Source organism: Hibiscus syriacus, unplaced genomic scaffold (genome assembly GCF_006381635.1).
Source record: "Hibiscus syriacus cultivar Baekdansim isolate YM2019G1 unplaced genomic scaffold, ASM638163v2 tig00003041_pilon, whole genome shotgun sequence".
Classification (NCBI taxonomy): Eukaryota; Viridiplantae; Streptophyta; class Magnoliopsida; order Malvales; family Malvaceae; genus Hibiscus; species Hibiscus syriacus.
In genome coordinates this window covers 6,173,283-6,461,640 of record NW_024061960.1, presented here as the reverse complement: position 1 = coordinate 6,461,640, position 288,358 = coordinate 6,173,283, and the positions used below count along the sequence as shown (strand labels likewise).

The 288,358-nt window shown below is 35.3% G+C and overlaps 7 protein-coding genes and 3 pseudogenes across 9 annotated transcripts; 4 read left to right on the top strand and 6 right to left on the bottom strand.

The window, feature by feature from the left end:
- Positions 1-8,491: 8,491 nt before the first annotated feature.
- Positions 8,492-9,814, top strand: LOC120166986 (uncharacterized protein At1g66480-like). The gene is made up of 2 exons (XM_039176136.1): positions 8,492-9,105; positions 9,726-9,814. Exons 1-2 carry the CDS (start codon positions 8,524-8,526, stop codon positions 9,783-9,785), a joined length of 642 nt encoding a protein of 213 aa, XP_039032067.1. The 5' UTR covers positions 8,492-8,523; the 3' UTR covers positions 9,786-9,814.
- Positions 9,815-10,223: 409 nt separating this feature from the next.
- Positions 10,224-12,797, bottom strand: LOC120170195 (putative 1-phosphatidylinositol-3-phosphate 5-kinase FAB1C). 2 transcript variants are annotated; one of them, XM_039178179.1, is made up of 5 exons: positions 12,454-12,797; positions 11,044-11,841; positions 10,837-10,963; positions 10,609-10,758; positions 10,224-10,440 (listed from the first exon to the last, which is right to left on the bottom strand). In XM_039178179.1, the coding sequence occupies exons 2-5, from the start codon at positions 11,235-11,237 to the stop codon at positions 10,264-10,266; spliced, it is 648 nt and encodes a 215-aa protein (XP_039034110.1). In that variant the 5' UTR covers positions 11,238-11,841; positions 12,454-12,797; the 3' UTR covers positions 10,224-10,263. The 2 variants fall into 2 exon arrangements, with proteins under 2 accessions (XP_039034110.1, XP_039034115.1); XM_039178184.1 differs by having other exon boundaries at positions 10,228-10,388; positions 10,608-10,758.
- Positions 12,798-61,528: 48,731 nt separating this feature from the next.
- Positions 61,529-62,197, top strand: LOC120173536 (sulfated surface glycoprotein 185-like). Its single transcript, XM_039180672.1, has 2 exons — positions 61,529-61,909; positions 62,123-62,197. The coding sequence occupies exons 1-2, from the start codon at positions 61,529-61,531 to the stop codon at positions 62,195-62,197; spliced, it is 456 nt and encodes a 151-aa protein (XP_039036603.1).
- Positions 62,198-65,518: 3,321 nt separating this feature from the next.
- Positions 65,519-65,986, top strand: LOC120173526 (basic salivary proline-rich protein 4-like). The gene has a single exon (XM_039180665.1). It carries the CDS (start codon positions 65,519-65,521, stop codon positions 65,984-65,986), a length of 468 nt encoding a protein of 155 aa, XP_039036596.1.
- Positions 65,987-66,640: 654 nt separating this feature from the next.
- Positions 66,641-72,127, bottom strand: LOC120170183 (annotated as a pseudogene).
- A 22,643-nt stretch (positions 72,128-94,770) lies between these two features.
- Positions 94,771-97,709, bottom strand: LOC120170171 (auxin efflux carrier component 3-like). The gene is made up of 6 exons (XM_039178171.1): positions 96,322-97,709; positions 95,971-96,238; positions 95,644-95,729; positions 95,404-95,561; positions 95,235-95,311; positions 94,771-95,133 (listed from the first exon to the last, which is right to left on the bottom strand). Exons 1-6 carry the CDS (start codon positions 97,529-97,531, stop codon positions 95,067-95,069), a joined length of 1,866 nt encoding a protein of 621 aa, XP_039034102.1. The 5' UTR covers positions 97,532-97,709; the 3' UTR covers positions 94,771-95,066.
- Positions 97,710-118,150: 20,441 nt separating this feature from the next.
- LOC120170149 lies at positions 118,151-213,793 on the bottom strand (annotated as a pseudogene).
- A 3,359-nt stretch (positions 213,794-217,152) lies between these two features.
- On the bottom strand, positions 217,153-218,752 carry LOC120170161 (serine carboxypeptidase-like 50). Its single transcript, XM_039178160.1, has one exon. The coding sequence runs from the start codon at positions 218,742-218,744 to the stop codon at positions 217,344-217,346; it is 1,401 nt and encodes a 466-aa protein (XP_039034091.1). The 5' UTR covers positions 218,745-218,752; the 3' UTR covers positions 217,153-217,343.
- A 7,574-nt stretch (positions 218,753-226,326) lies between these two features.
- LOC120166972 lies at positions 226,327-228,916 on the top strand. 2 transcript variants are annotated; one of them, XM_039176124.1, is made up of 5 exons: positions 226,327-226,513; positions 226,729-226,935; positions 227,028-227,109; positions 227,177-227,293; positions 228,719-228,916. In XM_039176124.1, exons 2-5 carry the CDS (start codon positions 226,811-226,813, stop codon positions 228,767-228,769), a joined length of 375 nt encoding a protein of 124 aa, XP_039032055.1. In that variant the 5' UTR covers positions 226,327-226,513; positions 226,729-226,810; the 3' UTR covers positions 228,770-228,916. The 2 variants fall into 2 exon arrangements, with proteins under 2 accessions (XP_039032055.1, XP_039032058.1); XM_039176127.1 differs by lacking the exons at positions 226,327-226,513; positions 228,719-228,916 and adding an exon at positions 227,883-228,235 and having other exon boundaries at positions 226,687-226,935.
- Positions 228,917-229,194: 278 nt separating this feature from the next.
- LOC120170142 lies at positions 229,195-232,957 on the bottom strand (annotated as a pseudogene).
- Positions 232,958-288,358: the final 55,401 nt, after the last annotated feature.

Here is a 288,358-nt window from a genome sequence, read left to right as displayed (position 1 = left end):
AAATTGAATCAACTTTTACAAATCAATTAAACAATCAAAAAACAATCAATTAAACTATTGAATCAACTTTTGCAGCTCGACATCATTTTCACGCAGTTCACTTCTGAGATTAACCTGCAGAAACCAAACATTTGTTCAAACAACACTTTCTACGCAAATTATTGAATTCTAATTACTTAACCAAACATTTTCATTTATAAGTATAAACTTACCAATTGTTTATGGACATTTTTATAACGCGGATGCAGGTAGGCAGCGTCTCGTATATATCGATTTAGCCATATAATGCCGAAACCACAAGCCTACTGCAGCTTTATCTCTATCGGTGGGAGGTAGATACTTGATGCTTCCCGTCGTCAAACGCTCCAACGCCAAGCATACGAGAGGACCACAATCTCCTCTGGCTCCGCTCGTTTGTTGTGGCGCGGTCTCGTCTCTAATAACTGTAATATTGAGCTTCTTTGGCTTCTTGTTTCCAGAACGAGTCCAATAATTGATCGCATCCAAGAATTTAGCCAAATGAGAGCTCCATCCCTTAATAACATCTCTTAAATCAGCCAATGATATGTAATTTATCATGCTGTCATACACTATTGTCTTAAGGGATGGGAGCTGAAGCTCGACGAGAATCCAATGTTTACGTTCCAAAACAGGGATAAACACCTGCAATCATAAGTAATAATTCATTCATTTGCGCACTTATTTCATAAAACCTTTAAACTCAATCTAAAATAAATACTAACCTTATCGACCTCCCACCATGCAGGATAAAGTTTAGCTTGTCCATTGCCCAAATCAAATGATTCATCTCGTGCATTCTTCAAGTGAACGGCGTGAAAAGACGTCGGCATTATTGTATATCGTATATTTTTATTTTTCTTAAGTTTTCTTATTATTAGAAGACGTGTCACCCACGCATCGATATGCTGTTTTACAAAAAAGACATATATTAGTGACTTACATAAATTTAAAAAAAAATTAATCAATTGAAATATAAGAAAAATATAAGACTTACCCCCCCATCGAAATAGCCATTGTCTTCGACCCCTAATAATACGCCCCACCAAGGCCGTTCAAGCAACAAAAAGATATCATCGGTGAGCTTGCATATGTCAGTGAAACACCCCTTGCTCCGCTCATGTAGATAAAAATCAACTGCGGTCTTAGCCCAAAGGGTGTTATCCAAAATTGTGTCCGGTAGTTGTTCCCTCTCCTCTTCAGATACCGGTATGGTACTGGCCGGTAACTCATACGAGAGCCAACTCTCATCCATCATGTCCGGAACCGGTGGGGGTTTCTCAATACTTCGATATATTACCCCATGTGAATCGGGCTCTGGAATGGTGGGAGGGACCTCTTCAACGATGACAGTTGCCTCTTGAACGGTGGGAGGGGACTCTCGAGGAATGATATGGGGGGCCTCTTCAACGATAGGAGTGGACTCTTGAGGGATGACAGGCGAGTCGGGCTTCTTCTTGCGGTGTCTTCGCACTATTGGGGTGTACGGAGACTTAATAGCACGTGCACGCTGTCTGATGCGTGAACTCCGTCGTGCAAGCATAACCCGACGTAAAGCATCCACTCTATCGGGCCGCTAAATAATTAAATACAAAAATCAGTAAATAAACAGACATGATATTTAAACAGTGAAAACAAAGACAAATATGTTTCAAACTTGCATTGTATTCACCCAAGTCATTATTCTATCATAGTTCACAAAATGCATCAGATAACAAAGAAAAATATGTTTCAAACTAATACCCTGAAGTTAGTATTTGTCTTTGATTTGTCTATTGGTTGAAGTAATGCAATCCATTCAAGTTTCAATTTGCAGAAGAAGAAATAGTTTACTTTCGCAACACGAAACTTAAAATCGCAACGCGAAACCAAAATCGCAACGCGAAATGAAAATCGCAACGACAGAATCGCAACGCGAAATGAAAATCGCAACGAAAGAATCGCAACGCGAAATGAAAATCGCAATGCGATTTTGGTTTCGCGTTGCGATCTTGTCGTTGCGATTTTGGTTTCGCGTTGCGATTCTGTCGTTGCGATTTTTATTTCGCGTTGCGATTTTGGTTTCGCGTTGCGATTTTAAGTTTCGTGTTGCGAAAGTAAACTATAAATTCTTCTGCAAATTGAAACTTGAATGGATAAATTTACTTTCAACCAAAAGACAAAACAAAGACAAATACTATTTCACAGTGTTAAAGAATACACAGTTTAGCAGAATTGGCAGCAACCGAACAAATTTACTTTCAACCAAAAGACAAAACAAAGACAAATACTATTTCACAGTGTTAAAGAATACACAGTTTAGCAGAATTGGCAGCAACCGAACAAATTTACTTTCAACCAAAAGACAAAACAAAGACAAATATATTTCACAGTGTTAAAGAATACACAGTTTAGCAGAATTGGCAGCAACCGAACAAATTTACTTTCAACCAAAAGACAAAACAAAGACAAATACTATTTCACAGTGTTAAAGAATACACAGTTTAGCAGAATTGGCAGCAACCGAATAAATTTACTAAGCAATCTAAGTGAAATGGCTAATCTAAGTGAAATTACGAGTAAATTTATCATTAAGTTAAATATGGAAAATCTTAAACTTACCTCGTTGCGTAGAGTATGAACCTCATTCTGCAACGATACTATCATCTCACGTAGAGCGGCAACCTCACCACGTAAAGTTGACACCTCCACACGCCATGCACCATCGTTATCGCGTAGAGTACCGATCTCCTCACGCAAGGCATTGACCTCATCACGTAACTCCCTTGACTCATCCCGTTGAGGTGGAGGTGGAGAACAGGGAGATAGGAGTCGTGGCATCTTTGCCGGTCGCCTATCATGAGGTGATGGTGGAGAAGAGGCTCGATGATGTGACGGGATAGGTGATGGCTCTCGTTCTAGAGGTGTATAGTCGTCACGATCGGGTGATGGCTCTAGGTGAGGTGATGGCTCTCGAATTGGAGGAAGTGGATGCTGCTCATCATCCGTGCCATCAAAAAACTCTGACTAGCTTGCCACCAATCAGTGGCAAGCTCTTCCTCCGTGGGTGACAGTCTTTGTAATGGAATGTTGGCCTCCTAAAATATAAAAACTCAAACAAAGTTAAACGTCTACTATTAATAACTTGTTTATATATTATATGAAAGTATTTGTGTTAACTTACATTATTTATTGTGGCATATGGTATTAAGTCTTCCCAATCCAACAGAGTTTTCCTCTTCCAGGAAATAGCCCTGGGAATATCATTTGACGTTTTTATTGCATATGTACGCATGCTGGGGAAAGCCTCGAATATCCAAATCTACAAACAATATAATAACAAAATTAGTAATTGTTAAATAATTAATTATAATTTTAGAAACATTATATAGAAATTCTTACCTTAAAGGCCCAAACAAAGCCTGACAAAGTGTATTTGGACCCATCGCCCCGCAAACTTTTGCGGTCATCAAAGGCAGACGACAACTTAGTCCAGGTAGCTTTCCATATATACGAACCCCACGGAAACAGATTCCATGCATTCAGGTCCTCTACCAATATTATTAGCTCCCGATGAATAGGTTGTCTGGCCTCTCTGCCTAAAAAGCCGGCATACACAAGTAGTAGAAGGCATACTCGGACAACATCGACGTCTTCCATCCGAGTGAAACCAGCTTTCTTATTAAATAATTTCTTCAGGTCGTCGACATGTAGGTTCGGCTTCTCCATTGACTCATCCGGAAAAACCCGGGATAACCATGATGGGCGGGCGATATGACGAGTGTACCGGCCTACATCATCGTGTCCGAATCGTAGACCAGTGATTAAGCAGAACTCCTTCCGCCCAAAGCAAGTATACGCTGGTGGAAAATGAAACCATATCTCTTCCTCACCACGTTGTATACTGTCGGGTAGATTTGATGTCATGGTCTGAAGCCACAAATGGGTCAAATTAGCATCTCCACCCGGATGCTGTACTCTCAGCCATGGCCCGAAGCAGGTTTCCTCAAACAATTGTCTTTGAGCAGGTGAAAGCTTCTTTGCAATTGTAGTGGCCAGGCTGACTTTATTTCTCAAGGTCAATTGAGCCGAAAAAAATTTCTACAAAAACAATAAACATACCAAGTTAGATATACCAAAAACTACACTGTGAAGATATACCAAAAACAATAAACATAAAAAGTAGTAGTTTATTCTTTAAACTAAAATTTGCAACACTGTTTTGTCTTTTGGTTGAAATGAAAATCGCAACGAGAGAATCGCAACGCGAGATGACAATCGCAACGAGAGAATCGCAACGCGAAATGAAAATCGCAACGAGAGAATCGCAACGCGAAATGAAAATCGCAATGCGATTTTGGTTTCGCGTTGCGATTCTCTCGTTGCGATTTCCATTTCGCGTTGCGATTCTCTCGTTGCGACAGTCATTCTCTCGTTGCGATTTTCATTTATCTCGTTGCGACTCTTCTGCAAATTGAAACTTGAATGGATTGCATTACTTCAACCAAAAGACAGAACAAAGACAAAGACAAATACTAACTTGAAAATCGCAACGAGAGAATAGCAACGCGAAATGAAAATCGCAACGACAGAATCGTAACGCGAAATGAAATCTAAGTGAAATGGTTAATCTATTATTGAAATGACCAGTAAACTTATCATCAGTTTCAATATGAAAAACCTACAATAATGCAAACATTTCAAAATAAAATAATTAAAAAAACTAACCCTCGGAGGTTGATTTTCCATTTCTGAATATTGTGAGGGATTTCTGACCGTGAATGGTTGTGAGGGATTTCGCCGGAGATGGGGACGGAAATCTTCGGAGATGGGGACGGATTTCTTCGCCGTAGAGAGTGAGAGATGGAGATGGGACTGAGTTGTGATTTTAGGTTTTAGGTTATGAGTTGCGATTACGGGATTTTGTCTTAATATTCTTTTTGTAATTTGAAAATAAAATACGCGTAGCGATTATAATGGCGCTTTAAATATCGCGTTGCGATTTACGGATACGCGTTGCGATTTTATGTATTATCGTTGCGATTTACGGATACGCGTTGCGATATACGGATACGCATTGCGATTTACCCATACGCGTTGCGATTTACGGATACACGTTGCGATTTACGGATACGCGTTGCGATTTATGTGTTCGCGTTGCGATTTTCATATTCGCGTTGCGATTTTGGAAAATCGCAATGCGAATTTGTACTATCGCATCGCGATTTTCAAGAATCGCGTTGCGATTTTGGAAATTGATTTGCGATTCTGGAAACTGATTTGCGATTCTGGGGATCGCGTTGCGATTTTTATTTCGCGTTGCGATTTTGTTGGTCATTTTGGCAAATCCAAAAAAAGTTGGTTAAAATCGTATATTATAACTTTTTTTTGGTCACTGAGGCGATTTTCTCTTTTATAAATTCATCATTCTAACATAAAATCTTATGTCCATCCATGTTTGCCGGTAACATGTCTTAAGACAAGATTATCCAATGATAAATAAAGTAGAGCAAAAAAAAAAGCATTTTTAAAATAAATAAATAAAATGTGTCCATTTTGAAAAGTAAAAGCAAGACATTTGTGAAAAGTTCAAAAGCCAACATAATGGAAAATTGACTGGGAACATCTGCGATGACGGCTGTTTTCCGATGGTTATTTGTTTTATAGTGATTATAGAGAAAGGACAGAGATAAGTATGCTGAATTTTGGATGTGCTTGACTTCTTTATAAATTAGTTTAAAAATAATTACTCAATCAATACGTTAAAAGAGTTAGTTATTAAATTTGGCAAACTGTTGTACTATATCGTTAGTGTGTTGATTAAAGTTTGTATGTCTCGATTTAAGTCCACAAGTTGTATTGGGCTAATAAGAAATTAAAGTAATGTTTTAGGTTTATTTTAATAAAAACATATTTCTCAATTCATCTTTGCTTCTGTAAATTCAAAATTTTAGTAGTTTATTATCTACTCTTCGTCATCTCCGGTCAATCGTCGACTCATCTTCTATCGTTGCTATTTTATATGATATCAGAGACGATGCTAACGACGCTTCTTCCGTCGTTTACTTCATTTATTGCAACATTCACTTTCTAATAGCCTTTCAGATACGCTTTCTATCTCACGAACTTGACCATTATTTCTCACTTTACTCCCCTTCGTCTAACATTTCATCACCTCTCCGCCGCTATCATCATTTGATCGTTTTGTGTAAGTGTATCTGATTCATCGGAGCTTTGTTCTTCTTCGTCCTTCGTTGGTGGTCTTCGCATCAAATTTATTTCTCTCTTAAAGGACAAAGATTTCTGGTCAGTGGAAGTAAACTCCACTGCAAGCTGGTGTTTTAGAAAACTCCTGAAATTGAGACCAGAGGTGCATAACCTCCTTTCTTCGGGTGCTAATAATGCTAGCTCTATATGGGATTCAATTCGGAAAAAAAGGCAGAAGGTCCCATGGTAGAAACTTATTTGGTTTCCCCTTCACATCCCAAAGCATAGTCTGATAACTTGGATGACCCTACTTGACAAACTCCCTACTAAGGAACGACTTCAACGAATTGGACTTATTAATGATTGTACATGCGTTTTATGTAACTCTGATCTAGAAACAAGGGAACACCTTTTTTTATTATGCCCAACTGCTGCTTTACTGTGGGAACAAATCTTCTCACTTTCTGGTCTGCAATTTACAGCCTGTTCTTGGGATGATTTGTTGGCTATGGCGAGCTCAAATTGAAAAGGCAAATCAATATTATCTATTGTCATGAAACTGCTTTGAATGCATTAGTTTACTCACTATGGGAGGAAAGTAACAAACGACTATTCCAGGGTCGTTCAAGGTCAGTTACCGATTTACTAAAGGCTATTAAAGATATTGCATGTCTTCAACTTAAGGATAGGAAATTCAATAGAGTAGCTAATGTGAATATTACTCTCTACAATTACTGGGGTATAGATGATCACTGATTTTTTGTATGTAATTGTTTGGTATTTGAATAATAAAATTCTGATTTATCAACAAAAAAAAAGAAAGTAGGAGCCGAATGAAAAATAAACACTTATTTTAACAGAAAACTTAATAATCTAATAAAAAAATATGATTGAAATAGTTATTTTCTAAATAAACCTATATAATATAATGTGACTTTATTTTTCATGTGCGGTTCCTCGAAATGTTGTATATCTTTTGCATTTTTGAAACCTTTTTTAATATGATATACTTGCCTATAATATATTTATTTTTTAGAAGCATTAAAACCTTGGAATTCTCAAGATGAAAATCAAGCCAACAATTAGGACTAATACTGTATTTTACCAATTTCATGTGCAAAGCGACTTATAACATTAAAAAAACCCAAAAGCCACAACTTTGAATATTAAATAATAAAAGAATGCTGCAAGATAACAGAAGAATATATTTGTTTTTACCAAAAGATAGCCTATGCTGCAAGATAATAATATTAAATAGTATTAAATTATGGTTACGGTCGTAGTTGCGATACAGCTGTAATATCACAACTGTAAATATTTTGATCGTTATGATATGATTTATTTTTAAAAAAAATTATATTTTAAAATTACGGATGTAATTATAGTATCATAATAATCTTAAAAAAAACATGACGATACGACCGTGAGCGTAAATGGAGCTATCGTTGGAAGATATAGGCCTTGCAGGTAAATGACTTCCAAGACGATGAGCGGACTGTCAATTTAGACCTTGTTTCATTCAAATATAAATGAAGAAAACATGCAATACGATGTGGTTTAGCAGTCTTTTTCTTTTATACCCACAGTTGGATAAAAAGAGTAGATTCCTTCAACCATCATGTTTGAAATTAAAGACAATAAAGAAATGTCAAACTAAACATTAAAAAAGATAATAGTTTTACAGAAGCAGTGACTTTTTTTTTTAATTAATCACTGGTATCCGATCTATTGACCGATTAATCTAGTTCAGGTATTGTAGAGACGAGGGCAACCCAACTCAGTTTGCTCCATTCGCAAACGTCAGAATTTAAACCCCTAATCCTGCTTAAGGGACCTAGTATCTCATCCCACCAGAAACATAGACATTCTAAATCATAATTAAACAACCAAATACAATATATATATATAAAGTCAGTCTTTCACACGTGCAGTTTGAATCTTCAAACCCTAAACAAGTTTCCCATGCCCCGTGATTATCGTAAGCCTTTTTCCGACTAAAAAACAAAAACAATGATTTCACTATGATATGTTAAATATTTTTCAAAATATTTGAAAAATGGTTGTTGAATTGAAATCCAAACGTACGGTCCAATAAATGTTTGAAATTTGAACAAATGATGAAATTTAGTCAGTTATGTAATAAAAAACATTTCATTGAAAGCAACATGTTGCGTACTTTTCCATATTTGTCAAACATTTACTTTGTTCGTATTTTCAACTGGTCTGCCCTCTTTTTTGACCACTAATCCCTTATATGTATACATATATGTTCTTATCTTTTATTCTTACAGAACGATTTTCATTTTGTTTGAGGCAATAATGGGGAATAGTTTGGGAGGGAAAAAGATGGCCAAGGTGATGAAGATAAACGGGGAGACGATGAAGTTGAAGACGCCGGTGACGGCGGAGGAGGTGTTGAGAGATTATCCGGGGCATGTTGTGTTAGAATCGGAAGCCGTTAAGCATTATGGTATACGAGCTAAGCCATTGCAGTCGAATCAAAGGTTGGAGCCGAAGAGGCTTTACTTCTTGGTGGTGTTGCCCGAGGCTCCCAAAGAGAGGGTTCCGAGGAGGGTTCGGTCGGGTATAAACATGAGTGCTAAAGACAGGCTGGAGAGCTTGATGTTGTCGAGGAGGTCGGTGTCGGACCTTACGCTTCTGAAACCGACAATCTCGATACCCGAGGGTGATGAAGAAGAAGAAGGGGAAGGAGGAGGAGGAGCAACGAGGGTGAAAATGAGGCTTCCCAAGGCCGAAGTCGAGATGTTGATGAAAGAAAGCGCGAGTGAGGAGGAGGCTGCGGAGAAAATCATGCAACTTTGCATGGGGATGACCGGAAGAAACAGCCCACGTGGTGAAGTTGCCGAGCGGCGACAAGTGCATTGGAACGGTGGCCGTGAGGTTAGTTTCTTACCAGACAACGACACTCTTTTCATGTTACTTTTCATAGATTTTACTAAGCTCGTTTAGACAAAATTAAATTAAAATTAATTAATTTAATATTTCTAACGGTCAAATATGTAGCAGGAGTCTTTGTTTATCTCTACTTAATGAGAAAAAGGGCAATCTAATACCAACATTTTGACCATACATACACCCATATGTTAAGATAATGCGATTATTGTACTTCCTTTGCAAATGGTACTTTTATATAGAAAAAAAAAATTCTATCGAGATTTTCAAATTTCCTAAGTTTTTGGAGTTTTATTACAGTATTTTTTTATCTAAACGCTGTTAATCTCATCAGCGATTAAATTTATTATATGATAGTCAAATTTATTATTTCTATAGATTTACAAATAGTAATCATCATCTTAGGTTTCACACTAATATTAAAAATCAATATATAAATCATTACTCAAAACTAAATAAAGACTCTCTCTCTTAGTCTTTTCTTAAGATCATCTACTCTCAATCTCCTTCGTCGAGTTACTCTCTTCCTTACAAGACATGCATGCACGTCTTGTCATATTTTGACTGATACTGGAATCATTAACTATAAAGTTATAATTTGTTTGCAGAAACGGGTGAGTTTCATGGCAATGAATGGAGGAGGCAGCCAAGTAGCAGTGAGTTCATAACAAAGCAAATATATTATAAATAAATGAAAGAGCAGAGGCATTGAAGTGCTCAGCCTACATTTTATATTGTTGCTTTCTTCTTCTGTACATACTCTGAAGCTTTAGTGCTTTCATGGAAGAGCTTAGAGAGGGTGCAGATGTAACCTTTTTTTTGGAGATGATTATATGGAATTTCTTCTACTTTCACTCTCTATCACACTTTATGCGTTCAATTGGTGAAATTAACAAATAATAAATATATCCTAATGACTCAGATCATGGAACAAATAGTTTCAAGAGTAAAAATAAATAAAGGGTTATTATTTGATATACAGCCTGAGTTAAATTTATTTTACATAATCTATATATTTTATCTTAAATTTTATACTTAAATCCTATATAGGACACGTGACATTAAGATAAATAAAATTGTATAAACCAAAATTTATACACTTCAGCTTTGAAAGCAGAATTTTCCCCTGGAAAGGTGTCTAACGAATTAAGTTGCCGATCCCATACATGCAAACTTATGAGTGAAAGCCTTATGTGATTCAATTCTAGGATGTCCACAGCTGCTGGACCAAGGTATGATGTCTCCATAACAACTGGTTGTAGCTATAGAACTCACTGCTACTTGGCTGCCTCCTCCATTCATTGCCATGAAACTCACCCGTCTCTGCAAACAAATTATAACTTTAGAGTTAGATGATTCCAGTATCTAGTCAACGAATGATACAAATTCATCTTTCTACAAATACAGGGTAAAGATAAAATAGATACACATAATATGGTATACAGGCTACTAAGAAATACTATATCAGTAAATAATATTCAGTGTGCTTACATTGTAATCATTTCTCTCCTTTCGAATCTGATCTCTCAGTTCCATAATGTGATTCGATAACTCGCTTCCGTTTGATGATTTACTCTTCAGTTCAATGCTGTCAAGTACATCAGATATTTCCGCATACAGCATTTCCGTTTTGACCATTAGCTATAGAACACAAAACAGTTACTTCAGGAATATGTGGATTTTATTGGCATAAGAACAAAAGGGAAATAGATAACAAACCTCGGCTGCCTCTCTTCTAATCCACTCCTGCTGAACATCTCCCCCAAATTCAAGCATTGATGGGGGCAAATGTACCGATAGTATATTGATTAGAGAAAAACGGAAGAATGCAACCATGTTGCCAAATCCGTCAAATCATACTCATGGGTATCAACATCATACTTAACTATCAAAAGGGACTAAAGGGTTAAACTTTACAGCATTTACCCATAAAAATGAAGGCATTCCCTCTGCAATGAATGACCACATGTTGCTGCGCGGTTAGCAGTTGCATGATTTGAAAAACTAAGCTCCAAGAACTTTCCAAAAGAAAGTCCCCAAGCAGCATCAGACATAATCACTCTACGAGTTGCTGGAGGAACCCCATCTATATGAGCACACCTAAGGCATCGGTGCCACATCCAGTTCCTTTCAGCACACACCTGCTTGAGATTGGAACCAATATACTCTGGTGTGTATCAGTGCCTGAAAAATACTCACTAAGCTTTATCTTCTTTAATTTTTCAAATTTTCAAATTCATTAATCTCGTAAAGATGCCTCCCATCTTCAATCATGGTTCTTGCAATTCAGATTGGGGAAAATCTCCAATATCGCAGGGCAACATAGTGAACATATTTAAATCCTTCATTTGCTCTAAAGAACACAAGTCCATGTCAACAATAGGAGCCAAATCATCAAGAGCAGAACCACCTGAAGAAGGGAAAAAATGACAAATCCCCCTGATCAGGCAATGATTCCAACACTTCTTGCTCAGGCTTGATACTCAGAGATGCGTCATTTTGAGCAGAAGAAATGACTACAATATTCAAACTGGATTGACTATTGTCAATTTGCATTTTCTCTGGCACAGCAATTGAATGTTTTATGTTAATCTTTGGAAGAGTAGAACCTTCATCGGCAAGAAAGGAAGTTTCAAGAGATAAGCGATAGGCTGCGAAAACAGCATATTGGACAACATGTTTAACCTTCTTCAGTTCATCACGAGATCTACCCCTCAGCAGGACCTATAAAGAGAAACAAAGCAATTTGATTAGAAACAACCATGTAAACATCCTAGGAAATTCTAACAATGATTAATGGATACATGCCGACAACAATGATTTCTTCAATTCCATCATACATGTCGATTATCCACATGTTTACAAGCCCAATGTTATTTTATCATCCACATGAGCACATCGATTACTACTCCTCAAAAGCCTATAAGGATCAGAAAGAGAAAAACCAACATTGAACTAAATCACATCTAATCTTCCAATACACTTCACTTTCTGCACTGAATACAGGACAAGAGCACTTCGAGGTGGCACAACAAGGATATAATCAGACCAAACAAATTAGTATACAAACAAATGTATTGATGGAGTGAGAGAAAGGCATAAAAGCAATTATTAGAAGAAGAAAAAGGAGTGGAGGCAGCTATTGTTGTAATAGAAAAGGAAGACAATGAAAGAATTTGGTCAGGCACCAACAAAGATGTTTCTGCCACAAAGAAAAACAAAAGAGAAATTAATTGAAAAAAAGGAAAACGCACTAGAGCTCCAGGAATGGAAACAATTTCAAAACTTCCCCAATAACACAACAAATAAATCATATGGATAGAAAGAAAATATTACCGTGCAACCTAAGCGCCTACGACAACCTTCAAAGAACATCAGTGTTTTTGATGGTTTCTTGTTGAACTGATTGGACATCTCATGTTCTTCGGATACTTTCTCCACTCGGAACAGTTCACAATGTCCCAATCGTGCAGTAGATAAATTATCAATAGATGGACAAACAAGACCACCACTGCACCTTGCTATACGCTCCAGTAATGGCCTTTTAACATTGAGCACTAATGATATTTCCTTTGCAAGTAGATACTCTTGAGCATATGAAGACACACTCTTTTCTACAAGCAAAACATTGGGCGGAGAGCCTCAATCTTTGCAATGAGCATCTTGAGATGATCATTTTCCTGTCAAATCACAAACAACTATATTAAGCAAATGAAATTGTTAATGACAGAAAAACCTTCAATTAACCTACATGAATGGAACAAATTTTTTTTAACAAACCTACAAGGAATCACAAATTATTTTCAAGGAGGAAACTAAATCAAATTCTTCCGCGACAACTAGTCATAAAACAATATTTACACATAAAAATCACAACATTATCAATAATATGACAACAAATTTCCCAAGGCACAAATTCAACGACGCCAATAAGAACCCCGAAATTAAAAAGTACAGCAGAAATTTGACCCAAAACAAACCCATAATTTAAAAAAAAATCAGAGCTTAAACGGTCTCAGATTCATCGAGAATGCATCCACATATTGATTCAAGCATCAAAATCATCGTGAAATATATGGGGTTTAGGCTTTTAGCTTTTGAAACCAAATCCGCAAACACGAAAGAGTTCAATCACTGTGAATAGCGAGAAGATGAAGAAAACAAATGTTAAAAGTACATAAATTATGCGCAACCAAAAACAAAACAACAACAAAAAAGCCTTTTCAGCGATTAGAAGTGAAGATTAAAATTAGATGCTAGGAAAAATGATAATGAAAAGGAGGAAAAGTAGTACGGAGAAAGTTCCTTTCCTACCGGAATCTGCAAGCATTTCCATTGACCATAAACTCTCCTTCGCAACATCAACACTTCTCTTCTTCGTACCAAAAAAAAAACACTTCTCTTCCTTATTCTTTGCTCACTAATAATATTATCTCTGCCGCCATTTCCCTTCCCTTTAAGACCTTATCCCTTAACTATTATTTTTTCAGCTCTTTCGGCGCTTTTGTTTCTCTCTCTCTTTCTCCTGCTGTGTTATTCTTGTTTTCTATTGGGTAAACTATACGGATGATCACCTAACTATTACTTCATTTCACTTTGACAATTAATGTTTCAATTTCATTAATCAAATTATCTAAATTATTTAAATATTTTAATGAAACTATCAACTGTTAACTTTTTAATAAAGAAGATGACGTGACAGGAAAAAAAGCTTTTTAACTGGAGCTAATATTTGTATTGGGTTTGCAGATCACAACGTGGTTATTGATGGGAGGACTTTCAACAGCTTTATCAAGACATGGGCATCAATTTTCAAAGACCTTTCTTCTTTCTCAATCTACTCATCATCTCTACTTCCTTTTAACGATAAAAATGTGATAAAAGATAGTTACGAGCTACAGGCCATTTTCTTGAACTATTAGAGCAGCAAGCCAGCAACATAAGATCTAGTCAACGCATGGTCATAGGTGCTTCAACCTCAGAGTCGGACTCAGTGTTAGCCATGGTTAGAGCCACTTTCCTTGTGTGCCCTGCTGATACGGAGAAGATTAAACACTGGATTATTGAGAGATGCAAGGCGGAGAAAATGGCTTAGCCTCCACGCTTATCACTTCTAATTTAAGATGCGCTTTTGAGTGGGTGTGTTTGATAAAATCCCGAGAGAGTTAATGTTAAGCTAATCGGTAAGAACCCGAGTTACTCAGGGTTCAATGCGGGTTGTTTAAACCGATTGGACTACCCGGTCCCGACTACTTATTTTGATAACTGCATTGGATTTGCTCGAACTATGGCAACTCAAAGTGAGCTTTGCGGAAAGGATGGGATAATCGTCGCAACGAATGAGGTCGGAAGCAAAGTTAAGGATTTGGATGAATCATTTCTGGACGGACAGAAAATTGGTATAATTGGTATAATGTATAAATATTGAAGATTAAATATGTAATTATATCATATTTTTTTAATTGTTCGTTAAAAGTTAACAATATGACTTTATTGAAATAATTAAATAATTTAATTGATGAAATTAAAATATTGGTGGTCAAAATAAAAGAGTACAATAGTCTACACCCGTGTAGTTTACCTTTTTTTTTATTTGAATTGTTTGATTTGATTAGGGTTTATGTATTTTAATGAGTGAGAGTTGTAGCTGATTGGCCATCATATTAAATATCATTTACTACTCTTTTTTATTTCTTTGAGAAAATAACCTCAGTGACCAAAAATGCCTTATAATATACGATTTTAACTAATTTTTTTTTTGGATTTGTCAAAATGACCAACTAAATCGCAATGCGATCTCCGGTATCGCAAATCAGTTTCCAGATTCGCAACGCGATTTTGACTATCGCATTGCGATTTCCCAAATTCGCGTTACGATTTCCCAAATTCGCGTTGCGGTTTTCCAAATTCGCGTTGCGGTTTTCCTAATTCGCAATGCGAATACGTAAATCGCAACGCAATTACGTAAATCGCAACGCAATTCTGACTATCGCAACGAGTATCCGTAAAATCGCAACGCGTATCCGTAAATCGCAACGACAATACGTAAAATCGCAACGCGTATCCGTAAATCGCAACGAGAATACGTAAATCGCAACGCGTATCTGTAAATCGCAACAAGAATACGTAAATCGCAATCCGTATCCGTAAATCGCAACGACAATACGTAAAATCGCAACACGATTTTTAAAGCGCCATTACAATCGCTACGCGTATTTTATTTTCAAATTCCAAACACGAATATTAATTATCGGAACACTGAACCGTCCACAGTATATCCCGTAATCGTAACTCATAACCTAAAACCTAAAATCACAACACAGTCCCATCTCCATCTCTCACTCTCTACGGTAAAATCCATCCCCATCTCCAAATATTTCCGTCCCCATCTCCGGCAAAATCCCTCACAACCATTCACGGTCAGAAATCCCTCACAATCATTCAGAAATGGAAAATCATTCTCCGAGGGTTAGTTTTTTTTAATTATTTTTATTTTGAAATTTTTGCATTATTTTAGGTTTTTCATATTGAAATTGATGATAAGTTTACTGGTAATTTCAATAATAGATTAACCATTTCACTTAGATTTCTTATTAAATTCATTCGATTACTGCCAATACTGCTAAACTGTTTAGTCTTTAACCCTGTGAAGTTAGTATTTGTCTTTGTTTTGTCTTTTGGTTGAAGTAATGCAATCCATTAAAGTTTCAATTTGCAGAAGAAGAATAGTTTCTAAACTTAAAATCGCAACATGAAAATGAAAATCACAACACGAAAATGACCATCGCAACGAGAGAAATGAAAATCGCAACGAGAGAATCACAACGCGAAATTAAAATCGCAACGTGAAACCAAAATCGCATTGCGATTTTCATTTCGCGTTGCGATTCTCTCGTTGCGATAGTCATTTCCGCGTTGCGATAGTCATTCTCTCGTTGCGATTTTCATTTCAACCAAAAGACAAAACAGTGTTGCAAATTTTAGTTTCAAGAATAAACTACTACTCTTTATGTTTATTGTTTTTGGTATATCTTCACAGTGTAGTTTTTGGTATATCTAACTTGGTATGTTTATTGTTTTTGTAGAATTTTTTTTCGACTTCATTGACATTAAGGAATAAAGTTAGCCTAGCCACTACAATTGCTTCGAGGCTTTCACCTGCACAAAGAAAATTGTTTGAGGAAACCTGCTTCGGGCCATGGCTGAGAGTACAGTATCCGGGTGGAGATGCTAATTTGACCCATTTGTGGCTTCAGACCATGACTAGCGATCTACCCGACAGTATACAACGTGATGAGGAACTGAGGAAGAGATATGGTTTTATTTTCCACCGGCGTATACTTGTTTTGGGCGGAAGGATTTCTCCTTAATCACTGGTCTACGATTCGAACACGATGATGTAGGCCGGTACACTCGTCATAGCACCCGCCCATCATGGTTATCCCGGGTTTTTCCTGATGAGTCAATAGAGAAGCCAAACTTACACGTCGACGACCTTAAGAAATTGTTTAATAAGAAAGATGGTTTTACTCGGATGAATGACGCCGATGTTGTCCGAGTATGCCTTCTAGTACTTTTGTATGCCGGCTTTTTAGGCAGAGAGGCCAGACAACCTATTCATCAGGAGCTAATATTATTGGTAGAGGACCTAAATGCATGGAATCTGTTTCCGTGGGGTTCGTATATATGGAAAGCTACCTGGACTAAGTTGTCGTATGCCTTTGATGACCGCAAAAGTTTGCATGGCGATGGGTCGAAATACACTTTGTCAGGCTTTGTTTGGGCCTTTAAGGTAAGAATTTCTATATAATGTTTTCAAAATTATAATTAATTATTTAACAATTACTAATGTTTGTTATTATTTTGTTTATAGATTTGGATATTCGAGGCTTTCCCCAGCATGCGGACATATGCATTAAAAACTTCAAATGATATTCCTAGGGCTATTTCCTGGAAGAGGAAACGTCTGTTGGATTGGGAATACTTAATACCATATGCGACAATAAATAATGTAAGTTAACACAAATACTATCATATATAAACAAGTTATTAATAGTAGACGTTTAACTTTGTTTGAGTTTTTATATTTTTAGGAGGCCAACACTCCATTATAGAGACTGACACCCACGGAGGCTGAGCTTGCCACTGATTGGTGGCAAGCTAGTCAGCGTTTTTTTGATGGCACGAATGATGAGCAGCCTCCATTTCCTCCACTTCGAGAGACATCACCTCACCCAGAGCCATCACCTGATCGACCCGACTATACACCTCTACAACGAGAGCCATCACCTATCCCGTCACATCATCAAGCCTCTTCTCCACCATCACCTCATGATAGGCGACCGGCAAAGATGCCACGACTTCTATCTCCCTGTTCTCCACCTCCACCTCCACGGGATGAGTCAAGGGAGTTACGTGATGAGGTCAATGCCTTGTGTGAGGAGATCGGTACTCTACGCGATAACGATGGTGCATGGCGTGTGGAGGTGTCTACTTTACGTGGTGAGGTTGCCGCTCTAAGTGAGATGGTAGTATCGTTGCAGAATGAGGTTCATACTCTACGCAACGAGGTAAGTTTAAGATTTTCCATATTTAACTTGATGATAAATTTACTCGTAATTTCACTTAGATTAACCATTTCACTTAGATTGCTTAGTAAATTTATTTGGTTGCTACCAATACTGCTAAACTGTTTATTCTTTAACACTGTGAAGTTAGTATTTATCTTTTGTTTTGTCTTTTGGTTGAAGTAAATTTATTCGGTTGCTGCCAATTCTGCTAAACTGTGTATTCTTTAACACTGTGAAGTAAGTATTTGCCTTTGTTTTGTCTTTTGGTTGAAAGTAAATTTGTTCGGTTGCTGCCAATTCTGCTAAACTGTGTATTCTTTAACACTGTGAAGTTAGTATTTGTCTTTGTTTTGTCTTTTGGTTGAAAGTAAATTTGTTCGGTTGCTGCCAATTCTGCTAAACTGTGTATTCTTTAATACTTTGAAGTTAGTATTTGTCTTTGTTATCTGATGCATTTTGTGAACTATGATAGAATAATGACTTGGGTGAATACAATGCAAGTTTGAAACATATTTATCTTTGTTTTCACTGTTTAAATATCATATATGTTTATTTACTGATTTTTGTATTTAATTATTTAGCGGCCCGATAAGGTGGATGCTTTACGTCGGGTTTTTCTTGCACGACGGAGTTCACGCATCAGACGGCGTGCACGTGCTATTAAGTCTCTGTACACCCCAATAGTGAGAAGACACCACAAAAAGAAGCCCGACTCGTCTGTCATCCCTCAAGAGTCCACTCCTATCGTTGAAGAGGCCCCTATCATTCCTCGAGAATCCCCCCCACCGTTCAAGAGGCCACTGTCATCGTTGAAGAGATCCCTCCCACCATTCAAGAGCCCGATTCACATGGCGTCATATGTAAGATTCTTGAGAAACCCTCTGACGTGCCGGACATGATGGATGAGAGTTGGCTCTCGTATGAGTTACTGGCCAGTACCATTCCGGTATCTGAAGTGGAGAGGAGACAACTACCGGACACAATTCTGGATAACACCCTTTGGGCTAAGACCGCAGTTGATTTTTATCTACATGAGCGGAGCCAGGGGTGTTTCACTCACATATGCAAACTCAACGATGATATCTATTTGTTGCTTGATCGGTCTTGGTGGGGTGTATTATTAGGGGTCGAAGACAATGGCTATTTCGATGGAGGGGTAAGTCTTATATTTTTCTTATATTTCAATTTGATTATTTTTTTTAAAATTTATGTAAGTCACTAATATATGTCTTTTTTTGTAAAACAGCATATCGATGCGTGGGTGTCACGTCTTCTAATAATTAGGAAACTTAAGGAAAATAAAAGAAATACACGATATACAATTATGCCGACGTCTTTTAACGCCGTTCACTTGAAGAATTAACGAGATGAATCATTTGCGTTGGGCAATGGACAAGCTAAACTTTATCCTGCATGGTGGGAGATCGATAAGGTTAGTATTTATTTTAGATTGAGTTTAAAGGTATTCATAAATAAGTGCGCAAATGAATGAATTATTACTTATGATTGCAGGTGTTTATCCCTGTTTTGGAACGTAAACATTGGCTTCTCGTCGAACTTCAGCTCCCATCCCTTAAGGTAATAGTATATGACAGCATGATAAATTACATATCATTGGCTGATTTAAGAGATATTATTAAGGGATGGAGCTCTCATTTGGCTAAATTCTTGGATGCGATAAATTATTGGACTCGTTCTGGAAACAAGAAGCCAAAGAAGCTCAATATTACAGTTAGCAGAGACGAGACCGCACCACAACAAACGGAATGAGTCAGAGGGGATTGTGGTCCTCTCGTATGCTTGGCGTTGGAGCGTTTGATCACAGGAAGTATAAAGTATCTACCTCCCACCGATAGAGATAGAGCTGCAGTAGGCTTGTGGTTTCAGCATTATATGGCTAGATCGATATATACGAGACGCTGCCTACCTGCATCCGCGTTATAAAAATGTCCATAAACAATTGATAAGTTTATAGGCTTTTGGTTTGAAAATGTTTGGTTAAGTACCTATAATTCAATAATTTGCTGTTTGTAGGTTTTAGATGTGTAGAAAGTGTTGTTTGAGCAAATGTTTGGTTTCTGCAGGTTAATCTCAGAAGTGAGCTGCGTGAAAATGATGTATGGCTGCAAAAGTTGATTCAATAGTAGATGAGGAAATAAGAATTATTGCTTATTTTTTGATTGTTTAATTGATTTGTAAAAGATGATTTGTAAAAGTTGATTTGTTTAATTGATGTGAAAATAATTCTTATTTGTGCTTGTTTAATTGATTGAAATGTAATGGTTGATTTTGTTGATTTCAATCTGCATTATGTTGAAGGCAAAAATGACTATCGCAATGCGAAATGAAAATCGCAACGAGAGAATCACAATACGAAATGAAAATTGCAACGACAAAATCGCAACGCGAAACTAAATTCGCGTTGCGATTTTCATTTCGCTTTGCGATTCCCTCGTTGCAATTTTCATTTCGCATTGCGATTCTCTCGTTGCGATTTTCATTTCGCATTGCGATAGTCATTTCCGTATTGCAATATTCATATTCGCGTTGCGATTTTCACGTTGCGATTTTCATTTCGTATTGCGATTCTCTCGTTGCGATAGTAATTTCTGCATTGCGATAGACATTAAGATGATTGCGAACGTCATTTTCGTGTTGCGATAGTCAAATGAATGCCTAATAAGTGATAACAACTGAACAAATCATAGCAATTTTCAAACTCAAGTTACTAATACATGCCTAACTGAAAATGTTAAAAGTTCACACATAAAATCCACATAATACAACGTTTGCATTTAAAAATCACCTAAGTTAACAGTCCCAAAAGGTGAAGCCGGTTGTGATTGGGATTTTAAAGATGATTGCGATTTTGATTGCCTTTTGCTTGACACCATATGAGCTTTGGATTTTGATGAGGATCCATATTTTGGTAGAGGAAAAGATGATTGTGATGGCACTAGTGATCCACATGTCAACCTTGTATGACTACTTTCCTTGCACCGACTACATGTCGATCTCTTCTTCTCTTCACCCTTAGACGGTATACGATCGTGACTTTTTGGTCGGCCAGGTAGCCTTCTATCCATGGCTGGTGGCAAAACTGTTTGTAAGTCATCTGGTATGTCCCACTCAGAAGGATGTGGAATAGGGTAGACAATCTCGCCATAAGTCTGTAGATATACTTCTGTAGTGTAGCAATCCATAGCGTATGCGCTTGAATCATCTTGGTTTAGATGAAGTGAAACTTTTATAACATGGCCATACGGATAACCAGATGTTTGCCATTTCATACAACTACATGTCTTTGCATTTAGATCGACAAGGCCATTTAAGTTATTATCCAGTACTTCAAACAAAGTGTTTGAACATGGTTCAACTCTCCATGACGTTGACTTCACAACACGTTTTGTTATCTTTTTTTCTGTCCATGGTGTAACACGATGTTCCAATGTTCCTGTAAATTTAAATAAATAATACTTAGTAAAATATATGATAAGTTACGAATTTAAAGAAATAATACATGCATGGTTTCTTTTCTTATAGTACCACTGTTGAATAGAGGCTCGAAAAAACTCCATTAACATAGTAATGGGTAATTTCCGGGAATGACGACTTAGAGCGTTGATTGATTCTGCACTATTAGACGTCATGAAACCATATCTTGCTCCAAGTTGATGTACTCTTGACCATCTTTCAAACCCGACATCTTCTAGTGTTTGAGCACACTGAGGCAAAACACGTCTTAAACAGTTTATATGCTTATTAAAATCCACTTCCCGATAAGTTTTTACAGCCTTCTAGTATGCCCATTTGTGATTTTTTATACCAACAGACCTTGATTTTAGATTTCTATACAAATGAACACCACAAAGTCCATGAAAAGCATATGGGAAACACCTTCTAACAGCGTTGTCAATTGAGTTTGCCCTATCAGATATGATTGTCAGATTGCTAATAGGACCTATGCAATCCCTAAGATGCCCCATAAAACATGTCCATGAATCAGAGGTTTCATATTTGCCAACCCCGTAAGCTATTGGCAGTATCCCATTGTTAGCATCCATGGCTACTGCTAATAAGTTTACTCCAAGGTATCGACCTTTTAAATGTGCTCCGTCAACTATAATAACTGGGCGCATGCAATTAATAAACGAACGAATCTACAAAATCATATACACAAGAAATATAATCATTTAAATGTGAAATGCATGTAACTAACAAAAATGAGTCAACAAAATTATATTGATTTACTAACCGCAGCACCAATGGCGATAAACAGCAACTCAAAGCGTCCATCTCTATCTGTTTTGATATGAGTTACCAACCCAGGATTTTTCAGCTTTAAATTGTGACAATAAGCCGGCAGTTGGGCAAACGATGCTTCTGGCGACCCCCTCAACAATTCCAAGGCATAACATTTGGCTCTCCAAGCTTGAGAATATGAGATACTAATCTTGAACCGAGCATTCATGTCAGTCATAATTTCATGTCCCCGATATACCCTACCATTCAAAAAACATTAACTCAGCCAGAAAACCACCCAACACCTTTTTGTTTGCCTGTCTATGGTGAGGAAAAACTTGGGTTCTTGAACATGTATGTTTATCAATAAAAATCCTAACTTGAAACATTTCGCAATCTTTTATCCTCTTTGCAATCATACGCCACATACAATTTTTGTCAATCATACACCTTGTTTCGAAACGATCTTTGCTTGATTTGTTAACTTTTAGTTGATATCCATCTTCCACACATTTCGTATACAAAGCTATCTTCAAGTCTTCCTTTGTATCAAAATAATCATCTTTCTTGATACGAATAATTTTTGTGTAACAATCAACTGCTATCTTTACCAACTCTTCTTCCGGTATCTGAAGTAATTCTGGCATATTCCAGTTATACTCCCGTGGCATTTTCTTCGGGGACTTTTCTTTGGGGATTTCTTCTTCTTCTTTTTCTTCTTCAGTGTTATATGAATTACAGAATGGATGTTCAACATGTTCATTTACAGTCGTAACTTCCTCCTCATTATCATCAACAACATCTTCCTCGGCAACGGCTGTTTCATCATCAAAATTTGGGTATTGACCAATATCAAAATCATTACATGCAGGGTCTGTTTCTTCTTCTGAAAAATCATCAAAATCCGAGTATTGACCAAGATCAAAGTCCGGGTATTGACCAAGATCAAATTTCGAATACTGACTAGTACTCACAATTTTTTCTGTTGGCTCATCATCGTCTAACTGGTCAATACGAAAACCGGAATTTGGTGCTGAAAGTTGATTGTGATTTGAATTAGGGAAAGGTTGTGAGTTTTGAGATTGTGTTTGGTATTGGAAATGTGGTGAAACAATATTTGCTTGGTGATGAAATTGTGGTGGAACCATTAAATTTTGAGCACCATAAACTGGGGTTGAAAAACTTAGTTGATTACTACCCGCTACTGACCCAACTTCACTACTTCTAGGTTCAACAACATACAATGTAACATCATCACTTGAAAGACTAATGTAAGCAATGAATCGTTCAACATCTTCATTGTCGGTTAACAAATAAACTTTACCATTTCTCTGATAAGATAGCCTAAATCCACTTAGGGGCTTTAAATTCAATTTATTTGCAACACGTAACATTAGAGTTTCATAAGTTAACTTTTTTAATGACAGTTTTAGTTGAAGATTCATGGGTAAATGCATATATTGTAAAACACCATGAACATTCTCCCATGACCCTCCAAAGCACAAATCTATCCAAACATGATCAACATTAGATGATTTCATTATTGTAAATTAATTTACTAAACAAACGAGCTGCGAAACTAAAACCTGTTGCCGGATAGGGAAGGATGTCGTTGGATATAGGAACGGATGTCGCCGGAGAGAGTGATAGATGGAGATGGAATGAGTTGCGATTTAGGGATTTAGGTTATGAGTTGCTGCTGCTGCGTAGTTATATACCAAAAACATTTGTGTTGCGAAATTAAAACCTGTTGCGAATTCAGAAATCGAGTTGCGAATTTGAAATTCAGTATTGCGATAGTCAGAATCGCATTGCGATTTGCGAATTAGGAAAATCGCAACGTGAATTTAGGAAATTGCAATGCGATAGTCAGAATCGCGTTGCGAATCTGGAAACTGATTTGCGATACCAGAGATCGCGTTGCGAATTATCGATCGCATTGCGATTTAGTTGGTCATTTTGACAAATCAAAAAAAAGTTAGTTAAAATCGTATATTATAAGGCATTTTTGGTCACTGAGGTTATTTTCTCTTCTTTATTTATCTCAAATCTTTCTCATCTCGTTGGTCACCATCAATGTTTAAAACTTTTTTTTTACATATTCATGCATGGTCATGGATGATTATTTATTTATATTTTAATGATATCAACAATTCCTTTTTAATATAATGAAAATTGATAATTAAATATAATTTCATTATTATTAGAGCTGCAGCCTGCTGTATTTAAATGTCCATGGATTATATTAGAGGGATTATATTAGAGGGATTAACAAGTAGGGGTTCCAACAATAAAAAGAAAAGGAAAATTTAGTAGGGTAATAAATTATTACTTTTTCTTTTTTCAATTAACCAACTTTATGAGTTAAATTGAATAGAGTATAGGGTGAATTGTTCGTATAAAGTTTATTTATGTTCGTTTGTTAAGTTAAGTAAATGAATATGAATAAAAATTTTATGTTCATTTAATAAATGAACGAATACGAACAGAGGTGTTCAATTTGTTTATATTCACGAACAAACTCGTTTATCGACTCATTCGTTTATGTTTATGAACAAAATCGTTTAATGGCTCGTTTAAAAGCTTGTTTACTTTTTATTTCTTACATTTTAAATATTGGTGAATGTAGGGACTAAATTGAACACATGATGAAATTGTGAGTTTAAACTATGAAGCTTAAGGATTTTAAGCACCTATGGCGTAATGTTACTATTTTATCTTGCAAATGAACATTTTCGTGAATACTAAATGAATATATTTACGAATATATAAACAAAATTAAATGAACATATTCACACACGCTAAACGAACGAACATAAACACCTTCAAAAATAAATAAAAGAACACAAACACAATATTAAAAGTTTAAACAAACACAAACCAAATATAAACACTTATAAAAATAAGCAAATGAACTCTGTATTATTCGTTCAAACTCGATTCATTTATACTCCTAACCAGCTTTATCACGCTTTTCCTACCTCCGTGTAATGCACGCTCCATTGACAATATCCATTTTGACCCGATATCTCTGAATTTTTTTCTCCTTTTCAAAAATATGCTTTAATCTTAGGTTTATTATAAAAAATACTTAACATGTACATTTTTTTCTATTTAGGTACTTAAAATTTGTATTGATTAATGTAAGTACTTATATATCTCATCTAGTATTTTTAAAATTAATCTAATATATATAATTTTAAGCATACGATGAATCTATAAAATTATATTATCGATATGTATTGGGTATACTAATAACATGCAATTTTAAAGTTTCATAAATATAACTTAGGTTCAAATTTTAGAGACGATATTATTAGGTGAGATAGTAATGAACCCTGAAAAAATATCTCTTCATTGATCACAAAACAAATATGAAGAATATTTTAATTATATAAATATAAAAGTATGTCTTACGCTCTAACATTAATCATAATTAAAAATAATAATAATGAGGGGTGTATATGCATGAGAAATAGATTTTGTAGGCCAAATAATCCATCCGTGAAAAAAGTTTGGAGAAATGTAGGTGTTTAAAATTTAATTTGAGATACAGTACAGTATGTTTGAAATTCGTTATAAGGGATGATAAGTTCCATGCAAATTTTCTTTCAGTCCATATGATAAGTTCTATTTTTTAATATATTTTATGAAAGAGTAAGCGCCGCCCACCCTCCACATTTTCTTCAACATCATCGTCATCATAGTGTATGAGTCGTCTCCATGTGAGAATACATGTGTTTATTTCTTTTTGTTCATTCCAGTTTTGTATGGTTGGTGTAAGAAGCAATGGCACTCTTAAAATCATAAATAAATTTAATATTCTTGTCAATTTAGGGCTACAAAGGCCCCACTTATGCATTTCTTTATAGTCTGTTTTGGTAAATATAATTAGGGTTTTGAATGTTCTTGAAGGAAAAACTATAACATTTGCGAAGTTAAACAACAGATAATTCGAATTTAAAATAAGGCTTAACTCACTATTTGATCCTTCAAGTCAAGTATATTTGTTTTCTCAGTTTATATTTATTTTTTTCTTCTTACTTTGGCCCTTCAAGTATATCTTTTATCTGCTTTACACCTTAAAATATGACTCTGTAATAACCAATTTTTGTCCATGCTGCAGTACCACACGCCAGCTTCACCCACGCTGCCTACACTCATCTCGTGACCATACTTGTCGGCCACCAACACAACACACTAACGCTTCACCCATGTTCAGCTCCACCATGATGTGTCGCTGCCCATACCGCTTCACCCATATTGCTCCATAATTGTTTTTTTTTTCTTTCTTTGTAAGGGTATATAACCCGAAACCATGTAAACAAGGAGGGGAAAAAGGAGAGGTTTTTAGATCAATAGAAATACAACAACAAAAAAAGGAATTTTTCAGCAATTCGAATCTAAAACCGAAAGCAAGTATTCAAGGTATTCTAGTATTTTTTTTACGTTTTGTTTATGTGCTAACATCTTAGAATATAACTAAAAAAGTAATTTAAATTATAATCTTGTTCTTTGTTTTCATACAAATTTAATGAATGTTTAAAAAAATAGAGATAGGGGTTAGATATTACCTTGCGGTTGTGTGGTGTCCATCGGAGAAATAGGGTGTTGTCGGGAGAGAGATTGAAGGTTGGGCTAGGTGATGGCGCCACCGCTCGTGGTGGTCAGCCTCGGGTTAAGACCCCTCGGTCAAGAAGAAGAGACGACCAACTTGAGTGACGATGGAAAATGGAAATTGTTAAATTTATGTTTCAATTCTTTCAGCAGAAACGAGCAAGGGAGGGGTTATTAAGCTTTTAAAACAATTTTGGTTAAATCACTTGTTAGGTCCTCAAATTTTAGGAGTTTTTTTTGTTCACATATCTTAATGGTTTATATCACTTATGGCCCTTTCATATCTTATCCTCCTTTATATTGGTAGCTTAAAGTACTGAGTTATTAACGTTAAAGCCCTTTAACATTTAGCAAGGTTTTGTAAATTGGTCACTAAATATTTGTGTAAAATTGAGTTTAAAAACCTCTAATGTTGTTGTGCTTTTATTCCAGTCCTCAAAGCTCTATATTTTATTTATTTCATTTTTAGCACTTCAATTTCATTATTTTTAATATAATCACTAACATGTTATATTTCCTGTTTTGTTTGTTTCGAATTTGGGCAATTTATTGTCTGTTTATTTTATTTTAGTAATTATTTACTCTTAATTTGGTATTGTTTCTTTTTTCATTCCTTTTATTCACTTTTTTTTTATTATTTCAATCTTAATACTAACTCTTTGTTTTTGTTTGTTTTATTTTTATTTTTTTAACTTTATTTATGATCTTTTTTTAGGATAATTTTAATCAATCAAAAGTAAGTAGTTTGAATCGAATCTCTAAATTTTAATTTTAATTTCAATTTTCGCAATTAAGACAACCGACAAATTAAATGGTACCGAAAGGACAATTCAAGGGTGCTAATCCTTCCTTGATTGTAATCGACTCTCGAATCCAACATATTTCTGGTAAAAACGCAGATCAGTGAAGATGGTATCCGGTCAACCAAATTTTTTTACGAAAAATAAATGATCGGTGGCTACTCCAATATTTTATTCCAAGTCGAAGCCAAATTCCTGGCCCACCCGAGAGACGGTTGCGACAGCTTGACGACTCTGCTGGGGAAAGGTAAGTGAGTCATGCCTAAATTAATTTTTGGTTGTCTTTTTAAGCGAAAATGGTAAATTTTAATTTATTTATTCGATTCCAATTATTTACCTTTGATTATTTTTTCAAATAAATAGTTGTACTGACGTTTTCTCAATGATTTCAAATTTTCAAAATTTTCATCTCAGGCTCTATACTCGAACTCTGAACCCTGTTTAAGTGGGGGTGAAAGTGACGCCTTCGTGTGAATTTATTCACCGCATAGGCCTAGCAAGTAGCCTTCGGGAGTCATATATCTTATGTCTTCGTGTGAATTTATTCACCGCATAGACATAAGGGAATATGTCCTCTCGAGTTTAACTTAGTCCACACAAGCCTGTGATGGGTTTAGGACTAAGGGTCTGGCAAGCCCAAGGGGCACCGACTAGGAGAACTCGGGTACCGTTTTTTAAAACCTAAATCGGGAGACTATGGAGAATTAGAGCCTACCCCGAAACCTCATTTCAAACCATAGGCTACTTTCTTTCCTGCTTTACTTTCTGTTCAAAGCATGCAAACTAGACAAATATGCGGTTAGGATTTGTTTGAAATTAGCATGCGGGATAGAGATCATGTCCGGGTAGGAATAATATGCATGTGGGGTAGATAACAAGTGAGGTAGGCCTTTTATTTTCATAATTGTTATTATTATTATTTTTACCTTACTAACTCTTTTTATTTTTGTTCTATTTTATTTTATTTTCATCATTTGCATCATTTAAAAGAGGTGTTGATCCAAAAAAACGTGTTCGTTAAACGAAAATAGTTTGCATTAATGGACAAAGGGGTTGTAATACAAGAGATGAAAATGCAGAGGACAATCTACAAGGCGACTATGTGCCACATTCAATCCAGAAGACGTGATGCCCACAATTGAAGAGTATATCACTATGTTGCATTATAAAGGACTCAGAATGAAACGGGTCTACATCAAGCACAATGAAAGTCTATCTTTAAAGAACTGATTGGCAGAGGTTGCAGGGGCAAGATGAAGGTCACTGATTTTGGGAGTCCATTCAAAGACAACAATGGCAAAACGATAGCTGAAATTGGAGATCATTGCTGACGAATTCAAAAAAATAGACAAATGAAATTCACATAGTTCCTATCAATTGAGGGCTCCAATGACGTATTCGTTGGGAACAGGTTCAACAAAAGATAAATGCCAGAGATGCAGTCATTTCAGACTTCTTGGACTAGTACAAAAAGCAACTCAACATTTGCACGGTTCATCCAGAGAATCCGGAGAGGCTAACATTTGCACAGTTCAACCAGAGAAGCCGGAGCGGTTCGACAAGTTATTCAACCGGTGACAGACGAAGGCAGAAGACTAATCAACATGTCAGAAGCTGTCAAGATATTTTTGTCTCTTAAAAGATAAAACACTTGTCCCTAATAAGGATTATTTATAATAACATGCATGTTTTCGGATCAATGCCTCGAGCATATCATGCATTTTTTCATCTACATTTCATTTTTAAGCATTTTCATAAACATAAATTTCTTCATGGAGGATTCGATGCAGTGTTCTTAATCACGTGACACTACATGTAAGAAAGATTTTATCAATTAAAACTAAAATCAGTACAATGGGAGCCTGATCAACTGATTGTATGGCCAAGCCTGCCAAGATGCTATGAGAAAAGAGTCCCCATATCCCGAGGGTTACGATATTGATATCGTGCACAGTTATCACATAGGAAGCTCCATACATTCCTCTGAGAACGGCAAGGCACTAAAGCGCAATATCCAAAACCTGATGGATTAAGGGGCATGGATAATCGAAGAAAGAGACATTGTATCTACCATTTGCACTGAGAGCATTGTTTTGTTTGAACACATTTTCGATCTTTCATATTTGTTTAATCTTCTAAACGACTGAATTTATGCTACCTTCTAAGGTGAAATAATTGAGCAAATTTTAATCTTTAGTTATTCGAATATTAAATGAATTAAGTATTCTTTTAATTCTTCAAGAATTATAGATTTTTGACATATGGCAAGATCAGACCTTTCTTATCCTGTTAAAAAAACAAACAAAAAACAAAAAAATTTCTCGATTATTTACCTAGAATAATTCATGGAGAGTCATACCGATAACTTTGAGTCAATAAAGTCAGACCATCATCCTTTTAGATGTAAACCATCATTGTTTACCAATAAAACCTGCAGACGTTGAATGTTCACTTGAACAGGTACCTTCATACCAGAATAGACAATGTGGGGTATCTCGAAGCAATCTTCTGAGGATGAGCTTGAGCAATTGAGGCATGTTGAGAGCAAGAAGCAGAAAAGGAGAATTACTTTAAAATAATTCTATCATGCATTAATAACATTTTTCATGTGAATAGAATTAATCCTGAAAATCTATCCCCCTGGGGATACCTCTTCTGCGAGGAATTTTGTGTATGAGATGATGAACGGCTTTGTTTCATTTATCCATATATGTATATATTTATCCCTTGTTGTCCCCATTTGAGCCTATAGTATTTTTTCTTCTGATTCAACCCTAACCAAGGATCACCCTCCACACTAGGGGGCAAGGTGGAAGAAATCTATTCGCATGAGTGAAGACATCAAATCAGAGGATATACTGAAAGGTGAACCAAATGCCAAGTGCAAAGAGGAAATAAACAAGAATCAAAAAGAAAAGAAGCAAATAAACAAAGAAAAAGGGTTAAGAATCACATGTAAAGATTCTCTCGAGTCAAATGACGCATCAAGCTTCAAATTATGAGATTGATCAATCACAATTATTCCTAAATCACTTTACTCGAAGATCATATAGCATCAAGAGAGAGACACATACGAGCAGGTTCAAATTGAGCAATACATGATTGACGACATCAGAATGAATTGATTCTTGGTTCAATACCTTGAAACACTTGTTTGGGCCTATTTATCATTTTTCTTTCATAACCATGAACCATGGCCTACATTACGTGCCTTGAAAGTCCTTTCTAATCATACATGAATTTCTGAACAAAAGAGAATATCTTCAGATTTCATCCCGTCCATCAGGATTAATCTTTATTTGCAAAAAGTTTTCTAAAATCTTTAATGCATGATATAAAAAAAATAACAAATGGGGGTTCAAGACGTAAATTCTGAATGATGTATTGAAACCAAATGAGGATTCAAGTTAAAAACCTGAAAAGGTGGCTTGAATGTAAAAATTGTGCAGTTGAGGCAATCGCACAAATTCCTTGATAAGGCATTGCACAATGTGTGACCATAAGAGCAGTGAGCCGGAGAACACGTCCAATAGAGGAGCATACAAGCTACCCCATCATATCAATGAACATCAAAGAAATAAGAAGGCCAAACCATTGACCAAACACAATAACTTGAGACTTTCTTATTGTTTCATTTCTTAACCATTTCTCGAAGATAGCTTTGATCTTAACACTTGTCAAATAGCTATAATTTATTGAAGGATTAACAGTGTAATTAATTCTTTGATGTCCAATGAACTCTAGTTTTATGATTCGTCTAAATTGTGAAACCTAGAAAGGGATAATATTTTCAAAACTTTTGATTAAACATTTTTCAAAACTCTTTTAATACATTTTCATAACTTTTGAAAATAAAAGAAGAAGAAAAACACTTTTCAAACAAGACAATCTCTCTAGAATGGATCTTGGTATTTGACATGTGGCTCTTAGACACAAAGCTCATGTTTAGAATCAGTGCTGAAGCAAGCAATAAGGAATAACGGGGCATCTTTAGAGATTTAACAGTAAATGTTGGGGTATATTTGGAGATTCAACATTGAATATTGTGGCATATTTGGGGATTCAATATCCTAATGCAAACGATCAGATCTTCTGAAGGCATTTTCTCCACATGTAGGAACAAGCAGACAAAGCACGAAGAGATAAAACTAATTCATGTTGCATGCATCTTAGACATACTTAAGATCATCACATTCATCATTTTTTATACATATTTTTTACAGCTTTTAGATTCAAGTTTCAACTTCAAGAAGAAAGATACTCGATTCAAAAGCACATTCAGAAATTGATGGTGGGTGTTCAACTTCACAGCGAAGGAGCGTCTTTCAACAAACAACTTTGCAATTTCATTCAGAGTCAATTTCAACTTCACAGCGAAGGATATTGAACTCAAAATTTGCTCGATAGTATATTTCAACTTCACGACGAATGATATCTAACTCGAAGCCAACTTCACGACGAAGTATATTCAAGTCAAGGCTCAACTTCACGATGAAGGGGTCATCCGCGATTTCAACTCCACGACGGAGGATATCGTACCAACACATCCACGATTTCAACTCCACAACGGAGGATATCGTACCAACGGATCCACGATTTCAACTCCACGATAGAGGATATCGTGCCCACATATCCACGGTTTCAACTTCACAACGAAGAGAATCGTATACACGAGCAACATCCATCTCTAGATTGGATTTCAACTACACGACGAAGGATATCCAACTCAAAGAATGAGTGTCTATCAATAAACTTTCCAGTTTCAGAGCCAATTTCAACTTCACAGCGGATATTGGACTCGAAACAACACAAGCTTGGATTTCAACTTCACGACGAAGGATATTCAAGTCAAGGCTCAACTTCACGATGAAGGGGTCATCCATGATTTCAACTTCACGATGGAGGATATCGTATCAATAGATCCACGATTTCAACTCCACGACGGAGGATATCGTGCCCACACATCCACGGTTTCAACTTCACGACGAAGGGAATCGTACACACAAGCAACATCTATCTCTAGATTGGATTTCAACTTCACGACGAATGATATCCAACTCAAAGAAAGAGTGTCTGTCAATAAACTTTTCAGTTCAGAGTCAATTTCAACTTCACGGTAAAGGATATTGGCCTCAAAACAATGCAACTTAACTTGGATTTCAACTTCTCGACGAAGGATATCCAATTCAAGTTTCAACTTCACGACGAAGGGGCCATCCACGATTTCAACTTCACGATGAAGGATATCGTGTCCACCAGCAACAATGCAACCCTTGGATTTCAACTTCATGATGAAGGATATCCAATTCGAGGATCAACTTCACAATGAATGGGTCATTCACGATTTCAACTTCACGACGAAGGATATCGTGCTCATTTGCAGCTTAGCTCAAGGCAAGAAGGGCTATCTTCTAATAAAAAAACCTTCTAGTTCGATTACACTCAGCTCAAAGGCACATCATTTACGGCATAACTCAAGGCTAGAAGAGTTATTTGCCAACCAAGACCTTCGAGTTCGATTACACTCAGCTCAAAGGCACATCATTTGTAGCATAACTCAAGGAAAGAAGGGTTATCTGCCAACCAAAGACCATCGAGTTCGACCACGCTCAGCTCCAAGGCACATCATTTGCAGCATAACTCAAGGCGAGAAGGGTTATCTGTCATCAAAGACTTTTGAGTTAGACTACGCTCAGCTTCAAGGCACATCATTTACAACATAACTCAAGGCTAGAATGGTTATCTTCCGACAAAGACCTTCAAGTTTAACTACACTCAGCTCAAAGGCATATCAATTGCAACATAACTCAAGGCTAGAAGAGTTATCTGTCAACAAAGACCTTCAAGTTCGATTACACTTAGGCATATCAAATTTACAACATAACTCAAGGCAAGAAGGGTTATCTGTCATCAAAGACCTTCGAGTTCGATTTCATTCAGCTCATAGGCATATCAATTGCATGGTAGCAACGAGTAACTACCTTCTGGAAGAATTTTCAAGCTGAGGTCTTTAATCGAGAAGAAGACCAAGGCCCAATTCCAGGCTCAGCCTGAAGCCCAATTACAGTTACTCCCTAACAAATGTATCAAGCCTCAAAAACAAAAAAGGACCGGACAAAAACTGGTTGTCTTTTCGTCTTTGCCCTATTCTTGTTAACATATGAATGTGTAAAGAGGGGTAGCTGTAATAACCAATTTTTGTCCATGCTGCAGTACCCTACGCCAGCTTCACCCACGTTGCCTACACTCATCTCGTGACCATACTTGTCGGCCACCAACACAACAACACACTAACGCTTCACCCATGTTCAGCTCCACCATGATGTGTCGCTGCCCATACCGCTTCACCCATATTGCTCCATAATTGTTTGTTTTTTTCTTTCTTTGTAAGGGTATATAACCCGAAACCATGTAAACAAGGAGGGGAAAAAGGGGAGGTTTTTAGATCAATAGAAATACAACAAAAAAAAGGAATTTTTCAGCAATTCGAATCCAAAACCGAAAGCAAGTATTCAAGGTATTCTAGTATTTTTTTTTACGTTTTGTTTATGTGCTAACATCTTCGAATATAACTAAAAAATAATTTAAATTATAATCTTGTTCTTTATTTTCATACAAATTTAATGAATGTTTAAAAAAATAAAGATAGGGGTTAGAAATTACCTTGCGGTTGTGTGATGTCCATCGGAGAAATAGGGTGTTGTCGGGAGAGAGATTGAAGGTTGGGCGAGGTGATGGCGCCACCGCTCGTGGTGGTCAGCCTCGGGTTAAGACCCCTTGGTCAAGAGGAAGAGACGACCAACTTGAGTGACGATGGAAAATGGAAATTGTTAAATTTATGTTTCAATTCTTTCAGCAGAAACGAGCAGGGGGAGGGGGTTATTAAGCTTTTAAAACAATCCTGGTTATTAAGCTTTTAGGAGTTTTTTTTTCCACATATCTTAATGGTTAATATCACCTATGGCCCTTTCATTTCTTATCCTCCTTTACATTGGTAGCTTAAAGTACTGAGTTATTAACGTTAAAGCCCTTTAACATTTAGCAAGGTTTTGTAAATTGGTCACTAAATATTTGTGTAAAATTGAGTTTAAAAACCTCTAATGTTGATGTGCTTTTATTCCAGTCCTCAAAGCTCTACATTTTTATTTATTTCGTTTTTTAGCACTTCCATTTCATTATTTTTAATATAATCATTAACATGTTATATTTCCTGTTTTGTTTGTTTCTAATTTGGGCAATTTATTGTCTGTTTATTTTATTTTAGTAATTATTTACTCTTAATTTGGTACTGTTTCTTTTTTCATTCCTTTTATTCACTTTTTATTATTATTTCAATCTTAATACTAACTCTTTGTTTTTGTTTGTTTTATTTTTATTTTTTAACTTTATTTATGATCTTTTTTTAGGATAATTTTAATCAATCAAAAGTAAGTAATTTGAATCGAATCTCTAAATTTTAATCTAAATTTAAATTTTCACAATTAAGACAACCGACAAATTAAATGGTACCGAAAGGGCAATTAAAGGGTGCTAATCCTTCATTGATTGTAACCGACTCCCGAATCCAACTTATTTCTGGTAAAAACGCAGATCAGTTAAGATGTATCCGGTCAACCAAATTTTTTTTACGAAAAATAAATGATCGGTGGCGACTCCAATATTTTATTCCAAGTCGAAGCTAAATTCCGAGCCCACCCGAGAGACGGTTGCGACATACTCCATTATATATTTTTATCTCCTAGATGTTAAAACAATTGGGCCAATGAAAACACAGCATGTGACATCTTCCTTCTTCTCCCTTCCTCTTTTATCCTTCTTCTATGATGGTCGGGAATTATAAGAGAAGTTCATGCGATTGAAGGGGTTCAAGGCGAATTTTGAAAAAATCGAAAGACATTTATCGAGATGCGAATGGACAAATCTACGTTGTAGGTTGGAGAGGCAATTGCTCCTCCAAACTTTGATGGTTTATTTGTTTTTAGGTCACTAATATTTTGTAAATCATTATAATCAAGTTATTGTATCTCTCAAGTTAGTTTAATTATCTTTTAAAATCCTTTGTCTTAAAATGAAATTATGTATTGACCTTTAATTTTTTTTGGTTTAATTACTCTTTAAGACCCTTCAATTTTAAAATTAGTAAAATTAAATCACAACTCCTTTAAATTTTATGGTTTAGTCATTTTCAAAGACTTTGTTTACTTCGAAGTAGACAACTTACATTATTCATAAGTTAATCCTAACTCTGTTCTTGTCAATGTAAGTATCTTATAGTCAAGGTTCTGATCTAATCTGACGACTAGATTTGAACACCGTAATGTGGGTTTTCCAAACTTAAATATTGATTTCATAATTCTTAGGAAGTTTTTTTAAAAGAAATATAATTACAAATTTAAGTTGCATAAAGTGAATGAAAATTATGATGTAAAAATCGAATTAAAACACGATGATAAAATCTAAATTTTATAATTGTTCTTGTTACCCAACCTAGTACATGATAAATTTTTATTGCTCTATATATATATTTTTTGGAACATTCGAAGATCAAAATATACTCAATTACCATCTTTAATATTGGTTAGTATTATTTGATCCATTATCGACCAACAAGTTGAACACTTAAAGAAATATATTAATACGAAGTTGAACACTTTGTTTATCATTAATATAAAATATCCTTTTCAAAAAAAAAAAGTTGAACACTTAAAGAATACATTGACATGATGTTAAGGTGTCATCATTCGCTTTTATGATTAAATAATTAGTCCCCAAGTGAAAAGATTAAGCACTCCCATCAATACAATGCTTCATAATTTCGGGGTAAAATTGTCATCTTTTATCAAATGATTTGTTTAAAGAAATTACAAGAATATATATGTAGTCAATATGATATACTTGTGTATTAGCAAAAATGGTATAGTTCCACACGTAATCCCAACGACAAGACAGGCATGAATCTGACCAATCTAATCCCTGTTACTCTATCGTCTTTTTATCCGATATATTTTAAATTTTGGCATAATACCAAAATTAGACTCCAACATCTATTAAAATAATTATTTTAGCCTCTCATGTTTTGTTTTAGGATAAATAACTCTTAACATTTGATTAAATAGTTATTTTGACTATTATTCTAGTTTTAGAGCATTTTGAACTCTAAAGTTTCATTTTAAGATAAAAAAATACATATTTTATAGCGTTAACTAACAATTTTCATTAATATAGGATAAACCTTTATGCCTCAAAATAAAATGCCTAGGGTTAAAATATTTTAAAAATAGATATCAAAATAATTATTTATTCATACGTTAAATAATTTTTTTGACATTATGTTATATTTTTATAAAATTTTCATAAATTTTAATATCTCTTTGCTAATGACAAAGGGATTAGAGGTACACATAATTTTTTATTGGATATATGAAGTTGATGTCAGATCTTCTTTATAAATAAGTTTTTGTTTTTTGTTAAGCCTTGACAATTTTCTTTAATTTTCTATCATATAATATATTAGATTAGATAGTGTTCGAGACCTAATTGCAATTTTGTTTTTTATATTATGGGATATTTGCTTATTTTTAAAGCCTTTCATTATTTTCTTCGTCTTTATTGAAACTATTTTTTTACATATTATTTTGATTCATTATTATTATTATGTACCTATATTATTTTATTCTATTATTTAACTGATTTAATAAACGATAAACTAGAAGTTGTAAAAAAGTAAAGATTTTTTTTTTCTGGCAATGTAAATTTGTTTATTAAAAAGGATGTGGGATGAAAGTTGAGTACAAAGATTAATAGCCGCAAGCTCAAAGAAAACACGACTCAAAGTAGCAGCCTTGGAGCAGCAATACCACGGCTTCAACACATAACATGTAGAATGTCAAAGCACCTTTCGGTGCAATAGTGGGAGCTATCCGTAGAAGAAGTTATGGCAACGAAATTTGATATTGAAAAATTTAATGGGAGAAATTTCTCATTATGGAAATTGAAGATGAAGGCCATCCTAAGGAAAGACGGGTGTCTAGCGGCTATCAATGAAAGGCCGGTGGATTTCGCAGATGACATCAAATGGAACGAGATGGACGAGAATGTTATGGCAAACTTTCATCTAGCATTAGCAGATGAAGTATTGTCAAGAATCGAGGAGAAGAAGACAGCTAAGGAGATATGAGATCATCTCATCAAATTGTACGAGGCCACATCGCTGCACAATAAAATTTTCCTTAAGAGGAAATTGTACACTCTCTGTATGCCAGAATCTACTTCAGTGACGGAGCACTTAAATACACTGAACACCTTATTTTCTCAGCTTACATCCTTAAGCTGTAAAATAGGAGAACAAGAACGTGCTGAATTTCTACTTCAAAGTCTACCGGATTCGTACGATCAACTCATCATCAACTTGACAAACAGTAATGTCACCAGTCTAGTCTTCGATGACGTTGCAGCTGCTGTTCTACAAGAAGAAAATCGGCGCAAGAACAAGGAAGACATACAAGTAAATCTGCAACAAGCAGAAGCGTTGACAACGATGAGAAGCGTTGACAACGATGAGAGGGAGATCAACAGAACGTGGCCAAAGCAGCAGTCATAAACATGGTAGATCGAAGTCGAGGAGCAAGAAGAATTTAAAGTGCTACCACTGTGGAAAGAAGGGTCACTTGAAGAAGGATTATTGGAGTCTAAATAAAAACTCCAATCCACAAGGCAATACCGCAAACACTTCAGATGATGGAGATGCTCTATGCTGTGAAGCGTCAACCACCGTGGAAGGCAGAAAAAGATTTGCAGATATATGGCTCATTGATTCGGGAGCGACATATCACATGACCTCAAGAAGAGAATGGTTCCATCATTATGAACCTGTCTCAGGAGGATCTGTGTATAGTTGCAATGATCATGCCTTAGAGATCGTTGGTGTGGGAACCATCAAATTGAAGATGTATGATGGAACAATTAAAGTTGTTCGAGATGTGCGGCACGTGAAAGGTATGAAGAAAAATTTATTATCCTACGGATTGTTGGATAATAATGCTAGCAAGATTGAAACACAGAAAGGAATCATGAAGGTGTTCCGTGGAGCGCTTGTGGTGCTAAAAGGTGAAAAGATAGCTGCAAACTTGTACATGCTGAAGGGAAAGACATTGTTAGAAGCAAAGGCCTCTGTTGCCTCATGTAGTTCAGATTCTGCAATGCTATGGCATAAGAAACTTGGACACATGTTAGAACAAGGAATGAAAGTCCTTGTGGAGCAAAAGCTACTTCCAGGCTTAACAAAGGTATCACTTACTTTATGTAAGCATTGCATAACAAGTAAGCAGCACCGGTTGAAATTCAACACATCAAATTCTAGAGGCAAAAGTTTTCTAGAATTGGTTCACTCTGACGTATGGCAAGCACCAGTAACATCCCTAGGTGGAGCAAAATACTTTGTCTCATTTATTGATGACTACTCCAGGAGATGTTGGGTGCACCCTATTAAGAAGAAGTCAGACGAGTTTTCAACTTTCAAAAACTTCAAAGCGCGGGTGGAACTTGATTCTGGAAATAAGATCAAGTGTTTCAGAACATATAATGGAGGAGAATACACAAGCGAAGAATTTGATGACTTTTGCAAGAAAGAAGGCATCAAAATACAGTTCACAGTGGCGAACACTCCTCAACAAAATGGAGTGGCAGAGCGGATGAACAGAACCTTGTTAAAAAGAACAAGAGCAATGTTGAGGGACGCAGGCCTAGAAAAATCATTCTGGGAAGAAGCAGTCAATACCGTCTGTTATTTGGTGAATCGAGCTCCATCAACTGCAATAGAGATGAAGACACCAATGGAGATGTGGACTGGTAAACCGGCTGATTATTCAAACCTCCATATATTTGGAAGTATTGTGTACGTGATGTACAACTCCCAAGAAATCTCAAAGCTGGATCCAAAATCCAGGAAATGCAAATTCTTGGGGTATGCTGATGGAGTAAAAGGGTATCGCTTGTGGGATCCCACTGCCCGCAAAGTGATCATTAGCAGGGATGTTATCTTTGTAGAAGATAAACTACAAAGAAAAGAAGACGATGATAGCGCTGAAAAGGCAGAGACTACGCAGATACATGTGGAAAAAGAGTTTGAACAAGGAGATTCTTCTGAAGCAGAACCAACACATGATGAACAAGAACCAGAGAGTTCTGAAGCTCCAACAACTCGTCAATCAGATCGTGTGAGAAGACATCCCAATTGGCACTCAGATTATGTTATAGAAGGTAATATTGCATACTGTCTTTTAATAGAGGACGGTGAGCCATTAACATACCAGGAGGTAATAAACAGCTCAGATGCTTCACTATGGATGATGGCGATGCAAGAAGAAATAGAAGTCCTTCATAAAAATAATACGAGAAAATCGCCTCAGTGACCAAAAAAAAGTTATAATATACGATTTTAACCAACTTTTTTTGGATTTGCCAAAATGACCAACAAAATCGCAACGCGAAATAAAAATCGCAACGCGATCCCTAGAATCGCAAATCAGTTTCCAGAATCGCAAATCAGTTTCCAAAATCGCAACGCGATTCTTGAAAATCGCGATGCGATAGTACAAATTCGCATTGCGATTTTCCATAATCGCAACGCGAATATGAAAATCGCAACGCGAACACATAAATCGCAACGCGTATCCGTAAATCGCAACGTGTATCCGTAAATCGCAACGCGTATGGGTAAATCGCAATGCGTATCCGTATATCGCAACGCGTATCCGTAAATCGCAACGATAATACATAAAATCGCAACGCGTATCCGTAAATCGCAACGCGATATTTAAAGCGCCATTATAATCGCTACGCGTATTTTATTTTCAAATTACAAAAAGAATATTAAGACAAAATCCCGTAATCGCAACTCATAACCTAAAACCTAAAATCACAACTCAGTCCCATCTCCATCTCTCACTCTCTACGGCGAAGAAATCCGTCCCCATCTCCGAAGATTTCCGTCCCCATCTCCGGCGAAATCCCTCACAACCATTCACGGTCAGAAATCCCTCACAATATTCAGAAATGGAAAATCAACCTCCGAGGGTTAGTTTTTTTAATTATTTTTATTTTGAAATGTTTGCATTATTGTAGGTTTTTCATATTGAAACTGATGATAAGTTTACTGGTCATTTCAATAATAGATTAACCATTTCACTTAGATTTCATTTCGCGTTACGATTCTGTCGTTGCGATTTTCATTTCGCGTTGCTATTCTCTCGTTGCGATTTTCAAGTTAGTATTTGTCTTTGTCTTTGTTCTGTCTTTTGGTTGAAGTAATGCAATCCATTCAAGTTTCAATTTGCAGAAGAGTCGCAACGAGATAAATGAAAATCGCAACGAGAGAATGACTGTCGCAACGAGAGAATCGCAACGCGAAATGAAAATCGCAACGAGAGAATCGCAACGCGAAACCAAAATCGCATTGCGATTTTCATTTCGCGTTGCGATTCTCTCGTTGCGATTTTCATTTCGCGTTGCGATTCTCTCGTTGCGATTGTCATCTCGCGTTGCGATTCTCTCGTTGCGATTTTCATTTCAACCAAAAGACAAAACAGTGTTGCAAATTTTAGTTTCAAGAATAAACTACTACTTTTTATGTTTATTGTTTTTGGTATATCTTCACAGTGTAGTTTTTGGTATATCTAACTTGGTATGTTTATTGTTTTTGTAGAAATTTTTTCGGCTCAATTGACCTTGAGAAATAAAGTCAGCCTGGCCACTACAATTGCAAAGAAGCTTTCACCTGCTCAAAGACAATTGTTTGAGGAAACCTGCTTCGGGCCATGGCTGAGAGTACAGCATCCGGGTGGAGATGCTAATTTGACCCATTTGTGGCTTCAGACCATGACATCAAATCTACCCGACAGTATACAACGTGGTGAGGAAGAGATATGGTTTCATTTTCCACCAGCGTATACTTGCTTTGGGCGGAAGGAGTTCTGCTTAATCACTGGTCTACGATTCGGACACGATGATGTAGGCCGGTACACTCGTCATATCGCCCGCCCATCATGGTTATCCCGGGTTTTTCCGGATGAGTCAATGGAGAAGCCGAACCACATGTCGACGACCTGAAGAAATTATTTAATAAGAAAGCTGGTTTCACTCGGATGGAAGACGTCGATGTTGTCCGAGTATGCCTTCTACTACTTGTGTATGCCGGCTTTTTAGGCAGAGAGGCCAGACAACCTATTCATCGGGAGCTAATAATATTGGTAGAGGACCTGAATGCATGGAATCTGTTTCCGTGGGGTTCGTATATATGGAAAGCTACCTGGACTAAGTTGTCGTCTGCCTTTGATGACCGCAAAAGTTTGCGGAGCGATGGGTCCAAATACACTTTGTCAGGCTTTGTTTGGGCCTTTAAGGTAAGAATTTCTATATAATGTTTCTAAAATTATAATTAATTATTTAACAATTACTAATTTTGTTATTATATTGTTTGTAGATTTGGATATTCGAGGCTTTCCCCAGCATGCGTACATATGCAATAAAAACGTCAAATGATATTCCCAGGGCTATTTCCTGGAAGAGGAAAACTCTGTTGGATTGGGAAGACTTAATACCATATGCCACAATAAATAATGTAAGTTAACACAAATACTTTCATATAATATATAAACAAGTTATTAATAGTAGACGTTTAACTTTGTTTGAGTTTTTATATTTTAGGAGGCCAACATTCCATTACAAAGACTGACACCCACGGAGGAAGAGCTTGCCACTGATTGGTGGCAAGCTAGTCAGAATTTTTTTGATGGCACGGATGATGAGCAGCATCCACTTCCTCCAATTCGAGAGCCATCACCTCACCTAGAGCCATCACCCGATCGACCCGACTATACATCTCTAGAACGAGAGCCATCACCTATCCCGTCACATCATCGAGCCTCTTCTCCACCATCACCTCATGATAGGCGACCGGCAAAGATGCCACGACTCCTATCTCCCTGTTCTCCACCTCCACCTCAACGGGATGAGTCAAGGGAGTTACGTGATGAGGTCAATGCCTTGCGTGAGGAGATCGGTACTCTACGCGATAACGATGGTGCATGGCGTGTGGAGGTGTCAACTTTACGTGGTGAGGTTGCCGCTCTACGTGAGATGATAGTATCGTTGCAGAATGAGGTTCATACTCTACGCAACGAGGTAAGTTTAAGATTTTCCATATTTAACTTAATGATAAATTTACTCGTAATTTCACTTAGATTAGCCATTTCACTTAGATTGCTTAGTAAATTTATTCGGTTGCTGCCAATTCTGCTAAACTGTGTATTCTTTAACACTGTGAAATAGTATTTGTCTTTGTTTTGTCTTTTGGTTGAAAGTAAATTTGTTCGGTTGCTGCCAATTCTGCTAAACTGTGTATTCTTTAACACTGTGAAATATATTTGTCTTTGTTTTGTCTTTTGGTTGAAAGTAAATTTGTTCGGTTGCTGCCAATTCTGCTAAACTGTGTATTCTTTAACACTGTGAAATAGTATTTGTCTTTGTTTTGTCTTTTGGTTGAAAGTAAATTTGTTCGGTTGCTGCCAATTCTGCTAAACTGTGTATTCTTTAACACTGTGAAATAGTATTTGTCTTTGTTTTGTCTTTTGGTTGAAAGTAAATTTGTTCGGTTGCTACCAATTCTGCTAAACTGTGTATTCTTTAACACTGTGAAATAGTATTTGTCTTTGTTTTGTCTTTTGGTTGAAAGTAAATTTGTTCGGTTGCTGCCAATTCTGCTAAACTGTGTATTCTTTAACACTGTGAAATAGTATTTGTCTTTGTTTTGTCTTTTGGTTGAAAGTAAATTTATCCATTCAAGTTTCAATTTGCAGAAGAAGAAATAGTTTACTTTCGCAACACGAAACTTAAAATCGCAACGCGAAACCAAAATCGCAACGCGAAATGAAAATCGCAACGACAGAATCGCAACGCGAAACCAAAATCGCAACGACAAGATCGCAACGCGAAACCAAAATCGCATTGCGATTTTCATTTCGCGTTGCGATTCTTTCGTTGCGATTTTCATTTCGCATTGCGATTCTGTCGTTGCGATTTTCATTTCGCGTTGCGATTTTGGTTTCGCGTTGCGATTTTAAGTTTCGTGTTGAGAAAGTAAACTATTTCTTCTTCTGCAAATTGAAACTTGAATGGATTGCATTACTTCAACCAATAGACAAAACAAAGACAAATACTAACTTCAGGGTATTAGTTTGAAACATATTTTCTTTGTTATCTGATGCATTTTGTGAACTATGATAGAATAATGACTTGGGTGAATACAATGCAAGTTTGAAACATATTTGTCTTTGTTTTCACTGTTTAAATATCATGTCTGTTTATTTACTGATTTTTGTATTTAATTATTTAGCGGCCCGATAGAGTGGATGCTTTACGTCGGGTTATGCTTGCACGACGGAGTTCACGCATCAGACAGCGTGCACGTGCTATTAAGTCTCCGTACACCCCAATAGTGCGAAGACACCGCAAGAAGAAGCCCGACTCGCCTGTCATCCCTCAAGAGTCCACTCCTATCGTTGAAGAGGCCCCCCATATCATTCCTCGAGAGTCCCCTCCCACCGTTCAAGAGGCCACTGTCATCATTGAAGAGGTCCCTCCCACCATTCAAGAGCCCGATTCACATGGCGTCATATGTAGGCTTCTTGAGAAACCCTCTGACGTGCCGGACATGATGGATTCAAGTTGGCTCTCGTATGAGTTACCGGCCAGTACCATACCGGTATCTGAAGAGGAGAGGGAACAACTACCGGACACAATTTTGGATAACACCCTTTGGGCTAAGACCGCAGTTGATTTTTATCTACATGAGCGGAGCAAGGGGTGTTTCACTGACATATGCAAGCTCACCGATGATATCTTTTTGTTGCTTGAACGGCCTTGGTGGGGCGTATTATTAGGGGTCGAAGACAATGGCTATTTCGATGGGGCGGTAAGTCTATATTTTTCTTATATTTCAATTTGATTAATTTTTTTTTAAATTTATGTAAGTCACTAATATATGTCTTTTTTTGTAAAACAGCATATCGATGCGTGGGTGACACGTCTTCTAATAATAAGAAAACTTAAGAAAAATAAAAATATACGATATACAATAATGCCGACGTCTTTTCACGCCGTTCACTTGAAGAATGCACGAGATGAATCATTTGATTTGGGCAATGGACAAGCTAAACTTTATCCTGCATGGTGGGAGGTCGATAAGGTTAGTATTTATTTTAGATTGAGTTTAAAGGTTTTATGAAATAAGTGCGCAAATGAATGAATTATTACTTATGATTGCAGGTGTTTATCCCTGTTTTGGAACGTAAACATTGGATTCTCGTCGAGCTTCAGCTCCCATCCCTTAAGACAATAGTGTATGACAGCATGATAAATTACATATCATTGGCTGATTTAAGAGATGTTATTAAGGGATGGAGCTCTCATTTGGCTAAATTCTTGGATGCGATCAATTATTGGACTCGTTCTGGAAACAAGAAGCCAAAGAAGCTCAATATTACAGTTATTAGAGACGAGACCGCGCCACAACAAACGAGCGGAGCCAGAGGAGATTGTGGTCCTCTCGTATGCTTGGCGTTGGAGCGTTTGACGACGGGAAGCATCAAGTATCTACCTCCCACCGATAGAGATAAAGCTGCAGTAGGCTTGTGGTTTCGGCATTATATGGCTAAATCGATATATACGAGACGCTGCCTACCTGCATCCGCGTTATAAAAATGTCCATAAACAATTGGTAAGTTTATATACTTATAAATGAAAATGTTTGGTTAAGTAACTAGAATTCAATAATTTGCGTAGAAAGTGTTGTTTGAACAAATGTTTGGTTTCTGCAGGTTAATCTCAGAAGTGAACTGCGTGAAAATGATGTCGAGCTGCAAAAGTTGATTCAATAGTTTAATTGATTGTTTTTTGATTGTTTAATTGATTTGTAAAAGTTGATTCAATAGTAGATGATCGGAAATAAGAATTATTGCTTATTTTTTGATTGTTTAATTGATTTGTAAAAGATGATTTGTAAAAGTTGATTTGTGTAATTGATGCGAACATAATTCTTATTTGTGCTTGTTTAATTGATTGAAATGTAATGGTTGATTTTGTTGATTTCAATCTGCATTATGTTGAAGGCAAAAATGACTATCGCAATGCGAAATGAAAATCGCAATGCGAAATGAAAATCGCAACGAGAGAATCGCAATGCGAAATGAAAATCGCAATGCGGAAATGAAAATCGCAATGCGTTTATAATTTCGCATTGCGATTATCTCGTTGCGATTTTCATTTCGCATTGCGATTTTCATTTCGCATTGCGATTCTTTCGTTGCGATTTTCATTTCGCATTGCGATTTTCATTTCGCATTGCGATTTTCATTTCGCATTGCGATTTTAATTTCGCATTGCGATTCTGTCGTTGCGATTTTCATTTCGCATTGCGATTTTCATTTCGCATTGCGATTCTATCGTTGCGATTTTCATTTCGCATTGCGATTTTCATTTCGCATTGCGATTCTCTCGTTGCGATTTTCATTTCCGCATTGCGATTTTCATGTTGGGATTTTCATTTCGCGTTGCGATTGTATTTTCCGTGTTGCGATAGTCAATTGCATGCCTAATAGTGATAACAACTGAATAACAAGAGTTGGTTAAGTCAAAATGGTTGGCCTGAGTCATTAATTCAACTGAAAATGTTAAAAGTTCACACATAAAATCCACATAATACAACGTTTGCATTTAAAAATCACCTAAGTTAACAGTCTCAAAAGGTGAAGCCAATCGTGATTGGGATTTTAAAGATGATTGCCTTTTGCTTGACACCATATGAGCTTTGGATTTTGATGAGGATCCATATTTTGGTAGAGGAAAAGATGATTTTGATGGCACTGGTGATCCACATGTCAACCTTGTATGACCACTTTCCTTGCACCGACTACATGTCGATCTCTTCTTCTCTTCACCCTTAGACGGTATACGATCGTGACTTTTTGGTCGGCCAGGTAGCCTTCTGTCCATGGCTGGTGGCAAAACTGTTTGTAAGTCATCTGGTATGTCCCACTCAGAAGGATGTGGAATAGGGTAGACAATCTCGGCATAAGTCTGTCGATAAACTTCTGTAGTGTAGCAATCCATAGCGTATGCGCTTGAATCATCTTGGTTTAAATGAAGAGCAACTTTTATAACATGGCCACACGGATAACCAGATGTTTGCCATTTCATACAACTACACGTCTTTGCATTTAGATCGACTAGCCCATTTAAGTTATTATCCAGTACTTGAAACAAAGTGTTTGAACATGGTTCAACTCTCCATGACGTTGACTTCACAACACGTTTCGTTATCTTTTTTTCAGTCCATGGTGTAACACGATGTTCCAATGTTCCTGTAAATTTAAATAAACAATACTTAGTAAAATATAAATATGATAAGTTACGAATTCAAAGAAATAATACCTGCATGGTTTCTTTTCTTGTAGTACCACTGTTGAATAGAGGCTCGAAAAAACTCCATTAACATAGTAATGGGTAATTTCCGGGAATGACGACTTAGAGCGTTGATTGATTCTGCACTATTAGACGTCATGAAACCATATCTTGCTCCAAGTTGATGTGCTCTTGACCATCTTTCAAACCCGACATCTTCTAGTGTTTGAGCACACTGAGGCAAAACACGTCTTAAACAATTTATATGCTTATTGAAATCCACTTCCCGATAAGCTTTTACAGCCTTCCAGTATGTCCATTTGTGCTTTTTTATACCAGCAGACCTTGATTTTAGATTTCTATACAAATGAACACCACAAAGTCCATGAAAAGCATCTGGGAAACACCTTCTAACAGCGTTGTCAATTGAGTTTGCCCTATCGGATATGATTGTCAGATTGCTAATAGGACCTATGCAATCCCTAAGATGCCCCATAAACCATGTCCATGAATCAGAGGTTTCAGATTTGCCAACCCCGTAAGCTATTGGCAATATCCCATTGTTAGCATCCATGGCTACTGCTAATAAGTTTACTCCAAGGTATCGACCTTTCAAATGTGCTCCGTCAACTATAATAACTGGGCGCATGCAAGTAATAAACGAACGAATCTACAAAATAATATACACAAGAAATATAATCATTTAAATGTGAAATGCATGTAACTAACAAAAATGAGTCAACAAAATTATATTGATTTACTAACCGTAGCACCAATGGCGATAAACAGCAACTCAAAGCGTCCATCTCTATCTGTTTTGATATGAGTTACCGACCCAGGATTTTTCAGCTTTAAATTGTGACAATAAGCCGGCAGTTGGGCAAACGATGCTTCTGGCGACCCCCTCAACAATTCCAAGGCATAACATTTGGCTCTCCAAGCTTGAGAATATGATATACTAATCTTGAACCGAGCATTCATGTCAGTCATAATTTCATGTCCCCGATATACCCTGCCATTCAAAACATTAACTCAGCCAGAAAACCACCCAACACCTTTTTGTTTGCCTGTCTATGGTGAGGAAAAACTTGGGTTCTTGAACATGTATGTTTATCAATAAAAGTCCTAACTTGAAACATTTTGCAATCTTTTATTCTCTTTGCAATCATACGCCACGTACAGTTTTTGTCAATCATACACCTTGTTTCGAAACGATCTTTGCTTGATTTGTTAACTTTTAGTTGATAGCCATCTTCCACACATTTCGTATATAAAGCTATCTTCAAGTCTTCCTTTGTATCAAAACAATCATCTTTCTTGATACGAATAACTTTTGTGTAACAATCAACTGCTTTCTTTATCAACTCTTCTTCCGGTATCTGAAGTAATTCTGGCATATTCCAGTTATACGCCCGTGCCATTTTCTTTTCTTCGGGGACTTTTTCTTCTTCTTTTTCTTCTTCAGGATTATATGAATTACAGAATGGATGTTCAACATGTTCATTCACAGTCGTAACTTCCTCCTCATTATCATCAACATTACATTCTTCGGCAACGGCTGTTTCATCATCAAAATTCGGGTATTGACCAATATCAATATCATTACACGTATGGTCTGTTTCTTCTTCTGAAACATCATCAAAATCCGTGTATTGACCAATATCAAAGTCCGGATATTGACCAAGACCAAATTTCGAATACTGACTAGTACTCACAATTTTTTCTGTTGGCTCATCATCGTCTAACTGGTCAATACGAAAACCGGAATTTGGTGCTGAAAGTTGATTGGGATTTGGATTAGAGAAAGGTTGTGGGTTTTGAGAAAAACTTAGTTGATTACTACCCGCTACTGACCCAACAATACTACTTCTAGGTTCAACAACATACAATGTAACATCATCTTGTGAAACACTAATGTAAGCAATGAATCGTTCAACATCTTCATTGTCGGTTAACAAATAAACTTTACCATTTCTCTGATAAGATAGCCTAAATCCACTTAGGGGCTCTAAATTCATTTATTTGAAACACGTAGCATTAGAGTTTCATAAGTTAACTTTTGTAAAGACAATTTTAGTTGAAGATTCATGGGTAAAGGCATATATTGTAAAACACCATGAACATTATCCCATGACCCTCCAAAACACAAATCTATCCAAACATGATCAACATTAGATGATTTCATGGTTGTAAATTAATTTACTAAACAGACGAGCTGCGAAACTAAAACCTGTTGCCGGATTGGGAAGGATGTCGTTGGATATAGGAACGGATGTCGCCGGAGAGAGTGATAGATGGAGATGGAATGAGTTGCGATTTAGGGATTTAGTTTATGATTTCAGTGTTATATACCCAAAATTTCAGTGTTGTGATTTACAGATTCTCGTTGCGATTTACGGATTATCGTTGCGATTTACAGATTCTCGTTGCGATTTACGGATTATCGTTGCGATTTACGGATACGCGTTGCGATTTACGGATTATCGTTGCGATTTACGGATACGCGTTGCGATTTACGGATACGCATTGCGATTTACGGATACGCGTTGCGATTTACGGATACACGTTGCGGTTTACGGATACGCGTTGCGATTTACGGATACGCGTTGCGATATACGGATACGCATTGCGATTTACCCATACGCGTTGCGATTTACGGATACACGTTGCGATTTACGGATACGCGTTGCGATTTATGTGTTCGCGTTGCGATTTTCATATTCGCGTTGCGATTATGGAAAATCGCAATGCGAATTTGTACTATCGCATCGCGATTTTCAAGAATCGCGTTGCGATTTTGGAAACTGATTTGCGATTCTGGGGATCGCGTTGCGATTTTTATTTCGCGTTGCGAATTTGTTGGTCATTTTGGCAAATCCAAAAAAAGTTGGTTAAAATCGTATATTATAACTTTTTTTTGGTCACTGAGGCGATTTTCTCAAATAATACATGGGACCTTGTGCCACTACCACAAGGAAGGAAGCCAATTGGTAACAAATGGGTCTTCAAAATCAAGCAAAATGGTGACGATCAAGTTGAGAGGTATCGTGCAAGACTGGTGGTCAAAGGATATGCTCAAAAAGAAGGTATTGATTTCAATGAAATATTTTCTCCTGTGGTTCGACTGACAACAGTTCGTGTAGTTTTGGCAATGTGTGCTACATTGAACTTACATCTAGAGCAGCTAGATGTTAAAACAGCTTTTCTTCATGGAAATCTTGAAGAAGAGATTTATATGCTACAGCCTGAAGGTTTTGAAGAAGAAGAAAAGAAGAACTTGGTTTGCAGGTTGAACAAATCTCTGTATGGTCTAAAGCAGGCGCCGAGGTGTTGGTATAAGAGATTTGATTCCTTCATTATGTGCCTTGGATACAACAGACTTAATGCAGACCCTTGTGCTTATTTCAAGAGGTCTGGTGATAACGATTTTGTTATATTGTTGTTGTATGTGGATGACATGTTGGTTGTAGGACCCAACAAAGATCATATTGAAGAATTGAAGACACAATTGGCTAGGGAATTTGAAATGAAGGACTTGGGATCAGCAAACAAGATTCTAGGGATGCAAATTCACCGAGACAGAAGTAATAGGAAGATTTGGCTTTCACAAAAGAATTACTTGAAGAAAATCTTGTCACGATTTAGCATGCAAGATTGTATGTCAATTTCTACCCCTCTTCCTATTAACTTCAAATTATCCTCCAGTATGAGTCCTATCAGTGAAAAAGAGATGATGGAGATGTCTCAAGTACTGTATGCATCAGCAGTGGGAAGTTTAATGTTCGCTATGATATGCACAAGACCAGACATTGCACAAGCAGTGGGAGTGGTTAGTCGGTACATGGCGAATCCAGGCAAAGAGCATTGGAATACAGTAAAGAGGATCCTGAGATACATCAAAGGGACCTCAAATGTTGCATTATGTTACGAAGGATCAAACTTACTAATCAATGGGTATGTAGATTCTGACTATGCAGGGGATTTGGATAAAAGCAAATCTACTACAGGATATGTGTTCAAAGTTGCTGGTGGAGTTGTAAGCTGGGTTTCAAAATTGCAGTCAGTTGTGGCTACATCCACAACAGAGGCAGAATATGTAGCAGCTACACAAGCCAGTAAAGAAGCAATTTGGTTGAAGATGCTACTGGAGGAGCTTGGGCACAATCAAGAGTATGTCTCTCTGTTTTGTGACAGTCAAAGTGCCTTGGTGTCGATAGATATGAAGAAGATCCATACCAAAGACAACGTATATACGAGTACAAAGTATATACGAGTTCAGTACCATTTCATTCGTGAAAGGGTGGAAGAAGGGACGATAGATATGAAGAAGATCCATCCCAAAGACAACATAGCAGATTTCATGACGAAGGCGATCAATGCCAATAAATTTACTTGGTGTCGATCCTCTTGTGGCCTGTCAGAAACGTAAGCAACATGATGGTACAAGGTAGAAAGAATGGTGTGAAAATATGATTGTTCCAATCAAATCTTCAAGTGGGAGATTGTAGAATGTCAAAGCACCTTACGGTGCAATTAAGGCACCGAAAATAGGTGCATAATTTTTTATTTTTTGTATGGATAAATTACAAACTCTAGTCACTAAACTTTAGGGTATTTACAAGATTAAGTCCTTAAGATTTAGCTATAAATACCCTATCCCATTTAGCTTCAAAACCATCCCAAAGCATTCTAGCTTTCTTCCAATACTAGAGAGATTTTAGAGAGTTTCTTGAGAGTTGTTTTCTCCTTTTTATCTAGAGAGAATTATCATTGTTTTCTCCTTGGTAGATCGAGAGAGGTTGCAATTTATATTTTCTCATAGTGAAATTCTTCTACCGTTGCCCGTGGTTTTTACCCTAAATTTTTTAGGGGTTTTTCACATAAATTTTGTGTCTCTTTTATCTTCATTTTTATTTTCTAAAATTATCAGTTGCGATTTTGCTCTATCCGATAGTCGTCTTCCGCAACATAACAAACAGTCTAAATAAGGTCTCGAAAGAAAAACAGCTACGCAGTACACGAAAAAAATTAAACAAAACTACTAACTCCGAGTGATATAATTGAATTACCACCAAACTTTGAAGGCCTAAACATCCCATGTTTAGCAAGGAAGTCTGCCATGCCGTTGCATGTCCTCAGAGCATATTGGAACTCGATGAACTATAATTCTGACAACATACGATCAATTTCAACAGAAGTACGCCGCCACTTCCATGGTCGTTGCAGCGGATCAATTGCGACTTTAGAATCTGATTCTATGATAAGTTTAACTTTATCTTTCCAATTTGTTTCAAAGAAAACTTCCAAGGCTACACATATAGCTGTTACCTCCGCAAAAAAAAGTAAAGATTTAGACCTTGATAACTCGTCAAAGAAATTAAATGAATTAAAAATTAATATATATTTTAGAAAAATAGAGACATTGTAAAATAAACATTAATATTGTCGGAAAAAGTAATTAATAATAAATCAAAATTAAATTTTTTAGTGTCGTGACGTAAATAATTGTTTCGGAAGTAAATCTGTCATATAATTTGATATAATTGTAGAAATAGATATTGTCTCATAATATTAACAAAATTTTTAATATTATTCATAATGTTAAAATAGAAATCAATCGGTATCACTTTTCACGTTTTGAAGTTAGATTAGAATCGGAATCGATCTTGTTTTCGAGATTAGGTTAAGATTCCAACTCATCACGTGATTTATTAGAAGATTAATGCTAGGCTCTTGACTTTAATCATCATAGTGATTCAGATCTAACATAATTTTACATAAAATCTCAACATCTGGTATAGTAGTAGTGCTGGTTTATAGGCGTAACAGCTTGTATAATTGCTTTGGTGTGAAGAAATTACGTGTTGAATAGAAGAAGAAGCCACCCCCTTGTTATAGTCATTGGGCGGTGGTGTTGGCTAATATAGCATGATATATTAAATAAAAGAAATTACCTGTTATAGGCCTACTTTTTCCTTCTCTTTTTCCCCTATTTTCAATAATTATTTTCAATGACGGATTTAGAAATATTTTTTCAGGAGTGAACACATAATAATTGAATTTTTCATATGGGGTGAACGCAAATAAAATTTTAGGATAGGTAATTTCAGTAAAATAAACAACGAATATAAATAAATTCATATTTCAAGGTGGACACATACATCCGCCACTGATTATGACCCCAAATTCAATCTTCTCATTGTCAAACAAAACGACACCAAATGCTAATTCAAAGCTGATGGGATTTGGATAAAAGAAGAAATGATAAAGAGATGGCAACCATGGAATAATAATGCAACATTTTTTGGACTAAAATTGATCCATTTTTTAAGCTAAGTTTAGAGAATTCAAAGAGAATTGTTTACACGTACTCTTAAAGGTTAAAAGTCTATAATATATTAAACAGTATGAATAATACTTTCATAATGATTGATGAAACAATTCTTACAGTTATTCAAAATATTTTCAAAGAGAAACATTGTTAATCTCTTTATTCTCGTGTAAAATCATAATTATGTAATAACCTTTCAAGGTTTTTTTTTTAAAAAAAGATTTTAATCCTAGTACAAAATATAACATATTTGCATTTTTCATGAGAGTTTTTAGACGAGTTCAAAAATGAAAATTCGTTCAAATCTATTGAATTTGTGGCAATTGGTGGCTGATGGGCAATGGACCCTCTTCGAACTCCATTTTTTGTGTCTTCAAAGTTCCAACCCAAACAACGACAATTAGATATGGCCTCGTTTACTGTCTCCATCAGGGATAGAAATATAATTGTATATTCATGAGAGAACTTATAAAATTTTAGGAGACGAAAATAAATTATCAATAGAAAATATCTAAAATATGAGATTTTGAAATTTTCAGAAGATGATTGCCTCTACTCATCCATTTGATCCATCTCTAACATCCACAATTCATCATTATTATTTATTGAAAAATGCAACTTGTTATTTTGTTTTATTTCCAATTTTTAGTTGACTGTTTGATAAGATATGGTAGGCAAGATGCAAAGTCATATGGCATCCCACCCAAAATGCCCACTAAAGTTGAAGCAAACCCTAAAAACTTAGCTACAAAGGGTTTTCAAAATTTTGGTATTGAAAGTGCTATACCATGGATTTATCGGACAAACTATTTCACTTTGCCCCCCTGTATACATTATTTTTGTGCCACCAAATCTGTTTTTACAACTTCAAATCACATTCGTTCTCCTCCTACTCTTGTCTTATGGTCAATGTTTTTAATCTAAATTTAACCACATTCAAAGCTAAGGCTTCTGTTTCATAATATGACCAAAACCCCTAAATCTATAAATAAATCGAATCAAATCAAACTTTGGACGAATAACTTAATCTTTGGGTAAGTGTGTTTAGTAAAATATATTTTTACTGTTTGGATACACTTTTGACAACAAAAACGACGGTTAATAAACAACTTTTATCATTCAGAAGTGTTAGTGCTGAACGTTTTTCAACAGCAATTAGCACTTCCATACCAAAGAGAAGTTTTCTTCTGGACCATAAGCTTTTGTTTTAATCCACCCCATGGTTCCATCCATGGCTACAATGCTAAAGGCCCATTTCATGAGCTTGGAAAAGTTTAACATCAGCCATATATATATATATATATATATATATATATATATATATATATATATATATATATAATCTAGGGTAATTACAAGGTAATATTTGTTTATAACTTTCTTAATCAATGTGTATACACCTTACAGACACAATTGTTCGAGCCTAAGACCTCTAAGAAGAACAACATTCTTTTTTACCATTGAGACCACTTGATGAGTTCCCTTGTAATGGTATTTTAAAAAACAAACCTTGTAAAGGTTAATATCAGCCCTGAAATAATGATAATAAAAAAATAAATTAACTTGTACAATAATTATACCATTTTTTTATTAAGCTAGGATGATTACAATGTAATAACCATTCTAAAGAATCTCAATCATTTTATAATAGAAGCTCAAACACCCTTAAATATATGACACTCGAATTTAAAACTTTTAGGGACAACAACTATCAATTTAACCACTAAAATGACTTGATTCATATAAATATAATATAAATTCTTAAATTCTATATGAACAAATGGGAAATGTTCACCATGTTTCTAAAAGTTAGTAATTTAAAGTTTATACGTTTACTAAATAATTAATGTTTTATATTAAAATATTAAGATAAATTTGAACAAATTCACATATAATAAAATTTAAACTTAAAATCACAAATTCAATTGCCATTGACTATTATCTATTAACGCAATTTTTAATCTGTAATTAAATCAAACACCAGACAATTAAGTAGGAATGTTTTAATCAAATAGAATAGTTTTATTTTTTTTCAAATATTCTAGGATAATTTTAAGGTAGAATTTGTTCATAAATTTTTTAATCAATTGACAACGTACACACACCCGACAGATACAACTGCTCGAACATATAACATTTAGGGAAAACAACATTCTTTTTATTATTGAGGTCACTTGATGGGTTCAATCAAATAGAATGATTGTTTTTTTAACAATTTCTATCTAGGAGAGGGGAAGGAAAACTTTGTTCCTAATGAGTATTAAAACCACGACGTACGAGATATGAGAGTTTTCAACTGAAAATCTCTTGAGATTGTTGATGTTAAATATAATAGTTACATATCCCATTATAAGCTAAAAGGAAATAGGGTTAGGAAAGTATGAAATTCGGTTCCTTAAAAACAATGACGTGACAAATGTAATTTTTCTTAAGTAATAATCAAATGAATTAATTTTTTTTGTAAAATAGGGTTAGGCAAGTGTGAAATTGAATTGCGTTAATGGCATCATGAATTAGGTTACTACAATTATGTTATCTTAATATTATTTGTATCACTTTTTATATTGTATTTTAAACTTAATTATTTTTTTATCATGCTTACCGACTTTGATTTAACTAATGCTGGCTATAAACTTCAAAGAAAACATAAACGAGAGGTTTCAAGTGGATTACTTGCTAATCTAGTAAACCTCGTTAATTCTAAACACAAAAACTAACTTGCATCAAGTCGCCACATTCAACCATAAACTTAATTTAGTTGGAATATTATCTCTTAAGAAGCATTAGGGTTCCACTAAATACACTTCAATTATATCCTTTGATTGAAAATCATAGAATATGGAATCCACAAACTTTAATTTAAGAACAAGGTGGGGTTTGAAGTCACTGATTTTCATGTGCAAACTGACTCAACATTAATGCTTTCTTATCCACAAGGAGCATCGGCGAAAATTCCAAGTACCCTCACTCAACTCAGAGATGGCGGAAACGGGAAAAAGCATTCCAGGGTAATTCGAGGAATGGATTGTTTGCCTAGCTAGTTTGATAAACCAGGAAATGATGGTTTCAAATTTGCAGATAAACTAGATGGTTGCTAGATGAGAGAATCACACAAGCTCAGCTAACCTCTTCGCTTTGCTCACCATTTTCTTTTCCATCTACTCTTAAGCCCTCTCGAAAACTTGAGCCGATCTGCTCTTTTTCTTCTTCTTAAATTCATGGGGAGGGGTTGGTTGTGAATACAAAAACTGCACATGCAGCACCTGCGAGTCAAACGCACTTGCCAATGTTACCGAATTTACTTAGTAAATTAATGGCATGACTCGTACACTTTTGTAACAGTTAAATTCCACTTTCATTCTTCTGTATCATCTTTTTGGTGTCTATAAATCAGGCTTCCATCGTTTACATACTACATGGATTTTCAAAGTACTTGAACATTCAGGTTTTCTGCTTGTTCTTCTTCATTTTTTTCCATTGGTTCCAGCAGAACAACAGCAGGTGAGTGGCTTCCGTGCTATGCTTGTCAAATGAGCAGCCCTTTTCTGGTTAGCCTTTATCTCGTTGTCTGTTCGACCTTGAATCCATAACTACCAGAGAGCCATTTTCACGTAATAATGTGTGAGGTTTAAGGTCGAACAGATAGCGAAATTGAGGTTTAGAGGAAAAGGGTTAATGATTTGACGAGGCTTTTGCATGGAATTCAACACCTCAATATTGTTTAAAGAAAAGGCAACAAAGAAGGTCAGCATGAGCCCCTTTTGTTCTTTAATAATTCGTATTAAACCTAATAAACATATTAGTGATAAAAGGAATATTGTTCTCTCCGGTTGATTAAGGTTCGGACAATTTTATTTATAGGTATGTGTGAGTTTATCTAAATTTAAAATTAAATATATATACTGCTTTGTAATGGTATTAATAAAAAAAAACCCAATTTCCACTCCCCAGCGGCATCCCATGTTTGATCTATCTCTATCTTTCTATTAAAAGAAAATTTTCAACTAATTAGTGTACTAATAACATAGCAGATAACTCAGCGACTGAGAACTTTATCCCATTTAGTATAATTAGGGCTTCAACCATATAGTTCTTATCCTTTTATGTATACTAAAACAATGTGTTTTTCATATGTGAAAATGAGTTTAATGTATCTCTCTTGTATTTCTGTTGACCGGCAAAGGGATCAATAACCTTTAAGGTGGTAGAAAGGTGGTTCCTGTAGCTTTTTATTGAGATATTGATTTGTAGTGGAGAAGTGTGTTTGTCTTTCTACTCTTATTTGGATGGGTATTTATAATGTCATGTATAGGTGTCAATTAAAAGTTGTCGTGTCATTGATACTGATTAGACGTCTTAAGGAATGAGAGCATAAATTAGGATATTGGTGTATCGATACGTAGTCATTAGTAATGTTACGAGCTCAAATCCAAGAATTATTTACCAGTTATGGTAAAAGTTTATATAAATCAAACTTATTGATCTTTCAACAATTAATATTTGTAATTATTTCATTTAAAATTATGTATACATAAAGAAGTAGTATAATAATAATATTACTATTTCAAAACTAATTCTCAGTCCTTTCCATATGCATGCATTATGGCCCAAAGCTGTAGACTAACAAAGTGATGATCTTGATTTCCACAAGGTCCATTTATTCGTGTTAAATTAAAACAAATTTTTCTTCATTTAAGTATTGATTCAAGAAATTGTGATCAAACGCCTACAAATAAGTGAAGATCACGATTCTAAAATTTAGGATTTCAAAAATTCAAACATTAATTCACACAGGTTAATTTTGAAGAATTTAAAATTAAAAAAAAATTAAGATTTTATTTCTTGATTCAAGGACGTGAAATTTGATATTAGTCTACTTGAAAGATGATGACAAGTCCCAAAGACTTACGACCTCCCAGAATAAAAAAAAAAACAAAAAGAAGAATTGCAAATTTCTCAAGTATATCTTCTAAGGTTGAGGAAGAAAATTGAGAAAATAAAAAATAATAATTTGAATCAAATTATTCGGTTTAATTCAATTTAGATTTTTTATATTGTAACTCGGTTTAGATATTTAACTTCACAATTTAGTTCAATTTTTATTTTTTATATGAAATTGTTTGTTTCAAATTAAATTGAATTAAGAAAAGAAAATAATATCCAAATCAAATTATTTTTAAATATGTTATAAGATAAATTTAAATAAATAAAATCATAACTTAATAATAAAAATTTTTGCGTGAATTTTAATGTGTGTTTGCACTTGGTTTAAGTTTGAAGGTTGTTTTCTTTAGTTGTTGAGTTTAGAAAACGGAGAACATTTAAAAATCGAATCGAACCAAATTAAACCAAAACTTTTTACTTTTATATCATTCGATTTTAATTTTATTTTTAAAAAAATTACAGTACCGTTGAACTTTTGTTTAAAAATTAAACTGAACCATATACATATCTAACATCACCGTCAATTATCAAATCAATTTAACACTCCAATTTATAATCTTTTTAATTTGGCTCAAACTACGACAAAATTGTTAGAATAATGCAATGGAAAAATAAATTTGTTTATATCAGGCGGTGGAGAAACTATTTTTTTTCAAATAAAATGAATGTTACAGTGTTAATTAGAACTTGATAGAATCAAAAGACACCCGAAAAATACGACGTCTTCCTAATCTCTATGCATGACTCTGGTCAGATCTACACAATCGGTGAACACGAAAAATAGGGATGTTGTTGTTGGTGTTCTTGAGCTGGTCGGAGATGGTAGATTGATTGAATTTTTGAAGATTTTGATGGAACAGAAGGTGCGAGAGCAATTTCGCGCGCCATTGATGAAGCTTGGGAAAATTAAGAAGTCAAGCACATAAATTAATGCGAGAAGACGTCGTGCCTTTTAAAAAGAACAAAAATAATCCTGATGACTTCCAATTGACAGCGTAACATTTATCCTATTTAAAAAAATTATTTATCTATCAGTTTATATGAATAAATTTATTTTTCCATTGTATTATCTCAACAAATTTGTCCATGTAGAATATTTAATTTAATCCAATTATCAGTAAGAAAAATCAATAAAACAGCATTCTGTTGTCATGATCACAAATGATGGTTAAAACTGTTCCGTCATCGTTGAAGCAACTTTCGGCTTTTGCTTTCCACAAATATCTCCAACCTCTCTATATATATTAACCTGTGCTTGCCCTCTTCGTTCTCAATTCCACCATGCTAGGCCTTTAACACCACTGAAATATTATTACAGCAACATAACATTCATCGAGCTTTGGGGTTCTTACTTTTCGCACTGATTCTCAGATACTGGGTTGCTTTTTTGTTGTCTGTTGAGAAATAAAACTTGGGTCGGTGATGAAGGAGGCTGAAAGTGGTTTACCGTCGTATTATGATGTTCTGGTGAGTCAAGGTCGACGCTTCTACTCAAGATATCAAGCGTTCTTATCGAAAGCTTGCAATGGTAAGCTCTATTCTTCTTCTTCTCCTTTTTCCAGCTATGAACTAGATAGATGAGCTTTGTTTTGCTGGGTATTTTGGTGGTGGAAATTGATAGCAACTTTCCACTGTTATAAGTAGTTTGAAGATCATGAACTCGTGATTTGCTTGTGTTGTGAATATCGAGGGAGAAGCAATGGCATCAAGATAAGTGGACGGCAACACCTTCCCTCTCAACAGTTTTGCCAAATGAGCATTTGAAATCTATGCAGGGCTTTTCTTTTTTTTAAGGCTGAAATGCTGTCTCTTATGGCCCAAACGAGGGAATGAGGTATTGGATTCCTCCGAGTTTTATTCATCTTGGAAGCAGCGGAATCCATTAACATTTTTGTTGGGTTCATAACAGCTCATTCACCTTTAATCTAACACATGAAACCTTTTGTATTTCTTCAATATTATATATGTAATATTAAAATTTAAGTTAATCATTTAAATGATGAGAGAAGAGGGTGCTTTAAAAGGTTCATAGGAAGGTTCCAAGAGCAATGCTTGTGATTAATAACAATGATTAGGGAAGTTGACCCGAAGACGGTGTGCTTAGAGAAAGTGTGAGAATTAAGAAAATGGGACGGTGCCTTTTTTTCATCACCAACAACTAATACCAATTGTCTCTTATTCAAAGGGGCATTTTGTACAAATAAGTAAAGAAATTATTATTATTATTTTAGGTCTTGACTTCGAGCATCATATATATAAGTATTTAATAGTAAATGGTTGAGAGTCTTTCAACAGGTATTATCTTGTATTCATCCAATGGCGGAGCTATTGATTTTTTAGGATGGACACTAAAATTTGAATTTTCCTTGATTAACTACTTATTTTATTAATGGTGTCCTCCTTGTATTTATGTATGCTATATTCAAACTTTTTGTATTGTGAACATATGTATGCATACTTTTAAAAATATTTCAAAATTCACCATTGTATTCACCTCATACTAACTGAAAGAAAAAAAAAAGTGACTTTTTACAAACCCTTGAAATAGTTTCGGTGATTAAGAATATTTTATTATTTTTTGATAGCCCAAATTCGAGTAAAATAATTTGTACATGTACTTAAATTTAAATCTAGCTTTTTTTTAATAAAAAAGTAGCCTTTTGCATATCCAAAAAGCAAGTGGCCTTTTGCTCAATAGACCATTCATTAGCTTTTTTAATTAAAATGTACTGTTTATATATATAGATTATGATTTTTTTTATATTTTTATATTTTTTTAATAATTTAAAATTATTAAATGAATGAAAATAGATTATTTAGAAATATATAAGAAAATGGAGAGGATTATAATTAATGGTGATATGTGTGAGCTGTGAGTCACCACCATCTCCACTTGAGCTCCTCCTGAATAAAGGTCTAGTCTTATGGGGATATTGACAAACTGTTTGTTATTCCATGACCTTTATGCTCACACCTTTCATTACCCAATTATTCTTCGCTCTTTCATGTTTTTATTATAAACAGCTTTCTTTCGATTGTCACTAATTAAATTTTACAATTAAAATTACAATTAAAAACTTTTGATAATGCCGGTTTGATGCAAATGGATTAAGTTGGTATTATATCGATAGTTCTCTCATACAAACCCCAAATCAGTGGGCTATTCCAACTCCAATTTCGTATATATTTTCCCAGAAATATTTTCCCATGAGTTGCATGCAAATTGATTAATATTTGTGCATGTTAATTAGGTCATGTTCAATAATTAGCATGTCTCCCCAGATGCAATGGGAATCCCTTAATTAGGACACAAAGGGCAGCCAATCAATAAATGAATTAATAAAAGAGCCTTTAAGAACACGTCTCATTCCACTCCATTTTGCAATTCAACACATCTCCCTTTCGAGCCTTTCATGTGCCTATTACCATAACATCTTCCCCTCGTCTCCACCATGTCCACCAAAATCAACCATTTCAGTCCTCTGCTTGTGGCAGCAACCATCTTCTTTGTGATATCCACTGTTGCATACCCCATCCGTGGCTTCGAATCAAGGAAGCTTGACGAGAGCACCGTACCAGGTGATCAAGGCATCAAGTGTACCCCATCATGTGTACAACCAAGTCCTCCGCCGCCACCGCCACCATGCCCTCCACCACCGTCACCGCCTGTGTTGCCCCCACCTACACCGAAGAAGCCGCCAACCCAATACTGTCCGCCGCCACCTAGTCCACCATCCTTCATATACATAACTGGTCCACCAGGGAACCTGTACCCTATTGACCAAACTTATGGTGCTGCAAGCCGGAGATTTGAAGTGGGAATACTGGGTTTGGTATGTGGATTCTTAGTTTTTCTTGCCTGTTGAATTGGGTCTCCCAAGGATCTTGTTGTATATTGATATTGATCAAATCAATAATAAACATTTTAGATTTTTTTTTTTACTCATCATATTGGCCTGATTTTCGGTTGGTATTTCCTTCTTCTTATTGAAACGTAAAGTTTGTTCTGTGTTTGAAATTGGGAATTTAATGGATCCATAATCCAGGGAGAACAGAGGTTGGAAAGTGGCGGTGATGGGGAACAGGTGGCGTCTCCGCCTTGCACCGTCGTTTCCAATTGAAAAGGAGTTGGTTAACAAGAGAAGAGAGGTGAGAGGATTATAAATAGATGAAGTGAAAAGTGAAAAGCAAAAGAGAAGATTGCAACTATGTGATCTGATGATATGATATGTGTCAGAGTGGTGAGAGGATGAGATCAACCTCGATTTCGTCACCAACTCATGCTCCCACATTTTTAGAGCTTGGTTCATGTAGGGGATGAGTTCAGTTTTGTTTTTGGATTTTAAGTTTGAATTGAATTAAATTTTTAAATTTTAAATAATTAAAAATTATATATTTAGACTATATTATTGAGTTGATTCATGATTTTGTATTTTTCTTTATTTTAAGTCTATTTATTCTTACTAAATTTGAATTATATGCTCTTCAATCACTATAAAATATTTATGTATATTTATTTCCTTTTTGAAAAACAAAATTTTTCTTTATACAAATTAGTCACTTAACTTTTTATGGTTTTCTTATCTTTTTAATTCCTAATTTGTTTTAAGCCTATTTTTAATAAATTTGAACTGCCTACTCTCCTACTACTTATGGGTGGAACCAGACAGAGACTAGCAGGAGCTTTGGTCCGTGCCAATTAATTTTTTAAATGTTAATTAATACTGGAAAAATATATTTTTGATAAATAAATAAAATAAATTTTATCATGCCTCCTCAAAATTATATTTTTAAGAAATAAAAAAAAAGTACATCCTTTTAACAAATTCCTAATTTCGCCCCTGCTACTACTTTAGAGTACTATATAACGTCAATTCATATTTTTAACGAAATTCCTCCTTTTTACAATTTAATCCCTTAATTCTATATTTCTTTCGTTTTATTCATCAAATTGTAACTCTTTGTAAACTTTATTCTCATCAATCCATTGATTCATTTACAATAACAACAATACTTTTTTTTTTCAAAATATTGTGTAAGTAAGTTTTGTAACATTATTTAATAAAAATTATTTACATATGCGAGAAAGAATGTGGAGAAATATATGTATGTTGAATATAATTAAAGAGAGTTGTTTAAATTGGAACTAATTACTACTATGAAATTATAAATAATTACCTCTAATTTTGAATAGAAACTCAAACAAATATATTTAATTCGAATTGTATGATTAAAAAAATTCAAATAAAGTTTGAATAATAAAATCATATTCATAAACTCGATTTTTCTTCACTCAACTTAACTCGATCGAATAATCACTTTAATAATTCATTACATAAAAATTTAAGAGCAACAAGTGAAGCTTTGAAGGGAGGCAAGAGTCATAACTCATCAAGGATAAGTTGTTCCTATTGCTTTATGAAGATGTGGTGGATCTACTCTTCTTTTGCCAATTTGCCAAAGCTTAATTTCAAATTTAATAAACAAAATTTTCTTATTGCAAGGATGACAAATGCTACGTTTCAATCCTCTTTTCGAGTTTTGTCGTAAAAGAGGTCAGATTAAAAGGTTATGGTTTATTATTCATATCCTTATCTGAATTTGATAATTATTTTTTAATTTAATGTAATATTTTAATAATTAATAAATGGACTTGACACAAATACAATTCTTTGGTGATTTATATTATATGGGTTGTTTAATAATTTAACGAATTAATATTCTAAATTAAGAAGACATTATTCCTTATATTTCTTTTTATTATCATCTTATGAATAGAAGTGATAAACGAGTCGTTTAGATCAGGTTTGGATCAGATTATTTAGGTCGAGTCATTTTCAGATCGGATTTATATTCAATTCAAACTGATATGGATCAAGTTTGATTCGAACTTGGTTTGGATTTATGGTATGATTCATTATAAGTTATAAAATAACTTTTTTTTATATAAATTTGGATGAATACAAGGTAATGTTTTTTCAAATACTCTCAACCACTTGAAGGTGAATGCTAATAACAAATCTCTTAACCACTGAGATTGTTTGTTATGAAATATTTTTTTGTTGATAAATTTAGAGTGAATACAAAGTAGTATCTGCTTAAAAATTTCAATCATTTGATAATGCATATTGATAGCCCTATATACTCGGTGGTCGAACTCGAGACATTTAAAAATAATAATAAATTTCTTAATTATTTAATTACTACTAAATACAAGTTAATAGTTCTTTTTGGATTAGAAAGTTAATAGTTTATTTTTTGAGTTTGGAATCAATAATGGGGTCAACAACCGCACCATACGTCAAAACAAGTGCTTAAAGTTGCACCAAGAAAGATCAAAATCACTGGTCCACCGATACTATGAAAATAATAAACAAATAGTCCCCAATTTCACGTCTCTTTGCCACTAAAAAGGTTAGGTTTAGGTCTTCTAGGGTTGGTATTTGTGTGACCAAATTTATTCGTACAAATAATAATATTTTTAACCTTTAATCATAATAAATAAATAAAAATAATTATTTTTTAGTAGACTGAAATGATTATAATATAATATATATTGATAATCTTTCTTAATTATTGACAATATATATATACATTGCAAAAGCAACTGTTTGAACTTAAAATCTCAAAGGAAAACAATCTTTAACCACTAAGATCACTTAATAAACAATTTAAAAATAATTTTTAATGATGTCGAATATGAAAAAATAAAAATATTTGGATAATTTTTGTTGATAGAAGAAATGCATAGGGCTGTTAGAGGTTGATTAATGCTTTCAAAGCATTATTTTGAGAATATTGACTCCTAAAAACAGAGCATAATTTACACACATCATCAACTAATCCTCTGTTCTATTTAGTTTTATCATGCCATCAAAAGCTGAACTTTATTGAGCTCTCCAAAAGGACAATTTTCCTTGAAAGATGACACAAGTTCCAATCAATGCATGCAAAGTCCTACCTTAAAATATGTTAAATTTCATCGAATTTATAAACATTTACAAAGAAAACTGAAACAGATGGAGAAGAAAATAAAAATTACAAATGGAATCCTGAAGCTCATGTTGTCGTTATTATTGAAAAACAGAGGCCCCTGTTTTAGTTTCTCATGATGAATTTGAAACCACAAAATTCCATCTCTCCTATAAGCAACCTTCAACAACCCTTTCTTGAAAACAACTCATTGCTCATAATGAAGTCTTCATTGCAAAGTTTCAAAGTGCTATGGGGTCCAAAAATGTGACATTTCCCACATTGTTTTTGAGCTGTAAAAGGTGGGCTCTGTTTCATCAACTTGAACACAAAGGACACTAAGCAGCTAGGGCTTACTTTTCAATCCTTTAATTTCCTTTATTGGCTCTTTATATCCAACTTGACCTGAATGAACCCTTCGACACATATCACTCTCCTCTTTCTATCCCTCTATTGTTGGTTTCTATAACATGGCCAATACAGTACTTATCAAAGCTCCGGCTACCTTCTTCTTCTTCTTCTTCTTCTTCTTCGGTTTCTTTATTCAAACCAAGCAAGATAACCCATGTCCTTATCCATGTTACCCACCACCAACAGGCCCCGGAGGAGGCAGCGGCGGCGGAGGTGGCATAGTCACTCAAACACCTCCGGCCAGTTATTCACCGCCCTCACAAACAGGAGTATACCCTCCACCTACAGGGAACTTACCGATTTACACACAGCCACCACCTTATGGTGGCAATTCTTTCTACGGTCAGCCCCCTCCTGACCCTATCTTGCCTTATTTCCCATTCTACTATAGAAAACCTCCACACCGAACAGATGATCAGTCATCGGGAACAACAGTTTGGCCTGGGAAATCAATGTTCATCATCACTGCTACTATCAATCTTCTTGTATTTATCATTCTGCTTATTTCTACTTTAGGGAATTACTAGCCCGTCAAAAGTAAAAAGAAAAAAGAGTTTTTGTGTAAAAGTATTCATGATTAAGCCATGGTTATGGGAGTAATTAAAAAAAGGAGGGTTTGGTATGTGTTTTTAGTTGCAGAAAGGAAAGGTGTAGAAATGGGGAAGTGAAAGACAAAGGGATCGAGGAGTTGGTGGTGATACATGCACCTGTTTTTTTTTCTCCTCGACTCTTTTGATTGGTAATAGATGAGATGATTTTAGTATGTTTAATATGTAATTAAATTCCTCCAAAATCTACACGCGTTTGCTTTAAACTTTTTCTCGTTAATTTTTGATTGATTTCACAATGGATGATAATGCCAGTTTAAACGATAATGGAAAATGTCCTGGTTCCAAGTATTCTTTAATTAAAACTGTTCATCTTGGCCTTATTTTACTCCTTTTTGTCACTAAATTTCTCTTCATATAGGTAATCTGCAGACGAAAAGGACGTTTGATAAATCGACAATCTCGAAGCTTAAAAACCTTCATAATTTTAACTAGCTATGATTGATTTTGTAGCTTAATGAAGCTAAAAGAGCAATTGGTGAGTAAAAGAAGCATTTCCCCTTGTATTGAAAACTCTGAACCACCGGGCAAAATGTAGAGCTTTAGAGATTTCCAGGTTTTCTAATTATCTGATTTTTTACCCAAAAGTTCTCAACTTCAAATGCTATTCATTGCCATTTGAAAGGGTCAAATAATGGAAAAGAAAAGAGTTTCTAACCTGATAACAGTGAACCACTTGCCTCAAGTCTCATCTTTTTAGCGATGAATATGTTAGCAGGTGGTAGGTAAGGGCTACAAGCATCAATAGAGCCACCATTATTAACTGACTAGAATTCCAGCTACAGGCTGCATTACACGCTCCGTCATTTAAATTGTTTTGAGTATTTTTTGAAACACTACTCTCGTCAAACTATTACCGGCCTTGCCATTCTGCTATTTCCATTGCAAGGAATCTGGTTTTTGATGTAAACTCGACATTCCTGGTTACGGTATAAATTCAATGTGCATTTAAGGCAACACATGATTAGATAACGGGAAGATACTTGTATCGGCTAGGCTAAATGGGAAAGAAAAATGGGTGAAGATGAGACACCATGGCTGGTCATTTCAGGAAGCTACAATTGCCAAACAACCCATACTAGAACCACTGGCATTGGCAATTCCAGCAGTTCTCATGTTATTCTTCCTCATAACCTCTCGGCTATTTCTCTGGCCTCCCACTTTTGGCATGCCACCATTCTTATGATCTTTCACAACCTTACCATTCTCTGATGCTTGGTATTTTGGCAAATTACTGCCCTCTTTCCCTCTCTCTTTCTTCGAAAGGATAATGTTTTGTGTGACAGATGCCGGGGAGCCATGACTACCGGTTGGTGAAGTCGAGGATATGATGCCAAATTGAGATGATGACTCAATTGTATGGACGTTTGACTCACCTTCAAATCCACCAGCAGAAAGGACCTCTTTATTTGTTTCCAAGGAGAGTGATGATGACCTTGCAGTTGATCCCACTCCTGCATTTGCCGATTCCAGTCCTACTTTAGCCGGTTTCTTGGTAGATGATGCAGCCTGAGAAAGAAATAGAAGAAAGCCGGTATTAAATCTATTGACAAATGGAATAAAAATATGAAATAAGTGCTTTGGATTATCATAGGACAAATCACATGAAAAAGCAGCAAAATATAAAAAGGTTCATGATAAGTCGTACAAGTTAAACTTCCTATCAGAGCTGAGGCAAACTATGCTTCTTCTATGGAGCGGGCCTAAAATTACGTATCATGCATTTTACGTCATCAACCACTATAAGAATTCCCTTCTTTGACTGCATCATTCGCATGGTGTAACTAATTTCAGATTCTCTCATATCTTATAAGAATTTTCTTCAGACCCAAGGAATTCTACTAAAGCCAACATGAAAAAGTTGCAAACAAACAACAAAGATCCAAAACCCTATAACAACTGTGCAAAGAACAAAATATAAATATTATCTTTTACCACCATTGCTTCAAATAATTAAATAAATTGTTCCACATGAAAATGTCAAAATATTATATGCTTTTTAAGAAAATTAAAGAAGAAATAAAGAGTCAATGAGTCACTAAAGCTATTAGCTAGACTATATTACATATGGGACACCATAAGAACCTCCAAGTTAGACATGCACACATGAAGGCATGCTTCCTTGAATTAATCACACAGAAGACATGGACTGCATTATAAAATCAAAGCAATAGTTTAGCTTCAAATGTACCTTGTTTCCATTAGACCCTGGTGCTGTGGCAACCTTATAGAAAGAAGGCATGGGTTTTGCTTTGAAATTAAGGCTTTTCCGCAATTGCTCAATTTCAGCCTCTGTCTTCTCGTGCAATAGACCAAACAATTCAATTTATTTATAAAGTTAGCAACCACGAGAGAATAACCATGAATATATTCAGAGAGTGGAAAAGCAAAGCGTCCAATCCAGAAATGTCAGCAAGGTCCTTCATTTCAAATACTACATAGAGGAATACCATTTCATCTTCATCTAAAATAGTAAATAGTTAATATTGTATGCTCCCCTTACCTGTGTTTTTGCTTGAATCTGATTCATCTCAGCCTCTTTGGCATGTATTTTCTCTTCCAATTTCATTAAGAACTGATAACATTTTATGACAAAAAGAACAAAGACATTATTTTATCCTTAAACTAAATAATTTTTAAGAAAAAGTTTGAGAATGACAGCATGCTTGCTTGCCTCTTTTCTCCTTTCAGCTCGTTCACCACTTTTGAAACGGAATGACCCAGCAGTTGGCTTTACATCTGCCTTAGTTGAATTGACAGTCTGCTTAAGCCTATATAAAAGAATACGTTAAGGTTGATATTCAATTTTTTATAACATAAAGCAGTGCCCACCATGTTGCTACAGACCTATTTGGTGTCTGGCGAGTAACAGGTTCAATCTTTTTCAATGAAGAAGGTCGAGCTTCAATTACTTTCTTTGTCACTGCTCTTTTAATACTGTCAGAAGAATGAAATAATCAGTTGAACTGTCCCTACAAAAGAAACATGCATATTATTCAAGTGCAAGAAATAGGAAGTACCTTTTATGCTCGGTGCTTAAGTTTGCATTGTCTCTCTCAAAATACTGGACAAGAAAGACCAAGGAAAAGGGGATTGAAATAGCAGTATGAAATCTTAATAAAAGTGGTTAACAGAGAACAAAAACTAGGCAATACTGATGTTGTCTTTTTCATTTAACTTTTAAGTCGAAGTCCAAATTTTCACCTCTTTCTTTGGAGATCTGTGCATTATAGTAGGAGTGGCAGTTCGTGATGGTAACTTTTCTGCTTTTGTTCTCCTTGATATATCTTTTTCCTTTCTTTCTAGAGCCCTAGCAGCCACTTTTGAAGGATCAGAAGAAATGTTTTTCCGGGAATGATCGGGACTCATTTGAGACTTCAACCTCGGTTTAGTAGCTTTTACAATAGTAGTCTTCAAATAGAATTAAAAAAATAAAAAAGTATAAGCTACAAGTAGGTAAACACAAGACAAAAAAAATGCAGGTATCACATCAGAAAACAATGTGAAATAAGTTTCTGGCTACTGCAATGAATGCTACTTTTCAGAAACCAACAAGAACTAATATAAATATAAACACATACCTTTGGTGAATGACATTGTTGAACTTCTAACTTAGCAGTATCAATTTGTTGAATTCCTAACTTAGTATCTACTTCTCCAGTGGTTCCAGAAATGGGAGACGGATCCCTTGCCTCAAGTGATTCATCAATGCTAACTGCTTCGTTATCATGGTTTTCCTCCACTTCTTTCTCTAGTTTATAGTTTCTACTAAGTGGCTTATCACATTCAATATCACTTTGAGGACTCTCAGGTTTAACATCCCCAGGAACCAAAACATGAGTTTCATGAGTGGATAAATCTTCAGGATGTTCTCTCCCACATTCAATCAATGCACCCTCCCAAAGATAATCTGAATCTTCAGGACTATTGTCAAAATGAGCACAAAGGCTATCTTCATTCGCATGATCAGACTGATTCCCTTCATTTTCATGATCAAATAGCCTTCCTTGATTCCCACAACAAAAATCTTCCCCATAATCTGCATAATCCAAGCCATTCTCATCAGAATGATTGTAATAGCTATCTTTACTTAAACTATCAGATTCTTCTCCATATGACTTGTTCTCCGCAGCATGGTTCCCAACTGTTTGATATTCTCCATAACCCTCATTCGTCACAGCACCATTCTCACAGGTTTGACCTTCGCCTCCATTTTGGCCCTCAGATGAACCTTGGAGAAGACGCGCCTTCCTCCTAAAGTGAGCTTCAAAATAAAGCTTTCTTCTCAATAACTGAACCAGGTTTTGAGAATTTCTCAACTTCTTCAAGATATCTATTGTGTGAGAAAGAGGATCTTCTTTCCCAAGCTAAGGGTTCATTTTCAAATCTGCCAAATGATACAGAACCAGAATGCAGAGATTCTGTCTGCCCAGTTCAAAAAAGAGTTGGAGTTAGGATAAAACAAGTAGGTGCACTGGACAAATTATCTGCTACAGTATAAAGAAAATTGTATTTTATCAGTCATTTCATGGATCAGAAATTCATAATACAGGTTAGCAAGACAACATTCACCAGCACTTATATGCTATTGGGAGGTACTTGAGATACTGTAAGCAATTAAAGCTAATAACAATCTTTCATAGATTTTCAAAGTTTCAGGAAAAATATAATAGGCATTCCTAATGGCACGATCCTGGTGCCATAGACAATTTGAAATTTGAAAAGGAATAAGTAACTTATCTAATAATATAATTTTCTCTGTTAGTATCAAAACCAGTAGCTAAAATGCATACAGTATCCTAAGGATAACTGCAGTTCTTTGTCCGAAATTGGCATTCATGTTCTCCATATCCTACCTCTCAACATTACATCATTCATTTAAAAAAAAAGGATCCTCAACATTACAATCCAAATCCAATGCACTCGTCATCAAACTGTTTATGTGCGGTATGCAAATTAATGACTAGAACCCATAAGTTTGAATGATGATTATGAGTCATTAACCCGGGCAAATCAAATCTTATGCTAGTCTATATTTACCAGTTTACATGATAGGTTTCTAGTCCTATACTAAAGTAAGTAGTAAGCCCTACCCTGCACCGCACCTTCATAGCCTCTTTTGCCAAAGAAAAAGAAAAGAAGCTTGAAATTTATTAATGGCAAGAGATAAAAGGATCTTCAATAAAAAAGGAAGAAGATCAATGTACTTGAAAAAAGAGAAACATACAAGTGTACGCAGAAGTCATAACTGATTTTATATAGTATGTTTTTAACATTTTATTCTATATATCACCAAATATTGACATAGGAAACAGTGATCATAATCAAACTACAGCAAATCAAGCAATGGAATAAGACAAATTGAAACCTCAATAGCAAGTAAATGAGCTTTTGCAGCTTAAATTTAAATCATCCAAAGAAGAAACAAACGCAGGTTTATTTGTTCCAAACAAAAAATAAAAAATCAAGGAGATACATAGCATCGGAGATTAAAATCAAATCTATGAATAAGAAGCAAATTCACTTTGCAAGTGAAGAAGTAAACCGACCACTAATTTCTTTTTAATCTTAAACTTCATCAACCAGATTATGATTTCCTCAGTTAAAATATCAGATTCATCATTTCTAAACATAAAACGTTCTCAAAGTATTCAGTAAGAAGTACAACAACAGAATTAACAAAAATAATTCCATTTTATAACCATATAATCCAAATTCCAAACACCTAACTGAAAGGACAGAAAGAGAAAGAAAAGGCTTACCAAAAAACTAATGTTGAAAGGCTCTTGAATCTCTCCCGCCATTGGCAAGCCAAAAATCAAGCTCGAAAAAAAAGAAAAAGCAGTTACCTCCAAAATCAACAGCGAGTAACCGACATCCTCAGCGTATCAAACGGATCAAGTTAATCGAATTCAAAACAACACACTCCTTAAGAACTTCAACAGTAATGAACGAATCTGAACTAAACGCGCTTCGCGATCAGCACCACCCAAAACTAAAGCTTCTGGATTTTTTAACTATCCTTTTCAGATCTTTCTTTTTTTTAAAAAAATTGTGGATTCGTTTGTGCACAGCGTTAGGTGTACAAAGATTGTGAACGTAATGAAGAGCTTAAAAAGGTTAGATCGATTGGATCAAATCTAATCCAATCATTCATTAAAAAGGAAAAAGAAATCTTTTATACCATGTGGGGTTGGTTGCCTTTTTTGTCTTGTTCTTATCATATCACACCATACTTACGATTACGATCATACGGTTGTGATTCCGGATGACAGTAATAAGAAGATTCAGATGAAGCTCACGTTTTGGGATACAAACGGCACCGTTTTTTACTATGGTTCATGTAATATAGTTTAAAAAAATTAAGGTTATGAAATTTAAGTCAAGTTGGATTATTTGAGTTTATGTTTGAATTTAATTATAATTAAATATAAAATTATGGTATTTATTGATGCTAATTTAACGACTTTCTCAAACAAATAAGATATACGTATATATTTCCTAAGAGATTTGATTTAATTACACAATCTAAAACTCTTTTATGTTTTACACAGACTTAAAATCGTTGAATAATAAAAAATAGATTGTTGAAATTATCAATTAGAAGTGAGAATACATTCACTACAAAAAAACGAGCTAATCTCAATCGTCTATTTTCATTCGTCCAATGATCATAAGTCTGTGTAAAACTAAAAGAGTTTTATATTGTGTGTTGGATCAAATGTCATTTAAAAGTACAAAATACATTTATAATTTTATTTTTTAAATATATAGAAGATAAAGAATTTATAAAATTAATAAAAAAATATATAATATAATATAAAATTAAGAAATTAAATTAGGAAAAAAATTATTGTTAGAAATATGGATTGATTTATTTTAAAATATGGAAAATTTTATTTTTAAATATGGATTGATTTATTTTAAAATATGGATTGATTTATTTTAAAAATTTATTATTGTATTTGTATGGATTATTTAAATTTCAGTATTATAAAACTAAAATTATTTAAATTTCAGTATTGCAAAACTCTTTTAAGTTTAAAAAATCAGTTTATTTATATTTCAGTTTATTTTAACAGTCTACAGACGTTAAAAAACAAATAGTCTTATTCTTGCAGATTGCAGACTTTTGGTCCACCTATTCTGCTGCAGATGCCTACAAATGTGGTCCGCAGACTGCTGGCCTTTTACATCTATAAAAACAAACACCACCTAAGACATCACATGGGAACTAACGCCAAGTGTAAAATCTGTGGAACAACTGATTAAGATATTAACCACATTTTCAGAACTTGCCTTACTTCTATGAAAAAGATTGATACATCTCGACAAACTGGAGGAATTCTTAACAGTCGATCTAAAGCCTTAGAACATGAGGAACCTAACAACTACAATGGATTGTCGGGAAGAAGTGGATGAGGGGCCTACTTTCTTTGGAATTGTACTCTGAATCATTTGGAATAGAAGAAATAACACAATTTTCAACTCGGATATGATCGAGAGAAAACTAATAATAGACAAAGGAAAAACGATGACCTGCGATTTTACACACTCTAGGGCACGCCTTACCATTCAGAAATCTCAGATGCAGAGCCAAAGATAATTTAAAAGTCAATATAGATAGTCTCATAGTCATAATTTAAAAGTTTAGAGATTTCAACTGAAACATTTAAAATTTACGGACCAATTTAAAGTGAAGACTATACTTTGAGGACATGTAATACAATTAATATATATATATATATATATATATATATATATATATATATGATATAGCTAATTATTTTTTTAATTTAATTTATTTTATTTAGAATATTAAAATTCAAATATTAAATACTATTATTTAAAGATCTTACATTTATATTGTGGAATTAATTAATTAATTAATTATATATATCAATAAAATGCAAGTCCTCATAAAAGGTTGTTAGATTCCCAAATGGTAACAATCTGTCAGCTCCCAAACGTCAAAACTCATAATGGAAATGAAGAATGCGACATGGGAATTGGGATGGAATTGATACCATAAAAAAATGAATGCACTGGAATGTTGGAAATGTAGACGATATTGTTATTTGGAAACATGGATTTCAAATTAAGAATCTAGTTGATTTAGTCACTAACATTATAAATTAGAGTAAATGATGGGATATCTTTTTAATTAGTCTAATAGCAAATTTAGCATTCAACATTTACTTATTTTATTAATTTGATTCTAATTTTAAATACATTATTAATCTTTCATATTTATAAAGTTTATCAATCTAGTCCTATCTTACTTGGATAATAAATTCTACTTATCCAAAAAAAAAAATCTAGTCCTAATTCTAAAAAATATAGTATATTTAGAATATATAATTTATATTAAATGTTTAATAATTCATAAATATTTCATTTTAAATATAATTTAATAATTATAAAAATATACCATCGTGTCATCAAAAATTATATTTATTTATTTATACATTATAATTATTTATTGTAATTATTATTACTAACATATTTTTCTATTTATTTGCATTACATAAAGTTTTTCTTCAATGATATATGTTTTTAAATAAATTACTAATTTTTTATTGTTATGGAGACACTTTAACATTCCTTACACATAATCAAATATTGTATCTAATTTTAATTGGCAAAATTTTTGAAACAATGCTGTAAATTTTGTTTTTTTCTTGAGATAATATTGTTAAAAAATTAATTGTTGAGATAAGACATTTGCTATAGTTGTATCCTTAGTCGGTAGGTGGTCCAAGCGACCAAGAAAGATCACCAAGCAATCCATGCGTTGCTGCGTTGTTTGCAAATATGAAAGCAATAAATCCAGGTTCTATAAAATTAAACTTGATTTTTTTCCCGACAAAAGTGTTGGTTGTGGCCATTTGTTAACACAACTAAAACAAGACAAAAGCAAGTGGACAGACCCCACATTGCAAAAGCATAAAACAGTTTCCACTAAAGATTACTACTATTAATTTGATAGTATTTTAAATTACTAATAATGATTTATTATTATTATTTAGTGATTTAATATTAATGATTTAGTAATGATTAGTAATAATTAAATTATAATAATTACTAATAATAATTTAAAAATGATTACTAATAATTATTTAATAATGATTAAATATTTAAATATAATTTATTCAATTTAAATCGAATTTATAAATAGTTAAACTTATAACAAGTCGAATTTATATTTATAAATAGTCGATTTTATTTTTTTTAAAAGAAAAGCAATACTGGTGCCTATAAAGTATTGATACATAACAATATAACATGTAAAACTATGACCAAATCGGTTTCATTATGACAAACCGGTAAAGCGCTACTGGATATGTTGAATGTATCGATTCCATTCAAATAAGTATCGATACTTTTGAAATTTAAAAGAAAAGCAACCATAATAGCGCCTATAAAGTATTGATACTTTATAAACATGTATCGATGCATAACAATATAACAGGTAAAATATGACAAAACCTATTTCATTGCGACAAAACCCTAAACCCTAAAATATTTTGATTATTGTTGAAAATCCTAAACACAAAACCCTAAACCCTAAACCCTAAACAGTAAACCCTAACCATTCTCCCTCCAATCAATTTCTTCTTATAACCCCAAAATGGTTAAGGCTAAAAACCTTTATAATGATTTAGTGTTTAGTGTTTAGGATTTAGGGTTTAGGGTTTAGGGTTTAGGGTTTTATCATAATGAAACTGATTTTGGGGTATTTTACTTGTTATATTGTATGTATCTTATATAAATGTTATATATTGGTTTGTAATATTTAATTATTTTGGTAAAATATTTTGGTTGTTGTTGAAAACCCTAAACCCTAAACCCTAAATCATTATAAAGGTTTTTAGCATTAGCCTTCAAGAAGAAATTGATTGGAGGAGAATGGTTAGGGTTTAGGGTTTTAATGTTTAGTTTTTAGGGTTTAGGGGTTTTAACAACAATCAAAAATATTTTAAGGTTTAGGGTTTTGCCACAATGAAACAAGTTTTGTCATATTTTACATGTTATATTGTTATGTATCGATACATGTTTATAAAATATCGATACTTTATAGGCGCTATTATGGTTTCTTTTCTTTTAAATTCCAAAAGTGTCGATACTTATTTGAATGGAATCGATACATTCAACATATCCGGTAGCACTTTACCGGTTTGTCATAATGAAATCGATTTTATCATAGTTTTACCTGTTATATTGTTATGTATCGATACATGTTTATAAAGTATCGATATTTTATAGGCACCAGTATTGCTTTTCTTTAAAAAAAAAATTTGACTATTTATAAATATAAATTCGACTTGTTATAAGTTCAACTATTTATAAATTCGATTTAAATTGAATAAATTATATTTAAATATTTAATCATTATTAAATAATTATTAGTAATCATTTTTAAATTATTATTAGTAATTATTATAATTTAATTTTTACTAATCATTAATATCAAATCACTAAATAATAATAATAAATCATTATTAGTAATCTAAAATACTATCAAATTAATAGTAGTAATCTTTAGTGGAAACTGTTTTTGTTTATGCTTTTGCAATGTGGGGTCTGTCCACTTGCTTTTGTCTTGTTTTAGTTGTGTTAATAAATGGCCACAACCATTATTAGTAAATTATTATAAATTCGACTTGTTATAAGTTCAACTATTTAAATATTTAATTATTATTAAATAATTATTAGTAATTATTTTTAAATCATTATTAGTAATTATTATAATTTAATTATTACTAATCATTACCAAATCATTAATATTAATAATAAATCATTATTAATAATCTAAAATATTATCAAATTAATAGTAATCATTATTAGTAATCTTTAGTGGAAATTGTTTTTGTTTATGCTTTTGCAATGTGGGGTCTGTCCACTTGCTCTTGTCTTGCTTTAGTTGTGTTAATAAATGGCCACAAATAACACTTTTGACGGGAAAAAAATCAAGTTTAATTTTTTAGAACCTGGATTTATTGCTTTCATTTTTGCAAACCACGCAGCAACGCATGGATTGCTTGTCGACCTTTCTTTTTCAACAGCATTATCTCAAGAAAAAACAAAAGTCACAATATTTTTTCAAAAATTTTGCCAATTTTAATTATCGATTTAAGCGCAAACTTTCAAAATTATATATATATATTTTTTTATAAAAGGATGACTTTATGTGTATTTTACAATACCTAGCCTAAAATAGGGGTTTATTTAGGCCTACCTAGACCATTACCCACTCATCTCAAAAAGAGTAAATTACTTATTTAGTCATTCACTTATTATTTAGTTTCTATTTTGAACACTATTATTATTTATTGTAAAACACACCTAAGTTACATTTTGGTTATGTATTGGTCACTTGTCTTTAAAAAAATAACGGTGATGTTGACGTGTCACCATAAAATAATTCCACGTCAGGATTGAAAATAATTTAAAAAGCGTCATGTTAACATCATTGTTAATTTTTTAACGCCAAGTGACCAAAATAGAACCAAAACATAATATTAGGTATGATTTTTGAAAAAAAAATAGTTGAGTGACCAAAATATAAATTAAGTAATAGGTGAATGACTAAATAGATAGTTTACCCTAAATAAAAAATATGTATGAATTATGTTAAGAAATTATATACATCCAATTAATATTTTTTTCTAGATTTTAATCTATAAATATAATTTTTATTATATTTTTAAATTTAAAATATATATGAATTATTTTAGATGAATTTTATACTATATTTAATTATTTATATTGGCTTAATCTATAAAAAATTTTTGATTCGTCACTGGCCCAAAGTGACATATAATCACTCTATATTTATTTGGAAAACAAGAAAATCTAAAAAATTTAATATTTTAGAACCTAAAAATAATTTTGACAACTTGACGAATCCACTATTTTTTAAGAATCAAAGCACAAGTTAAATAAATATTATCTCAATTTCTTAAAAGAATTATGAATATAATTTTATCTTTAATGTTAATCTCTCATCTTGAAATATATATATATATATATAAACATGACCCACCATTACCAATTCCATTGTAACATCACGAAACAAAACTTGACCCAGGAGACCCCTTTCATGGCCATTCAACAATTAGAACATATTATCCATTAAAAAAAACAATTAGAACCTATTAACTAATTCCACCGATAAAAGAAGAACATTATTCTCTTTAAAAATATAAAATTTAAATAATTACATATAATTGATAAATTAAAAATATATCTAAACAAATATGATTTTCTTATCGCCTCGATATATATATATATATAAAACAACCGCACAACCCACTCCATTGCTAAACAAGATTAGGATTAGTAAATTAACAATTGAACAGTTCCAGGCTTTTTTGAATCGAAAGGGCCAAAGTATTAAGATCCAACAAGATAGTGTAGCAATCACTTTCAATCCATATTGTCAGATCCAAACGTGCCCATATCTCTATGTTTGGACCATGAAATTATGAAATTATTAATATTAAATTATTAGAAATACGATCACGTTTAAATTTATTAATAAATGTAAAATTATAAAATTTTAATAAGGATGAAATTAAATTATTAATATTAAATTATATGTTAATTTAAAATTTTTAGAAATACGATCACATTTAAACATCCCTCTGACCATCTCTACCCCTCCCATTGCACTCCACTTGCTCTACAAAGTTTGATTCATAAATCTCACATGAACAACTACTACCAGAAGAAAAACCTTATTCTATGTAATCTTATTGGAAACATGAACCGGGAATAATTACTGGGGAGGTGAAGTCAATTTGTTTCTTTTTTCTAAAAAAATACCAAGATAATGATCCAGGCAAATGGCCCTACGTATGCTGGAGAATGAGGCCACGCAGTCGAATCTATGTTTCACAAAAAATAGCATCCGTCTATCACGGTGATCGATTCAGAAATTTAAAAGATGGGAGTATAAAATTTTAATATTATTATCTTTTAAAAAAATGAATATGAGCAGATGTGTCTATAAGGTGTGTATGCATTGTTGATGATTAAGAAAAATAATGAACTAATACTACCTTTAAATAACTCCATACTATTCAAAAAAATAAAATAAAATGGGTATAGAAATTTTCTAAAATAACGAATATACATTTATTCCCTGAAAAATTCCAGAATGCATGTCATACATTGGAATTCACCGCTAATTTTATAGGGTAAAATTTATAAATAGACATTAAGTTATTTTAAAGTGATATTTTTAAACACCAAAATTTCAAAAGTTACATAATAGACGTTAAATTTTAAGTTTTATTACAAAATGAGCGGAACAAAATTATTTACCATTAAGGAGATGATGTGTCATGCTAAATTAATAAAAAAAATATCTCATTTACCCTTTAATTGCAACTAAAATTTAATTTTACTATTAATTTTAATTAAAATAATTTTTACTAGGTTCGTTGAATTAAAAATAAAATAGATATAAATAAGTTAAATATAAATTTTTAGTTTCATATTATAAATATTGAATTTACACAATATAAATTACTTGGTACATTATTAGAACTTAAAGATTATTTCTATTATTTTTATTTAAGTTTGGATGTATTTTTCTTATTAATGTGATGCTATAACTTTTTAAATGTATTATTTTTAAAATATGTTTAAAAAAATGTTAAATGCTTGAATCACATCGTTTAATAAAAAATAATTTTATTGTTTGATAATTAAATTTCTGGATCTCGAAAATTATAAATTTTAATTTTACAAACAGAACCATAATTAAATAAATAGTTAATTATAAATAATTTGGTGAATGAAAAAAATTTCAATTTTTTTAATTTTAAAATATATTTTTCATATGTTTTTAAAAAATTACAATTTTTTTAAAAATTATTTCTTAGAAATCTTGAGCAAAATACTAAAAATAAAATTTTAGTTATAATTGAGGGGTCAAATAAGATATTTCCTATTAGTTTAGCATGTTACATCACCCCCTTAACAATATTTAACGATCAATACTTGTTTTTTAAATAAAATCCAAAGTTTAATGTCTATGTTGTAACTTGTAAAAATCCAATGACAAATAAAATCATATTTATAAAATGTAATGATCATTTATGAATTTTATTCTATTTTATATTAGTAGTGTATATCGATGTTTGTCATTAATATTGCATATTGGTATGTCACATTAACTGTAGACTCATCCCTTCTTCCTCTATGAGACTTTGTATATCCGCCCCTAATCTATCGATTGATTGGATCATCTATATGACTAAATTAAAATTATATCAAAATTTACTTAATAGTAAATTTATATGTTATATAAATATTTAAGCTTGTTTTGAAAAAAAAATGTATCAACTTGTTATCAATTTGGACATACTATTAACAATATTTTAAAAACTGGATTGGATATGAAATCGATGACTTTGATGATTGTTATATCATTCATTCTATTTGTCTAAATATATTGTTTTGGGAACAATGTTTTTCTAATTGTTAAGGCATAATATTTCACTAAATTTGTCTCATGATTGTGATGTAGTGGTTTGCTTACTTATTAAGCCTTAGAAGGACTTGTTCAAGTTTATAAAATCATTTTATTTGGTAAACTACGCATTTAGTCATTCATCTATTCTCATAATCTCATTTTTATCATGCAACTATTTTTAAATAATATATAACATTGTGTTTTAGTTACATTATGGCATCGTTAAGAAATTAATGGTAACGCTGACATGTCACCATAAGATAATGTTATGTCATCATTGAAGAAAAAAATGCTATATCAACAATTTGTTTATTTTTTATTACAAATTGTCAAAATAAAATCAAAATGAAACGTTAAATATGATTTAAAATAATAATAATTATAAGATCAAATTAAAATCACAAAAATAAAATAACTTAATATGTAATTTACTCATTTTCTTTCTATAATGTACGGATAAACCTTTTGTGATCGAGTGGTTAGCATGCTTCCCAAGGCTCGAGTTCGAATCCAATAGTTGCACGATTTCCCCCCTTTGCATTGCCAATTTAGGTTGAACCAATTGTTTCAACTTTTTAATCGGTTCAACTGGTTTTGGTTCTTGTTTGGGGTGATAATTTTATTTAAACTTAACAAGTTTTAACATGGTATGATTTGATTATATTAATTTTTTATTATAAAAATTTAAATTTGAATTATCAAAAAAATTTAGGATGTAGTTAGTAAAGAAGATAATAGGATGAAGAAATATATGGTTTGTTGTTCTTATTGATATGGGCATTATATATACAGATTATGTGAGCACAAAAGAAGGAAACTAACTACTAATAAAAAAGAAACAAAATAAATTGAGTAACTGCCATATACTACAGATAATTACAAAGAAATATTCAAACGTGAAAATCCCTTGATTTTCTCAACTTGATTGTATATCCTTATCATGCCCTCGCAAGATGGATGGTCGTGGATCAAGTCCAATCTTGACCTTGAGAGAGTCAAACTGAGGACGAGCAAGAGGTTTGGTAAGAGCATCGACAAGTTGATTAGTTGCATAGATGTGTGACACTCGAAGCAAACCACTTTGAACTTGTTCTCGGATAAAGTGATAGTTGAGAGCGACATGTTTCATGCGCAAGTGGAAGACCGGATTGGAACAGAGATTTGTGGCACCAACTTTATCACAATAAATAACTGGTTATTGGGGAAGATTGACACCTAGTTCTGTAAGGAGAGAGCAAATTCATAAAATTTCAACAGTTATGGAGGCCACCAATCGGTACTCTGCTTCAGTGGAAGAGCGAGCCACTGTACGTTATTTCTTGGAGCTCCAAGAAATAGGATTGTGACTGAGATAAACTATATATGCACTAGTAAAATGTGAAATCATCTTTATTACCTGCCCAATCAGTGTCTAAAAAGGCATGAAGTGCTAGTGGGGAGGTGTGACAGAGTGTGATGTCGTGCTCTAAAGTGCCATAGAGATACCGCAGTAGACGCTTGACCGCATTCCAGTGGTTACTGGTTGGTTGATGCATAAACTGAGAGAGTTTGTTCACCATATAGGCAACGTTGGGCTGAGTGAGTGATAAATATTGGAGGCTACCAATAATTGTTCGATACTCGGTCGGATCTGATAGTGTAGTCCCAAATTATAAAGTGAGAGTCGGGCTAGTTGCTAGTGGTGTAAGAGCAGGCTTGGCTTCAGTCATGTGAGTTCTATTAAGGAGATCAACAATGTATTTGCTTTGACTGAGGAAAAGACCATTGTTGTGGGAGGTGACTTCCACTCCAGGGAAGTATGTCAAGGGGCCAAGGTCCTTGAAAGAGAATCGTTGAGAGAGTTGTTGAATGAATGCCTGTGTAGCGTCGGCATTATGCCCAATGATAATGATACCGTTGACATAAACTAGAAGATAAAGAGTGGTGCAACGATTGTTGAAGATGAATAAGGAGGTGTCGGCAACTGAATTGGTGAAGCCATATTGGAGAAGAAATTGGCGCAACTTATGGTACTAAGCACGGGGAGCTTTTTTGAGGCCATAAATAGCCTTGCGTAGCTTGCAGACATGGTAAGGATGGTCACGATCAATGAAGCCCGGAGGTTGAGACATAAACACATCCTCAGTGAGAGTTCCCTGAAGAAAAGCATTGTTGATATCAAGTTGTCTAAGTGACCAACCCTGACTAACCGTAAGGTTGAGAACAAGAAGAAGAGTGGTAGGTTTGATGACTGGACTGAAAGTTTCAGAGTAGTCAACTACAGGGCGTTGGTGGAAGTCTTTAGCAACCAATCTAGCTTTGTACCTATCAATATAACCATTAGGTAGAAATTTGGTGCGAAAGATCCACTTACTACCAACCAAATTTTGAGTGGGATGAAATGGAACTAGTGTAATACCCCAAATTTTGTCTAGTGACTAAAATATAAGTTTTGAAAGTTTAGTGGCTAAATTATAAACTTTAAAAGTATAGAGACCAAAATTATAATTTTTAAAAGTTATATATTTTAGCCTGTAAATGAATAGTTTGGATTAAAACAGAGATTTTAGTGGGAATCATATTTTTGGTACGGGAATTTTGTTAAAAGCTATAAAGTAGTAAAGTTCGGTATCGAAATCGAATATTCAGATTAAATTGAAATTTTACGAAAATTTGAAGGATGCTATAAAAGTGAAATTTAACATGGATTAATGGAATTAAAGTCGATTTTCCATGTTAAGCCAAAATTTTGGAATTAGATGACTAAATTACAATTTTCAAAAATTGTAAGGATAAACATGAAAAATCAGAATTAAGATACTTTTTATGAATAAGATGAGGTAAGGGATGATGTCATAGAGTGGCAAAGTTGTAGTTATGGAGTTTCATTAATGACAAAAATAGAATTTACTATTAAATTGAATAAAAAATTCAATAATAATGATATTTAGCCATGTGTTAAGGCTAATTAACATCAGAATTTTCAAGAAACGTTGAGCATTTTCAGCAACAACTCTCCAAGGGGCTGAAAGTTTCAAGTGTTCAAGGTAAGAATTTTTAGTTTGATTTTTGATCCATTTTTACTAGAATTTTAAGTTAGGTTATTAAGGATAAAATAACCTACATTAAATTCTCTTTCATTTGGTATAAAAATCTTCATGTTTCATGCTCAAGTTGGTAAGATGTTGATGAAGGGAAAGTGTGATTTTTATGTTTAAAGATCGATTCTTGATATTAGAAGTGTTGCAAGAATTGATGAAGGACCTAAAGATGCAAATTAATGAAAAACAATTTAGATTTTGAATTTGTCAGTGAGTTTGAAAATTCACCAGATATTCTATAAAAATGATTTGGATGTGATTTTTATATATTTGTGTTCATATATCAATCTAGTTTGTTTAAAACAAACGGAGATCAATTTCAAGGTGTATACAAAAAGATATGAATTTTTAACCGATGAAAGGTCAGAAAAACGGGAAACAGATTCTACACAAAACAGATTTTGTCAGTCAACTTTGAAAATTCACCATAAATTGTACATATTCGTATTCGAGTCTAGTTTTTAACGGAAGAAACGGAATTAAATTCCAGTGTGTATATCAATACTGAATATTGATTCTTTAAAGGTAGTACAAGTTGTCTGAATATGAAAATTTTAGAATTTAAGTTGAAATGGATTAGAAGATGAAGAGTAATGTTTAAATGTTGAGTATATTTTTGGATGCTTGGAACTAAAGTTAAATGGCAAGAGACCATTTTGAATAAATTGGAAATGTTGAGAAGAATTCTAAAAGAATTCATTTTAATGGTTAGATGGTGGAATTTGAAAGGTTCCAAAACTTTGGGGACTTGTTTGCAAGTTCTTAAATGAAGAAGTATTATTTGAGTAAATTATTGAATGCTGAAAATTTTATTAGTATGATGAATTTTGAATCAAATATTGATTTGAGGTTGAATTACAGATTTATAAAGTTAAGTGTTGAAAATAGAAAGTTTAAGGAAGTTTAGGTTAAAATTTATAATGTTTTGAATATTGAAGAATTGATTTGGGTATTTTATTCAAGTGCTGGAATTTTAGTAATTAATGTACAATTATCATAATGGTGAAGGACCATTATGAATTAAAGGAAACGTTGAGTTGAATTCTAGAAAGAATTTAAAATATGTGGATTGGTTTTATAATTGGTAAAAGTTGAAGAATCATGTTGGGAATAATTATTTATGGAATCGAATAAGTGTTTCGATAAGTTTGAAGTTATAATGGAGTTATGAGTTTGGTTGATATCGATTTAGTTATCAATTTTATTTTATAGATTTTTAAATGTTAAAATGAGCTTATATTAGTACAATACTAATATTTAGTTTGAACAATTTTTGTGTTATAATTTGGTATTGTCAGACTACATTAAATCTAGCAATTCGAACGATTCGAAAGGAAAAGAGAAAGCTCGTGACTACGATTATTATATACAAGTTTTGTAGTGAGGCAAAGGTGAGTGCAGTTATTTATTTAATTATTACGATCGATGACGACTTGCGATAAGTCAACCTCATTCCAATTTACAATATGATTTATAAAGTTTATAAAAAATATTTTTATAATATTCTATATCAGTTTTAAAAATGATTTAGGGTATGAACTACCCAAACATGATATTTTTATGATAAAATTATTATGATACATTAGCCCATTGTTTGTTATAGTGAGAACTGTTGGTACACTTGACATGTCATTAGTTGAGTATTATCAGCTTTGGTACATTCGTGTATCAATGTTATCATATCAGCTTTGGTATATTCGTGTATCAATATAATCATATCATCTTTAGTACATTCGTGTATCAATGTCCAGCAACGTTGGTGCTTATTTTGGTTATGATGGCACTGAAGTGCATCATATCTCAGTATCAGTTATGATTTTGCATCGTGTTATGAATAGTACACATCTTACTCACGTATCTTATGTTCTCATAAATATGCATTGGGCTATGAAAATGAATATACAAGTTGTGAATGATTTCCAATTGACAGAAAGCATGATATGCTTATTTTATCATATATGATTTATCAGAATTTTCATGAGTTCATGATTTAAAAAAGAAATTTTAGGTCTCAGTGAAGAAATCGACTTGGAAAAGTTGGTTTGTCAGTTTATTGTTTTAAATTTGAATTATTTTATTTATGTTTATGATATTTTTTTGATTTTTCTCACCTTGGATTATTACTGCCTCACTAAGTTATACTTAGCGCGTGATGATTTTCTTGCATAGGGTCTGATTAAGATGCAGACGTTTTATGAGGAGCCTTCCAAGCATCATGTGCATATCATCTATAATACCAGTATCAGTAAGACATCATTGAATTTTCTTTTGACTAGTAGTTGCATGTATAATTATGTCAGTGATTTCTATTTATCGTATTTATTTTTAATATTCTGTAATAGTAAACTAGAACTATTTTATTTTATTTTACTTAGTTTAGTTTTATCGGTATTTATGCATAACAAGAATTTATTACATTATTATGTTTTAAAAAGATTTTACGAAAAGACATGGTTTAGTAAAATTACTGATTGACAAATGATTTTATTTTCCTGTAACAAAGAAATAATTTATTAGTTGAGATATACTTTAAAATAGATTTTTGAAGTTAAAATAAGAGTGTTTTCAAAGGAAACAAATTATTAGGCAAATTTCAGTTCAATAAATGTTTTTAAGTTGATGTGACATCTTTGACTCGTATATCAAGACATATACGGGTTAAGGGTGCTATAACTAGATCCCATATCCCATTACGAATTAACGCATCAAACTCTTTAGACATAGATTTTTGCCACTTAGGGTCTTTGAGGGTTTGGGTAACAGTGGTGGGTTCAAGGGTAGATGGTTGGAGTTGGGCAGTAAGGTTAAGCTTTTGAATTGGTTTATGGATGTTGTGCTTGGAGTGAGAGACTATAACACGAGGTGAGGCTGAGGGGTCGAGAGGTGGATTAGGGTAATTGTGAGGAGACGAGGGTGGTGGGTCACTAGCAAGGTCGCACTCGGTTTCACTAGAATGATTGGCGGGCTTTGGTGTAGGTGTGACGCGGGTGGCATTATTTTGAGCTGGGTATTGGGGTTGGCTTGAGGCGGTAGGAGCATGCAGATTATGTGGGAGAGCAGAGCCGACATTCAAGGATTATGTTGTCACGACTGGTAAAGTCATAGAGCACCACTCAGAAACAGTGGATGGAGTGGCACAAGGAAGAGAAGTTTGAGAAGTGGCAAAAGGAAAAATATACTCAACAAAGCGGTCATGTCGGGAAGTGTATAGACGAGCAGTAGATGTGTCAAGACAGAGATATGCACTTTGAGTGGGGGAATAACCGACAAAGATACAAGAAAAAGAGCGAGACTCGAGCTTGTGGGAAGTGTATGGGCGAAGCCAAAGATAACAAAGACATCCAAAATTGATAAGTTTGGAGTAGTTGGGAGATGTGATAAAGAGTTTGAGATATGGTGAAATGTGGTTTAAGGTGTAGGAAGGCGATTGATGAGGTAGACGACATTAGAAAAGGCAAAAGGCCAATATGATAGAGGCATGGATGCATGGGTAAGGAGAGAAAGACCCGTTTCGACAATGTGACGATGACGACGTTCAGTGTACCCATTGTGTTTAGGAGTGTGAGGTGGAGAAGTGAGATGTGATACTCCATTGATAGTTAAGAATGAAGAGAGAGCTTGATATCTCCCCCATTATCAGAATAGAGAGTTATGATTGGACGGTTAAAGAATTTTTCGACGAGGGCCTTGAAGCGCACAAAGACATCATGCGTGTCAGATTTGCGTTTGAGGGGATAAAGCCAGATATATTTGGTAAAATGGTCAATAAAGATAACATAGTATTTGAAGTTATCAACAGAGTAGACTGATGATGTCCATATATCAGTAAATATAATTTCAAGTGGAGAGAGTAGAAGTAGAGAATGATAATTTATGACTTTTATTGCATTGACATGAATTGCAATTAAAATTGAAATTGGAAGGATGAGAGACATCTAAATGAAACGAAGACATAATATTTTTGAAGATTGACAAAGAATGATGGCCTAGCCTATGATGCCACTAAGACAAAGTGGTTTTGAAACTGGAAAAGGCGATTAAATGTGACTGAGTAGTGGAGACCGACCATTTATACACACCATCATTAGTCCGACCCTGCAAAGGATTGCCCCCGTGCGAAGATCCTTCACATGAAAAGAAGATGGTAAGAACTCAATGGAAGTATTGTTGGACTTGCAAAATTGAGAAATAGAAATAAGATTATGTTTCATGGTGGGAACACATAAAACATTAGATAGGGAAAATGAATTAAAGGGAATGGTAAGAGAGGTGGAACTAGTGTGGGATATGGGGAATCCAGAGTCATCACATATCATAATTTCATCTATGCCATCATAAGGACTGTGGAGGGCAAGATTGTTGAGGTCAATTGTGACATGATGTGAGGCACCACTGTCAAGTAGCCATGTAGTATTGGAGGGATGGGTGGTTGCAACATTCGCTTGAGCTTCCCTTGGAGACGGTGGTCGATACTATGATGAGTTGTTAGGATGAGGAGATGGTTGCGCATGCGAAAACTATTGTCGGAAGAGATGACAGCGGGAGACTACATGACCTTGAGTACTACACCATTGGCAGCGACCAAGGAATTTACGAGCAGGAGAACAACTGTCTCGAGTGTTACTGGGAGAACTTCTTGTGATATCTTGAGTGGGTATGGATGTAAAGCCAGGGAGCCGATGAGTCCGATTTGTAGCGGACCATGGAGTAGAATGAACATTGGTGAGATGAGCTGATGTCGGTAGAGGTGAGGGACTTGTCTTGTTGTGGAGTGACAATTCTTTATTGATGAGTTTTTCATGGAGTTCATCAAAAAATATGGTGGAATCACGACCGTTGACAGAATCAATGATAGAATGATAATTTTCATCAAGGCCTTCAAGTACTTTTTCAATTAGATCTTCATGGTCAAGAGGCTTACCGAGAGTGGCAAGTTCGTCGGCCCACATTTTAATGGACTGCATGTAGTCTGTAATGGATTGAAAACCTTTGGTAATATTTTTAAGATGGTCTTTTAGTTGCTTGATATGGCCATGAGATGGAATTGCCCGCCCAGCTCAGTTGGTAGAGCGCAAGGCTTTTAACCTTGTGATCGTGGAATTGAGTCCCACGGTGGGCAATTCATAATTCTGACTGCCGGAGGTCTCCCACGGAAGCTGCTCTCAACCTGATGTTGGGGGCAGCCTACTACCCTACCTCCCCCTCACCCCATTAAATATGGGAATAGGGTCAGCTAATTATAAATTATATGGCCACGATATGGACGAGCATAGGTGTTGGCAAGGACTTGCCAGGCTTTATAGGAGGTTTTAGATTGGGTGATGAGAGGAACTAAAGAAGGTGAAAGAGTGTCGACAAGTGATCCAAATAATATTTTGTCTTGACGTAGCCATGTCTGGTATGCAGGCTTAATATAGATAACGTTATTGGTGGTGATGGTGGGTGGAGGAGCAGGGTGGGATCCATCAATGAATTTTTGTAAGTCGTAGCCTATGAGAATGACTTCCACTTGGGTCTTCCAAGAAAGATAGTTGGTGGGTGTGAGTTTAATGGAGTTATGGTTAGTGATCATGGTTAGCGATTTTGTGGGTTCTTGGGCATTGGGGATGATGACTTGGTTATTCTCATTAGCCATTGAAATTAGGGGGTGAGAAGCTTGCTGGAGATCAAAGAGCAAACCGTGGCTCTGATGCCATAAAGAAGATAATAGGATGAAGAAATATATGGCTTGATGTTCTTATTAATATGTGCAGTATATATACAGATTATGTGAGCACAAAAGAAGGAAACTAACTACTAATAAAAAGGAAACAAAATAAATTAAGTAACTGTCAGATACTACAGATAATTACAAAGAAATATTCAAACGTGAAAATCCCTTGATTTTCTCAACTTGATTGTATATCCTTATCAGTAAGATTTAAATTCGAATTTAAGTTAAAAAGACTCGACTTAACGTAATATAATATTATAGTTATTATTTATACATTTAAAAATAATTATAATAATATATTTTTTACTTTAAATATTAATCAAACAATAATTTTTTTTAGTACTAATATTATTGTATCTTTCTACTACTATTTTTTTCAAGATTGTGCCGACCTAATAATGCAATTATATATAATTTTATAATTACGTGATGATATTTAATTGGCTTAGGGGCTGTCCATTTCATTGAATTCACGTGCATGTGTTGCTTAAGCACATGAAATGTTCTTTTGATGACTTTGAAAAATGAAGTTTAAAACAATGAATAATTTAATTTATCAAAATTTACTTAGACTTTTTTTAACGATACTTAGACTTTTTTAATCTATTATAATGACACGTCATCATTATCAATCGAACAAGAATGAAGGACAACGGACAATGTATGTTTAATAGAAGTCTAAATATTACATTTAAAAATTTATTTTATTCTTTATATTATAAAAAATATTTCGATTTTATATTCTATTTAAAAGTTTATTTTAATTTATACATCATAAAAGTGAATATTTTAGTCAAAACGTTAAAATTAGTATTAGTTGGTTTAAATGTTTTAGTTTAAACACTCTTTAAATCTCTTTCTATTTTAAACCCAAACAAATTAATCTCTTTCAAAATATTTCTTATGTGAGAGTTTACATAAAAAATTTAATCATTTTCGAAATCTAAATGCAAACTTTATTCGTATTTCAACTCTACACTCCATTATTTTCACTTATAATAATATTAAAATTACAAGTTAAGACAAACATATTTAAAGTGAGAGTAGGAGTTCAATTGAAAAAATGATAAAAATCATAAAAAAATTAAAACTTAAAAGAAATCAAAATTATGAAAAATACTATAAACTTTTGTTTTATTTAAAAAAATTCAAATATAGTTGGACGTGTGTCATGTATTGACAAAAAAACCAATATAACCATATATTATTATTTTGCAATCACTTGAAACTATTCTCTTTTCTATCAAGAGGGATCACTTTGTTTAACTTTAAAATGAGATTTTTAAACCAAAATATATAACCCAACTATATATAACTTTAAAATTGTGGACTCAAATATTCACTTTTCAAATGTATATAAACTAAAATGTTTCTATTAATCGATAAATAGAATAACTTGAATATTGTGATACGATTCTAATTAAACGTAAATATATATTTTATTTTTAACGACAGAATGACATATTTATTAGAATCGATTAATTAAATAAATCATTTATAGTTTCGATGTGGGGGGACAAAATTTTCTTGCTTTTTACGAGTTTCTGGAGAAAACTGTGGTTCCATATATAGTTGAAAATTTCAATTTAAAAGTGTTGAATTAGTTGCCAAACTTCACTCTCAAAATCACAACGAAACAGTCCTACCTTAGTTGGAATTCGTGTCCTCTCCAACCTTCCTTTTCATTCTATCTCGCATTCCTCGATTGCAATAATTCATTTCTTTATTTAGGGGGATTTTCTTCTTCTTTTCTTTTGACTTCAATCACTATTGCATGACCTAGAACCACATGATGGCAGCACGGGCGTACACATGAGAATGGACCCAACCCCCTTGACTTTTAGCCACGTGTGCATGCACAATACAATGATGATAGATGAAGATGATTATGTAGATATATACTCGGTCAATAAGAATCATCAAACACTTGGATCAATGGTTACAAATATCCTTTTGATTCAACTAAGGTTTTAGGTTCCAGTAGTTAGTTTACAGAGTATGTATACATTATTAATATCTAAGAAAGAATTAAATATATACTATAGTGTAATCACTTTAAACTATTCAAAAAAAATTATAAAAAGTGAACCATATATATGTAAAGTGGTGGATCTACGTTTACTCTAGAGTTGGCAAGAATTTATCTTAAAATATGCTTTTTCTTCGATTATTTATATATTTTACTGATTGTGCCCATCATAATTTTTTATATCAATCTCATACAAAAATTTTGTGTTAGATAATATATGTCTACACTAAAAAATATTTTTGAATATATCACTATATTCATGTATATATAGTGAGAGAGGGACCTAACATAGAGCAAAACAGTCCAAAAATATGCATATTTAGAGATCATATGCCTAGGGTTGGAATAACTTGAAGGGCAGTTTGGTCATTGGAAGCAAACAAGGGAGATAGAGACATCAAAAGTTTGAATGATTTGAAAGTAAGTGAAAAAGAAAAGAAAAAAAAGTTACCCTCTTTTATTATTTAGATGCTGAGAAATCTTATTTAATACGAGTCTAACTATTTGTCTTGAGAGACATGGATTGTTGTTCAAGTTGCCCATTATCATTTCATGTACTTGTTTGCATTAGGCTTGTTTGTTTTGAGAAGAGATCTTAGAGAAGACTTTTTTTAATTAACAGAAATAAAGAGAAAATTCATTAGTGAGATTAATGGATCGGTGACACATATAATCCTTTGTGAACAATTCATTAAGAAATTACGTAATGATTTATTGACTTAAGAGATATTTTAGTCTTCATTTTCTTAAAGAAAGAATCAGTATAGTCTCAAACACATCAAGTAGTTTCAGTAATAAAAGGGAATGTTGATATCTCTAGAAGTTATGGGTTTGAGCATTGTAGTCTATAGGGTGCATGTTGTTAATATATTAAGAAAATTCTAAACATTTACTACCTTAGATTATTAAAAAAAGTTCAGATGAATACTTCTATGAAAATCACATCCCAATTTTTTTTATTAAAAAAACTAAGGGCTAAAATACATGTTAAGCCTAATACATAATCCAATTTTAAAATCATTTGGGTGCATGGATTGTAATTATAATTATAAATTCAAACCCATGACTTACGTAGAAAAAGGATTTTCTTATCAGTACTAGTTTATAAATTCGATCTAGACAAATTTTTCTCTTATAAAAATAATTAATGATTAATTTGCGTATGGATGAATATTATTACCAACGATCAATCGATTTAATATGATGAGATATTAGATTCCTTATATGATATCAGGAGTTCAAATTCTTACGTTTGTGACTGAAACAAAACGAGTTGAGAGGGTCATCTCCATAATAGACAAATAAATGGAAGAAAATAAGATGATAGAGAAAGGAATTCGAACCAATGGTGTGAGAAGAAATATGCCATCATTTAGACTAACATGTAACAATATTGACATCGATGACAAATAAATGGAAGAAAACAAGATGATAGAGAAAGGAATTCGAACCAATGGTGTGAGAAGAAATATGACATCATTTAGACCAACATGTAACAATATTGACATCGATTTTCAAGTTTGAATTAACTTGATTCTTGATTTTTATAATTTATTTTTAATTTCAAAATTAATAAATAGGATTACCCTTTTTATATCGTGTGGGCCTAGAGTCCTTGATGATCCATTTAGTGACCTAAAATCATAAATCCCCAAGCAGCCAATACCATGGTTGGTCACAATGGACCACATGCTTAAATCCAAACCCAATGAAGACGAATCAACCACCGTTTGGAATTTGGAGGTGGCCACTTCCTAATTAATGCCCCACTACTTTAATTTTTTCTTATTGTACTATTCATTCTATATATCATCATATCATGATCATTATCACAACTTCCCATTGTTTGAGAATTATGATCCTCAAAATTAGTGACATACCCTCAATCTTTTCAACTCACTCCAAACAAACGCTTAAGGGTGGAGTGATTAAGATTTCAAAGAAAATTGGATTAGTGTACAATGGTCGAATAGGATATTCTTCCATCTTTCATGTCACCTCATTATAATTAGATTTGTAAAATGATTTCTAGTTGGAATTTAATGAATGATCTCCATATTAATGTCTAGGGGGAATGTATTCGTGAATTGTGACCACAATGAAATAAATTTTGATGTTACCTTATGTGTGATCACGTGACCCCAGGCCACCAATGGACAATGATCAATTAGAATATCATATAAATTAGGATATATATATATATATATATATATATACATATTAAATTTTATCTCATATGATTAGAATTTATTAAATATTTTATTCATATAATCATTAATATTTGATCATTAGTTGATTGATTTAAGTTAGATGATGTAAATGTTCTTTATGAGGATAATTATTTTAATTTATTTTGTAATATTTTTAATAACGAGATTCAAACATTCAACTGTATTTAAGAAATCTAATTTCTTCGTATTAAATTCATTGATATATTTTAACAGTAATGAATTAAGAAATTTGATGCCTTCCAACCTGATTCGGTCTTATATGGTCACTGTTTTTTTATTTGAAAATGTGGGTTTAAGTTAAGTCGAGTCGATTTTCTTGAAAGGTAATATTAGGTTAGGTGAGAAATATCCTATTAGATCTAAGAATAATAGTATAATTGACCTTTATATATTTAAAAGTAATTATTATAATATATATCTATTTATATCTTATCTCAATTAAATCTCTATTTTACTTAATAAAAATAAGAATTATATATATATATATATATATATATATATTGTTGGGTCAAGTGTGGATTTATATTTTAAAAATAAGATTAAATTTTAAATAAAATAATTTTTTTAAATTCAAATCAAATTAAATGACGAATAAAAGAACGACATTCCATTAAAGATCAAGTAGGTCAAAAACCCGACCAATAAAAGTCTCTGGATACCTATCAAAGAAAGTGTTGAAGCAAACTAAAGTAGAAAGGAGTTGAAATATTTGACCATGCCTCCACGTTTACCCTAACTAGAATGGCGACGTGTTATTGTAGGGTAGGATTTGTGGTCATTTTAGCCAAAGCGTAGGTACCTGCTTTTGACTTTAGCTTTCCTTGGTTCTTTCCTTTTTGCCATTTACACAATTGAGCTATCTCCACATTCACACACGCATGAGAGCTTTCCAAGAATAAGGAAATCAAAGTGAATAATTCATTTATTGTTAAAGGTCCTCTTCACTTTCCTATAAATTTGCTGTTCCCTTTGCGTGAACGTTGATTAGTGGAATGTCATTGTCTATCCAGTTAAAGGTGAATGAGTAATCAGCAATAAACTCCTTTAATCATATAAGCAAAACTAAAGTACAAAAACCAAAGGAAGACGACAAGCGTTAATAGTTGCTGCTTCTAAGGACAACAACAAATTAAATACTATAATATCATTAATCAACCAAAAAGAAAAAAGAAAACCCATTTTTTCCTACTTCATTTCCCTTTGTCGATTTGAAAATACAAGACAATTTGTTCGTTTTCCTCTTTATTGTCTCCCTTACGGGGCTTGATCCTTATATTCGGGAGGACATTCTCCTCCAAAAATATTGGAGCCCTTTGACAATTGGTTTTGTAATAAAATCTTCTCTTTCTCTCCCGGAAAATCCTCATGTTTTGATTAATTAATGAAGGACGTAATCCGGTTTTGGATCAGTGCTTGATTCCAAATCAACCCCTTACTATAGAACAAAGAAGAAGAAAACCCTCATAATCCTAGAAGAATGTAGTACACCAGTGTAATTGGTAATGCTATCAACATCCCAAAGATGACCCTGCAAAATTGCAAATCAAGATATCGGTTTTCGTTTTTGTATGATATTCGTGTTCGACACATATTTCGAATTTTCTATGACACGATTCGGTGTTTACTTACGCAGTGCTGAGAATTGCGGGGTGAACATTGTACTCCTTGGCAAACACAAAGGGCACAATTCCTTGTGGCAAGGCAGCCTATTAATTACGCAAAAAATTTACTTGAATCAATTGTGACGTTCAAAGAAGCGAACACGGTTATGGAGGGGAAGGTGAGTTGTATTTTTTACCTGAACAATGGCGATGTGGAGAAGGGTGCCACGCAACCCTACTGCGATGGAAGCAGCAGCCATGACCGCCGGGCCGGTCAAGAACCTAAGTGCCATGGCAAAGGTAGCTACTGAGTTGCCACAAGCGATCAACTTGGGTTGCAGAGCCATAAACAGACCTTTTCACCATGTAAAAAAAGGATCAACAAATAGGACTTCCACTAGGATACAATCAATGTCGATTAAGGAAAAGTTTCTTACCTAAGCTAAACATGGCCATTCCTAGTCCGGCATCTGACAAGATGGAGATAGATTTCTCTAATATTTTCGGCATATTCACATGCCACCTGCAATTAAGAACACAAATCACTAAATCTACGGCATCTGAAAATACCCCCAAAAGAAAGGGATACTTGATGAACGAGAAGTAAAACTCATAGTTAAAGTGAGTGTTGTTCTCGCTCAAGGTCTTAGATCCGAGTAGCTGTGCTATAGAATGTGTTGTCAAAAATTAAGAAAATATATATTATCTATAATCAGCCAAGTGCTAAAAAATTTACTCGGTGAACGAAGTTAGAATCAACTCACCTGAAAGCAACAAGGGACCACACCAGTCCAATGATGCTGGAATACGTGTTGGGGTTTCGGATAAGCTTGCGCCAAACCATGATCAAGATCAATCGGGTCATTACACTGGCCGGAGGCATTTGTTTGCCAACACCAGAAGGTGCTCCAGTGGCGGCCTTAGGATAGACCTCCAGTTGGTTGAGGCCTTCTTTATCTCTCTCATCTTCCCCATCTCTTCTTCCGGAGAAGTTAAAGTTTTCTCCATTGAAGTCACCACTGCCCGCCATAGCTTCACACCAAAAGAACAAATTTTTAAGAAAAATTCAATGCGATTCAGATGAATGAATGAAGTTATTATATATATATATATACCTTTGTTTCCCCCGTTTTGAGGGTGATCGGAAACCAACATCCTGATCTCTTTAGCACTCTGATCAGATCGTCCAGATTGCTCGGACTCCGTCCCACCAAAGACGTGTAATCCATCGCCTTCCGACACCGGCAAAGCACTTGAACTCCACACAAACATGTGCAGTTCCTTTGCATCATGATTCACTTTATTATTCTCCTGCTGCTGATGGGATTGGCTATTTTTACTAATGTTCTTCGTGAGGGATGAAAATTCAGGATTCGGAGCAGGGTATGATGAAGGAGCCGACTGTGCTCGATAAAACCCAAATCGTGGAGGCACGACCGTACATTTTTCTTCAAAATTCGACGGTCTTGGAGTTGGTCCTCTCGACGATTGAACCGAGTACAAATCAGCTGAACCGAAATTAGATTGCCTTCCAGGAAATCCCATCATGGAATAAAAGTCGGAGTTGTTGAAATTCGAGCCTCTTGGAGTCGGATTTTGTGACGAGTTCAAGCTGTATATCTCAGCACCGGTGAGATTCGATGGCCTCGGCGTCAATGCCGGAAGCGAGCAAGACCCCGACGACCTCCTCGACGCGTTGGATTTCCTCACCACAACGTGCAGCTTCCCGTCATCGCCGATTTCAGCGTCGGTTTCGAGGAAATCACGGCCGTCGAGCGAAACCACATCGGAATCGACTTTAAAGGAAACAATGGAAGCCGCAGTCTCCGGGAACTGCTCCATGATGAGTATTTTGGCGCCACGATACTCGAAGAGGAAAAGAAGCAGAGTGTACCAGATAATACACTGGAGCACCACGACTTGAACCATTAACATCCCCGAGTACTTCCCATACATAGCGATCAATAGTGGAATGCCCATGACCAGAGTGTTCGGAAGAGTGGACAGAGAGAAAATGGTAATCATCCATTCGAGGCTTCCATTTTTACTGAAATTAGCCCACAAGCCAAGAACAAATAACATGATAAGTTTCTGAAGAGTGTCGGCTGCTATGAACTTGAAGTTCATGGCGTAAGGGTCGTTGGTGGAAATGAAATGGAAAGACAAGAGAGGAACGGCAAATATAGCAACAAAGCGATTGATTCCCGAGCACTGGTCCGGTGAGAAAATCTTCCACCAACGAACGGAACCATAAGCTAAGATCATAGCTACGTATAGTGGAATCACTGCCGTTAAAACTGTGTAAAGATCGCCCCAACTGATCATCTTTCTGATCAGAGTAATGACTGTAGAAGAACTAATGGAAGTTAGAGATGATGATGATGATGATGATGATAGAAGGGCAAAATGGGAATAATAAAAAAACCGTTGCTCCTCAAAGAGGATGAAATCTCTGTGTTTCTTTGACTACTCCCTGCTGCCTGTTGAAACTTGTTTCATACTCTACAATTTTTCTTTTATATATTACGAGTGACGAAACTAGAGATGTTTGGGAAGAAAGAAAATAAGAGAAGAAAAATAGTTACTAGTATAATTTACTACACAGATGTAATAAAATATAAATATATAAAAGGTGGAGAGACAGGGAAGGAGAAAATTTATGTAAAGTGCAGGGAGAGAATCGGAATAATATGAAAGAAAAATGAGAGGAATAAAATTAATTTTAAGAAATATTTTACAAAATATATTAATTAATTACATGTTATAAACTATAGAATAGAGGCTGTTCCTCTACTGATATTAATAATAATCTTGTAAGCATTAACTTTATTTGAGTCCAATTAAATTAAGACAAAAAAATAAAATTTAAACATATTGACTCATAAACTTCAAAACTAATGCATACTCATCTTTTATCAATCTCTAAATTTAGAATTATTTTTTAAATTCAAATATAATCCAACTCAATTCCAAAAAAAATTCGGGTCAATTTAAATTCGAAATCGGTCAAACCTTGTAATGACCTGAAAATCTCAAATTAATATTTAGGGTTGATATGGATCAGTAAGGAGGTGAGTTTGGAGGACTTGTGCAAGATAAATTTAGTATTGGGCCTTGTTGGTAGTGGTTTGGAGACCAAAAAGGTTTGTTTCATGGTGACTTTGTATAGGAGGGGCAATTTGGGAGGACCAAAACTATAAGTTATCCATTGCAAGAAAAAATTGATTCTTAGGTTAGGGCTTATAATATTAAGGGTAAACTACACATTTAGTACCTAAATTATCACTTTATTCTGTTTTTGTACTTAAACTTTTTATTTTTATTTTTTCAAAATCATACCTAACACTTAATTTATATTTCAATTTAATATCATGGCATTAAAATCTTAACGACACCCCATATGAACCATAAAGATGAAGGAAGCGGGGAAACCATTCCAAGCTAGAGGTAAAGAGAATACTTAAAAGAAAGAGATCAAGGAGTCACCTTTTTGTTGTTTTTGACTTACAATATTGTACCACTATTTTTAGCACGCCCACGTGAACCATAAAGATGAGGACTTGTAGGTTGAAATGCTTGTTTGATGTGTGAAATGATATGTTGCATGAATTAGCTTATAAATGATTGTTTTTATGCTGGAAATGGTTACGAATGTCATATATTGATGCATGGAAGTTACTAGTGAACTTAGGCATTGGTTTCGGGGGTGATATGAATTGATTTGAATCAAGTTAAAGTATTTTTTTTGAGTTTCAAGGAATCAAAATTTTGTTTTGATATCGATACTCCTTGAACATCAGGAAGAAATCTTGACTTTTTGGGCATAGGGTATCGATACCATTAGGTGAGAATTGATACTAGAAAAGCTTTGAACCATTTTTTGATATCGATACCTCTATAGGGTATTAATGTCAAGGGGATGAGTATCGATACTAAGGGTATGATATCAGTACCAAGGAGATAGACATATACTACAATAACACGTTAAAGTCTGAGCAGATAGACATTAGGTTTCTGGTTGTTAAAGAAAATTCAGAGTAGTTAGGTGTTTATAAGACATATTGGTACAAACTTATGATTATGCTCTTATTAAGGGACTATCACCTTATGTCTTTTATAAGCATACTATTCATGTGAGTGTAATATCGTTTAAGGATATTTAATTTTAATAAGAGTTTGCAAAATTTTAAAATAGTCATTTGTTATAGACATAATTTTAATTACTTCAATTTAAAATTATTTTAAGATTATTTTCTATGTACACAAAATAACTAAGAAACACAATCCCATCTAATCAAATAATAACTTTAACTTTTAATATAAATTCAATAATAATTTCAGCACTATTTTTTAATTTACCAAAGGGTAGAGTGATCAATTTTTCAGATAAAGATATATATGAATATTGATAAATTATAAAGATTGAGATTTGGGAGAGAAAGTAGGTACATTGGGTAAGGATGAATTTATGAGTCGAAGATTTTTCAAGTCAAGGATGGAGAGAAGAAGCGCATGAATTGGATTCACCGTTGTGTGTGTTTTTATACGTACAATCAACCAATTCTGGATTATGATCATAATATCCACACAATTTTAAACATATGCTCCACCGCTTTTGACTTTGTTATCAATTGGGTAAGCTATGCATACAGTCATTCAACTATTCATGTAATTTTGTTTTAGTCGTCTAATTATTTTTTTTAAAAATTATACATAACATTACATTTTAGTTTCATTTTCATTTTTGTCGCATGTCGTTAAAAAATTAAAAGTTATGCTAACGTATCACTATAAGATAATGTCACATCATCATTGAAAAAAAGCCAGTAGTTATGTTTTAAACTATTTAATACTAATTTAAGACTAACTGAGTTCATATATAATTTAGGGTAAAGTACACGTTTAGTACCTAAACAATCAGTTTTGTTTTGTTTTAGTACCTTAACTCTTATTTTTTTCAAAAGCATACCTAGCGTTTACTTTTTGTTTCATTTTACTATTAGCTTTGTTTCGTTTTAGAACCTAAACTCCCATTTACTTCAAAATCATACCTAACATTTACTTTTTGTTTCATTTTAATGCACTGTCATTAAAAACTTAACGAATTGCTGCACATGCCATTTTTATGGGCAAATTAGACCATTTATCACTTAACTATCTTCTCACTCCTTTTTTAATCACTAAAGTTTAAAAAATTTCAATTGAACTACTCAACTCTCATGTTATAATCATTCTAATTTATTTTATTAATAATTTTTATGACTTGATATTTTTATTATTTTATTAATATGTAATTAAAATAAAAAAAATTGAAAGTTAGAGTGATTAAATTAGGAGTAATTTGAAAGTTAAGTAATTAAATTTAAAAATTAAACATCAATGACTAAATTAGGAATGAGAAGATTGCTCACTAAAGTTTAAAAATTTTCAATTTAACTACTCAACTCTCATGTTATAATCACTCTAATTTATTTTATTAATAATTTTTATGACATGATATTTTTATTATTTTATTAATATATAATTAAAATAAAAAATAAATTTAAAAGTTAGAGTAATTAAATTAGAAGTAAATTGAAAGTTAAGTAATTAAATTAAAAAAATTAAACATCAATGACTAAATTAGGAATGAGAAGATAGATGTAATTCACTTATAAAAAAGTTTCATGTTGTAATAGTTTAGCTAAGTTTTTAACGGCAATGTACCAAAATGAAATAAAAAGTAAATGTTATGTATGATTTTGAAACAAATGAAAGTTTAGATACTAAAACGAAACAAAACTGATAGTTTAAATACTAAACGTGTAGTTTGCCCATCATATTATATCAAATTGATATTTATATATGTTTCACTCAAAAAATATTTTTTAAAAATTTATATGATACATATTATTTTTTTAATTAACTTAAAATCTATATTTAACTATAAATCAATAACATAATTTGTTTTTTATAATAATAAAAATCAACAATTAATTATTATTAAATTTAATTTAAATTAGTGTCCACTAATAATAAATAGATAAATTATATAAGAAAAACTCAATATAAACATGGTAAGTAAATTCTGGCAAAAAGAAATATAAGAATAAATGTCGATAAATATTTAAGTAATTAATATTAATAGTACGTGGCGTGTTACGGTGAAAGGGGCACGGAGCGAGACACCAATTTGGGGCAGACGATCTCCATTCGACTTTAAGGGGTGTAAATTTAAGATTTCGTATCAGAATTTTAGAGGGGTAAAATTATAAAATTTTAGATAATATGAAAATTGATTTTTAATAAAAATATATAAAAATATATTTAAATTATATAAGAATTTAAAAATTTTCCCCTCAATTTATCATACGTAAGATAAAAGTGAGAACGCCAATGGAAAGTTGCAGGAGGGACTCAAATATATAGGAGAAAGGAATAAAAGCGTATATTATCTCACTTAAACATAATGTTATGTATGATTTTGAAGAAAAAAAGTTTTAAGTATCGAAATGGAATAAAAGTAGTAGTTTAAGTACTAAACATATAGTTTACTCTTTTTAATTTTATTCATTGCTCTCATAGTTAATAGATTTGATGTTATCCCATAATGTTCACGCATAGAGCTCTATCTATTTTCAAAGTAAAAGAATGGGGGCGTTGAATCAACTCTTGAAAATTGATGGGTCATTGTTACGTTGAAGAAAAGCTAACCTCAATAGTTTCCCATGCACACTATCTACTAGTTTTAGCTTCAAATTTTTGTGTCATTAGCTCCTCAGCAACATTCTTTCTATTTTTTCAATTCTCTGAATGATCTGTTTGCGTTAACGTAAACGGCAACTTGATTTTTATTACTTGTATGACAGTCCCATCATGCGTGCATGCGTGGATGGAATTAAAACAGACAAAACCCAGATTTTTAAGCCAGTTTTGTGATATGCACAGATTAGTCTATGAAATGGGATGATGATATATTAGAGCCGTGCAACTTAGTTCCTTCTTGAAACTTATTGATGGTAAGAATAGGGTTGTGGTTATTTTGGATTGTTCATTTATTTTGGTTTTAACAGAGAGCTATAAATATTATTCTATGGAAGAAAAAGAAATAATAAACGAACGAGAGAGAGAATGAGAGTGCCCCCTTCTCTTGCATGATGATTTATATACATGCCTTTAGTAATGGTATCAAATTTAGAGTGATGATAGCTATTTGTAGGTTGATATGGTAAATCAAGTGAGTATACTTGTAGTAATGTTAAGACTGTAATTAGTGTCATGTGAAGCGGTTGTAGATGGTCGAACGATATGAGACTTCAGAAGATTTGAGAAATTCATGAGACGTCAAAACTCGGTAAACCGAATAATAACAATAGATATGAGATTTGTGGAAGAGGTTCATATAAGATAATACAAAACTTTTAAAAAGATTGTCCGATAAAATTAATCTTCCTTCATTTTCTACGTAAATAAGTATCAAGTGAGGACGATTTCATAAATTCGTTGCATTAATACCATTAATCAAGCTAAGGCTAAGGCTTAAAATGCGTAATAAAGCGAAGAGAAATCCCTTATATATATATATATATATATATGATATAAATATGAAGGAGAATTATAAAAAAATAAGAGAAAATAATCTAAGTGACAAAAAATGCCTTATAATATACGAATTTAATCAAATTTTTTTGGATTTGCCAAAATGACCAACAAATTCGCAACGCGAATTCCAATTTCGCAACGCGAATATGTAATTCACGTTGCGATTTTCCAAATTCGCGTTGCGATATTCCAAATTCGCAACGTGATAGTCAAATTCTCAACGCGAAAGTCAAATTCGTAATTGAATTTCAAATTCGCAACGCGAATTTAATTTCGCAACAGGTTTTAGTTTCGCAACACAAATGTTTTGGGTATATAACAACGCAGCAGCAACAACTCATAACCTAAATCCCTAAATCGCAACTCATATGACAAAAAATGCCTTATAATATACGAATTTAATCAATTTTTTTTTGGATTTGCCAAAATGATCAACAAATTCGCAACGCGAATTCCAATTTCGCAACGCGAATATGTAATTCGCGTTGCGATTTTCCAAATTCGCAACGCGATAGTCAAATTCTCAACGCGAAAGTTAAATTCGCAATTGAATTTCAAATTTGCAACGCGAATTTAATTTCGCAACAGGTTTTAGTTTCGCAACACAAATGTTTTGGGTATATAACAACGCAGCAGCAACAACTTATAACCTAAATCCCTAAATCGCAACTCATTCATCTCTATCTATCATTCTCTCCGGCGACATCCGTTCCTATATCCAACGACATCCTTCCCCATCTTTATTTTTTTTACATAATTTTATTTCTATATAATTTTTCAATGATTTCTCTCCCAAATTATCAACTATCAACTTAATAAAGGTATGTTTTTCTCTAAGTTAGTGATGATATCTAGTTTATAGCTCGTTTGTTTAGTAAATTAATTTATAATTTTTAGAATGAAATCATCTAATGTTGATCATGTTTGGATAGATTTGTGTTTTGGAGGGTCATGGGAGAATGTTCATGGTGTTTTACAATATGTGCCTTTACCTATGAATCTTCAACTAAAACTGTCATTAAAAAAGTTAACTTATGAAACTCTAATGTTACGTGTTGCAAAGAAATTGAATTTAGAGCCTCTAAGTGGATTTAGGCTATCTTATCTGAGAAAAGGTAAAGTTTATTTGTTAACCGACAATGAAGATGTTGAACGATTCATTGCTTACATTAGTGTTTTGCAAGAAGATGATGTTACATTATATGTTGTTGAACCTAGAAGTAGTGAAGTTGGGTCAGTAGCGGGTAGTAATCAACTAAGTTCTTCAACCCAAAATTTAATGGTTCCACCACAATTTCATCACCAAACAAATTTTGTTTCACCATATTTTCAATACCAAACACAATATCAAACACAATCTCAAAAACAATCTCAAAACTTCACAACCTTTTCCTAATCCCAATCAATCAACTTTCAGCACCAAATTCCGGTTTTCGTATTGACCAGTTAGACGATTATGAGCCAACAGAAAAAATTGTGAGTACTAGTCAGTATTCAAAATTTGATATTGGTCAATACCCGGACATTAATCTTGGTCAATACTCGGATTTTGATGATGTGATAGAATAAGAAACAGACTCTGCATGTAATGATTTTGATATTGGTCAAAATCCGAATTTTGATGATGAAACAGCCGCTGCCGAGGAAGATATTATTGATGATAATGAGGAGGAAGTTACGACTGTGAATGAACATGTTGAACATCCATTCTGTAATTCATATAACCCTGAAGAAGAAAAAGAAGAAGAAAAGGTCCCCGAAGAAAGGAAAAATAAGAAAATACCACGGGAGTATAACTGGAATATGCCAGAATTACTTCAGATACCGGAAGAAGAGTTGGTAAAGATATCAGTTGATTGTTACAAAAAAGTTATTTGTATCAAGAAAGATGATTGTTTTGATACAAAGGAAGACTTGAAGATAGCTTTGTATACGAAATGTGTGGAAGATGGCTATAAACTAAGAGTTAACAAATCAAGCAAAGATCGTTTCGAAACAAGGTGTATGATTGACAAAAACTGTACGTGGCGTATGATTGCTAAGAGGATAAAAGATTGCGAAATGTTTCAAGTTAGGACTTTTATCGATAAACATACATGTTCAAGAACCCAAGTTTTTCCTCACCATAGACAGGCAAACAAAAAGGTGTTGGGTGGTTTTCTGGCTGGGTTAATGTTTTTGAATGTAAGGGTATATCGGGGACATGAAATTATGACTTACATGAATGCTCGGTTCAAGATTAGTATCTCATATTCTCAAGCTTGGAGAGCCAAATGTTATGCATTGGAATTGTTGAGGGGGTCGCCAGAAGCATCGTTTGCCCAACTGTCGGCTTATTGTCACAATTTAAAGCTGAAAAATCCTGGGTCGGTAACTCATATCAAAACAGATAGAGATTGACACTTTGAGTTGTTGTTTATCGCCATTGCTGCTGCGGTTAGTAAATAATTATAATTTTGTTGACTCATTTTTGTTAGTTGCATGCATTTCACATTTAAATGATTATATTTCTTGTGTATATGATTTTGTAGATTAATTCGTTTATTACTTGCATGCGCCCATTTATTATAGTTGATGGAGCACATTTGAAAGGTCGATACCTTGGAGTAAACTTATTAGCAGTAGCCATGGATGCTAACAATGGGATACTGCCAATAGCTTACGGGGTTGGCAAATCTGAAACCTCTGATTCATGGACATGGTTTATGGGGCATATTAGGGATTGCATAGGTCCTATTAACAATCTGACAATCATATCCGATAGGGCAAACTCAATTGACAACGCTGTTAGAAGGCGTTTCCCAGATGCTTTTCATGGACTTTGTGGTGTTAATTTGTATAGAAATCTAAAATCAAGGTCTGCTGGTATAAAAAATCACAAATGGACATACTGGAAGGCTGTAAAAGCTTATCGGGAAGTGGATTTTAATAAGCATATAAATTGTTTAAGACGTGTTTTGCCTCAATGTGCTCAAACACTAGAAGATGTCGGGTTTGAAAGATGGTCAAGAGTACATCAACTTGGAGCAAGATGTGGTTTCATGACGTCTAATAGTGCAGAATCAATCAACGCTCTAAGTCGTCATTCCCGGAAATTACCCATTACTATGTTAATGGAGTTTTTTCGAGCCTCTATTCAACAGTGGTACTACAAGAAAAAAACCATGTAGGTATTATTTCTTTAAATTCGTAACTTATCATATATTTTACTAAGTATTATTTATTTAAATTTACAGGAACATTGGAATGTCGTGTTACACCATGGACTGAAAAAAAGATAACGAAACGTGTTGTGAAGTCAACGTCCTGGAGAGTTGAACAATGTTCAAACACTTTGTTTGAAGTATTGGATAATAATTTAAATGGGCTTGTCGATCTAAATGCAAAGACGTGTAGTTGTAAGAAATGGTAAACATCTAATTATCCGTGAGGCCATGTTATAAAAGTTGCTCTTCATCTAAACCAAGATGATTCAAGCGTATACTCTATGGATTGCTACACTACAGAAGTATATCGACAGACTTATGCAGAGATTGTCTACCCATGTCCACATCCTTCTGAGTGGGGCATACCAGATGACTTACAAACAGTTTTTCCACCAGTCATGGACAGCATACTACCTGGCCGACCAAAAAATCACGATCGTATACTGTCTAAGGGTGAAGAGAAGAGGATATCGACATGTAGTCGGTGCAAGGAGAGTGGTCATACAAGGTTGACCTATAGATCACCAGTGCCATCACAATCATCTTTTCCTCTACCAAAAAATGGATCCTCATCAAAATCCAAAGCTCATATGGTGCCAAGCAAAAGGAAATCAAATTCGCAATCAAAATCAAAATCCCAATCACAACCGGCTTCACCTTTTGGGACTTATTAACTTAGGTGATTTTAAAATGCAAACGTTGTATTATGTGTATTTTATGTGTGAATGCATACATTTTCAGTTAGACATTCATTAGTAACTTGAGTTTGAACATTGATATGATCTATTCAGTTGTTATCATGTTGGGATTTTCTCTTGTGTTTGATTGCTTGGATAGTTGTTCTCTTGCTTCTTCAAGTGTCCTTAGCTTGTATTTATAGCTTCGAATGTGTTTGATGTTCTATATACCTTGATGTTGTATGTTGCGATTAACGCGAAAGTCAAATTCACAACGCAAAATAAGCGTTGCGAATTTAACTATCGCGTAGCGAATTTGACTTTCGCGTTGCGAATTTGACTATCACAACGCTTATTTCACGTTGCGAATTTACCTTCAACAGGTCTTTTTTACCTTAAACATAATTCAGATTGAAAATTAAACAACAAATCAATTAAACATTGTTGTAGGTACATTATTTGAACATTGTTATGGGTACATTATTTGGAAAAATAATGTTCTGGATTTCGTTAGAAATAACCCTTTTTCATCGGATTAATTTCATTTTTGTGGGTACATTATTTGAACATTGTTATGTATAAATTTGTTGTGTATGTATGTTTTGGTTTGATTATATTGTATGTATATTTTCATTCAGATGAGATGGGCTGTGTATAACAAAACAATCCATCTCTTCCATGTGAGTACTTTATTCCAACCATGTGACAAGTGTGACAACCCCATCAACTCACAACTCAGCTTTGAACTCAATCAATATTGTCTTTTAGCTTGATGGTTCATAAAGCATGTTACTTGAACAGTATGAATCAATTATGCAATTTCCATGTTCAATTTAACATTGCATTTCAAATTCATTTCATATGTAATTGGAGTTTGAATTTAAATTTCAATTTGAGTTTGAATTTCAATATAAATTTTGGCTCCACTATAAATATTAGCCCAAGCCAATATGCATGTTATCATTGATTATTCCTAATTTCCATTGTTTTTTTTCAACTTTAAACGCGAGGGAAATCCCGACCATCGTATTTTTTGGTCAACTTTAAAGCGTCAGAAACGTTTCGGGCGTATAATCTGGGTGGTATACGAGAAATGCAACAAATGGAAACTAAAATCATAAGTCCGAAATGCTTCTGAGTACCATCCAAATCATAAGTCCGAAATACTTCCGATGCTCATCAAAATCCAAAGCTCATATGGTGCCAAGCAAAAGGAAATCAAAATCCAAATCTCATATGGTGCCAAGCAAAAGGAAATCAAAATCTACAACTTGAGTTTGAACATTGATATGATCTGTTCAGTTGTTATAATGTTGGGATTTTCTCGTGTTTGATTGCTTGGATAGTTGTTATCTTGCTTCTTCAAGTGTCCTTAGCTTGTATTTATAGCTTGGAATGTGTTTGATGTTGTATGTTGCGATCAATGCGAAAGTCAAATTCGCAAACAGAAAATCGCGTTCCGAATTTGACTTTCGTGTTGCGAATTTAACTTTCGTGTTGCGAATTTGTACCTTCAACAGGTCTTTTTTTCCTTCAAACATAATGTAGATTGAATTTTTTAGAAACAACAAATCAACTTTTATAAATCAATTAAACAAGCAAAAAATAATTCTTATTTACAAATCAAATTAAACAAATCAACTTTTACAAATCAATTAATCAAAAAATAAATCTTATTTCCTCATCAATTGTAACAAATCAACTTTCAATGTAAAATTCAATTAAACAAAGAAAAAAAATGTACCCCAGACTGTTGTTTATGCACAAATACATTTCACGCATCTCACTTCAGGATTAACCTGCAGAAACCAAACATTTGCTCAAACAACACTTTCTACACATCTAAAACCAACAAACAACAAATTACTGAATTATAGGTACTTAACCAAATATTTTCAAACCAATTAAAGAGTATATATGTTAACAACACTTGCTCAAACTTACCAATTGTTTATGTACAACTTTCAGCACGCGGATGCAGGTAGGCAAAATCTCGAATATATCGATCTGGTCATATAATGCCGAAACCACAAGCCTATTGCAGCTCTATCTCTATCTGTGGGAGGTAGATATTGTATACTTCCTGTCGTCAAACGTTCCAAGCAGAAGCATACGAGAGGACCACAATCCCCTCTGGCTCCATGCGTTTGTTGTGGCGCAGTCTCGTCTCTGATCATTGTAATTTTGAACTTCTTTGGCTTCTAGTTTCCAGATTTTGTCCAATAATCAATCGCATTCAAGAATTTAGCCAAATGATCGCTCCATCTCTTTGTAATAATATCTCTCAAATCAGACAATGATATGTAATTCAACATGCTGTCATATACTACTGTCTTCAGGGATGGGAGCTAAAGCTCGACGAGAAGCCAATGACGCTTTTCCAAAACAGGGATAAACACCTCCAATCATAAATAATTGTGCACATCAAATAAATTTTATGAAAACCTTTAAAATATTCAAAAAATAAATACTAACCTTATCGACCTCCCACCACGCAGGATAAAGTTTAGCTTTTCCATTAGCCAACTTATATGAAGCATCTCTCTGATCCTTCAAGTGAGCTGCGTGAAAAGACGTCGGCATAATAGTCCATCGAATGCCTCTTTTCTTCAATTTCCTTATTATTAGAAGACGTGACACACATGCATCAATATGCTATTTTATAAAAAAATAAATATATTAGTCAATTTTAATAATTTAAAAAAAATTAATCAAAATACAATATAAGAAGAATATAATACTTACCCCCTTCGAGGTAGCCATTATCTTCAACCCCTAATAAAATACCCCACCAAAACCGATCAAGAAACAAATGAATAGCATCGTCGATTTGGCATAGGTCAGAATAACACCTCTTGCTCCGCTCATGTAGATAAAAATAAACTGCAGTCTTAACCCAAAGGGTATTATCCATAATTGTGTCCGGTAGTGTTTCCATCTCCTGCTGAGGAATGATACTGGCCGGTAACTCATACGAAAGCCAACACGCATCCATCATATCGGGTACGAGAGGTGGTTTATCAATATGTCGACATATGACGCCAAATGAATCGGGCTCTTGAACGGCGGGCGGGACCACTTGAACGATGACAGTGGCCTCTTGAACGGTGGGAGGGGATTCTTCGATGATGATAGGGGCCTCTTGAACGATAGGAGGTGCCTCTTGAATGATGATAGGTGCATCGGGCTTATTCTTACGGAGTCTTGGCACTAGTGGGGTGAACGGAGACGTAATGGCACATGCACGACGTTTGATGCGTGAACCCCGTCGTACAAGAAAAACCCGACGTAAAGCATCTACCTTAACGGGCTGCTGAAAATAAATTAATATATAAATCAGTAAATAAATAAATAAATAATGCCGAAAAAAAGTTATTTGTATTTTTAGTATAGTATTAAACAAATTTACCTTATTGCGTAGAGTATTAACCTCATTCTGCAAGAATGAAACAATCTTGCGTAGAGCGACAACCTCATCACGTAAGGTAGATACCTTACCGCATAGCGCACCATTGTCATCACGTAAAAAATCCACCTCACCACGTAAAGATCGAACCTCATCACGCCATGCACCATTATCTTCACGTAAAGTACCGACCTCATCACGTAATTCCCCTAACTCATCCCGTGGAGGTGGAAAACAGGGAGATGGACATAGACGGAGCCTCTTTGCCGGTCGCCTATTATGAGGTGATGGTGGAGAAGAGGCTCGATGATGTGATGGAACAGGTTATGGTGGAGGTGGAGAAAAGGCTCGACCAGGTGATGGCTCCGGGTGTCGAGCTATAAAATTGGCCCGATGGGGTGATGGCTCTCGAAGTGGGGGGTGCTCATCATCTGTCCCATCAAAAAACCGCTTACTAGCTTGCCACCAATCAGTGGCAAGCTCAGCATCTGAGGGTGTCAGCCTCTGTAATGGGTAGTTGGCCTCCTAACAATATAAAAGCTCAAACAAAGTTAAACGTGTACTAGTAATAACTTGTTTATATATGGTAGTATTTGTGTGTTAACTTACATCATTAATCGTCGTATATGGGAGTAAGTCTTTCCAATCCAACACGCGTTTCCTCTTCCAGGTAATAGCCCTAGGAATATCATTTGATCTTTTTATCGCATATGTCTGCATGCTAGGGAAAGCCTCAAATATCCAAATCTACAAACAATATAATACACAAACATTAGTAATTGTTAAATAATTAATTATAATTTTAGAAACATTATATAGAAATTCTTACCTTAAAGGCCCAAGTAAAGCCTGTCAAAGTGTATTTAGAACCATCGCCCCGCAAACTTTTTCGGTCCTTGAAGGCAGACAACAACTTCTTCTAGGTAGCTTTCCATATATATGAACCCCACGGAAACAGGTTCCATGCATTTAGGTCCTCTACCAATAATATTAGGTCCTCAGAGATTGGTTGTATGCCCTCTTTGCCTAAAAAACCGGTATGCAAAAGAGTGAAAACAAAGCCAAATATGTTTCAAACTAGCACGGTATTCACCCAAGTCATTATTCCATCATAGTTCACAAAATGCATCAGATAACATTCCAGAAGTAAGCACTTATATAAACATTTAAAAGGACAACATATAGGTTTAGTGCAGGTTCAAGGACAACATAAAGAGTAGTAGTTTATTCTTCAAACTTAAATTAGCAACACTGTGAAGTTAGTATTTGTCTTTGTTTTTTGGTTGAAGTAATACAATTCATTCAAGTTTCAATTTGGCGAATAAAATAAGTTTCTGAAACTTAAATTCGCAACGCGAAAATGAAAATCGCAACGCGATTTTAGTTTCGCGTTACGATTTTCATTTTCGCGTTGCGAATTTGGTGTTGCGATTTAGGGTTTCTTCAATAAAAAGACAAAACAAAGATAAATACTAACTTCACAGGGTTAAAGACTAAACAGTTTAGCAGTATTGGCAGCAACCGAATGAATTTAACAATCTCAGTGAAATAGTTAATCTAATAATAATACAGAATTTCAAAATAAAAATAAGAGATTAAAAAAACTAACCCTCGGTGGTTGATTTTCCATTTCTGACCGTGAATGGTTGTGAGGGTTGATCTGAGAGATGGAGATAGACGGATTTCGTCGGAAATGGGGACAAATTTTGTCGGAGATGGGGATGGATGTCGCCGTAGAGAGTGAGAGATGGAGATGGGACTGAGTTGTGCTTTAGGGTTTTAGGTTAGAGATGATTTGAGATAATACTGTTTACATTTGTGTTGCGAAATTAATATTGTGTTTCGCGTAAAAACATTTGACTTTCGCGTTGCGAATTTGACTTTCGCGTTGAGAATTTGATTATCGCGTTGCGAATTTGGAATATCACAACTCGAATTTGGAAAATCGCAATGCGATTTACATATTCGCGTTGCGAAATTGGAAACTGGGTTGCGAAATTGAAATTCGCGTTGCGAATTTGAGATCGCGTTGCGAATTTGTTGGTCATTTTGACAAATCCAAAAAAAATTAGTTAAATTCGTATATTATAAGATATTTTTATCACTGAAGTTATTTTCTCAAAAAATTAAAAATAAAGGGGAATAAAGGAAGATGGAAGTTCATGAGTTATAAAGATCAATCACATGTTCTAGTCTCCTTTTGCCTCTGCATGATTGATTACATTACTATTTATATCTCAAAAGCTGCAGCTTTTCCCACTTAAGCTTGCCCACCATGTTCTAGTCCTTGCCAAACTACTTCGTTGAATTGTCTAATAACTGTTTTACTTTTACTTTGCATGCATAATTGAGTTTAATTTATCTACTGTACAATTGATATAGGAATATTATTTTTTTAGAGATTTTAGATTTAATCAATTATGTCTGTAGGGTGTGTACGTTGTTTATACATAAAAAAAAACCTTAAAAAAAACTTAAAAAAGATATATATTTATTGTTGCTACGCATATATGTAGAAACCTTAAGATTCCCAAAAGATGGATTAATAATAGAGGATAAGTTATTGTAAGATTAAAAGGCATAATAACAAATTTAGTCTTTAATATTTACATCTTTTATTAATTTGACTTTTTAATCGTTTTAAAAAAAGTCGAATGATTTTTTATAACGAAAGATACAAATTAAAACATTAATTTTTCAACAGATTTAAGGTGACAATTCACTTGATAGTCCACGTGTGCCTCGTGCTAATATGATGATGTGAAACTCAAGATCCGAGAAAATCCTAATCTCCAACATTCACAAATCGGTAAGCAAACATGATTTTGATGTAGTAATGAGATAGTTTTCCCATCCCACCTTTTAATCAACATGTGATTATCAAGAACAATAATAAGATGGTTTTACCCTGGGCATATCGATTATTTTAAATAAATTATATTAAATATAATTCAATATATTAAGAAAAAAGGAAAAAAGTAAAAGAAATTTACATATCCATTTTATTGAAAGAAGGAGTATTAAAAAATTTTAATTTATTTTTAAATTTTTAGATCCGTCACTGATTTTATCCTATTTCACTTCTAATACACTGATGATTAGAAACAATGATATATAATTGAATGATCATAACTTTAGATAACTTACATCTAATAACATGAATTATTAAAAAAAAAAAGCAGACAAGATGAAGCACTCAACTTTAAAAGGATCAAATTTTATTAAACTCAAATCTCTATTGTATCTCCCTACCAGTACTACTGTAACAAATATACCTTTAAATAGAATCCAATTAAAGAGTTTAAGTGTAGATTGAAAAGGTTGAAATAACAATAAAATAAGAAAACTTTATTTGCACCTTTTTTTACATATAAAAATAACTAAATATTTAAAAATATTTTTTAAAGAAATCAAAAATATTTAGAATTACAATAAATGTTTATAATTATAATCGTAAACTAAATATATAAGACATTTTTCTATAATCATTGACATAAGAAACTAGTCACTTACGGTCACACACACAAGGTCCATACAAGGAAAATATTTAAAAAACTAATCAAATAAACTCGAATGAAATGTAGATATGAAAAATATTTGATCGCATCGGCAAACGAACAAAAAAAGGGGATCAAACTATTTAAAGAACACCGACAAACCGCTAATCAAAGTCAAGCGACACGAGAAAACTATATACAAACATAAATTGTGTATCTAAACCAATCAGAGGATCCAGTGCATGGAAGATAATCATGATAACAAATAAGTGTCATCTTGATCAGTCGAGGCGTTATCGAATCCAACTTGATAAAAAAGATAAACAAAAAAAAGATTAAACGACCGAAAACGTGCCAAAAGATAAAGAGAAACGGACTATAAATACAAAGTTATTAAAAACTAAAAAAATAAAGATAAAACAAAGAAATGATATAGAAGAAATAAAGGGGAAATAAGAAATACTGGTGATGGCAATCAACACTGAGGCTGGTGACATCGTCTATCAACTAAAAATAAAAGATTAAGCGGTTATTGGAATTTTAGAGAGAAAAGATTATTAGTTTTTTTAAACTTTATTTGCACTTAAGATACACTAAATATAATAATAAAAATAAAGTTATCCTAAATAAATAAAAAATACATTAAAATAAAAAATAGTGTCAAACTAATTCAGAATAAAAGTAATTTAAATTTATAAAAGTCATAAAATATTAAAAATATATGAATTATCATGTGAATGTTATGTCAATGATATTAAAATTTTAATATTTTAATTCGTATCCATATTTGGAAAAATAATGATTCAATTTATTTTCAGCGATTAAGAGTGAGTTAAAATTAACTAAAAAACGATAGAAAATATAAATATTTAAAATTTAATATATTATTATAGTAATTAAAAAAGAAAAAAGAAAAAGTGGGTTCCATGAACACATGTTAGCAGACGATGGTGAGTGGATCACAGTTAAAACTTTGTTGCTTATCAATATCAAATCCATCTATTCAACAGCTTAGCAGCATTTCCCAACATTGAACCATCACTATAATCCAATGTTCAAATGCTAACAAATTACAATATATATATATAATATGAGTTAATAGCAGCATACACGATATAAAATTCTTTTAGTTTTACATTAACTTAGGATTATTAGATAAATAAAAATATATTATTGAGATTAACTCATTTTTTTCTAGCGAACATTTTCTCATTTCCAACTCTTAATCTCCATAATTTATAGTCACTCATCCAACGATCTTATATATGTATAAAATAAAATAAAAATACATTATATAATAGGATCCTTTCCATATATGTATAACTTCGTAATTCAAAGTGCTAAGTAGTTTTAAAATTTGCAGTGTCATTGGAGTCTAAAAACTCGTCTTAACCTAATTTTGTCATTGAATTTGACTAAATCCTACAACACCTTCTTAACTTTTGGACCAAAATAGTTAGCCATTGACCTGAAAATCCTAACAATTATCTTTTTCTCCAAATAGATATATGTCCAATTCTTGAAAAGTTTTGTCGACTAAATCTATAATGTATTAATAAGAAACATCGTTTTAATTTTAATTGATATTAAATTTTGAATAATCCACCCCTTCTCTATTGTTTTTGAAAATATTTATAATCAATTATAAATATATCAACAAATAGTTGTAAATAATTTATGGTAGCATAATAATGTGTATGAATGGAATTGAGAAGTGATTGTGAAGATTGGTTGGCATAAATGCGAGTGAGCATGGAAAGGATTGGTGTCCATCCCTCTCTACCTTCTTTTTATTTCACTCATCCAATGATTCAAAATCAATGTAAAATTAAAGAGTTTTACATTGTGTAAGTGGATCATAACAATATATGTATATTATTCTCCATATATAATTCGAGTTTGAATAATTACATCTATAGATTATAGGTATTATCAATGATTAAAATGATTTTACATATATTATTTTATAACCATTTTAAACTATTTAAAAATAATAAATTGTTTAAAATGATCTTATAGTCTAGGATAATTTAGATTTTTAAAGAAAAATTAATGGAGATTATATATAAAGTTAATTATTTTTATAACTTTATGGTATTTATAACTATAGTGTGTCATGTGCTAGCCAATAAGTTGATGGCAGTGGTAGGTCCCCTATGGGCTAGGAAGTCAATCCGTTGGGAATCTTCTTCACAAAATTGCTTTCCGGCCCACACTAGCTGCCTACCCCCACTAACACATTTCTAAAGTCGGTGTTTACCTCAATCATAAAAAAGTATTGTTTTTTTAGAAGTCTTTTGAAAAGTTATATCTTTAAGATATATAAATGTATAAGTATTATCGTGACTAATTTTTCCAAAAATAAATAAATAATGCTTTATAATCATACCAACACATTTTTCATTTGTTTCTCGTCGCCCAAAATTCTAAAACCTCTACAAGCCAATGCCAAATTCAAACATGGCTTAAATTGGTCAAATGTAGGACATCCTTTACATTTATTTTCTTTGCTTGAGATAGTAAATAGTGAGCGTTAGATCTTAATAATTGTGATTAAACCTTAGGTTGGATGTAACATTAAGTGGATAAGTAACCAAACTTTAAACCCCACACGGTGCTTTTTTTTTTGGACCTAAAAGATTAACGGAAAAACCTTAACCAATAACAAGAATCTAGGACCATATAGTTCAGCTAGAAGACTCTTACCCAACAATGCGGTAGAGTTTTTTAGAGCTACATGTTTCAACCAGTCATATGGACAGACGCATGATTTCGTATTTGGAGGAAAGAAATTATAAAATTTTAAGGGGCAAAAACATATTTTTAATAAAAAAATACAAATAAATATAAAATTTTTAGGGATGATAATTTTCCCCACTCGCCCTCCTCGAGGTTCATCCCCGCAACCAGCAATATATGCATAAGATCTTTAGCGAAATGTTAATCGATGTACATTTCGCGATGAGGAAAAATTGAATTGGGTTGGATTTTTTATCCATTCTAATATGATCTGAAAATTAAACTTTTCTATTGCACTTGATCTGAATTTAGGAGGATTTCCTGCAGCAATGGTATATTTAGGAGGAATTTTATTGTATAAACTAAATATATAATTTAAAAAATATAGAAAATAATATTATTATAATTATCTCTAAATATACGAAGAATAATTATAATGTTCTTTCAAATTAGGTTGAGTAAGATTTTTTCACTCTAAATTAAATTCGACTTGATGCAATTCTAGTTTAATTTTTTTAAAAGAACCTTTTTGATTAAATTGAATCAAATCAAAACTCGTGGGATTTAAATTAAATATGTCTAAATATATTGACAATGCCTAATACGTTCTGTGAGAATTGTTCAAAGATAGAATTACTCTTTGGACCCATTCCGATTATTAAAAGTTAAATAAATCATAACCACTCGTGTTAACATCCGACAAATGCAAGTGCAAACTACAAAAGACTAGCCCACCCGTCAAAGAAAAGATCTTTCTTAGGGCATTGTTCTTATTGTATTTGGACCGACAATAAAATTGCTTGGCCCAATGTTTTGGATTCCCAATAACAAGTATGCTGCCTCTATTAAATTAAGGGAAAAGTAAACAAATAGTCCCTCACTATAGCAAATTACTTTGTTAAGTCTCTTAACTATTACAAGTTATAAAATAATCTCTGATAATAAGGTGGTGTTTTGTTAAATATCTATACTATTAAAAGTTATAAAATGTTCACCAACTATTTGTTATGTTTCAAACTCTTCATTTTCCGTTAAAAATTAATTGAACTGGACGTTAATATGCTGACTGAGATATGATAGTCGTTTAAGATTATGAGATTAAATTTTTTCATATCTCAATCAACATGTTAACGTCAAACTCAAACTGCCACCAATTTTTTAACGAAAAAAAACAAATTTAGAACATAATGAATAGTATGATCATTTTTTAATTTTTAATAGTCATAGGACCATTTGTGTACTTTACCCTTAAATTAAACACAACGGCTACTAGTAATCTTATGCATACTGTAGCTTTGACCCAAAACTTCAAGCATTAACATCGGCTTCAAACTAGGGCCACAATCATGGGGTTAATCATAACTAGTGAACAAAATAATAATTAAAGATGAACTTCGTGCTGCACCAATGAGAATTTTGTAGGAGAATTCGGTGCAATTCTGGGTGGGGCATTGGCTTCTCAAACAGTCCAAAGCCTTCCATGTGAAAAGAAACTTCTTTTAAGGTGCCACTCTACCACAACAAAAACCCTTGCCCTAATGGCTATTTGATGGGAGATGGGGTTTCCTTGACACAGTTTTGGTTGGAAATTTTATGAACAGTCCATCCAATTGCAGTGGAAAACCAAATCATGCAGTTTTAAGTTTAGGGTATGTCCTACAAAATATAAATAAAGATTTGAGATGTAGGTTAATGTCTTTGTCTCAGGCAAGATCGTAGGGTGTTTCTTTGGGTTTGTGTGAGAAAGGGGAGGAACCCCTCCTGTTTTGCTAGCTGTTGTTGCTCCAATTGACTTCCCCTTTCATCAAAGATTTGTCAAATCTCAAAACAATGAAACATACTCGGAATCTACTTTGCAATCGATTGGAATTACTCGAAAGCAAAAAGAATCGATCCAATGAAACGACATGGAACCTTAAGGAATATCTTGAATCCAACTGTTAATGGGAACTGGCTAGATGCTGAATGTAATCAAATATGGTAGACAACATCCAGAACCCTACAGCATATTTTTTACTAGTTGATTGTGGATTTACAGCACATTAAATTAGAGTGCAGTGAAAGAACAAGGAAGCCACTAAGACTGAATGCTATACAAACAAAGGACTCAGAACCATGCCAAACCTGTAGTCTATGCGCAATGCTGAAGTGTGAAGACTTGAAACCACCGTGCCAGCCGTAGCTCAATCACCCAGAATACAAAGTGGCTGCCGCATGCTTAGTTCTGCTTTGAGTGCCGGAAAACATTCCAAGTCATGAGAATCACTTAAGATTTTCTGCACACAGAAAAATCAATGTTTGTAACTTTGTAGATTAACAGTAGAACCAGCTCGAGTACTAGTATCAAAAGCTAAGGTTCAATTCTATAAATAGTGATTTTACTGCTATGAGTGTACGTTAAAATAATTTTTCAAACAAACGCTGATCACCACAAGGAAAACAGCCATACATTAGGCATCATTCCGTAGAAAGACGAAATGAAGAAAATATATCCTATAGCAAGACGTGCCCAAAAAAAGAGATTAAACAAGAAAACAAAAACAACTAAATAACAAGGGAAAGGGGATAAATTCACCAATGCAGTAACATGCGCCTCTTGCAAAATGTTGCCATCCATTTCCAACCTAGCAATAGGAAATTCAGGAAGGTGTCCCGACTGTTTTTTGCCGAGTAAATCACCAGGACCACGCAGAAGAAGATCCACACTAGCTAAGTGGAAGCCATCTGATGACTTCTCAAGCATCTTTAGGCGACCAAGGCCACTTGAAGTAGATGCTACTAATATACATTTAGACTTTCTTGTCCCACGACCAACTCGTCCTCTAAGTTGGTGTAACTGAGCGATTCCAAATCTCTCTGCATTCATAACAACCATCATAGATGCATCTGGGACATCAACACCAATCTCAATTACTTGGGTGGAAAGCAAAATATCTGTTTCTCCAGACCTAAACTTTCTCAATGTGTCTTCCTTTTCATCACCCTTCATTCTTCCATGTAACAACCCACATTTATAATCCTGAAACTGTTTTGATATGGTCTCAAGATCCGCAGAAGCAGCCCGAAGCTGAGGTAATTGCTCAGATTGTTCAATGACTGGATATACAAGATACAACCTTCCTCCTGCTTCTAACTCCTCTAACATCATCTGTAACAAAAGAAATGTTCAAACCAGTTTATGTATTCTTCACCAACAGAAATAAAGATGTGAACTTTCATGTACAATTCAACAATCTTCATTTTGTTCAAGGAATGTCAATATATAACATTGTCTATCCGCAGTGGCGGAACTATGAAGAGACTGGTGGGGGCCGTGGCACGCCTCCCTAAAAAATATTTAAAAAATCTTTAGAATATATATTTGGTCCCCATAAGTTTAGATTTTTTCAAATGTCCCTCCCCCCAAAAAACAATATATACGAGGGTGCGTTTCGCCACTGTCTAGCCGTACACTTTTCATTGCACTGAGAAGAATAATTAAAGGACCAGATAATCAGAAATAATCAAAGCAACGAATGCTCAAACGTTTTTCTATCTTCAATTGACTTCTCGTATATGAAATGGGATGGTTATCAATCCCAAGCAGGAACTAATGCGCCAATATATTTTTTGATCCCAAAATTACAAGAAAACATGCAAATGAATGCAAAGAAAATGGCACAAAACACATTACAGAACTAACACTATACTGTGTCACATTTTCAGTTATCCAGCAACTATCATTCTTTTTCCTTTTAAGGACAGAAACAAGAAACATGCAATATTTTAACGGAGTAGGATTTGTATATGCTTTACCGCATAAATACTCTTAAAGCCATTGTCAGTTCCTTCAATGATGTATGTTTCAACAGGTATCCTTCCAGGAGGTAAGTCAGTAATCTGTAATTACAGGAACACCTCAAGTGTAAGTTACTCCCTTAATTCACCATTAAGTTGTCCAAACTATCCTTAAGTGTAGGTGATGAATCTGACTAACTCACCTCAATATATCATTTTAAATTTTCTCTAATATAGGAATTGCAAAACAAGTTTGACACTCCTCTCTCCTAGCTCTCTAGTATACTTTCATGTATCATGCTTCAATTTTCTTTTGTTAAATAAACTTTTGCATCACTAAAAGACAATTCTGGGGGGCCCGGGGGGGAAACTTGAGCAGAGTCAAGATAGAACTTCAAATAAAGAAACCAACAACATTTTGTTCAATACAAAGCATTAAATCAAGGATTCAATCTATTTAAACATGGAATGCAACTATATAGAGAATTCAAGCAGAAGTATAGCAAATGGAACGTACATTTGTCAAAGACACATCTCCAAACAAAGCAAGAGCAAGGGTCCTTGGGATAGGAGTAGCTGACAAGGCGAGAATGTGAGGAGCCATATAGGTGTCATGTTCAGAGGAAACATCTATTTCAGTCAATTGCGTTCTTGAGCTTGTTGAAGTATGGTATAGCTGTAAGGTTGAGTTTCTCCATTAATTCATCATAACAACATTCACACATAATAAAATAACTCCTTCTAAGAACTTAAAGATAGAATAATCACTTGCTGCAAGATCAAATAAGACAAACAATATCATGTGAAACATTATGGAGCAACATATTTCACTAATCAGATTCTGAAATAAAACTTCCTTTTTCTTCCGTTTGGGGCAGGTACGTTTCTTTTCAAGCAAATGGTGATGACCAGTGTCGTAACCTGTTTTGGTCCGGGCACGAAATATTTACTTGGCGGTGAAATTGATGTGAATAAATGGTTTTGGAAATAATTTAGGAGTCGCCATCGGCCTTTTGGGTCAGGTAGGTCGAATACCTAAAAAATATCTTTTAAAAGAGTTTTTAAGAAAACATCAATTAAAAGATAAACTGATCTGCGTTTTAACCAAAAATTCGTTCTTTTTAATAATAAAAAGGGATTCGTGGTCGGTTACGTTTAGGGAAGGATTAGCACCCCTACAACGCCCAAAATTGGTACTTTTTAATTATAAATTGTCTCTATTATTAAAATTTTAAAAATTCAAAATATTTAATTTATAATTCTATTATTTCAAAATTATAAAAAATATTTATTTATTTAAAATATCCGAAAAGAACTTCTAGGTGCCTTAAGACAGCTCTTTTCTTTGATATTGATAAATATTAATTTAAATACTATTGTTTAATTTAAAATACCAGAATAGGACATCCAGTTGTATTAAGACTGTCCTTTTCTTTGATATTAAAAAAATCAAAATAATTTATTAATATATAAATAATTATTATATTTATAACTATAATAATAAAAGTATTTAATATATAGACAAATAAAACAATAAAATACAATTAAAATGATATATTTAAAAATAATAAAATAGATGAAAACATTTAGAATTAGTGACTAAAATATAGTAAAAGTAAAATTAAAAAAATCTAATTCATAATTAATCAAAATATTAGGGATTAACATGCTATTTTTTTATTTTATTTATTAGTGACTAAAATAAACTTATTTAAAATTCGAATATCAGATTAAAATAAATTAAAAATAAACTCAGTATTAAAATATTATTATTAAAATTAAGGGACTGAATATTATTTATCCTAAATATTTAATACAGGCTAGGACTAAAATGAATAAATAAAATTACGAGACTTAATTAAAACATATAAGAATTGACTTTAGTGACAAAAATAGAAATTTAAATCTAGGATGACTACGCGAGAGGTTTGACCCGTGTGCGAAATTACAGATATACCCCTGCCCAAAACGGCGTCGTTTGGGAGGGGTATATGATCAAATGGCTGGCCCGTAGGGCAGCATCCCTCATTCTCTCTTCTTCGTCTCTCTCTAACCGAGAGAGTTTATAAAACTCTCTCGCCTCTCTCTAACCGAGAGAGTTTCCGGCCGTCGCCGGACACCGTACTCCGGTGTTGGTCTCCACCGCCGGCTACCACACGGTGGCCGGATTTTTCCTAAAGACCTAAAATAAAGACCCGATCCTCCCAAGGCCGAATCTGGCCTTGGTTTGCCCTAAAAAGCTCTGGACGGAGCAGATCTAGAGAAATACCTTCGGGTATTTCGAATGTTTCCTCGGTACGTAGCGTCTCCGGTCACCTTGTGGTTTCCTCGTAAGTTCTTTCTCTTTTTTTCTTTCTGTTTGTTTGCTGCTGAGGGTTGTTATTATTTTTTTCTTTTTTTTGTTGTCGTTCTCTGCCGTCTCTCCGTGGCCGTCTGTTCTTTCGCAGGTATGGTGGCTTTTATAGCCACCACGAGGTTCTGTTTGGACCGGTCCGAGGGATGTCTAGGTGATCACCATAGCTATGCTGGTGACTCACCATGGAGCTCGATTTGGGCTGCCATCTGGTGTTGGAATTACGGCGGTGAGGTGGCGTGGCAAAAGCAGCTGGCAGCGACTGGTTGGACCATCTGGCAGTGGAGGCGGCAGCAGCGCTGGAAGCTGGAGAGGCAGCTTGAGCCTTCTGGAAGCGGGTAATTATAATAATAATAATAATTATAATAATAATAATAATAATATTTAAATGAAAAAATGAGTATCTTCAGCTGCCCCTCTTTGCTCATTCTTGTGTTAACAAGAATAGAGTAAAGACGAAAAGATAATAAGTTTTTCATTTGACTTAACTTGGATCATAATGGAGATATTGAATAAATTCTTCTCTCTCTCCAGATGAGTTCCTCTCATTATGAACTTTCTGCTGGGGATGATGATGACCTCCTTTTTTCCTGTGATAGAGTCATTCAAAAGGTTGAATAAGCTCTTGATGAGTTCTTCTCATTATGAACTCTACCTGGCAATGTTGATCCATCAAATGATGAATTCAGGTAAAAGGTTGAACAAATTCTTCTCATTATGAACTTCTTCTTCCTTCTTCAGATGAGTTCTTCTCATTATGAACTTTCTCTGGAAAAGATGATCCATCAAATGATGAATTCAGGTAAAAGGTTGAACAAATTCTTCTCATTATGAACTTCTTCTTCCTTCTTCAGACGAGTTCTTCTCATTATGAACTTTTTCTGGAAAAGATGATCCATCAAATGATGAATTCAGGTAAAAGGTTGAACAAATTCTTCTCATTATGAACTTCTTCTTCCTTCTTCAGACGAGTTCTTCTCATTATGAACTTTTTCTGGAAAAAATGATCCATCAAGTGATGAATTCAGGTAAAAGGTTGAACAAATTCTTTTTATTATGAACTTCTTCTTCCTTCTTCAGATGAGTTCTTCTCATTATGAACTTTTTCTGGAAAAAATGATCCATCAAGTGATGAATTCAGGTAAAAGGTTGAATAAATTCTTCTTATTATGAACTTCTTCTTCCTTCTTCAGATGAGTTCTTCTCATTATGAACTTCTCTGGCAATGATGATCCCTCAGGTGATGGATTTGAACAAAAGGTTGAACAAATTCTTCTCATTATGAATTTCTTCTTCCTTCTTCAGATGAGTTCTTCTCATTATGAACCTTCTTTGAACAAAAGGTTGAACAAATTCTTCTCATTATGAATTTCTTCTTCCTTCTTCAGATGAGTTCTTCTCATTATGAACCTTCTCTGGCAATGATAATCCATCAGATGATGGATTTGAACAAAAGGTTGAACAAATTCTTCTCATTATGAATTTCTTCTTCCTTCTTCAGATGAGTTCTTCTCATTATGAACCTTCTCTGGCAATGATAATCCATCAGATGATGGATTTGAACAAAAGGTTGAACAAATTCTTCTCATTATGAATTTCTTCTTCCTTCTTCAGATGAGTTCTTCTCATTATGAACTTTCTCTGGAAATGTTAATCCATCAGATGATGGATTTGAATCTTTGCTAAAATTTTGAAATTCCTGTCAAATATTCAACATGGATAAAATGAATGAAAATGCTCTATTTTGCAAATGTCTAAATATGATGCATGAATGTTGATGCAATCTTCATTTGACTTCAAAATGGTGAACTCGGTTTTTCCACTTCATCATTTATTGCCAGGGTCATCTCTGGATATCAGTGTAGCACTTATGCTATCAAGCTTGCATTTCTGAAGAACTATCTGATCAACTTGTATCTTTATGTATTCTTTGCTTCATGAATGTGATGCAATCTTCATTTGACTTCAAAATGGTGAACTCGGTTTTCCTCCACTTCATCATTTATTGCCAGGGTCATCTCTGGATATCAGTGTAGCAACTTATGCTATCAAGCTTGCATTCTGAAGAACTATCTGATCAACTTGTATCTTTATGTATTTTTGCTTCATGAAAGTCTCAGAAGAATGTTTTATTTGTGGAACTCTTGTCGTAGTCAGAATTATGACCTTAGTGCCCATTTTGTCTTGGATAAAACCAACTTTATTTGTTTGGACTTGTGTAGAAATCCCATAAAGTTTTCATCTTTGAAAAGAGAATCTGTCATCTTTAAAAAGAGAATCTACCATCTTTGAAGAGTGTAGATGTAGATATGCCTGACTCAGCAAGGATTAATTAAGAGAGTAGAGTCTGTTCTGATTTGACTCTTGAAACATATCACAAGGAGGATTTATTCCAATTCCTTTCATGTCTCAACATCTTGGATCTCGAACAAAGCAACTCAAACCATATCATGTAAGATGTTTAACAACAACCTATTGTTTGATCTTAGTTGGCTCCAATAGTTTCTTGTTGTTAAAATTTCAGCTCTCCTTCTGTGGAAAGAAATCTTCATCATATCAACTTCTAATCTTGGGGTTGAAGAAGACAGACTTCATCTTGGATCAAAAATGGAAACCATATGATCACAACATTGGTTCAGCATCAGAATAACTGGTTCGAAACATTTGACAACACATGCATCATCTCATGTGGTTTCTACTCAGATGTAAAACATTTGACAACACATTCATCCTTTTCTGTGTATTCTGCTCAGATGTCTCAATCATTGAAGCTCTTTGCCTAGTGTTCAAAGTTTTTGTATAATGTCACAAGATCACTTGAGAACAAAACTCAATGGGAATACAAGAGAAATGTTAGTATGACCAAAAAAGTTGGTCAAATTCACAAAATGTGCTGGTGTCGAATTGAATAGGAGATACTAATTGCTCTTGATATTATCTCAGGCAAGGGAAAGTATAATACTGATCACATTTTTTTCCATAATGAGCGTTGTAGGAAGTAGAAACACATCAACTATAGGATCCACGTACAGAAAAAAGGTCCAGGGAATTCTTGCTGCTGGGGATGAAACACCCATGATAAAACCAAAATAGATGAAAACCCAGTTCACCCTGGCTAGCAATGATGATCCCAATAACAACGGGAATAACAGTAATATAAGTGAGAGCATAATCTCAATAGTATGGTTGAAACTATTGCTAGGAATCTCAAAGAAATATTTCCAATTATCACCGACACACAGAAGGCCATATTCAATGCTGAGATCTTGAGGAACTGAACCCTGGATGTAGTCTGCCTGGGGATCATCTTTATTCATGCAACCGTAATGTGTTTATCAAAGAACACACTGTCATACGGTTAAGAATATTAGGTTTTTGAAAACATACTTGCTGAGTAACATTTGTTCAACAACATGATCATAATGTAACTGCCTGATGAACGAAGCAATTATAGTCAGTTCGACTGTCACTGTTTACCATTTTCATCTTCACCCTTTCTGTCTCATTGGAAATATTTTTTCAAGTCAATGATCTTGACACAGATGATATAGGCCTTCAGCATGCCCCACATTGGCTAATACAAGTGTTCAAAATGCATCAACAGTTCTGATTCTGATTGAAATGAGTTTTCAGCATGCCCCAACATTTGCTGATAAATATTCAGAATATTTCAACATTTCTGATTCTGTTTGAAAGGGTTTTTAGCATGCCCCAATATTCTTCTTGTTAATATGAGTCTTCAAAATACACCACATGGATCTGTCTGAAGTGAGCTCTAAAATGTCCCAATATTGCTTCTTGTTAAGATGAGCCTACAAGAATGCCCAAATATTCATATTGCTGTGAGCCTTCAAAATGCCCCAATATTCTATTTCTGGTTGAAATGGGCCCTTAAGATGTCCCTCTAGATTTATCTGATTCACTCTCAATCTCTGTTTGACTGGAATGTCATGATCCCCACGAGGTCCAATTTTGACATTGATTTGTTGTAGGTACTTGTAGCTTTATTCGTGTCCCAAATCTATTTATCTTGAATACTCTCATTCTGGTGTCACTAAACAGTAGTGTTATCAAGTAACTGAAATCTCTTCATGTTGTCACAAACCTAAGTATTCAATCATTCTGACAGAAACGTCTGAAATATGTATCTTCTGAATGAGGTGACCCTTTTCTGTATCTGGAGGGATTTAGTCAGACAGAGCAGTGAAAATAGTTTGGTAATCAGTTCCAGGCTGACACAGTGGCTTATCATCTTTCAGTGAAAGCCATCTCTGAAATATACTTTTCTGTGGGGAGAGAAACCAATTTATGCGAACAGTAATCTGATGCAATAGCAAGACTACATATACAGTGGTACAGGCTCATAAAATCCATACCCATGCAACATGTTGATTCTGATAATAATTCATCTGATTATGAAGCGATCTTTCAGGATGATTTCACAGATATTGATAGTTCTTCTGATATCGAGGAAATCATTTCTGATTCTGATGAGGAGAGTAAACTTTTATACTTGACAAAAATGAGATTCTCAAAGGCTGAAGCTTCAATAACCATGGAGAGATGTGGTTCAGATTCATCAATTGCAGAATTGACAGATTTTATATGTGCTGATCAAATGTCTAGGGTTACTGATGCACTTCTTATGGTAGAAGATAGGAAACCATTATGTAATGATCCCAATTACAAGCAAAGGCAAACTTGGGTTATGATTGGAAAAGGAAGAAGCAGAGGAAGCTTGAAAAGAAGCTTCTTAATGAAGATGATCATGCAGTTCATCTTTCAATTCCAATGATCGGTTTTGGGGTTCCTACCGAATCAGATCAGATAACTCAAAGAACACTTCCAGAAGATGCTATTGAGTCTCCTTATTTCTACTATGAGCAAATTCATCTTCCAATTCAATGATTGGTTCTGTCCAACCAGATTAGATAACTCAAAGAACACTTCCAGAAGATGCTGAACAAATTCATCTTCTAAATTCAATGATTGGTTTTGCCAAACCAGATCAGATAACTCAAAGAACACTTCCAGAAGATGCTATGAGCACATTCCTTTCCAAATTCAATGATTGGTTTTGCCAAACTAGATCAGATAACTCAAACACTTCCAGAAGATGCTATGAGCACATTCATTTGTTCCATATTCAATGATCGGTTTTGCCAAACCAGATCAGATAACTCAAAGAACACTTCCAGAAGATGCTATGAGCACATTCATTTGTTCCATTTATGTTTGGACTGGGATATCACAGTACTTATTCGATGTAAAGCCAGAATTTGTAGATTCGAAGCATTTTCATGCTGTCACACTGAAAATAGGCTATATTCATAATCTGCCAATTAAGAACAGAGTTTCTCTTATTCTGCTTCCTCCATGTGCTGATGCTTTCCATTGACAAAGAAATGATGGCCTTCTTGGAATCCAAAAACAAAGTTGAACTGTTTATAAATATGTACAGGAAGTGCCAAATTAACAGAAAGGATCTGTAAGGTTCTTGAAGCTTATGACAATGAGCCACCTTAGAGTGTCCAGAAGTATGTTCTTAATGAGTGCTGAAAATGGAATCTAGTATGGGTTGGAAGGAATAAAGTTGCTCCACTTGAACCTGATGAGGTGGAAATACTTCTAGGTTTCCTTAAAAACCATACATAAGGATCTGTTTAGAGACATGTTTCCCAGTGATATCATGTCTTGTTTCTTTTTGCTGGAATCATGCTGCAAAGATCGCCTTCTACTGTCTTAGTATATCTTTGAAAACAGAGGTGCAAGAACTGAATGGTGATCGGTTGGAGCAATTGATGAATAGATTTGGCGGATTCGACCTTGTTGTCGGTCGCATCCCGTAACAATCTTACCGAAGCATAAACATCATCATGATTAACTAGAAGATTTTTGTTGGTGCATTTTCTTGTAATGACTGCTACGACAGTGTTCTGCTGCTGCTCCAAATACACACTGCCATATCTCACTCTTCCTTAACTATGGAAAGTTTAGTTGATGGTAAACTGGTTATCTCAACTTTTGGAATCCTGTACAGCATACAAGTGTAGAATCTGTTCCAATATCTTATTCTGTGCCCTAAGTCCTCAAATTCAAATTCAGCAATCTTCTGAAGGACATAATGGGTATCATCTTGACAAAGAAGTGATCGGCATAGAAGAAGTAGCAATGATGTATCAAGACTTGAGCCAGCATCACGGTATACCAGAGTGCAGGTAGTGACTTGCTCATGGTTCTATAATGTAATCTTCTAGAGAACATGAATTGATGGTTGGAGAAATAATCTGTCTGGTGATCCTTATTGCCCTCAGAGATAAACGATTTTCTTGATGAGCTGCTAATAATGTCATAGGAAGTGTCACAAGTTCAATTCTCCAGACTTTCTGGCTTCTTGGACCACTTGCCTTCAAAATGTGAAGTGCTTCATTATTCTGGCTTCGTTCATTCTTTTCTACAACAGAGGTAGAATAAGCAACAATTGCTTTAAGGACCTTCCTCATTTGAGACTGTACTGTTTGAAAATTTTTTCTCCTTTCTTTATTGAAGAATGAAAGAATTTTGCAAAGTATTACCCCTTTCAGGTTCACAATAAATCGAATCATAAACAAGGAGTTTAATGAATATCAAATAAATCAAACTACACTTTTAAATCATTCAAAATCATAGTCCTATGGCAAGTGTCAAAATTATGATTTGAGGTGTAGGTTGATTTTGGTAAAGTAGGTTCTTTCAAGTTGGTTCAGTATGTCGCTTCGGCTTCCACTAACTTGAAGAAATGGTTGTTATGCTCATCTTGTAGAGATGCTTCTCGTTTCCAGAATCTCAGGAACGTTTTTGAGATGTGTGGTGCTTTATTAAGAGCTTAAGATCGTCTCTTATTCGTTGTTGCACCATTCAATATTCGAGCCGCCTTTTTAGGTTTTCAACTCGAATCCTTTGGTTTCAAGATGTTATTTAAAAATTTATATCTTGAACCCACCTTTATCATTTTCATATCATGCATTAAAGATTTTAAAAACTAATTTTTGCAAATAAAAATCATCTTGGAAGGCGGAATGAATTCTAAAGATATCATCTTTTACTTAGAACCCATGTATGATTAGAATGGACTTTTCAGGTACGTAACGTAGGCCATGGCTTATGGTTACGAAAGAAATGGATAAAAAGGCCCAAATAAGTTTTTAAGGGTCATCAAACCAAGGATCAATTCATTCTGATGCCGTCAATCTTGTTTTGTTTGACTTGGATCTGCCTTGCTGAGGAATTTTCCATCAACTGGATCCCTCTAGTGCCAAATTTGGATTCATTTCCATTTTCTCATATCTTCAGCATTTCTTGCTCTTCTTGTTCGTACTTGATCACCTTGTAACTTGAGGCTCAATAAATCACCCATCTTTATTCGATTTTCCCTTTTTTTTTTTCTTCTTCTTCTTTCTTTGCTGGATGAGTATAATACTTCAATTGCTTTGAGCACTCTTTTTCCTTTTGCATTTTGGAGGTTTTCCATTATTCTTGATTGGATTGATCTTCAAGCACTCTGTATTTGACATACTTTGTAGTTCAAAACTTTCATGACTTCATGGAAACTTGTCTTCGTAATAAAACTGTATTGACAATCTTTATTCTTGTGAGCCAATATCCTTTACCTTGCCCCCTAATGTAGAGGGTGATCCTTGGTTAGGGTTGAATTAGAAGAAACATTATTCAGGCTCAAATGGGGACAACAAAGGATATATATATATATATATTAAAGGATAAATGAAACAATGCCGTTCATCATCTCATACAGAAACCTTTGTAAAAAGAGGTATCCACAGGGGATGAATATTCAAGATTAACTTTATTTACATGAAAAATGTAATTAATGCCTGATATATTTATTTCAATCAATCACTTTCCCCTTCTTCTTTGAGTATGCCCTAATCACTTGAAATTATCATCAATGAGTTGGTCCATGATGCCTCATCTCGTCTCTTCTTGCGGTAATATTCACGAATAGTTGAAAGTTTGGTTCTTTTGAGGTATTTTAGTTTATGATGGTTTTGTGTTTGGAAGGACAAATGTGTGACTCTTAAAGTTATGTATATGGAAGGGGTAATATCATAACCAATTAACTCTATCCGAGAAGGTGAACATCTAGAGTTGATGTCTCAAAACAAATAGAGACATTTCTTCAGAATCTCAGATAAATGTAGTGTCAGGATTTGGTTTTGGTAAGGGTCGAGTAATTGGCATTGGATGGGATATTGAAGATATAATTTTATCACTTGCCAATAGATCTAACTCTTGCAAATTTAAAAGAATATTTAATCTACTTGATACTCAATAATCTCAAGATTAAAACTTGATTCTTTGCTCATAACCATAAAAGCAACACAATTTATTTATTATACAAAAGGCGGAGAAAGGAACAAAAACAAGTTCAAACAAGATGCTGAAAGTAGAAAGGTACTACAGTGGTAGATAACACTTCCACTTATTTATTTTGCCATGCCTTATTATTCCTCTAATGTTGGGTATGTAATAAGATCAGGAGTCTCATCCTTATTTGCCCCCATTTCTTGATTATTTCTTGTGTCAAAACCCCTTTGTCAACAAGCATCTCAATTTCTTTTAACAGTGGCCTACAATTGCCTGTAGAATGCCCGGATACCCCCAAGTGAAAATTACAAACTCTATCTTGATCATAGCTATGAGCAGAAGGATTTGATGTCACTTTAGTTGGTCTTGGTGTGATGTACTGACCTTTAACCAAATGAGAGTATAAGTCTGAAATAGAAGTTTGGAACACTTCTAAAGTTTTTCTTGATCTCATGACTTTCTTTGGTCGATCCGAACAGTTACTTACTCTTTTTCTTTTGCAGTTGCGGGGATTCTGGATGCGACATACATTCACATTATCAGCTTTCGCTTTTTGATCTGTTGGGCTCTTGTATGTGACTTTTGTGTTTTCTTCATTGATTACATTCTCAATTAAATCTCCACTTGTCACAAGATTCTCGAATTCGTTCGTCGGATTTGCCTGCATTAACTCGCAGAAAGGAGTGGGAATAGAATCCCGAAACATACGTGATATTTCTTCTTCTAACATGGGAGGTTGAACTTGTGCTGCTATTCCTCTCCATCTTAGGGCATATTCTTGAAATCTTTCATTGGTTTTCTTCTTTACTCTTCGAAGATCCATACGTTGGAGCTAAGCCTTTAACATACCGATATTGTCTCAAAAATGCATCAGCTAGATCTACCCATTCTTGATCTGTTCTTGGGTCAACTGATTATACCAGACTACTGTTGGCCAACAAGACTATCATGTTTCTGATTGCTTTCTCTGTCCTCTTGACTTTATCCTCATATTGTGAATAATTAATGAGGCTATTCTTTGGGTTTGAGTGGGATGCCCTAGGGTATGTTATCTTTCTCGACTCTTCAATCTGATAGCACGATTTCTCTATAACAGTTGTATCTTCTTTATCAGATTCCATTCCTTGGATAATTGATCTGATCCATCTGGTACTGAATCTGAAACTTCTTTCCTTGTATCCCGAGGTAACCCTGTCAATGGTTCTGGCCAATGGTTTTGTAGTCCTTCATAAGGTTGCTCCATTGTTTTCATGATGATGGTACAGTAAAATAAATGAATGATCTTGGTTTTTACTGTTACAGAAACCTTTCATGAATTATTTATATGTTTTTATAATTAAAGTACATGACAGTAATTAATAAAAATATGAAAAATGCAAATAGAAAAATAAGAATGCAAAATGTGCAATTCATAAATATAAAAATACAAAATGAAAATGCACAGATACAAAATGTAAATGCATGTATAAAAAGGTGTTACTTAAGAGTGATCATCTTAGAACAGATTTCATTGAACACAAAAGCTTCAGTACATCAAACAACTTTTACATGTAGGGGACAACTTTTAATCCTAACTTCAACAAAACTTTCATATAGGGAATAACTTTCCCATTTTCTTCTCTAAAACTAAGTTAGATTATCAGCTTATGGGCCATATTGCTTGTCTGGACTGCAGCTTCTTTCATGACATTCTGGGGTTCTTTCATCACCTATGTTATTTATTGTTTTCAATCTTCAAATGAGTATTTGCTTCACAACTCAGCAAATCTTCTTCTCTCTGGGTGCCCCTACTGATTTTTACCTTTGAAGATTTTTGGTATTAATCTATCAGGACCCTTGGTTACCAAACCAGGTCGATCATTTACCATAAATTTAAGGTTCCATGATCCAAAAGACTTTGGACTCGGCGTTTGAAGGTAAGACAATTTTCGATAGTATGTCCTTGAGCTCGGTATGATTCGCAATGAACGTTGATGTCATACCAATTTGGATACGGAGGTTGGAACGGTTTATGTATAAAGCTATTTCTCGTGCTTCAAGTAACTTTTCATACAATCTTTATATGATATAGGTACAACATCAATGAGAACCTTTGTTTTGGATTGAACCTGAGTTTTAGACGTCGGGAGCAGACCAAACTTTGATGATTTTGATTACAGATTTCTTCTCTTCTCTGGGAGCTTGTACAATCGTCACCATTTCTTTGGTATCTCCATACGATGTGAATACGAATGATGACTGTCTGTAATTTCTCTAATTGGTTAGGAATCAAAATCCTTGCGTATCTGAAACTGCAGAGTTAGATTCATTGAGCTCTCCCTCTTTCTGTGCTGGAATCTCTTTTCCTTTGGCCAAAACAGATATTCTATCCATCATCTTGGTCATCTGCTCTCTTATTTCTCGTATTCCTTTTGCTCTTCAATGGGCATACAATCTTTGGGTGAATAGCTTCTTTATCTTCAAAGTTCCCTCAGGATGTCTTTTCTTGGCCGCATCATATTTTGTTTGATCATATAACTTTTTGTTCATTTATGATTTCTTTCTAATTTGATGAGCAGTCTTTTCAGTTAACACCTTTTGGTCATGATCATGTAATGCAAACACAAGAAAAATTTAAACAAATTAGAGCAAAATAACATACATGGGAAAATAAGAAAAATAAAATGGTTAATACCAAATAATTGAAAGAAAAATTTATTTATCATGGTATATAATAAATCCTAACCTCATGCTTTCTAGTTCCATGCTTTGTTTGGAAAAATTAACCTAACCGCATGATTTTTAATTCGCAGGCATTTATTCATAAATAATAAAATAAAAGCTAAAGCTTTATTTCTCCTTTGTGTATACCTAAGAACAGAGGTTCGTACTGTCTTAGATTAGGAGGAGTTCTAAGTTTTATTACATGTAGGGTTTTAGTTCTAGGAGTAAGGTACTCGAATTATCCTTGTTAGTGCCCCCTTGGGCTGTCAACCCTCAATCCTAGTCCATTACAGACTTAAACGGATCGAGTTCAATTCAAGGGGATACATTTCTCTATGACTAACACGGAGAATAAATTCTCACGAAGACATAGAGCATATGAACCCCAAAAGTTACTTGCTAGGTCTGACACGGAGAATAAATTCTCACGAAGACGTCGCTTTCACTCCCACTTAAAAGGGACAAGCTCAATTATAGAGCTTTATGTTATGCAATGCAAGTGTTGTGTGTGAGGAGAAATATTCAAACTTCTTAACAGAAAAAAATAAATAATGAAATAAAATACTTGCAAATAAAATAAAACATATAAATATTATAAAAATAATAAATAAATAAAAAATTTGAAAGAAAAAATTAAATATTTTTGAATTTTTAATTTTAATACTAGAGACAATTTATAATTGATTTTTAAAAGTTTGACCGGTCCCCAGCAGAGTCGCCAAGCTGTCGTAACCTGTTTTGGTCCGGCACGAAATATTACTTGGCGGTGAAATTGATGTGAATAAATGGTTTTGGAAATAATTTAGGAGTCGCCATCGGCCTTTTGGGTCAGGTAGGTCGAATACCTAAAAAATATCTTTTAAAAGAGTTTTTAAGAAAACATCAATTAAAAGATAAACTGATCTGCGTTTTAACCAAAAATTCGTTCTTTTTAATAATAAAAAGGGATTCGTGGTCGGTTACGTTTAGGGAAGGATTAGCACCCCTACAACGCCCAAAATTGGTACTTTTTAATTATAAATTGTCTCTATTATTAAATTTTAAAATTCAAAAATATTTAATTTATAATTCTATTATTTCAAAATTATAAAAAAATATTTATTTAAAAATATCCGAAAAGAACTTCTAGGTGCCTTAAGACAGCTCTTTTCTTTGATATTGATAAATATTAATTTAAATACTATTGTTTAATTTAAAATACCAGAATAGGACATCCAGTTGTATTAAGACTGTCCTTTTCTTCGATATTAAAAAAATATCAAAATAATTTATTAAATATATATAAATAATTATTATATATATTTATAACTATATAATAATAAAAGTATTTAATATATAGACAAATAAAACAATAAAATACAATTAAATGATATATTTAAAAATAATAAAATAGATGAAAACATTTAGAATTAGTGACTAAAATATAGTAAAAGTAAAATTAAAAAAATCTAATTCATAATTAATCAAAATATTAGGGATTAAACATGCTATTTTTTTATTTTATTTATTTAGTGACTAAAATAAACTTATTTAAAATTCGAATATCAGATTAAAATAAATTAAAAATATAAACTCAGTATTAAAATATTATTATTAAAATAAGGGACTGAATATTATTTATCCTAAATATTTAAATATACAAGCTAGGACTAAAATGAAATAAAATAAAATTACGAGACTTAATTAAAACATATAAGAATTGACTTTAGTGACAAAAATAGAAATTTACAAATCTAGGATGACTACGCGAGAGGTTTGACCCGTGTGCGAAATTACAGATATACCCCTGCCCAAAACGGCGTCGTTTGGGAGGGGTATATATGATCAATGGCTGGCCCGTAGGGCCAGCATCCCTCATTCTCTCTTCTTCGTCTCTCTCTAACCGAGAGAGTTTATAAAACTCTCTCGCCTCTCTCTAACCGAGAGAGTTTCCGGCCGTCGCCGGACACCGTACTCCGGTGTTGGTCTCCACCGCCGGCTACCACACGCGGTGGCCGGATTTTTCCTAAAGACCTAAAATAATGACCCGATCCTCCCAAGGCCGAATCTGGCCTTGGTTTGCCCTAAAAAGCTCTGGATCGGAGCAGATCTAGAGAAATACCTTCGGGTATTTCGAATGTTTCCTCGGTACGTAGCGTCTCCGGTCACCTTGTGGTTTCCTCGGTAAGTTCTTTCTCTTTTCTTTCTTTCTGTTTTGTTTGCTACTGAGGGTTGTTATTATTTTTTTTCTTTTTTTGTTGTTGTCGTTCTCTGCCGTGTCTCTCCGTGGCCGTCTGTTCTTTCGCAGGTATGGTGGCTTTTATAGCCACCACGAGGTTCTGTTTGGACCGGTCCGAGAGGGATGTCTAGGTGAGTCACCATAGCTATGGGTGACTCACCATGGAGCTCGATTTGGGCTGCCATCTGGTGTTCTGGAATTACGGCGGTGAGGTGGCGTGGCAAAAGCAGCGTCGGCAGCGACTGGTTGGACCATCTGGCAGTGGAGGCGTCGGCAGCAGCGTCTGGAAGCTGGAGAGGCAGCTTGAGCCTTCTGGAAGCGGCGGCTGGGAGCTAGATACAAACCCTAAATGGGTTTAGGGTTATATATTTGGGCTTTTGGGTTGGGCCGGATTTGGCCCGTTTGTAATAATAATTAATAATAATATTAGTAATAAAATTAGTAATTATAATAATAATAATAATAATTATAATAATAATAATAATAATAATAATATTTAAATGAAAAAATGAGTATCTTCAACCAGCATTCTAATATCAATTGAATTTAACTTTTAGATGGAAATCATAAGTGGATTTAAGAATTCGATTAATTTAATGCATTTTAAAATACTTTCATTATTCAAGGTTAAAAGTGACATCTGACATTCTGATTAATATGTCAATATGTAAATAGATGGCAATATCAATCACAAAAATAAAGCTAAATTTACTAAGCCTCCAGCGTTTCATGAAAATTGCGCCTCAAAAAAAGATCATGAACATGTCAACAATGCAGTGAAACACCCAAGCTTCTAGGTGAAAGGATAGTTCCTTCACTAACAAAGCTAAAGGGGCACATTTATGTACTCCACGGCAAAACTTAAATGACTCTATCTCATACTAAAGACTTAGAGACACAAAGGAATGTTATAAATTCTGCGATAGGAGGAAAAGAAGAAAAGAAAAACCAGACTATTAGTCCAAACTATTATTATCCATCATTTTGTTACAACATAATCTGAAGATATCACATTCAATATAATTCATCATTGACACGTATAGCTACTTAGATATATACCTATAATTTATCATTTTCAAGCCAAGTAAAAGTGAACAACCTTACTGTTAAACTTTCCTCTCTGGATCACACCAAAACGATGCTGCTCATCCACCACAGCAATACGTAGGGAAGAAAACTCCACTTTTTCGGCTATTAAACTATGGGTTCCAATGACAAGTGAGATATTTCCACTTTGGAGATCCTGAAGCCTAAAAATGTTAGTGAAACGGAAGATGATTATACAACATGAAAAGGCACCAATGATGTACGTACCTTACGAATTAGTCGTGATTGCTTTTGTGGGGTTGATCCAGTTAGTAAAGCAACAGAAGGTTTATTATCTACTACATCCATCTTCTCTAGCAGTTTTACAAAGTGCTCATAATGTTGGATCGCGAGCAATTCAGTAGGAACCATGAAAGCTGCCTAAAAATAATATGAAGTCAATTCAAAACGTATTCACGTCCCATTAAAACCAGAAAAGAATATGTCGAAAAGACTGTTTTTCTTATATATCAATAGTGAAAACACTTACAAATAAATACACAAACCTAGGGCCCATCTTAGGTAACTTCTAAACTATGTAATAAACTACTTCTAGTAACAGAATACAGACTCTTAGAGTAAGGGATCCTAATCAAATAAAATATTTACAAATCCTTCAATTAAGGAAACTAATCTTTGACACTCCCCCTCAAGCTAGGGCATGGATGTCTTCCATCCTCAGCTTGCTTGTTAACTTCTGAAAGTCTTTACCAGGTAGTCCCTTAGTAAGTTTGTCTGCAACTTGATTTCCAGTTGTTACATAGGGAGTACAGATTAAACCACTGTCAAGTTTCTCTTTTATGAAAAGTCTATCTACTTCAACATGTTTTGTTCTGTCAAGTTGAACTGGATTATGAGCTATGTTGATTGCAGGCTTGTTATCACAGTATAGCTTCATTGGTCCATCCCATTTCACTTTTAAGTCTTCTAAAATAATTTCAGCCATAATAACTCACAAATTCCCCGTGCCATGGCTCGAAACTCAGCTTCTGCACTGGATCTAGCCATCGCATTATGTTATTTACTTCTTCAAGTAACTAAGTTTCCTCCAAGAAAGGTGCAGTAGCCTGAGTTTAATCTTCTATCAACTATTGATCCTGCATAGTCTGCATCCGTGTATGCTTCCAGAGTCGATTTCTCCTCTCTTTTGAACATAATTCCTTTGCCTGGTGTGCCCTTCAAGTCCTGTAAGATTTGAACTACAACCCTTAGGTGTGATTCCTTAGGGTTGTGCATGAATTTGACTCACAACCCCAACAGCATATGCTATGTCTGGTCTAGTGTGTGAAAAATAGATGAGTCTTCCCACCAGTCTCTGAAATGAATTTTTGTCAACTTCCATATCACCCTCCTTCGAGTCTCCAAGCTTGTGATGGATTTCTATGGGTGTTGTTGCTGGTTTACATCCCAGTTTTCCAGTTTCCTTCAACAAATCCAAAGTATATTTCTGTTGAGATATAAAAATTCCTTGCTGAGTGTGCCACCTCAATACCAAGAAAGTACTTTAATCTTCCAAGTTCTTTCACTTCAAACTCTCTTTTACAAGGCACTTCTTTAAATTATCAATTCCTTCTGAATCATTACATGTAGCAATAATATCATCTACATACACCAACAATATAGTTACTCCCCCTGAAGAAGAGTGTTTCACAAACAGAGTATGATCACCTTGGCTCTGTTTGAAGCCTTGTCCCAGCATTATTTTGGTAAATCTCCCAAACCAAGCTCTTGGGGACTATTTTAGTCCATATAGAGTTTTCCTTAATATGCAAACATTTTGTCCAGTAGTCGAAACAAATCCAGGTGGAATATCCATGCACACTTCTTCCTCAAGGTCTCCATGTAAAAAGGCATTTTTGATGTCAAACTGCTGCAGATTCCATCCCTGGATAGCTGATAAAGAAAGTAGGACCCTCACTGTGTTCATTTTTGCAACATGTGCAAATGTTTCAAGATAGTCAATCCCATAGGTTTGAGAGTACCCCTTTGCCACCAATCTTGCTTTGTACCTTTTCAAAGAGCCATCTGACTTGTATTTTACAGTAAGACCCAACTGCATCCCACTGTTTTCTTTCCTTATGGCAGCTTTACTAAGTCCCAAGTCTTGTTTTTTTTCTAGTGCCTCTATTTATTCTTTAATAGCCTTTTTCTAGTTCTCATTTCTAACGCCTCTAATGTTGGTTTAGGAATAATGATATCATCCAGGCTAGTAAGGAATGTTCTGTGACTGAGTGAAAGGTTTTTGTAAGTCATAAACAAATAGGAGGGATGTTTAGTGGTGCATATTCTTTTTCCTTTTCTAATGGAAATGGGAAATTCAAAAACAGAAGCAGTGTCATTATGTTCAGAGGCAGATATAACATTGTCATTATCATTATGTTCAGAAGAAGTTTCAAGATGTACCTCAAGCTGTATATGAATAGGAGTAGGAGCAAGAGAAGGGAATGATTGAATCTGCATAGGTGTCTTCCTCCTCAAATAGGTCTTCCTCCTTAGAGGACAAGTAGTATCTTGAATATTGGGTTGTGATATGTTAATTACTGGTTGAGGAGTTTGAGGAGATGTAGGAATCAGAGAAGATGGTTGACCAAAATTTATTTCTGTAGAAGGAGTAACAGGAGGCTGATCAAGAAGGGGCTATAAAAAAAGGTATGTTTCTGCTTCTTTTTTTTATAAGAATTGAAGGCCTCGTTAAAAACCCCCTTCGTGATTAATGGAGCTTGGGTAAAGCTCCTTAATCATAAGAAGGAGGAAAAGAGTGCCTTAGGTATTTATTCAACATAAAATACATAAGAAACAACCAGGACAACACCCCCATCTAACACAAAGAAACCTACAACACCCATAACCAAAACACACCAAAAACAAATACAAACACTTAATCTAAACCGACAAAGCAGACCCTAGATCAGAAGATGAGTCTTGTTTACCACATTACCAAAACTATTACAATGTTTTAGCCATTACAAAACCCAAAGGAAAAACACAAAACCGTCCAACAATAAGCCTGCAACACTCAACCAATCTCCTGCTTAGCTAACCTGTCAGCCTCCACATTACAACTCCTATGAATCCATCTAAGAACGACGCCCTTAGCAGAAACAAGAGCTCCAATTTCCTCTACCAAATCAGTGAAAAAAGTAGGGGCATGTTGTAGCTTTAAAATCCAATCCACTGCGCATTTGCAATCACTCTCAATAATAAGTCTACCCTTCTTAGCCCAAACGGAAGAGTAGAAAAAAAACAATCCTTCTTTAATAGCTTTCAGTTCAGTCAAAATAGGAAGACCAGACCCTACTGCATAAGAGAAAGAAACTAAAGAGCTGCTGAAAGAGTCACTCAAAACACCACCAATACCACCTTGCATCCCATCTCCAGTCACTGCCCCATCAACATTGAGTTTGAATATATCCGATGGTGGAGGAGACCATCCAATAACCTTCTTAGTACTAGTACTTATGTGAAATTGATCAGCCCGCGTAGGATCCCCTGCTAGAAGATCTGTCTGAATCCGAACCGAATGATGTTTAGCTAAGAACCATTTCGCTAATCTAAATCTAGTGATAAAGAACATAACAGTACTACCACAGTCTCCATTTTCAAAAACCACCAGATTCCTTGCCTTTCAAATTGACCAGAAAATGACAGCCGGAATGAACCTCCAAATAATAGAATTATGTTTAAGATTCGACCACGAGCAAAGAATAGAAGAAAGATCATGAGGCAGAACAATAGAGATATCTCATAACCTTAGAAATTTACACCATAATTCCGAAGCAACAGAGCACGATAAGAACAAGTGAGCTATAGATACATCCTGGAAATGACATAAAGGACAAAAAACATATGTTAAAGGAATCCCCCTTTTCTTCAATTCCACTCTAACTGCTAACTTCTTATGACAAATCTGCCATAAAAAGGTTTGAACCCTCGAAAGGGCCAAACCATCCCAAACCCACTTCTTCCACTTAAAACTCCCTTCAGAGCTGCCATATAACGACTGTCTGCAAGATCTGACCGAGAACATGCCATGCAATCCCCCTTTCCCGACCATCCCAGAAAATCCTCCACAGAACATGACAACGAAATCTTGTTAATTAATGACATTAAAACGATCCACTAATCCAATTCCCAATCACACAAGTTTCTTCAAGTTGTATGTTCCAAACCCAAACATTATCTTCCTACCCACCAAACTCTGATATCTTCTCCCATTTATTCGTTGACAATGCAAAAATTCTGGGGAACTAATTTTTTAACGGCAAATTAGTAATCCAAACCTCAGTCCAAAAAGCAATCGACCGACCATTTCACACTTGGATCTTAGAATTGTCTCTTAAACAGTCACCAATCTGATCGTTCTTCACATAGTTACTAAGGATACCTCTCCAAATCCAAGAATCTAAAAGTGAAGCCGCATTTGAAATTGAAAGAGACAGGGTACTAACGTTGTTTTTATAGCAGATTAACTGTTTCCATAAAATATTTTTCTCTTTAGCATATTTCCACACCCATTTCCCAATTAAGACTCTATTTATCAACCTTAAGTCAAGGATTCCCAAACCACCCTCATCGAAAGGTTGACAAACCGATCCAATTAACCCAGTGAATTCGTTTCTTATCATGGTCTTCACCCCAAAGGAAGTTAGCCATCAAAGAGTTCAACTTCTGAGTCACTTTGAGAGGAATCTTGAAAATAGAGAGAAAAAAAATCGGCAAGGGTGATAACACAGATTTAACCAGAACCAGTCTACCCGCCAACGACAACTATTTAGCTTTCTAACCTGCTAGTCTCTTATTAAAATTCTGAAAAACAGGATCCCACATCCCCTCTGAATTTTTCCTAGTGTCAATCGATAAACCAAGATAAGATATTGAAAACGATCCCACTCCACAGCTCGTTTTCATAGCCCAATCTTTAATCATGTCAACTTCTATATTAACCCTAAATAACGAACTCTTAGTCAGGTTTAAATGCAGCCCATACATTACACCAAAAACCCTTAATACTCTCCTAATGTTCAAAATTTGCATTGGAGAATCTCTGCAAAAAAGGATTAAATCATCTGCAAGCTGCAAATGTGTTAAATGAAAGGAATTCCCAGTCCTACGAATGTTGAACCCTTGAAAAAGTCCTATATTGGCAGCCTTAGACAACATAAGATTTAATAATTCCCCCACTAAATTGAACATGAGAGGGGATAGACTGCACCTTTTCCTCAACTCTTTACTAATGCAGAATTCCTTAGTAGGAGAACTATTAACTAACACCGAAATAGAGGCAGAAGAAACTCAATTATCAATCCATGAGATCCATTTTTCCCCAAAACCCGTAACCTTCAATATTCTGAATAAGATAGGCCACTCAACCGAATCATAAGCCCTACAGAAATCAACTTTGAATACAACTCCTTTTCTCCCTAATTTTCTCCAATAGTCAATGCCTTCATTCGCTAAAAGAGCACAATCTAACAGTTGTCTACCCAGAATAAATGCGAACTGTGAAGGGCTTATTTCCCCAAACCCGTAACCTTCATATTCTGAATAAGATAGGCCACTCAACCGAATCATAAGCCCTACAGAAATCAACTTTGAATACAACTCCTTTTCTCCCTAATTTTCTCCAATAGTCAATGCCTTCATTCGCTAAAAGAGCACAATCTAACAGTTGTCTACCCAGAATAAATGCGAACTGTGAAGGGCTTACCAAGCCATTAATAATAGAGACAAGCCTTTTAGAGAGCACTTTGGAAATAATCTTGTAAAGGCTACCAATAAGACTAATAGGCCTGAAATCTTCAATTCTCTCTGGATTCACTATCTTAGGGATTAGAGTAATAAAGGAATGGTTCACTCCATGCTCCCATTTTTTTCTCTATGAAAATCTTAAACAAATTTCATAATATGTTCCTTCAATATAGTCCAGAATTTTTTAAAGAAACCCATAGTAAACCCATCCAGACCAGGTGCCTTAGCACTGTCCGAATGCACTGTCCGAATAAAAGGTTGCTTCCCATACCTCCTGTTCAGAAAAGTCAACCTCTAAACCAATCTTTTATTCCTCTATCAATTTAGCGAAATTCAGATTACATTCATCCACCTCCAGAGATGTTTTCCTATTGTAGTTGACTTTAAAAAAAAATCAGAGATAATTGATCTAATCCGACTTGGATCAGCAATATCTTCCCCAGCCACTTTCAAAGACGATATGGCATTCACTCTACTCTTATTAAGAGCACATAGATGATAAAATCTGGTATTTCTATCCCCATCCTTCATCCATTTTATTCTTGATTTTTGAAACCATATACTCTCATCATTCCTATGCAAACCCCATAATTCATTCCTCCAAGTCAATAGTTGACCCCAATCTTGTGCAGAAATCCCCCCACCTTGACACCTCAATTCCAAATCATTTATCCTGTTTTTAGATCAGAAATTTGTTCAAAAATCCCCAAATTATTACTGTTTGGCCACTTTTTAATCGCTTTCTTAGTTCCTTGAAGAATACTCAACATACCCCTACGGACATTCTCCCTCTTTAAATCATACACAGCATTCTGAACCACCCCAACAAATCCATCATCCTCAAGTAAGTAGTTAAAAAACCGAAAAGGTTTAAGACCCCAGTTATTGGATTCTTCTTCAAGTACTATAAGGTTATGATCATATAAGGATTTCAGCAACAATTTCTGAATAACTTTTGGAAATACCTAAAAAAATGCACTACTTAATAGAAAACGATCTAATCTAATCCACGTAGAAGCTTCTCTATTATTGCACCATGTAAATCTCCCTCCAACTAAAGGTAGATCCATAAGATTTAAATTTCGGACAAAGTTGGAAAATAAGTCCAATGAATGTCAATTCTGAGCCACTCCAATTCTCTCATCGGGATCTAGATAAGCGTTGAAATACCCCCTAGGCATACATGCAAGTCAAGATTTTTTATAAAACACATCAACTCTCTAAAAAACTCCTCTTTTTCAGCCTCAACCGACAGACCATACACATTAATAACAACACATTCGAAGTTAACCATCTTAAACTTTCTTGATAAAGCAATAAATCTATTATGCATAATTTCCCTGCTGGCTTCAAACAGATTTTCATTCCAGAGACAAATTAAACCCCCTGCTGAACCTGTAGCTGGCTGAAAGCTAATACCTTTCATAAAATTACCCCCCAACTTCCTCAGTAATCTGTTTTGACATTTATTCAATTTAGATTCATGAAGAAACATAATTATCAGTTTGACTTTTGATGCTACTCTTGCAACTGCTCTTATTTTTTTCTTTCTTCTAAGCCCCCTAACATTCCAGGAAATCAATTTGATTTGTGACATAATTAACAATATCAACAAACCCTAACCGTCCTAAAACCAGCACTTAAGAGCTCCTAAGAGGCCCTTTCAGCCCCATTTTCAAGACCTCTTCCAAAACATGATTTCCCCATTTGAAAGAGATCCCCAACATATCACAAACTTCTCTCATAGCAACAGCTTCCAATCTTGCATCCACATATTTGTGTGGGGACTCAGAAGTAACACTATTTTGCTCAAAAGATTCCCTGACCAGACCTCTATCTACCCTTTTATAAACTCGATCATGGAAAGTAATGGACACATCACCCTCCGAGCAAGCACTACCAGACCAAGTTGGAGAAATCCTCATCTTCTTGTGCTTAAGAGAACCTCTTCTTAGTCCATTAGAGCAAGACTCCTTATTGATTCTCCGCCCCTGATTACCAACCAAAACTGAAATTTCTTCCCTTTCCACCTCTGTTTCATCCGAATTACCAACTACCTTATCCAAGATTGCTACTTTCTCTACCTGATCCTCCTCTGTAAACTGAGTCTGTAGTCTATCCTTGGACCCACCAGCAGACAAATTTGAGTTGTAATTAGGCAAAGCTACAACCAAATCCTACAAATTTGATTCCACCATCACATTTTGTTGTGAAAAATCCTATGAAAACTCTGACACCTTTTCTCCACTAGGTTGACCTTCTCCTTCCTTCCACATTAATGCCACTGCTGTACCAACCTCCCCTACCAACCATCTGTCTACACTGCCCCTAGTATCCTCAACTAGCAAGTTTGTACTACCAACCCCATCAGAACACCTATCTTCTTCCTCCTCTGAAAGTTCGTCATCATTAACCACACCCTCGCCGACCGCCGTTGAATTTACTCCTGAAAAACTTTCATGTTTTATAAGGACCGACCCTACATTAATTTTGACCTTGAAAGATCTCTCGTACAAACCCAATATAACAGATTCCTGTATATCAAAGGGACTGGCCACCCTCAACAGGGCACTTGCCACCGCCATGTCTTCTCTTCTTGCCGTCGATTCATGGATACAAACTAGCTTCCCCCACCTTGAAACAAGCTTTTCCAGAAAAGAAACATTACAGCATAATAAGAGGATTCCAACAAAATCAACCGAACAAAAAGCCATCGGTACACCTTCATCATTCAAAAGCGGATCAATCCAATCAAACCAGAAAGATAATTCCTCCAATCTGCTCGACCACGCCTCCTTAAATTCTTCCACTGAAGCAAAAGTTAAGATGCATAAGTTCCATGCATAACCCCATTTAGCTCCCTTAACCTTGATCCCATCACTAGCCAGCCTCTTCAGCACTATGTCACGGACTTAATCTCTCAATAAGCCTCGTGCGACCTTAGCTCCTTTTCGCCCCTCGCGATAGCTAAGTCAGCCTCACTCAAACTCGTGCTAGTGTGGGAAAGGATTGGCAAGGAAACAAAGAAGAAATGAAAGAACTTTGAAAGAAAGCTTGTTGATATGCTTGAAAGCTTACAACTCTTGGATGATCTACAAATGAGGATTCTACACCTATTTATAGCATTCCACCTCCTCAATGGACGGTGGAGATCGACTTGATCCTACGGTAGAGAGAGATTCTCTAGAATTCTCCATACTTTCCTACTTAACATGGAAGACTCTAGAATGCTTCTAGAATACTTTACATATGTACAAGTCTTGAGTGTTCTAGAATAATCTAGACTATTCTATCAACCTCCAAGATCAAATGTGGCCCAACATTGCCAAAATAGCCCAAAAGTGTGAGGAAAAAGCCCAAGTTCGTGACATCCTCCCCCATCTATTTCGGCGTCGTCCTCGTCACCTCGTACGCTTTGAGATGTTCTTCGAGCTGCCACAAGTCTTCAACTAGTTCCCATATTTCCTCAGACTCTGGTAGTTCTTTCCACTTGATTAAATATTCGGTACGCGGTGGGACTCTTCTCTTTCGGACTGTCTTGCTTGTGAGCACCGTTTCAACCGCTTTGTCGTAAGACTTGGTTACTACGGGAGGTACTCAATGTGAATACCCTCGGCTTGGGTCTTCCTTGTCTGCATGATATGGCTTGAGCATACTTACATGGAAGACCGGATGAATCTTAAGTGCACTTGGCAAGTCTAAGCGATAAGACACTTTACCCACCTTGGCAAGTACCTGGAACGGTCCCTCGTATCTCCGTATTAGTCCTTTGTGAACGCTTCTGAGTGTTAGGAAATAAACCGAGTACAAGTAATTTCCCTATAACCAGATTAGTGAGAATACGAAATAAAAGCGGAAAAATAATACCCGAAATTGATAACGGAATTCAGCCAATTGTGCTTACGTCTCTGGACTGCTGCAGATCTTTTACTAAGAGAGAAAATTTACAGGTGTTTACAAAACACTCACTTCTCACAAGAAAGCTCTATAGTATTGGGAGAAAGAAATGATTTTTGGGATTTGGGATGATTTTGAAGCTAAATGAGCTACGATATTTATAGTTGAAACTTAGGGATTAATCTTTGAAAATACCCTAAAGTGCAATGACTAAAGTGAATTTACCCATTCCTATTTTCAACAAACATCTACCAAACTTTACCAAATGTTCTTCGTCCTGGAATGAAAAGACGGATTCTTTACTAGATGGATAACACTTTGACTGTCGCAATACAAGACATTATTTTCTTGTTTCTTGCCTAACTCTTCCAAAAAACTTTGGAGCCAAACCATCTCCTTGCTAGCTTCCGTAACAGCGACATATTCTGCTTTAGTTGTGGAGAGAGCAACTATCTTCTGTAGTTGAGAAACCCAACTCACTGCAGTTTCTCTTAGAGTATAGACATACCCTGTAGTGCTCCTTCTGATATCAATATTTCCAGCTAAGTCAGCATCTACATAGCCTGTCAATATCGTATCTCCACCTTTGAAACAAAGTGCTTTGTGGTACCTCGCAGATATCTGAGGATCCATTTGACTGCTTCCCAGTGTACCTTGCCCGGATTATTCATGTACCTGCTAACAGCTCCCACTGCATGAGCAATATCTGGTCTGGTACATACCATGGCATACATCAGACTTCCAATTGCTGAGGCATACGTCACCTTTACCATGTGTGCACGTTCTTCCTCCGTCTTTGGTGATTGTTCTTTGGAGAGTCTAAAATGAACACCTAAAGGTGTACTTACTGGTTTAACATCTTTAATGTTGAACCTAGAGAGTACTTTGTTGATGTACTCAGCCTGTGATAACATCAAAGTCCCCGAATTTGTGTCTCTCTTGATCCTCATCCCAAAAATCTGCTTTGCAGAACCCAAATCCTTCATAGCAAACTGCTTCGACAATTTTTGCTTCAAGTGTATAATCTCTTGCATGTTTGAGCCTGCAACAAGCATGTCATCAACGTACAACAATAAAATAATGAAGCTATTGTTGAACCACTTGATGTAGCAACAATGATCTTCTTGGCATCTGGTAAAACCATTGCTACCCATGAAGCTATCGAACTTCTTGTACCACTGTCTAGGAGCTTGTTTTAAACCATACAAGCTCTTCTTCAACGTGCATACCAGGTTTTTCTTGCCTGCCTCTATGAAGCCTTCTAGCTGCCTCATATAGATTTCTTCCTCCAAATCACCATGAAGGAAAGCTGTCTTTACATCTAACTGCTCAAGATGTAAATTCTCTGTAGCTACAATTTTCAATACCAGTCTGATTGTAGACAGCTTCACGATTGGAGAGAAAATTTCATTGTAGTCAATACCTTCTTTTTGTTAAAAACCTTTGACAACCAATCTTGCTTTGTAGCGTTTGCTCCCATCGTGCTCTTCCTTGATCCTGTAAATCCACTTGTTGTGGAGCGCTTTCTTGCCTGGTGGTAATTCAGCTAATTCCCATGTCTAATTTGACATAAACGAATCCATCTCATCTTTCATGGAAGACTCCCACTTGACTGAATCCTCCACTTGCATTGCTTCATCATAGCACTCTGGTTCACCATTGTCAGTCAGCAATAAGTAGTGCAAAGAAGGAGAATACCGTTGGGTTGGTTTAGGAATTCTGGAGGAGCGTCTCAGTTCTGGTGCGCTTGGTTCTTCTTGAACTGCTTCAGGATTGATCTGAACATCATTTCTAGAAATCTCCTCGAACTCAGCAAATTCCTTTGTTTCAGCTTCGGTATTAGAGCTACTTGATTCTACAGTTGACATGTCTTTATACATCACATTCTCATTGAAAATGACATCTCTGCTTCTGATGATCTTTCGGTTTTCGTAGTCCCAAAACCGGTAACCGAACTCATAACCTCCATAACCAACAAAGACACATTTGTTAGACTTGACATCAAGTTTACTTCTTTCAGCAGAGTTTATGTGTACATAAGAAATACAACCAAACACTCTTAAGTGTGAAAGGTTTATTTTTTTCTTGCTCCAAACTTCCTCTGGTATTCTGCCATCCAAAGGAGTTGAGGGCCCACGGTTGATTAAGTAAGCTGCAGTGTTGATAGCTTCAGCCCATAGAAATTTTGGGCAATCCGGCATGTATCCTCATGCTTCTGGCACGTTCATTCGGAGTTCTGTTCATGCGCTCTGCTACGCCATTCTGCTGCGGTGTCATGAGAACTGTTGTCTCCATCTTGATCTCATTGTTTGCGCAGAAATCTTTGAATCTACGATTTCTGTACTCTCATCCATTGTCAGACCTCAACCGCTTAACTTTCAGACCAGACTCATTTTCCACCATGGCCTTCCATTTTCTGAAAGTATCAAAGACTTCTGATTTCTTCTTCATAAAATAAACCCACACCTTCCTTGTAGAATCATCGATGAAGGTGACATAATATAGTGAGCCTGCAAGAGATGGAACTGGAGATGGTCCCCATACATCAATATGAACCAACTCTAACTTTTCAGCCTTGGGTGTCTTACCAATCTTTGCAAAGCTGACTTTCTTTTGTTTGCCAAAGATGCAATCCTCGCATAGTCCGACATCTACATTCTTTAGATCCGACAGCTTCCCTTTTGACAAAAGTGTCTTTATCCCTTTCTCGCTCATGTGATCAAGCCTTTGGTGCCATAGGTTTGATTTTCCATCAGCATCTGCGGCTGCAATGATATTCTCTAAATTTGAGGTTACATAGAGAGTACCAGTTTTCTTACCACGAGCAATGACGAGTGCTCCTTTGGTAATCTTCCATTCACAGCCTGAAAAGGTTGTGCTATATTCTTTCTCCATCAAGCTGTCCAACAGAAATCAGATTTCTTTTGAGGCTAGGAATATGTCTCTCCTTTTAACGTCCAGGTGGTCTGATTTGGCAACTTTAGTCGGATGTCTCCTTTTCCGACGATCTTCAAGTTTTCATCATCAGCTAGATGAACCTTCCCAAAATCACCTCTGACATAATTTTCCATGATTTCTCGGCATAGGGTGGAGTGGAAAGATGCCAATGAATCCAAGATCCATGATTCAATCAGACTGTTGACGCTTAGAATTATGGCATCACCTGTCTCCTCTGTCACGTTGGCAGATTCCTGTGCGCCGGTATTTTTCTTCAGTGCTCGGCAATCTCTTTTAAAGTGACCATTCTTGCCACAATTATAACAGGTAAAATCTTTCTTTCCCGTTCTGGATTTTCCCCGTCTGGATTTTGATCTGCCATGATTTGAATTTCTTTCTGAAGTTCTCCCTCTGGACTCCGTGTGCAAGGCTGAGGAGGTTGATGCTTCACCCGATTCTCTCTGTCGAATTTCTTCGCTCAGTACCAGATCCCGAACATCGTCGAATTTCAATTTACTATTTCCCGACGAGCTGCTAAATGCTGTAACAGTAGCATTCTAACTGTTTGGTAGAGATGATAAGAGAATTAAAGCTCAAACTTCATCATCGAATTCAATTTCCACTGAACTCAATTGGGTTGTGATTGTGTTGAGTTCATTTAGGTGTTGTGCCATCGATGCCCCTTCCGTCATCCGCAAATGGAATAATCGCCTCATCAAGTGCACTTTGTTTGAGGCTGATGGCTTCTCATACATACTGGAGAGAGCGGCCATAAGACCCGCCGTGGTCTTTTCCTTTGCTATGTTGAAAGTAACATTGCGGGATAACGTCAGTCGGATAACTCCAAAGGCTTGTCTGTCGAGAAGAGCCCAGTCTTCATTCTTCATGCCCTCTGGTTGCTTTCCTGAGAGAGGTTGATATAGATTTTTCTGGAACAGAAAATCTTCAATCTGCATCTTCCAAAAGCCAAACTCCGCACTATCGAACTTTTCAATTTTCACCTTCCTTTCGTCTGCAGCCATTGCTCCCACTCGAATCTAGTTTCATTTGGATCGTTTCTGACAATTCTTGCGAACCAACGTGTATTAGAACACCTTCGTCGACAAGCTCGTATCACCGACAAAATTTTTACTATTCACGAAATTCACTATTCATATAAATAGTAACCTCGCAAAAAAATGACAAAAATCATTCTATTCATTGATACGTTGAAGTCTCCATATATCGAATACATGATAGGATTTGCCACCAATAGTTTCCCTAACATCGTCATGTGTGGAGAAATGATCGAAAGAGCAATCAAGAATGGCCAGATAGGAGGCACTAACCATATCGACAATGAGGAAAGAGCTGAGATTAACATAGCAGGATCTTACCTAGCTAATCGGGGAACCAAACCTCATAAAGCATTCCGTGAAGAGACTCACATAAATCCAATTCCAATGACATATGAGGAGTTGCTCTCAGCGTTAGTTGATATGAATCTGGTGACTCCAGTTCGGTCCAAACCCAGAGAAGCCTCATATTCTGAAGGCCATGATATTAACGCCATATGCAGCTATCACCTTGGGAGCTCAGGGCACACCACTGAGAATTGTAGGACATTGAAGCGCAAGGTCCAAGATCTGATCGATTTAGGGGCATTAACGTTCAATGTGTGATGGGGCATTCTGATCGAAATTCAGCCAGGCATCCATCATGAGATTTTGTTACATTCTCATGCATGTCATCTTGTTTGATCTTGTTTTTCTTTTTTATGTGTGAATGTTTGTAAGTCGCTTGACGTGTGAACATTTTCAATAAAATGCTTCATTCTTAGGAAATGAACAATGAGCAGATTTTAATTTTGAATTCTTTGAATATCATTTTAATTAAAAGTTTTTTAATAATTGAGGTTGTAAATCTTTGATAAATGACAAGATTGAACCCTGCAAAACAATGACCCCTTGATCCTAATCCAGAGGTACACCAGAGTACATAGCATTTTCTTGCAGGGACCGAGCTAGTTTTCTATTCACATAAAGAGTCAATCAAAGGGTTTGGCATTCAGGTATGTGTTAGGAGCGGATAAAATGGGGCAACTAGCATGTGAGATTGCAAAACTAATTGGTTATTATTTTTGTTTATGACGTTCAATGATGATCATAATCTTCTCAGATGGAATGGTCACGTAGATGAATCCAGTTTAGGTCAGTTGCTTGGAAATTGAACTCTAACGATAAGATTTTCTGACCTTCAACAAACACCGGGACTATAACAGGTTTTCCTCAGCGAGCTTAAGAAATGGAATCCGTAAACAAACAAAAAACATATATATGTATACAATAAAGCTGAGCTATTCTGCTAAAGCAATTGGTAATAGAGGAAACTCGAAAGCCCTGGCTTTATGAATAGAGTACATTCAAACCATGACATTGATCGGGTATTTGGCAATTCGGTGTATGCTCCACTGTGGTTGTCAAGTCGAAGACTTTGTGACGACATGAATCCTTCAGCTAGCTTGATAAAGGCAATTATAAAATATATATACAATAAAGGTGAATTCAGCTAGCCAAACAATGGCAAATTAAATCAAATTCACTAAAATAAGGAGTTTCGGTGAATATGGACTAAGGGAGTTAAAGAACACCTGTTATAGTCGAACTCACACGAACACTCAGAAATCTCATTTTTAGACCGATATTTTTGCACTACCTTGACTAGGTGAACCTACGAAGCCTGAACAAATGGAAGATTTCAGAGAACTGAAACAAAAGTGTTCTAAAGAGTTTAGCAAGTGACTATGCTAGTTGTGTCATTTTGTTCTCCTCTGATTAAAATGCCAAATCAAGAAAGAGGGGTGTGCCATTACTTTCACGAGGACCAATGGATGAAACACACCTTATAATTTAGGTAGCCAACCTCTAAACCCACCTGTCGATCTTGATATTTGTCAAAGATTTGTAACTATGAATGATTAAAAGAGCATTTGATTCTTTTGATATCCAATGAATTCATGTTTTATGACTGGGTTCAATTGTGAAACTTAGAAGGAGGCAATATTTTTCAAAATTTTGAAAATTCAAGAAGAAGAAAAACATTTTCAAACAAGATAATCTCTCCGGAAATATCTTGGTATTCGACAAATATCTCTCCGAAGCTCAGAATCGAAGTTGGGCAAGAGAAGCTATTTTGGGGCAAAATTTGATAGGGCAAGGCAAACAAATGGTCTCAGGTCAAGGTTTACAAGAGTACACCATGGTGGAAATGAAGACAAACTAAATCAATGATAGAGTGAAGACTTCTTTCGCAACTATTTTCCTTCCAAATTGAGAAAACATACATCAGTACATACATACATACATGTTACATAATGTTTTACATAAGTTTCAAACATTTATCATCATGTGCATTACAGACATTTTCCTCCTCACTTGATGATAAATTCAATAAATTCAAATAAATTTTATCATAACATCATAACATTAAAGATTAGGCATTCAAAATGCATCATTTTGATCTCTAAGGAAATCAAAGCTCGGGAATGACCAGATATCTCTAACTTGAAGAAACAATGATTTGGCTTCCTGAAGTCAACAATCAAGACATTTCCTCAACATGCAGGAACAAGCAGACTTTTTATCACCTTTGAGGGTTTTTTTTGAAACAAAATTTTGTCTCACTTGAGATATTTTCCCACAAATTTTGAGAATTTTAAAACAAAATTTTTCCTCGTTTGAGATAATTTCTCTCAAAAATAAACTTCGTCTCATTTGAGACATTTTTTTCTTTAAGATATAAATTTCGAATTTGATTCACTTGAAACGAAATTAATCTCACTGGAGATTGTTATTTCTTTCAAAACAAATTAGTCTCGCTTGAGACATTTTTCCTTTGAGATACAAATTTCGAATTTGCTTCACATGAAACAAAATTAATCTCACTTGAGATTATTGTTTATTTCAAAACAAATTTCGTCTCACTTGAGACATTTTCCCTTAGAATACAAATTTCAAAGTTGTTTTACTTGAAACAAAATCAATCTCACTTGAGATTTTCAAAATTGATTCATCTCATGTGAGACAGTTTCCCCTTTGAACACAAATCCTGAAATTGTTTCCCTGTAAACAAACACCTTTGAGATTATTTCCCTATAAACAAAATCGACAATCTTTGATTCTTTTTCTCTTAAAACGATTTTTGTCTCTCTTGAGACAGTTTCTCTTGAAACAAATCTTTGAGTCTGTTCCTTTTGAATAAAAGTCTTCGAGTTTTGAGAAAAAAAATATTTAAGTTTGTTTCTTTTGAAACAAAGTTTTGTCTCTCTTGAGACAATTTCGTGAAAAAAATCTTTGAGTATATTTCTTTTGAAACAAAGTTTTGTCTCTCTTGAGACAATTTCCTGAAAAAATTTTTGGGTCGTTTCTTTTGAAATAAAAATCTTTGAGTTTATTTCTTTTAAAACAAAACTTTGTCTCTCTTGAGACAGATCTTCTTGAGAAATCTTTGAGTCGTTTCCCTTGAAACGAATTTTGTCTCTTGAAACATTTTCTCTTAAAACAAGATCATCTTTGAGTTTGTTTCTCTAGAAACAAGGTTTTATCTCTTGATACAGTTTCTTTTGGAAAAAATCTTTGAGTTTGTTTCTTTAGAAACAAAATTTACCATCTTTGAGTATGTTTCTCTTGAAACAAAACACACATCTTTGAGATCGTTTCCCTTGAAACGAATTTTTGTCTCTTCCGAGACAATTGCTTTTAAAACACATCAGCTTTGAGTTTGTTTTTCTTGAAACAAATCTTTGAGTTTGTTTTTCCTGAAACAAATCTTTGAGTCTGTTTCTCTTGAAACTGATCTTTGAGTCGGTTTCTCTTGAAACCAGTATCCCTAAAGATGGCCAGAACTCTTCATCACGTATGAGCCGTGTCATCTCCTGACTAGATCTCTTCATCACGTAGGAGCCGTGTCACCCCTAGATAAACCAGACGTCCTCATCACGTAGGAACCGTGTTATCGCCCATCCTAAAGATGACCAGAACTCTTCATTACGTATGAGCCGTGTCATCTCATGACCAGATCTCCTCATCACGTAGGAGCCGTGTCACCCTTAGATAACCAGTCGTCCTCATCACGTAGGAACCGTGTTATCACCTTTAGATGGCCAAGAACTCTTCATCACGTATGAGCAGTGTCATCCCTCGACCAGACCTCCTCATCACGTAGGAGCCGTGTCACCCTTAGATAACCAGCCGTCCTCATCACGTAGGAACTGTGTTATCACCTTTAGATGGCCAAGAACTCTTCATCACGTATGAGCAGTGTCATCCCTCGACTAGACCTCCTCATCACGTAGGAGCCGTGTCACCCTTAGATAACCAGCCGTCCTCATCACGTAGGAACCGTGTTATCACCTTTAGATGGCTAAGAACTCTTCATCACGTATGAGTAGTGTTATCCCCTGACCATAACTCTTCATGACGTATGAGTCGTGTCATCCCCTGACCAGATCTCCTCATCACGTAGGAGCCGTGTCAACCTCAGATAACCAGCCATCCGCAGCAGAGTGGAACCGTGTTAGCATCATTCCTAAAGATGGCCAGAACTCTTCATCGCGGATGAGCAGTGTCATCCCTCGACCAGATGTCCCCAGCAGAGTGGAACCGTATTATCATCTTTCCTAAAGATGGCCAAGATTCTCTTCATCGCGGATGAGCGTGTCATCTTCAACATCAAACATACCAGATCTCCTCATCACGAAGGAGCAGTGTCACCCTCAGACAATCAGACTTCCTCATCACGAAGAAACCGTATTGTCCCCAAATTATCTCTTGATTGACCCGATTTCCTCATCACGAAGGAACAACGTCGTAATCGAAAACGACACGATCTCTTCATCGCGGATGAGCAGTGTCGTCTTCAGCAATAAATTACCTCCAAAAAGAATGTGTCATCAATAAACAACGATTAATCGAAGAAATGAGAGCTGATCAAAGAAGAGCTTGAGACTTGTTGACAGTCCAAAAATTGGTGTTTTATGTCTTTGCTCTATTCCTGTTTTCACAGTAATGAGCAAAGAGGGGCAGCTGTTGTAACCAATTTTTGGACCATACTTTGATGTTCCTCATGCAAGCACCATGCCCCACGTGGAGTTGCCTCCCACTATCATCCTCCACCAAGCTCACCCATGCTCCACTAAACTAGCAGCCCATGCCTTCACCAATTTCAAGCTTGTCCCCCACTCACCTGCAAAAGGACAGAACACAAGGAAGTGGGATGTTTTTTTATTTTGATTGTAATTGGGTATTTAACCCAAAAAAATGAGCAGTATGTAAGAAAAAAAGAGGGGAGATTCAGAAGTAAAAAAAAACAAGAAATATAAAGAGAGAGAGAAAGTTCTTACCATTGTTCGAACTGCCGGTGAACCAAAGGTCGCCGGAGCCGCTGTTTTCCGAGAGGTAAAAGGCTAGATTTAGGTCGTTAGGGTGCTTTTTAGAGTAAACCAAGTTGGGTTTCGGGTTAAGGGGAAGGAAAGGAGTCTTTTGGGGGCTTCTCTCTCCGGCCGCCGTGAGTTCCGCCATGGGCTCCGTCGACGGCGGCCAACGCCTTCTTCTCCGGCGAGAGAAGCTGAGAGAGTTCTCAACTCTCTCTCTCTCTTCGTTTCTGTAAGAAAGGAGGAAATGAGGGGAATGGGGGTTTAAGCTTAGACTTGGGATTTAAATATCCCAAGCAAAACGACGCAGTTTTGCTCATCCCCCTTCACAGGGTTTTTCAACAAAAGAGGGGTAACTACGCATTTGATCCCCCATAGTTTAATCATTAAATGAAATTTCTAATATTCTGTTTCAGACGTTTATTTTACAATATTTGTATTTCAGTCACTAGTTTGTTTACTTTGTCATGTTTATGTATGTTTTACTTTAGTCTCAATGTTTTTAGTTATTTTATTTTAGTCACTAGTAGCTTGTATCGTGTATTTTTGTTGACATTTGAATCTGGTCGTATCATTTCTAAATATTGTATTTTAGTCACTGCTTCACTTTTGGTTTAATTATTAGTCGGTCTTCATGTTTTGTTTTAATTCATTTTAGTCTTGTATTATGTCTTTTAAATTTTTATATATCTAGCTGTTAATTTCATGTAGTTTTCATTTTGGTCATCAATTAATGATTTATGTTTATTCTATTTTGGAGTTAATATTTTATATCTTTTCATTTTGATCCCTATTTGATCACTAGTGTGATTTGGGTAAATACTTTGTTTTGAGCCCTGATTTGTGATTTATTTTATTTTAGTCACTAATTTTTTATATGGTGTATTTTCTTTGATGTTTTAATTTGGCCATGTCCTTTGTAGGATTTTTTATTTTAATCATTGTTGGGCTTTTGGGTTAAGTATAGTTTGATCCTTTATCTTTCTGTTTATCTCATTTTGGTCACTAACAATATCTATGGGCTATTTTCATTTTTAACACCTGTATTATTTAATATGTGTAATTTGAACTATGGTAATTACTTTTTAGCCCTGTTAGTTTCTACTTTTACTAATTTAATCCATTATGTTTATGTATTTCTATTTTAGCCCTATTAATGTATGTTATGTCATTTTTGTGGATATTTGACTTTGGACCCAATGTTTGTAATAGTTTCATTTTAGTCCCTGATTTTATATGATAGGTATTTTGGTAGATTTTTGAATTTATCCCCGACATTTTTGAATATTTTATTTTAGTCATTTATGTATGATTTTATTGTACTTGTTATTCGGTTATTTCTATTATGTAAATAATGTTTTTAGTAATGTAAATATTTTATTTTGTATTTCCAATTACATTTATTTTCATTATATTTTTATCTATATATGTGAAATATTCGATTATATTTTCAAGAACACGTATGCGTAGAATGGGCGTGGAAAGTACCACTTGGTCGAAGTGGTACGATCCGATACGGCATTTTAACGACATAGGAACTTGCAACAAGTCGAGTATATTTTACTAATTAATTTATTTTAATAATGCAATGTGTGTTTTTTAATTCACTATTTATTTCCTTTTATTTGAATGCAAACGTCAATTTCATTTATATTCGATTTGCATATTTATCAATGAGGGAATATTCTTTTATTAACTAGAAATAGTCGAGTTAGCTTTCCCGATGGAGGATTACTAATTTCGATATTTCTTTTCGAGTTAAAGATTTTTCTCTAATTATTTAATTCGAAGCAAATTAATCAATGTTCGATAAATAGATCATATTTTAACTTTATATTCGATTTGTAATTTCCACCATTTACGACGATGTGTAAGCGACACAGTACCAGTTTTTGGGCGTTGTGGGGGTGCTAATCCTTCCTCACACGTAACCGACTCCCGAATCCATTTAAACGAATCTTTGGTGATGCAGACCAAATTTTGTCTTATAAAATGATTTTTCTTAAAATTGTTTTAAAAATACGTTTTTAGGTATTCGACCTACCTAACCCAAAGGTCGATGGCGACTCTTTTCTATTTTATTCAAATCAATTCCAAAATCACCCAATTTTCCAAAATTTAAAGTCGTAACCGTTTTTAAATGACATTTAATTGTTCCACCTAAAAATGGTTATGACATGGGCAACGTCTAACAACTTTGCCCAATCTCACTGGTTGGCACTCACAAAGTGCCGCAAATAGCACTCCAATAAAACGTTCACCCCGTTTGGTCTGCCTATCAGTTTGAGGGTGAAAGCTTGTGGAGAAATTTAACTTGGTGCCAAGGAGCTTGAATAATTACGTCCATAGGCGTCCGGTGAATCGAGGGTCTCGATCGTTGATGATGCTCCTTGGTAAGCCCCAATGCTTCACGACGTTCTTGAAGAACGCTCGCACGGCCTCTTCTGTAGTGCAATCCTTGGGGCATGGTATGAAAGTCCCATACTTGGAAAATCGATCCACGACGACCATGATCGAACCGTATCCCTCGGACTTGGGTAATGCACTAATGAAATCCAAAGTGATCGAATCCCAAGGTCTTTGGGAAACTGGTAAAGGTTCGAGTAATCCTGCCGGCTGTCGGTTCTCCACTTTGTCTTGTTGGCACACAAGACAAGTCTTCACATAAAACTCCACGCTATCCTTAATATGGGGCCAAAAGTATGTTGTCTCTAGCAATGCCATAGTGCGCTTTTGACCCGGATGACCAGCCCACTTGGTGTCGTTGCACTCTTTGATAAGATCTCGCCTTAAGTTGTTCCACTTTGGGACATAGATTCGTCATCCCTTGGTGTAGAGTAGACCGTCCTCTACCCAGAACCATTGGGTTTTTCCATCGCTAGCCAGCTTTACTAATTCTCTTGTCATTGGATCTTGCTCAAGGCCCTCCTTGATGCGCTCCAGCACGGTTCCCTTAGCTAGAGAGATCACGGCGAGCTCCGCCTTTCGACTTAAGGCGTCGGCTACAACGTTGGCTTTGTTCGGCTTGTATTCCAACGTGTAGTCGAACTCGGCTAGGAAGTCCTGCTACCTGGCTTGTTTTGGTGACAGCTTCTTCTGAGTCTGAAAATAACTCGTCGCCACATTATTGGTCTTGATGGTGAAGTGTGCGCCGAGTAGGTAATGTCTCCACACCCGCAAGCAATGGATGATGGCCGTCATCTCCTTATCTTGCACCGTGTATCGTCTCTCGGTGTCGTTCAGCTTGTGGCTCTCAAATGCTATCGGATGTCCCTCTTGCATTAGTACTCCCCCGATAGCGAGGTCGGATGCATCAGTATGCACCTCGAACGGCATGGTAAAGTCAGGTAAGGCCAAGACAGGTTCTTGGCTAACTGCTGCCTTCAGGTCTTCAAAGGCCTTCTGACATTGTTCGGACCACTCTCATGCCTTCCCCTTCTTGAGTAGGTCCGTCAATGGTGATGCTGGCGCCGAATAACCCTGTATAAACCGACGATAATAATTTACTAGACCAAGGAAGGACCTCATCTCACTTACCTTGGTCGACGACTCCCACTCGGTTATGGCCTTGATTTTGTTCCCGTCCATTAATAGCTTCCCGTGGTCGATTACATGTCCAAGGAAGTGTACTTCCTCAGTGGCAAACGTGCACTTTTCCTTCTTAACGTACAACTCGTTCTCGAAGTATCTTGAACACAATGCTCAAGTGGTCTATATGCTCCTCCATGGAGTTACTATATACCACGATATCGTCCAAGTACACCACCATGAACTGGTCCAAGTACGGTTGGAAGAGCTTGTTCATAAGCGTGCAAAACGTTGCCGGTGCATTGGTTAGACTAAAGGGCATGACCAACCACTCATACGATCTGTATTGGGTGATGCATGCGGTCTTTGGCTCGTCGCCTTCTGCAATTCAAACTTGGTAGTAGCCTTTTTTCAAGTCATCTTTGTGTACACTTTGGCTCCTCCAAGTCTGTCAAATAAATCGGCAATCAAAGGAATCGGGTAGCGGTTCTTAATTATTACCTTGTTAAGTTCCCGGTAGTCGACACACATGCGCAACGACCCATCGTGCTTCTTCTGGAAGAGTACCGGTGTGCCATATGGTGCCTTCGAAGGTCGAATCTTTCCCGTATCGATTAACTCCTTGAGTTGCCTTCGAAGATCCTAAAGATCGGGTGGGGCCATTCGGTATAGTGCCAGGGCAGACGGCTTGGCACCGGGTTCCAACTCGATCTTGTTGTAGATGCTCGTTTTTATCTGGGGCCGAGTCGAAGCAGACTCGAAACAATCACAACCTAACCCAACCTTGAACCAGTTCCAGGCCCAATTCAAGCCCAATGGACGACAGTTGATTACAGAGGAAAACAGAGAGGTTAATGTTGGGTTTTAGCAGTTTTTTTATATATACAGAGGGGATTAACGACTGGAGACGGGGACACAAGAGAGGAGAAGCACGAAAGATTTTTTCTCTTTCTTTGTTTTTCATTCATTTTACACAGCAGAGCAACAGATAAAATAGTGTGTAAACAACATTTTTTTCAGTATTCAAAGATCAAGAAGTAGTATAACAGGGGTCTTCCCTATCTCTTTCGAAGACAATATAAGCAATCCATAAGCAGGTTACTTTCGTTACTTTCTTTATTTTTCGAAATACTCAGCAATGTTATACGTGGCTTGTGGTTTTTCTTTCAAATCATAAAAAATAGCAGAGAAAAGAATTAGAAAATTACCTTAGATGTGGATGACGGTAGATTTGGTAGTTACATCCTAGTCGGTCGGGGTTAAATTGATGGAGATAAAGATTGAGGTTAGTGTTATGAAACAATGTAAGCCTGAGATTAAAACGACGATCAGTAAAATAAATTAGAGGAAGGAGAAGGTTTTGAGTTCTTACCGGAGTTGGGAATTTGGTCTTGTTAGATCGCCGGAGAAGTAGAGTCTCGCCGTAGTAGGTTGCCGAAGATAGAAGTAAACGAAAGGTCGAAGGTCATTCACGGTGTTTAGTGGGCAGTTTAGCGAGATTTAGCTTCGGGTTTATGGTCTAGAGGGTAAACCGATGCGTTAAGGTTGGTTTGGCCTTTGTGGTTCTTCCACAGGCGAGGAAAATGGTGAAGGAGAGAGTTGAAAAAGAGAGTGGATAGTGAAGCTGGCGGCAGGGGGCTTCCTACGTGTAAATCTACTTAGGTTTAGTGTAAAGTTAGGTTTTGTATAATAATATTTTGGTAAATTAACTTTTGGCCACTCAGACTTTATAGTAAATTAGGTTTCAGTCCTCTTAAGTTTAGCCTTGTTTTGCATTTCCGTCACTTTTAAAGTCTGTTTTCGAAATTTAGCATTTTAAATTTGTCATGTTTTTGGATTATTTGAGCTACTGTTCATTTGAGTTTTCTTCTAAATTCATTTTAGTCCCTAATCGATTATTTTTCATGTATTTAATTTTGTCCTTTTATTTTGCCTGCATTTAATTTCGGTCCCAAGTAGTATTGTTGTATCTAACTTTTATTGTTTTAGACATTTGAACTCAATTTTTTTTATGTTACTTTTTAGTCCTTAAACATTCAGGATTAGTATTTTAGGAAAATTAGATAGATACCATTTAATTTGGGTTATTTAGGTGTAGATCCCTTGTTTATGCGTGTTGTTTTATTTAAGTCCTTGGTTTAATTTTCGATTTGCATGTTTAATTTTATGTGTATTTAAATTTAGTCATTATTTTAACTTGAATATATATACTTTTTAAATTTATAGTTTAGCATGTTATGATTTTGTTTTTATATTTAGGTCACATGTATATATAATATGTTAATGTGCATAATTTATAATTTTTAATTTTAAAATGTATGTATATAATTTTTTGTATGTCACATTGTATGCTATTTTTTTTAATTTTTGTTTAATTAATTTTAGCATGATATTTTTTTACAATTTGCATGATAGCCTCATTTGCATAACTCGACATATTACATAATTAGATTAAGGGTAATACTCTTTTAATTTAAAATTGTTGCAAGTGGGCAGTCATAACTGATTTGAGGTCCGCTTTTAATGATTTTAAAATAAAAGTGTATTCCGAAAGTGAAACTAAAAAAATTGATTCGTCACCTAAAATTTGGGAACGAGAGAAAAAGAAATGTTCGTTTATTTAAATATATCGAGAAAAGGTTGTTATATCTTTAAGATCTGGTCTCGATATTTGTAAATAAGCGAACATTCTTTATCTTTCTAAAACGACTGGGTAATTTTAATTTAATTTGTTTGAGTGCTGTTGAATGTTTTTAAATTTATATATTTGTTTTATGGGATCAAAAATCAAATTAAGTTCGAATTTGTAAAGTTCATTGCAAAAACGTTAATTAATCGACTAGGTACCGATTTAGGGCGTTGTGGGGGTGCTAATCTTTCCCCACACGTAACCGACTCCCGAACTCGGATTTTGGTAACGCAGACCTCAATTTGTTGTTTTAATTAAAATTAATTTTTATTTAAAATGACAGAGCATTTTTGGGTGCCCAATCACACCCTAATCAAAGATTGGTGGCGACTCTTTGAACCGTATTTTTCGATCGTAAAGGAAATCCAAAATTTTTTGAAACGAGAGGTCTTTTAAATCGCATTTGTTTTTAAATTAAAAAGAGATAATTAAGAATTAATGTGGTTTTCAAAATCTCACCTTTTTTCACCTTTTAAGAAAAAATCGTTTCGACAGCTTGGCGACTCTGCTGGGGACGTAATTTTTTTAGAGAGTCAGGCCGATAGTCGATTAATTAATTGTCTTTGCAATTGAAAATTACAAATTCATTTTAATTTGATTTTTGATCCATTGTTTGGTTTTTAATAAGTTTTGTTTGTATTTTGATTTTTTTTAATTCGATTAACAATTAAATAGTTGTACTAATCTGTTTGCTAATGGTTTCAGAATAATTTTTTGTTTTAGGAATTGATTTTGAGTGTTTTTATTGTTTGTTTTTTTGCTTTTCCTCACACACTGCACAGCTGCATTATCATAACATGAGCTAAAACCCCGCTCCGTCCTATTTAAGTAGGAGTGAGAGACTATGCCCTCGTGTGGTTTTCACCTCCGCATGGGATAGTGGATCGCTCCTGGAGCTCACGCCTTATGGTCCTCGTGATGGTAATCACCTCCGCATGGACATAAGGAGGTGTGTTCCCTCGAAATTGAACTCGATCCCCTAAAGCCTGTGATGGGCCAGGATTGAGGGTTCGGCAGTCCAATGGGACACCGACAAGGACAATTCGAAAACCTATTATTTTAGAACCTAACCCGGCATATAGTGAACCTAAAGCCTGAACTTAGGTTGAACCAAACCCGAACCTTAAGAATCCCGTGAGGAGGGTACACAAGGAAAAGCTTTTTTTTTTGAGTCATTTATTTTCATTTTTCGAATAAATGCTTACGAACTAGATATCATGCGGTTAGGTTTATTTTTCGAACAAGCATGCGAACTAGATATCATGCGGTTAGGTTTATTTTTTTTGAATAAGCATGCGAATTAGATATCATGCGGTTAGGATTTCTTTTTGTGGATAACAAGGCATAAGGGTAGATATCATGTTGGGTAGGATCTGATAAAGCATGATAGGGTAGTCAGCATATGTGGGTAGGATTTTTGAACAAATTATTATCCTGACTTAATTGCTTTATGTTTACTAACTGATCTTTTGTTGTTTTTGCCTTGTTTCTTTTCTGTTTTGTATTGCATTGTCCATTACATGGTGTTGATTTGGGGTCGATGTCCATATATAAGGCCAGTAATATGGAACGAACGATTCAGAAAGAGGTTGAGGATAATGCAGATGTTCTGAGGTGGTCGGAACAGTCCCAATTGACCAATGGAGACAGCGTGATGCCTGGATATGTGTCAGAGTTATTTGGTTACACTCACATCAACGTACGTCAGAATGATCTGAGTGAGCTAAGAGAGATATGGGGAAGATGGGAAGCAGCCGATAAGGAGATGTTTTATCAGTTATACGGCAATATTCCTTATCTTCTGGATGTTCCTATTGACCAAAATCTGTTTAGAGCGTTGGCACAATTCTGGAATCCGGCTTATGGCTGTTTCACATTTGGTAGAGTGGATCTAACACCAACAATAGAGGAGTATCAAGCATTGGTCCATTGTCCGAGGTCCCAGATAGATAGAATATATACCAAGCTGCCAGTCACTCCTTCATTTAAGAAGAAATTACTATTGATGACCGAAATGAGTGAAGATTGGGTAATCAGAAACATTAAGAAAAAGGGAGACAGTGAGTGCATCTCTTGGGCTGCTCTGAAAGAAGTAATTGCTCATCATCCTGATAAGAGAAAGAAGCTTGACTTGTTTGCTTTAGGGATTTATGGGCTCGTTATTTTTCCAAAAGTGCTAGGATATGTAGACGTATCAGTTGTTGACCTATTTGAAAGATTAGACAAGCGCGTGGATCCTGTTCCAGCTATTCTAGCTGAGACGTTCCGGTCTTTGAGCTCTTGTAGGCGCGAGGGAGAAGGACGCTTTATAGGATGTGCGCCTTTGCTGCTAGTGTGGATTCTGAGTCATTTCAAACATGTTGAAAGGGCACCAGGACGAGTATTTTTAGACGGTTTCTCACCTTTGAAGGATTTTCTTTCTAAAGAATGGCCTGGGGGCTTCACCGAAGAAAAATGGATGGTCATCTTCAAGGATATCAGAGATGGAGATATTTTGTGGCGAGCTTCGTGGAATACCTCTTCGGATATACTTTACCGATGTGGAGAGCGAGATTGGGTTCCTTTGCCAGGTATATGGGGTTCTGTTGGGTATGCACCGCTACTAGTTTCCAGACAGTATGGATCGAGGCAGTTCATTCCAGCCACGTGGGACTTGGTAGGATCGGATTTTGCATTCAAAGGAGATCAATATAAGGGTAAAGTTAAAGGGGTTGCTGAGGCCTGGAAGCAAACTCGTCGTGTGAATCTGTTCACTTATGATCTCGAGTTATCTCAAGAGTACGAGCAGTGGAGAAGCGGTCGAGTAAATGACAATATCCCGATGGTGAATCCTGAAAATATTCAGCCGGTGGAGGAACAGTTGAGAGTGGTGCCATCTCCATTAGAGTTAGCCAAGCGCGATTTTGAAGCAGAACAGAGACAATGGAGAATGACTTTGCAGAAACTGGAAGTTGAAGTGATCAAAAGGGATTGGAGATCGACATTCAGAAGAGTAGAGAAAATCGAATTGAAAAAGTGGAGAAGCAACTTTGGCTAGACTTCGACGATCTTCGGTCAACTTATCAGCGAATGGTAAAAGCTCAGGTAGGTTCTAGCTTGAGTAAGTCTGTCAAATTGAGGCAAGAGGTGGCGAGCCTCAAAAGAGTAGCCGGAGAGAGTCAATAAGAGCTCAAGCAAAGCAGACACCAAGGGAAGATTTTATCGAAAGAAAAGGATTCTTTAGAGCAGCGGTTACAAGAGAATCAAGCCCGGAATGAGAAATTGAAGGGGAAAATTTCAAGTTTAGAGACTGCATTACGACGATACCGAAGCGGGGAAGGTAGCTCGAGCCATGGGGAGGTTGAAAGTTTGAAGAGACAAGTGAGCGAGCTTGAAGCCATGGTTCAAGATTTTCAGAGGCAAGCAAGTGAGCTATCGATAGTTCCCTATGAGGGGGATATACAGTGGCGTTTTCGATGGGAGCGAGCTCAGGCGAGAGTTAAGCAAATAGAGGACTTTATTGCTTGTTACCTAGAACACGCGCGGGGAATAGCTCAATATTTGGTCATTCTATCTGAGGGAGCTGCTGATGTAACTGAAGAACTGGATCCAGAGGCTGAAGAAAATTAGAAGATTGTAGAGTTGCTAGCACATGTACAAGAAATAGGAGAGATGGTGCAGATTTATTTGTGATATGTTTCAACTTTGTAATTGAACGTCATTCTAATATAAAGAGTTGTTCTAAGGAGTCGTTCCAGGATCAACACCCTGCATTTTGCATATGCATTTTTAATGCATTTAATTTTTGCATCGCATTTTATTCATTCATAATCATATATTTCATATTCATTAATAAATATCAGCGATAACAAAATGACTCTGTGACAGAGTAATACTGGAAAATCCCAAGCATATCTACAGAACCAGGAAGAAAGTTATGGAAGACAAACTTGCCCAAATTGAGAAGGCTCAGTTGGAGTTACAAGATAATATCAAGAAAATGCAAGAAGATATGATGAATGCCCAAAAGGAGATGTTTGCCAAGTTTGCGAGTATGTTAGAAGGAAGAAATCCGGAACATGGGAAAGGCCCTATGCCGGGAGCTGTAACTGAAGACCCACTTTACCCTCCAGGGTTAACCCCAGAACAATCTCAGAATGTTCAAGTGACCCCTGTTCATGTCGGGAAGGTGCACATTAATCCAGTCGGTGCTTCTGTTAGCGTACAGCCTGGATCTAGTTCATATCAGGAAGAACATCAATATCATCAAGTTTCGGACCTTGATGAAGAAGCCAAGAAGGATCAAAACAATATGTTGGAAGAGAAATGGAAGCAGTTAGAAAGAGAGGTCAGAGCCATGAAGGAAGATACCAGTGTCTATGGATTCGACGCAAAGGAATTAAGTCTAGTTCTGGATTTGGTTTTACCTCCAAAGTTTAAAGTTCCTGACTTTGAGAAGTTTGATGGTACTAGGTGTCCCTCTGTGCATATCACGATGTTTTGTAGGAAGATGACCGGATACATAGGGGACAATCAATTGTTGATACACTGCTTTCAGGAAAGCTTAACTGGCTCGGCAATCCGATGGTATAACCAGCTGAGTAGAGTTAATATTAAATCGTGGAAAGACTTGGCTAAGTCCTTTCTTGAGCAATACATACATGTGAAAGATGTTAGGCCCAACAGGATGATGTTGCAAGGAATGGAAAAGAAGTCTAACGAGAGTTTTAGACAATATGCTCAAAGATGGAGAGATGTAGAATTGCAAGTCCACCCGCCATTGGAAGAGGAGGAAACAAATATGCTTTTTGTCAACACCTTAAAGGCTCCTTTTTTCTCGCATCTTATCGGTAATCCTTATCGAAGTTTTGCTGATGTGGTTACAGCAGGAGAAATGATTGAAATGGCAATTAAGAGTGGAAAGCTCGAAGGAGGAGAGTCTAGTAAGAGACCACCAACGAGGAAAAAGGAAAGCGAAGTCAGTAATGTGAGGCAGTACGATTCTAATAACATCACTGTTTCCCGTCCTCAAGGAGCAGGGCCATCAACACAAAATGATAATAGACAAGGGGCAAGGGACCAGAGGAGAGAGATGCCTCAATTTGATCCAATTCTGATGACTTATAAGGAATTGTTTCAGATTTTGTATGATCGGCATGTGGTTTTGCCGTATCACGTGACTCCAATACAACCTCCTTTTCCCAAATAGTATGATGCTAGTGCTCAGTGTGAGTACCATGCAGGGAACCCTGGGCATTCCATTGAGAATTGTACTGCTTTTAAGAATGTTTTCCAAGCTTTGATAACGAGGAATGTCATCAACTTTGGTGACAGTGAGCAGCCAAATATTGCTCAGAATCCGTTGCCAAGCCATGCAGGGGCAGGAGTTAACGCTATTACTGAAGAGAAAGGAAAGAGAATTGTAAGTAATGTTAGTGAGGTGGTATCACCCATGAGTTGGGTGTGGTGCCAGATGGTTAAGGTAGGATGGTTGAAGCCCAGTTTGGTGGTTGAACAGTTTAATAGTGGAGAGGTATGTCAGTATCATAACAGTGAAGGACACAATATTCAGCAATGTCCTGACTTCCTATCTTTGGTACAAGACATGATGGACAGTAAATAAATTGAGTTCTTTAGAGAGATTGCTGAAGAAGAGGAAGCGGAAGTTTGCGCTTCAGAAGGATCGTCTAAAGGGGTATACAATGCCAGTTGTCCCCTAATTATTACTCCCAAAAATCGAGTTGCTAAGAAGGTAGCCCCGAAAGTGGTTATTACACCTCCATCTCCATTCCCATATCGGGATAATAAACAAGTGCCTTGGAGATATGATTCCCAGATGGGAGATGTAACAAAAGAGAATGAGGAAGTAGATGAGGTGGGACACTTTACTAGAAGCGGTAGGTGTTATTCTCTTAATCCACCTAAAGAGTGTGGAAGAGGGTTGCAGTTGATAAAGGGAAAAAGGTTGACGTGCATATAGAAGAAGATAAGCCTGTTATCAATGAACCAGTAACCGAGAGTGAAGCGGTAGAATTTTTGAAGTTTCTGAAGCACAGTGAGTATAGTGTTGTGGAACAGTTACACAAGTTTCCTGCCCATATTTTGGTTTTATCATTACTTTTGAGTTCAGAGGCCCATAGAAATGCTCTGTTAAAGATTTTGAACCAGACTTTTGTTCCGAAAGAGTTGCCCATTGAAAAGTTGGACCGGTTAGTTTCCAATGTACAAGTTGATAATTTTTTATCTTTTTCTGAGGATGAAATCCCTTCTGGGATGATGGGTAGTTAGAAGGCATTGCACATTACAGTTAAATGTAAAGGGCATGTGTTGTCCCGGGTCTTGGTTGATAATGGTTCAGCTTTGAATGTGATGCCCTTAGTGACTCTAAAGAAGCTTCCATTAGATAGTACACTTATGAGAACCTGTCAAAGTGTGGTTCGAGCTTTCGATGGGACTAAAAGAGAAGTGTTGGGCAAGATTGATGTTCCTCTGAATATTAGTCCAGTAACTTATGAAGTGGAATTTCTCGTAATGGACATTATGCCTACGTACAATTTTTGTTGGGAAGGCCTTGGATTCATCAGGCCGGTGCAGTTCCGTCCACATTGCACCAGAGACTGAAATTTGTAATTGATGGAAGGTTGGTATGTATTCACGTTGAAGAGGACATTATTGCTTCTGTTTCTACTACTGCTCCATATATTGAAGTTGATGAACAAGCAATCGAGTGTTCTTTCAGATCGTTGGAGTTTGTCAATGCCACGTTTGTGGCTGAAGGCAGGAAGATACCAAAGCCTAGACTGTCAAATTGTACCAAAATGGGACTCAAGCTGACCCTTGGAAGAGGAGCAAAAGTTGGGAAAGGGTTAGGTCGACAGTTGCAAGGACCGGTGAATCCCATATGCCCTATTACTAAAAAAGATCGATTTGGTTTGGGGTATCAGCCAACTTCGAGGGATAAGATGAGGGGAATTAAGAAGGGCCAAGAAATCAGAAAGGCCAGATTGGCTGGTGAAGACCTTAGCTGGGAACCCATGACCTTCCCGCCGTTGAGTAGCATTTTCATATCTGGGGGGCATATGTTTCAAGGGAATTCGAGGAATACTGAGGTGATGGTTGAGAATGCCTTGGGATATTTAGGCATTAACGTTATAACTGATGATGAATTTGAGGAAATGAGAGTTATGGGCATTTATCCTGCACCGCCAGGCTTCGTGTTGAACAATTGGACCGCGGAAGAACTGCCTATAGTTTACAAATCTTTTACAGAGTAATGCACTGGAACTTTCTCCCTGTTGTTCATACCCTGGGGCAATAGGTGATTTTATGTAAAGGGTTAAGCTGTTTGTTTTTTCTTGCTTTCAATAAAAGATGCATTCTGTTAGCTCCAAATGGCAAACATTCTCCCATGCATTTCATTCATTCATTCTTTGTTGTATATATGTATGTATTTATTTCTTTCTATTTATTTATATGGGAAAAGATCCTCCCATATGTATATATGTATATATATCTTCTCTTTCATTATTCTTTCAGGAGCTCAGATATCAATAATATGAATGCCAATGACTCTGACCCGGAGATTGATTTTGAGAAGCCTATATGTCAAAGAGAAATCAAGGTTTGTGATGATGATGAGGGATGTGAACTACCTTCTGAATTGCTGAAAATGGTGGAGAATAAAGATAAACAGATTCTGCCTCATAAAGAGCCTACTGAGATTTTGAATTTGGGGACAGATGAGGATAAGAGAGAAGTAAAGATTGGTACCACTCTGTCAGTTGGAGGTCGATATGATTTGATAGAATTGCTTCAAGAATACAAGGATGTGTTTGCTTGGTCATACGAAGATATGCCGGGTTTAGATACAGAGTTGGTTGTTCATAAACTGCCAATAAAGTCTGAATGTAAACCGGTACAGCAAAAACTGAGAAGAATGAGACCTGAGATGCTACTCAAGATTAAAGAGGAAGTGAAGAAACAATTTGATGCTGGGTTTCTTAAAGTGGCCAAATATCCTGAATAGGTGGCTAATATTGTCCCAGTACCGAAGAAGGATGGGAAAGTTCGAATGTGTGTCGACTACAGAGATCTCAACCGAGCTAGTCCAAAAGATAATTTTCCTTTTCCACATATAGACACGCTAGTGGATAATACTGCTGGAAATTCTTTGTTCTCTTTTATGGATAGTTTCTCTGGCTACAATCAAATTAAGATGAACCCTGAAGATATGGAAAAAACAACGTTCGTTACCATGTGGGGAACGTTTTGTTATAAAGTAATGCCGTTTGGATTGAAGAACGTCGGGGCAACATATCAAAGGGCTATGGTGACGTTATTTCATGACATGATGCATAAAGAGATAGAATTTTATGTCGATGATATGATTGTCAAAGCTAAGACAGAGGAAGAACATATTGGGAATTTGAGAAAACTCTTTAAAAGACTAAGAAGATGCCAACTAAAACTCAACCCAAATAAATGTACTTTTGGGGTGACATCTGGGAAGTTGTTGGGATTCATAGTAAGCCAAAAAGGAATTGAAATAGACCCAGATAAAGTAAAGGCTATTCAAGACTTGCCAGCCCCACGAACACAAAAAGAAGTCAGAGGATTTTTGGGGAGATTAAACTATATAGCTCGGTTTATTTCACAGCTGACGGAAAAGTGTGATCCCATATTCCGCCTTCTTCGCAAGAATAACTCAGGGGAATGGAGTGAGGATTGTCAAAGAGCTTTTGAAGCAGTGAAAAGATATTTGTCGAGCACTCCAATCTTAGCGCCACCCATCTCAGGCAAACCCTTGATTCTTTATTTGTCAGTTTATGAAAATTCAATGGGGTGTGTGCTGGGGCAACGTGACCAAACTGAGAAGAAAGAAAGGGTTATCTATTATCTCAGCAAGAAGTTCACTGAATGTGAGACAAGATACTCACCCGTTGAAAAGTTGTGTTGCGCTTTAGTATGGGCTACCCGAAGGCTTAGGCAATATATGTTGTATCATACTACTTGGCTTATATCCAAGCTTGATCCCTTGAAATATCTAATGGGTGTGCCTGCATTATCTGGAAGATTAGCTCGTTGGCAGATCTTATTGTCCGAGTTTGACATCCAGTATGTAAACCAGACAACAATTAAAGGAAGTGCTATAGCAGAATTCATTGCAAGCAGGGCTTCGGAAGAATATGAGTCGTTGAGCTTTGATTTCCCATATGAGGATTTAATGACTATTTCGGTGGAAGAAGCAGTAGCGTCCACTAGCAAATATTGGAAGTTGAACTTCGATGGTGCTTCAAATGCCTTGGGACATGGAATCGGGGCAATTTTGGTCTCACCAGAGGGAGAACATTATCCTTTTACCAGTCGGCTTAATTTTGATTGTACTAACAATATGGCCGAGTATGAAGCTTGTGTTCTGGGTCTTAGAGCTGCTGTTGATCGCAAAATAAAAATGCTCAAAGTTTATGGGGATTCAGCTTTGGTAATTTACCAACTCAGGGGAGAATAGGAGACAAAAGATCCTAAGCTTGTAGAATACCGTAAGTTAGTTATGGAACTTGTTGAAGAATTTGATGAAGTAACTTTCAATTACCTCCCCAGAGAAGAGAATCAAATGGCAGATGCCTTAGCCACACTGGCAGCAGCATTTAAGATGAGCGAACATTCAAGTATGATGCCCATTGAAATGAAGGCTTATGAGTATCCAGCCCATTGTTTTAATATCAAAGAGGAAGAAGATGGAAACCCTTGGTATTATGATATCTTGCAATATATAAGGTATCAGAGTTATCCAGAACAGGCCATTGAGAATGATAAGAGAACCATTAGAAGAATGACATCAGGATATGTGCTTGATGGTGAGACTCTATACAAGAAAAGTCTGGATCAGGTCTTGTTAAGATGTGTGGACGCGAAAGAAGCCAAATTGATTCTTGAAGAAGTGCATGAGGGAATATGTGGTACCCATGCTAATGGGCATGCTATGGCTAGGCAGATTATGAGATTTGGGTATTATTGGTCAACTATGGAAACAGACTGCATCAATTATGCCCGAAAATGTCACAAGTGTCAGATTTATGGAGATAGAATACATACTCCTCCTCATCCGTTGCATGTAATGACAGCTCCGTGGCCATTCTCAATGTGGGGCATGGATGTTATTGGATAAATTTCGCCCAAAGCTTCAAATGGTCATCACTTCATTCTAGTAGCCATAGATTATTTCACCAAGTGGGTAGAAGTGGCTTCTTACGCAAATGTTACCCAGTCTACAATATGCAAATTTTTGAAGAATGAGATCATTTGTAGATATGGTTTGCCCGAAAGGATTATCTCCGATAATACGTTGAATTTAAACAATAAGATGATGGACTCGGTCTGTAAACAATTCAAAATAAAGCATCATAATTCCACCACTTATCGCCCAAAGATGAATGGGGCAGTAGAGGCGGCTAATAAGAACATCAAAAGGCTCATAGAGAAGATGACTGAGACCTATAAAGATTGGCATGAGAAGTTGCCATTTGCTCTGTTTGCCTATCGAACTTCTGTACGAACGTCAACTGGGGCAACTCCATTTTCTCTGGTATATGGGATGGAAGCTGTTTTACCTATTGAGGTGGAAATTCCCTCACTTTGGATTTTGTCAGAGGTAAAGCTCAATGAGGCAGAATGGGTCCAAGCTAGGTATGACCAGTTGAATCTGATTGAAGAAAAGAGATTGAAAGCTATTTGTCGTGGTCAGATGTACCAAAAACGTATGATACGGGCACATGGTAAGAAAGTTTGCCTTCGAGAATTCCATGAGGGAGATTTGGTGCTTAAAAGGATTTTGCCTATTCAGAAGGATTTCAGAGGAAAATGGATGCCCAATTTGGAAGGACCTTATGTTGTCAAGAAGGCCTTTTCTGGGGGAGCTCTAGTCCTAACTGAAATGGACGGATCAGAATTACCATATCCAGTGAATTCCGACGCTGTTAAGAGATATTTTGCTTGAAGAAGAAATAAAAGAGAAAAAATGAGAAAAATGAGAAAAAAGAAAAATGATGGAAAAAATGAAAAGAAAAAAAAGAGAAGAAAAAATGGAAAAGGGAAGGAAAAATGGAAAATGGAAAAAAGAAAAATGAAAAAAAGAGAAATAAAAGGAGGGTTCAAGATGAAAACCTGAAAAGGGCGTCTTGGAACCAAAGGAGGTCTCAAGTTGAAAACCCGCAAAGGGTGACTTGAGTTGAGTTTGAAATTCAGAATTCGTGCATAGTGGAGGTTCTGAATCAATTTTGGAAGTGGAAAGAGCTCCTGATATGGATAGTAACAATGACAGTTGGTGATCAGGGATGAGACTAAAGATTATTGAGTCTCGATTGAAATAACCAAGAGAAATTGAATGCATATGAGATTCAATACTAGTTTAGGGCATCCAATGATAGAGATTTGGGAGTTTAGAAGTAGCTTCATACTCTTAAGCATCACAATTTCGGAGATCTTTTTTACAGAAGCTACATTCGAGACATTCTAACGGCGTGCCAGTTCAAAAGCATTTGCATTATTGATATTTGAAGACGCCTACTCTTTTGTTCTTTTACTGTTTCCAGTTAAAAGTTTGCCATTTAGTTGCCTAAAATTCTCTGTATTTATATAAATAAAGAGATGTCTTTTCTTGATAATTTCCCTTTTGCAAACATCTTATTTTGAAAGGTTAAAACATATAGCTTAACTTGAAGTACATGAGATCATTTTGTATTATTGTGCAAAAGGTTTTGGAAAATGCAGGTATTCTGAAGTTGACAATGGTTTAAACATGTAAGCTTGTGTGGCCATGGGAAACTAAAATCCTCAAATTCAAAGAAAATATCAGCCATTAAAAGATGACCCAAGGAGGTTATCATTGGTCGAGAAGTTGGTCATGGATACTGGCGGGTTTCAAGAAAGAAAGGAGCCAAGGTCATGTTAAGGTGAGAGATATGGAATTGAGATTGTCAACTGGGGTGAATTGGTCAAACGTTCTGTGCCCAAGATGAAGCCGAGTTCCATCGAGATCAAAGGAGATAGAGTTCCTTCGAAGAAGAAAGTGCATCAAATTGCATATTTGCATACATTTAGGCATGAATAGGATCATGGCACTCATAATTGCATGTTGACTTAAGCATTTGCAGGTTTCCCAGTGATAGTTGAAGATTGAAGATATTGAAGCATTTACAAGTTTTCATGATAGAGATAATATTTTAGAAATTTTCTCAAATTCTAAATTTTTGAATATAATATTTCCAAGCATATGTTCATGATTGATAATGTTTGATTTTCAGGTTTGACTTTCAAAATAAGTAAATTTTAAGCCTTCACGAAAGAGTAGTGAAGCAATTAAATCTATAAGCCTTCACGAAAGAGTAGTGAAGCAAACTCGTTTGTTGAAGATTGAGTCCTATACTCTCTGAAGGAATAGGGAGCGGACAAGTTCGTTGAAAATTGAGTCCTATACTCTCTGAAGGAATAGGGAGCGGACAAGTTCGTTGAAGATTGAGTCCTATACTCTCTGAAGGAATAGGGAGCGGACACATTTATTGAAGATCGAGTCTTATACTCCCTGAACGGATAGGGAGCAAACCCATTTTATGAAGATTGTTCGAGTTCTATACTCCCTGAACAGATAGGGAGCGGACCCATTTATTGAAGATTGTTCGAGTTCTACTCCCTGAAGCAAGAGGGAGCGAACCCATAGACAGAAGATTGTTCGAGTTCTAAGCCCTGAAGCAAGAGGGAGCGAACCCGTAAGCAGAAGATTGTTCGAGTTCTACTCCTTGAAGCAAGAGGGAGCGAACCCACTGGTTGAAGATTGTTCAAAGAAGAGTGAGCATATCCCTCATCAAGTTTCAAAGCACGAAGATGGAACTGGACAAAAACGCACCATCTTTTGATCTTTGCTCTATTCTCGTTGCACGACAATGAACAAAGAGGGGCACTTGTGATCCACCTTACGCCTTAATGGAAGTTTATTTGGTAACTCGGGCGGCATCACGTCCTTGTTCTCCTCTAAGACTTCACGGATGATTGGTGGTAGGTCATCTGTTTTCTCGATCTCGTCATCTTCCTTTAGCATGGCCAAATAAGTCATGGCCCCTTTCTTGATGCCTCTACCAAGTTGTATGGCCGAGAGTTGTTTGGCATCTCGACCTTGCTCTTTCGGTGCCTCGATCGTGGGGATCATGCAGGGAGACCCTTTCTCCAAGATGCAAACTAAACTAAAGGAAGACATAGGGATAGCGATTACCTGTCAGAGAAAGTCCAACCCCAAAATGACCTTGAAGTCATCAATGAGAACGACTGAAAAGTTCACTTGGCCCTTCCAAGTGCCTAAGCATAGCTCGACCTCTCGTGCCACGCCATGGAGTGGTACCGCTTGTGTATTTACCGTCTTGAGCCATCCTTTGCTCCTAGTGTACTTTAGGCCCAAACGGTTGGCTTCATCCTTAGACACGAAATTGTGGGTAGCCCCCGTGTCCACCATAGCTCTTGTCAGCTTCTCGTTGATCACCGCTTCCATATACATGAGCCCAATACTTAGTGTTGGTGTCAATGACTTAGCCTTCAAGGCGTTTAGAACTTGGAGCGACCCCATCTCGGCTTGAGACTCTGTGTCTTGACGATTGACGATGGCGGACAATGAACCAAGTTTGGGACAGCTACTCATCAGATGCGGCCCTTTACACAAGAGCATCCTCCTTTAGGAACGAAGGCCTTTTTCTTCTCTTCGTAGTCCCTTCGGCCCGGACGTCGATCTCAATCTCCCTCTTTAGCTTGTGGCCTTCGGTGATCTCGATCTCGGTTGCCTTGGTTGTTCTCCCACCGTTCTCCCCCACCTTTGGCTGGATATTTATCCTTATTCTTCGTCGCATTGGTGTGGGAGTAGGGTTGGAAGTCGACGAGTGACTCGGAGATGGCAATGGCCTCATCAACCGTTCTAATGTCCCGATGGTGTATCTCTTGCTTGGCCCATCCATGTAGTCCTTCAATGAAATAGAACAAGAGATCGTCTTCGGACATATTGGGGATTTGAAGCATAAGGGTTGTGAATTCTTTTACATAGTCCCGCATAATACCCCGCTGCTTCAACTCCCGCAATTTCTTGCGAGCCTCGTAGACCACATTCTCGGGATAGAAGTGATTCTTGAGTTCTTTCTTGAACTCATCCCATGTATCTAACCGACAAGCCCCTCGCTCTATGTCGGCATGTTTCCTACGCCACCATAACATAGCAGTATCTGAAAGATATAAGGCAGTAGTATTTACCTTGGCGGCCTCATCGTTAAGGTCGATTCCCTCAAAGTATTGCTCCATCCACCATAAGTAGTTTTCAACTTCCTTGGCGTCCCTTGCCCCGTTGAACCCTTGTGGCTTGGGACACTCAACCCTCGGGGTGGAGACAGTGATGTTAGCACATCCGCTAACGGCAGCCCTCTTGCAAAGCGCCACGTCCTCCCGCATCCCCTCGATGCTTTCACGTAAGGCTTGGATCATATCCTCTAGCCGTACGAACTGAGCTTCCACCTCGTTGTTGGTCTATTCGAAACTCCCTTTGAGCGCGTCAACTTGCTCCAAGACATTGTCTTCCAGCGTCTTGAAGTCGTGTTGGACCCTCTCCAGCCTTTCGCCGAACTCCACCACCATTGGTTCTAAGGAATTTCCTTCGCGGGCCTTACTCTGGTCCCTCTTCTTCTTCGGGTTGGTGGGTGCAGCTTCTCTCCCACGTTCCTCAGTAATAGTTGACTCGTTCGGGTTTCCGGCCATTCCTACAAGATTCATGCACGATATTGATGTCTTAACCAGCTCTGATACCAACGGTCACATACTTAATCTCTCAATAAGCCTCGTGTGGCCTTAGCTCCTTTTCGCCCCTCGTGATAGCTAAGTCAGCCTTACTCAAACTCGTGCTAGTGTGGGAAATGATTGGCAAGGAAACAAAGAAGAAAGGAAAGAACTTTGAAAGAAAGCTTGTTGATATGCTTGAAAGCTTACAACTCTTGGATGATCTACAAATGAGGATTCTACACCTATTTATAGCATCCCACCTCTTCAATGGATGATGGAGATCGACTTGATCCTACGGTAGGGAGAGATTCTCTAGAATTCTCCATAATTTCCTACTTAACATGGAATACTCTAGAATGCTTCTAGAATACTCTACATATGTACAAGTCTTGAGTGTTCTAGAATAATCTACACTATTCTATCAACCTCTAAGACCAAATATAGCCCAACATAGCCAAAATAGCCCAAAAGTGTGGGGAAAAACCCAAGTTCGTGACAACTAGCTCCAAATCAAAATGGGATTTAATAATCTCAGTCAATGATCTTTTCACCTAATCCCATTCATCAGAGGGAATATGCATCTTCCACAGATTTCTCATTCCAGCATCCTTACTAGGGTGACCCTCCCTAATCTTTTTACTCACCGGACCTTCCCTCGGCCCATCAGACGAGGCTAATGCATCTTTATATGATCTTTCATCCCTAAAACGACTAAAAGACTCAGATACAACTCTTCTTCTCCTATTCGCTCCCTTAATCAACTTGTCTTCATCTTTTTTTAAAATTTCTATTAACAACTTGCATATTCCTCCGCCTAAGATATTTAGCTACACCGACCAAAACTTTCTTTCCATCTATCCAAATACTATTAACATTCGTTATTGCCTTCATTCCTTCCTCCTTCGCAAACTGAACGAACGTAAACGTATGGTTTCTATAGTTTGGCTTGTAAGAACTATTCGGGATGTAAACTCGCAGAACACTACCCTGTTGATGAAAATTTTCCTTTAATGTTCTCCAAGTGACTCTCTTACTAAGATTGTCTACAAACACCGTCCAATCCTCACCGGAGAAATGACCACCTAAGACACTCTCTCTCATTTCAATGCAAGAGCAAAAGATAAATAGAGAAAAAGATATTTACGTTCACAGATTAATTCAATACTGACATGGATTCTATTTCTGCTTCCTTATTTTCCCTAAAAGGTATCTCCCCCTGGAGATAAAAAACAGTAAAATAACTCTCATTTTCAACAAAAGTAACATCATCAGAAGTATAGAATTTTCTGGTAGGTGGGTGATAACACTTGTAGACTTTTTGAGAGGAATAACCAATGAATATGCATTTCAAAGCCCTTGGGTCAAGTTTACCTCGGTTTTGAGAGTGGATGTGAACAAAAGCAACACACTCGAATACTCTTGGTTGTAGATGAAGAGATGGACTGAAGTTTGGAAAGAATTTGACAAGGGTTTGAAGAGGACTTTGGGATAAAAGGATTTTAGAGGGTATTTTGTTTATTAGAGTAGTAGTCAATACAACTTCCCCCAATATTTTTTAGAGACATTGTTTTGAAACAAAAGGGCTCTAATTATAGCAAGGAGTTGTCCATTCTTTCTTTCTTCTACCCCCATTCTATTGGGGAGTATTTACACAAGATGATTCATGTATAATACCCTTGTCTAAAAAATGAGATAGGAATTGATTAAAGTAATATCTGGCATTGTCAGGTCCGACTTTCTTAATTTCAGCCCCAAATTGAGTCTTAATCATGGTGTAAAAAGTTTTAAAGGTAGAGGTAACATCTGACTTTTGTCTCATAAGATAAATCCAAGTAACTCCGTTGCAATCATCTATAAAAGATACAAACCACCTAGCCGCAATTATGTTTGGAATAATAGAGGGTCCTCAAACATCACTATGAATAAGATTGAAGCGATGACTGGTTCTTTTATTACTTGCTAGAAAAGAGGAACGTTTATGTTTTACAAGTTTACAAACTTCATAATGAAATTCATCAATATTTATGGTTTTACATAAAGAAGGAAACATAGTTTTTAAAAGTCTAAAAGGTGGGTGACCAAGGGAAAAATGATGTAGCCATATCTGGTCTTTATTGGCTGTAGAATTAGATAAAAAAGACAAATGTTGAGTATTCAAAACACTAGTTGGTCCACCAAGGACCTCAACGTAGTATAAGCCTTTTATTTCCCTAGCACGCCCAATCATCCTCTTCGTTTCTTGCTCCTGAAAAATACATTGTGTTGGATAAAACAGAACACAACAATTAGTATCTTTAACAAGTTTTGGTATATAAATAAGGCTAGTAAACAATTTTGGCACATGTAGAACATTTTTAAGTAGAAGAGTTTTACTAATGGTAATATCTCCTCGGCCAACAACTGTTACAATAGTACCATCTGCAACTATAATTTTCTTGTTGCTAGGACAGGGTGTATATGTGATGAAATTTAGAGAAGAATTGGTCATATGATTAGTAGCTGCTGAGTCTATTACCCAGGAGTTTAGGTAGATATTGGGTGGAGGCATCAAAATTCTGAGAAGAGGAAGAGGATATACATGAGAAGACCATATTGCATGTACCTATAGAGGATGATTTCTCTAAAGATTCCAGAAGATTTTTTAACTTTTTAACTTATTCTCGGTTGAACTCGATAGATTGTTCATCTAACTCTTTAGCCACTTGTCTGGTTGCAAAATCTCTGTTCTGTCCCCTTGCTAAGCCTCATTTTTCCGTGAAATTTCTATTCGTTGAAAGAGGCTTCCCATGTTGCTTCCAGCATTTCTCTTTTGTGTGTCGAGGCTTTTTGCAGTAAGTACACCATAAGGAATCCTTGTTTATTGTCCTTGTTATTTCTTGTCTATCTTCAATATTTTCCAAATGTGTTGACCTCTCAGAGACAATTCTAGTAACCAAGGCTGAGCTCTAAAGGTTGTTTTTTATCACCATCACTCTTCTTCCTTCTTCAGCACGAATGGTAGCAATAGTCTCATTTAATGAGGACAGATCTTCCTTCCCCAAAATCTGGACTCTCACCGCATCAAATTCTATCTTCAATCCACCAAGAAAATCATAAATTATATCTTTTTTGACAAACCTCTTTGGATTTGCTGCATCCTCACTACATTTCATCTGAATGCATTGGTAGTGATCTATTTCCTACCAGAGATTCTACAGTAGGTTAGAATATTCTGTAATGGATTTACTTCTTTGTTTGGTGGCCGAAATCTTGCTCTTGATTACATAAATCTGGGCAGTATCTCTAACTTTTGAATATGTTTGTTTTACAGCCTCTCATATCTCCTTGGCTGTGCTGAGGAACATGCAAGTGTCACTGATTTCGAGCACCATCGAATTCCTCAACCAAGTCATGACAAACGAATCTTGTTCGTCCCAAGCTTCAAATTTGGGATCTCCTTCCTCATGACCACTTCCAAGAAGATGACCAAGTTTACCCCTTCCTTTGAGGAAAGCTCGAACCAATTGAGAACACTTAAAGTAATTTTTACCATTCAACCTATAGGAGGCTTATATGTTTTGTAAGTCGCTCGTCAAATCAGAGTAACTTCTTTCATTCATGGTGTCTTCTTGAGCAGTTTCAGTACTGCTTAAATCATTAGTATCAACCACTCTCTCAAGATGAAAAAAATATCAAAGAATATTGTCCAACAAGAACAATAAGACATAAGAAACGAGAGGCTCTGATACATTGTCAAAAAGATTGTTTTTTCTTATATATCAATAGTGAAAACACTTACAAATAAATACACAAACCTAGGATCTATCTTAGGTAACTTCTAAACTAGGTAATAAACTACTTCTAGTAACATAATACAAAAGGATCCTAATCAAATAAAATATTTACAAATCCTTCAATTAAGGAAACTAATCTCTGACAGAATATAATACCTAGGAGCAATAATTTTTTTTATAAGAATTTCAGGCCTTGTTAAAAACCCCCTTCTTTATTAATGGAGCTTATATGAACTCCTTAATTAGTGGAAGGAGGAAAAGAGTGCCTTAGAATTTTATTGAACCATAAAATTACATAAGATACAACCATCATACACCCCACTAACCAAATAAACTTGAAACAACCATAAAACACCCAAAATATAAGAATAGAATCAGCCAATTCCTTCTTTAGCTAAGGCATCAGCCTCTAGATTGGCTGACCTATTAACCCATCTGACAACACCTTCTAAAACATTAAGCCTATGAACAATATCTTTAATCAAAAACGCATAAACATCAGGAACTAGATCCTCTTTCTTAATCCAGTCTACCGCAACTTTGTTGTCGCTTTCAATAATCAAACGACCCTTCCTCTCTCGTAAATTCGCATAGAACATTAGACCCTTCTGAATAGCTTTTAATTCCATAAAAGTTAGAGGGCCCGGACCAGCAGTTTCCTTGAAAGAACTTAAAGTCAAACCCGAGGAGTCCTTTAGAACACCTCATATCCCACTCTTCTTCCAATCTCTTGTAGTAGCCACATCAACATTTAACTTTACAAAACCTTGAGGAGGAGGAGACCAAGAAAATATAGATACAAGCCGATTAGGATAAAGAGAGCACAAATCCCCTAATGAAGAGTCTGAAATAAGAGAATCCTTAGGAATAGACACCTCTTTGTACTTAGCAAGGAACCAAGAAGCTAGTCTAAACCTTGCTAGGAAAAAATATTCAGCCAAATCCAACTTTCCCCCTTCAAACACAATGAGATTCCTAACTTTCCAAGTAGTCCAAATAACTGCCCCAAGAATAAAAGACCAAATTGTAGAGGAAGACTTCAAATCAGCCCAAGCAAGTAGGAAGTTTTTCGCATTAACATGCAAAACAGACTTAATCTTCCAGAAATTCAGAAATTTGTTCCAAATCATCCTCACCACCGAACACGTGAAAAACAAGTGCGATGGAGACTCCACCTCCCTCTTACAAAGAGGGCACATAATGTCTACAAATCTTTGTATTCCCCTTTTAACAAGTTCTGACCTAACAGCCAGCTTCCCTAACACCACCTGCCACATAAAGGACTCCACTCTAGGTGGAATCTGGCCCCTCCAAATAATCTTCTTCCAGAAATATACCTCTTCCGAATCCGAAATAATGGTTGAACAAATCTGAGTGCCAGATTTAACAGTATATACCCCATCTCCAGTACCTTTCCAAATCACCCCATCACATAACTCCGTAGATAGAGAAACAGAGGAGATAGCATTCATCAAGTTAACCCACTGTTCTACTTCCCAGTCGTTTAAATTTCTTCTAAACTGCACTTCCCAACTCCAACCAGATGAGTTGTAATTCCCAAATTCAACCAGTTTACCCATTTTGTTTGTGGAAATGGAGAACAATCGAGGGAAAATAATTAGAAGAGGATAGTCCAACGCCCAATTATCCTGCCAGAACCTAATCAATCTGCCATCCCCAACTCGGAAAGAATACAAACTTCTAAACTTAGAGCCAATACTGTCTTCTTTAAAGTGATTCAAAACCACCGATCTCCAAATCCAAGATACTCTTTCTGGGACTTTGCTGTCAAACATTAACCAAGATAGATCCATATTGTATTTAGAACAAATGAATTCCCTCCAAACAGACCCCCTTTCATTAGCACACCTCCAATACCATTTTGCTAGAAGAGCTCTATTCATGAAAACAAGGTTTCTAACACCTAAACCCCCCTCGAATTTTGACTTGCACACATTCGGCCAGTTAACCCAATATATCTTGTTTTTACCTACTCCCCCACCCCATAAGAAATTCGCCATAATGGAGTTGAGAGATTTAAGAACCACAACTGGTATCTTAAATAAAGATAAATAATACGTAGGAAGCGAACATAGAACCGACTTTATTAAAACCAACATTCCTGCTAATGACAGTGAAGCATCCTTCCACCCCGCTAATTTATTATTAAAATTATTCACCACCGAATTCCAAAGTACTGTAGAGTTCCTAGTAGCACCCAAAGGTAATCCTAAATATTTAGAGGGAAAACTACCCACAAAACATCCGATAGAATTAGCCCACTGCTGAACTTCTTCCTCGTTCAAATTCACACCAAACAGTTTACTTTTCTTCAAGTTGAGCTGTAAACCAGAAATCACTTGAAACACTCTAAGCACCCTCTTCACATTTAAAATATGCGTCTTAGATGCACCACAAAACATAATGAGATCATCCGCGAACTGTAGATGAGATAATTTGAAAGCATCAGCATCCCTTCCTATAACCAGTCCAGAAAACAGACCCTGTTCCACAGCCTTCAAAATTAGCAGATTGAGAAGTTCAATAAAATTAAACAACATAGGTGATAGAGAGCACCCCTGTCTAAGTCCTTTAGCCATTGCAAATTCCTCCGTAGGAACTCCATTCACTAAAACAGAAACTGAAGTTGTGGTTACACACTTTCTGATCCAACCTCTCCACCTAGAACCAAATCCCATTTTCTCCATTACTAGAAACAAAATGTCCCACTCAACCAAATCATAAGCTTTCTTGAAATCTACCTTGAAAACACAACCTTTAAGACCATTTTTCCTCCAATAATCCACCCCTTCATTCGCAATTAAAGAATATTCCAATATTTGTTTCCCTTGGGTGAAGGCAAATTGAGTAGGACTAATTAAGTCTGAAATACAGCTCCTCAACCTCCTCGATAGGCACTTAGATAGGATCTTATATAATCCACCAACTAAGTTAATAGGCTTATAATCATCAAGGTCACCACTGTTAGAGACCTTAGGAATAAGAGTAATAAAGGTATGGTTGATGCCATGATCCCAATCTTTCCCCAAATAGAAGTTGAAGAAGAACTTTATAATTTCTCCTTTAAGTACATGCCAATATCTCTTCAAAAAAACCCAAATTAAAACCATCCGGCCCCGGGGCTTTGTTGCTATTACAAGACTTTAAGGTCTCCCATATTTCCTCTTTAGTAAATTCTTTCTCCAAAATTAAACTCTGCTGAATCGAAATTCTGGAAAAATTCAACTCGATTTCTCACTTCTAAGGTCGATTTGTCATTAAAAGCCTTAAAGAAGTGTTCTTTGACAGTGGCTTTTATAACCTTTGGGTCTTGAATAACATTACCCCTAAAAATAAGAGCATTCAACGCATTTCTTTTCCTCCTAACTGAAGCACATGTATGGAAGAATCTGGTATTTCTGTCCCTATCTTTTACCCATTTAGATCTAGAATTCTGGAACCAAATATGCTCCTCTATCTTATGCAACTTCCATAATTCTGAACTTAACTCCTTTAACTCAGCAGCTTTCTCATCATAAGTACCATCTTGCTGCTTTTGAATCTCCACTTCTAATTTTTAAATCTTCAATTCTATTTCTGAAATTAAAGCTCCAGGAAACTTTTCTCTCTTTTTTTAATGGCAGTTTTGGTTTTTTTCAGAATTTTGAAAATTCCAGCATTCATATGTATCTCTTTACATTCTTAAATTGAAGAACTGATCACATCCTCAAATCCTACTTCATCCATCAGATAGTTAAACAGTTTAAACGGCTTTTTCCCCCTAATTTACACCTCCATTCTCAATTATTACTGCATTATGATATGACAATGATCTTGGCAGCAAAGACTGTGTTAAATCTGGAAAAGCTGCCAAGAATTGGCTATCAACCAAAAATCTATCCAGCCTTACATAGGTCGGAGAATCTTGGTTATTACACCAAGCAAACCTACCTCCACTCAATGGCAAATCGATTAGACCTGTATTAAGAAGAAAACGACTGAAAATCTCTAAAGAATTCCTGTTTTGGCCTCTACCAATCTTCTCATCTTCCTGTAGATACACATTAAGGTCCCCTCCAACACAAATAGGCTCAGAATGTCCTCCAATGAACGTGTTTAATTCTTTATAAACAATAACTTTTTCCTCCTAAACCGAAGGATCATACACATTAATGAATCTACAACTGAAATTATTTGCCCGAAATCTCCCCGATATAGCAATAAATCTTCTAGATGTACACTGATTTTGCAACTCAAATACATTATCATCCCAGAACAACAGTAAACCCCCTGACGAACCAACCGATGGTGACTCAATAACCCCTTTCAAATTATTTAACCCACTCCTCCTCATAAAAGACCTTTGAATTTTCTCCAATTTAGTTTCCTGCAACCAAAGAAATTGAGGACAGTATTTGGAAACTAGCCTCTGAACAACCCTTTTTTTCTCTATCCTACCCAATCCTCTAACATTCCATGTTATTATAGATATCTTTAACTTCAACATAAAGAAATCAACCTACTAATCCCCCCACAAAATCCCCCTTCTTGTCCATCCTCAAGCCTTTTTCCAGACTAATAATCTTATCCAAAAAGGCTTATTGTCCTTGTTTAAAGGAAATACCCAACAGCTTACTTATCTCCCAAGTAGCTAAAGCTTCATCCAATAAATCTGAAAAACTTGAAGAGGAAGCTGTTGAAATGCTCACTCTTTCTAAAGCTTCCCTTAACAAATGTCTTCTAGCTCTTCAGATAAAAAAACCCGAATCAAAGCTGTGATTATCACCCATTAACTGCAATCCTTCAACCACCCTTTCCACACTCATATCCCCTGAATTCAATCCATCATTCACATCCTCACAACCCTAAAACTCTACATTCACTAATAATCTCTCCAGTTGATTTCCTCTGGAATTCAAATTTTTCCAGTCCCTGACGATTAAGGCACTATCTTTCTCAGGCTTGAAATTCAAGATACTTCCCATCTAGTATTTTCTGCCCCTACACCTTTTGTAAACCCTTTTGTAACTTCTGCTTTTCCTTTTCTCTAACGGTACACTTTTGGTGCTTAACGAACTGTCAGACTTATAACATAGTCTACCCTTAACTTTGCTTCTTGAATTATCAATGTTAGGCTCTATCATCCTGCTCAATTATCTCTAAATCTGACCTTCTCCCCACATCTTATCTGCTGTAACAACTTGACTTAGCCAAATCCTGATCTTGAACCATTTTCCCAAATTTATCAATTTTAATTTTTGGCCCAGCAGGAATAATCCTCATTACGTTAGGCCCAGCAAACTCTTCTTCTGATTGGGCTTCAGACCCAGCAGCCGTCATTTTTGAATCTCTCAATCCCAAACCTGCAAACTCACCCACTTTGATACTCCCCCCATCATGCACAATTGACTTTCCATTAATGTGATCTATTTTTTGAAATTCTTGGAAACCGATTATCTCCACCAACTCCACCAAGCCTGATAGTTGCGCCCTGTTCCATCCAACTGTCCACTCTCTGACAGTTTTCTTCTTCTGATCTAGCAGAACCTTCCTCATTTTCTGACCATATCCTGTCTCCTTCGTTCTCAGTCATGAACGCTCCCAACTGTCCCTCATCGGAACTGACCACCAGAGGATTTGTGGAAAAGAAAATAGACTCATCATTCGTCGATCCAATCTTCATTGTTACTTTGAAAGATCTTCAATATGATCCAATAGTAATCTGATCTGGAACATCAAAAGGACTAGCCACCCTAATTAGCAATCTTGCCTTTGTAATATCTTCACTGTGTTTAGTGTCATCAAGAATATCTATAACCCTACCCCATCTCCCTGCTAACCTTTCAAGGAAAGATTCATTCCAACATAAAAGAGGTAACCCAAAAAACTCCACCAAGCAAAAACCCAAAAGAACACCATCTTCGTTCAGTAATGGCTCTAAACGATCAAACCAAAATTGAAGATCTTCTTTCTTCTTCATCCAAGCATCTGACATTTCTTCAACTGATTTAAAGATTATTACACAAGAGTTCCAGACATACCCCCATCTAACAATTTGGACGTCATAGCCTTCATTAACTAAAGCATTATGAACTAGCTCTAACTCAAATAAATTCTTAATAATCCCCGTCAATGATCTTTTAACCCAGCTCGAGCTCTCAGATGAAATGTGCATCTGCATGAAGTTTTTCTCGACTTTTTCCCTGTTTTTAGCATCGACAACCATATCTTTGACCTCCAGAACACTCCTTGACCTCCTGTTCGACATCAATGCATCTTTGTACGATCTGTCATCCCTCAAACTTCTAAGAACATCATCTGGTTATTTTGGATTCGAAATATCAGTAGTGATCGGACAAGTATCCTTCTTTAAATCTTTATTATTACGCTCTACCCATGCCCGGGATTCATTGTATCTTGCGACTCCAACCGTGATCCTTCTCCCATCTATGATTGCTCCATTAAGATTTTCTACAGCCCTTCTCAAACCATCCTCAGTTCCAAACTGCACAAAAGCAAAAGTGGAAAATCTGTATTTTGGGTTTCTAGTTTCCTTAGGGATATAGACTCTCTGAACTGGACCATGAACTAAAAACATTTCCCTTAATGCACATCTTGACACTCTCCGACTAAGATTATCCACAAACACGTTCCAAATCTCCTCGGAAAAAAAATTACTTTTCGCCATTTCTCTCACAACTTCTCTCTCCATCTCTCTCATCTCTCCCTTTCTTAAACAAAGCTTACCCAGGAGTAATAATCATTCATACAAGCAAGATTACCTGATATATTACCATAATAAGTGACCAGAAGAAAATAGTATATTTAGCAGTATGTATAGATGACTGTTTAGAAGGCTTAAAGAAGGTGAAATGTCAAAGTGGCTTGAATTTACCAACCTGATAACCATAAGCAATAACCTCCATGCATGCCAGAAAAGCAACCACGGTTTTCCCACATCCAACATCTCCCTAGAAAGAGAAACATATATTATCAAATATCAGATAAAATCAAGGAAGCTTCTCAGTTTTCAAGAATAACAATATAAATATATGAAAAATATCAGATAAAAATCAAATCTCAGCTCCTTGAAGATAGATTATTTCCTCTTCCCTTCATATAAAACTTGATATTTGCCTATTCAAGATGAAGTTATTCCAAATAAAGTCATCCTTACATATAATCTTGCAAACAAGAACAAATATAAGAGTTCAAGATTTGCAAAAAGATTAGATGTTGCCATTGCAATTTGGATTTTTTTTTGTATTCTCGTGTTAAGGATTAGTAAAAATACAAATATTCCACGCACAAACAAGTAGTTGATGATGGATTTCCCTGGTAGTTATAGCTCAATTCATTTCATTACACATGGATGGTAGATGTCATGCCTTCATCAAAACCAAGGATCTAGAAAAAAAATCCAGTTTCCCATATCATGACACCTCAACATCTGAATGCTTATTTATATCTCGTAGTAAATTAAATCCCATGTTCCACAACTGTAACTTACTGAATACATAACCATCAATATTTCCACTCTATTGCCTTATGTTGTTTCCATTAAAATTGCATTCTTAGTTCTTTTTAGCTCGTATTTGTAATAGTTATAGTTACGTTCAAGAACTTCATGAAAGATTGAAAAATATAACGGAACATGCACAATAATTTCAAAGAATGAAAATGAAAGGTTCCTAGCAGTAAGAACCCAGAATCTGAATCACAAGAGACTAGCCTTAACCATGGTTGGTAGCTTAGTTGGTTTAGGCTGAGCTAGTTCTGTTTTATAGGGTTATCTTCGGTTCTTTTTTGGGTTTTTGGTTATGTTGGGGGTGTTTATCTGGTTGTATCTTATGTAATTTCTTTTGGTTAATGAAATCTTTAGGCACTCTTTTCCTCCTTCCGCTGATTAAGGAGCTTCTCTGCAAGCTCCTTTAATCAAGAAGGGAATTTTTAACGAGACCTTCAATTCCTATCAAAAAAAAATTGAAAGGGAAATCATCAGCAAAGATACAAGCAACTATATATATATTTTTTTATCAACAACCAGTCAAACTAATAACCCTTTCGACAAATCTACATTAAGATTTGAAACCTAAAACACAGAGGAAGTTTACCAAACCTTTATGTTTTAAGAGTCATAGAATGATAAACCAAGCCAAGGGAACTCGTGATCAAAGATATTTACTGGTTACCAAGAATATGCTAATAAATGTGGCAGTGTGTCATGGTAATGGAAGAGAGGGGCATACATATCTTTTAGTTTCAGGAAGGCAGACTTGGGAGTTCAAATAATTGGATGTATTTCTTAAAAGGTAACTAGGGTAGAGGGTAAGGGGGCACACAACATAATAAAATTAGAAAAGATATTGTACTATTGAATAATGAAAGAAAGTAGCATTCTAGAAAAATCCAGAACCTGTAAAAGTCGATTCATTGGGACCGGCCTCTTTAGATCCCATATAATTTCTGAAATAGCACTAAGTTGACCAGAGGTAAGCGGATATGGAAGAGCTTTCAAAAATTCCTTGGTCAGACTAGACCATTCTTCCATGAAAGCAGCATTTGCTTCAGGTTTTTTGTACTTCTCCAGCAATCCATCCTTTTCAATTTGTGTGCCAAGACCTTCAAGTATTTGAAATAAGCGCCCTAACTGAAGATAGGATCATTTTTCTAATGAGTATATAATATGTGCAACTATTGCATAATATGATACCAAGAATGAAGACATCATAATGTTCTAAATTAATCTATTGCAAAATATGTAGAAATTAGCAAATGTATACAAAATCAAACTTGGGAAGCCAAGTAAATAAGCTCATCAAACTCCTAGCTTAAATTCTGACATAGGAAAGCTAGGAGGATATGGTTTATTTTTTTTATAGGAATATATGGCCTCATTAAAAACCTCCCTCTTAGAGGTCATTTACCATATGGTAAGAACCAACTAGCGGAAGGAGGAAAAGAATGCCAGACTTTATTGATTGCAAAAGAATTACATAGGACTTAAAAACAGTCCTACAAGATACATAAAACTTAAACACATTGCTAAAAATCATAACTACTGAACGCCACAACTCGCTGAAACAACAAATCCCATCACCCAATCCCCTCATTTGCTAACTTATCAACCTCGCAATTATAGCACCTCGGAATCCACCTCATAATAATCTCGTGCGCATACATTGTAGAAGCTATCTCCTTAACTAGATTAGTAAGAAAAGTAGGGACAGTTGCTTGATCTTTCAACCATTCCACTGCTAGTATACAATCAGATTCCACAATTAACCTTTCTTTCGGTGCCCATTCTAAATAAACAAATAAATTTATTCCTTTCTTGATTGCTTTCAACTCTACTATGATGATAGGAGTAGGACCAACATTATCTAAAAAAGAAATCAGCTTTGTCCGATTTCAGTCTCTGAGAATACCCCCAATTCCAGCAATTCTCCCAACAGTACAAACAGCTCCATCCACATTCATTTTATAAAAGTCAGTTGGAGGTGGACTCCAACTAACCACTGACCTGTTCAAATCTTTTATAACTGAGCAAGTGTCTGCCAATGAAGGATCAACAATTAGCGAATCCACCTGAATAGAGCTTTTTGGATACTTTGCTAAGAACCATTTCGCTAACCTTAGCTGAACTGTGAAAAACAAAGCGAAACTGTCTAGTTTACCTCCATTAAAGATGATATCATTTCTAAATTTCCATAGAGACCAAAGGATTGTCGCTGGAATGAACTTCCACATGGCAGAATAAAGCTTCAAATATGTCCAAGAGCTAAGGAAGGAGGGAGGATCAGAGGGTAAAACACACGAAATTCCCCAAAAGTCGATAATTGTATTCCACAATTCTCACGAAACTTGACAAGAAATAAAAAGATGTTGAACAGATTCTTCACAAAGATTGCAAAGAGGACATAATATCGTTCCCTAAGGGAACCCCCCGTTTCTTCAACTCCACTCTCACCGGTAATTTTTTATAGGATACTTGCCAAAGGAAAGCCTAAACTCTTGGCGGAACTAAACCCCTCCAAACATATTTTTTCCATAAAAATGAATTTTTATTAGAATAGGGAAAAGACTTCCTACAAGCTTTAACCGAAAACAACTCCTCCCCCACTCCATCCCATAGCAAACAATCCTCCAAAGCTTCGGTTAATTTAATGTCTTTGAGTCTATCCAATAGCTCCACCAACTGAACCACCTCCCAATCACAGAGATTCCTCCTCGTTCTAATATTCCACTCCCATCCATTCGAATCGAAGCTCCCAAAATCAGCAATCTTCCCCCCCTTGGATTGGAGAAAGAGCAAAAATCCTAGGGAAAAGCATTTTCAAAAGAACATCCCCTAACCAAGAATCATTCCAAAATGAGATCGATTTGCCATTCCCTACTTGTAACTTCGCAACGGCTCTAAGGCAACCACCAACAACATCATCTTTGGTGAAGTTATTAACAATTCCCCTCCAAATCCAATAGTTCTTATGTGAAAGGGAATTAGTAATATCCATGGAATTGCAACTAACATCATGTTTGGTGCATATGAAACGCTTCCGCAATGAACTTTTTTCATTAGCAAACTTTCGCACCCACTTTCCCAACAAGGCTCGGTTAGAATATTTCAAGTCGACAACTCCCAAACCTCCACAACTCAAAGGATTGCAAATCTTATCCCAACTTACCCAATGCATTTTCTTCTTCTCGGTCCCATCACCCCATAAAAAAGCCACCATCAAAGAATTTAACTTCTTGCAAATAGAAGAAGGCATCTTGAAAAAAGATAGAAAGAAGACAGGTAAAGATGACAAAACTGACTTAATAAGCACCAATCTACCTGCAATTGACAAGGAAGAGGCTTTCCACCCCGCTAGTTTCTTGTGGAAATTATCAAGAACCGGCTCCCACAATTTCTCACAATTTCTTTTTGCCCCTAACGGAAGTCCCAAATAAACGGTCGGAAATGAACCTACAAAGCATCCAATAGCCGCAGCACAATCTCCCATGATATCATCTTCCACATTGCTGCCAAAAAGTTTACTTTTAGCTAAATTAAGATGAAGTCCCGTTATTAAGCTATAAATCCTCAGAACTCCGTCTCACATTCTTGATCTGAGTAATGGAAGCTCCACAGAAAATAATAAGGTCATATGGAAACTGAAGATGTGACAAAGTGAAATTATTTTGGTTTTTTCCAAACGCTAACCCTTGAAATAGGCCAATTTCTACAGCTTTGGATAACATCATGTGAAGTAGTTCACCAACCACGTTAAACAAAAGAGGAGAAAGGCTACATCCTTGTCTCAAGCCTTTAGCTATTGGGAACTCCTCTGTAGGCGACCCATTGACTAAAACCGAGATTGAGGCAGTGGAAATACACTGTGAAATCCAAGAACACCACCTTTCACCGAAGCCCATGACATTCAAAAGCCTTCGAAGAATCTGTCAGTCAACTGTGTCATATGCTCTACTAAAATCGACTTTAAAAACAACTCTTCTAAGCCCTTGTTTCCTCCAAAAATCAATGTCTTCATTTGCTAAACAAGCACAATCCAACAATTCTCCCCGGAATAAAAGCAAACTGAGTTGGGCTTACAATATCATTAACACATAATGAAAGTCTCTTAGACAGAACTTTTGAAAAAATCTTATATAAGCTGCCCACAAGGCTGATAGGTCTGTAGTCTTCAATACACTCTGGATTACCGATTTTAGGAATCAAGGTAATAAATGCATGATTTACCCCATGAACCCATTCTTTTCCTTTGTAAAAATCAGAAAAAAAAACTTCATGATCTGGGCCTTCAGTTTCCAAAGTTATCAAAGGCTCAAGGCACATCGAGGCGCAAAGTGTCCTGGAGCCTTGAGGCGCATGAAAGGCGCGGGATTCACGAAGGCGAGGCGCATGATATCTAAAAAATTGTAACATATGTATATATTAATGCAATCAAACTCAAATATCATAGATACCCAATATTAGGCTTCAATAGAGTTTATTCTCAAATTCAAAATACCAACCTAACGTCATAAAAGTTATCAACAAGCATAATCAAGTACTAAGTTTAACAAAAACATTCAACATGCAAAAACAAAACATCAAATAAAGTCACTGATAATCATCATCAAACATCAAACTAATCCTCGTCATCATCGTCAAGTGGTATGCCATCATCTTCCTTCCTCCTCATCCGTCTCACAATCCCCAAAGTCTTTTTCTTCAGTGTCACTCTCCTCTAGCATAACAACTTCATCATCTTCATCATCTTCATCTACAAGGTGCGGTCTAGCTTTTTCCTTTCCTTTCGAGCTTGAACTAGCAACGTTCTTTCTTCTAGTATTATGGTCACACTCATAAGCTCCGGAAGCTATACCAACATCCTTCCATGTCAAATCGTCATCATCAAACACATAATCTTCATTTTCTTCTTCATCCTCATCCATTCTACCAAGCAACCATTCGTTACTTTCATCAATGTCATCCAAAGAGATTGGATCAATGACATCACGATGATTATAACGCCGCTTTAACGCTCGATTATATTTCACATAGACTAAATTATTGAGCTGAGTTTGCGCAAGTCGGTTTCTTCTTTTGTTATGAAGCTGCCAAATTATAAAAGAATAATCAGAGTCAAAAACATTACTTATGATGTTTCTTAAATGATATCTGAGTTACTTACGAGGCTAAAGATACTCCAATTTCGCTCACAACCACTTCCATTTCTACTTTAAAACTATCATAATTTGCTGCATTAAACGCCAATCCAGCATCAAAGAACCAGTTTGACAACTCCATACATGCTTTCTCCCGTAGTTGTTTTTTATATGCTTCATTGATGCTTGGTTAATTCATTTTCCCATCTTTTCTATTTTTCACAACTTGTTCGGGTGGTGGGGTGAAAAACATATCAATTGGTCCTTTAATGCCCTTTTGCTTCTTTGATGCTTTACTAGTACTATTACCACTTTTGCGAACACATGTACCAACTTCATCATCCTCGTCATCCCCAAAGTTCTCTACATCATCAAAATCATATAAAACTTCCGCTTCTTTTTTATTTTAACACTTTTTCTCCATGTATTCTCTAATCTCCTCACGTACATGAGCTGGACATTTTAGACATCTTGTACTATTCCGGTATCCACCCACTATATGTTGTTTAGCCCTATAAATACCTCCGGAAGTGATTTTGTCACAAAACATACATTTTACTTTACCTTTACCCATGTCACTACAATACTTCCAAGCTATATTTTGCTTTAAAGAAGTTGATGACTGATTTTCAGAAGTCATAATGTCAAATACTCAAATCAGATTTTCCAAAAGCAAAATATTGATGATTAACAGCTGCAATATTGTCCCAGAAGCCAGAAAAATGAAAACAGAAAATTAAATAAGAGAAATTATGATTATCAAGAACAGACACATACGCAAACGAATAACTGCATACTTAAAAAAGGAAAAAAAACAAGAACAGACACATACGAAATTATGAATAACTGTATACTTAGAAAAGAAAAGGAAAAAACAAGAACAAACACATACACACGAATTGTGGTGATTATCAAGAGAATTTGATTCAGAAAAACAAAATTCTTTCAACACAGATGGTTAACAGTATAAATCGAAAGATCAATCGAAGAACAGAATCACTTACGGGAAGAATTGAATGTGTGAATCGAGTAATCGAATTGTTGCTACTTTCTTGTTCAACGTCGCAGTCTCCAATAGAAGAAAAAGAGGAAGCGAACGATCGATAGATTAGTATGTATGGACTAGAAGGCCGATTGACAGTAGATTAAGGGTTTTAAATAAGAAATGAGAAGGAAAAATAAGAAAAGGAGACTCTTACATGTAGTTAGAGCCTTAAAAGACAAATCAAATTCAAATAACAATAAAATATTTTCTTTAAAAAAATTAAAATGAAGATAAGATAGGATAAGTTTATTTTGAAATTTAATATTAAAATTTGTGTTCTGTGAAATATTATTATTTAAATTAGTATAATGTAAATTTTTGAATAATTAAATTAGATTTCAAAATAAATAAATTTAATTATTTTAGTAAAATTTGAATAATTTAAGTATACATACTCACAAAACTTTTAAATCATAGATTTATATCCTTCACTTAGTTATTAATCAATAAGTTAATTAAACATTCTTTTTAATCTATGCTAATACATAGAAGTACCCTTTCTTTCCGAGTTTCATCAGTTAATCGCAATGCATTCCTATTATAGGTTTGCTTAATTTTTAGACTGTCACAAATTTTGATGAGCGGAAAAGAAAATATCAAATACTGATAGATAAATAAACTTAGGTGAAAAAAGGACCAAAAATGATTAAAAAACTTATTTGTTTGAAACAACATAACGAAAATGGTCGTTCATTTTTGCAGACCATGTATGCATAGAAGAGAAGGCCCTGCAGTAATAATTACAAGGTTTTAAGCCCACATCGCGCCTCAATTGCGCCTCGACTAAGCCTCGCGCCTCATAGCCTCGCTGTGCCTCGCTGCGCCTAGGCTACGTGCCTCGCTTCAGTGTTGAAAAAGCCCCGTCCAGTGAGCCTCTGCACTTTTGCGCCTCAGGCACGCTTTTTACAACTATATCAGTTTCAGCCAGAATTTCTTATAAAATCCCATGGTAAAACCATCCGGTCCAGGAGCTTTAGAACTTTCAGAAGAAGCAATTGCTTGCCAAACTTCTTGCTATGAAAATTCTGCCTCAAGACAATCTCTTTGAACTGCTGTCAATTGTTTAAAATCAAAATTAAAGCCTGCAACTTCCAGAGTTGATTTGTCATTATATGCCTTCTTAAAAAAATTGAAAACAGTTGCTTTTATCTGTTCTGGATCTGAAATAACTCCCCCTTCAGACTTCAATGAATGAATGGAATTGATTCTGATTCTCCTCAATGTAGTAAGGTGGAAGAACCTTGTATTTCTATCTCCATCTTTAATCCATCTTGTTCTAGACTTCTGAAACCAGATCTTCTCTTCGATTCTCAACAGCCTCCATAACTCTTTTTTAAACTCAATCAGCTGATTCCACTCCCCTGAAGACAAAATTCCACCTTGAGATTTTCTATCCAAAGCACTGATTTTAAATTCCAGCTGCGAGATGGATTCACCCAGTCCTCTGTGACTACTACCAGGCCAGAATTTGATTTTATTTTTTGCAGCCTGTAACAACTTGAAAATACCCCCTCTATTCTTCTTCTTTTTCTCTACTGCCAGTGATTCTTCTACCAATTCATCAAAACCTTGTTCTTCTAAAAGAAAATTAAAGAACCTAAAGGGTTTAGGCCCCCAATTAATAGAAACATCCTCCAACAAAACTGGATTGTGATCTGAAATCGACTTCGGAAGAAGACTTTGAGTAACATTAGGAAAACTGTTAAGAAATCTGGCACAAATTAGGAACCGGTCCAGTCTCACCCAAGTTGAAGAGTCTCTATTATTGCACCACTTGTAAGCACCTCCTAACAAAGGCAAATCAATGAGATTCGCTTGATGCACAAAGGATCTAAGAGTATCGATTGAATTCCAATTTTGTGATTTCCCTTGCTTTTCATCCGTATCAATATACGCATTGAAATCTCCCCCAATACATACTGGTAAATTCTAAGAAATTACAAATTGCAGCAGTTCCCTATAAAACTCTTCCTTTTCTGATTCGAAAGAAGGCCCATACACATTTATAAAAACAAACTCCATTTGCCCATTCATCAGTTTCCCCATTACTGCCAAAAACCTACTGTGAACATGCTGGTGAAAGACTTGAACCACACTTTCATTCCACATAGTAATCAACCCCCCCGATGATCCTTGAGCTAGAGACACCAGGACTCCCTTTAGCAAATTACCCCCTATCCTCCTAATAATCAACACATGTACTTGATCCAACTTTGATTGTTGAATGAATAGAAAAACTGGTTTCAACTTCCTTACTTGCCTTGCAACTGCTACAGATTTTTCTCTTCTTCCAAGGCCCCTTATGTTCCACGTTAATATACTTAAATTATTCATTAGAGATAATTAACACCCAAACAACAAAATACCAAAACTGCAGACAGCGCATCCTAACCACCAGTTAAGACTCCCTTACTACCTCTGAATGTTGTTCCAGACTTAATATTTTTTCAATGAAAACCTCCTTCTCTTCGTTAAAAGAAATCCCTAACATTTGACAAACTTGCCAAGTAGCTAACGCTTCCTCCAACAACTTTGAAAAAGTGAATGAAGAAGCTGTATAGATATTAACCCTGTCCATGGCTTCAGAGATTAAATATCTTTTCTTCATTCTAAAATCTTTACTTGACCCTGAAGTGGAAGAAGAAGCTACTGCCACATTTTCTGAGAATTGACTACGGACTAAAGGAGCCGAAGATGAATCCTGTAAATTAGCATAACAGAAGATGTCCTTGACATGTTCACCTCCACTGAAAATTGGAGACAGTTTCTGATAAATAGTGAGCTCAGCGGTATTCTTTTTCTGAATTAGATTACCCTCTGCACAAATGACAACATCTTTCAAACCCGAGCACTGCCATATACGTCTATTCCTTGTTTTTCTGTAAACCCTTGCATAACAAGATTTACCTCTCCTACCATCGAGAACACTTCTTAAAGACAAACATTTAAAAACAGGAAATCCCAGCTTCCACTTCTTAGTACTCTTAACATTATTTTCACAAACTTGTTCCTGTGTCGGATTTCCTCCTGCTTGCTTCCCAGGGACATGAAGCTGATCTGCCTGAACACCCTCAGTAATGTCCTCAGATAAGATGTCTCTTTCATCATCAAATGATTTAGGAGGAGACCGAGCATTTGGATGAAATTCTTTCCCGTCCCAATTTAATTTCACAGCAGGCCCAGCTGGAATTAATTTAGTAATTGGGGAATAAGACTCCCAATTAGAGTCTGAATGGGTTGAACTACTTTGATCCACCACCTTTCTCAGCCCAATACCCGCAAAATCCCTATTAGGACTTGAACAAAATTCAAAATTGTCTGACATCCCATTAATGTCAGATTGTTTGAGAGAATATTTTTCCAGAGAATATTCCCCACTACCCACCATCATCCCACTATCTTGACTCTTTTGAACGCACATGTCCCACTTTGACCCAACTCCTTCAGCTGACAGCCCCCTATCTTGACTATTCTGAAGCCACGTGTCAACCTTTGACCTAAACCCTTCTGCTGAGTCCTCCCTATTGTCTTCTTCCTTCTCTGTATTTCCACCATTGTCACTGTTGCTGCCATATGCAGAATTCTGCCTCATGGCACCAAAAGCTTCAGAAATAGATTTAGAGCTGGATCCCACATTAATTTTAACTTTAAACGATCTTCCATAAGATCCTACAATAATAGATTCTTGAACATCAAAAGGGCTTGCAACCCTTAACAGCATTCTGGCCGAAGAGAGGTCATCTCTATTTCTTGTTTCCTCCATTATACTAACAACCTTTCCCCACTTACCTCCAAGCTTCTCCAGAAAAGGTACGCTCCAGCTAAGAAGCGGTAAACCAACTAACTCGACCAAGCAATAGGCCAAAGAAACTTCATCTTCACAGTCCGCCCCTATTGTCTCTTCCTTCTCTGTATTTCCACCATTGTCACTGTTGCTGCCATATGCAGAATTCTGCCTCATGGCACCAAAAGCTTCAGAAATAGATTTAGAGCTGGATCCCACATTAATTTTAACTTTAAACGATCTTCCATAAGATCCTACAATAATAGATTCTTGAACATCAAAAGGGCTTGCAACCCTTAACAGCATTCTGGCCGAAGAGAGGTCATCTCTATTTCTTGTTTCCTCCATTATACTAACAACCTTTCCCCACTTACCTCCAAGCTCCAGAAAGGTACGCTCCAGCTAAGAAGCGGTAAACCAACTAACTCGACCAAGCAATAGGCCAAAGAAACTTCATCTTCACTCAACAAAGGATCTACCCAATCAAACCAGCAGTGGAATTTCTCTCTAAGACTTAACCACGCCTTTAAAAACTCTTCATTTGTATTGAACATAATAATACTGGCATTCCTAACATATCCCCACCTACTATCTTAACCTGGAAACCCTCCTTTGCCAAAGCTCTCACCACCATCTCAGGCTGAAAGGGATCTTTAATAACCCCTGTTAAGGAGTTTTTCACCCAGCAAAAATCTTCTGATGGGATGTGCATACCTGGAAACCCTCCTTTGCCAAATCTCTCACCACCATATCAGGCTGAAAGGGATCTTTAATAACCCCTGTTAAGGAGTTTTTCACCCAACAAAAATCTTCTGATGGGATGTGCATATCCGATACATTTCTCACTCCAATTGCTATATTCTGGCCACCCCTATTCTCCATTCTATGTTGATCCAAACTCCTACTGTTAGCCACACTCACAACCTCCTTGTACGTTCTGACATCTCTCATACTTGGTGATTTCACCAAATCAGCCTGTTGTCTACCATTAGCCTCTCCATCTGGCTTAAATCCTTCCAGCTGAGATCCTTTTACATTTGCTGCTCTTTTCTTGCCCCTCTTGTACTTTGCAATCCCCACTGTGACTCTTTTCCCATCAGTCAGCGTTCCATTGACATTCTGAACTGCTCTTCTGCAACCTTCCTCCTTCGTATATTGCACAAAAGCAAACGTGGATGACTTATAATTTTTTTACTCAAAAAACTTGGAATAAAGACCCTCACTATTCTTCCATAATTAATGAAAATCTCTCTTAACTCACCTCTAGTAACTCTCATACTAAGATTTCCAACAAAAACAGTCCATTCCTCAAGAGTGATATCTAAGCTTCATTGTATCAAAACAATCGCAAAACAATAATGCTTGTAAGAACTATCCCAAATAGTTTTTATAAATTCAAAAACATAATGTTTCAACATTTGTTTATTTTAGTCTATCAAACAATAATTAATTAATTAAAAGAGAGGTTATCCAGTAAAGATAAATGCTAAAATAAGCAAAAATATATATAAAGGTAGCAACTAGCAATAATGAAAAATTTACCTGTAGGTAGAAGAACTCATCAAATATAAGCCTTTTGCGAGCTAAATCTGCCTCCTCCCTGTTCATTGGCTGGTGAATCCCAATGTATGCCTACATTTTTAACAAAGATAAGATCAAATGATGAGAATAAATGTAGTACTACAAAAGCATGGAACACAATGCTAGGATTATGACTCATTTCTATATCATGTTTTTTAATGTTTAATGCTTTGTTTGTGGGGGGGGGGGGGCCTTTACTTGTAACTTTTTAAAAATGTTTCTTTAGGCCATGGCGATCATTTTCATTTCTTTAGAAATTTTTAACCATAGATTAAAACCCCAGACCAGCCAGTTGAATTTGGAACCAACATGTTATCTAGTTTAGTGCATTATATGAAATCAGTTTGTGGGTTCAAAAGGTCTCAGAATCAGATGGCAGGCTACAGAAAGACTCCTGGAGGTTGTGCGTTTGAAAGGGCATAGATGCAGAATGTCTTCATGAAGTGAGTTAATTAGATAAGGGTGGGGGGTTAAAGATAGATTAGGAATTTCAAAAATAAAAATAAAACATTCATAAAATGAATCAAAAATGAGAATTTTGAGGTGAATGTTTGATAATTTGAGTAAAGAAAAAAAAGAATTAAAGCCAACTGAAAAAAAAAAGTTAAAACAATGCTTGTGTCAGGAAGATATAAAAAAGTGGCAGATCAGATGGTTACAAATTAAAATTAAGATATATACCTACAACTAGTGGTGCATGCACAGTATATGTAAAAAGAACAAAGAGGGTAGATGCTATTAAGAAAGATCCCATATCTAACCATTTCTCAAGGAGTATGAATTAGTATAAAATAGAGGAGAAAATTCGTGCCTATTTCAATCTAGTCTGAAAATACGCTTAAGTGACGAGAATACATTAGACCGGATTAGTGAAGAGCTAAGTTTAGGGTTAATAACAAAAACCTTGCCTCTCAACCTAAGACAATTTCTTTCTAAGGCAAAAGCTCAATGTTTATAATGCAATACGCATAAGACAAAGTCATTCCATTAAATTGAGAAGCAAAGATTACAATGCAATAGTATTTGAGGGTATAAGATGATACTATTGCAGCATGCCAAACTTGCAGGAAACAATAATTTCATTGTTAAGATACTGATGCATCATGGAGGAAGAAAAGGTAACTTACATCATGGAGACGTAAAAGGCCAAATTCGTTGATGATTTCATAAGGTATAGGATCAATATTTACCTGCACAGCTTGTAAAGCCCTGAAAGAAAATGGAATGCGATATTATAAGTTAAGGGGAGAACTAAATTTAAGCACAAGAATTACCAAATTCATTTTAAGGGAACTGAAACAAATGCTATGAGTAAATCACATTCTATTGCATAATAGAATGTGACTGTCATGGAGGAAAAAATCTCATATGCTATAATCGTTGTATATTGAAATCCTTACGAAACGAGTCTAAATGCTCGGATTCTTTTTTGAAAAAAAAGAGCCATTTAAATCTTAATACATCTTTCTTCCTGCTTATATAAACGATTTAAGGTCAATGCCACTTCAATGAGAGCGATTTTAATGATTTTCGAGAATTGATGCGATGGTTGAATTGAAGGTTGGTGACAACTTCTTCAAGGTCATGGTGCATGAGATAGAGCCTTCATTCAAACCGAATTCTTGGGCTCCTAAAGAATACGAGTCTCTTTAGATCTTGTCTCTTCATTCGTGGTTTTGTTTTAGTCTATATGATTGTAGGTGTTGCTTTTATTTGTATTATGTTTTGTGGCGTTGTTTTAGTCCTACTGCTGGTGGTGTAATTTTTTTTTTTGATAAGAATTGAAGGCCTCGTTAAAAACCCCCTTCGTGATTAAAGTTACTTGGGTAAAGCTCCTTAATCATAGGAAGGAGGAAAAGAGTGCCTTAGGTATTTGATTGTGGCTTTAGATGAGGGTATTTGAGGTTTAGGTGTTTGTTGTAATGGGGTATATCACCATGAGAGGATATTTCGTGGTGTCTTTTGTATCGGGTATTATTATTAATAAAATATGAGGTACTCTTTTCTTCCTTCCAATGTTCGTTAACATACTTTTAGTATGTGAACGAATATGAAGGGAATTTTTAATGAGACCTCCAACTTCTATAAAAAAAAAAAATTAAGTGTACAGTTGAATTCAAGTGTTAATATTAAGGACAACAACCATCCAGATAATAAGCTGAATGATGCTTCTAGAATATGCTCTGTCACAAGATTGTCTATGATGACTACATTAAAATCACGAGCGCGATAACATTGTCAGAAAAAAGTTCTTGTTAATGTGGACTATAAAACCTATATCACTTGCTGCATTCAGCAACTAGAAAATGGGGGCACAAAGTTTAGTGCCCTCACCACCTGCCCTTATTTCCACCTCAAAGAGGCATAAGTCAACCAATACAACAACATAAATCCCAAGACAAACTAAGACATGATATTTACAGAAGCAAAGGAGACAATTACAGTACCAAAACACAAGTACCACAGAGTATAATTTTTCAACATGGGAACATTATTTTTATGGGTCGAGATGGATTGTTCACAAAATTAATTAACTACACACAAATATACACATAACACAAACATATGAAGCGGAATTAGTGTCAGAAAATAAAACCATGCAGTACAAGCACTGAGAACTGATCTAATAATTGTTCCTTGAAAGTGAGTACTGATGTAACAATTCAAAAATAGTTAAGTACAAACCTTGCAATGATGTCTCTAAGAAAATCAGGTTTTAAGCCACCTTTCGAATGATATATAGGATAAGGCCTCCCCTTTGTGATAGCAGATGAGTCATTTTCATCTTTCAGTACATCAATACTGTATTCCCTCATTTCATAGTGATCTTTACTCAAAGCCCTCACCTAGATTGGAAAAAAATTTATTACTTATGGATGATATTCTAAGAAACAGAAATGAATACTTAAGGATGAATGACAACAACTGAGAAATGAAGTTAGCAAAAGCTCTCATTCTTTTCATATCTATGAAAATCAACACTAGTTGGTGCTTATTTCACTATACTAGTAAGAGAGACAACCAATATAACTGAAAACTATTCAAACCATGAAAAAAATTAAAATATTAAGCTCGCTAAGTGAGAATCCTTGTAAGAAAAATTATATTTCACAATCCTTATAGCATTTGCTTCACAACACCTCACTACAATTATCAAATACATGTTTGCACAAAGAGTTGAGGAAACTGAAGCAAACAATTAATTTAGGAACCCATTATTACTGATGGTTATATAGATGACAATGAAGTTGCTTCACATACCAGGATTTAGCGTATACAGTTCAACCATTGTCCTTGGCCTTATTCCTTGAATGAAAAAATGCATTGACAAGCATATGAGCTGAGCCATTAGGAAGAGTATGAAAGAAAAAGAAACTCACCTTACCACTAACACATACAAGTTCTCCCACTTTATGCTTTCCTTCAAGACATCTAAGAAAAGGTTGAGAAGCAAAACGAGCACTTCTTCAAATGCAAATAAATTGTCTTCTCACCCTTAGTATCAGTATCGCAATATATCTGCTCCAAAATGGGTTCAAAAATGGGTTCACTATTTGCAACTTCACAACCCACAATCACGCCAAGAAATGAAAAGGAATAACTGGCTCTAATTCCCCTGAATGAAAAATGATAAAATATTAACATAAAAGCATCACTATTCCAATCACAATGATGTATCTCTATAATTGCTATAAATGTTGATCTGTTCCACAAACAATTTTACAAACTACGGTCAATTACTTGTCCTCGATTTCAAATTTTTTATTGTTTGTTTGATGCATTAAATAGCATAAACATATTTAGAGAATTTGCAAAGGAAACGAAAAACCATTTTATACAGCATGTGTGACAAGTTCTTTTTTTGATAAGAATTTCAGGCCTCGTCAAAACCCCCTTCTTGATTAAAGAAGCTTGTAGAGAAGCTTCTTAATCAGCGGAAGGAGGAAAAGAGTGCCTTAGAGTATTATTGAACAAAAGAAATTACATGAGATACAACCTACAAAACACCCCCATCAAAAACATAAAAACAGTAAACACCCGAAAACCACCCATAGTACACAACACTAAATCAGCCAATTCCTTCTTTAGCTAAGGCATCAGCCTCTAAATTTGGCTGTCCTATTTAGCCATCTAACAACATCTCCTAATACATTAAGCCTATGAACAATATCTTTAATCATAAAATGTTGGAAATCCTAGAATTAAGGGACTGAATCTTCTTCCTTATTTTTAGGAGTTGACTTAGTGTAAATATGTCTCTAATTGTAGTTCTTAATTTTAGGTGATTCTTTCCTATTTTTTGCACTAATTCTTACTTTAAAAGATGTAATATGCTGTTAGAGAAATATCAGAATCATTTTTCTCAAATCTGTTCATGGTGTCAGAGCTGTAGGGATATTTCTGATCCATTCTACTTTATTTTTCTCCCGTGTCTTGTTTTTCTATCATGGCAAACACTGGAAATATTTCTGATTCTAAGACTTCACAAGTAACTCAGAATGTCAACCAAGCACTATCTTATAGTGATGTTAATTCGTCCCTCACAATCACTAATCATCGATTAGATGGGAAGAATTTTTTACAGTGGTCTCAATCGTTACTCATGGTGATTCGAGGTCGTGCGAAACTAGGATATATCAGTGGAGAAATTCCACGTCCTCACCTTACTGATCCTACATATGCTACGTGGGAACTCAATAATTCTATTGTCATGGCCTGGCTGATCAACTTCATGGAGAGTCACATAAGCCGAACCCTACCTCTTGTTCAAGACTGCAAAAGAAATGTGGGATGCAGTCAAGGAGAACTATTCTGATCTAGGAAATGCTTCTCAAGTTTTTAAAATCAAGCTAAAATTAAAAGACATTCAGCAAGGAACTCTTGAAGTTACACAGTACTACAACAACTTAAAAGTCTTATGGTAGGAACTCGATATGTACTATGAAGTGGACTGGGGTGAAGGCTTGGAGCACACCACGTTCATGTCACATCTCAATAAAGAACGGCTCTATGAGTTCCTAACAAGGCTGAACCGAGACTTGGACGAAGTTCATGGCCGTATTCTGGGTAGGACCCCTCTTCCAACCATTGGAGAAGCATTTGCAGAGGTTCGAAGAGAAGAAAATCGTCGTCGAGTCATGATGGGAGATTCAAAGAAACCAAAACATGTGACCAATAATGGTCATAGTCCTACTGAATCATCTGTCTTGGTCTCAAGGGGCCCTCAATCTCAAAAAATTCGAGCAGGGAATGATTCAAAACTAAGTCGCTCAGGAGATCGACTGTGGTGTAGCTATTGTAACCGTACCGGCCACACAAAGGAAAAATGTTTCAAGCTCCACAATTATCCCTATACAACAAAAATTCAGAAGGAAAACAAGGCTCTTTTATCCTTGGGCAACTCATCCATTGCGACCCCTGTACCTACTGAAGCCGTTCAGGATGTTCTCCTAACAAAGTCCCAACTTGAAACTCTTCACAAGTTACTCGGTACACCAATAAGCCATGGTTCTTTGGCTATTCAAGGTATTGCTTTTAATATTACTTCTGAATCCAGTAACCATCCATCCTGGATTCTAGATTCGGGAGCATCTGATCACATGACAGGTAATTTATCATTATTCCATACGTATGCCCCCTGCCATAACCAATCTCGAATTCGAATAGCTGATGGTTCATACTCATCTATTGCTGGAATTGGGGCTGTTCGACTCACAAAGACTTCTCACTCGAGAAAGTTCTTCATGTCCCGGATTTATCTTGTAATTTACTGTCAGTAAGTAAACTTACTGAAGACAATGTTGTTTGTGCTGAATTTTCTGCTGATGGTTGTATTATACAGGAACAGAAATCGGGGAGGATGATTGGCACTGCTAAGGTTGATGATGGACACTATATTTGGGATGACTACAAGGACAAGAATAAAAAAGGAGTATTTGCTCTCTCTGCTTCAAATGAGGACACTATCATGATGTGGCATCGTAGGTTAGGACTTCCAAATTTTCTGTATTTGAAGCATTTGCTCCCTATGTTATTTCGGAATAAAAAAATCAATTCCCTGAAATATGAAATCTGTCAATTGTCAAAACATACTCGTGTTCCTTATCCATTGAAGCCTTATATACAATCCAAACCTTTCTCTTTGATTCATAGTGACCTATGGGGGCCAAGTCGTGTTAAAAACATCACGGGGGCTAGATGGTTCATAACATTTATTGATGACCATACTAGAGTATGTTGGGTTTACCTTCTAAAAGAAAAAATAGAAACTCCAAAGGTATTCCAGAATTTCCACTCCATGATCCAAACCCAATTTGACTCAAACATACACACGCTCCGCACTAATAATGAAAAGTAGTATTTTAATTCTGTTTTAAGCCCTTATCTCTCTGAACAAGGCATTATTCATCAAAGCTCTTGTCCAGACACACCTCAACAAAACGGGATCTCAGAAAGAAAAAATAGACATATACTAGCTATTGCTCGAGCCTTAATGTTTACCATGAAAGTTCCAAAATACCTATGGGGGAGGCTGTCCTTACTGCATGTTATTTAATAAACCGTATGCCCTCTAGAGTTCTTAATCTCCAAACTCCTTTACATGTCCTACAAAAAAAAATTCCCTTGTTTCGTGTTCCTATCCTATCAGCCAAGATATTTGGTTGTAAAGCCTTTGTACATAATCACCAACCTAATCAATCCAAACTTGATCCCCGAGCACACATATGTGTCTTTGTTGGCTACTCATCCAGACAAAAATGATACAAATGTTACTCACCCACCTTGCGTCGCATATTTGTCTCTCGTGATGTCACTTTTTTTGAAACTGACCCGTATTTTTCTGCCACTCATCTTCAAGGGGAGACTCTTAGTGAAGATGAGACTCTTCATACTCTTCTTATTATACCCCCTGAGCCTATCCTTAACACCACTGTCACACAAAATTCTAAGGGTAACCATGTCCTCATAACACCAGATTTGAGTGTTCCACTGGAGAGAAATGATTTTCCAGCGATGAAATCCCTATTGGAAGTAAGCTTCAACAACCTAATCCTTCTGATAAACCCCAGATACGGCCTCCAAAAATCATTGTTTATTCTCGGAAACATTTTCCTCCTAAAAACGACACAGCAGCAGTGCCAAATTCATCCAACTCTGAGGATTGTCCTGTTTCAGATCAGTCTCCTGGTTCATCGGATATGGATCTTCCTATCACTGTTCATAAAGGCACAAGAGCTTGTACTCAGCATCCAATCTCTCAGTTTGTATCCTATGGAAATTTATCTAAAGCTTACAAAACTTTTGTAACTAATATTGACAGTGTAAAGACTCCAAGAAATGTGAAAGAGACTTTGGAATCAACCGAATGGAGACATGTTGTTTTTGAAGAAATGAATGCTCTCAAAAATAATGGGACATGGGAAGTTACAGATCTGCCAGAAGGGAAGAAAACTGTGGGTTGCAAATGGATTTTCACCATAAAAATCAAGCCTGATGGGAGTATTGATCGGTACAAGGCCCGGCTTGTGGCAAGAGGCTTTACTCAAACCTATGGTCTCGACTATGATGAGACGTTTGCCCCCGTTGCAAAGCTGAATACTATTCGAGTGCTACTTTCCTTAGTTGTCAACCTTGATTGGCCCTTAACACAACTTGATATAAAAATGCATTCCTCAATGGAGACTTGAGCGAGGAAGTATACATGGAATTTCCACCAGGCTTTGAAGAAGAAAAATGGTGAGTATGTAGATTAAAGAAGTCACTATATGGACTAAAACAATCCCCAAGAGCTTGGTTCAGCCGGTTTGCCAAGGCTATGACCAGCAGGAATTACACCCAGGGGCAAGCAGATTATACACTATTTTACAAACACTCGGAAAATGGAAAATACTCTATTCTTATCGTCTATCTTAATGATATTATTCTAACAGGGGATGATTCGAGTGAGCTGTTGAAACTAAAAGACTTCCTCAACACAGGATTTGAGCTTAAAGATTTGGGGAATCTCAAATACTTCCTTGGCATGGAAGTAGCGCGGACTCGGACAAGCATTTTTATTTCCCAACGAAAGTATGTTCTTGATTTATTGGCTGAAACTGGCATGCTAGGTTGTAAACCTGTTGAGACCCCAATGGAGTTCAATTCTAAGCTAGGGAAATGATAATGATGGGGAAGAAGTAGATAGGGGGAGATACCAACGACTCGTGGAAAAACTAATTTATCTATCTCACACCCGACCTGATATTGCATTCGGTGTGAGTGTCATCAGTCAATATATGCAAACTCCAAAGGAAAAACATTTAGAGGCGGTTTACAGGATGTTAAGGAATTTGAAAGGATCACCGGGTAAAGGTCTTCATTTCAAGAAAAACACCAGTCGTGACATAGAACTTTACACTGATGCTGATTGGGCAGGATCAATGAGTGACAGACGATCTACAAGTGGTTATTGTAGCTATATGTGGGGCAATCTTGTGACATGGAGAAGTAAAAAATAGTCTGTTGTGGCTCGTAGCAGTGCAGAGGCAGAATATCGAGCTTTATCTCATGGTATATGTGAAGGAATTTGGTTACAAAGATTAATGAAGGAACTTAAAGTATCCTATGTTAAACCTATGAAGGTATATTGTGACAATCAAGTTGCTGTCAGTATAGCACATAACCCAGTTCATCACGATCGTACTAAACATGTGGGGATAGATTGTCATTTCATCAGAGAGAAGGTAAATTCAGGAGAAGTTTGTATCACCTATCTTCCTACTAAGCAACAAGTTGCAGACTTGCTAACTAAAAGTTTGAGTAAGAATGTGTTTGAAGATTTTATTGGCAAGCTGGGATTGATAAATATCTACACACCAGCTTGAGGGGGAGTGTTGGAAATCCTAGAATTAAGGGACTTAATCTTCTTCCTTATTTTTAGGAGTTGACTTAGTGTAAATATGTCTCTAATTGTAGTTCCTAATTTTAGGGGATTCTTTACTATTTTTTGCACTAATTCTTACTTTAAAAGATGTAATCTGCTATTAGAGAAATATCAGAATCATTTTTCTCAAATCTGTTCATAAAAGCATAAACATCAGGGCATAATTCCACCTCCTTAACCCAGTCCACTGCCACCTTGCTGTCACTTTCAATAATCAAGCGGTCCTTGATGCTCTCTCGAAAATTAGCAAAGAACAACAACCCCTTCTGAATAGCTTTTAATTCCATAAAGGTCGGAGACCCTGGACCAGCAATTTCCTTGAAAAAACCTAAGGTCAATCCTAAGGAATCCTTTAAAACTCCTCCTATCCCACTCTTCTTCCAATATCTTGTAGTAGCAGCATCAACATTTAGTTCTACAAGACCTTTAGGAGGAGGAGACCAAGGAAATATAGATACAATCTGATTATAATTAAGACAACACGAGTCCCCTAAGAAAGGATCTGATATAAAAGAATCCTTTGGGATAAAAAACTCTTTATGTTTTGCTAGGAACCAAGAAGCAAGCATAAACCTTGCTAAGAAGAAATATTCAACCATATCTAACTTCCCCCCTTCAAACACAATTAGATTCCTTATTTTCCAAGTTGTCCAAAGGACGGACCCCTGGAATTAAAGACCAAATCGAAGAGTTAGTCTTCAAAGCAGCCCAAGCGAGAAGAAAGCTTTTAGCATTTGCATGAAAAACAGTCTTTATCCTCCAGAAATTTATTCCAAATAGCCCTCACCACCGAACAAGAGAAAAACAAATGCGAGGGAGACTCATCCTCCAACTTGCAAAGAAGACATAACACGTCTTCTATTCCTTGAAATCCTCTTTTAACAAGTTCTGTCTTAACAGCCAGCTTCCCTAAAACAACATGCCACATAAAAGACTCCACTCTTGGCGGCAGTTGACCCCTCCAAATAATCTTCTTCCAAAAATGGACGTCCTCCGAGCCCAAAGAATTGGATGAACAGATCTTAATACAAGATTTTACAGTGTACACCCCATCCCCAGTACCTTTCCAAATCATCCCATCAGAACTTTCCATAGACAGTGAAAAAGTGGAAATAATAGCCATCAAATTAGACCACTGCTCTAATTCCCAGTCATTTAGGTTCCTTCGAAATTGCACATCCCAAATCCAGCCCGAATTGCTATATTCCCCAAATTCAAATAATTTACCCATTTTGTTTGTGGAAATAGAAAACAATCTAGGGAATATGAGCAAAAGAGGAGAATCCAAAGCCCAAATGTCCTGCCAGAACCGAATCAATTTTCCATCTCCAACTCGAAAACTGCACATACTTCTAAACTTGGATCCAAAAAAAGTCCTCCAAAAAGTGATTATTTACCACAGATCTCCAAATCCAAGACTATGACAAGTTCTAATATGTATTAACTGTTTGATTGACAACCTTTTCAACTTTCTGGGATAAAAAAAAAGACAACAAGACCATATTTAGTTAAATCTAGTGATGTCATATGCATATCTTGTCAATAACAAACAACTGAACTTTAATGATTGTGCCAAACATAAAGGTGTGATAGTGCGTTTCTAGCTTGGTTTAAAAAAGCGCGCATCAGGCGCGCCTGATGCGTGATGCGGCCGTTGCTATGGTCACAGCGCATCTGGCAACCTGATGCGGCTGATGCGATCTGATGCGGTTAGTAAATTGTTTTTTGGGCTTTAAGTTGGACTAGTTTATGTTTCTAACAGAAGTTTCTAATAGAGAATTAAGATAATGAAACCTTGATCAAACCACAGCTTGTTATTATTGAAGCAAATCAAAACCCAGATTCAGTAATCATCAAAAGAACCAAAGCAAAGGAAAAACCGTCACCTTTACATTCTTTCTAATAGCAAACTTAACCAACCCAAAAAAATAACTGCAGAAAATAAAAGTAACCACAAAAGGATAATGATGATGAACTGATTAAGCTGCTTCAGATTTACCTGTAACGCTGCTTTAGACTAGGAGAGAAGGTGTAAGAAGGCTGATTCAGGTTTCGTATAAATGAGAAACTGGAGTGTATAAATATACTTGAGTATTAAAATAAAGAAAGATAAGTCCTAAGGATGAAGATAAAGTTGACGTTCCAAAAATGGTACTAAAATATGAAGAAAATGACTGGCTTAAATGTGAAAGCTTTAATGCTCCTTGAAGTGGGCGCCAGGGCTCCGTTGAAGGGCAGTTTTGGTAGAGAAAAATTAACAATCCTTGGAAGGAATGACACATCGGGCAGAGTTATTACGATATATGTACAATTTTGCAAGGAATCAAGCGTCGGTTGGTAACACGTGGCGTAAGCGGTGACGTCTCTTAATAGCCACGTTGGTTTTCCCCCCGATAAATAATGCACGCTTATCCTGTACCTTTCACTAATCGTTACAACTTCCTGTACTCTATTTAATTTTAGGGTAATTTTTGTATTTAGTGACTCAACTGTTACTTTAGTTTTGTTTTGGTCATTCTTACTTAAAGTTGTGTTTGGGTTCTGTTTTGGAATCCTTCATTGAAAAAATAACGGTAATGTTGATGTATTAGAGTAAGATAATGTTACATTATCATTGAAAAAATAAAAATTGTCGCGTGAATAATTTTATTTATTTTTGATGATGCATAACCAAAACGTAAAGTTAAATATAATTTTAAAAATATAACGTAGGGACCTTAAGGAATATCAACAATTTATTTATCATTGAGATCACTAGGGTTCGTGCCCATTTGTGATTGAATGTTTTGATTTGTTTTTTAGTTGTTTTGATTTTCCTACGCGTACTTGTCTATTATGTTATTCAACATTTATGAAATACTATTAAACTACTTTTGGTATTAATTGAAGTGTTTTTTATATATAAGTATTTACAAGGTATAAAATTAATTCAAAATTATTTTTTTGTGAAAATTGACGCATCGAGTTCGTGATGCATCACGCATCACGCATCGACTCCCGGGACACTAAACACATCAGAGCGCATACCGTATTTTAAAACCAAGGTTTCTAGTCAACAAAATGATTACAGTTTCATGAGCAAATAGTTTATCACCTTGAAGACATAATTTTCCCTACAAAAATCAAGTACTGCCCATCATGAATCTCATTTTGCGCATTCTGTAAATCTGCATAGGTCCGGGGAAAATGACGTAACAGTTTCCGAAACCGCAAGACAGTAGGGTAAAAAGGTAAATAAGGTGAACCATGGCTTGTATAAACAAAAGAACCGCCATTGAATATTCTTTTTACATAATTTCAGAAGAGCCTACAGTGAAAAAGCCACATTCTTCTAGTTGGTGAGACTGCCTTCTACTTAAACCAGGAATGCAACTGATCGATCTATTAAGAAAGAAATCAAAAGTTGTCATATCTGACTGTGGTTCAACCCTAACTTTACTAGAAGATTCCTCCTCGGTAATTATATGGTCAGACTTTCCTTCAAATTCTAAAGTCATGGACCAAAAAGATTGATCCAACTCTTCTTTATTTTCTTCCACAGTAAGAGAATGATCTGATTTTCCTTCAGATTCCAAAGTTGTAGAACAAGAAGACTGATACAAATCTGCACTTTCTTCCACTACTACAGAAGAACCGGTCTCCGAAAGAGGTTGATAAAAAGAAGGCCAGGTTTCAGACAGATCATTTGGATCAACCCACTTTTTATCCATTGAGTTGGATAAAAATCCTTGAGCTGCTAATAGTTCCCTTATTCTCGAGCTACTAGTTGCCTCATCATACAGTTCTACTTGCGGGGAACTACCCAAAGTGATGGAAGGAAACCGCTTACATGCCAGGGAAAGATCAAAATCATCTGTAGCATCTTTGAAATTTCTGTCAGGTCTTTCATTCTCAAATAAATCATGAAGGCCATTATAAACCATCAAAAACTGATACCTGCAAAGCAATGAAATGTTGGAGTCTTCAATGGACAAGTAACCGGATGTATAGAAGACAGAGCAAAGGAACATTTCAAAATCTACATTAGGTTACAAACTTTCAAATGCCTCATTACAAAGTGAAAAGAATATTTTAAATACATTATAGCAAACTACCAAGAAAAGTATCAACCCAAAAAATACATAAGCATGGAATTTTATCTAAAACTTAAAAATAGTAATTCCTCTCTCACGTTATGAAATTACAGAAAAAATAGTTAAATAATGACAGCACCATTTGACAGTACCAGGAATAGTTTATGTTCAAATTGTTAAAGACATTATTCAAAAGCTTAGTGTTTATGAAGGTCTTATTAGATGGGTTAGTAGGACAGCCAATATAGAGGCGGATGTCCTAGCTAAGGCTGGTATTGGTTGAATTATGTTCTGTTAAGGGTTGTTTCTTTCTGGTTTTGTATCTCTTGAGGGAGATTAGTTTGTATTACTTTGTTATTATTTGAGGTTAATGAAATCCTAGGACATTCTTTTCCTCCTTTTGCTGATTAAGGAACTATTTTCAAGTTTCGTTAATCATGAAGGGGGTTTTTAGTGAGGTCTACTATTCCTATCAAAAAAACAGTACCAGGAATAGGTGACACATGCTACAGGCTATAGACATTCAAACTGGAAACCTATGTGAAAGAGCATATTACACTTCCCCATCCTACTGATTTACGAAAAAATCACTTCAAACTTGGTTGTTTGAGCACAGTTGCTAACTTGTTCTGCAGAGTTTTACGTCAAGGAGTAAAAATGTCAACTTTAAACAAATTTAACATTAGCATGCCACTCTCCAACTGTATCATGAATTCTCCATTTGTTAATTTTAATCCCCCTTAATTTTATCTGTGCAAGTTTCAAAAAAAAAACTTGATGTCAACAATTAACAAGGAAACGTTAGAAATATAAAAGTAAATTTTTTTATTCAAACATTCATTCATATCAAAACATATAATTGTAAGATTTGGGTCCTCAGTACCCTTCGAACAACAAAACAAAAGAAATAAAGAAAATATAATATTAGTCAAGTTAAGTAAAATGTATAATAAATGAAAAATTGAAGGAAAAAAGAGAAACAAAAAGAAGTTGGAGATCTGCTTTCTACAGGTATCAGAAATGGCATGTATCGCTTTTGATGGAAACATAATATAAGCATAGCAAGTGAAGAAAATAGTTCAGTACTTGAGGATATAAAGAGAAAAGCCTGAAAATAAAAAATAACCTTGAATAGCTTGTCATTAGACATCTACCTTATGCAGCAGCTCTGAGCGATCTAAGATACTGGCTGTATCATAATTATTTACTTCCTCCAATAACTTATCTGGAAACTTGTGCTTGGACCGAGAACAGATTTTTGAAACTTTATTGAAGAAGAAATTATTAAACCTAACATTAATCGGAGGCAACTCAAAATAAAACTCTGCCTCAATCATCATGGTTTAAGCAACCGGAAAAGTTAAAGTAGAACATTACCTCATTTTTCTACCTAAAGCATTCCTACAACCTCTCTCTGCTTCAAATACTATAGCACTTCTCAAACTTTGCCCAGAAAAACACTGAAAGCAAAAGGAAAATTTCAAAAGTAGGTAACAAAATTCAGTACCAACATGCTTGGTTTGGATAAGTAAAACAGCTTCCAAAAGAAGTTATGCCAAATAATAGAGTCTTTGTAACAGAAATGCAAGTACCTTTCATTGGCAGAAAATAGCAGAAGAGAAGAACCAATTTATAAGAATGAAAAGATGCTAGAATGAGAGAGTGAAAGAGAAAGAGAGCGTAATAAAATTTCTAATTTGTCCCATTGAAAACAGATCCAAATGACTGTTAGGATCACTAGATTTGGAAGTAGTTACCATTTTCATGTTAAGAGAATATCGTCCTTAATAACATAATTCACTTTCAAAGCAAAAGAATTCAGTATTTGCGCTCAGCAGTTGCCTTTCAACCTAAGAGTTCAACCAGGTAGATTTACAACTAAACAGATAAATTTCCCAAACTTGGCAATGTTTGCCACTAGTCATTTATCTACTTGGCTTTTCACTTGTAGTTATACTTTACAATAGCCTCTCAAATTTTCTAACACACGAGACACACCACTGTTCATCATTCTTCCGATCCAACTCAATCTTTCAACTATTACTCTGAAAACTTCATAGCAGAATCTAAAACAACAATAATCTGACTAGATCATTCATTTAAAAACAAAAGAGAAATCCAGGTACCATACCACGCTACACGAAAGCACGATTGAGACCGTCAGTGCCATGGGATACAAACTTACTGCACCAAAAGAACATGCCTAGCTCATCAAAGTATATATAATCCTGCAAAACGGCTTTTGAGTAAGAATCCAGGGAATAATAAAACCAACTGCCACAAACCCATACAAAAAGAAAACATAAACATTGGAATTTGAAAGACTTGGGTGTCTTTCAAATCAAAGTCTTTCAAATCAAAAATATTTTCTGTTCTCAATACAAGTCCTCCATCAAACAAATTGAAAGATAAAATATCGATGGAGATTATGCAATAAGGACGCACCTGGGTTTTTGGCAACAAAGATTTCCTCTTTTTTTATGTGGATGGCAATGCCTTCAGTTGCTGCGAGCAAATGCTGAAGTATCTAAACGAATTTGAGATAAAGCACATCCACATTGACAACAGCTGCGGAGAAACTTGAGAATTTAGAAGAAACACTCCTCCATTTCGTGTCTGGATTCCTTTTCTATGTTCAGTACCTTTTGGGCTTTTTCTAACGGGTCGTATTCGGATTCATCCCGAACTCAGTTTTATTATTTAAGTCCCTAAATTATTGCACTCATTTTATATTGGTCCAAAAACGTTAAAAATGTTCTATTTCAATCTTTAAACTATCAATATCATTTCAAATGAGTCTTTCAATATTCTTTTGTTATTTATTTTATTTAATAGTTTGAGAATTAAAATAAATTTTTTTAAAGTTTATATAACCAGTTTAATAATTTCCCAAGAATTTTATATTTTTACTATAAATATCTAAATGAATAGTTCTAATATAAACAACAATAACTAATAAGATTTTTTTGGATGAATATATATCTGGTATCTAAATTTGATTTCAAGGTAAATTTTTTTATTTTAATTTTTTTGTCTTATTAGGTTTTTAAATTTGTGTCTTTAGTTCAAATGGATGCATGAATTTGACTATTTAGTTCAAATAATTACTTATATTTTTTAATCAATTTGAACCAAGAAACCAAATTTATGTATCTATTTGAACTGAAAATTCAAAATTTGATACTGATTCAAACAAAAAGCCAAATTTATGTAGCAAATTGAACATTAAAGACAAATTTAGGTACCAAAATGTATATTAACCCTTTTGTAAAAAAATCTAACAAGAGAAAAAAATTTCTACACCACGTGAGCATCACGTGATCAATTGCTCTATAAATGAACCATGAATTAGATGTAGGGTTTTCTATCAGCCGCTCTGCCATCTCCAAGCGATCAGACCTGGAGAAACTTCGACACTGAGATTAGGAAATGGGCCTTCAATTCAATCATCAATTTTTTTTCCAAATAATGTTTCCTTTGTAAAAGCTTAAAGGGCTGTGGCAAAGAGGGGAGAGCAGTATTTTCGTGGCTCTTAAAATACCTGTGGGTTCTCTACAGGCTGCCCTGCCTTCAAATCAGCCCTGCAAATCGAACCATTTTATCAATGGCATCATAGTACGGGTTTTTGTGCTCTTTTATCTGGTGGGTTTTGGTCGTCGGAGTCGGACTCTGGTTTTCTTTACCAGTATTCCTTCTTTCGCCATCCCCGTCAGATTATTTTCACCACATTCCCGCCTCCAAACGCCATTACATATTTCTCATTGCTTCAGTTTCTCTGGCTCATGCATCTATTAAAATTAACTGGATGGATTAATTTGATTTGGGTGAGATTTCTAGCTTCGAAGAGATCTTTCTCGTAGTTTTAGTGACTCTTACTAGAGGCGGCCGCTACTTGATATTCAAATACATTAATTCCTGATTAAAATTGATTGAGGCCTTTGTTAAAATAATTAATCTGTCGAGTTATTGATTAATCTGAAGAGGTTCGGTAATAACAACGATATAAGATTACATGTAGAGACAGTAATTTGATTTGGATATGATGAAGGTTAAGTGTTGTAAAGGGAGAAGTTGGATTTGAGTTTATGATGAGACTTTTTACCTAATTTTGGATAATAATATAAACTTTTTTATATATATTTATGTCATATTTAACGTAAATTTTTATCTTGGATTTTAGGTTGGATAAATTTCTTTAAACTTCGGGCAGATTTGAGTTTGGATTGAATTGATAAAATTTGATCTAATTTGATACGCCTATACGACCCCAAGGATAGTGTAACCATTTGTTTATCGATTAAACTGCTGGCTCCATCAGAACAATGCCCAATAGATTTCATTGATTTCGCCATTAATACATGGACCTCAAGTGAGGGATCTAATGAGATAAAACTTGTATTCGCGACGTAAGACAATGTTTACCTTGTCTTGTTGGGATGAACATTGAAGCCAACTAAACCCTGTTCCGATAGGATTATCAACAACAAGACCGACCAAATAAGCTATTCCAGAAAACGTAATAGTCTCGAGAGATGACATCTGTTCCACATCTTGCCTGTTACATCATGGGTTTCATCAACCATAACAATCTTTGGCTTCATGTTTACAGATAAACAAGGGAGTGTGTTCTTCTTATTGAGTAGCATTGATTACATGGCTTAAAACTACAGATCACTGAAAGCGAACAAGTACACCAGAGCAGTTAAATTCATAGGGTTGCCCTGTATTTGGAAGATGAACCACTTTGCTTCCCACCAAACTGTCCCTTCTCCAAAACCCAATCCTCAATCATAGCCTGAGAATTCAAAGCTTGATCTGCAGGCAATAGATGCCCCGCCCCTGAAACAACAACATGGGTCAAGCTCCCCCATTTTTGCAAGTACCCAGCAACCTCTCCATTCACTTTCCAAATCACTCTATCAGCCATCATGAACTTCTCGATCCCTCCCCATTTCATCGTCTTCATCCATGCTTCCGTTGATACCACACCGTCCCTTAAGTCGTATAACCCTTGATACAATAACACCTTGCTCTTCTCCACCAACAACTCCACCATATACTTGACACTCTTCATTACGTCGTTGTGCAATGCTTCCCCGACAACATCACTGCACTCCTCGAAAACCATCGATTCTTTCACTCCTAACGCTCTCTTTACCTCGGCTATGTTGAGAAATCTGGTTGCTAAACTCGTCTGATAAGGCCTTTTCTTTGTGAAGTCATACAAAGTGGCCAAACCAGTCATGTTTTCCACCATTCTCATGACCTTGTTTCTGGCAGTCGTCGCCTCACTCCAGTTCCCCATCTTAACCAATTCAACAGCCTCCTTTTGTGCTTCCTCAAGTTCACGTTTTTGCCTCTCGTTGACTAAACCGGAATAGTAAACACTGTCGGCATGTGTTGCCACTTGGGTGATCGGATCTGTTAGTCCATCGCCGATAGCCACACCCGCCAAGTTCACTCTTTGTGACACTGGCAACTTGGGGTTTTTATTCAAAATGTAGTACCCGATCGCAGGCACGTACTTCCCTGCATAACTCTCACCGGTAATATAAATAGGACGATCCTTAAACAACGGATCTAATGATGTAAACCCAGTGATGGCAGCAAAGAGATGCTTGGCTACGGAATGTTGGTCTCTGGGAATCTCCTGCTGTGTTGCTGCAATACTAAACCCTGTTCCGATAGGATTATCGAGAAAAAGAAGACCAACCAAACGGTTCCAAGGACCTGGATTGGGGTCAAGAGACAAATCGTGAGCGTTTTTGTTGTGAGAAGAGACGACACGCCATGGTCCGAGCTCGAACAAGTTGCCGATCATGGAGGAACAGCCAGGGCCACCTTGGAGCCAAATGAGAAGAGGGGTTTTGGAGGGAGGGGAAGTGGGGGCTTGAGCTTCGTAGAAGGCATAGAAAATAGCGGAACCGGTGGTGGGGTTGACCGGGAGGTAGCCTGATTTGGTGGGGAGCGCCGCTTTGGGAAAGATGGGAGCTGAAGTAGAGGGGTAAAACGAGGAGTAAAGGCAGATGAGGAAGAAGCAAGCGCTTGTTGTCGTTGACCTAGTTGTTGCCATTATCATCACTAATGTTTCATCCCTTCTCATTGTCATTGGCTTTTAGAATAGGATTAGGTACTTCTGGGGATGAAAAAAAATCAGTATCCGGTTGCTATGTTAAGTAAAAAAAATTAAAAATTAAAAAATTAAAGGATTAATACAAAAATAAATATATAAATTATATACAAAGTTAATGTTAGGTGTGATTTTTTTTTAAAAGTAAGTGATTATTGTTTTCAACATTATATTTTTTTAGATGCTTAAATTATGATGACTGTAAAAAATTGTTAAGTTACTCTTTCACGCTAATGTTTTTTGAATTTTTTATTTTTAAAGAAAAAAATAAAAGAAAAATTATAATTTAGAAAACCTCATTTTTTTCTCTAAATTTAAACAAAGATTCAAAATTTCCCAAGTTCTAAATACTCAAACTTTAAAATTTAACTTTTTCTATCGGCGGTGCCGGTTGAAAACTCCACGTTGTTTACCAGTGAAAATTCCATGCTATCCACTAACCGGTAGAGAATGATGTTAAAAGGAATTTTTACATAAAAGGTACTCTTACTTTTTTATTCATCACAATCATGATTTACAAAACTAAAGTCTTTATATACAGCCACTAATAGTTACTAGTCTAACTAACAAGCTAACAAATTAATAACAGTTTAACTAATTAAATAACTGAAATCTAACTCTCCCCCTCAAGTTGGTGGTTAAAGATGTGAATTAACCTCAACTTGGAAATCAAGTATTCATGTTATTGAACTCCCAAGGCTTTTGTTAGAATGTCTGCTTGTTGATCTGTTGTCTTCACATATTTTGTTTCAATTATTCCTTCTTGAATTTTCTCTCGAATAAAATGGCACTCAATTTCAACGTGCTTTGTTCTTTCATAGAAAATTGGATTTACTGCTATTTGAAGAGTTGTCTTGTTATCACACATCAATTTTATTGGTCATATGTTCTTGAACCCGAGTTCACTTAGCAGACCTGTTAACCAAACTATTTCTGCAGCAGTCATTTCCATACTACGGTATTCTGCCTCAGCATATGACCTTGCTATTGTGTTTTGTTTCTTGGATTTCCATGACAACAAGGAATCTCCCAGTTTCACACAAAAACATGTTACTAACCTTCTAGTCATTGGGCAAGTTGCCCAATCTGAGTCACAAAAAGCTTGAAGTTGGCACTGACGTTTTGCACTTAGTAACACTCCTTGACCTGGACTGCCTTTGATATACCTGATCACCCTCAAAGTTGCTTCCAAATATAATTTCCTTGGTTGCTGCATGAATTGACTCAATAACTATACTAAATAAGCAATATCAGGTCTTGTGTTAGTGAGGTCAATTAACTTCCCAATCAACCTTTGATAGCTTGTCTTGTCTTTTAACAACTCATCTTCTGAAGCCAACCTTTTATTTTGTTCCAAGGGAGTTGCAGCAGGCCTTGCACCCCCTAGTCCAGTTTCTTTGATTAACTCCAATGCATATTTCCTTTGGATTATAATTATTCCCTTTTTTTATCTCAATATTTCCAAACCAAGAAAATACCTTAGTTCACCAAGGTCTTTCATCTTGAAGTTTCTATTCAAAATTCCTTTGAGTTCTTCAATCAACCCATTGTCATTTCCAGTTATTAAAAGATCATCCACATATATGAGCATTATGACAATTTTGCTTCCTTGTGACTTAGTGAACAATGAATAATCAAACTTATTTTGAGAATAACCTGCCATTAGAAGAGCCTCTGTCAGCTTCATGTTCCATTGTCTTGAAGCCTGCTTTAGTCCATACAAGGATTTTTGCAGTCGCACACCCTGGTCTCCCCCTAACTGTAAAAACCCACAGGCAATGACATGTATACCTCCTCAACCAAATCACCTTGGAGGAATGCATTGTAAACATCCATCTGAAAAAGAGGCCATTGATGAATAGAAGTAAGAGCAAGAATTGTTCTGACAGTGACCAACTTTGCTACAGAAGATAAGGTCTCAACATAATCAACCCATTCCCTTTGAGTGTATCCTTTAGCAACAAGACGAGCTTTAAACCTATCCACCTCTCCATTTGAATTATATTTGATTCGATACACCCACTTACTTCCAATAGGAGTCTTATTAGAAGCCAGGGGAACCATTGACCAAGTATTATTGGATTCCAAAGCGAAAATATCCTCATTCATGGCTTTAATCCATACAGGATTTTGAATGGCTTCATTATAAGTCTTAGGTTCAACCAAATGGGAGATAGATTCCAAAGCGAAAATATCCTCATTCATGGCTTTAATCCATACAGGATTTTGAATGGCTTCATTATAAGTCTTAGGTTCAACCAAATGGGAGATAGAATAAAGGTTAAATTGAGTTTTAACAGGAAGATAAGAATAATAAATAAAATTAGAAATTGGATAAGTACCTGGAAGAGAGGAAGATTGGTAGGACTGCACATAATCATGTAACCAAACAGGCTATTTTTTTGACCTTAGTAGATTGTCTAGGAGGGATAGAAATGCCATTTGATAAAGAGTCATAAAAACAATAGGCTGAGGTGAAGGTTGAGGTAAAAATGAGTCATTTACCGAAGCTTGAGGTGATGCAGACTATTCTGAAGAACCAGAAGGTATAGGAGAATTGGGCTGGGTAGTGTGAAAGGGCATGACCAAAAAATCTGAATCAGAAATATCTTGAACAGGAAAAAATAGGGAAGAAGAAATACAAAATTTAAAGGGGAAAATGTCCTCATGAAACTTTACATCTCTATTGATAAAAAAAAGTTTGTTTTTCAAGATTAAACAGAATGTAACTTTTTGAGTAGCAGAATAACCCATGAAGATGGAATGTATTGCTTTTGGAGAAAATTTATCTTTGTAGTTTGGTTGAGTGGCATAACATAAACAACTAAAAATTCTCATATGAGACAGATTGGGAGGTTTACCATGAAGGAGTTCAAAAGGGCTTTTGCCAACTAAAGAAGAAGAATGCAACATGTTAATGATATAACATGTTGTGTTGACACATTATCCCCAAACTTAACAGGGACTTGGGAATGAAATTTGAGGTACCTAACTACCTCTAATAAATGTTTGTGCTTTCTTTCAGCAATACCATTTTGCTGAGGAGTATGAACACAGGAGCTTTGATGAACAATACCCAAGGAAGAAAAGAAAGAAGAACATTCATTAGCAAAGAACTCAGAACTATTGTCACTTCTAATGAACTTAATTGTGACTGAAAAATGATTTTTTACATAGGCAAAGAACTGTTTTAAAGATATGATTGCATCACTCTTAAGTCTCAACAAGAAAAGCCAAGACATTCTTGTGTGGTCATCAACAATGGTAAGAAAACACCTATAACCACTATGAGTGGAAATCCTATTAGGTCCCCATATATCAATATGTATTAAATCAAAGGTTTTAGGTGCTCTAAAAATGCTCTGAGGAAATGTTTATCTAGACTGTTTAGCAAGAGGACAAATAGAGCACTTATGGACACTGTCAGCATGAAACTTATAAGACTGTAAATATGGTTTTTTATGTAAACTAGAGAAAGAATAATGCCTAAACGAGCATGCCAAAGCTTAGTATTATTGATGGTTGAAAGAATCATACAATTCGAAGAACCAAAGGCATGAATACAAGAAAAAGAATTACAATAGGGAACATAAAAAAAATACCAGAACCAAAATTTGAAGAATCAAAAAAATACAGCCCGCGAGACTTTCTACCAATCCCCTTCATCTTTCCAGTTGAGAGATCCTGTAAAATGCAAAAGTCAGGGTAAAAGGAAACACTACAGTTAAGTTCTTTGGTTAGTTTGGAAACATACAGGAGGTTATGTGCAAATTTGGGAATAAACAAGACATTTGTAAGTGAATGATTCTGGTTAAGGCAAAAAGAACATGTATGTGTTATGGGAGCTTTTTGGCCATTATGTAAATGTACAAACCTAGAGTCTGATGTGCATGGGACATGAGATATTAGTCTTTGAAAATCAGATAACATGTGGTCAGTACCACCTTTATCTAATATCCAATTGAAAGAGAGACTAGAATTTGCGGAGTCAATACCTACAATATTTGCTGTTGGATCCACAAAAGGTTTATTGTTCAATAGATGAAGGATCTGATCATACTGAGCTCGTGTGAACATAGGAACAGTGGAGGTAGCATATTGTTGTGACTCAGGACTCGACTGATTGTGAGAACTGAGAGTAGATCAAGTAGAAGCCAAGGCCATCTGACTGCCTTTCTTCTTTGAGAACTTGAAATCAGCAGGAAATCCAATTAGTCTATAGCAATTTTCACGTTTATGCCCTTGAACCTTATAGTAATCGCAAATACCAGAGAACTTCTTTTTGTCAGTATTCCCAGCAAAGTTAGAATACATAACCGAGACTTCAGAAATTGGAGAAAGAACAGAAGAGTGAATCCTCTTCAATTCCTCCTGAACAAGCATCGAATACGTAAGATTCACAGACGAAAGTGGTTGCATAAGCAAGATCTGACTTCGTACAGCAGTATATGTCTCATTGAGACCCATGAGAAATTAAAATAATTTCTGCTGAGTGTAATGAGCAGTTGTGCGTTGTGAAATAGCACAACCACAAAGAGAAATCAGGGCCAAAGCTTCGTACTTGTTCCAGAGTAATTTCAATAGAATGAAATATGTTGAGATTGAAGTGTCACCTTGAATTAGGAGAACAATTTCACGGTGAAGGAAGAATGATCAAGATCCATCAACCTTAGCAAATCTTTCCTTCAAATTTTGCCAAACTGAAGCGACACTGGACGCGAAAACAATCCCGGCCTAGAGCTCTTTACTTACTGTATTGATGATCCAGGATAGAACGAGAGCATTACACATCTCCCATTGTGGATTCGTCAAAATTGTCTCATCGGCAATCACCGGTGACAAATCCCAATTTGTTCTTCGCGAGCAGAGCAATCTTCATGGACCGACTCCAGACACCATATTTCTTGATACCGAGAAGCTGATGCAAAACCAGAAGGAAACTCAGTGCATCAGAGGCATGCAAGAATAATGGGTGATTGAAATCAATTGTGGAATTTTCCATGGCTGCGAAAGATGATAAAAGGGGAAAAATCCTAAATCAATTTTGACCGAAAAAAGCAAAGTCACGGGAAGCTGACTGGCTGACTCATGATATCATGTTAAAAGGAATTTTTACAAAAAACATACTCTTACTTTTTTATTCATCACAATCATTATTTACAAAACTAAAGTCTTTATATACAACCACTAACAATTACTAGTCAAACTAACAAGCTAACAAATTAATAACAACCTAACTAACTAAATAACTGAAATCTAACAAACGATGATGCACGATGGGTGAAAAACGAATAGTTGAAATCCCAAGCCGTCGTTGGGGTCTGTCCATTTGTCATCGGGGTTCATCGTTTGAAAGGGAATGAGACAAGAAAGGGGGGATGGGAGGGAGAGAAAGCAAGGGAGGGAAGGGATACAAGTGGGGAATTTTTTAAATTTTTTAATTGTTTAAATAATATTTTTATTTTAAAAAAAATACAAATATGACATGTGTTACTTAATGGATTTTTTTAATAATAGTCACATAAAAGACGAAAAAAATTAAACACTTATTTTTAACGAAAAAATCTTGAAGTACCTAAAATTAATTTTGTCTTTAGTTTAAGATAGCTATTTTTACGTTATGTCAAAATTAAACTAAGTTATATCTAAATTGAGTTTTCAATTAATTTTTTATTTTTTATATGTTTTTGCTAAGTTTAATTTTTTTCTTTAAATAGTTTGGAATAATTTTAATATAATAATTGTTTATAGTTGCTCCAACGTATTTTTTCTAAAAAATACAATATTTTATTTTAATATTGAGGAGAAAAATGAATTTTGTTTGGCTTTAAACCATAACGAAAAATATGTTTTATTAGAGTAAATATTCTTTCCTTTTCTCCATCATTTTAGAAAAGATAAACTTTAATAATTTATCATATTATGCTAATCAAATATTATTTTTTTACATTCTATTGTATAAGATAAAATAATATACATTATTTAAGATAATTTTATATTTCGTGAGTTAAACACCTCAAAGAAAACTGTATCTTTAAAATTTATATGTTCCAGATATCATTATAATCATAAATTTATATTATTTAGATAAATTATTTACCTACAATTTTAAAAAATAATAATAGAACATTTTCGTTCATTAATACAATAGGTGTGATTACGAGAAAAAACATGGATTTACCCAGAAATTTATATTAGAAGTACAAATTTAAGAAGTTATATTAAAAATTTAGACGACATATAGAAATAAAATTTTAGAAGGTGATAAATTAGATAACTAATAGAGATTTTTTTTAAAATATAAGGAAATTTAAAAAATTTTAGGGTGTGAGACTACAATCCCCTCGATTCATCAAATGTCAACAATTTCTTCTACCACCAAATCATTTGATTCGTACAATTATTATAAACTTAGACATTAATTAAATATTTTCTTTTATTTTTTTCAATCTTTAAATTTAAATACTTAACAAATCTTTATCTTTCCGATCCAAGTAACGAGGAACATAGAGAAAATCAAGCTTACGGATAAAGTGTCGCAAGAGTAACATATCATCCTTAATAGCCGCAGATTTCCAATTCCTACAAGAGTTTCTATTAGGACTGGAAATAAGGTGTTTGTAGTCATTTTCGACAACTTTGTTCCAATTACCAAAGTGAATACGAGGTTAACCAATCTTAACTACAAAGGAGGCTTTAATCACTAATATGAAGTTGGTATTTATTAGTATCCCACAACATTTGATAAGGATTGATCGAGAGAGCGGATAGAGACAATCGTTTCTCTAAAATTTAATAAATTCATCATTTTAATATAAATTTATGCATCTAGATATGTGATTCGCAATTGATTTTCAACATGTATGATGAAAGAGGCATCCAACTCAGGTGCTCTTCAAGGTTTGATCCAACAAATCATGGAGCATAGGATTGTGTTCTTCAAAGTCTTTGACATCACGCTGTGCTTTGTTCCAAATACCGACAAGATTTGCTCGAGTTAATTGAAATACATAATCATTCCTTTTCATCACCTATTTATTTTTGCAGTTTGTTCTAATGTCAGGTATAATTTTGAAAAAAGAAATTATTAGATGACCAAATTAAAACCACATGAATAGGTGGGTGATTAAATTTATAGTTTTCTTTAAAGTTAAGGGTAAGCTACATATTTAATACCTCAACTATCACATTTGTTTTGTTTTGGTCACTCAACTATTTATTTTTAAATTATACATAATAATATTATTATTTTTTTATTTCGACCACCCACCGTTACAAAATATCTAAAATTTTATTATGCTACAATCTTATTGGGTTAATCACTTATTGAGTTAAAGATTATCTAGAGCCTATTTTCATTAGATAATTTGAAATTAGAATTTATTCATTTGTATTTGATCTTATTATCTATTTTTCTATATCTAATATAAATTATCTAAAAATCATAAAAGAAATCAGATATTTGAATTTTGACATCATATCAACGATAGATAGATAGGATCGAAATTTATTGCACGGCCCGAGCTGAAAGGAACAAACTAAAGGCCCCATTGTTGAAAGAAAAGCCTCGCGTCTAAGGTTGGCCAATCCATCTTCTGTTGGTTACCGCAAAGGAAACAATCGGCGCCTCTTCCGCCCAGAAACGAACCATCAAATTTTATATTCGCCAAGGGAGAACAGACTATCACTTGTGGTTTCAGATGCAACAACTTCGAAGGCAGGGTCTGGATCTCAACACAATTATCAAGGTAATTTTAGGAACCATCCTTAAGTTCCAATGATTCTTTAATATATATATATATATATATCATTGACCATTTGGGTTAAGTAGATGGAAACTTAAAAAAAAGGTTTTTAAAAAATTATAGAACATCATATTAGAAGACCATTAAATCCTAATGATCCTATAGGTGAATACACAAGCCACTGATCGGTTTACAATTGTTATAACCTTTCGTTGCAGGGACGCCACATGTTCGATAAAATGTCTCAAGAATAAGACAGTTCCCTCTTAGAAATACTTGAAGTTTTCAGAAGCAATCATAATGCTCTCTAATCTTATTGACGGCTTCAATGAAATTTTGAAGATTCAAAAGTTCCGAAGAATTGTCTCGTACACTGGATTCTATTCCTTTGTTGCTGTTTTGACCTACGCTTATACAAACAACACGTACGTTCAATTGTTAGTTTTTGTGATTTTTTTATCCTTTTTTAGCGTTTTCTTTTGATGGGGTTTGCTTTCTTTTGGTGTTTATGTTGCAGAACTAGAGCTGGGTATTCGAGGGCTGATCAATTCTATGCTTCTTATCCTGCTGGAACGGAGCTTTTAACTGACACTGCTAAGGTGTCTTTCTTATTATTCTTTTCGTTTTATTGCTTTCGTATTTTAATTTCATATTTGGTCTTGATAGTTATACAAAGCAGCATTAGGCAATTGCTTTGAGTCAGAGGAATGGGGTCCGATTGAGTTCTGTATCATGGCTAAGCACTTTGAGCGTCAAGGGAAATCGCCATATGCGTATCATGCAGTAAGTTACATAATATAATTATGAAGGTCTGTTTATGTGTTCTCGTGCATTCTTTTGATTATCGACTTGTGATTTCTTTCCTGGCATGCGTATCATGACAGTTGAAACCTTAATTAGAATTAGGTTTTCTCTGTGTACATTGTTCAAGCATAGTTAAGTTGTTTGTTTTGGAAATTCAATTTTTGTTGATTCTATGGAAATTTAAAGTTGCTTCAAATAGACTCAAGCACCATAAGTGTAAATGTCTCAACATTTCCTGATTTCTCATGATCCTAATTTAGAAATAGTTTGTTCCCCTAAATGTCAACTAGAGCAATCTACCATTACTTTTTTGATCATATGGAGATTAAAGCGTGTTGCTATTAGAAAAAATGGTGGTAAAAAGGGACAAAAGATGAGTTCTAGTAAGGTTCTTGCTTAGATTTCTATATGTATGTTGATAGTACCAGTCAGCAGTTTGAGTTAGGTTGAATGAAGCAACTTCTTTCATTTTATGTACCCATGATACTTGTCATTTCATTCTTCTCTGCCTTTTAAATTTTTCCAATTCCAACATGGCTTATCCATAAGAGGAGTTGCTCAACTGCAGGGCACACTTTTGCTTGGGATATTGTTATTAGTTGGTCATTCGTAACTCTCAGTGAATGAAGGGACTGGACTGTCATAGAAGGCAATATTATATTTGATTTTCATCTCATCCAAGTAGTGCTTCATTGAATCGAAGAAAGCACCATATTGACATAAATAGGTTAACTATGCTGTTTACAGGGTGCAACTAACTGGTCTCAGCCTATTCATTTTCCTGTCAGATGGCCTTATTTTTATTTACTCGACTCTTTTCCTCTTTTTTTGGAGACAATAGTTTCTCTTCTGAATCCCTTTCTTTTAAATAGGATTTATGTCGTATTCACATACACTTAGAAAGGATAGACATCACTAAGGGCATTGTTGTTGTTTGGCCTTAAATTCACTCTTATCTCCCCCTCCCCCCTTGGATTTTCACCAATTAAATTGCCTTTTTATTCTTCCCTCCATTATTGTATTTTGTTTATAAACCACAGAAAAATTCTCTACTATAACTGGCTGGTCTATGCTTCTGTGTCTTTTTCCTTTTTAGGGTGGGGGTTGCAAAAAGAGAGGAAATATTGTAGTAAAAGGCAAATAGCAACAGCATAAACCAATAGCCTAAGCTGCAAGGAACAAGAGGCATGTTAACAGACAGAAAAGAAAAAAGAGCATAACATTTATACGATAATCCTCTCATGCATCATCATTTGACCAATTTTGTTGCTGAGACATAATTAATGCAATGTGTAAAGACAGCTTTGAATCCTCTTGACTTAATACGAATTGGATGATTTTTTATGCTAAAATTTGATCTTCTGTTGCTCAATGCTCGCTAATTCTGATGTTATATGCTTGCAGCAATACATGGCGCACCTTCTTTCTCATGGTCAACTAGACGGAAGTGGCTAGGTGTAAGCTCTAGAAAGAAAACGTATTAGTAGCGTTCATGTGAGATGTACTCGAAGTAATGCTTATAGCAATGTGAGGAGCAGAAACCATACAATTTTATGACGCCAACTTATTCTGTTTAACATAACTGCTACTTGCACCTTTTAATTGCCATTGCACTTTAATATTGGCTCATTGGTCTATGCTCTAGAATTCATTTTTACTTTTACAGCTTACTGATACATAAATGTCATTAATTCCTCTTTCAAACGAACTTGTTTCACTTTACTGATAAGCCTTAGATCAATATATACAAATCTCAAATGCATTCATATCTGCCACCAATTGAAGTAGAATTGCATGTTTCTTGTTTATAAATAGGATATTGGTTTGACGTACAATAGAAAGGCCAAAATGTGCCCGTAATTAAATTGTTTGATTCATGTGTCAAGTGCAGTTGCTGAATCCTGCTGAACTATTGAGAAATGACCCAACTTGTCATTGCAAGATCTCCTGCCTTAAATAACTTAAACCATAAGTCATACTACTCTTTTCCCTTGTCCAGTGTACAACAGAATGTATACAGTACAAGTCCAACATATTTGGTTTAAATAAGACAAATTAATAACCTCCAAAAGGAATGTTATGGGTATAGCGAAAGAAAACAAGAACCAGCAGATCTTTGTTGAACATTTGCAAGTTCCCAAGCATGTTAAGCAACCAGTTATTGCACTTCACTGTGAACCTGGAATGAGTAGAGAAGTGAGATAGATATACCGAACCCTTTGTGAAGTAAAAACACAGCGTTGAAAACATAGTTAGTGTTACATACCCCATGAGGTTTTCTAATGACACCCACACACCTGGAAGCACTGATGCTTTCGCTTCTCAACAAGTGACGTCCATTTTGTCTACGTTTGCCAGAGGCTTTTGGAGTCTCAGACACATTTTGGTTTGCATATTCCGGAGTCCCCGACACATTTTGGTTGGCGGATTCCTGTTTCTTGCAACTTTGCAGGGCTCTGAACGGTTGCACGATTAGCAGAAGCAGCTGTACGTTTATCTGATTGGTCGATGTTATCGATATCATCATTGCAGACTCGCTCCCTAAGAAATAAATAATCACCGGTCGGTAAGAATAAAAGTAGCATATTCAGTCAAAGAAAAGAAAAGAAAAAAAAGAAGAATGTGTATATATTTCTAGAAATTCACCTAGGTTAAGATGCATATTTCCTTCTGAGCACAATGCCTCTTTCATTTTTGCCCTCAAGACACTCAAATTGTTGCCTATACCGATCATATTCAGTCAAAGAAAGAAAAGAAAAACAAAGAAGATGTGTATAATTTCTAGAAATTCACCTAGGTTAAGATGCATATTTCCTTCTGAGCACAATGCCTCTTTCATTTTTGCCCTCAAGACACTCAAATTGTTGCCTATACCGATCAACTCCGCTGGGTTGACACAACACAGTTAAAATTCAACAGCATTTTAGTCTGTCATTTATGCATATAGTGAAACATAACAATTCATCATTTTGTAGTTTCAGCAGCTAAGACCTGACCGTCATTCATCAGTCGTGAGTCGTGACACTTAAAAGACAGTTTATCTTTATGATTTATGCTACTAGATGGATGTTTTACCTTGGATACATGAAGCTAATAAGATCTTTTCCTTGAAGGTATTCCTGAAGCATCTGTGGATGGTATTCTAATATCTATTCGCAATTTAAGATAAGATGAACAAGTAAACACTAAATAAAAGGGGGCATTAAAACGAGAAAAATATCACTCAGGCAAGAATTAATCTCTATGCACATAAATACCTCTCTGTAAATTAGCTCTCGGACATCATCTTCCGATAATTTCCTTCTTTCAAACTCAAATTCCAATTTTGAAATGGGTTTCATGGATGGTTCATTGTCCAGATTTGCCAATCCATGGAAGTATGGATCAGCTAATGCCTGCATGAAGAACAATCATAAATGTTATGAAATATAATAGAGTGCAAGGAGAAAGGATTTAAATCTTAAACTATTAGAACCCCTAGAGTTTACCTCTTCTGCAGTTGGACGATTATTGGGATAGAATGCGATCAGACGCTCAAGTAATTTGAGGGCCAATGGATCTTTATTTGGGAATTTTCTGTGAAAGGAATTGGTTTTTTTTTCCTCAAGCTATTCAAATAATTCCTAGCTTTTTCATTCTTAATCTGCAGATATTATGAATAAATGACATGGTTAGAAAAGATCTTGTCCTTGTTGACAATTCTCATTAATGGAAAAGGAGATGGCAAACCCTTGCGATTGTTTCAGCAGAGGGAGTGCCAAGTAAATCAGTCACAAGATCCAATTGATCCACCACATTCTTCCCAGGAAACAATGGTTTTCCTGTAATCAACTCAGCAAATATACACCCTACACTCCAAATATCGACCGCAGGCGTGTACTGCAGAAAACATAGGTTTTAAAATTCAATTAAACAAAGTTCTTAAGAGGTTTTCCTTATAATTTCTACTAGCAGTGTCTGTGTATGACACAAACACACATATATATCCACATTCTTCAGTTTCAGTCCACAAAGATAAGCTACGCAAAAAAGCTGCTTCGTACTTGAGCAGATATGCAGAAATCATTACACAACAAAAACTAAAATACATTGTTGCTGCCTAATAAAATAAAATCCCTAAAAAGGCCAAGAGAAAGAAATTTATAACTTTTAAGCTGGCAAACAATTTTATAGGAAACAAATTGAAGTGAGAAAAAAAGCAGCAGTATTTACCTTGGAGAAGAATGAACTGCAAAAATCACAAAGGTTCAATTTGCAATCCGAGTTAGCAAGTATATTTTTTGGCTTCAAATCTCTATGGAAAACATGTGCTGAAAAATTGAAAGGAAAATAAAAAGTGGGTCATTTGAAATCACAAATTGGAGAATCCTCTGCAACAGTTGATATGTAAAAGAATCCAACCTGTGTGAATGTATTTCAGTCCCCGAGGAAGCTGGTACAAGAAAAATTGATGGATGCTTGAGGTGAGATCATCGTTTATTTTTATAACATGATGAAGATCAGATTCCATCAACTCAAAAACAACAATTATATCTTTGAATTCTCTTCGAAATGGAGGAAGCATTATGTGTTTAATCTGAACTATGTCTGGGTGGCCTTGTAGAGTTTGATCTCTCTAAGGATCCTTGTGGAGTCAAGTGTGTGCTCAAAGATATTGGCCATCTTCTTGATGGCGACCTTCTCTCCAGTGTGAGTATCGATTGCAGACGCAACCACACCATAACTTCCTCTGCCAACTACTTCCTTTATTTCATATTGACTTGCTTCGCCATATTCCGTGAAATAGTCTTTGCCAAACATTTTCTGATTAAATTAAATAACCATCAGATTCCGTCCGAAAGAGAAGTAGCATGAAAAACTTACACCTAAGCAAGCTCGCAGGGAGTAATACAATGAAAGCATACGAAACCACCTATCAAAGACTTAGATATCAAATTTCTTTAGTAGTGTGGTAATAATACTCACGAATATGTGAATTCAATATTACTAAAAAACATTGATTTACTCAGATTTCAATATAGAGCAAAATGAGTCTGTATTATGAAACCAAATTAAATATCCCAAAAATCTGTTTCTGGAGAAAGAATAACTTCAACTTTAATTTTCTTCAAAGAAATGCTATTATGCAGATCTATAGCAACCTTAACAAGTGAATTAGATACAAATTTTGGTTCATTAAGCAAGAAAAAGACAAAAACATACACATCAAAAACAACTTTTTCTCCATTCACTTTTTAAAAAAATCTAAATATAAGAAAAACTGCACCATTTGGAGGATATTTAAGACTTAGAAAATAATCCCAAAGAAAGTAGTAAGAATAAAAAAAGCACCTTTATGCATACAGAAGCTAATCACTACTAAAAAGTCAAGAAAATAAATTCAACCATCTAATCTTATAAATAAAACCCATTTTTTCCGGTCATTTTCATCCTAAAGGGTAAATTTTCCATCATATGCTTCAATATTGCTCATCAAACACACAATCAAACCACAAAAATTAGAGATCCCAAATCTCATGTGAAAGAAAAACAGAGATCAAATGATTAAGGAGCAAAGAAGAGAAATTACAGTTTTGTCGGCAAAGGACGCCAAACCAGAGCTGAAGAAGCATGGAGACGTGATATTAACATTTGAGAAGCAGCAATAATTTTAACATGTTCTTCTCCTTTTTGACCTTTTATATTATACTATATTTTAATAACATTCCGTAGTATTTTTTTTTTTAAAAAAAGTTATCTATAAGAGGAAATCATTGGTATGATTAATCTATATACATTTAGGGATGATAAACGGGTAGAATTTCGTATATTTTGTATCGTATTCGTTTTAATTAGAGCGGTGATAGGTATAATTTTAGTGGGTAATGGGTGGGTGTGGATTTAGAAAGTTGTACCCGTCGCGTGTAGTGGGCGGGTGATGAGTTTGAGACCTTATCCGTCCCGCATCCGCCCGCCCCACATCCGCCCGCCCACTAAATACCTATTAAATTTTGAACCATTATGAATTTAGGTATAATTTTAGAGACTAATTTATAAATCATAATATTGTATAAAATATAACTTATAATTTATGTACTTTAAGATCTATGTTAACACTTAACTTAAATAATATTTGGTTTATTTTATTATGTTTCTTAATAGACGTATTTGTTTTATGTTTGTTGCTTAGGTATAACTTAAGGTTGTTGTCAGGCGGGTCTAGTCAGGTACAACTCCAGTTGGGTAGTAGGTGTGGGGATAGATTTGATAATGTACTCACGTGGGCGGGTATGGATTTAAAATTTTTTACCTATCATGAGTGGTGGACGGATGATGAATTTAAGTATGGAGATAAGGAGGGTATCCACACTCGATCTGTCGGTTTGACATCACTATATACATTGTATTAAAATTATCTTCAATATATTTTTGCCTTTCCTAAGCGTCATCTTAGATACATGACCGGGCCCTACAGGTTTTAATAACAAAAATTATTTGTTTAATATTTAATAGGATTTGACATTATGTTATTTTATCTATTAACGAATGTATATTGGTATTGATTACATATGATGGAGGGGTGAATCTGTTAATCATTGTTTTTTCGTATTTTTTACGTCATGGGTTTTAAAATCAGTACGAGTACTCTTCTTTCTTAGCTTAGAATTAGGGGGTAACGAATCGAGTTGGATCGATTTTTTTTGTCAACTCGATTAGACTCTAAAAATATATACACTACATCTAAATTCGATCCGAAAAATATATATTATCTACCTGACTTTGATCCGAACTAAATTTTTAGATTATAAATCTGATCTGACCCTACCTGATATAAAATAAATGTTTGACTAAAAAAATAATAGAGAGATGGTATTATAGCAATTATACATAAAATTATTTGAATAAATTACACTATTACCCTCAAGTCGGGTCGGAGTTTTTTTACCTTCCATCTGAACCCAACCCGACCTCATTCTTTTATAAAATTTGACCATATCCAAATCTAATTTTTTTATAAAAAATCCAGCCTTATAGAATTGGATCGGGTTAAATTGTCATCCCTACATAGAGTCCCTTTCCCCTTCCCTCCCCTCGTATTTATCAAAACGTGATTTTAGGTTTGATTTTGAAAAAAAAAATAGTTTGATGATCTAAATGAAACCACTGGAATAGTTTGATGATTAAATATGTAGTTTACCCCAAGTTGTATTAATTTATTCTTAATTTATAATTTTGTAATTTTAAAATTAAAATATATCTAACATCGTTTATTCTAAAATTATATATTAGCTAAATATCATGTACTAAATTATTTTATATAAACGAATGTGATATCTGTTATACATGTTAAGCCAATTATTTTTAAATAATAGTTAAAAGTAAATTCAAAAAAACAATTTAAAAGGATATTTATTTTATAGATAAATTTCGATAAGCCATTCATGTGATAATTTATCCATGTTTTTAATTTTTTTTAAAAAATATAAATTATTTAAAAATAATTTTAAAATAAGGTTCTCAACTCCAAAATTTTCTACGGCACGATTTAGGACCGCTGATTTTCAAAAGATTCCTACCGTTAATGGTGCTATTTCTTTTATGTGGTTTCTCTTCTTATAGGAATTTTTTATATGGTTTTAGATTTATTTGAAAAGTGTACAAATATGTAAAAAAAATTATTTGATATATTAGTAATTTATAATTCTATAGATTTTCCATAAATTAAGTGATTATGCATGGTTAAAAATTAAAAATAAATTCGATTAACTTTATTTATAATAACCTAATAAAATCTGATTCATTGATAATAATATAAAATATATATTATTTTAAATATAAATCTTTAAAAAAAATCGTACTTGGTTTAAATTTGCATACTATCCTTATAAAATAAAGCATACTATTTGTTGAATTAGGTTCACAAGTTTTTTTTTAAAATAATACATTTTATTATTAATGTTGGAACCGTTTTTTGGGTGGGCCCCAGAATTGGGCTTCGACTTGGAATAAACGAATTGGAGTCGCCACCGATCATTTATTTTAAAACAAATAGGTTGATCAGATACTCTATTTCTTACCAGATCTGTTTCTTTCCAAAGATGTGTCGGATTCGAGAGTCGATTACAGTCAATGAAGGGTTAGCACCCTTGAACTGCCCTTTCGGTACTACAAAATTTCCAGTTTTCTTAAATTAAGAAAATTGTAGTTTAAAATTAAAAGGTAAAAATACGATCTCAATTACTTACCTTAGATAGTTTTAAAGGTATACCCTTAAGAGAGTCAAGAAACGTGTTAGATAAAAAAATGAAAATAAATAGAATAAAGAAAATAAAAAAAACGACCTAAATAAAGGAATAAAAAAGAGTGAAGATAAAAATGAATATGATAAGAAAAATAAAATGAAGAAAAAAGAATAATAATGATAATAATATATACATAATAAACGAGTAAATAAAAAAATAAGAAGAAAATACAAATAAATAAAACAAATGTAAAGAAGATTAAAAAAATAAAGATAAGGAATAAAAATAAAAATGAAATATAGGAAAAAAGGGTAAATAGAAATAAATAAAATATAATAATAATAATAATAATAATAAAAACAGTAAGTAAAGAGTAATAAAAGAAAATAAAATTAGAAGGGTATAAAAATAATAAATAAAATATATGTATATATAAATATAATATTTGCAACAAATAAAAAATAAATGGAAAAATATATATATATATATATATAATAATATGTATAGATAAATAATAGAGAGAGAAAAATATAATAATAGAAGGGAAATGAAATAAAATAAGATAAAAAAATATAATGAATATGCATATAAATAAAATATTTTAAAAATTAATAATAAATTAAAAAATATAAAACAAAATAAAACATATAAAATATAATACTAATAATAATAATGAAGTATATATAATAATAATAGTAAGAAAAAAATAAAATATAAAAAATTGAATTTTTTAAAGCTCTTCCCCTCCTCTTTCCAAATGTCCGAACGATTTCACAAAATAGCATCGGGGTTCTGTAGATCTAAAAAATTAGTTTCGAAAAAAAAACCCCTCCGGTCATTGGCCTTTTGAGTTTTTGTAGGTTTACAAACCGAAAGCAAGAAACAAACGACACATGCAAGCCTAACAACTGAAAAAGGTAAAGTTTTTTTAACTTTGTTGCCTTCGAAACTTTGCAAAAAAAATGTTTTGATTGCTCCAAATTTTCTGTTCGTATTTCGTCTATAAATTGTGTGTTATAATAGTGAGTTACAATGACTATTTATAATGCTTATGGATCCTATTTTTAGGATTTTGAATCATAGTAAAACTCTATCATATTTTTAGGAGTTTGAATTATAGTAAAACTCTATCATATTTTTAGGAGTTTGAATCATAGTAAAACTCTATCCTATTTTTAGGAGTTTGAATCATAGTAAAACTCTAACGTTATGTTTATTTTCTAAATCTCACTAAATTGGGGTTGTTGAGAGTATTGTACCCAGACAAAAAGGTGTGTTGACAACTGCCTCTCTTAGCCCATAATCGTATAACGGGGATAGAGTAAAGATTAAAAGACACGTTTTTCGTTCGGTGGAGTTAAAAATTGACTCTGATGTTTCAATAAATCCATGTCGAATTGAGTTGCGGATGACTCCTCTGTCGTGAGGTCAAGTTGAACTAAAAGCTTCTGAGCACGATATCATTTGTCGTGAAGTTGAAATTGAACTCAAAGCTTTTAGCGAGTGGCCTCTGAATCGTCTTATGGCTCAAGATACTTCGTTGTGAAGGTGAAACTTGACCTGAAGACTTTGGTGTTGATGTGTTACAGATGACTCATTCGTCGTGAAGTTGGGTCAATCTGTTTGTGAAGTTGGAATCGTATAGGACCCATTCGTCGTGAAGTTGAGCAAGGGTATTGGGTTTCCTTCGTCGTGAAGTTGAAATCCAATGTAAGTTGCGCTGTTCCGAGGCTAATATCCTTCGCTGTGAAGTTGAAATTGACTCTGAAACTGGAAATTTTGTTTACAGAAACTCTTTTTTTGAGTTGGATATCCTTCGTCGTGAAGTTGAAATCCAATCTAGAGATGGATGCTGCTTGTGTGCACGATTCCCTTTGTCGTGAAGTTGAAATCGAGGGTGGCCCCTTCGTTGTAAAGTTAAGCCTGGAATTGGATATCCTTCATCGTGAAGTTGAAATCCAAGTAAGTTGTATTGTTTTGAGTCCAATATCCTCCGCCGTGAAGTTGAAATTGGCTCTGAAACTGGGAAGCCCCTTCATCATGAAGTTGAGCCTCAAATGGCACGGTATCCTTCGTCGTGGAGTTAAAATCGTAGATGGCCCCTTCGTCGTGAAGTTGAGCCTTGACTTGAATATCCTTCGTTGTGAAGTTGAAATCCAAGTATTGTATATTGCGGGTGGACACGATTCCCTTCACCGTGAAGTTGAAACCGTGCATAACTCTTCATTATGAAGTTTGGCTTCGAGTTAGATATCATTCGTCGTGAAGTTGAAATCTATTCTCGAGCAAATTGTGTCACTTCGAGTTCAATATCCTTCGCTGTAAAGTTGAAATTGACTCTGAATGAAACTGAAAAGTTGTTTGTTGACAGTCAATCGCCCATTCGCTGTGAAGTTGAGCTTGTGTTGTCTCAAGTCCAATATCCTTCGCTGTGAAGTTGAAATTGAATCTGAATGAAGCTGAAAAGTTGTTTGTTGACAGTCAGTCGCCCCTTCGCTGTGAAGTTGAGCTTGTGTTTTCTCGAGTCCAATATTCTTCGTTGTGAAGTTGGAATTGACTCTGAATGAAACTGAAAAGTTGTTTGTTGATAGTCAGTCGCCCTTTCACTGTGAAGTTGAGCTTGTGTTGTCTCGAGTCCAATATCCTTCGCTGTGAAGTTGAAATTGACTCTGAATGAAACTGAAAAGTTGTTTGTTGACAGTCAGCTTGTCTCGACTTAAGTTGTGTTGTAAATTTCCTCTAAATGAATGATAACCCCCATTCACGGGTCTAAACCGATCATAATTCTTTGGATGACCCCCTTCACAAGAAAGCCAAATTTTGTCAGTCGGATATCCTCTGTCGTGCAGTTGAAATCTAGCTTGAAAACGTGAATTGGATTCGTTCTGAATTAGCTCTCGAACTCGTCTGAAGTTGATTCTAAGATCTGTCGATCTTTTAATATGTCAAATTAGTTGAGGTGTAGCTCTTCGCTGCTGAGTTAAGCAACCATCATCGATATTTTACAAACTCGTTTGAATCAAGTATCTTTCGCCTTGAAATTGAAAATTGACTCTAAAGCTGCAAAAGTTATGTATGTGAAAAAAAATGATAAATATGATGCTCTAAAATGTATGCATAATGAATTAGTTATTGTGTTATTCCTCGGACAGAATCTCATTTTTTGTCTGCTGGTTCCTGCATGTGGAGGAAAGACCTTTGGAAGATCTAATCGTTCGCATCAGGATTTTGAATCCCCGAAGATGCCCCAACATTTGATGTTGAATCTTCAAAGGTGCTCCCATTGTTCCTCATTTCTTGCTTCAACATTGATTCTAAGCATGAGATTATTGTCTGAGAGTCACATGTCATTTACCAAGATCCACTCTAGAGAGACTGTCTTGTTTGAAAGAAAAAAAATCTTTCTCTTTTATTTTCAACGTTCTGAAAATATCAATTAAAAGAGTTTCAAAAAATGTTTAACAAAAAGTTTTGAAAATATTATCCTTTTCACGGTTTTACAATTGAGACGAATCATAAAACTAGAGTTCTCTGGATATCAAAGAATTAATTACTTTGTTAATCCTTCAATAAATTATAGTTATTTGACAAGTGTCAGGATCAAAGCTATCTTTGGGAAATGATTAAACAAGGAAAAAAGTCTTAGGTTATTATGTTTGGTTAACGGTTTGGCATTTTTGTTTATTTGATTCTCAATGGTTTCATGGGGTAGCTCGCATGCTCCTTTACTGGAAGTGTTCTCCAACTCCCAGCTTTCATGGTCACACTCAGATTGGGCGATGCTTTATCAATGAATTTGTATGATCGCCTCAGCTGCACAATTTTTATATTCGAGCCACCTTTTCAGGTTTCAAGTCGAATCCTCCTTTGGTTTCAAGGCATAATCATAATTTACGTGTAGAATCCCCCTTTGTTATTTTTCTCTATCATGCATTAAAGATTTTAGAAAACTTTTTGCAAATAAATATTAATCCTGATGGACGGGATGAAATATGAAGATAGTCTCTTCTGTTCAGAAATCCATGTATGATCAGAAGGGACTTTTAAGGCACGTAATGTAGGCCATGGTTCATGGTTATGAAAGAAAAGGATAAATAGGCCCAAACAAGTGTTTCAGGGTATTGAACCAAAGATCAATTCATTCGGATGCCTTCAATCCTATCTTGCTAAATTTGAATATGCTCATATGTGTTTCTCTTGATTTTCTTTGGATGCTCCATGATCTTCGAGTGAAGTGATTCTGGAATGATTATGCTTGATCAATCTCATAATTTGAATCTGGATGCGTCATTTGAATCGAGAGAATCTTTGCATATGTGTTTTGTCTTATTTTTTCTTCACTTTTTCCTTGGTTTTTGTTTCTCTTTTTTATTTTCTCTTTGCTTTTCCTTTGTTTTTTTCTCTATCTTTTTTTGTTCTGATTGGATCTTCGCACTTGGCATTTGGTATCTCCTTTGGATTGATGTCTTCACTCATGTGAGCTGGTTTTTTCCACCTTGCCCCCCAGTGTGGTGGGTGATCCTTGGTTAAGGTTGAATCAGAAGAAAAATACTATATGCTCAAAAGGGGATACAAGAGATATATATTTTCTCCTGTTGTGAAGGGATGCAGAAAGAAAGTCGTTCATCATTTCATACATGGAAGTCTTCACAGAAAAATTATCCCCAGGTGGATAGATTTTCAGGATTAATTTTATTCACATGAAAACAATACAATTAATGCATGATAGAATTATTTCAAATGAATTCTTCTTTCTTCTTGTTGCTCCCGACATGTCTCAATGTTCAGGCTCCCTACGAGATGCCCCAAGTTGTGTCTTAGAAGAATGCTCATGTTCAAAAGAACAATCAATTCCTTGGGTTTTAATGGTATAAAAAGGTCAATTTTGAGTCTAAAAAGAAAATGGTGTGACTTTATTGACTCAAAGAAAGGTTCAAAAGTTTCAAAGGGTGATAATGTCAAAATCTGGTCTTTTGGTAACGACTGTCGTAACCGGTTTTCGTCCGGGCACGAAAAATTTATTTTGTGGGAAAAGTGATGTGAATAAATAGTTTTGAAAATAATTTGAGAGTCGCCATCGGCCTTTTGGGTCAGGTAGGTCGAATACCTAAAAATTATTTTTTAAAAGAGTTTTAAGAAAACACCAATTAAAAAATGAACTGATCTGCGTTTATAACCAAAAATTCGTTCTTTTTAATAATAAAAAGGGATCCGTGGTCGATTACGTTTAGGGAAGGATTAGCACCCCTACAACGCCCAAAATTGGTACTTTTTAATTATAAATTATCTCTATTAAAAATATTAAAAATTTAAAATATATTTAATTTATAATCCTATTGTAATACCCTAATTTTGTCCGGGCCTTTTAATTTCATTTTGAAGATGATCAAGAGTTAATTTGAAGATGTTAGTGCTCGATGAAGAATTAATTCAAATAATGAAGCGTGGAATTTCACGTTTGAAAGCTTTAGGTGCTCGATTGGAATTGGAATCGTATATGGAAATCGGGGCACAAACTGAAATCCAAATTCTAAAATTAAAGTCCATTTACAAGCCCAAGTTCAAATAATTGACTCAACAATTACAAGACCCGAGTTGACCATTGCTTCCCACGTGAGACCACTGGTGGCTGTCATCCATGCCCTCCATGTGCAGCACAGCTCCTTAGCAACTGTCTCCCACGTGAAATGCTAGAACCGAGCAGCTTCCCATGCCAGCACCAAACCCGAGCAGAACATCTCGATTCTCTACTCCACTCCCAACAGCAGCTGGTGCCTCCCGAGGCCTTGTCCCATGTTCCCATGTCACCTATGCCCATATTGCTGAAGCTCCACTGCCCATGCCAACACCAAACCTGAGCAGAACAGCTCGGTTCCCCATCACCCACCAACGGCAACAGCTCGTGCGTGCCCTGCAAACAGCAAATCCAAGGTGATGAAGCAGTGCATTAATATAGAAAACAACATAACAGGGGGTCACGGGCAGCAGTGAACAAGGAGAAATCAACCACGAGACAGAACAAAAAATAGCAATCAATATAGAATCACGGGGATATCAATTAAGGAGGGGGAGATAAAAGGCAACAAGGATTCACGAACAGAAAAAAAAGGGGGGGCACCATTTTGAAACCTGAAAAGAGACATAAACAAGGGGCTCGGTTCAGGAACCAAAAAAAAACCAACACAAAAAACGGTAACCAGTGGGAAACCATTCGATGGGGAGGAGGGGTTCAAAAACCAGAAACGAGTCAAGCAGAGATTTTTCATAACCAAAGGGGGGCTCGACTTTTGGGACAGCAACAAAGGACCAGCTATTATCCCAAACGGAAGAAAAGACGGAGAGGGAACCAACATACGAACAAGAGTACGAACAGAAAAGCAGAAAAATGCCGCGACAGACAGAGGAGATTCTACTCTTGTAAACCCACAAAAACAGTGTGTAAGCAAAGCAAAAATTGATCTTAGTGTACATTTATTTGGTTTTCGTAATTTTCTTTGTGGGTGTGTGTTGTTTGAAACAAAAACAAAGAGAGTTAATAGATTAACTTACCCTCCTTGGATCCTCTTCGCCTGTGTGCGTTGTCGGGGGTTGGTGAGAGGTGCGACCATGGTGGTCGGTTGGGTTGTTTAGCCTAGGTTTAGTTTTGAGGATCCGTGAGATGGCGGCAGATGTGGTGGCTAGCCAGCAGCGTTGGAGGCTCGGGTGGGTTTCGACTGAGGGTTTCGGTTGTAAAGAAAAAATAGAAGAATGGAGTAGTGACTAGTTCGAAGAAGAGAAGCTTGAAGGAGAGAGTAGAAGCGGCAGGTCTTGTTTTGCTAAAGTGAAAGGGGAATCTGATTTTAGGGTAAGCAGTTTGCCCCAGCTCGCCAATCCCGTGACCAAAACGGCGTCACTTTGGAGTATTAAAACGACGGCGTTTAAGGGTGTATGAAGCGGCGTCGTTTCATCAGGGGTGAGAAGCTCCCGTTTCAGCGCCTGGACGGGTTATTTGGATCGTAAATCCTTCTGTTTTCCTTTAATGCATCTTGGTCCATAAATCATTGTTTGCATGTTTGTAATTTTGTTTCCATATTTTACCCGTATTTAATTTCAGTCCCAAATGTTGTGTCATTTAGCTTTTGTTACTTTAGACATTTAACTTCTGAATTGTTGCATGTTCGTTTTAGTCCATAAATCAACATTTGCATGTTTATAATTTTGTCTCTTTATTTTAACCGCATTTATTTTTAGTCCTAAGTAGTGTTGTAGTTGAATCTTTACTGTTTTAAACATTCGACCCTCGTGTTCTGCATGTTGCATTTTAGTCCTGAGTGGTAATATACTTAGTTTCTGTTTTCTTAGACTTTTGACTTTGAATGTTTTGCATGTTTCTTTTTAGTCCTATGTATGTTTAGGGTTTATTATAATTTTAGTCCATTATGGTGATGATTTGTTTTATTCTGGTTTCATTGTTTACTATGTGTACTACTCGTATGTTCATTTCAATGATTATTTTGTTTATATTTTGGATATTAAAATTCGGTTTAATGTGATTTGGTTGTTAGTGTAACATGTATAGTTTGGTATGTTATGTTTTTATTTTTTCATATTTAAGTCCCATTAGTATGTTACATATTAATATGTTAAGTAATGTTAGTGCATGTTAGTTTTTCATATATTATTTATTAATTAGATAATTTTTAATATCGTATGTTAACCTCGTGTGCATAACTCGATGTATTTACATAATTTAATTAAGGGTAATATCTTTTTAATTTAAAATTGTTTTAAGTGGTTGTCTTAACTGATTAGATTTCCGCTTTGACGATTTTAAATTAAAAGTATATCCCACCAGTAACGCCTAATTAAATTTGGATTAATCACTTTAAAATTTGGGAATGAAAGAAAAAGAAATATTCGGCTATTTAAATTATTTGAGAAAAGATCGTTAGAACTCACCTAAAGATCTGGTCTCAATATTTGTAAATAATCGAATATTCTTTATCTTTCTAATGGCTTGGTAATTTTGATTTAACCTATTTTGTTGCTTTTTTTTTAATGTTATAAAATTTGCATTTATTATGGTTTTAAGGGATCATTAATCAAATTAAACTCGAACTTGTGAAATTCGTTGCAAAGACAATAATTAATCGACTAGGTACCAATTTAGGGCGTTGTGGGGGTGCTAAACCTTCCCCACACGTAATCGACTCCCGAACTCAGATTTTGATAATGCAGACCTCTACTTGTCGTTCTAATTAAAATTAATTTTTATTTAAAATGACAAAATATTTTTGGGTGCCCAATCACACCCTAATCAAAGATTGGTGGCGACTCCTCGAACCTTATATTTTTACCGTAACGGAATTTCCAATTTTTCGAAACGAGAGGTTTTCTAAAATTGCATCGTTTTTAATTAAAATAATTTTTCTTTCATGGGGTACATGCTTTATATCTACGAGAAAACATTGAGTTTTCTCGCATGGATATAGGGAAATGTATCCTCTCGGATTGAACTTGATTCGTTTTAAGCCTATAATGGGTGAGAATCGAGGGTCTGGCAAGCCCAAGGGGGCACCAGCAAAGGACAATTCGATGACCCTTTTAGAAATACTGAAACTATGCCTGTCTTATGCTGAATCTCTGTCCGCGGACATGAAGGGGAAACTCATTCTAACCTTTTCCTCGAATTTATTTTTGCCATAAGTATGAGAACTAGAAAAGCATGCGGTTAGGTTTTATATTTTCGCACAAAACATGTGAATTAGATACCATGCGGTTAGGATCTTTTATGAATGACAAAACATGTGGGTAGATATCATGTCGGGTAGGATCTACTAAAGCATGATTGGGTAGCCAGCATGTGAGGGTAGGTTTTATGTGATGTTTACGGTATCCACTATCTTGTTGTTTATCTTATGTGTACTAACCCGTTTTTGTTCTATGTCTGTTTTATTGTGATTTTATTGCATTTGCATCCTCATGTCATCGAGGGGTGTTAATTCACAAGTGATTGACTAACAAGAAGGCTGACCATATTGAGGTAAGAAATTCTCCACTATGTAGTCAAAACCAGGAGATCCAGAGATGTTCAAACGATCCATGAAGGACAGCCGATGAATGAAGAGATCTGAACCTGATTGAAGAAAATGTAAAGGCCAAGATGTTGAGTCAAAGGATAGATAAAATCGTACCAAGGACGAGAAGAGCATTCATAAAGACGAGAATGTCATTCATCAAGACGAGAGTGCTATTCATCAAGACGAGAAGACCCTTCATAAAGACGAGAAGACCTTCATAAAGACGAGAAGTCCACATCGCATGGAAGATAAGAATGAAGATTTTAAGATTCAAGACATCCGACGTCATCAAATGTGATGGAATACGCCGACGATTTTGAAGGTGCAATACCAGATCCCATGAAGAGTATGACTAAAGGAAATGAAGAGATGAAGACTCACAGTTGTATTTCGACTACATGGTGTACTTATTGAATTCTTGTTGTCTAAGTGAACGGTTGTTCTATAAGTGGTCACTTTCGGGATTAGCACCTCGTGCATTTTGCATTTGCATTGCATGTATTTGTTTAAGTATTTTACATACATTAATTATGAAAACACAGAGATAACTTATGAAAGATTTTTGTTCAGTAATAACAAGATCATTCATTCATATTGTTCCTCATCATCGTGAGCAAACAAATGGAAGCAAGGGAGCATTCTAATGAGAAATCACAAGATCAGCTGCAAGAACAGTTACTCGAGTTATAACAATATACTAGGAATCAAGCACCGGTTTCTCTGCAAGGCGCATTGAATCAAATGGTCCAGGTGTTGGCACCACGAACTGTTGGCAAAGAAACGATGGATGATAAAGAAAATCAATGGCATCATACTAATGCATCAAGAATGATAATTTGCCCCGGAGCATCTAACTTAAACCAAGGGAAGAGCCTCGTCAATTATGGGCAGTATGAGAACGAATTCAAGTGGTTGAATGAAGCCGTTAAAAATATGAGGGTTGTTAATGCCACTCACAAGGAGTTAGAAGCCCGGGAACTCAGTTTGGTCCCTGATTTGGTCATCCCCCATGAATTTAGAGTACCTAATTTTGAGAAATATGATGGCACCAGTTGCCCCCTACTTCATCTGAAAATGTTTTGCAGAAAAATGGAAGGGTACTTAGATGATGATAATCGGTTGATCTATTACTTTCATGATAGTCTTGCTGGGCTAGCTGTGGTGTGGTATAACCGGTTGAACAAAGAGCAGATCAAGACGTGGGTCAATCTAGTTGATGCTTTTCTGGGGCAATATCTATATGTTAAAAGCTTAGCCCCAAAGCGTCATCACCTTCAAAAGATAAGAATGAAAGCTACTGAAAGATTTAAAGAATATGCCCTGAGATGGAGAGGAGTGGCGGCACAAGTTCAACCTCCTTTGCTAGAAGAAGAAATATCATATATATATTTCATGATTCTCTCCCAGCTCCCTATGTTGAGTTAATGCTGGGAAATTCGATGAATGACTTCAAGGATCTTATGCTGGCTGGAGAGTCAATTGAAGATGCAATCAGTAAGGGAAACTTGAAAGTCACTTCCAAAAGCTCAAGAAATGAAGAGCGAAAGGCTGGTGAGGTGAACGAATGTCACATCCTGAGCTCTCACAACCGCAAAAGAAAAGAGGCGGTGGGTTGCTCGAGTCGCCCAAAGAAGGTCCTACGATCAAAAGATACTCTGAAGGTGTTCCAAATTCCTATCTCAGATTTATACCCACCTTTGATTAAATATCAACATCTCAAACCGAAACCAATAAAATTACCACCAAACCCTTCTGGCCACAATTACGATCCAGATAGTGTCTGTAATTTCCACTTAGGGGTATTGGGGTATGCTACGAAGAATTGTAGGATGTTGTTCAAGGAGATAGAGAGGCTCGTTGAAAATGGGACATTGGCACAAGAATTGGTGGAACAATGGATGACGAGCTCGAGTGGGGCACTAGAGCACAATGCGTAGCACCCGATCGAATCAAACATCACTGCATCAAAAGAATAATGGGGGCATCCTGACTGCGCATAAATCCTTTTGTTCATCATGAAACATTTTGTCATTTGCAACATCTTGTTTGAACATGTTTTTGTCATTTTTTTCAATTTTTTGAAAAGGATTTTTAAATGAACTTACGTCATTTTCCAAAGGTCATGAGCAATGAATCAAGTTTTGATCTTGTAATTGTTTTTGAGTTAAAGGTTATTTTACTACTTCATTAATTATATGCTTTTGAAAAGAGGTAAGATTAGACCTTTCATGTCCCATCCAAAGCCGGAGGAACCATTGGTGGACTCCTTACCCGAAATAACACAGAGACTAATCATTGACATCAATTCCCCAACCTCAATAAATCCCTAGGGCATGACGAGGACATTTCCTGCAAGAAAGACAAGATGGAGTGTAACAAATCAAGGGCATGCGAGGACTACGTAGAAGAAGAAGAAATAAAGGGAATCATTGAAATAATTCTATCATGCATTAATTATATTGTTTTCATGTAGATAATGTTAATCCTGAAAATTCATCCCCCTGGGGATACCTCCTTTATGAAGACTTCCATGTATGAGATGATGAACGGCTTTGTTTCATTTATCCCTCCAAATATATGTATATATACCCCTTGTTGTCCCCTTTTGAGCCTATAGTAATTTTCTTCGGATTCAACCCAAACCAAGGATCACCCTCCACACTGGAGGGCAAAGGTGAATAACTTCTGCTCGCACGGGTGAATATTATCAATTCAGATTTCGCTACAGAAGCAAGTCATGACACCATGAGGCAGACCAAAAACAATGCGCTCTAAGATCAAATTGAGTTGACATCATGAAGAGAAGGAAGAGAAATGTAGAAAGAGAAAAAGAAAAGAAGAGATAAAAAGAAAAATTGGAAATGAAAAAAGGAAAAAAAGAGAAGAAAAAACTCACCCAAAACTTCAAGACGAGCGGTTCAAACATCTCAAGTCTATCGCGAAACAATGAAGAAAAAAAAAGAAGAATAGAAGATGCACGAGCAGATTCAAATCAAGCAGAGCAAGGTTGAAGCCAGCAAAACAAATTGATCCTTGGTTCGATCACCCTTAAACACTTGTTTGAGCCTATTTATCCTTTTCTTTCATAACCGTGAGCCATAGCCTACGTTACATGCCTGAAAAGTCTCTTCTAATCATACATGGATTTCTAAGTGAAGAGGCTATCTTCAGGCTTCATTCCGCCCCTCAGGGTTTAATTTTATTTGTAAATAATTTTTTTTTAAAAAAAAATCTTTAATGCACGATAGGAAGAAGGATAAAAGGAGGGTTCAAGACGTAAAATTTTAGATCAAGTCATAAAACCAAAGGAGAGCTCGAGTTGAAAACCTGAAAAGGCTGCTCGAACACAAAGATCATCAACCACTGTACAGAAGGGTGATCTTATACATCTCTTGATAAAGCATTACACAGTCTAAAGGCGCTCACGAAGGTTGAGAACCAGTGAACATTTCCAGAAGAGAAGCAAAATGGTTGCCTCATCACACCAATAAAACACCAGGATCAAGGATGCAGGAAGCTAACCTGAAACACATTACCTTCCCAAGTTAGCCTAAGCCTTTTGTCAGCATTAATCTTTACTCTTTTCAAATGTATATAATTTTTGAAGGATTAAAAGAGAATTTGACTTATTTGATATTTATTGAACTCTTGTTTTACAATTTGTTTTGATTGCGAGCCTGAAGAAAATGACAGCATTTTTTGAAATTTATTCATAAAGTTTTCACATTCCCTAAAAATAAGAGAAGGGATAAAAACATTTTCAAACAGGACAAGTTTCAAATGTGAAAAGTCCTTGCAGCTAGAGGCTCATTATGCCTCCATTGGAAGAAAGAGAATAAGTGGTGCAATAATATGAAGCATTTCGCAATCTTGAAGCATATGGTCTAAAGAGATCAGAATGGATGAAGAATAAGAGCTTTTAGCATTTCCAGATGACGTTGTCAATAACCCATCAAGAAGTAGATGCTCTCCATATTTGAAAGGGGCACATATCTCAGCGCGAATGAAAATTGAAGTCATTGTGTTAGAAGGGTTGATCACTTCTTAAGTAGCGTGAAGAAAAGCCCTCAAATTATTTGACAACTCTACTGTGTAGTGACACCAGAATGAGAATATTTAAGTTGCGATATGTTGTGGCACGGCTGAACCCACATTAGGTTGAGATGACAAGATTCAGAAGAAGAAGAAGGCATGAAGAATAAGCCTTACAATCTGAGGTGATGGGACATTTTGAAGGCTCGTACCAGTATAAGGTAATGTTGGGGCACGACTGAACCCACATCATGTTGAGATGAAAAGATTCAGACCAAGGAGGCATGAAGAATGAGCCTTACAATTTGAGGTAATAGGGGCATTTTGAAAGGCCCGTACCAGTATAAGATAATGTTGGGGCACGACTGAACCCACATCATGATGAGAAAATAAGATTCAGACCAAGAAGTTATTGAGAATGAGTCGCGCAACTTGAAGTGTCAGGGGCAGACCGTGAATTTGAGCTGAGCTTACCTTGTAAAGCAAGTCAATTGAGCATCGACCAATGGCAGAGTCCTGGAAGAACAACTCTAAAAGCATAATTGAGCCGAGGATGGAAATCAGGCAACACAGTCGTATTGCTGACTATAGCAAGATATTGAGAGAGAGAACACTTTCTCCGAAGTGAAGAAAGAAAACAAAGATGACAAGAAGATAGAAGAATATCAAAGGGCTCGTAAAAGATGCAAGTTGGAAACTATGAGTTGCTTCACGAGTATAGAAAACAGACCCTGGAAAGAATGATCAAGTAGAAGAAAACTGAGTTCGCCAATTTGAAGGCAAACAAAGATTGATTCAACATTTATGCATTCATGAGAACATCATCTGCATAAAATAAAATGCATGACACAGATACATTTAATTGCATTAATGATTTATGCATAAACACATGATTTTGACAGGTCTTCCATTGAAGAGAGAAGATGCAGAATGTTGAAATCCCGATGATTGAAAGGGAGATTTCAAACCTCAAATGCAAAGTGTTGCATTTAAAAAGGCATACCCTGAAGAACAGAGAGGTCTAGTCCACAGAAGAAGCATTGCTTTGAAGTGAAGACCATCAGATGTAGAAGAAAAACGAAGATTTTCGTGTATGAAGAAAGACTTGCACACATGAGATTGGAGAAAAGTCAATCCTAAGCCTTCACCGGAGAATAGTGAAGCAAACCATCTGAAGCCTTCACCGGAGAATAGTGAAGCAATCAATCTGAAGCCTTCACCGGAGAATAGTGAAGCAAACCATCATAAGTCTTCACCAGAGAGTAGTGAAGCAAACCATCTTAAGTCTTCACCAAAAAGTAGTGAAGCATATCCATTTTAAGCCTTCTCAGAAGAGTGTTGGAACAAACCATCCGACCATCAGATGTAGGAGAAAAAGAAAAAGTTTTCGAGTACAAAGAAGCTGATCGAGTGATTAAAAGGAAACGCACGCGAGAGGTTCAAATGGTAGTCAAGTCAAAGAAGACTCTCGTATTCAATTGCGGCGAGACAAGCTCTCACAAGAGAAATGATTTCGAAAAGATTCTCTTAAATTCTAAATTTTTGAGTATAATGTTTTTCGAATCTTCAAGCATACATTAATGATTGATAATGTTTGATTTTCAGGTTCGACCTTTGAAGCAAATCAAACTCAAGCCTTCACAATAAAGTGGTGAAGCAAATGAAGATTATTTGAGTTCCATACTCCCTAGAGAAAGAGGGAGCGAACCTGTTTGAAGATGTCCGAGTTCCATACTCCCTAGAGAAGGAAGGAGCGAACCCGTGTGAAGATATGCGAGTTCTATACTCCTTAAAGAAAGAATGAGCGAACCCGTTTAAAGATGTCCGAGTTCCATACTCCCTAGAGAAGGAAGGAGCGAACCCGTGTGAAGATATGCGAGTTTTATAATCCTTAAAGAAAGAAGGAGCGAAACCGTTTAAAGATGTTCGAGTTCCATACTCCTTAAAGAAAGAAGGAGCGAACCCGTTTGAATAGATGTCTGAGTTCCATACTCCCTAGAGAAAGAGGGAGCGAACCCGTGTGAAGATATGCGAGTTCTATAATCCTTAAAGAAAGAAGGAGCGAACCCGTTTAAAGATGTTCGAGTTCCATACTCCTTAAAGAAAGAAGGAGCGAACCCAGTTGAAGATGTTCGAGTTCCATACTCCCTAGAGAAAGAGGGAGCGAACCCGTGAAGAGATGTTCGAGTTCTATACTCCCTAAAGAAAGAGGGAGCAAACCCATTTGAAGATGTTCGAGTTCTATACTCCTTAAAGAAAGAAGGAGCGAACCCGTTTGAAGATGTTCGAGTTCTATACTCCTTAAAGAAGGAATGAGCGAACCCGTTTGAAGAGATGTTCGAGTTCTATACTCCCTAGAGAAAGGGGGAGCGAACCCGTTTGAAGAATATGTCTGAGTTCCATACTCCCTAGAGAAATAGGGAGTGAACCCATTTGTTGAAGATTGTGGGTCTTATACTCTCTGAAGAAATAGGGAGCAGACACGATCGTTGAAGATTGTGGGTCTTATACTCTCTGAAGATATAGGGGGAGACACGATAGTTGAAGATTGTTCGAGTCTTATACTCTCTGAAAAAATAGGGGGCAAACACGATTGATGAAGATTGTGAGTCTTATACTCTCTGAAGAAATAGGGGGCAGACGCGATTGATGAAGATTGTGGGTCTTATACTCTCTGAAGAAATAGGGAGTAGACCCGATTGTTAAAGTTTGTTCGAGTCTTATACTCTCTGAAAGAATAGGGAGCAGACACGATTGTTGAAGATTATTCGAGTCTCATACTCTCTGAAAGAATAGGGAGTAGACACGATTGCTGAAGATTGTTCGAGTCTTATACTCTCTGAAGAAATAGGGGGCAGACGCGATTGATGAAGATTGTGGATCTTATACTCTCTGAAGAAATAGGGGGCAGACACGATTGTTAAAGATTATTCGAGTTCCATACTCCTTGGAAGCAATAGGGAGCGAACCTATTTTTAGAAAATTCTTTTCAAGACTCACCCTGAAATAGCAGTGAAGCAAACCATCCATAAAACCTTCAGCCTTTTTCAGAATAGTGTTAGAGAAAGCCATCAGGTCATCGGATGTGAGGGGAAATCGAAGATTCTCGAATATGAAGAAGCGAAACAATCCATTAAAAGGGTTCGTGCAAGTGAGATGAAGACAAAAGTCAAGAAGAAGGCTGAAGAAGGGAAATGACGTTACAATCAGACAAAATTAGGTCATTATTTTTGTCTTTGCCACGTTCTTGTGTTCACAACAACGAGCAAAGAGGGGCAGCTGTAATACCCTAATTTTGTCCGGGCCTTTTAATTTCATTTTGAAGATGATCAAGAGTTAATTTGAAGATGTTAGTGCTCGATGAAGAATTAATTCAAATAATGAAGCGTGGAATTTCACGTTTGAAAGCTTTAGGTGCTCGATTGGAATTGGAATCGTATATGGAAATCGGGGCACAAACTGAAATCCAAATTCTAAAATTAAAGTCCATTTACAAGCCCAAGTTCAAATAATTGACTCAACAATTACAAGACCCGAGTTGACCATTGCTTCCCACGTGAGACCACTGGTGGCTGTCATCCATGCCCTCCATGTGCAGCACAGCTCCTTAGCAACTGTCTCCCACGTGAAATGCTAGAACCGAGCAGCTTCCCATGCCAGCACCAAACCCGAGCAGAACATCTCGATTCTCTACTCCACTCCCAACAGCAGCTGGTGCCTCCCGAGGCCTTGTCCCATGTTCCCATGTCACCTATGCCCATATTGCTGAAGCTCCACTGCCCATGCCAACACCAAACCTGAGCAGAACAGCTCGGTTCCCCATCACCCACTAACGGCAACAGCTCGTGCGTGCCCTGCAAACAGCAAATCCAAGGTGATGAAGCAGTGCATTAATATAGAAAACAACATAACAGGGGGTCACGGGCAGCAGTGAACAAGGAGAAATCAACCACGAGACAGAACGAAAAATAGCAATCAATATAGAATCACGGGGATATCAATTAAGGAGGGGGAGATAAAAGGCAACAAGGATTCACGAACAGAAAAAAAAGGGGGGGCACCATTTTGAAACCTGAAAAGAGACATAAACAAGGGGCTCGGTTCAGGAACCATAAAAAAACCAACACAAAAAACGGTAACCAGTGGGAAACCATTCGATGGGGAGGAGGGGTTCAAAAACCAGAAATGAGTCAAGCAGAGATTTTTCATAACCAAAGGGGGGCTCGACTTTTGGGACAGCAACAAAGGACCAGCTATTATCCCAAACGGAAGAAAAGACGGAGAGGGAACCAACATACGGACAAGAGTACGAACAGAAAAGCAGAAAAACGCCGCGACAGACAGAGGAGATTCTACTCTTGTAAACCCACAAAAACAGTGTGTAAGCAAAGCAAAAATTGATCTTAGTTTACATTTATTTGGTTTTCGTAATTTTCTTTGTGGGTGTGTGTTGTTTGAAACAAAAACAAAGAGAGTTAATAGATTAACTTACCCTCCTTGGATCCTCTTCGCCTGTGTGCGTTGTCGGGGGTTGGTGAGAGGTGCGACCATGGTGGTCGGTTGGGTTGTTTAGCCTAGGTTTAGTTTTGAGGATCCGTGAGATGGCGGCAGATGTGGTGGCTAGCCAGCAGCGTTGGAGGCTCGGGTGGGTTTCGACTGAGGGTTTCGGTTGTAAAGAAAAAATAGAAGAATGGAGTAGTGACTAGTTCGAAGAAGAGAAGCTTGAAGGAGAGAGTAGAAGCGGCAGGTCTTGTTTTGCTAAAGTGAAAGGGGAATCTGATTTTAGGGTAAGCAGTTTGCCCCAGCTCGCCAATCCCGGGACCAAAACGGCGTCACTTTGGAGTATTAAAACGACGGCGTTTAAGGGTGTATGAAGCGGCGTCGTTTCATTAGGGGTGAGAAGCTCCCGTTTCAGCGCCTGGACGGGTTATTTGGATCGTAAATCCTTCTGTTTTCCTTTAATGCATCTTGGTCCATAAATCATTGTTTGCATGTTTGTAATTTTGTTTCCATATTTTACCCGTATTTAATTTCAGTCCCAAATGTTGTGTCATTTAGCTTTTGTTACTTTAGACATTTAACTTCTGAATTGATGCATGTTCGTTTTAGTCCATAAATCAACATTTGCATGTTTATAATTTTGTCTCTTTATTTTACCCGCATTTAATTTTAGTCCTAAGTAGTGTTGTAGTTGAATCTTTACTGTTTTAAACATTCGACCCTCGTGTTCTGCATGTTGCATTTTAGTCCTGAGTGGTAATATACTTAGGTTTCTTATTCTGGTTTCATTGTTTACTATGTGTACTACTCGTATGTTCATTTCAATGATTATTTTGTTTATATTTTGGATATTAAAATTCGGTTTAATGTGATTTGGTTGTTAGTGTAACATGTATAGTTTGGTATGTTATGTTTTTATTTTTTCATATTTAAGTCCCATTAGTATGTTACATATTAATATGTTAAGTAATGTTAGTGCATGTTAGTTTTTCATATATTATTTATTAATTAGATAATTTTTAATATCGTATGTTAACCTCGTGTGCATAACTCGATGTATTTACATAATTTAATTAAGGGTAATATCTTTTTAATTTAAAATTGTTTTAAGTGGTTGTCTTAACTGATTAGATATCCGCTTTGACGATTTTAAATTAAAAGTATATCCCACCAGTAACGCCTAATTAAATTTGGATTAATCACTTTAAAATTTGGGAATGAAAGAAAAAGAAATATTCGGCTATTTAAATTATTTGAGAAAAGATCGTTAGAACTCACCTAAAGATCTGGTCTCAATATTTGTAAATAATCGAATATTCTTTATCTTTCTAATGGCTTGGTAATTTTGATTTAACCTATTTTGTTGTTTTTTTTTTAATGTTATAAAATTTGCATTTATTATGGTTTTAAGGGATCATTAATCAAATTAAACTCGAACTTGTGAAATTCGTTGCAAAGACAATAATTAATCGACTAGGTACCAATTTAGGGCGTTGTGGGGGTGCTAAACCTTCCCCACACGTAATCGACTCCCGAACTCAGATTTTGATAACGCAGACCTCTACTTGTCGTTCTAATTAAAATTAATTTTTATTTAAAATGACAAAATATTTTTGGGTGCCCAATCACACCCTAATCAAAGATTGGTGGCGACTCCTCGAACCTTATATTTTTACCGTAACGGAATTTCCAATTTTTCGAAACGAGAGGTTTTCTAAAATTGCATCGTTTTTAATTAAAATTCAATCGTAAAGAAAAAATTAAAAATGACGCGGTTTTCCAAATCGCCCCCCGCTCCGGTTAAAAATCGTTTCGACACCTATTATTTCAAAATTATAAAAAAAATATTTATTTAAAAAATATCAGAAAAGGACTTCTAGGTGCCTTAAGACAGCTCTTTTCTTTGATATTGATTAATTTACATAAAATTAAATAATAATTTTTTTTTATAATATTTAATTTTAAAATACCAGAATAGGACATCCAGTTGTATTAAGATTGTCCTTTTCTTCGATATTAAAAAATAAATATTAAAATAATTTATTTGAAATAAATATTTATTTATTATATATATATTTATGACTATATAATAAAAATATTTAAATATATAAATAAGTAAAATTAAAATAAAAATACAATTGGAGCTATATATTTAAAAGCAATAAAATAAATGAAAACATTTAAAATAAATGACTAAATTATAGTAAAAATAAAATTAAAAACCTAATTCATAATTAATCAAAATTATAGGGATTAAACATGCTATTTCTTTATTCTATAATTTTAGTGACTAAAATAAACTTATCTAAAATTCGGATATTAGAATAAAATAAATTAAAAATATAAACTAGGGATTAAAATATTATTTATTAAAATTAAGGGATTAATTCTTTTATTTATCCTAAATATATTATTTTAACAAAAAGGACTAAAATAAATAAAATTAAAATTTTGAGATCAAATTAAAAGTATTATGAATTCGATTTAGTGACTAGAATGTAAAGTTTACAAGTTGGAATGGCTTCGGATGGGGTTTAACTATTATCTAATTACACGCATAGTCCTTCCCGAAACGACGTCGTTCGGGAAGGACTATATAATGTTCGGGCCAGCCTTCATTTCAATTTTTTTTTCTCTCTCAAGCAGAGAGAGAGCCAGAATTCTCTCTGGCCTCTCTCTAGCTTCCCTCATCGGAGGGAAGCCGGTCACCGGACGGCAACCGTCTGCCGCCGTGACCATCACCGCCGGCCACCGCATCCGGTGGCCGGAAAATTTTATTTTTTACACCGTTAAATAGATCGGAATATCCTAAGGGCGTTTCCGGTGTTCTTTTTCCTTAAAAAGCTCCTAATCGGAGCAAATCTACAAAAGTACCTTCGGTTTTTCGAAGGTTTTGGTGAGATCCGGTGGTCGGGGCTTCCTCGGTAAGTTTCTCTTCTTCCTTTTTCTTTCTTTTCTGTTTCTTTGCTGCTGAGATCGTTGGTAGTAGTTTTTTTTATATTCTTTCTTTTCTTTTATCTCCTCTCCGTGTATTTTCTGTCTCTCTTTGTCTCTGTCTCCGTTCTGGTTTTTTGCAGGTTGGGTGATGGCTTTATAGCCATCACTGGTGCTCATCTCGGACCGGTCCGAAGGATAGAGTTCGTTGAGTCACCGGACTTCCAGTGGTGACTCACCATTTGGGAAATACGTGTGCGGCTACGGCCGACCTTCTGGTGCCTTCGGTTGGGACGTGGCTGCGGTGGAGACGGCGAGAACAACAGCGGCGGCCGCGTGGCCCTAGGGTATCATACCCTAGGGTTTCCATCTGGAGGTTCTTGGACCGTTGGATCATGCCAGATCCAACGGTCAATCTGAGGCGGCTGGGTAGAGGCGGCTAGGGATTAGGGTTAGGAAACCCTAACTGAAACTCTAAATGTTTTGGGTTTCAGTTTGGTTTGGGCTGGTTGACTGGGCTTGTAATTTTTTATTAATAATATTAGTAATAAATAATAATATTAGTAATTATAATTATAATAATAATATTTAATAATAATAATAATAATAATAATAATTTTTATAATAATAATAAATAAATTAATATGGGTAAAAAATTAGTATCTTCAGCTGCCCCTCTTTGCTCATTCTTGTGTTAACAAGAATAGGGCAAAGATGAAAAGATAATAAATTTTTTTTATCCATTTGGCTTCTCTTGATCATAATGGAGATATTGAATAAATTCTTCTCTTTCTTTCAAATGAGTTCTTCTCATTATGAACTTTCCACTGGGGATGATGTTGACCTCTTTCTTTTTGTGATAGAGTCATTCAAAAGGTTGAATAAGCTCTTGATGAGTTCTTCTCATTATGAACTTCTTCATCCTTCTTTCGATGAGTTCTTCTCATTATGAACTCTTTCTGGCAAGGCTGATCCATCAATTGATGAATTCATGTAAAAGGTTGAACAAGTTCTTCTCATTATGAACTTCTTCTTACTTCTTCAGATGAGTTCTTCTCATTATGAACTTTCTCTGGAAAAGCTGATCCATCAAGTGATGAATTCATGCAAAAGGTTGAACAAATTCTTCTCATTATGAACTTCTTCTTCCTTCTTCAGATGAGTTCTTCTCTTTATGAACTTTCTCTGGAAAAGCTGATCCATCAAGTGATGGATTTGAGCAAAAGGTTGAACAAGTTCTTCTCATTATGAACTTCTTCTTCCTTCTTCAGATGAGTTCTTCTCTTTATGAACTTTCTCTGGAAAAGCTGATCCATCAAGTGATGGATTTGAGCAAAAGGTTGAACAAGTTCTTCTCATTATGAACTTCTTCTTCCTTCTTCAGATGAGTTCTTCTCTTTATGAACTTTCTCTGGAAAAGCTGATCCATCAAGTGATGGATTTGAGCAAAAGGTTGAACAAGTTCTTCTCATTATGAACTTCTTCTTCCTTCTTCAGATGAGTTCTTCTCTTTATGAACTTTCTCTGGAAAAGCTGATCCATCAAGTGATGGATTTGAGCAAAAGGTTGAACAAGTTCTTCTCATTATGAACTTCTTCTTCCTTCTTCAGATGAGTTCTTCTCTTTATGAACTTTCTCTGGAAAAGCTGATCCATCAAGTGATGGATTTGAGCAAAAGGTTGAACAAGTTCTTCTCATTATGAACTTCTTCTTCCTTCTTCAGATGAGTTCTTCTCTTTATGAACTTTCTCTGGAAAAGCTGATCCATCAAGTGATGAATTCATGTAAAAGGTTGAACAAGTTCTTCTCATTATGAACTTCTTCTTCCTTCTTCAGATGAGTTCTTCTCATTATGAACTTTCTCTGGAAAAGCTGATCCATCAAGTAATGGATTTAAATCTTCGCTAAAATCTTTGAAATTCCTGTTTAAAATTCAACAAGAATAAAAATGAATGAAAATGCATCTATTTTTGCAAATGCCTAAATATGATGCATGAATGTTAAGTTGTTTGATTTCAGATTGGTGAATTGAGTATTTCTTCAATTGTAAAAATCCAATAGATCTTTCTTCTTCAAATCAGAGAATCTATCATCTTTGACAAATGTAGATGTAGATATTATGTCACAAAACCTATTGAGAATAAAACTCAATAGTATAGGCTCTTGAACAGCTTGCATTCATGCAACATGTTGATTCTGATAATAACTCATCTGATTATGAAGTGACTTTTTCAGATGATTTCACAGATATCGATAGTTCTTTTAATACCAAGAAATCTTGAATTCTGATTCTGATGAGGAGAATAAACTGTTATACTTGACAAAAATGGGATTCTCAGAGGCTGAAGCTTCAATAGCCATGTAGAGATGTGGTCCAGATTCATCGATTGCAGAATTGACAAATTTTATATGTGTTGTTCAAATGACTAAAGCTGCTGACACATTTCTTCCAGTAAGAGATGGGAAGCCATTATGCAATGATCCCAGTTATAAGCAAAGGCGAAACTTGGGCTATGATTTGTGGAAAAGGAAGAAGCAGAGGAAGCTTGAAAAGAAGCTTCTTAATGAAGATGATCATGCAGTTCATCTTTTAATTCCAATGATTGGGTCTGTAGTTCCTACCAAACCAGATCAGATAACTCAAAGATCACTTCCAGAAGATGCTATGAGCAAATTCATCTTCTAAATTCAATGATTGGTTCTGCCAAACCAGATCAGATAACTCAAAGAACACTTCCAGAAGATGCTATGAGCAAATTCATCTTTTAAATCCAATGATTGATTCTGCCAAACCAGATCAGATAATTCAAAGAACACTTCCAGAAGATGCTATGAGCACATTCATCTTCAAATTCAATGATTGATTCTGACAAACCAGATCAGATAACTCAAAGAACACTTCCAGAAGATGCTATGAGCATATTCATCTTCAAATTCAATGATTGATTCTGCCAAACCAGATCAGATAACTCAAAGATCACTTCCAGAAGATGCTATGAGCACATTCATCTTCCAGTTAAGGTTTGGACTGGGATATCACAGTACTTATTAGATGTAAAGCCATAATTTGTAGATTTGAAACATTTTCATGCTACTACACTGACAAGAGCTATATTCATAATTCTGCCAATTAAGAACAGATTTTCTCTTTATTCTGCTTCCTCCATGTGCTGATGCTTTTCCATTGACAAAGAAATGATGGCCTTCCTTCGAGTGTCCAGAAGTATGTTCTTAATGAGTGCTGAAAATGGAATCTAGTATGGGTTGGAAGGAATAAAGTTGCTCCACTTGAACCTGATGAGGTAGAAATACTTCTAGGTTTTCTTAAAAACCATACACAAGGATCTGTACAGAGACATGTTTCACAGTGATATCAATGTCTTGTTTCTTTTTGCTGGAATCAGTGCTGCAAAGATCACCTTCTACTGTCCTATCATATCTTTGAAAACAGAGGTGCAAGAACTGAATGGTGATCGGTTGGAGCAATTGATGAGTAGATTTGGCGGATTCGACCTTGTTGTCGGTAGCATTTCGTGTAACAATCTTGATGTCCATGGCTTTAAGATGGTGATGATTGGCTTACTTTGTATTCCATGTATTTAAAAGTATTAACATAAAGTGATATTCAAAAATCTTTAAATTATTTCAAAATTATGTTAATTCATAGAAGAATAAATTGAAATTTTGAAAATAAATTGAATTTCAAATAAATTGAACTTGAAATAGATAGAATTGTATTCAAAGTTATGGCAAGCATAAGAATGATAAAAATTCAAATGTCTCGACAAATTATAAGCATAAGTATTTCTAAATTAATCAAGTTGACACAATTTAGAGAAATAATGTAAGCTTTTGTCTGGAAGATCTCAAACGTTGTCGAAATGCTTGTAGATGTGATGTTTCTCCCAAACTGTCAAAATCTTAAGAGAGTTCAATTGCCAGATGCCTAATATCAACCTGCATTTGAGCCGCCTTTTCAGGTTTTCAACTCAAATCCTTCCTTTGGTTACAAGATGCCCTTTGCGGGTTTTCACCTTGACCCCCCCTTTTTTTTCTTTTTTTTCTTCTTTTTTTTTTTTTTTTCTTTTTTTTCTCTTTTTTTCACTTTTTTCTCTTCAAGCATAATATTTCTTGACAGAATCCGAGTTTATTGGATTTCTCAGAATTTTTCCATCCATTTCTGCTAAGATCAATGCTCCTCCGGAAAAGGCCTTTTTTTACAACGTATGGCCCTTCCCAATTAGGCATCCATTTCCCACGGAAATATTTATGTATAGGCAAGATCTTTTTTAGTACTAGATCACCCTCTTGGAATTCTCTTGGATGTACTTTTTTGTCATGAGACTTCATCATCCGTTTTTGATACATCTGTCCATGGCAAATAGCTTTCAATCTTTTCTCCTCAATAAGGTTCAATTGATCAAATCTAGCTTGGATCCATTCAGATTCATCCAATTTTATTTCTCTCAATATTCGAAGCGATGGAATCTCAACTTCAATTGGTAAGACTGCTTCCATCCCGTAGACTAAAGAAAACGGTGTTGCCCCAGTAGATGTTCGAACAGTAGTTCGGTATGCATATAAAGCAAAAGGTAACTTCTCGTGCCAATCTTTGTAAGTTTCAGTGGTCTTTGTAATGATTCTCTTGATGTTCTTATTTGCTGCTTCAACTGCCCCATTCATCTTTGGACGATATGCCACTGAGTTTGCATGTTTGATCTTAAACTGTGCACAAAGTTCGGTCATCATCTTGTTGTTCAAGTTCAGAGCATTATCTGTAATGATCCTTTCTGGTAGACCATACCGGCAAACTATCTCTTTCTTTATGAATTTGCAGACTGTGGACTTCTTAATATTGACATATGAAGCAGCTTCAACCCATTTGGTAAAATAATCAATTGCCACAAGGATGAAGCAATGTCCCTTCGATGCTTTTGGTGTGATTGCTCCAATGACATCTATTCCCCACATAGAAAATGGCCAGGGTGCTGTCATTACATGTAAAGGAGATGGGGGTACATGAATTTTGTCTGCATATATCTGGCATTTATGACATTTCCTTGCATAATCAATGCAATCTGTGTGCATGGTAGCCCAATAGTATCCATATCTCATTATTTTTCTGGCCATGGAAAGACCATTTACATGTGTTCCACATATTCCACTGTGTACTTCTTCAATGATGCTTCGAGCTTCGCTGGTATTTAAACATCTCAATAGCATTTGATCATTGCTTCTTCTATACATAATCTCTCCATCAAGAAAATATCCAGCAGCCATTCTTCTCAAGGTTCTTTTATCAATTTCCGATGCATTTGGTGGATAACTTTGATTTTTGATATATTGCAGGATATCATGATACCATGGTTTACCATCTACCTCTTCTTCCACACTATAACAATGTGCAGGAATTTCATATACTTGCATTTTGATTGGCATCATATCAACTTTTTTAGTTGCCTGAAACATAGCAGCTAATGTAGCCAAAGCATCTGCCATTTGATTTTCTTCTCGAGGGAGATAATTGAAGGTAACTCTCTCAAATTCTTTCACTAATTCGAGGGTAAAATTTCGATATTCCAACAATTTGGGATCTTTTGTTTCCCAATCTCCTCGCAATTGATACACCACTAACGATGAATCTCCATATATTTTGAGACATTTGATTTTTCTTTCCATAGCTGCTTTCAATCCCATGACACAAGCTTCATATTCCGCCATGTTATTGGTGCAAAAGAACTCCAGTCTACTTGTAAAGGGATAATAAATATTTTCTGGAGAAATTAACACTGCCCCGATTCCTCGTCCCAAAGCATTAGATGCTCCGTCAAAGTAAAGCTTCCAAAATGCAGATGTATCATTTGTTCTGACTTCTTCATTCACGGATATGCACAACAAATCTTCATCGGGAAAATTGAAGTTCAAAGGCTGATAATCATTTGATACACGACTGGCCAGAAAATCAGCTATTACACTTCCTTTTATTGCTTTTTGGTTGACATATACAATATCAAACTCAGATAATAACATCTACCATCTAGCCATTCTGCCTGTCAAAGCTGGTGATTCCATTAAGAATTTCAAAGGATCAAGTTTTGATATCAACTAAGTAGTATGGTATAACATATATTGTCTGAGTCTTCGAGTAGTCCACACTAAAGCACAACATAATTTTTGTATTGGTGGATATCGAATTTCACAATCGGTAAATTTCTTGCTCAGATAATAAATAGCTTTTTCTTTTCTTCCAGATTCATCATGCTGTCCTAGTACACATCCCATCGAATTTTCGAAGACCGTCAAGTAGAGAATTAATGGTCTATCAGGCATTGGTGATACTAAAATGGGGGCATTTGATAAATATTTCTTAATAATATCCAAAGTTTCTTGACATTCTTCATTCCAGACTTCAGGATTGTTCTTTCGAAGTAATTTGAACACTGGATCACATTTGTCAGTTAATTGAGAAATGAACCGAGATATATAATTTAATCTTCCCAAAAAGCCTCGAACTTCTTTTTTTGTATTGGGTGGTGAAAGATCTTGAATTGCTTTTACTTTATCTGGATCAATCTCGATTCCTTTTTTGCTGACCACAAATCCCAAAAGTTTTCCGAAAGTTACCCCAAAAGTGCATTTAGCAGGGTTGAGCTTTAATTGATACTTCCTCAATCTCTGGAAAAGCTTTCTCAGATTTTGAATATGTTCTTCTTCAGTTCGGGATTTGGCAATCATGTCATCCACGTATACTTCAATCTCTCTGTGCATCATGTCATGAAACAAAGTTACCATGGCTCTTTGATACGTTGCCCCTGCATTTTTCAATCTAAATGGCATCACTTTATAACAGAATGTGCCCCACATGGTTACAAATGTTGTTTTTTCCATGTCTTCAGGATTCATTTTTATCTGATTATATCCTGAAAAGCCATCCATAAATGAAAACCATGCATGTCCTGCAGTATTGTCCACCAATGTGTCTATGTGTGGTAATGGAAAACTATCTTTCGGACTAGCTCTGTTAAGATCTCTGTAATCCACACACATTCGAAATTTTCCATTTTTCTTTGGTACGGGAACAATGTTGGCTACCCATTCTGGGTATTTAGATGCCTGTAGGAAACCTGCATTGATCTGTTTCATCACTTCCTCTTTGATCTACAATAACATTTCTGGCCTCATTCGTCTGAGCTTTTGTTGGACCGGTTTATATTCTGGATTGATTGGAAGCTTGTGTATCACTATATATGTGCTTAAACCAGGCATATTGTTGAAACATTTTAATATTTCGATATAACAAATTAAGTTAAATGGATTTTAAGATTTTCCAAATGATTTTCTAAGTATATTCGATATAACTATTCGAATATCAAAACATTACTCCAAATATTTCAAAAATCATTTTTGATCCTTACTTAAGTGTAAAATTAAGTTTTAATCATAAAACAATTTCAAAATAATTTTACAAAGTATTTCGAACCAATTCAAAGCCAAAAATTCCAGATTGCTCAGAGGGAACCGATTCCCCCCATAGGAGGAACCGATTCCCCCTGAATGGTTTGGCTCCGAGATTTCCAGAATGCTCGGAGGGAACCGATTCCCCCCAAGGGGGTACCGATTCCCCCCTTGTACAACGGTCGAAATATTTGAATTTTACACTTAGGGAACCGATTCCCCCCACGCTCCAAGCTGTTTTATTAAATGTTTTCACACTAAAACGGCTATAATATCTTCTCTAATCATCCCCAACGTTCAGAAGTGATCCAAGGTGTATTTAAGCAAGCTTAGAAGCCATTGATCAACAACAAGAAACATCAAGCAACTAGAATCAAGAGAGAATCAAAGAGAAAGCATCAAACCTCAAGTTTGAGCATTTCAAGCCTATTTTCATTCAATATTCTTTTTGCTTTCAAGAACACTTTCTGTGCTCAATTGTATTCATCTTTGAGTGTTCTTTTCTTTGTTCTAGAATTGTGCAAACATCTTACCTTGTGAGGTTTTCTTGTAAGTTTGCAAATTTGTAATCTTCTCTTTGAGAAAAGAGTGTTCTCAAGAGTTGGGGTATACTCTTGAGGGAATTGTAAGGTTATCTCTTTGGCCTCAAAAGAAAGAACAAATTAGTGAATTTGTTGGAAAATCCTTAGTGTGGATAGCTAAGGTAGTGGACGTAGACTTTGTTTGAGAAAGTCGAACCACTGTAAATCACTGTGCAAATACTTTCAATTCTCTGCAAAAGCTTCCACAAAATTTTTATTGCCAATTCACCCCCCCTCTTGGCCAATTTCGTCATTCGATTAACTCAACAATTGGCATCAGAGCCTAACTCATTTGAAGGTTTTATCGCCTCTTGAGTCGATTCGGGAAGAGTTATATCGATTATTAAAGTCATCAATGGCCTCCGCTTCAAACTTCGACTCCGGTCTCGATTCGATGCCCGTCAACAAGCCTCATTTCTTCAATGGAGCTAACTACGCCTATTGGAAGAATAGAATGATGTACTTCATTCAAGCAAGTGATATGGGAGCATGGAATGCCGTAGAAGAAGGATACATTAAGCCTATCACTCATCCAAGGTTGTGGAGTGAAGGAGATACAAAAATGTTCCAGCTCAACTCCAAAGCCATCCATATTATCTTTTGTGCTCTTGGACCAGATGAATACGGAAGAGTTTCATCGTGTACAACCGCCAAAGAAATATGGGACAAGCTTCAAGTCACACATGAAGGTACCGATGAGGTAAAGAAATCAAAAATTAGTATTCTAACGCATAGCTATGAAAATTTCAGGATGAAACCAAATGAAGACATCAAAGCTATGACGGATAGATTTTCAACGATTGTCAATGGTCTCAAATCATATGGAGAGATCATCTCAAATGAAAAGCTTGTGAGGAAGTTAGTCTACTCCCTCCCAAAATCATGGCAATCAAAGAAGACGGCAATCATCGAGTCTAAGGACCTATCGTCCTTAACTCTTGAAGAACTTATCGGTTCACTCCTCACTCATGAGATGATGCTTGAAGATGAGGTGGACCTTGATAAAATTGAAGAGACACCAAAGGAGAAGGAGAAGAAGAAAAACATTGGAGTTGCTCTCAAATCCACAAAAGATGAGAGTGATTCTAATGATGATGATGATGACGAGTAAATGGCATTGTTTGTCAAACGGTTCAGAAAAATGATGAGACCTTACCAAGGAAGAAAATTCAAACGAAACGAATGCCTCAAAAATGAACTAAAAGAGAATGACCCAATCATTTGCTATGAATGCAAAAAGCCGGGGCATGTCAAATATGATTGCCCACAATTGAAGAAAAAGGGTCAATCAAAGAATAAGCACAAGGCTCATGTGGCTACATGGAGCGATGAAGAAGGTTCCGATGAAGAGGAACAAGAAGTAGCAAACTTGTGCTTGATGGCATTCGGGGAAGATTCTAAGGTAACCTCTAACTCATCCGATTTTGATGATTTATCTTATGATGAGTTATTTGAGGAGTACAATGGGTTGGCTTCGGATTATGAGAAATTGTTTTTAAAATATAAAAATGATGTTTCAAAATTGAAAAATGAAAACAAACTCATATCCAAAACCAACAACGATCTTGAAAGTAAAATCAAAAATTTGCAAATCAAACTAGAAGAGTTTGAAAAGAAAAATTTAGATTTGCAAAATTTACATTCAAAGATCAATGATGATCATCAAAAGAAAATTGATGATCTTAAAACTTCTTTTGATAAAGTTGGAACAAAACATTTTGAAAAAGGTGAAAATTCAAAATCCAACTTTGTTAGAAAAAGTTTTAGAAACTACAATCATAGAGGTCCCCAAAGAACCTCTAATGGAAAAATCATTAGAAGTGTGTGGGTTCCTAAAGAACTCATTACTACTAAAGATAAAAATATCCTACACAAATGGATACCTAAAGGGACTAGGATTTTGGAAACTAATGAATATGGACCCAAAAGAATTTGGGTACCAAAAATCAAAAATTAATCTATGTTTGTAGGGAAAAGAGCATTGCTACAAGGCACGGGAAACAAATTCAAACTCATGGTACCTTGATAGTGGATGCTCAAGACATATGACCGGAGACAAAAGCCGGTTCATTGAGCTTAACGCCAAAAATGGAGGAGAAGTGACTTTTGGAGACAATTCAAAAGGTCACATTGAAGGTATTGGTACAATAGGTAATACCTCTTCCATACAAATTAAGAATGTTTTATATGTGAATGGATTAAAGCATAATCTATTGAGTATTAGTCAATTATGCGATAAAGGATTCAATGTCTTATTTGAAATTAATGGTTGTAAAGTCATTGACATTGCATCTAATCGGATTATGCTTGTTGGTCATAGAATAGGAAACATTTACATGGTGCATTTAGATTCTATTGATATGACTAATTTATGCCTAGTTGCTAAGGATGAGCATGATAGTTGGTTATGGCATAGGAGACTAGGTCATGCTAGTATGAGTGTTTTGCAACGGCTAATTCAAGGTGATTTAGTTCGAGGGTTGCCTAAGCTTAAATTTGATAATGATAAAATCTGTGATGCTTGTGCTAAAGGAAAACAAAAACGAGTTTCTTTTAAATCTATTAATGATGTATCAACTAGTAGAGTATTACAATTGATCCATTTAGATCTTTTTGGGCCAACTAGAACTACTAGCTTGGGAGGAAAACAATATGCATTTGTCTTGGTAGATGACTATTCTAAATACACTTGGGTTCTATTCTTAAGTACTAAAGATGAAGCATTAGAAAATTTCATCACATTTTCAAAAATAATCCAAAATGAAAAAGGATACTCTATCACTAGTGTTAGAAGTGATCATGGAACTGAATTTGAAAATCTTGGATTTATTGAGTTTTGTAATTCTAATGGTATTAGCCACAATTTTTCAGCACCTAGAACCCCTCAACAAAATGGAGTTGTTGAAAGGAAAAATCGAACTTTAGAAGAAATGGCTAGAACCATGCTTTGTGAAAATAATTTGCCAAAATATTTTTGGGCGGAAGCCACAAATACCGCTTGTTATGTTGTAAATCGAGTAATGATTAGGCCAATTTTAAAGAAAACTCCATATGAAATTCTCAAAAATAAAAAGCCTAACATTAGCTATTTTCATCCTTTTGGATGTAAATGTTTTGTTTTAAACAACGGTAAAGAAAATCTTGGTAAATTTGATGCTAAAAGTGATGAAGGAATTTTTCTGGGTTATTCCTTAAATTCTAAAGCTTATCGTGTATTTAATAAAAGAACTTTAGTTGTAGAAGAGTCTATACATGTTGTTTTCGATGATAATCCCCTTCCGAGGAAGGATTCTTCTGTTAATGATGATGTAGGTATTGTACAAGCAAATGACGATAGACATGACGTTGGAGAATCATCATCAAAGGAAGAAACAAAAGATGAGGAAACTCATGATCCCCTCGAGAATCCAACCATTGAAGAAAGGGAAGTATCTTTTCCAAGAGAGTACAACTATGTCAAGGATGGTGAAATTATAGGTGATCCATCAAAAGGGGTAACTACTCGATCTTCTCTTAGAAATATCTGTAATTATGTTGCATTTATTTCATGCATAGAGCCTAAGAACATCAAAGAAGCATTAAAAGATGAACATTGGATTATGGCTATGCAAGAAGAATTAAATCAATTTGAGAGAAGTAAAGTATGGACATTAGTTGAAAGGCCTAGTAATAAATCTACTGTAGGTACTAGATGGGTTTTTAGAAATAAACTTGATGAAAGTGGTAATATAGTGAGGAACAAGGTTAGACTTGTTGCTCAAGGCTATACTCAAGAAGAATGCATAGACTATGATGAAACATACGCTCCCGTAGCTAGGATGGAAGCAATTAGAATATTATTAGCATTTGCATGTTTCAATGAATTTAAATTATATCAAATGGATGTTAAAAGTGCATTTTTAAATGGTTTTATAAAACAAGAAGTGTACGTGGAACAACCTCCAGGTTTTGAAGATTCAAATTTTCCGGATCATGTTTTAAAATTGACAAAAGCTCTTTATGGTTTAAAACAAGCTCCTAGAGCTTGGTATGAAAGATTGTCAAATTTTTTAATTGAAAAAGGTTTTTTAAAAGGAAAGGTTGACACTACATTGTTTTTAAAGAGAAAAGGTAAAGATTTATTAGTAGTTCAAATTTATGTTGACGATATAATATTTGGTTCTACTAATGATGTTCTTTGTCAAGAATTTTCTAAGCTAATGCAAAGTGAGTTTGAGATGAGCATGATGGGGGAGCTCTCATTTTTCTTGGGACTCCAAATCAAGCAAAGAAAAGAAGGCATCTTCATTAATCAAGCTAAGTACGTCAAAGATATGCTCAAGAAGTTTGGACTGGAAAATGGGAAACCTCATAACACTCCAATGAGCTATTCAACAAAGCTTGACTTAGATGAAGGAGGTAAATGTGTAGATGTTAAATTATATAGGTCAATGATTGGCTCTTTGCTTTATCTAACTGCAAGTAGACCGGACATTATGTTTAGTGTTTGCTTATGTGCTAGATTTCAATCATGTCCTAAGGAATCACATTTACTAGCTGTTAAGAGAATCTTTAGATACCTTAAGGACACTCCTAGTTTAGGACTTTGGTATCCTAGAGACTCTAGCTTTAGCTTGCATGCTTTTTCTGATGCGGATTATGGAGGATGCAAATTAGATAGGAAAAGCACCTCCGGTACTTGCCAATTCCTTGGAAATATGATGATTTCTTGGTTTTCAAAGAAACAAAATTGTGTTGCATTATCTACCACTGAAGCCGAATACATTTCAGCTGGTAGTTGTTGTGCACAAGTTTTATGGATGAAACAACAACTTTTTGATTATGGAATTGAAGTAGGTACTATTCCTATCAAGTGTGACAATACTAGTGCTATTTGTCTCACTAAAAATCCCATCCAACACTCTAGAACTAAGCACATTGAAATAAGACATCACTTCATTAGAGACCATGTCACTAAGGAAGATGTAGTTCTAGAATTTGTTGATACTTTGCACCAATTAGCGGATATCTTTACAAAACCCTTAGACAAGGAAAGATTTTGGACACTTAGGAGAGAATTAGGTTTGACCAACCTATCTTCACTTAGTGTTTAAAATAATTTTAGCACTTTTAATAAATCTTGAAAAATGCTTATAATAATAATTTTTGATTGCATTCTTGCTATTAGTTAGGGGGAGTTTGTGATTCTTAATGAAAATTAATTTTATGTTCAAAAATCAATTAAAGATTAATTTAATTATTTGAACATAATTAATGTTTGATATATGAGTTGCCAATACCACTAGAAAAGATTAATTTAGCATTTTGTGCTTAAAAAATCGAATTTTAACATTTTGGTGCAGAGGGAATCGATCCCCCCCTGAGGGAACCGATTCCCCCTTTGAAGGGGAACCGATTCCCCCCACAGGGGAATCGATACCCCCCTAGGGTTCTGTTAAAATCGACAGAACACCCCCAAAATCCCAAACCCTCATTTTCTTCTCTCTTCTGCCGTTTTTCACCTCCTACACCCTCAAATCTCCATTTTTGTCTCAAATCGACGATATTAATCGGAATTTACTTCATATATCATCTTCTAAACCTGTTGAAATCATTAAAGTCGTGCAAACAACATCTAAATCCTCTCAATCTTCATCTTTCAAGGTAATTTTTCTAAACTCTTTATTTCATTATTTTTGAACATAGGATTAGTTTTAATTAGTTCTAGGTTGAAATAGTGATCGGGCATTGATTATTTAGTGATTAGAAACTAGATGTTACAACTAATTTCATCAAAAAACACAAGAATTTTTCAAATTTTTTAATTTTCGAAATAAAAAAAATGTCATTTTTCAAATTATTGTGTTTTGATTAAATTATGTTGTTATTATGAAAACTATACATATATTGTTTCTCAAAACCATATTTTTCAAAAGTTTCTCAAAAACTTTGCCCATTAGGATTGATTTAGAGAACCTTGAAATATTGAGGACTCAATTGAGTTTTGGGATTAATTGAGTTGCATACATTTGTTTTAAAATTGCAGGTTATTCTATCTATTCCGATTTCCTTCACCATGTCAAATCCTAAACGTCCTAGGTCTTCATCTAGTCGTTCTAGTCGTCAACCAAATCCACCTCCAAATCCTCCTTCTATTCCAATTTCTAATCCCAATCCCACTGATCCTAACTTGACTATTCAAAATTCGTGTTTTAATCATCCTGGGTCTAGAAATCACCGATTTTGGTATTATCAATATTTCGATTCTTACAAAATCCGGGAAGAACGTATTCCTTCTCGTCAAGCTATGTTAGCTATTGATTTTAAATATCTTCCCATTTTACAAGAATGGAAATTTGATAAACTATTTGATCTTGAACCCATCGTTTACCATCAACTTGTTCGTATATTCTACTCTAATGCCGTATGTGTTAAAAACCAAGCTGAAACCGAAACCATAGGAATTCGTTCCTACCTCCTAGGACAATTCTTATATATTGACCCGGCATATATAGCCAATACATTTGGATTAGATAATGATGGTATTTCGAATGAAAAACAAATTTTAGGTTCTCGTTATAAAAGAAGAGATAGTGCGAGTGTCTTAGACCTACATGAGCGTTTTCTTCATCTAATGATTTCTTGGTGGTTTCGACCATCCGGAGGTCGTTATTCTACTCTTAGAGCTTTGGATCTTTGGTGGTTACATTGTTTCGAAAACCGTATTAAAATTAACCTACCTCAGATTATTTTTGCTGAAATTGTTGAAACCGTAAATCTTGTTCCTAACAAGAAACACTGTTCATCTCTAGTTTACGGTTACTTTTTGAGTAATCTGTTTTCCAAAGCTGGGCTTAGAGTCGGTCTAGATGCCGTTTTTCCTCTTAAGAAACAAATAAATCTTCTTTCCTTAACGAGAGCGGGATGGGTAAAGGACAAAGAAACCGGTGAATGGGTTCGTTCTTCTACTCCGGGAGCTAGTTCTTCACAAGCTCCACCCGAGGCTGACGAAGATCCCGAGTTTGAACAATTAATGAGGGATATTGATGAAGCTGAAGAAGAACCTGAACAACCCGAAGAGCAGCCCGAGGAGCAAGCACAACAAACGCATCAAATGCCTCCATATTTTCAATCCTTTATGGAGACATTCGATTTCCGATACGCTACCATGGACTCGCGCTTTTCCTCTATAGAGTCTCATTTATCCACAATGGGAGCTCAACAATTAGAGATTCTTCGGGAGATGCGTGCAAACAATGAATCAACCAACGCTCGTATCAATGAACTCACACACGAGATGGCCGCTATGCGAGCCCGTTTTCCTCCTACCGATCCGGATGCTTAATTTTATGTTTATCTTTAAAACTTTGAACAAAATGAATATTGTTTCAACATTTTGAATTGTTTGATTTTGTGGATTGTTGGATTTGGATATATGGATAGTGTGAACTTATATGTTTGGTGTGTTTTATTCGTTTTTGCATCATCATTAGCAATATAACCAATTTTGCCATATCACATTATTTATGAATATTGATTTATGAAACTAATGGCTAACCTCTCTTTTGATTGTGATCTTAGCAGCTTAAGCTTATAATTAATAAATCAATTGGCTAAATGATTTTCAAAACCTTGTTTTACAATGTCTTTTTGATTTAACAAAAAGGGGGAGAAGAATAAGTGTTAAATGTTTTACATGATAAATTGAAGAAGTGTTAAAGTGTGTTAAAGTAAGGGGGAGTAATTTCAAAACTTGATTTCAAAAATCTTAAAATTACTAAAATGTTTTGTTATATCAAAAAGGGGGAGATTGTTGAAACATTTTAATATTTCGATATAACAAATTAAGTTAAATGGATTTTAAGATTTTCCAAATGATTTTCTAAGTATATTCGATATAACTATTCGAATATCAAAACATTACTCCAAATATTTCAAAAATCATTTTTGATCCTTACTTAAGTGTAAAATTAAGTTTTAATCATAAAACAATTTCAAAATAATTTTACAAAGTATTTCGAACCAATTCAAAGCCAAAAATTCCAGATTGCTCAGAGGGAACCGATTCCCCCCTGAATGGTTTGGCTCTGAGATTTCCAGAATGCTCGGAGGGAACCGATTCCCCCCAAGGGGGTACCGATTCCCCCCTTGTACAACGGTCGAAATATTTGAATTTTACACTTAGGGAACCGATTCCCTATGAGGGGGAACCGATTCCCCCCACGCTCCAAGCTGTTTTATTAAATGTTTTCACACTAAAACGGCTATAATATCTTCTCTAATCATCCCCAACGTTCAGAAGTGATCCAAGGTGTATTTAAGCAAGCTTAGAAGCCATTGATCAACAACAAGAAACATCAAGCAACTAGAATCAAGAGAGAATCAAAGAGAAAGCATCAAACCTCAAGTTTGAGCATTTCAAGCCTATTTTCATTCAATATTCTTTTTGCTTTCAAGAACACTTTCTGTGCTCAATTGTATTCATCTTTGAGTGTTCTTTTCTTTGTTCTAGAATTGTGCAAACATCTTACCTTGTGAGGTTTTCTTGTAAGTTTGCAAATTTGTAATCTTCTCTTTAAGAAAAGAGTGTTCTCAAGAGTTGGGGAATACTCTTGAGGGAATTGTAAGGTTATCTCTTTGGCCTCAAAAGAAAGAACAAATTAGTGAATTTGTTGGAAAATCCTTAGTGTGGATAGCTAAGGTAGTGGATGTAGACTTTGTTTGAGAAAGTCGAACCACTGTAAATCACTGTGCAAATACTTTCAATTCTCTGCAAAAGCTTCCACAAAATTTTTATTGCCAATTCACCCCCCCTCTTGGCCAATTTCGTCATTCGATTAACTCAACACATATCTTGATAAGACCAGGCAAAGATATCTTTGAACTCTTGAAGGAGATTTATCAATTCTAGTTTTATCTGGATTGTCAGAGTAGTACCAATTTTCACCTCTTTCATTTCTTCATCTGTTCCCAAATTCACAGTCTCAATCTCTTCTTTGTGGGGTAGAATTTGTTTGTCTTCTTTTTCTACCAATCTCAATAGTTCAGTAGGAACATCACATTCTAATTCATCCTCACACCTATTGATTTCTTCCAGACATATAGGATGCTCTAAATTTATCACTGGATTAAATTTAGGAATAAACATGCTATTAACATGGTGACACCTGCAAATTTAAGTCGGACATATTTCCGAAAGAATATAGTAAATTTATGAAATAAATAAATGTAAAAATGTAAGAAAATGTAAAGAATGATTGCCATCTGAAAATTTTAAAGAAAATTTCTTATATTTAACATAATTTCTTTTACAAGATAACAAAAAGTTTTCATATTTTTGAGCTAAACATAAAGATTAGTTCTGAATATTACTCTGCGTTAATATTAAAAACTATAGGAAGATCTTCAGTGGTCCAATTGTTGAGTGTTTCTCCAGGAAAACATGGGAGAATCCTATCCAAGTATTTGCCAGTCTTGTTGTTATTCATGATCATGTTGATAAATAATCCATTCATAACTTCTTCAACTATGTCTTGATCTTTCGTCAACTTTTCTTCTTTAAAGGCTTCAACAAGCTGCTGTTCTACATTAATTGTTCCCCCTGATCTAAATGTGGTCTTCAATTATGGGAAAGACATGTGTTTCCAAAGAATTTCTTTCCCTTTCGACCTTGCCTTTCTGTCTTCACATCTTCTTTTCATCTCTTTGTTCTTTTGCTGAAAATTGGGCTTAAACCCCAGCCCAAAACGATCTTTCTTCGTCTTTATACTTAGAGGAACTGAAATCCCTTGAAGATTCTTTCATAACCCTTTCCCAGCTTTAGCTTCGATGCCTAAAGTTTGTTGTACCGTCATCTTGGTGCAATCAGACAATCTGGGATATGGAATTTTGCTTCCTTCCGCAATAAAGGTTGCATTTACAAATTCAAGAGCTCGGAAAGAGCATTCAAGAGCATCATCATTGGTTTCGATATATGGAACATCACTTGTTATCGACGCAATGATTTCTTCTTCAGCTCCTACGCATATTAATTGTCCACCAACAACAAATTTCAATTTTTGATGTAATGAAGAAGGAACAGCTCCTGCTGAATGAATCCATGGCCTCCCTAATAGACAATTATATGTAGGGTGGATGTCCATCACCACAAAGTCAATATTGTACATGACTGGTCCAATTAACAACGGTATTTCCATTTTCCCAAGTACCTCTTTTTGAGTACCATCAAATGCTCGCACTACATTCTGATAACTCTTCATGTGTGATTGATCCACAGGCATTCTTTGAAGTGTGACTAGAGGCATCAAGTTGAGAGCGGATCCATTGTTAATCAATACTCCTGGCAACACATGACCATGACAATGTGTCGTGATGTTCAAAGCTTTTACTGACCCCATTCCGCCTTCCGGTATTTCATCATCCGTGAACGTTATGTAATTGTCAGCGGCTATATGTCCCACAATTCTGTCAAGTTTATTGAGGGATATATCTTCAGGGATAAATGTTTGATTGAGAATTTTCATCAAAGCATTTCTATGTGCTTCTGAATTCATCAATAGATCAAGAATAGAAATTCTCGCTTGTTGTTTGTGTAGTTGTTCAACCACACTATACTCACTATGTTTCAGGAATTTCAAAAATTCTTGAGCTTGTTTTTCTGTCACAGGCTCTTTGAATGCTGGAGGGGATTCATCATCAAATATCTTCTGAGGTATTGCCATGGCTTTTCCTTTTTCTTTCACTTGTTCTGAAGCATTGGATGTTTCGGGAGAGTAACATCTCCCACTTCTTGTAAAGAAACCGACTTCGCTTATTGCTTCAGACGTCGATGTTGTACCCAAACTCTGTATTTTCTCTTCTGTTTTTTCTAGAGAAACAGATCCTCATACCATTGAAACATTGGTAGTATAATTCCAAGGTACCCTGCGGGTATCTTTGTATGGAAATGGTAGAGGAGTGGTGATAACTACTTTCGGCTTTATTGGTGCAGGAATTACCGTAGATGATTTCACATTAATGATCACAGGATCATTTAATCTTTGACTAGGTTTAGAAATCTCTGATGAGCAAATATCATCTTCTTTTTTCCCTGGTTCTTCTTCAAAGAATTCTATTTCTCTGTTGTTCATCAATTTTTGCACCAAATCCCTAAATTCATGACATAGTTGGATTTTATGCCCTTTCTCCTGATGATATTCACAATAATTCTTGCCTTCATTCTGCTTTGGCCTGAATTGTTGTGGAATTATACCGGCTAAAGAGAGTTGTTGGAATATCCAAACAAACGGAGATTTAATTTCAGAAATGTCAGTTTTTGCTTTCTTTCTGTTCTCTTCCTGAATTGCATTCACGTTTTTATCTCTATGATTTGGCAATGGATGATTTGATGCAGATGGTGTATTGAATTCCAACTTCCCAGTGTTGATCAAATTTTGAACCACCCTTTTGAATGGCAAACAGTTTTCAATAGAATGACCCGTAATTCCTTCATGGTAAACACAGTGTGCCTTTGTATCATACCAAGGAGGGAATGGTGGTTTCATGGGAACTAAAGGATAGGGCCGTATGACATCTGCTTTTAACAGCGAATCATAGATCTCAGCATATGGTACTAGTAAAGGTGTAAAAGACAACCTTTCATTTTCCTTTCGAGATCCTCTGGAATCTGCTCGATTAGTGTTTGTTTCCTCTTTCTTAACCCTTGGCTGGGTTATTGTAACACTTTTTGATGAATCCTTGCTGTAAGAATTTGCATTGTTGACTTCATTCTCCTTTTTCCGGTACATAGGTCTTTTGGAACTAGACCCCTCATTTGATTCAATTTTGCCACTTTTCAAGACATTTTCAATGAGTTCTCCAGAAATGACCAAATCTGCAAAATTTCTGGTTGCATTCCCCATTAGATGATTTAAATAAGGAGCCTTCAATATATGGACAAACATTATTGTGGCCTCTTTTTCTAACAAAGGTGGTTAAACTTGGGCAGCTGTATCACGCCATCTCTGGGCATACTGTCTGAATGTTTCATTATTCTTTTTCTCCAAATTTTGGAGAGTCCATCTATCAGGAACCATGTCTGTTACGTGGCGATACTGCTCTAAAAATGCTTTAGCCAAATCTTTCTAGGATCTAATGTTGGCTTTGGTCAATTGAGTATACCATTTTAAAGCCGGTCCTGTCAAACTATCCTGAAAGCAGTGAATTAACAATTTCTCGTCTTTCACATATCCTGCCATTCTGCGACAAAACATAGTAATGTGGGATGAAGGGCATGTAGTACCATCATATTTATCAAATTTAGGAGCTTTGAACTTGATGGGGAGGATTAGGTCTGGAACCAAACTCAACTCACTAGCGTCAAACCCATAGAATGATTCAGTTATTTCCACGGATTTCATTCGTTCTTCTAAGCTCTTGATCTGTCTGGTCAATTCTTCATTTACTTTTTGTTTCTCATTCAGCTCATTCAAATCTGGGATTAAATGCTCAGTATTAAGATCCCCTATTTTCACATCTGATATAAGCGGATTTTTGCTTGAAGATGCAGGATCCACTTGTTGATTTTCATGTGGTTTGGCTTCTTGTAATGCAGATGTACGAGCATTGATTTGTATAGGTGTAGTACCAGAGTGATAAATTGGTTCTGGTGGAAAACCTAGAGGATATATGGGTTCTTGGTCGAAAGATACAGGATTTTCATGCATTTTTCCACTGATAGCCTGCCTTTTAAACATGTCCTCTATTTTCTGCATCATGTTGTCTTGTGAATTTGCAATATTGGCTTCAATTTTCTCTAGCTTCATTCTCATTTCTGCTTGTTCTTTATTATGCTGTTCCTCAATACGTTCTATTTTATCCTCCATAATTCTCTTAGTAGCTTGTCTAGTACCGTAGTGATGTTGTATTTCTCTTTTGGCCAGAATAACTGCGATTGAAAAATCTTTTAATATTATTTTTTCCAAATTTTAATTAATGAATTTTATCTTAATAAAATAAAATTATTCATAAAGAAAATTATGAAATGAATGATGAATGTATGCAAAATGTATGTATGCAAAAAGGTATTGATCCCAAAAAGTTAACTGTCATAGAACAACTTTCATTGGCATACAAAAGTTTCTTTATAATAGTTCATAACTACAGATAAGGCATAGCTTTCCTATTAAGCTCTATAATTTCTTTCATTAACCATGACACCTTCTTTCCGCACTTAGAAACTGGATCAACGTGATGCTCAATTATTTTGGCTTCAACAGCTAGTTCCCCAACATATCTAGCAACTTCGCTCATTTGAACCATGGCCTCGAACACCATATTACTTCTTTCTTCACTTCTTTCCACATAGAAATCAGTTGACTTTTGCCATTGTTCATTCGTTCCTTCAAGAGTTTGCTCTAACTCAGTGATTCTGACTTGACAATTGTGCAGAATTTTTTCAAGATCTCTAATGTGTCTTCGCATTGAAGCATTTTCCTCATTACTTTCTTTGAGATCATTAGGTCCTAGACGAACCTTTTCTTGAAACAATGATTCTTCAAGTTGCAAAATGTAAGCATTAAACTCTGAGTTTTTATTTCTAGACTGATCCAGATCTTCTTCAAGTTTTGTTCGTGCTTCTTGCGTTCTTTGATTAAGCTTCTGGATTTGAACATCCTTGTTTCTGCATCTTTGCATCCAATTTCTAACCACTTCCTGCTCTACCTCCAGTCTGGTGTTGAAATTTTTTCTTTCCAGCTCCCATTTTTCTTTTTCAACATTGGATTCTTCCATCTTTTGGCCTCTGACTTCAAGTTCGGTAATCAACTGGTTCATTTCAGATTCAAATCCCTTGAACATGATATTTTTCTCACCTTCAAATTTATCAAAGATGTCATTCTTCATCTCTTCTAAATCTTTGGCTTGATCCCTTTCTCTTCGCATTTCATTCATGATCTCACGGTGTTCAGCCTTGTGTTTTATAATTCGCTCTCTTCTGTCGACCTCAAAATCTTCCATTTTTTGCTTTCCTTTCTCAAGGCTTTTGAGTAGACGGCTATTCTTTCCTTTCAGATCTTCAACTCGTCTTTTCTCGATGTTCAATTCTCTGGTCATCTGTATTGTTGTTTGGCTTGATCCTGATGCTTTTCGGGATTTATATAACTCCTGGTAATTTTTCTGTAATGCTCTGAATTCATCATCAACTTTTTCTTTATCTTTTCTCAACATTGCACATTGTGATGAATGAAAGTCAATGTCAACCCCCAACATAGCTTTATCTTGTCTCATTTGCTCTAATTCTTTCGACCAGCCTTCTCTTTCTGCTTCAAACTCAGCTCTCAGGATTTCAATCTCTGATGGAACCACCTTAATGCGATATTCCATAGAGATATCCTCTTTTTGATCTGGTAGAGGAATATTTTCATTTTTCCTGACAGATCTCCATTCTTCATAATCAGGAGTTAGCATTTCTTTTGCTGCTTTAGCTCGGATACAAAAAGTTATTTTCCAAGCTGTAACGGCTTCCATGATACTTCTTTTATAATTTTTGCTATGGAATGCGAACTCAGATGACTGTAATCCAGCAGTGACAGGTACAAATTGGCGACCTTCATACTGTCTTATAACCAGAAGTGGTGCATATCCAATTCCTCCCCATAATCCGAGCAGCATTATCCAATTGTAATCACCACATCTGTAAAAGAATTCCCTTTGGATTTGCCACGGGGCTCGCCAAACAACGTCATTGCTTTGCAGATTTCGAAAGGCATTAATCCACATATCTTTCTTAATTTCTTTCGGCCATTCCTGCTCCAGAAATTCTTTTAATGGTGAGTAATCCATATTAAAACGTCGGTATGAAACCTTTTCTGTCCTCCAGAAATGACTACGGATCCAAACATATAACAACTGGGTACACCCTGAGAATCGTCCACCTCCTAGCCTTCTACAAGCATTTAACGATCTGAAGGTCTCTGCTAGGATTGCAGAAACAGGATTAATCTTTTTCGGTAGCTGTTCAAACAAATCTACCACTGCAGCTTCAACATATCCCAATACTTTTGGGAAGATGACCATACCATACATACCCAGAGCAAATAAATCGAATCGTACTTTAATATCTGGATGACTCTGAATAAGTTCTTTAATGTTGGTCCAAGCAATGCCTTCGCTTTCGCCTTTTTGTTTTGTACGGGATGCCACCCATTCTTCTCGTACCCCGACAATCTTTGCTAATTTAACTCGAAAGGGTTGAGTTTTAATTGACTTTGAATAGATTCGATTCTCCAAAGCCCCATCTATATGTAGCAAAGTTGTGTACTCTTCAATAGTAGGGACCAAATCTTCTTTATTGAGAGTGAAGCAATTGTACCCTGGATTCCAGAATTGAACTAGGGCTCTGAGTAATTCATCATCAACTTCGACATAGAGCAAATATGGGATGTCTCCGTAAGTCTGATAAAACTGCAATTTTTTGTTTGAATCCCAACTTTCTCAAATACTTCGCAAATCTTGCATATCATTTCTTTTTAGCGAAACTGGAGCATAACTGGCCAAGTCGGATACATAATCATCCTGCAGACTGTCTCCTTCTTGTCTTTGTAAGTCCTCAGCCCACTGTCTTACTTCTGAGTTTAGAATTACTTGATTTGAACCTTTTTTATCCATAGATGAAGGCTTTCCAATGAGACAATTAACACAAGGATCAATGCCTTTTATCCTGTATGATGCTATGCAAACAGAAAAATAAAGAACACACAAAAAGAAAATAAATTAGTTTACATAATAAAGAAAATTAATAATAACATTTACCTAAATTTTTATTTAAACATGCTTTTCTAAATTTAAATAATTTAAATATACATGTAATTTAATCAGTAAAAATAAATAAATAAACTAGAAAGTTAGAATTTATTTCTCCTGTGTGTACACATATTTTAGACAAAATTTCGGCATGACTTCGGATCGGAAGAGTTTCTAAGGTTTTTTATATGCAGGGTTTCAGATCTAAGAATAAATGTACCCGAATTGTCCTTGTTAGTGCCCCCTTGGGTTGCTAACCCTCAATCCTAGTCGATCACAGACTAAAATGGATCGAGTTCAATTCGAGGGGATACATTTCTCTATGCCTGACACGGAGAATAAATTCTCACGAAAACATAGAGTCTATGAACCCCGAAAGTTACTTGCTAGGTCTGACACGGAGAATAAATTCTCACGAAGACGTCGCTTTCACTCCCACTTAAAAGGGACAACTCAATTATAGAGCTTTATGTTATGCAATGCAAGTGTTGTGTGTGAGGAGAAATGTTCAAACCTTTGACAGAAAAATAAATAATGAAATAAAATACTTGCAAATAAAATAAAACATATAAATATTATGAAAATAATAAGTAAATATAAAAATTTTGAAAAGAAAGAATTAAAAATTAAATATATGAACTTTTAATTTTTAATTAATAGAGACAATTTATAATTGATTTTTAAAAGTTTGACCAATCCCCAGCAGAGTCGTCAAACTGTCGTAACCGGTTTTCGTCCGGGCACGAAAAATTTATTTTGTGGGAAAAGTGATGTGAATAAATAGTTTTGAAAATAATTTGAGAGTCGCCATCGGCTTTTTGGGTCAGGTAGGTCGAATACCTAAAAATTATTTTATAAAAGAGTTTTAAGAAAACACCAATTAAAAAATGAACTGATCTGCGTTTATAACCAAAAATGCGTTCTTTTTAATAATAAAAAGGGATTCGTGGTCGATTACGTTTAGGGAAGGATTAGCACCCCTACAACGCCCAAAATTGGTACTTTTTAATTATAAATTGTCTCTATTAAAAATATTAAAAATTTAAAATATATTTAATTTATAATCCTATTATTTCAAAATTATAAAAAAATATTTATTTAAAAAAATATCAGAAAATGACTTCTAGGTGCCTTAAGACAGCTCTTTTCTTTGATATTGATTAATTTATATAAAATTAAATAATAATTTTTTTTTATAATATTTAATTTTAAAATACCAGAATAGGACATCCAGTTGTATTAAGACTGTCCTTTTCTTCGATATTAAAAAATAAATATTAAAATAATTTATTTGAAATAAATATTTATTTATTATATATATTTATGACTATATAATAAAAAATATTTAAATATATAAATAAGTAAAATTAAAATAAAAATACAATTGGAGCTATATATTTAAAAGCAATAAAATAAATGAAAACATTTAAAATAAATGACTAAATTATAGTAAAAATAAAATTAAAAACCTAATTCATAATTAATCAAAATTATAGGGATTAAACATGCCATTTCTTTATTCTATAATTTTAGTGACTAAAATAATCTTATCTAAAATTCGGATATTAGAATAAAATAAATTAAAAATATAAACTAGGGATTAAAATATTATTTATTAAAATTAAGGGATTAATTCTGTTATTTATCCTAAATATATTATTTTAACAAAAAGGACTAAAATAAATAAAATTAAAATTTCGAGATCAAATTAAAAGTATTATGAATTCGATTTAGTGACTAAAATGTAAAGTTTACAAGTTGGAATGGCTTCGGACGGGGTTTAACTATTATCTAATTACACGCATAGTCATTCCCGAAACGACGTCGTTCGGGAAGGACTATATAATGTCCAAAACGGCTGGCCCGAAGGGCCAACCTTCATTTCAATTTTTTTTTCTCTCTCAAGCAGAGAGAGAGCCAGAATTCTCTCTGGCCTCTCTCTAGCTTCCCTCATCGGAGGGAAGCCGGTCACCGGACGGCAACCGTCTGCCGCCGTGACCATCACCGCCGGCCACCGCATCCGGTGGCCGGAAAATTTTATTTTTTACACCGTTAAATAGATCGGAACGTCCTAAGGGCGTTTCCGGTGTTCTTTTTCCTTAAAAAGCTCCTAATCGGAGCAAATCTACAAAAGTACCTTCGGTTTTTCGAAGGTTTTGGTGAGATCCGGTGGTCGGGGCTTCCTCGGTAAGTTTCTCTTCTTCCTTTTTCTTTCTTTTATGTTTCTTTGCTACTGAGATCGTTGGTAGTAGTTTTTTTTTATATTGTTTCTCTATTTTTATCTCCTCTCCGTGTATTTTCTGTCTCTCTTTGTCTCTGTCTCCGTTCTGGTTTTTTGCAGGTTGGGTGATGGCTTTATAGCCATCACCGGTGCTCATCTCGGACCGGTCCGAAGGATAGAGTTCGGTGAGTCACCGGACTTCCAGTGGTGACTCACCATTTGGGAAATATGTGTGCGGCTACGGTCGACCTTCTGGTGCCTTCGGTTGGGACGTGGCAGCGGTGGAGACGGCGAGAACAGCAGCGGCGGCCGCGTGGCCCTAGGGTATCATACCCTAGGGTTTCCATCTGGAGGTTCTTGGACCGTTGGATCATGCCAGATCCAACGGTCAATCTGAGGCGGCTGGGTAGAGGCGGCTAGGGATTAGGGTTAGGAAACCCTAACTGAAACCCTAAATGTTTTGGGTTTCAGTTTGGTTTGGGCTGGTTGACTGGGCTTGTAATTTTTTATTAATAATATTAGTAATAAATAATAATATTAGTAATTATAATTATAATAATAATATTTAATAATAATAATAATAATAATAATAATAATAATATTTATAATAATAATAAATAAATTAATATGGGTAAAAAATTAGTATCTTCAACGACCATGAGTTATTTTGGGTAAAGAATCAATGTATTTTATTTTGGGATTTGAGACAAGATAAGAAATGTCTAATCTTTCCATATGTCAAAAATCTATAATTCTTGAAGAATTAAAAGAATCCTTAATTCATTTAATATTCGAAGAACTAAAGATAAAATTTGTTCAATTATTCCACCTTAGAAGGTAGCATAAATTCAATCGTTTAAAAGATTAAACAAACATGAAAGATCAAAAGTGTGTTCAAACAAAACAATGCTCTCAATGCAAATGGTAAATGTCATGCCCCCTTCTTCGACTGTCTATGCCCCTGAATCCATCAGGTTTTGGATCTTGCGCTCACAGTTCTTAGATCAATGTTTGAAACTTCCTATGTGGTAACTGCAAACAACTTCAACATTGTAGCCCTTAGGATATGTGGACTCTTTTCTCAGATCATCCTGACAGGCTTAGTCCTATAATAAGCTGATCAGGCTCCCACTGTACTGATTTCAATTTTTCTTTTAATTGTTAAAATCTTGCTTTCATGTGGTGTCACGTGGTTAAGAACACTCCATCGAATCCTCCATGAAGAAATTTCATGTTTATGAAAATACTTCAAATGAAATGTAGATGCAAAATGCAAAAATGCATGAAATGTTTGAGGCATTGATCCGAAAACATGTCTGTTATTATAAATAATCCTTATTTGGATAAAAGTGTTTTATCTTTTAAGAGACAATAAACATATTTAAAGGTACATCCGGACTAAATCTTTTAAACCAGAAAAAAGTTGACTAGTCTTATCCCTCCATCTATCACCGGTCGAATACCCTGCCGAACCGCTCCGACTTCTCTGGCCAAACCGTGCAAGTGACGAGCTGCTTTTGTACATGTTCCTAGAAGTATCGAATGATTGCATCTTTAGTTTTCATCCTTTGCTGAACCTGTTCTATAACGGAAACGCCATTGAAATCCTCCATCAAAGGGATTATCTAAAGTTCATTCGATTGTTTCTTGAATTTGTCGACAATGGCTTCCAAATCAGCTATCGTTTTGTCATCTTGTTCTTATTGTCTTTGAAGGGACTCTCGAGGTCAGTAACCTTTTTCTCGTCTTGCCCCTGTCACCTTTGTCAACATATTTTTTAAAATTTGACTTGTGATGTACTTGATTGTGGGCACCACATCTCCTTGATTGAATGTGACACATAGTTGCCTTGCAGATTGTTCTTTTTTTCTTTCTGATTCTTTTCTGACAATAGCCGAACTCTTGCGTTTTTCACCTATTGTATTACAACCCCTTTGTCCATTAATACGAATTATTTACGTTTAACGAACACGTTTTTTTATCAACACTTTTTTTTAATGATACAAATGATGAAAATTAAAATAAAAGAGAACAAAAATAAAAAAGTTAGTGAGGTAAATCAAAACAATAATAAAAATGAAAAATCCTACACCACATGCTTATTATTCCTACCCGGACATGATCTCTATCCCGCATGCTAATTTCAAACAAATCCTAACCGCATATTTGTCTAGTTCGCATGCTTTGAACAGAAAGTAAAGCATGAAATAAAATCAAAGCAGCCTAGGGTTTGGAATGAGGTTTCGGGGTGGGCTCTAATTCATTGTAATCTCTCGATTTAGGTTCTAAAAAAGTACCCGAGTTCTCCTTGTTGGTGCCCCATTGGGCTTACCAGACCCTTAGTCCTAAGCCCATTACAAGCTTGTGTGGACTAAGTTAAACTCGAGAGGAAACATTCCCTTATGCCCGCACGGTGAATAAATTCACACGAAGACATAAGGTATATGAATATCGAAGACTACTTGCTAGGCCTGTGCGGTGAATAAATTCACACGAAGGCGTCACTTTCACCCCCACTTAAATAGGGTTTGGAACTCAGGTTTAGAGCATTAAGTGAGAAACAAGCTTTGAAGGTTGAAATTATTAGAAAACGGTTAGTACAACTATTTACTCGAAAATATAATCAAAAGTAAGCAATAAAGATCGAAATGCTACCTTAAAATTTAAACTTGCCCTTTTCCTTAAAAAGACAACTGTAAATTACTTTGGCCTGACTCACTTACCTGTCCCCAGCGGAGTCGCCAAGCTGTTGGAACCGTTTTCCGGGTGGGCCTCGGAATTGGGCTTCGACTTGGATTAAACGAATTGGAGTAGCCACCGATCATTTATTTTAAAACAAATGGGTTGATCAGATACCCTATTTCTTACCTGATCTGCGTCTTTTCAAAGATGTGTCGGATTCGGGAGTCGGTTACAGAAGGAAGGGTTAGCACCCTTGAACTGCCCTTTCGATACTACACAATTTATAGTTGTCTTAAATTAAGAAAATTGTAGTTTAAAATTAAAAGGTAAAAATACGATCTCAATTACTTACCTTAGATAGTTTTAAAGGTGTACCCTTAAGAGAGTCAATAAACGTGTTAGATAAAAAATGAAAATAAATAGAATAAAGAAAATTAAAAAAAAAGACCGAAATAAAGGAATAAAAAAAAGAGTGAAGATAAAAATTAATACGATAAGAAAAATAAAATGAAAAAAAAGAATAATAATGATAATAATATATACATAATAAACGAGCAAATAAAAAAATAAGAAGAAAATACAAATAAATAAAACAACTGTAAAGAAGATAAAAAAATAAAGATAAGAAATAAAAATAAAAATGAAATAGAAGAAAAAAAGGGTAAATAGAAATAAATAAAATAGAATAATAATAATAATAATAATAAAAACAGTAAGTAAAGAGTAATAAAAGAAAATAAAAATAGAAGGGTATAAGAATATTAAATAAAATATATGTAATAATAAATATAATATTTGAAAAAAATAAAAAAAAATAAATGGAATATATATATATATATATATATAATACGTATAGATAAATAATAGAGAGAGAAAAAAATATAATAATGGTAGGGAAATAAAATAAAATAAGATAAAAAATATAATGAATATGCATATAAATAAAATGTTTTAAAAAATAATAATAAATTAAAAAAACAAAATAAAAAATAAAAAATATAATAACAATAATAATGAAGTATAAATAATAATAATAGTAAGAAAAAAATAAAATATAAAAAAATTAAATTTTTTAAAGCTTTTTCCCTCCTCTTTCCAAATGTCCGAACGATTTTCACAAAATATCCTCGGGTAGATCTAAAAAGTTAATTTCGAAAAACCCCCCTCAGGTTATCGGCCTTTTGAGTTTTTGTGGTTTTACAAATCGAAAGCAAGAAACAAACGACACATGCAAGCTTAACAATTGAAAAATGTAAGGTTTTTTTTACCTTTGTTGCCTTCGAAACTTTGCAAAAAATAATGTTTTGATTACTCTAAATTTTATGTTCGTATTTCGTATATAAATTGTGTGTTATAATAGTAAGTTACAATGACTATTTATAATGCTTATAGATCCTATTTTTAGAAGTTTGAATCATAGTAAAACTCTATCATATTTTTAGGAGTTTAAATCATAGTAAAACTCTATCATATTTTTAGGAGTTTGAATCTTAGTAAAACTCTAACGTTATGTTTGTTTTCTAAATCCCACTAAATCGAGATTGTTGAGAGTGTTGTACCCGGACGAAAGGGTGTGTTGACAATTAAAAAATAGATCTTTTAATAATATTATAATTTTTAAAATTTAAATATCTTAAACTACATCCCAAAAAATCTTTAAATGGAAGACTGGTTGGTCTCTAAAACATTTTATAACTGTGTTTGATATTTGGTGTTAATATTAATTTTACCTTTTTTTTATATAGATTTTCTCTTCACCTGCACTGTAAGTGTTATATAACCTAATATTCATAATTCATATTAAAAACTTTAAAGCATTCATATACATTTATATTAATTTTTCTATTACGTGAACGTATGTTATAACGAATATTTAAATGAAAGAATTTAGTATCCCGTCTCACTTAATGATTTTATTGTTAATAATTCATAAACAAAAAATTCACGACAATGTTTTTTCTTATAGAATAAGTGACTTTATTTTAAAATATTAAAGAGCTTTATTAGGTTTTTTTTTTACCTAAATATCACAAAATTAAAAATTAATATCTAAAATATCTAAAATAGATGTTATTTTTGGTATTAATTTTTTTATGCGATTTCCAAAAAATATATATATATATATATATATATATATTCATAATGACAAAAAATACTCTTAAAGTTTGGTTAAATAGTCATTTTGACCCATATTCTTTTTTTCAACACTTTAATCTCAACGTTTCATTCTGGATAAAATGATCTCTGGTTAGATAGAAATCGTTAATTGATTAATGATTAACGTTTGTCGTTGACATAACAAATCTTATATATCTAAAGTGATGACGTGACACATATCATACGTACATAAATGATGACATGACACATATTGCGTGTGCATACGTGATGACATGTCACATGCCACTTACACATAACTAATTATGTGGCACACTTACACATTAGTCGACTAATGGTTTCACCAAATCAATAATTATTTTATCCGAATATAAAATGTTGACTAAATTTTATTTTATGAAACGTCATGGGTCAATTTTAACATGATTCAAGTTAATCCAAGTAGGCTTAGAGTAGAGATGTTATAGAGTTCATTGAATGGGCCTAATGTTTTGGAGTGAAGTTGGACTTTTTGTAGTTTCATGATCTAATAATTGAATCGGTGATTAAAGAAGCCGAAGCTGGTGTCTTGACAAGGTTTGGGGGTCCCCAAGTGTTGGGGATAGAGTATGTTCATCAACCTCCAATGAGAATTTTGCAATTTTGGGGAGGTTTTAATTGAACCGATTAATCATTGGAATTTAAATTACTGTTTCGTAGAGAATTGCAAATAGAATTAAATTCTTCCATATTCCTTTTCTGACGAGGACTTCGTTACAATCTGCTTGCTCTCTGGTGTGGTAGCTGTTGATTAAGACAATTAAATTATCGTCATTTAGTTTTGTTTGTATGTGTCAATTTTTGTGATGCTGAGGTCTGGTATTCGCTCTTTAGGGACCATTATTTTTCACATCAACATTGAAATGAAAACGATACAAATGGCCATACCTTCCAAAATCAATTAGATTAGACTCTTGTTTCATTCCCCCCCCCCCCCAATATAATGACCTTTTCTAAGCACTTCATTGCTTTGTATCTTCATTTTTGCTATATTTGAGAGAAGGGTAAACCCTAAACCCTAATACCCTATAATAGATTTATATATTTGAGGGAAGAGTAAACCCTAAACCCTAATAACTTGTTTAGGATATATACAAAAACATATTAAGTGATATTATGTAGATGTGAGTATTATTCTATTTGAAAGTTTATGATTTGAGCTATTACGTTTATAGGGTTTGTATACGTTACCGATAGGCTAAGAAAATTAAATATACTAATATATATTATAATTTTTTTGACAAAAATATTATAAATATATTAATTTAAGAATGTGTTTGCCAAATGTATCATATGTTACTTTATTTGGTGGTTCAATATTGAGTTTTACATCTTAAAGCTAAGTTTAAGTCCGACCACTTGTATTTTCTTTTTTAATTTTTCATATTTTCTATAAGAGAATGATGCATACTATTATCACCTTGGATGAAATTAATTTAATAAAA

Coding starts and splice junctions, on each gene's coding strand:
- LOC120166972 (XM_039176124.1), top strand. CDS start 226,811: ATGCTCTCTAATCTTATTGACGGCTTCAATGAAATTTTGAAGATTCAA. Junction 227,110..227,176: donor TTTTAACTGACACTGCTAAG/GTGTCTTTCTTA, acceptor TGGTCTTGATAG/TTATACAAAGCAGCATTAGG. Junction 227,294..228,718: donor CGCCATATGCGTATCATGCA/GTAAGTTACATA, acceptor ATATGCTTGCAG/CAATACATGGCGCACCTTCT.
- LOC120173536 (XM_039180672.1), top strand. CDS start 61,529: ATGTCCACCAAAATCAACCATTTCAGTCCTCTGCTTGTGGCAGCAACC. Junction 61,910..62,122: donor AAGTGGGAATACTGGGTTTG/GTATGTGGATTC, acceptor TCCATAATCCAG/GGAGAACAGAGGTTGGAAAG.
- LOC120170171 (XM_039178171.1), bottom strand. CDS start 97,531: ATGATCAGTTGGGGCGATCTTTACACAGTTTTAACGGCAGTGATTCCA. Junction 95,562..95,643: donor AATGGCCATGTTTAGCTTAG/GTAAGAAACTTT, acceptor CATGGTGAAAAG/GTCTGTTTATGGCTCTGCAA. Junction 95,312..95,403: donor TCCACATCGCCATTGTTCAG/GTAAAAAATACA, acceptor CGTAATTAATAG/GCTGCCTTGCCACAAGGAAT.
- LOC120173526 (XM_039180665.1), top strand. CDS start 65,519: ATGGCCAATACAGTACTTATCAAAGCTCCGGCTACCTTCTTCTTCTTC.
- LOC120170195 (XM_039178179.1), bottom strand. CDS start 11,237: ATGTGGCACCGATGCCTTAGGTGTGCTCATATAGATGGGGTTCCTCCA. Junction 10,964..11,043: donor GAATGCCTTCATTTTTATGG/GTAAATGCTGTA, acceptor ATGATTTGACGG/ATTTGGCAACATGGTTGCAT. Junction 10,759..10,836: donor TTAGAAGAGAGGCAGCCGAG/GTTTGTTATCTA, acceptor TGTGTTCTATAG/CTAATGGTCAAAACGGAAAT.
- LOC120170161 (XM_039178160.1), bottom strand. CDS start 218,744: ATGACAATGAGAAGGGATGAAACATTAGTGATGATAATGGCAACAACT.
- LOC120166986 (XM_039176136.1), top strand. CDS start 8,524: ATGGGGAATAGTTTGGGAGGGAAAAAGATGGCCAAGGTGATGAAGATA. Junction 9,106..9,725: donor ATTGGAACGGTGGCCGTGAG/GTTAGTTTCTTA, acceptor ATTTGTTTGCAG/AAACGGGTGAGTTTCATGGC.